The 235289-nt window shown below is 39.3% G+C and overlaps 47 protein-coding genes across 47 annotated transcripts; 24 read left to right on the top strand and 23 right to left on the bottom strand.

Annotated features, from left to right (window-relative positions):
• Nucleotides 1–393: 393 nt before the first annotated feature.
• On the top strand, nt 394–3069 carry GCK72_016482 (uncharacterized protein; the record flags this gene model as incomplete). The annotated part of the gene is made up of 9 exons (XM_003091423.2): nt 394–668; nt 712–857; nt 1276–1371; nt 1414–1539; nt 1602–1922; nt 1969–2067; nt 2474–2602; nt 2648–2857; nt 2903–3069. 9 exons carry the CDS (start codon nt 394–396, stop codon nt 3067–3069), a joined length of 1569 nt encoding a protein of 522 aa, XP_003091471.2.
• Nucleotides 3070–6029: 2960 nt separating this feature from the next.
• On the top strand, nt 6030–8343 carry GCK72_016481 (uncharacterized protein; the record flags this gene model as incomplete). Its single annotated transcript, XM_003091432.2, has 7 exons — nt 6030–6097; nt 6144–6334; nt 7074–7174; nt 7226–7378; nt 7436–7639; nt 7944–8137; nt 8181–8343. 7 exons carry the CDS (start codon nt 6030–6032, stop codon nt 8341–8343), a joined length of 1074 nt encoding a protein of 357 aa, XP_003091480.2.
• A 347-nt stretch (nt 8344–8690) lies between these two features.
• On the top strand, nt 8691–10597 carry GCK72_016480 (uncharacterized protein; the record flags this gene model as incomplete). The annotated part of the gene is made up of 3 exons (XM_003091429.2): nt 8691–8757; nt 9206–9612; nt 10187–10597. The coding sequence occupies 3 exons, from the start codon at nt 8691–8693 to the stop codon at nt 10595–10597; spliced, it is 885 nt and encodes a 294-aa protein (XP_003091477.2).
• Nucleotides 10598–11373: 776 nt separating this feature from the next.
• GCK72_016479 (uncharacterized protein) lies at nt 11374–12603 on the bottom strand (the record flags this gene model as incomplete). The annotated part of the gene is made up of 3 exons (XM_003091426.2): nt 11374–11757; nt 11804–12231; nt 12567–12603. The coding sequence occupies 3 exons, from the start codon at nt 12601–12603 to the stop codon at nt 11374–11376; spliced, it is 849 nt and encodes a 282-aa protein (XP_003091474.2).
• Nucleotides 12604–12989: 386 nt separating this feature from the next.
• GCK72_016478 (uncharacterized protein) lies at nt 12990–14261 on the top strand (the record flags this gene model as incomplete). Its single annotated transcript, XM_053731522.1, has 4 exons — nt 12990–13056; nt 13646–13754; nt 13799–13922; nt 13968–14261. The coding sequence occupies 4 exons, from the start codon at nt 12990–12992 to the stop codon at nt 14259–14261; spliced, it is 594 nt and encodes a 197-aa protein (XP_053580435.1).
• A 472-nt stretch (nt 14262–14733) lies between these two features.
• Nucleotides 14734–15469, bottom strand: GCK72_016477 (uncharacterized protein; the record flags this gene model as incomplete). Its single annotated transcript, XM_053731521.1, has 4 exons — nt 14734–14905; nt 14956–15230; nt 15273–15389; nt 15449–15469. 4 exons carry the CDS (start codon nt 15467–15469, stop codon nt 14734–14736), a joined length of 585 nt encoding a protein of 194 aa, XP_053580434.1.
• A 1489-nt stretch (nt 15470–16958) lies between these two features.
• On the top strand, nt 16959–18959 carry GCK72_016476 (uncharacterized protein; the record flags this gene model as incomplete). The annotated part of the gene is made up of 5 exons (XM_003091431.2): nt 16959–17147; nt 17566–17820; nt 17869–17985; nt 18049–18320; nt 18764–18959. 5 exons carry the CDS (start codon nt 16959–16961, stop codon nt 18957–18959), a joined length of 1029 nt encoding a protein of 342 aa, XP_003091479.2.
• A 1166-nt stretch (nt 18960–20125) lies between these two features.
• Nucleotides 20126–22523, top strand: GCK72_016475 (uncharacterized protein; the record flags this gene model as incomplete). The annotated part of the gene is made up of 6 exons (XM_053731520.1): nt 20126–20266; nt 20312–20371; nt 20898–21300; nt 21666–21775; nt 21825–21905; nt 22383–22523. The coding sequence occupies 6 exons, from the start codon at nt 20126–20128 to the stop codon at nt 22521–22523; spliced, it is 936 nt and encodes a 311-aa protein (XP_053580433.1).
• A 389-nt stretch (nt 22524–22912) lies between these two features.
• Nucleotides 22913–25955, bottom strand: GCK72_016474 (uncharacterized protein; the record flags this gene model as incomplete). The annotated part of the gene is made up of 4 exons (XM_003091424.2): nt 22913–23101; nt 23193–23301; nt 24139–24599; nt 25737–25955. 4 exons carry the CDS (start codon nt 25953–25955, stop codon nt 22913–22915), a joined length of 978 nt encoding a protein of 325 aa, XP_003091472.2.
• Nucleotides 25956–28894: 2939 nt separating this feature from the next.
• On the bottom strand, nt 28895–29547 carry GCK72_016473 (uncharacterized protein; the record flags this gene model as incomplete). Its single annotated transcript, XM_053731519.1, has 3 exons — nt 28895–28966; nt 29014–29252; nt 29496–29547. 3 exons carry the CDS (start codon nt 29545–29547, stop codon nt 28895–28897), a joined length of 363 nt encoding a protein of 120 aa, XP_053580432.1.
• A 63-nt stretch (nt 29548–29610) lies between these two features.
• On the bottom strand, nt 29611–30801 carry GCK72_016472 (uncharacterized protein; the record flags this gene model as incomplete). Its single annotated transcript, XM_053731518.1, has 1 exon — nt 29611–30801. One exon carries the CDS (start codon nt 30799–30801, stop codon nt 29611–29613), a length of 1191 nt encoding a protein of 396 aa, XP_053580431.1.
• Nucleotides 30802–33528: 2727 nt separating this feature from the next.
• On the top strand, nt 33529–37491 carry GCK72_016471 (uncharacterized protein; the record flags this gene model as incomplete). Its single annotated transcript, XM_003101483.2, has 5 exons — nt 33529–33674; nt 33726–33830; nt 34276–35068; nt 35728–36189; nt 36826–37491. 5 exons carry the CDS (start codon nt 33529–33531, stop codon nt 37489–37491), a joined length of 2172 nt encoding a protein of 723 aa, XP_003101531.2.
• Nucleotides 37492–49988: 12497 nt separating this feature from the next.
• Nucleotides 49989–50558, bottom strand: GCK72_016470 (uncharacterized protein; the record flags this gene model as incomplete). Its single annotated transcript, XM_053731517.1, has 2 exons — nt 49989–50390; nt 50469–50558. The coding sequence occupies 2 exons, from the start codon at nt 50556–50558 to the stop codon at nt 49989–49991; spliced, it is 492 nt and encodes a 163-aa protein (XP_053580430.1).
• Nucleotides 50559–57888: 7330 nt separating this feature from the next.
• On the top strand, nt 57889–59673 carry GCK72_016469 (uncharacterized protein; the record flags this gene model as incomplete). The annotated part of the gene is made up of 3 exons (XM_003101395.2): nt 57889–59231; nt 59287–59495; nt 59567–59673. The coding sequence occupies 3 exons, from the start codon at nt 57889–57891 to the stop codon at nt 59671–59673; spliced, it is 1659 nt and encodes a 552-aa protein (XP_003101443.2).
• An 8984-nt stretch (nt 59674–68657) lies between these two features.
• Nucleotides 68658–71537, bottom strand: GCK72_016468 (uncharacterized protein; the record flags this gene model as incomplete). Its single annotated transcript, XM_003101407.2, has 5 exons — nt 68658–68810; nt 68858–69321; nt 69927–70038; nt 70334–70452; nt 71336–71537. The coding sequence occupies 5 exons, from the start codon at nt 71535–71537 to the stop codon at nt 68658–68660; spliced, it is 1050 nt and encodes a 349-aa protein (XP_003101455.1).
• A 19436-nt stretch (nt 71538–90973) lies between these two features.
• On the bottom strand, nt 90974–93504 carry GCK72_016467 (uncharacterized protein; the record flags this gene model as incomplete). Its single annotated transcript, XM_053731516.1, has 3 exons — nt 90974–91081; nt 91885–92579; nt 93405–93504. 3 exons carry the CDS (start codon nt 93502–93504, stop codon nt 90974–90976), a joined length of 903 nt encoding a protein of 300 aa, XP_053580429.1.
• Nucleotides 93505–95406: 1902 nt separating this feature from the next.
• GCK72_016466 (uncharacterized protein) lies at nt 95407–95661 on the top strand (the record flags this gene model as incomplete). Its single annotated transcript, XM_053731515.1, has 1 exon — nt 95407–95661. The coding sequence occupies one exon, from the start codon at nt 95407–95409 to the stop codon at nt 95659–95661; it is 255 nt and encodes an 84-aa protein (XP_053580428.1).
• Nucleotides 95662–103666: 8005 nt separating this feature from the next.
• On the bottom strand, nt 103667–107513 carry GCK72_016465 (uncharacterized protein; the record flags this gene model as incomplete). Its single annotated transcript, XM_003101480.2, has 7 exons — nt 103667–103880; nt 103940–104050; nt 104430–104672; nt 105218–105317; nt 105379–105471; nt 105783–105874; nt 107293–107513. 7 exons carry the CDS (start codon nt 107511–107513, stop codon nt 103667–103669), a joined length of 1074 nt encoding a protein of 357 aa, XP_003101528.2.
• GCK72_016464 (uncharacterized protein) lies at nt 105403–107583 on the top strand (the record flags this gene model as incomplete). Its single annotated transcript, XM_053731514.1, has 2 exons — nt 105403–105452; nt 107304–107583. 2 exons carry the CDS (start codon nt 105403–105405, stop codon nt 107581–107583), a joined length of 330 nt encoding a protein of 109 aa, XP_053580427.1.
• Nucleotides 107584–109355: 1772 nt separating this feature from the next.
• GCK72_016463 (uncharacterized protein) lies at nt 109356–114184 on the bottom strand (the record flags this gene model as incomplete). The annotated part of the gene is made up of 13 exons (XM_003101411.2): nt 109356–109422; nt 109465–109563; nt 110284–110480; nt 110529–110701; nt 110745–111014; nt 111308–111568; nt 111614–111855; nt 112527–112714; nt 112759–112854; nt 113121–113215; nt 113814–113952; nt 114026–114088; nt 114134–114184. The coding sequence occupies 13 exons, from the start codon at nt 114182–114184 to the stop codon at nt 109356–109358; spliced, it is 1941 nt and encodes a 646-aa protein (XP_003101459.2).
• Nucleotides 114185–121209: 7025 nt separating this feature from the next.
• Nucleotides 121210–124232, top strand: GCK72_016462 (uncharacterized protein; the record flags this gene model as incomplete). Its single annotated transcript, XM_003101417.2, has 4 exons — nt 121210–121386; nt 121826–122165; nt 122915–123445; nt 123835–124232. The coding sequence occupies 4 exons, from the start codon at nt 121210–121212 to the stop codon at nt 124230–124232; spliced, it is 1446 nt and encodes a 481-aa protein (XP_003101465.2).
• Nucleotides 124233–124436: 204 nt separating this feature from the next.
• GCK72_016461 (uncharacterized protein) lies at nt 124437–126793 on the bottom strand (the record flags this gene model as incomplete). Its single annotated transcript, XM_053731513.1, has 6 exons — nt 124437–124604; nt 125201–125611; nt 126168–126344; nt 126408–126530; nt 126620–126669; nt 126718–126793. The coding sequence occupies 6 exons, from the start codon at nt 126791–126793 to the stop codon at nt 124437–124439; spliced, it is 1005 nt and encodes a 334-aa protein (XP_053580426.1).
• A 3007-nt stretch (nt 126794–129800) lies between these two features.
• GCK72_016460 (uncharacterized protein) lies at nt 129801–131640 on the top strand (the record flags this gene model as incomplete). Its single annotated transcript, XM_053731512.1, has 7 exons — nt 129801–129912; nt 129960–130070; nt 130118–130254; nt 130309–130541; nt 130857–130993; nt 131038–131260; nt 131367–131640. 7 exons carry the CDS (start codon nt 129801–129803, stop codon nt 131638–131640), a joined length of 1227 nt encoding a protein of 408 aa, XP_053580425.1.
• A 776-nt stretch (nt 131641–132416) lies between these two features.
• GCK72_016459 (uncharacterized protein) lies at nt 132417–136583 on the bottom strand (the record flags this gene model as incomplete). Its single annotated transcript, XM_053731511.1, has 6 exons — nt 132417–132453; nt 132503–132807; nt 132865–132942; nt 133018–133253; nt 133651–133759; nt 136473–136583. 6 exons carry the CDS (start codon nt 136581–136583, stop codon nt 132417–132419), a joined length of 876 nt encoding a protein of 291 aa, XP_053580424.1.
• Nucleotides 136584–138634: 2051 nt separating this feature from the next.
• Nucleotides 138635–141112, top strand: GCK72_016458 (uncharacterized protein; the record flags this gene model as incomplete). Its single annotated transcript, XM_053731510.1, has 7 exons — nt 138635–138697; nt 138743–139058; nt 139715–139822; nt 139873–139986; nt 140036–140245; nt 140298–140446; nt 140936–141112. The coding sequence occupies 7 exons, from the start codon at nt 138635–138637 to the stop codon at nt 141110–141112; spliced, it is 1137 nt and encodes a 378-aa protein (XP_053580423.1).
• Nucleotides 141113–141205: 93 nt separating this feature from the next.
• Nucleotides 141206–145448, bottom strand: GCK72_016457 (uncharacterized protein; the record flags this gene model as incomplete). Its single annotated transcript, XM_053731509.1, has 12 exons — nt 141206–141306; nt 141543–141671; nt 141720–141769; nt 141827–141987; nt 142083–142165; nt 142416–142552; nt 142612–142756; nt 142808–143129; nt 143655–143832; nt 143881–144004; nt 144048–144162; nt 145437–145448. 12 exons carry the CDS (start codon nt 145446–145448, stop codon nt 141206–141208), a joined length of 1557 nt encoding a protein of 518 aa, XP_053580422.1.
• A 4780-nt stretch (nt 145449–150228) lies between these two features.
• GCK72_016456 (uncharacterized protein) lies at nt 150229–152646 on the bottom strand (the record flags this gene model as incomplete). The annotated part of the gene is made up of 5 exons (XM_003101397.2): nt 150229–150390; nt 150441–150510; nt 150857–150932; nt 151486–151607; nt 152390–152646. 5 exons carry the CDS (start codon nt 152644–152646, stop codon nt 150229–150231), a joined length of 687 nt encoding a protein of 228 aa, XP_003101445.1.
• A 19262-nt stretch (nt 152647–171908) lies between these two features.
• On the top strand, nt 171909–174950 carry GCK72_016455 (uncharacterized protein; the record flags this gene model as incomplete). The annotated part of the gene is made up of 6 exons (XM_003101453.2): nt 171909–172091; nt 172399–172617; nt 172713–173162; nt 173213–173286; nt 173698–173776; nt 174768–174950. The coding sequence occupies 6 exons, from the start codon at nt 171909–171911 to the stop codon at nt 174948–174950; spliced, it is 1188 nt and encodes a 395-aa protein (XP_003101501.2).
• Nucleotides 174951–175289: 339 nt separating this feature from the next.
• GCK72_016454 (uncharacterized protein) lies at nt 175290–177819 on the bottom strand (the record flags this gene model as incomplete). The annotated part of the gene is made up of 5 exons (XM_003101462.2): nt 175290–175444; nt 176145–176358; nt 176407–176494; nt 176547–176899; nt 177601–177819. 5 exons carry the CDS (start codon nt 177817–177819, stop codon nt 175290–175292), a joined length of 1029 nt encoding a protein of 342 aa, XP_003101510.2.
• A 2941-nt stretch (nt 177820–180760) lies between these two features.
• Nucleotides 180761–183512, bottom strand: GCK72_016453 (uncharacterized protein; the record flags this gene model as incomplete). Its single annotated transcript, XM_003101436.2, has 8 exons — nt 180761–180963; nt 181507–181663; nt 181718–182044; nt 182616–182846; nt 182912–183079; nt 183128–183244; nt 183294–183385; nt 183437–183512. The coding sequence occupies 8 exons, from the start codon at nt 183510–183512 to the stop codon at nt 180761–180763; spliced, it is 1371 nt and encodes a 456-aa protein (XP_003101484.2).
• Nucleotides 183513–184044: 532 nt separating this feature from the next.
• GCK72_016452 (uncharacterized protein) lies at nt 184045–185561 on the bottom strand (the record flags this gene model as incomplete). Its single annotated transcript, XM_003101461.2, has 4 exons — nt 184045–184262; nt 184960–185151; nt 185214–185397; nt 185448–185561. The coding sequence occupies 4 exons, from the start codon at nt 185559–185561 to the stop codon at nt 184045–184047; spliced, it is 708 nt and encodes a 235-aa protein (XP_003101509.1).
• A 3997-nt stretch (nt 185562–189558) lies between these two features.
• Nucleotides 189559–190362, top strand: GCK72_016451 (uncharacterized protein; the record flags this gene model as incomplete). The annotated part of the gene is made up of 3 exons (XM_053731508.1): nt 189559–189612; nt 189682–190150; nt 190202–190362. 3 exons carry the CDS (start codon nt 189559–189561, stop codon nt 190360–190362), a joined length of 684 nt encoding a protein of 227 aa, XP_053580421.1.
• A 1359-nt stretch (nt 190363–191721) lies between these two features.
• GCK72_016450 (uncharacterized protein) lies at nt 191722–194077 on the top strand (the record flags this gene model as incomplete). Its single annotated transcript, XM_003101399.2, has 5 exons — nt 191722–191786; nt 191863–192058; nt 192570–193082; nt 193137–193317; nt 193845–194077. 5 exons carry the CDS (start codon nt 191722–191724, stop codon nt 194075–194077), a joined length of 1188 nt encoding a protein of 395 aa, XP_003101447.2.
• Nucleotides 194078–194754: 677 nt separating this feature from the next.
• Nucleotides 194755–195478, top strand: GCK72_016449 (uncharacterized protein; the record flags this gene model as incomplete). The annotated part of the gene is made up of 3 exons (XM_003101469.2): nt 194755–194920; nt 195127–195254; nt 195335–195478. The coding sequence occupies 3 exons, from the start codon at nt 194755–194757 to the stop codon at nt 195476–195478; spliced, it is 438 nt and encodes a 145-aa protein (XP_003101517.1).
• A 439-nt stretch (nt 195479–195917) lies between these two features.
• Nucleotides 195918–197641, top strand: GCK72_016448 (uncharacterized protein; the record flags this gene model as incomplete). Its single annotated transcript, XM_003101465.2, has 6 exons — nt 195918–196061; nt 196120–196353; nt 196966–197103; nt 197155–197343; nt 197391–197519; nt 197564–197641. The coding sequence occupies 6 exons, from the start codon at nt 195918–195920 to the stop codon at nt 197639–197641; spliced, it is 912 nt and encodes a 303-aa protein (XP_003101513.2).
• Nucleotides 197642–197686: 45 nt separating this feature from the next.
• GCK72_016447 (uncharacterized protein) lies at nt 197687–199385 on the bottom strand (the record flags this gene model as incomplete). The annotated part of the gene is made up of 6 exons (XM_053731507.1): nt 197687–197899; nt 197942–198090; nt 198215–198309; nt 198837–199056; nt 199131–199288; nt 199333–199385. The coding sequence occupies 6 exons, from the start codon at nt 199383–199385 to the stop codon at nt 197687–197689; spliced, it is 888 nt and encodes a 295-aa protein (XP_053580420.1).
• Nucleotides 199386–199741: 356 nt separating this feature from the next.
• GCK72_016446 (uncharacterized protein) lies at nt 199742–206446 on the bottom strand (the record flags this gene model as incomplete). Its single annotated transcript, XM_053731506.1, has 13 exons — nt 199742–200287; nt 200331–200466; nt 200586–200997; nt 201208–201688; nt 201743–202060; nt 202155–202374; nt 202423–202662; nt 202711–202850; nt 202897–203382; nt 204322–204386; nt 204435–204526; nt 204570–205046; nt 206346–206446. The coding sequence occupies 13 exons, from the start codon at nt 206444–206446 to the stop codon at nt 199742–199744; spliced, it is 3714 nt and encodes a 1237-aa protein (XP_053580419.1).
• Nucleotides 206447–207491: 1045 nt separating this feature from the next.
• On the bottom strand, nt 207492–208546 carry GCK72_016445 (uncharacterized protein; the record flags this gene model as incomplete). The annotated part of the gene is made up of 3 exons (XM_003101421.2): nt 207492–207686; nt 207999–208137; nt 208476–208546. The coding sequence occupies 3 exons, from the start codon at nt 208544–208546 to the stop codon at nt 207492–207494; spliced, it is 405 nt and encodes a 134-aa protein (XP_003101469.1).
• A 296-nt stretch (nt 208547–208842) lies between these two features.
• Nucleotides 208843–209393, top strand: GCK72_016444 (uncharacterized protein; the record flags this gene model as incomplete). The annotated part of the gene is made up of 3 exons (XM_003101476.2): nt 208843–208933; nt 208989–209119; nt 209307–209393. 3 exons carry the CDS (start codon nt 208843–208845, stop codon nt 209391–209393), a joined length of 309 nt encoding a protein of 102 aa, XP_003101524.1.
• A 256-nt stretch (nt 209394–209649) lies between these two features.
• Nucleotides 209650–212396, top strand: GCK72_016443 (uncharacterized protein; the record flags this gene model as incomplete). The annotated part of the gene is made up of 6 exons (XM_053731505.1): nt 209650–209704; nt 209840–209959; nt 210874–211004; nt 211192–211460; nt 211573–211701; nt 212297–212396. The coding sequence occupies 6 exons, from the start codon at nt 209650–209652 to the stop codon at nt 212394–212396; spliced, it is 804 nt and encodes a 267-aa protein (XP_053580418.1).
• Nucleotides 212397–212877: 481 nt separating this feature from the next.
• On the top strand, nt 212878–214606 carry GCK72_016442 (uncharacterized protein; the record flags this gene model as incomplete). Its single annotated transcript, XM_053731504.1, has 2 exons — nt 212878–213071; nt 214366–214606. The coding sequence occupies 2 exons, from the start codon at nt 212878–212880 to the stop codon at nt 214604–214606; spliced, it is 435 nt and encodes a 144-aa protein (XP_053580417.1).
• A 206-nt stretch (nt 214607–214812) lies between these two features.
• Nucleotides 214813–217821, bottom strand: GCK72_016441 (uncharacterized protein; the record flags this gene model as incomplete). Its single annotated transcript, XM_053731503.1, has 7 exons — nt 214813–214863; nt 214955–215113; nt 216072–216155; nt 216204–216462; nt 216509–216762; nt 216885–217541; nt 217627–217821. 7 exons carry the CDS (start codon nt 217819–217821, stop codon nt 214813–214815), a joined length of 1659 nt encoding a protein of 552 aa, XP_053580416.1.
• Nucleotides 217679–217882, top strand: GCK72_016440 (uncharacterized protein; the record flags this gene model as incomplete). Its single annotated transcript, XM_053731502.1, has 1 exon — nt 217679–217882. The coding sequence occupies one exon, from the start codon at nt 217679–217681 to the stop codon at nt 217880–217882; it is 204 nt and encodes a 67-aa protein (XP_053580415.1).
• Nucleotides 217883–218668: 786 nt separating this feature from the next.
• On the bottom strand, nt 218669–221152 carry GCK72_016439 (uncharacterized protein; the record flags this gene model as incomplete). The annotated part of the gene is made up of 2 exons (XM_053731501.1): nt 218669–219029; nt 221076–221152. The coding sequence occupies 2 exons, from the start codon at nt 221150–221152 to the stop codon at nt 218669–218671; spliced, it is 438 nt and encodes a 145-aa protein (XP_053580414.1).
• GCK72_016438 (uncharacterized protein) lies at nt 219581–221712 on the top strand (the record flags this gene model as incomplete). The annotated part of the gene is made up of 5 exons (XM_053731500.1): nt 219581–219629; nt 219674–219770; nt 220142–220322; nt 220366–220467; nt 221581–221712. 5 exons carry the CDS (start codon nt 219581–219583, stop codon nt 221710–221712), a joined length of 561 nt encoding a protein of 186 aa, XP_053580413.1.
• A 1766-nt stretch (nt 221713–223478) lies between these two features.
• Nucleotides 223479–224030, bottom strand: GCK72_016437 (uncharacterized protein; the record flags this gene model as incomplete). Its single annotated transcript, XM_053731499.1, has 2 exons — nt 223479–223701; nt 223747–224030. 2 exons carry the CDS (start codon nt 224028–224030, stop codon nt 223479–223481), a joined length of 507 nt encoding a protein of 168 aa, XP_053580412.1.
• A 173-nt stretch (nt 224031–224203) lies between these two features.
• GCK72_016436 (uncharacterized protein) lies at nt 224204–230574 on the top strand (the record flags this gene model as incomplete). Its single annotated transcript, XM_053731498.1, has 6 exons — nt 224204–224221; nt 225469–225621; nt 226298–227886; nt 228877–229070; nt 229119–229524; nt 230472–230574. The coding sequence occupies 6 exons, from the start codon at nt 224204–224206 to the stop codon at nt 230572–230574; spliced, it is 2463 nt and encodes an 820-aa protein (XP_053580411.1).
• Nucleotides 230575–235289: the final 4715 nt, after the last annotated feature.

Here is a 235289-nt window from a genome sequence, read left to right as displayed (position 1 = left end):
TACTCAAAAATTCTAATGTTCACCGTCACGACATGTTGTAGCCGCCGTTATCAATAGAGCGCAACTGCGGAGATAGTCTGGAGCTCATCGTGTGCATCTTCTTTTTCTCAAGACTTCTGATGCTTCTCTGATTAAAAATCATACATTTTTTCACGTCAAATTTTTTCTATTGTGAACTTTTTGAAAATCTCATATTCCCATCGTGACCTCTGCTTACATGTTTACTTGAAAAACTTCCAACTCATCGGTGACGTGGAACTTCTTCTCTCTTCAAAATCTTCACACTACAATTACAATTCCCCTGATCCCCGATTCCCCTAATTATGCTAAAAACATATATTTTCCTGTTACTTTTGTGTCAAATAGCAAAATGTGAAGAGGATGCGATTCCAGATGATGAACGTAACGTTTGCTTCCTTCATGTATTCCTCTCAACCGATAATAATAAAACTTCCAGAATTCGATGTGAATATGGAGCAAATAATAAAGGACCAAGCCGGTGGCAATGGCTCGTTTCTCAGAGAATTCGTGACTGAAAACGGGAAACCGAAAGGGATTGGAAATCGGCCGGGATTCAACGATTCTTATTGTAGAAATATCGAGGAGGAGCTCATCGTGCACCCAAAATACGCGGATTGTATAGTTTTGGAATCACTGAATGAGAATCGGTATATTTAAGAAAATTTCTGGAATCTACAACAACTTTTTTAGATCAATCGTAAAACTAAACGCTTGGTCTGGATTTGAAATTTTCAAATTTGCGGTGAATCTGAAAGAATTGAAGAATATCGAAGTGCAATTAGTTTATCAAAACGAGTTGACTTATCTTTATTTCACGGAATTTCGAAAATGTGATAGTAAGTTTTAACCGGGTCGTGTGATTTGCGCCAGTTGCACTTTCAACCAAAAATCAACACTAGATTCGAATTCCCCGTCAAAAACTACTCGCCCTTTTTCTGCGTCTCTTTCTCTCATTTTGTGTTTTTCGGGTTACTGTAACGCCGATTGTGTGCAAACACCGAACACCGATACGACAAAATGCACAGAATTCGAAAGTTGAGTGAAAACTATCTAAACAGGAGTAAAAGGGGGCGGGGAATCCGAATTTGACATGTAAATCCAGTATAGTTCACATTTTAACAGAGAACTGATAGATCTGATTTCAAAAAAAAATTCAATCAACCTCCTGTCGCAGCATAAGAAGTGAAGTCGCCGCACTAAGATCTTATAATCCTTCCCTTTTATGATCAATTTTCTCATGTTCCTTTTTTCCAGACTGCCTCTTCAACCTCACCAAGAACCCGGCTCTCGTTGGTCTTCGATTTCATTATCTGACTGAAACTGACGATTTGAACACGATTGATAAAGAATGTGAGTTCTCAAACCAAAAATAAACTTCAATCGGGTATTCAGACCTTCCAAAACTGTACATCCGCGGAAATTCAAGACTGAAATTTTCTCATAAGCAAGACTACTCTAAAATCAAAGCTTTAAGGAAGATTTGTAATGAAGAGATGTGTGTGATACAGAAGAATGAAGGTGAGTTCGGTGGAGCGTGTTTGCTGAATTTTTGAATTCAAAAAATTATCCAATTTCTTCAGAATGTCATTTTAAAAACACGATTAAAAGTTCCAAGGAGTACTCGAATTGTCGATATGTCTATGGAGATATGCACTTCAATTATCGTTTCCAAGAAAGTAATCCAGGGGATATGAATTTCAAAATTGACGGATGTTTTGTGTTCAATCGGACAGGAATTCAGTATTTGAAGCCCATTTTGAGAGCATTTACGACTTGTGATAGGGAGCATATATTCGAAAAGAATAAGTATATGTGTACGGATCAATTGGAAGAGTTGAAGAGACATTGGGAACCGAACAAGCTGAAAATTGATGCAGATCCGATAAAAGTCAGATGTTATCGTTAGTTTTTTGCTTTGGAATGTACGCCCTAATATTAACTTTTTAGACGGCGAGTGTCGAGGAGGATTTATCTCTGAAAACGTGCAGACTCGATATTCTGGATGCGAAGTTTTCCGAGGCGATGTCTACATGTCTCAAAAAAGTGGTAAGCGAACTTTAGAAGTGCCTTGAATTTATATTCTATGTGTACAGAACATTAAGAACTTCATTTTTGTAGTTGAAAGTTTTTTGATAAGTATTCTAGTTTTTGAGATTTGAGCGTTCAAAGTTTAGTAGGAGAATACGTGATAGAGAGGAGACACAGAGAAGTCAGACGCTCTCGCTTCACTGCGCCCTCTCCTTTTTCAACTCTGGCGTTTCAGTCGCTCATTTTTAAAGGTGCATATCTCGAAAGCTTGAGGAGCTATCAAAAAGTTGTCAACTACAAAAATGTAGATCTAGGTTTGGTCTATAACATCTCAAAATTTCAAAGCCGTAAAACTATCCATAACAATTTTGAATACTTTTGAAGCTTTTGAACTTACCCTTTGAAAACTGTCACAATTATTCAGGAAACATCTCCGAGCGGATCCACGAGCTATCCTATGCTCATAAAATAAACGGCTCATTCCACGTCGTCAACAACACCTTCATCACAAAACTGGCGCTTCCATTCCTGAAGAAAATTGATTCAGCGAAATGTAAGCAACGCCATCAGAGCGTATTTGCAACAATATAATTTTTAGGCCCCGCCTTGGTAATCGAGAACATGGAAAACCTTCGCGACGTGATATTCCACTCAAGCATCGAATTCAAATGCAACACTACCGGACCGAAAGTTATCATCAGAAATTGTTCCCGGCTCTATCTATACAAGCAGACCCTCCGACAAATGAGACAATACGGTGCAGTATTCGAGGGATTCAATTCGGAAACTGACGCGTATTCTGAAAATTGTATGATCCTTATTTAGAGAAAACGTTATATTCATAGTTTTCCAGGCACGTTCTTCCTTCTGTTTGGAAGTCTGGGTGTCATTCTTATTTTTGAAATTTTATGGGATCTTCGAAGAAATCTATTGCTTCCGAACTGGACGTATCGCATCTTCCCAATGACAATCATGAGAAAACCAAAGCAAAAACAGCCAAGGAAAAAGAAGCCTCAATGATTTTTTTGATACATTTTTGTCATACTTGCAAAATCGTTGATGTGCTGCGGGCTGGGCTAGAATGGCTTTTTTGGCACTTTTTCCCACCCCGCGACACAGTAACGATACAAAATTCCGACCCGTAGTAGACCACGGATATAGAACTCGCTGACAGATCTACATTTTGGTATATTTTCAGCCCATAACATTTCGTTTTAAGCAAGCTATGCGCCGGGCCGGCTTGCAAGTATGATTTTTGTCTTTTTTATATTAGCACCATTTGTGTGTTTAGCTGGTAACCTATGAAAATTGAAGCTCTTTGTACTATTGCTACATTGGGGATGCAAGTACGCTCTAATGATAAACCCAACTGACTGAGTCCAAACATTCAAGTTTGTCATGCTGGTGACTGACCTTTTGTTTCTGAACAATCATTAGCTAAACCAATGAACGATATATACACCAGTCGGTTCACGTCGCCTAACGGCGACTAAACCTCCTTCTCAACACCACCCTTCTAGGTTTTTACAGTGGATCGTAATTAATCCGGAAACGGACGACACGTTTCAAATCCTCTTTTTTCTATATCTGAATATAAGAAAAAATATTGTCCCAACAACGTCCCAACATTTGTTTGATCCATCTGACTACAGTCAACGTTGCCTAACTTGACAGATCGGATTCTTGAACGCACCGACCTTCGCCATTTGAAAGTCGAACTTAGCTTTGAAGTATAGCCCCTCTCAATATGAGCAAATTTGATCCATCCTTCTGTTAAAGTGAGAGCACCTTTCTTCTCGCCGTTACATCATCGGGCTTTTCTGATCGTGTGGCAGCTGCCCGGGAAGAGATCGTCGGACTGCTATATCAGTTGCCATGATTTTCAACCCCAATTTTGTGTCATCCTGACTCTCAGTTTTTCGTTTGACTACCATGCGATTTGAATCAGCAGCTTTACTTTTCTGAAGCCAGTAAAAGTTGATCTCTCTTTCTCTCTAAAGCGAGGTTATGCGTTTTTATTATCTCGTTCCCACACTGACTCCTGTGTCATCATCTCGTCCTCAATCCCCGTCCATTTCGCTTCTTCAGGCGGCCTTGTAGAGGACCAAAAGATTAGTCGATATGCAAAAATTCAGCCCGACGCCTTCTTTTTGTCGTATTTTTTCACACACTCCTGTGTCATGAGTTGAATGTCCTGTATCCCATCAACTCCTTCGAGCTTCAATCTCCCTTCTGATTCTGAGCGATGGAGCACGCCTTCACCGGAAACAGGAGAAACAGCACCATAATCATCCACTAAATTGTCAGCAGGAACAGTATTAGTTGTTGGAGACAGTGACGCCATGAAGGGAATAGGAAAATGATAGTTATCAGCAGTTCAGAAGAATGGGATTTACATGGCCCCATGTCTGGACTTCACGCAACTTCCGCTTTTTACTGTATTCTTACACGGTAAAGTAGGCGGAGCTAAAACCGTGGTGAGAAGAAGAAGGTAAATGCTAGCCAGATTGGCTATTAATACTTTTAAACATGTGGACTCATATCCACAATCCCCTTTTAGCTGTCTCCAGAAAACTACCCGTATTTGTATGATTCACGTCGCCTAACGGCGACTAAACCTCCTTCTCAACACCACCCTACTGGGTGTTACAGTGAATTACCCGGAAACGGACGACACGTTTGGATTCCTCTAGTTTTTCTGAATCCGATGATATCAAAAAACCCTTCACGTCGTCACTTTTTAAAAAAACGGCGCATAACTTTTTATGACGTGGATCAATCCGAAAACGGACGGCACTGGCCACAAAGAGAAAAAAGTTAAAGTTACATTTAACCGCTTTTCTTTGGAGTCTCGAGTCGAACCAACTAACTGTAGTCAACGTCGCTTAACTTGCCAGATCGGACGGTCGGCGCGTTCCCTTTTATCCACGCGCCACTGAAGAGGCGCCGCTCTGTGAAGAGGAAAGCGAGCAGCCGACGTTTCACGGGTTTTGCCGACCGCCTCCCCCTTCTCTCTCTTCGAATATGGCTTGAAATTCAGTTTTTTTGATCCAGAAGACGTCAAATTTGATATTTTTGAAAAAAAGAAAAGTTCGGGCATCATTAAGAGAAAATTTCTGATCTTTTGGTCTAAATTCGAAGAAAATCGGTCCAGTAGGAAAGGCGTTAGGATCGGCGACAGACAAACAAACATACAGCCGTTTGCGTTTGTTAATAGTAAAGATCTCGACTATAACAAAGTTATTTACAACCTCCGTATACTGGCTGTCTATGTTCTTATCAAAACAAAAAACCAAAAAACTTTTCCAGCCTGACGGGAACGAACTCACTACCCCATGGGTGAGTGTCATCTGCGTAGACCGCTACACCAAATACGCGCGGCCTGGGCGCTCTCGAGAACGCAGTCAAGAAACACCGAGTCAGTAGTTTTGAGTTTCTACCACCCTGTCGGGACACACCTTCTCTGCACGCTTTCTACTGTTAAAATCGGCATCGTCTCCAGAAGACGTCAAATGTTATATTTTTGAAAAAAGAAAAGTTCGGGCATCATTAAGAGAAAATTTCTGATCTTTTGGTCTAAATTCGAAGAAAATCGGTCCAGTAGGAAAGGCGGTAGGATCGGCGACAGACAAACAAACATACAGCCGTTTGCGTTTGTTAATAGTAAAGATTGAATCAATATATCTCCCTCTCCACCAGCAACCAACTGTTCCAATAGAAATGTGACAAATAGGAATAGCAATAATGATCAAATAAACGAGATTCCAACATTTCAAATTTTTTCATTCATTAAAAATAAAACAGAGATGCCAGACATTTGTAGCACCCAATCGAAAATTTCTATTTTGTTATTTCTGGCTTTTCTTGCTATTCTATCTGTACTATATTCTATTCAAGTTTTCGATTATGACTCAACAATTTCTGGGATTTCTTCAATTTATTTGGAGAACGTTCGGAAATTCAAAGAATCCTATCCACCAATGCTCATCGGCGCTTATGAGTCGGAGAATCGGATTTCTGTTTCAGTAGCCGCGTTGAAACCGATCGGGTATATATAGTGATGTACTAACCATCCACCCATAGTAAATTTTCAGCTTCACCGTATACTGTAGGTACTTTGACAAGAATGGTACTGAGCACGAGAAACCTATGAAAGCTTTTATTTACCCGCTGTTCGTTGTGATCTGCGATAAAAAGTCTGCAGAGACTCATCGGGTGGCGATCACCGATGGGTCGATAGGTGATGTACCAGAGCAATTTCAAGTGGTGGTTACTAGGTGGAATGGTGGGTCGAATACATTTTTGTACAAAGTAATTTCCGCGGAGGAATCGGGAATTTCTCTTAAGTGTCTGCGCAATTCTATTAATTGTGTAGGGTTGACATTTTTATAAATAACAACTTTTATGTAAAACTTTTTCCGATGGTATATGGCAACATGATGCATTGACTCTTTTATTTATTTATTTTTAGAGGCTCCAGACTTTGAAAATGTTTTTAAATAACTTGAAAACTATTAAAACCATAAAAATCCACTTAAAAACCTATAGAAACCAATTTCCCAGCTTTTTGAGAAAAATCGTAGTGGAATTTTCGAGGTATAACGTCCCCAGCAAAAGTACCTGGGTTCGAGTTCACCTGATGGTCAATTTTTTTTGGTTTGCTTTTGGGAAACCCTCAAAATTAGCACACAAAGGTTCTAACAACCGCGCTCAACTGATTTCAGTGAATTAAGTGGGAAATTGAGAATTTTAAGGGTAATTCGGTAGAGAAAAGTTGTGAAAACCATACTGCATTAATATGAACTGTTGTACAATCTGCCTCAATGCTCTGCTCAAAGTGTCCAAAATTGTTGGTTAGAGCGCACTTACTATTCTACCTGATAGAGATGTGGGCGGAGCTTCCATAGATATTTCTTGAATTTTACTAATCGTAAACTGAACCCTGCTGTAGCGGCGTCTGTGATTTTTCTACACTAAAAGTTGTATCAGTACAGCGAACTTCTCACTATCTTATTTTTTTCCAGAAAACTACAAGAGATTCCTGACACATTGTTCGGCTCCAATATTTGGAAAAGAGCCGAAATGGTTGCACTTGGTCGAGATGATCGAACATTACAAGCTGCAGGTCTGCAAACAGTGATCAACAAAATTTTAATGGATATTTGCATGTTTTCAGGGAGTCTCGAAGTTCTATTTCTATGTTCGAGAAATCGAACTGAATGATATGTTTCTGCTAAAACATTATGCGATAAAACGAGAAGAAGTCGAGTTGATTGATATTCCATCGATTTATTTCGATGCAGTGTCTCAACAATTATTGGCTATTGCAGTAAGTACATAAATGAACTTGAAAATGAAATTTTAAACAAACATTGAAACTTTTAAGGACTGCCACCTGAGAAACCGTCTATCCGCCAATTGGACAATATTCTCAGATATCGATGAGAGACTAGTAATGACCGAGGAGAAGGAGACGATTCGAGAATTTCTGCAGGAGTCAATAAGTGAGAAATACGGAGCAGTGATGTTTGCTCAGAGGTGGATATTTAAGTATGAGAAGCTTCCGGAGAAGTTTATTAATTATCAGCAGGTGAGGTCGGCTTTAATAACAAGAAACTTGACAAAGAGACAGTAGAAACCGTTTACGTTTGGGTCCATGAATAATTTGCTGCGTATCGTTAGGTCGCTGCTCAGTGAATTAGGATACCTGATTCAGCACCATAGTATGTATATCCCATTGTTTTTGCAAACATCTATTCTGTGTTTCTAATGGTTTTGGGTAAAAATATTTCTGTGTTTCTAATGGTTTTGGCATCGCAGCGACTCAACATGCATTCGACAAATATTGCGGTTGAGCGCCATTGCAGCAGTCACAGAACTTACACTACTTCCAGATCATGGAAGAAATGCCCACGCGAAAATGGAGTCTTACCACCCAACCTGCCGTGAACTGTACCGATGGAAAGCATTGCTGGGGGAAGATGATTATCAACAATCAAAAAGTCCTTCAAATGTTAGTACACGATGTGGGCGAGTATGAGAACGGATATGTCCCTTTTATACTAGATCCAGAGGTTGGGTATATCAGGTGAGCCAAAAATAACACACAAAAACAAACAAAAACGTTTTAGACATTATCGAGATATGAATTTGGGAAAATGGTGGGAGAGGAATCGTGGAGCTATTGAGAAATACCAACCGTTTACCAATACAACGTACAGCCCGTATTTTGGATCTCAATTGCTCTCGAACGTGCTACAAGTTCTCCATGAAATATATAAGCCTCAAAGATGATTAGCCGGTAGAGCGCACTTGCAATTTTTTGAATTCTTCGATCTCTATACATATATGTTCTCTATTCCAATAACTATACCTAAAGAATGTGTCTCGTCATCATCATATAAAAATTTACGAGCCCATTCTCGTTACGGAACTCAATTCACATCACATGTTCGTGATCTCTTTCTCTCCATAAAAACCGAGTGTGTGCAACATGCCTTTTCTCCGTAAATTCCGGCTGATAAGAAATAGGAAATCTTAAAAGTGTCGTCGCCATCAAAAACTCTTATCAGTGAAAGTACAAAAGCCCTGTCGGCTTCTCTGACATTGTCAGTTTGTGTCCACATTTCTCTCCAACAAAGATGCTGAAACTCGTCACGCTTTTCTGCGTGATCTACACGGCTTACGGTCTCGTGCTCCCGGCTTCAAGTGAGTTTTGGGTTAAGGATTTTGGGTACCGTGTCGCGGTTGCGTAGCGAAAAGATTTCTAAAAAACTTGTACAAATTCAACAATGTCAGAATTTTAAAAGTTTTCAGAATTTTAAAGCCAAATTATGAACGTCTTTACTATTTCAGTGCGAGGCGTGAGGTCGCGGAAACGCGCTCCGTCTGAAACCATAAGCCAGAAAAGTAACCCTGAGCCTAAGGCCGTAAGCCTAAGCACAAGGCCGTAAGCCTAACGCTCGCTATCAGGGTTGTGCGGAATTCCGTCTTTCGCTTCACGCTCTTTTTAAATATCGCATTGCTCTACTCTGCTCGAATCGCGTCAAGTCCTCTCATTTATAAAAACTCCAAATTCCTCAATGCCAAATTAACCCGAACTCTCCCAACACGTTTTTTTTCTATAGATCCCCATAACAATTTTCTCAATTTTCAGTGCTCGCCAGTTACACCGATGCATTTGCCAGAAACCAGATGCTCGCGTTGGCTTCAGCCGCTTACTCCTCCAACCCACAACACTGTCTCACTACGAAATTCACAAATGCCCAACTGAAACGTCAAATCTACGTGAAGAATTGTGCCGCTTTGAACAGCGACGTTTGCTCCGGATACACCGCTGCTCTTCATGCCGACAAGGCAATTGTGATCAGTTTCCGTGGAACTCAAGGATTCTTCCAATTGATTTCTGAGGCTAACAAAAGTGTGTTCGAGTCTCAAATGTCGTGGATTGCTGGAGGAAAGGTGTCAAAATATTTCGGAGATGCGTTCTCGAAGGTTTGGGCAGCTGGAATGAAGGATGACGTCGCCTCTCTTCTTGCTGCTAACCCAGGATATGAAGTTTGGGTTAGTTTTTATTTTATTTCATCTTTTATTACGTATATGGTTAATAGATTATTAGTTTTTTGAAAGATAAGAATATTTGCTCTTGTGTTTGCGTCAGTAAAAGGTGATAATATGGAAATGCAAAATGCAAAAGAGCATGACTTTTAAGCTACATAGAGTGTTAGTTGAAAGATTATTTTGAGCACGTTTAGATAGGGTGTTGAGTAAAAAAAGTTGAGATCCGCCTGATCGAAGCGTCCAACTTTTTTGACCCCACGTATCTCAAAAGTGTAAAATGCTATCAAAAAACGTTCAACTACAAAAATGTAGCCCTATTCTTGATCTAAAGAACTAACTAAATTTAAAAATTTTTAGACATTACCCAATAAAGTTATGCTCTTTCAAACTTTTGAAATTTTTACTGAATTACAGAACAAATTTAACCATCTTGAAACGCTTAGATCTCAAAAACGTGAATAGGTGTCAAAAAGTTGTCAACTACAAAAATAGAATTAAACATTTTATCTACACAGTCGATACAAGTTGGGCACACTCGAAACTAGCCTTTGGAAAAATCCTAATTTTCTTATTCCAGGTTGTCGGACACTCTCTCGGAGGATCCCTTGCTTCCCTCGCCGCTTCCTACATCATCGGAACCAAAATTGTGGATGGATCCCGCGTGAAACTCGTCACTTACGGAGAGCCACGTACCGGAAACAAGGATTACGCTCACGCTCACGATGGTCAACTCGCCTATTCGTACCGTGTTACCCATAACCGAGATGTTGTTCCACACGTGCCAAATGAGGATTTCATGGGATACTATCATAACAAGTATGAGGTTTACTACCGGGAGAACATGAAGGACGGAGCCAAATTCACGATCTGTGATGGAGATGAGGACAGCAAGTGTTCGGATGGGCTCTGGGTGACCACTTCAATTGATGATCATCTTCATTACTTTGAGAAGGATATCAGTGCATGGGGAGATAAGGGTTGCAACTAAATGAAGAGCTTACTTAATATATTGCATTTTGTCATAATAAATATGGAATTATTCTGAAAAGAAAGTTTGGTTGGATATATCCAGTGCATCAGAAAAAATTCTTAGTAAATGTGGGTCAGGATTGGAATCTGAAGTTGTGAGGATTCGGAATCCATTGTCAAATTTAGCTTATAATTAAGGATACAAACCTTTTTTGCGGGATCCGCGATTTGTGGACGGCTTATTAAAACCGTTGTATCTCGGTTCAAATGGACGATAGAACAGTTTTGAATATATCTTCAGAACCCTCAGGACTTCAGCTTTCCATCCATCAAACTTTTAACAGATTTTTAAACTGAAATTTGGCAGAGCGTTGTTACAATGATAGAGCAGCAATGATGAGCAAAATGCGGTTATTGAAATGCCGGAAGGCGGAAAGCGGAAACCAAAATGGAAAAAGGGCTAAAAACCTAAAGGTGACATTTTTTTAATAGGAAGATTTTAGCCTTATTTTTGTAAAAAGCCACAAAAAAGGTTATATATTTTTTGGTAAAACTGAATAGCTTTGCTGCAAAAACCTTAAAAAAATATCAGTACATTCGAATAGGCGAACATATTTTCTCAAAATGGCGAAAGGCGGAAGACGGAATTCCGCTTGACCCTGCTTCCAGCTTGAAAGGAACCGTATAAATCATAGAACATCTGAAAACCCCGGGAATTTTTTCAAATTTTACATTTTCAATACGAATTTATTCAAATTTTCTACAAATTCACATTCCAAAATATAATTCAATCAATTATTTAAAAATCGCTTCAATCATTCTGGATCCATGAGCGTGTGCTCCGAGGATGAGAGAAGTTCCTCCATCGGCAACAATAGTTTGTCCGATGATATAATTCGACGCGTTTCTATCGGCAAGAAATGCGATCACTTTGGCAATATCTTCTGGTCCAGCACAGTATCCACGTGGAATGCATTCACGTTGGGAGCCAAGGTAGTCGTACATCGCTTTTGACTTCTGCTCATCGAGTCCTCTGCAGACAGTTGAAAATCCGGTTGCCACTGCTCCAGGGCTCACTGAATTGACACGAATGTCTTCTGGAGCCAAGTCGATTGCAGCGGTACGGGTGTATTGGTCCAATGCTGCCTTGGCGATAGAGTAGTAAGGGTTGGCGACTTGCTGAAATTCAAAAGTAATTTTTCGCAGATATAATTCTAAAACTCACTGCAGCTGGACCCGCTCCAATACTAGAGATGTTCACAATTTCTCCATGAGACTTTGCCAAGTGGGGACGAGCCTTTTGGGTCATCTCGATGACACTTTGCACATTGAGCTCAAAAGTTTTGTGATAGGTATCAATCGATTGATTGACTCCAGATTTTCCTTGAGCATCCGGGATTCCTGCGCCAGCATTGTTCACAAGAATATCGATCTTTCCAAACTTTTCAAGAGTTGTCTTGATGAGAACTTCTTGAACGGATTCTTGAGTGATGTCTCCGATTACTACGTTGATATTTCCCTCAGGAACACCAGCATTGAGAATAAGTTTCTTGGTTTCTCCGAGTCTATCAGAGTTTCTTCCGGTGATTGTAACCTTGGCGCCTTCAGAAGCCAGAAGAACGGCAGTGGCTTGACCGATTCCGTTGGAGGAACCTAAAAAAGTAATCGTTGGAAAGAGACAGTGCACATGTGGATTCTAAAGCGCTTTTTGTACTTAGATTTAGCTCAAAAGCCAACAAGAACTTTCGTGAATTCGGTAGAGCGCGTTTCAGCGAACTGATTTCTAAATATTATCAGATTTTCCTATCAATAGAGCGCATTTACATTAGTCAGCGACGGTCTAACTTATATACGACTTTATTGGTGAGCTAATAATAATTTTAATATTTTCTATACTGAACAGTATAGAAAATTTCAAAATTTAATTGTCAATAGAGCGCACTTACATATATTTCTAATTATTGAAACTCCAACGTTAGTCTACTCACCAGTAATAATAGCAACTTTATCGGTGAACCGAGCCATCTTTATTATTTTTTAAGGTGCAAATAGTTGAGTGAAGAATGTTTCTTCTCAACGTTGCGTTGATCACCTATTTATTTACTCCAACGAGACGCAGACGCCGACGGAGGATCAAAATGTATTATAGCAATGGCGAGTAAATATTACGAGACGTTGTGTCAGAATGGAGAGTTTTGTGACCGGTGTGCCCTGCGGGGGGTGGGAAACCACAACATTTTGGAACGTGGAAACTTGAGAAGGCTTTTTTTTTGGAAACTAGAGTGTTTTTTGGAAGAGGAAAGGTCAAAAAGTCGAAAAACGTGGAGTTCGGAATGTCAGCATGGATGACGTGGCTAGCCAGAATTGAAACTTTGAAAAACTTTGAACAGAGACAGTGCAAATCTTGAAAAATGTCGCGAACGGGTGTTTTCATCATCGGAATATTTTTCTTCATGTCAATTTGTGATGTTTTCATAGGTATGTAAGCTTGAAGCGTAAATGTCGTAAAACCTGTAATAGATGCGCACATAGCGGGGCCCGTTCGCAGCGGTGTATCTCGGTTCCCAAAGGAAATATCAAAATGCTGCAAACTGACAAAACATAGCTTCATAAACATAGAATATTTTTTCAGTTGAAAAAATTTTCATATCTTTAAAGACATCCGAGATAGGATTCTCCAAATTGTAGCGCCTCTATTACAGGTTTTACGGTAACCGCTTTTTGCGGAAACTTTAACAGCTTGTAGCATAGTGAAAAAGCGATATTTTTGATACAAAATTATATTTATTGTATAGATAAAGTGTTGAGCTTTATTTTTGTAGTTGATAACTTTTTGATAGCTCTTCACGCTTTTGAGATATGAGCCTTCAAATATAGGCGGCGTTGACAAAGAGAGAGGTAGAGAGCGCAGAGAAGCTAGAATGTGGGACTTCTCTGCATCTCTTCCTTTAATGCTCCTTTTATTTTATTTCTCAATAATTCTCTAATATCAGACTTGTCAAAAATCGGACCGGGCCGTGACAAGTCTGTCTAATATCAATATTCCAAAATTCAATCACTTTTTCAGCAGAGGAGACAAAGATTGAGACGGATATCGGAGGTGACAGCAAAATCCCAGAAGTTCCTATGGAATCTGAAATTCAAAACGCTATGCCAACTCTGAAGATTCTTTATTGGTTTGTCCCCTTTTCCTCTCCGAACCCATTTTGCTCATTTTCAGTGTCTCCTGTGGATATCGAAAAGCATTCAACCAGTTCTCCGAGTTTGCCAGGGAGAAGTATCCAGATATTCAAATTGAAGGAGACAATTTTGCACCAGTTTATTGGAAATCTCAGTTGGTTATGGTAGCTTATAATTCGAAGAAACACTTTAAGATTCTTCGATTCCAGGTTCTTGGAATCCTCAAAGTAGTCCTCTCCGTGATAATTATGTCAGGATCCAACCCATTCGAAACTCTTGGACTTGGCTATCCAGGATTTCTTCAATACGCTCATTCCAACAAATTGGCATCCGGATTTATGATCTACCTGCTTGTGAATATGCTGGAATCGAATCTCTCGGCAACTGGAGCTTTTGAAATCTATGTGGGCGGAGTTCAAGTCTGGAGTAAGATCGAAACCGGGCGGGTGCCGAGTCAAGAGGAGTTTTTGGAGATTCTTGGGAAGATGGAATCAACGAAGTAAAGATTTTTTGTCTAGCAAATCGCGTCAAAGTTGTTCTTTTTTGAAATAAAATTGTTTTTTTTGTTTTGTTTTCTGCCTTTTAATCGCAACAGTATGTGATACGAAGCCAACTCCTTATCGGTCAAACCATAACAAAAGCAAACTTGAAAATTTTTTATTGAAGAGCTAGATAGCGTTGACTCCATATTTCACCAATTGGAATTTTCTCGATAATTATAATCCCTGAGGGAAAACAGCGTTTCAAAGTTTAGAGGCGAGAGCGCAGACGACCTGACACTCTAACCGTCTGTGCTCTCTCCCAAACTGCGCCTGCCATAGATTGAGTCGCTACGCAGTTAAAGTTGAACTCATGTCCCTTCCAGCACCAGATGCACTTATTCAAATTTATTCCAAAGCAAGCATCATTTACAACAAGTATACGTGACCCGCAAATTCTACTTCCCCCGTAAATCGACACACAAATAAGTGTTCATTAAAAACAAGTCGTAGTACGCAAGTTGCTTTGCACTGTTGCTTCTTTGGTCACAAACTGTAGAATAGTTTTCTTGAACTGTCTTCTCAACGATGGTAATATCAGAATAGTGGAGAACGGATCGAAAACGGGAAACAACGACATAACAATTGAAGATGAATGTTGTAGCCATCTGGAGAACCTTATTTCAGACGAATTCGAGTTTCTTTATAAACTACTCACTTCCCACCATCAATTCCAAAAACCGGTTGATACCAAGAAAAGAAGCAAGGCGAGAAACATGCGATAGTCGGGGTGATTGTTTGTATCACAAGTGCTTTTATCAGCTGAGTTTGCAGTTTTTTGGTGTTAACACTCATAATGCCTGATTTTCTTTTTAGTTCCGCTATTATAAGGTATCCGAAGTAAATTATCATGGAAAGAGAAGCAATAGACACAACTGACAGTACTCCTATAGCAATCCACGTAGCTTCAAGAAAATCTTTGTCATCGGTTTCCTGAAATCGCTAGGTCATTGCACTTTTTCGTAGTACACCTACACTATACTGTGCAATGATAATATTCATTTCCAGCGGATCTTGTCCATAATCACTCATAAATGCCTCCCTCACATACATCAGCCTCTTCTTCCTATCCGTTCCTGACAAATATCCCGCCTACGAAAAAAAAAATGGTGACGTAGATCAGAAGTTCACTTCTTCTTTCCCCCACTCACCACAAATGTCCAAAACGCCATATGAACAAAACAATAAATGACAGAACATGTGAGACCGTGTGGTAGGAAATAGCTGTTGAGTATAGTGGGGCTAACAAGGAAATTGATGAAAAATGAGTAAAAGAAAACTTACTTGACTAAAGTCATGTAGCGATACACAAAATGAGAGTGAAGAATTGCGTAGGTGCCTGTGATGTAGCTACATCGAAAGGATAGGAGGTACCGTCCGAAGTCGGATGGCTGGAATGAAGTTTGCTACAAAGGTTATGCAAGTTCGCTCTACCGACAATACGTTGACAGTATTACAGCAACTCATACCAACATACCGTTCCGAAAAATCCATCGACCACGAAGATAGTGAATGCGTAACGATAATTGAAGATTCCCTGAAAGCTAATTACTTTTTGTACGGTTTTCGCAATAACGGTAGTTTTCCAGTCTCTCGGACAAACGAGCACAGCAGTGTGAGGCTTAAGATCGCGCAAACGGGCTCCGTCGGACAACGGTAGGCGCAGTGCCAGGTGTTTTTGAGGCAATTCAATATGAAACGCGACGCGCACGCAACGCGATTCGGAAAAATTCAAAGCAGTTCGTTGCGGACCTTACGCCTAGCCCTGCTGTGCAAGAGCGAGCAGTTACCTACTGACCACTGGCACAAAAATATCACACAACGAACAAGACATATTGAAAATCGCAAAATATACCAAAAGATATTTATAATTTCCCAAGTATAGTATTTCATCCTTGAGTATGCTATATATAAATAGTGGATTTATGATGAAAGCAAAAAATGCAACGATATTCGGAATATAACTATGAATCCAGTTGACATACATCGACGGAGTAGAGTCTTGTGAGCAAATGAGGAGGGAAAAAAATGAGAACAATAGGGTTGTATTACAATTTCCGATTGGATAGACACATATCTTTCCATTTTTTTCGGTAATTGGAAAAACTTAGATAAAGTTTGCTGCAAGTTGCTCAACATGTGGTAAAAGATAGTATTTTTCAGAAATTGGATTTCAGAGTGCATTCTATGATAGATTTGAGCCTCTAGTTGCACGAAATTCAATGAAGGGCTACTCATAATCTAAGTATCTACTAGGTCCATCCTGGTTGTAGACAAATTTCGAAAACGGATTCAGCATTCTCATGACTTCAGCTTCCAAATCATGTGCTGCAGTACAAGATTAACATAATCTGGACTGGTAAATACACCAAAACCAAACAAAAGTATATGACTCCATGGAAAACATAAGCTGTGTCAAATTCATGCCACCAAATTCGCTGAGCATCGATGATCGATACGAAGCTTCCTAAAAACTATAAAAACTTCTGATTTGTGACTCCTCCAAACTACACGGAACGATTCTTGTATCCAGACACCCTCTTTTTGTATGTGTCATTTTCCCTGAATTCTTGAAAACAACAAGTCTGTCTAACCAGACAGAATACAATAATTTTGGTATATAGAATGAGTTACTTCGTTTGAATTTCATTGTTGATACACATGTACATCAACTTCGCTCACTTCCTCATCCCAAAAATCAGTGCGTTATGTTCATTTGCTATCAACCCACTGACCGTCTATATTGTGTGGAACGATAAAAAGTTGCAGTTGGGTAACTATAGATATCTTCTTCTGTATTTTGCATTGTTCAATATATCAACTTCGATAATGGATATGTTGGTGCCGATGGTAAGTAATTAGAGCTAATTAGCATACTTGAGAACCGGCCGGCCCGTAACTCGCTGAAATCGCAGTCTTAAGTGCTGAAAAATATATCAAAATGTAGATCTCGACGAGATCTATGTCTGTGACCTACTACGGGCCGGATGGCTATTCGTTAATGTGCCGCGGGCCTGGCTAGAATGGCTCTTTTGGCACCTTTTCCCGGCCCACGGCATGTTAACGACTAGCCATCCGGCCTGTAGTAGGTCACGGACATAGAACCCGTCGAGAGCTACATTTGGGTATATATTTCAGCTCATAATAATGAGTTTTAACCAAATTACGTGCCGGCTTGTGTCCGCTTGTTTCATCCCGGTTTGCAAGTAGGGTAATTAGTGTTAATTAGAGCATATTTACGTTTCAATGTTTATTTTTTCAATTCCAGTGTGTCCTCAACCATCGGTACGCGTTCTCAGTCTTCGTATCCGAAGGCTATTTCGAAGAGTTTTCCGAGTTCAATCAGTTTTTCATCGCTTTCCGATGTGGTTTCATATCCGGCGCCTACGCGGTCCTCCACGCTCATTTCATTTACCGATTTTTGGTTTTATTCAACAATCAATTCTTGACACGTTGGTTCATGCCACATGGTATACTGGTGGCTGTGTTGTATTGCTTGTTTCATATAGTTTATTGGACTATTGTAAGTTTTCAGTGGAGCGCACTTTCAATTTTTTTTTGGAATTTTCAGTACTGCTACGCTTATATCGGTGGTGACGTGGATAGACGCCTTTATATCCGAGAATCGATGTTTGAGCATCATGGAGTGGATGTCATGAATATCACAATTATTATTGCTCAATATTTTGTAGGTCAAACCGCTTCGATAGAGTGCCATTTTCCAGGAAGTAAAAAATTCAAAAATTTCCAGGAAGGAACACCCCAAGCGATGTACAAATCTCGAGTTGGCATCGGTTGTTTGTCACTTCTCTCCATTATTTCTCTCGCTTTAATCTTCTATTTCGGATACAAAATATGCCATAAATTGAGCAGTCAGAGTCTGGAAATGAGCGAAAAAACGAAAAAACTGCAGACTCAACTTATGAAAGCACTTATTGTGCAGGCGTTGATTCCGACATGCGTCAGCTTTGCTCCGTGCTTATTCGCATGGTATCAACCGGTGTTTGGCCTGGATTTGGGGAGGTAAGGAAGTTTTTTTAGTGAGTGGGGTTTGCTTTATAGAGAAAAGAGAAGTCAGACACCAGAATCGTGGAGAATTTTGACTTCCGACATCTGACTTCTGAATTCCCAAATCCGTTGTTTAACAACTTTGGGATAACTGTAGTTTCCTAGGGTTAATGTAGCTGACCCCAGAATCCAGGATTCAACAAAATACTGTAGTTATGGAAGATTGACATTGCAGGTTACTGTAGTTTCCTAGGGTTACTGTAGCTGGATCCTGGAGTAGAAAAACCAGACACTCTCGTTTCTCTGCGCCCTCTCCTCCTCTCTATGTCTCACTTTATAGCTAACGGCATACACCTTGTAATCATATGACTGCAATACATACTAAATTCAAAGTTATAACATAGTAAAATTTCCTAAGTCTCAGAATACCATATAACCTCTCATCTCATATCTTACAGATGGGTCCAACACGCTGCTGGAATCGCTGTCGCCACATTTCCAGCTCTCGATCCCCTTGCTCTCATCTTTTTCGTACCAACATTCCGTCGGAAATTCACAGAAACATTACTCTTCATGAAGTCATTCCGAAAATCTTCTAAAACGACCTGCTCTCAAATCTCTACAGGACAATCTATGAGCCAGTCGAATCGATAGGAATGTAATTGAATTTTTTCCAAAATTTTTTTCTCAAACTACGTGTTCCTATATCTCGACAGCAGAGTTGCATGGAATTCCGACTTCCGACTTCCGACTTCCGACTCCCGGATAAGAAATTTTCACTTCCATGCAACTCTGCTCGACAGCACAATCAATGAGGTAGTCTACATCGACTATACATGAACTAATTAATTCGAATGATTTATTATTTAATTTGAATAAAATATTCCGATGACTGTTTAGACTCTCTGCAACAATAAAAAAGACAAAACCAAACAGTATAAAGTACTGTTCATTTTATCACTGGGTCTGAATAAACCGACAACCACTTTTATTCTTTGAATGTGCATTTATTTTGGTAGTTGACTATTTGGAGGCTCATTGTCAGTCGAAGTGACCTAACTTAAAATTATTATATCTCAAAACTGGACAGAAATACAAAAAATGTAAGAACTAGTAGAAAGTAGAAAATTTTATGTGAATCATTTTTGTAATTGACAACTTTTTGATAGCTCTGAGAGCTTTTGAGATATGCGTCTTCAAAGTCGGCCACTGGCGGAAGGGGAGACGCAGAGAAGAGAGACAGTCTGATTTCTCTGTGCTCTCTCCTTGGAACCTTGTGAAATGTTTTTATGTTGCAGCCACCGTAGTAATATTCTGTTTTCCTGAGAGATCGAGAGAGCGCAAAGAAGCCAGACACTCTCCTTTCTCTGCGCTCTCTCCTTTCTAAATTTTTTCTTTTTCTTTAGTCCCCTATCTTTAAAGGCCTGTATCTCGACACCTAGTAGAGCTATCAGAAAACTGCCAACTACAAAAATAAAGCTCTAGACTTGCTTATTTTATTTATGATATAAGTTTTAACGAAAACTAACAATCTCAGGCTCCATGACACTATCTCAAAGTTTTAGTTCATCGCATTCCCAAACTTTATCTCTTTGACATATAAAAACACTTTTTAATCATGAGAATGGGGGAGGGGGGGTCGTACAAAAAAAACCATTAGATGGTATTTGAGTGTAAATCGAGGAGAAAGAGACTGTGTAAAAGAGAGCATCAAGTGATGGGATTGTTGCTCTCCCTCGAGTTTTCGTCTTCTTTTGTATGATTTTATCTGTGTTTCACAATTGCGCTTCACCGCCCACACCATTTTGGTATTTCAGATCATGCCGAAAAGTTTCGACATTTCGGAGATTCTGAAACCCGATTTGAATCCTACACAAGATCTACTTCTTCCAGTAGACGTACTTCCAGAATGTCCAGAACCGTTTCCGTTATATGTACCGAATTTTCAGTTTTCAATTGAGGTCGTAGATCATATAACTTTTCTACATATATAGTTTTGTTTTCAGCGAGCCGAGGAAGTCATCCGTCAAATGCAACCGATTGAACCAATAGTGAAGGAGCCAGAGGTGAGAAGAGGGATATAAAAAATATACGAGTTTTTGCTGTTTTCAGTTGAACTTGTCCAACTTTGAGAATGTGTCATGGTAATACTGATTGTCCCACAAAATAAATTTTATATGGGTCATACAGGACAAAGGTAGAGCTTCATTTTTGTAGTTGACAACTTTTTTGTACTTGCACTCCCTAGAGAGTTATGGTCATTTTAAGACAACAGCTCAAAAATTTCTCTATTTTGCACTGAAATTGGTCGATTAGAGGGAGAAATTACTATGTCGACCTGTAACTTGCTAGGAAGTGTTTGCACAAAAAAGTGGTCAACTAAAGAAATGAAGCTCTACCTTTGTTCTGTATGATCCATAAAAAATGTTTCTTTATGGGACAATCAGTGATATTGTAACACCCTCTCAAAGTTGGTCATTTTCAACTGAAAACGGCCAAAGTTCGTATATGTTACTTCACAGCACTGTAGGAAATGCGCTCTAACGCACTATACAAAAGAGTTCCAGTAGAGCGCACTTTCCCAACCTTCAGCCCTACAAACACCTTTCTGTCGACGCCAATTTCATCAAACTGCTCGACAATCTGAAACCCAACACCTCTCCGTACCAGAGGCCAGATTCCACCATGACAGAAGACGAACAGAAAAAATGGAACGCGTCTCGAATGAGAGAATACCGTCGGAAATCGAATGAAGTCTTGGAGAAAACGAAAGAAATGTTGGATGGAGTGAAGGGACAATGTGTGGTGAGCGGTGCGCGGCTCCGCAATTTAATGGCCAACACGACGGTGGAGGACGACGTGAAACTGAATGCGTCGCAGTTTTTGAGGATGACGGAGGAGAAGTTGTTGGCGATTCCGGACATGAAGAATATGTTTGAGAGTGAGCCAACTCTAGGGTCTAATGGCTTGAAAATAACGCACGGTATCGCTAGGCGTAAGTTCGCGAAAACGCGCTCCGTCGCACAACAACTCAGAAAATTTTTAAATCTGTTCGTTGCGAACCTTACACCTCGCATTGTTGTGCACAAAGTCTGCAACGAACTAATTTTCAGTTTTTTTTTGAGTCGTGTCGCGGTTGACAAATACCATAAATGGACGTGAAAACCTTTGACAAGTCGTTGTGCGACGGAGCTCATTTTCACGACCTTTCGCCTCGCAATGGTTCCTATCTGTGCCAGTTTTGATCCGTCCCGATTGTGTTCCGGTCGATTTTACTTCGAAGCACCACAGGATTTCGAGGCGTAGAGTCCGCGACGACCGCTGTGCGACGGAGCGCGTCAACACCAGAACATTTTTCAGAATACCATCGTCGCCGTAAGATCGCTTCTGAATCGGGCTTCGAGATGAGATCACTGATCTACGTTGAACGAGTTGTCACGTTGAATAACGAGCTTCTCAAACGTCAAAATGTAACACCCAACAACAACAAAAAAATTAGCCGATATTTAATTCTTCCAGAAACCGCGTCGTTCCCCTGCTCAACTCATGAAAAAGATCAAGGATGCAATGTGGAAAGCGGAGGCTTATGAGTATTTTATGGTTAGTTTTGTGGGGGAAATGCGCTCTATTGAGAAGACGTGTCGTGTACTCCACGTGGACAAGTTGTTTTTGAGTATTTGAATGATCAAAGTGATTTTTAGCTGGTTTTTCTGTTTTTTCGAGAGAAGAAACTTTTTAAAAAGTTCAAACTTTTTTTTTGATTGTTCGAATAATTTTTTGTAAACTTTTCGCGTTTTTTTAATTTTTTTCGACAAAAACTGAAATTTTGACTCAATTTGATTGAAAATAATTTTAAAAAATCAAAAAACTTTTTAAAAAATCTGCGAAAAATTGAATCTGCACAGTACGTGGACTAGTCGAAAATTGGAATTTTTGAGACTTTTCCGTTGCTTCTGATGACTTTTAAAGGGTTTTCTTCGCCAATTATCTTGAAAATAAGCCTCCCCATGTCCACGTGGAGTACACGACTTCTCCAATCTGCGTCTCTCTTATCTCCACTCTCTCTCTTGTTTTCAGGACGACAAGCGTATCAAAAAAGTGATTAACGAACTACTGAAAATCGACAACGAATTCAAGCAAAGCGTCGGAATGTGGCTGATCGAACAACTCAAGACGTTTGGGACGACTGTAACTTTAATGTCAGCAGAATCACAATAAAAATAGTCGAAAAATGATAAAAATGAGTAAATAAATGTGACAAGATTTAAATAAATTAGTGAATAAGTGAATTTGAAAAGTGAGAAAGAGATCTGATATAGAACAGAGAACGGAGGATTATGTCAACAAAAAAAGCAGCGAGTTGGATATTAGCACGACACACTTCTTACAACTCAGCTCCACCGAAATGCTCTTGAAAAATGTCTCTTTTTCTCTGTGTCTCTCAATTTCGCACGCAATTTTCTTCGGTTTCGGTAGAGCGCGGATGGTCGAAAAGTGGACTGCTAATAGAATGAGATCGGGGTGAAAGAATCAAAGGGAAATCAAATTAGAACGAGTTAAACAGTGCAGGCTATTCGAGGAAAAATAAAAAAAGAAAATGTTAAAATTTATGAATTCGAGAACCAAATTCTGACTTCATGATCTGGTTCGAGTCCTCCAGAAGCCATCATATTCCGTGTCGGATGGGAATCCGTGGCGAGCACCGGGGTGGTGTGGCAGAATAATTCTTGGAGAATTGTCTTCTTTTGGACGTCCCAAACGATGATTCGTCCGTCTTCTGAGCCGCAGATGATACGCTGGAAATGGAGAAATTCGGGGGATTTCAGGAAGAGATTTTGAAATTTTTTCAAAAATTCAGAGTCGTGTACTCTACGTGGACAAGCTCACCTGTCCCTTCGTAGTTGCCAAATTGGCGAAAATGCAGTACTTCTCATTGACGTGTCCCTTGTATTTCTTCACCGCTTTCTCTTTTTCCAAACTCCATATTTTGATCGTACTGAAATAAATGTAGTAGTTTCAACAGTGCTCTACCGGAACTTGTAAAAAGAATATTAGCACGGTGCAGCTCTTACAACTGCGCTCTACCGAAATGCCCTGTCTCTTTTTCACTGAGTCTCTCAATTTCGCACACAAATTTCTTCGGTTTTCGGTAGAGCGCGGTTGTAAGAAGAGATTTCCATAATACAGCTGAAAATTATGCAAAATCAGTATTTTTTGCTGGAAATTCAAGTTTTCCGGTTTTTTTGGCCACGTCTATAGCCTAAAATCATTCAAAAACTGGAATTTTCGACTCTAAAATCAGAAAATCGAAGTTTTTTTAACAGAAAAAGTGAAAAAAAAACAAGAAAAACTAGGTTTTGTATCAAAAATCAGCGTTTTAAGCCACTTCCGGTGGGATTTTAAGCGATTTCTAGCGATTTTTTGGCGATTTTTCCCATACTTGCAAACCGGGCCGACACGGGTCGGCGCGTAACTCGCTTCAAACTCAATATTATGAGCTGAAAAATATACCAAAATGTAGATCTCGACGAGTTCTATGTCCGTGATCTACTACAGGCCGGATGGCTATTCATTAATGTGCCGCGGGCCGGGTTAGAATGGCTCTTTTGGCCATTTTCGCGATTTTTGACACTTTTTCCTGGCCCGCGGCACATTAACGAATAGCCATCCGTCCCGTAGTAGGTCACGGACATAGAACTCGTCGAGATCTACATTTTGGTATATTTTTCAGCTCATGACATTGAGTTTGAAGCGAGTTACGCGCCGGCCCGTTTCGGTCCGGTTTGCACGTATGATTTTTCCTCTGCTTTCTTCCTGAAGCGCACTTGCTTACCTGCCAAGCTCCCCAGACACCAAGTACTTCCCATTAGGCGTGAATGAAACATAAGTGACGGGAGCGTGATCCAAGTCAACCAATGTCTGAAGACACCGCCCATCAGATAAATCCCAAATACGGATACATCCTTCGAACGAGGAGCTCGCAATGAGATTTCCCATATGATTAAAAGCGACAGAAGTGACTGGATCAGTGTGTGCAGGAAGCATTCGAACACACTGTCCATTCAACACATCCCACACTCGAATCGTCTCATCGTATCCACCGGATACAACCAGAGACGATTGAGGATTGAAATCACAACTGAACACGTAACTCGTGTGTCCTTTCATCGTCCTCAAACAGATTCCTGTCTCCACGGAGAACAGTTTGACTGTCGTGTCATCTGAAGCGGAGGCGAGAAACGCGCCGTTTGACGTCCACGAGATATCGTTGACTCCTAGTTTGTGGCCGTACAGCTGGAAATTTAGAGGATTTTTAGGTGAAAAAGATCATTTTTCGTGGAAAACAGGCATTTTTCTGTCAAAAAACTCGAAAACATACGGTTTTTGACATTTTTCGGGTATTTCAGACAAATTTTCAGCTTTTTCCGACTCTCCATGACTGAAAAATTGTATGTTTTGAATGGAAATTGAAGGATTTGCAGTTGGAAAAGGAGCGAATTTATCAGCAAGATGTGGGAAAGTCGAAAATAGCCATTTTCCGTGGAAAACAGGCATTTTTCTGTCAAAAAACTCGAAAACATACGGTTTTTGACATTTTTCGAGTATTTCAGACAAATTTTCAACTTTTCCGACTCTCCATTACTAAAAAATGACTTTTTTTGTTGGAAGAGGAATCCGAAATGGTCAATTTTTGTGGAAAAATGGGAATTTTTGTGTCAAAAAACTGAAATACTGTATTAAGTCATTAAAAAGTCATTTTCCTGTCATAAAAGTCAGTTTCTAGTTAAAAAACTTATTTCTGAAGCCGAATAATTACTTTTTCGAATTCAAAAGTCAATTTTCGCCACAAAAAAACGATTTTCTAGCTGAAAAAGTCAGTAAAACTAGATTTTTAGCTAATAAACTCAAATTTTGCTTTGAAAACTCAATTTTTAGTGCGAAAAGTCAGTAAAACTAGATGTCTAGCTTAAAAATTCAATAATGAAGCTGAAAGTTCACTTTGAAGCTAAAAAACTAAAATTTTCCGAATTTTCGCTCAAAAAAAAGCAATTTTTCCTACTTCCGATACGTTTTTTGACATTTTTCGGATATTTTAGTAGAATTTTTCCTTTTTCTGACTCACAACGACTGAAAAATTGCATTTTTTGTCTATACCAACGGGAATTCTTATTAAAAATGGATTATACCGATATCCGGTTATTTCTATGAAAAATTGGATAATTTGTTCCGTTTTCGAAGGTAAATTCAAACTTTTCAACTGTTTAAACTGCATTTTTAGCCGATTTGCATAGAATTTTCGTTTTTTTTGTTTGTGAATGAGCTATGCGAAAAAACTCTGAACCCGAAAATCAAAAGCAATTTTTAAATGAAATTATGCAATTTTTCCGCGATTTTCCTCAAAAAATTCCTTTTCAATGCAAAAAACCTTACCGTCCGCTCACAATTAAATTTGTCTGTCTCCCAAATTTTGATCTGTTTATCCGCAGAAGCCGTGCCCAAATATTTTCCGCACGGCGAGAATTTCACGACGGAAATCGATTTAGTGTGTCCTTTCAAAGTGTGAATCACAGTGTAACTACATCCCTCCGTCGTCGTTTCTTGTTTGGATTTCAGTGGTGATATCGGGGGCGGAGATTCAGATTCTGTCATTGAAATTTCAGAAATCCCAGATAGAATCGTGTTTTGAATCGGAGCGAGCGGAAGTGTCAATCCATGAGGCATCGGGAAGCCGGCCGGAAATGTGGGGAAACCGGGGATTAGTCCTCCCTGACCAGGCGGCGGTAGTCCGGGAAACCGTTGTTGAGGTTGTAGTGACTGCTGGAGGAGTGGAAGCAGGCCGGGTGGAAATAACCCCTATATTAAAATATATGCAAATTTTCCATTCAAATGAACCCAGACTTGCAATGGGTCGGGCCGGAACCAACGGGAACTAGATTTTTAGCTCAGAAATTCAAATTTAGCTTTGAAAAATCAATTTTTAGTGCGAAAAGTCAGAAAAAATGCTCAACAGTTAAATAATGAAGCTGAAAGTTCACTTTGAAGCTAAAAAAAAACTCATTTTTTGCTCTAAAAATGCCATTTTCCGACTTCCGACACGTTTTTTGACATTTTTCGGGGTTTTTTTTTTCGAATATCTTTTTTTTAAATCGATTTTTTGTAAGTTTCAAAGGTTTTTGAGGAATATACTTGAGAAAAATATAGAAAAATTTCAAAAAATTAAATTTTCCAAAAAAGTTCAAAAATTCAAATCCGGGGCGACCCTGCAAGTCTGAACTAAACCCTTACTTTCTCCTCTTGTGCCGCTTGAACTTGTTGTAAGAAAATCGGGAGATTTTCTTGAAAATGCGCGGCTCCCGGCTGGTTAGGATTCATTACTGGAAAATTACAAAAAAATTGAGATTTGGCGGGTAAATTATTGAGAAAAAGTGGAAAAATATCATTTTCAATGTTTAAGACACGTTTTAATCTAAAAAATGTTATGAAAAAACACAGTGACGGAAACCTACACCGTCAACAGCTCCTCCGCGGGGAGTACACGGCCGGCGGCCTAGGAAATGCGGCCGAGTCAAGGGAGCGCGTTTGCATCCTCCCTAATTTTTCTTCACTTTTTCGCCAAGTCTTTTTACAAATACTGAAAATAATAAAACTGCATTATTTTTCACGCTTTTTTCGAATGAAAATGAAAATAAATAAATTTTAAACCCCAAATTCTAAAATCTCCCAACATTTCCATTTTTTTTTCCTTCTAAATTATTATTTTTCCAGCCGAATGTCAAATCGACAGAAATTTCCGGGTAAATTGTTCCGTAAATTCATTCCGTCCGGTTAATCGTACTACTTTCAGATAAATCAGTCATCAGCGACGTCGGCAGGGAACTTCAAAAAACTATTTCCCGGTAATATTGTTCCGAAAAAAAATCCCACCGGTTAATGATACTTTTTTTCAGATTTCTTCCTTCTGGTGTCAGGTTCATTGGTGTCGTCGTGATTTCAGGTAGGAAACAAACAACTAATAGCACGGCACGCTTCTTACAACCGCGCTCTATTAAAACCCAAGAAAATTGTGTGTGAAATTGAGAGACGAAGAGAAAAATAGATATTTTTCAAGGGGATTTCGGTAGAGCGCAGTTGTAAGAACGGTGCCGAATTAATACATCGTCAATCAAAAATATAATTTGTAAAATTTACAGATTCAAGTAGCATCACTCGTCGGCTGCGTCCCAACGACAACAACTCCAGAGCCACGTCGAAATCGAAGCAGGGAAAACTGGAGAAACTCGAAGAAAAATTTTAACGTTGATTGTCTAAGTCTATCAGATTTGATAAATGTGATATTGTGATGTTTTGTAATATTTTATTAAGAGCTTTTAATGGGAAAATATAAAATTTGATATTAATTTTTTTTCAAAAAAAATTGTTTCAATTGGGCGAAGAAATCATCGGGGAGAGTCGAATTGCACTGATGAGCTGAAGCCAAGTTGCCATCTGAAGAGAGTAGATCGAGGAAGAGTGACCTGAATATCATAGTTGTCAAGGCCCGGGCAAATTGGCGCGAAAGTCAAATTTTCAAATTTTTTGAATTGTTTCGCGAAAAAGTCAAATTTTCGACTATCAGTCAGAATTAGAAGAAATTCTGAAAAATAGTCAAAAATGGTCACATTTCCGATGAAAAATTGAAAAAATTTCGAAAAAAAAGGGTCATTTTTTGAAGCCGGGCCGGGCCTTGACAACTATGCTGAATATACATTTCAATAAACTACGGAGATGTTTTGAACGGAACAACACAGAAAAAACTTATCTGAAAAAAAAATAGAAACATGAGCGATAGAGCTGGAACGAGAAAACGGTAATTTTTCAAATTTCCGAATTTTCATTTTTCAAATTTCCATAATTTTTCGAAATTTTCTCAGGATTGTTCATGGGAAAATGGTAAGGTTCCCACGCGGGTCCACGGACTTTTCACTTTTACAAGTGATTTTTCTAATTTCTACAGATATGTATAGATTTCATATTGTTTCAACTCTGAAATCGTTTCAAAAACAAACAAAATTGCTGTACCAACTTCAAATTCTGAATATTGGACAAATCCTTGTCTTGATACGTGTTCCATCATTTTTAATAAGAGGTTTCGATTTCTGTCTGTTTTTAGCTGATTTTCTTCCCGTTTTTTGGTTTTCAAACCCGATTTCGTATTTCTTTTGTTTTATTTTTATTCCACCGACATTCAAGAAAACAGGGATCACAATAAATATTCATTTTCAGATTAATCAATATAAATCAATCATAATATTCTTTCAATTGAACAAAACAACTTGACAGATTTTACATTTTACTCGTTTCGTGAGAAAAGGCCGAATTCGAGTATCGGCTGAGAGAATTCATCCGTTTTCCTTTGAGTTTCAGTATTCTTCATCTTCTCTGCCTTCCCATTTCGACGGATCCACTTTCAGGCGTTCAATTTGTTAAGCGTTGTCGCTTTACACTTATCGATTCTCCATCTCCACTCTGAAATAATTTCTCATTTCATTTTCAGCTATATCCACTATATCCTCACCTGTAGTTATTGGTAACCGTCAGTAATTTGATCGTCACTTGGATTTGATCGTCAGTGGTTCGTCAGTGATTTGATCGTCAGTGGTATAGGATGTATTTGGAGCCGTCTGAAACGTTAGAAATTTAAACAACTTTCATGACAAACAGTACTCACTTGTCCATACCAGCTAGGCATCTTTGACGAATAGATTCTCGGTTTCTCACTGCCCAACGGAAAAGTAGCTTTCGCGAAAGCCAGCTTCAACGCAGCCAACTGTCCGTCGAATTCTAGTGTCATCGATGTGCGTCCGAGAGGTGATGCCCCAGCCAAGCATGAATTCTCCAATTGATCCATTAAACGAGCCGTGTACACCTCCATTATGGTTTCGTTCGTGCTTCGAAACTCTTTTCCGCCTAAAATAATCATTTTTAGACACACCTCTAATCACCGGAAAGTGAAACAAATATGCTTCATATTGAATACCTTTCGCTAAAAACGGACAAACCAATGCTTTACTACTTGAAATTTGGCTTATTACAAAACTAGGTAATGCGTGCGCTGTTATTGCTAAAAACGTGTGCCCGGGTTGCAATAACTTTCTTGCGTCTCATTGGCCACCTCCGCCCCTTTTTATGGACAAACTTTTCAAAACTCACCGTGTTCATCTGATTGAATTCCTCCAGTTTCCAGTTGCTTCATCAGCTCCATTCCTTCAGCTTTGCCTTCGTTGTCTTCACCGTTCTATTTTTTATCCTTAATTCGCTCATAAATCTAATCACCGGAGTGAATGTAATCATCGCGAATTGTGCGGGCAGAACCATCTCCTAAACGCATGAAACAGTAGACTGCAAGGAGCCTCTGATCCGGAGCAGTTCTAGTCACCACGTGTGCGAAGACCTCTCGTAAGAGGTTCTCCGACTTCGCGAACATAGTTCGCATTCCTTCAGTGCGGGCAGAACCATCTCCTAAACGCATGAAACAGTAGACTGCAAGGAGCCTCTGATCCGGAGCAGTTCTAGTCACCACGTGTGCGAAGACCTCTCGTAAGAGGTTCTCCGACTTCGCGAACATAGTTCGCATTCCTTCAGTGCGGGCAGAACCATCTCCTAAACGCATGAAACAGTAGACTGCAAGGAGCCTCTGATCCGGAGCAGTTCTAGTCACCACGTGTGCGAAGACCTCTCGTAAGAGGTTCTCCGACTTCGCGAACATAGTTCGCATTCCTTCAGTGCGGGCAGAACCATCTCCTAAACGCATGAAACAGTAGACTGCAAGGAGCCTCTGATCCGGAGCAGTTCTAGTCACCACGTGTGCGAAGACCTCTCGTAAGAGGTTCTCCGACTTCGCGAACATAGTTCGCATTCCTTCAGTGCGGGCAGAACCATCTCCTAAACGCATGAAACAGTAGACTGCAAGGAGCCTCTGATCCGGAGCAGTTCTAGTCACCACGTGTGCGAAGACCTCTCGTAAGAGGTTCTCCGACTTCGCGAACATAGTTCGCATTCCTTCAGTGCGGGCAGAACCATCTCCTAAACGCATGAAACAGTAGACTGCAAGGAGCCTCTGATCCGGAGCAGTTCTAGTCACCACGTGTGCGAAGACCTCTCGTAAGAGGTTCTCCGACTTCGCGAACATAGTTCGCATTCCTTCAGTGCGGGCAGAACCATCTCCTAAACGCATGAAACAGTAGACTGCAAGGAGCCTCTGATCCGGAGCAGTTCTAGTCACCACGTGTGCGAAGACCTCTCGTAAGAGGTTCTCCGACTTCGCGAACATAGTTCGCATTCCTTCAGTGCGGGCAGAACCATCTCCTAAACGCATGAAACAGTAGACTGCAAGGAGCCTCTGATCCGGAGCAGTTCTAGTCACCACGTGTGCGAAGACCTCTCGTAAGAGGTTCTCCGACTTCGCGAACATAGTTCGCATTCCTTCAGTGCGGGCAGAACCATCTCCTAAACGCATGAAACAGTAGACTGCAAGGAGCCTCTGATCCGGAGCAGTTCTAGTCACCACGTGTGCGAAGAACTACAGGGGGTTCTCCGACTTGAAAAAGCTAGAGTGCTTGTTGAATACACTCATCATGACTTTTTCTTCAAGTTTTCGAGAACTATTGGTGTCGTATCTGAAAAATGTGAACATTGTAAGAGATTTTGGAAAAAAAAACAAGAAGGGTGATAAGGAAAAAAGAGAGGGAACGTTTAAAAAGAGCCGAGCAGAATAAAGCGAAAACGGATTTCAGTGGAAAACATTTCATAGAAAACAAAAAAAAACATTGAATGAACAGGAAATTAGAGTTTGGCAGAACATTGAAGCAAAACGCAATAATACAGCAAGCAAAAATAGAATTCTGACAAAAAGAACTGGAAACTGTAGAAAACGGTAGAAAGCTGTTGCCAAGAGAAAACAACAAAATTACAATGATTTAGAGCAACAAATGTAAAGCTTTCGATTACAATGCGGATAAATCTACAAGAACATTGTATGTCGAAACTTTGCAGCTGGGAAAATGAGTTAAACAACCGCTACTCGGAAAACAACTTTTCATTATTGTCGGTTTCTACTTTGAAAAGTGATTAATATCTCCGAAAATGAGTATTACGATCAAACAGGTAATGGAGAAGCAGCGGACAAGAATTAATATTCAAAAATATATATTCTCTGATTAAAATCAGCGAAACCTATTTAAAAAACGTTCGACGAAGCATAAAAACGAAGTAGACACGATCGGAAGGAGCAAAAATTGAGAAATTAGTGAAAAAGTCAACTTTGAGCAAATATCAGTAAGTTTCCAAAGAAAACTATCAAAAAATATGAACATTTTGAATTTCGGAAGTCAAAATGTCTCATATATTACGACAACTTTTCATTAATTCACTTTTTTACTTCAAAAAGCGATCAATATCTCTGAAAATAAGCATGGTGATCATTAAAAGAAACGAAGAACCTGCGAAAAAATAATAATCAATATTTTGAAGCTCTCTAACTAAACTCGGCAAAACCTGCATTAAAAACGGGCAGCGAAGCGTTAAAAATGAGATAAACTCGATCAGAGAGGATGAAAATCAAAAAAGTAGTTCTAAAAATGCACAATAAGCGTCAAAATTGAGCAATTTTCAGTAAATTTCCACAGAAACTCTCAAAAATCATCAAAATTTTAAAGTTCCGCATTTTTGCGTGACAGTGTTTACGACCGTGACGTCACGATGTCTCATATCCTACGACAATTTCTCATTAATGTCTGTTTCTACTTTAAAAAGTGACCGACATCTCAGAAAATCAGCATTATGATAATAAAAAGCAACGGAGAAGCAGCGGACAAGAATTAATATCAAATAAATAATAATGCCCTATTTAAAATCAGAGAAATCTGATTAAAAATGGTCGCCGAAGCGTAAAAATGAGATCAACATGATCGGATGGAGCGAAAATTGATCAATTAGTTAACAAAGTGCACAATAAACGTCAAATTTGAGCAAATTTCAGTAAATTTCAATAAAAAAAACCATACTTGTCAAATGACGGGCCGGGCCTGAAAAGCTTCGGCCCGGGCCCGGCCCGTCAGGCCCGTCTTTTCAGGAATCTGGGATTTTTGAAATTTTTTAATGAAATTTTGTTTTTGAAATTTTTCGTTGCCGCCAAAAAAAATTACAACGATGCTCCGAAATTACGCTCTTCATATCTTTTAGACAAACGAAGAACCAGATTGGGAAGTGAAAAAGCTGAATTAGTTGTACTAGGAGCTCAACTTGCCTCAAAATTTCCAGAGTGGCTTTAATTATATCTTGTTTTTATGATGTTGTTTGTTTTTTGTTGTAGTTCGAATTTAAATTTGTTGTTATTGTTAATTTCGTCGGTTGAAAAATAAACTAAATGTGTTTTAAACCGATTTACTTTTTTTGTAATTTCAAAATATTCATTAAAAATTTGAAAAAATAAATTCCCTCCAAAAAGACGGGCCTGACGGGCCGGGCCGGGCCGGGCCTGACGTTTTGAAAAAAAAGCCCGGCCCGGCCCGGCCCTTGACAAGTATGAAAAAAACCTCTAAAATCATCAAAATTTTAAAGGTCCGCATTTTTGCGTGAGTGTTTACGACCGTGACGTCACAATGTCTCATATCCTACGACAATTTCTCATTAATGTCTGTTTCTACTTTAAAAAGTGATCGGCATCTCAGAAAACGAACATTATGATCATAAAAAGCAGCGGACAAAAATTGGTAATTTTTAAACATTGTCTGATTGAAATCCTCGAAAACTATGTAAAAAAACGGCCGGCGGAGCGTTTAAAAATGAGAAAATCTTGATCGGAAAGAGTGAAAATCGAAAAATTAGTGGCAAAAAGCAAAAGAAGCGTAAAAAATAGAGCGATTTTCCGTAAATTTCAGCGAAAAATCTCAAAAAATATCAAATTTTTTTAATGTCCGCATTTTTGCGTGACGGTGTTTGCGGCGGCGACGTCATCGCTTGTCCGAGTGGAGTACAGGGCCTGCGGAAGAGGAGCGGCGTCAGAGAAAACTAGTCCCTCTCGCGTTTCGCGCATTTTTAGATTTGAATTTCATGAAATTTCAGCATTTTTCTTTCGGAAAACAACACTGAAAATCGCGAATAATCTTAGAAACCCCTTTTTAAACTCGATTTTTCGGAAAATAATAGTGAAAATTGCGAAAAAATATGCATTTTAACTTCCAGAATGTGCGGTAGCGATGACAGTTTCGAAGATTTCGTCGCTGACAGCCAAATGCCGACGTCTTCGGTCAGAAGACCGAGAGAAACCGAAGAGAGTGAAGTCGCGTGCTCACAGAGACCAGATGCCGCTCATGACACAATGGTTGAAGAGTAATTTTTAAACGAATTTTGAAAAAAAAGTTTGAAAAATTTTATTTTCAGTCTAGACGACGATGTGAAGCCAGTACGCGATGAAGTAGACGATGTTATCAAAATTCTGGTGGCCACTGACATTCACTGCGGTTATGGAGAGAATAAACCGAATATGTATGTAGTAAAATTTTTGATTTAAAATTGTTTTAAAATATAAATTTTCCAATTTCAAAAAAAAATTGAATTAGCATAGAAATAACTGATAATCGCTTTAAATAAGATTTTCCGTTGGTGTAGAAAAATTCGAATAATTTGAGTTTTTCAGCTTAAAAGTGAACTTTCAACTTCATTATTAAATTTTTGAGCAGAAAATTGAGTTTTTAGAAACTTTTCGCACAAAAATTGATTTTTCAATACAAAATTTGAGGTTCTGAGCTGAAAATCTAGTTTTACAGACTTTTTCAGCTAGAAAGTAACTTTTTTGTTCCAAAAATTGACTTTTGAGCTTTAAAAACCAATTTTGCTCGAAAAAAGCTGAAAATTTGTCTAAAATACTCGAAAATGTTCAAAAAATACCTAATTTTTGAGTTTTTTGACCGAAAAATTTCGATATTTTTAGCCATATGGACGCCGTGAACACCTTCGAAGAAGTGCTTCAAATCGCGACCGAACAAAAAGTGGATATGGTTCTACTGGGTGGTGATCTCTATCATGAGAATAATCCGTCGAGAGAGTGTCAGCACAGAGTGACACAGCTTCTCCGAAAATATTGTTTGAATGAGAATCCGATTTCGTTGGAATTTCTCTCCGACGCATCGGTGAATTTCAACCAAAGTGTGTTCGATCATGTGAACTATTACGATCAGAATCTGAACGTCGGTCTACCGATATTCACAATTCATGGAAATCATGATGATCTTTCTGGAAAAGGTCTCACCGCTCTAGATCTTCTGCATGAAGCAGGTCTGGTGAACTTGTTTGGAAAGCATGAGAGCATTCAGGAATTCCTGATTTCACCAATTTTATTGCGGAAAGGAGAGACTCGTCTAGCTCTTTACGGTCTCGGTAGTCAACGAGATGACCGTCTTGTGAGAGCATTTAAAGACGAAAATATCACTTTTCTCCGTCCAAACGCTGGCGCAGAGGACTGGTTCAATCTATTCGTTCTTCATCAGAATCGCCCACGTCGTGCGATGCATCGATCCACCGGAAACTATCTTCCAGAGTCTCTCATCCCTCAATTCTTCGATTTATTGGTTTGGGGACACGAACACGAGTGTAAACCCGATCCGCAGTATGTCGCTGCGTCGGAAGCCGTCGGAGATGGATTCTATATTCTACAGCCCGGATCTACGGTGGCCACGTCGTTGACGCCGGAGGAGGCGTTGCAGAAGAATGTGTTCTTGATAAAGGTTCATAGTTATGTGGGAAAATAAGCGAATTTTGGGTGTTTTTTGCATTTCAAATATCGAAAATTTCTTGGTTTTGGAAAAATAACAAAAAATCCGTGACTGGCATATCTTTGGCGCGCTTTTATACTCAAAAATGACAAGAATCCGAATTTTCTAATCTGGCGCACCGTTGACGCGTTTTTCAAGAATTTTGAAACACTTTGATAACAAAAACTTTGAACTCGTTTTTGGTAAGTTTGAAAAGACGCCAACAATACGCCAGCAATGGAGTTGAGCTTGAACTGGCGCACCTTCAACGCTTTTCAAAATTCTTGGAAAACGCGTCAACGGTGCACCAGTTTAGAAAGTTCGGGTTTCTTGTCGTTTTTGAACCGCATTTTGATGGACATTCTGGGGTGCGTTGGGCGCGTTTCTGACGCAACGCTCGAAGAGAGGTTTTCGGTCCAAACATTCTAACTTTTTTCTAGATTTTCCCCTCAAAAACATCAAAGAGCTGTAAATTTCGAAATAAAAACTGAAAATTTTGAAAAAGTTTCATAAAGTACTTTAAAATTTGAAATTTGAGGTATTTCTGACGCATTTCCAGTGAATTCACCCAAAAATCCAAAATTTCAGAACTTTTCCTAGAATTTCCTCTCAAAAACATACTTTTTTTTCAGATTAAGGGCCGCAAATTCGCCTCGAAACCGATCCCACTCCAAACTGTCCGTCCAATGATCTGTGATGAGTTGCTTCTCGACAAAATCCCGCCAGGATGCCGTCCGGCGACCAAATTAGACCGTCCGAGAAACCGAGACGGTCGATATATCGATGAGATGGCAATCGAAGCGAAACTAAACGAAATGATTTCGAGAGCAAAGGCGAAACGAGGTCCACGACAACCAGAACTCCCGTTGATTCGTCTGAAAGTGATCTACGATGGCGAATGGCTCAATATCACTCCTGCAAACGCGAAACGAATCGGTCTCCGTTATGAGAATACGGTGGCGAATGCGGTGGATATGGTGACGATTAAGAAGAATGTATCGAGTGAAGCACGAGCGAGAAGACAGCGGGGACAACAGAATAACGAGTTGGCCGATGAGTTGGGACATGTTTCCGCCGCCAATTTGCAGACAATGGTATTATTAGCCGAGCAATTTTATTACAAATTGCGCTCTATCGCAAACGGGAGAGTATCGGCGAGAGACGCAGCGTTTTCTCAGTTTTTTTTTCTCGCGCCGACTCAGATTTTCACAGTTTTTGACCAATTTTCGCTGTTTTTCAAAAGTTTTTTGTAAATTTTATGAAAAACAGCGAAAATTAATCAAAAACTATGAAAATCTGTGTTGTAAAACTCTGCGTCTCTCGCCGATACTCTCTCGTTTACGGTGGAGCGCAGTTGTAATAGGGGGTGGGCTGCTAATAGCACGGCACGCTTCGTACAACCGCGCTCTACTGAAACCGAACGGCTGTTGCTGAAAATCGGCGGAAAATCGGATTTTTTACCCGAAATTTGTCATTTTTACAGCAACAACTTTCAAAGAAAAGCTCAAAAACTTGATTTTTGGCAAAAAATCGGTGAAAGGTGGATTTTGGAGCTGAAAATCGCATTTTTGACAGAAAAACTAGGAAAATCACTTTAAAATTAGATTTTTGAGAATTTTTTTGAGCTGAAAACGAGTGAAATGGCTTAAAACTCGATATTAAAAGCTTTGCCGAGCTGATAGAATTTCAAAATTGAAAAAATATGAAAATTTCAAAATAAATTATTTCAGATCAATGACTACTTCACCCATCAACCTCTCGACGATCAGATGACCGTTCTGAAACCGTTTGGAATCGGAAAAGCGCTCGACCAATACTCTGAAATCGAAGAGGGCGGTACGGCGGCTTCAGCCAACCGCAATTTCGATAATTGCCTTCTGGCCCAAATCGGTGTCGTTCGAAACACACTGAAGAAGATGCCTTTGCCTCCTATAGAGAGTCTGTCGGATATGGAAAGTTTCAGGGATTTGATTGAAAAGGACTTGTTTGAGCTGAAAAAAGCGGATTGTGAGAGACCCGTTACAGCTCCAGAAGGGGAAGAAGACGACGATGACGAGCGACAATTCTATATGCCTCAGAGACCTCAGAGATTTGATGAACAAGAAGAAGAGGACGACGATGAGCCGATGAATTCTGATGATGAGCCAGTCAGCACGTCTACGGCGAAACCGACACGTGGAAGAGGGAGAGGATCGAGAGGCGGAGCGACACGTGGCACTCGTGGAAAGACAGCGAGAGCAGCTCCGACGAGAGCTCAAGTCGAATCAGATGATGATGGATTCGTTGTGCTCGATGATTCTAATTCTCCGCCTCCACCTACAAGAGCCACGAGAGGAAGAGGGCGTGCGAAGGCTACTACTACTACTACAAGAAAACGAGATATGAGCTTCTTCTAATTAATTTACTTTTTTGAGGTTTCAATGTTGTAAATGACCGGTTATTGCATTCGCTTTATTTTTTAAAAGTTTTAAAACTGATTGATTTTGTGTGTTTTACGAATAAATTTGTGTAATGGAAGTTTGTTAATCCCGTTTTATTCTATGCCTTTGAGCCAGAAAACGTAACTTTTGGTAAGAAATTGTCTTTTTTGATATAGAAACACCAAACATTTCTTTGCCGGAAGACAATCACAGCAATAGAGTTCTGAATAACTTTAAAAATCTGAAAACCCATCAATAAAAATCCACGTGTCAAAAAAAGTTCCGCAAACACCACCACGCGAAAATGCACATGTTTCAACTACCGTAGGCACCAGCTAAAAACATTTTTTAATTCACAAAAACTCCGAATTTTCAGTTTTCAAATAATTCTTTCAGCGATTTGACATCTTGAATGTGTTTGAAATACAATTTTTTACTTTTATTCTATGAAAAGTGGGTATTTGTGAAGTTTCGATCAACATATCATCGTTTCCCGTGTAAAAATAGTCTCAAAATGAGATTTTCTTTTAATTTCCCGATTTTTTGCAATTTTTCAATGAAAGCAAAGCGTGAAATGTATAATTGTATTGTTTTTTAAGTCAAATTAAAACTCTTTCTCTTAAAAAGTTTAAAATAACTCAAAATTTCCTTATTTCAAGCAAAACCTTATTTTATACCATTCCCGGCGCAAATTAGCAATTTTCGATAAATTCCTGTCAAAAAAAAGAAGTTTTGATCTCATTTTTGTACGGGAAATACCTTTTATATTCAAAAATTCGGATTTTAAGCGCCTCAACACAATTTTTGACCTATTTCTCTCCAAAATTTGATTTTTGAACCAGAAAATTCCATTTTACTGCCTTTTTCTATTTTTAGAATCTAAAATTTAGAATGATCGATGATTCACCATTTCATCCTCAAAAAATCCCATTATTTCAAAAAAAACTTGAAAATTTGCATATTTTTTTCTTTTTTCCACGAATTTCCCGCCCAAACGTTGAAAAAATTTTCAATTTTCTTTCATTTCTCATTTCTACTATGATTCACCTTCAAGTTCGTCTCGATTTTCTTGTTTTCGGTGATGGATTCTTAAATTGTAAATTTCCAGATCTAACATCGATTTGGACCACCAAATTGACGGTTTGAAGGCGAAAAAAGTGAGTTTTTATGACGATTTTTGTGTTTTTCGTGTTTTGTAGTTTATTGTTTGAGAGCAAACATCACTGACAATAGACGAGGGTATTCCCCCCTTCTCCTTATTATTTAATTAAGACTAATTATAATTATTCGTATCTTTTACACCGCCCGACTATACACTGATAAGCCATGGGCCCATGACCAGAAGGTTGCGTACATATGATGAAATCAAAGTAGTTGTAATCGAAAAATCGAAAATCACACACTTTTAAAGTCGAAAATACGGAATTTTCGATGCGCATATGGCGCAGTGCTTAACGCGATTTTCAATGATTTTCGCTGAAATTCAATGCGTCTGTATGCAAATTGAGTGGGGAAAGACAACGAAGAATGACCACAAAATCGGTATTGTCATCGTCATGGAAGCTCCGCCCTCCCGCCGGCAACCTGGAATTCAGAATTCGTCATTCGTTTTTTTCAGTCAGAACTGTTTTGGTGCTCTCGCTGTCTACACACAAAAGGTTCGATGCCTTTTGATGTTTCCTTTTAAAAGGGGTTTCCCCCGGAACGACTTCCTTCGTGAATCATTTTTACTCTTTCATTAAAGCGAACGGTTTTTGGAACACTAGTGTGAAAAATCCGTGTTTTCCTCTATGATTTTCTCAATTCCGAGTCACTCTGAGCATTAACTTTCTATCTTTTGATGTTGCTCGATTCCGTTGAAGCGTGAACCTATTCTGGTAAAAGTCTTCCGAAAAACTTAGTTCGCTAAATGGCTGAAATGGTTCTCTAACTCGGCCATCACCAGATAACATACAAATAACTTGTTGTGATCGGCATCTTTGACAAAGAAATATTCTTTGCATATTTTTCGATTCAAGCATTTGATTTTAAAGCGAACTACGTGTCAACCTATTCATTTTCGACCTCCAGCCCATAAATGAGGCCTCGGCCAGATTTCCGAGCTTATTCAGTAAAACTCTTTCGAAAAAGACTCGCCGGACGTCAGAGTTGCATGGAATTCCGACTTCCAACTTCTGACTTTTGGGCTTTCTTCACTTCCGACTTCTAACTTCCGACTCCTGAATGAGGAATCGCCGGACGTTATATTACATCCCAGGTTCAGCTCTCGCGTTATCTTTCATCGAAAATTTGAAACGAAACTTGCTAAGTTTCCTTTGTTTTGACCCTCACTCAAAACTTTTAAGTCTCTCCGTCGAAAATAACGTGTTACAACTGCACCTATGAGTCTAGACTTCCGGAATCCCCACTCATTGATTTTTTTCTCCCAATGTTTTCAACACTCACATACATTCACTTCCTCGAACGAAACATATCAACATCCTCTCGGAGTCAACACACACACACACAGAAAATTCACACAGAGTGTAAAGCTGTTTTTGCTGCTCTGACCTCTTTTCTGTCCCGTTTTCTTCGAATTATCCGTCACATTCACGTTGTTATTCGCGGATGTCCTCCTGGAGTCTGGATGAGAGCAGGTGCTCTCAGTTTTTGACTAATTGACTCTCCCGGGGGAATCGCAGTTTGGCACGTCGTTCCGAAAGAAGGAATTACCTGATTTTTGATCGAATCCGACTATCACAAAGTTACGTCAGATTACAGTATCCCCGATTAACATTTTCGGCTAAATAAAGTAGTCATTGATATAGAATAGGGTATGAATCCTAACACATTTCGTCGAAAAGGCGTTTGATGGCGGTCGTAAATCAGATGGCGACGAAAATCGGAAGGATCGCAAGTTTTGCTAGAATCATTCTATCCGTCGGAAATGAAATGCCACGAATTCCAAATGATATCACCTGTTTTATTTGGCTTTTGAACTCTCCAACTCAGATCTCCTATTAGGAAGCTGCTCAGCAGTCAATACGGTTCTTGCTGTAAGTTTTCCCTTCAAGTTTGTAGCCAAGTTGCGCAGAAAACAACTACACTAAAGTAGTTATTGTGTCAGTGTGTAACCCTATAAGTCTACACATTCCAATCAACCCACCATCACCACCGGAACCGTTGATCTTTGATGCCTTAACAACAACGTCTTCTGTGAACATTGCGTGGAGAGATGAATGAACTTGGATAATAGTAGTAATCCGGAGGCTATTGTCTGGTAGTAATCCGATGGAATTCTATAAATATATGGAATTCTAGATCTTAGGATATGTGGGAGTAGATCTAGGAGTCTGGAGCATACTTGCAACGGGCCGGGCCGGGCCGATTTGAGAATTTTCACCGGCCCGGCCCGGCCCGGCCCGGTCGGCCCGGGTCACAGTACAAAAATTTGAAAATTTGAATTTTTTTGAAATTTTTTTTGATTTTTTCGCAAAAAAGTCGAATTTTCGACTATGTTTTTACATATCGATAAAACTCAAGTTTACATAGGATTTTTGACTATTTTTGATAAAAATTTCAAAAAATTTCGAAAAATTTTGTGAAAAAATTGTGCTCATTTTTTGACTCCGGGCCGACCGGGCCGGGCCGGGCCGGCAACTTTCTCTACCGGCCCGGGCCGGGCCGATATTTTGCAAGTATGGTCTGGAGGCTTCTAGATGAAGATTTCGGTATCAGGACTGTAAGAAGATTCTGAGAATTGAGACGAAATCTGTAACTTCTGAATTCGTCATTTCCGGAAGGTCTCGTATCCAGACTCTTTCCAGAGGTCCCCCGAACCTCGCAACACTATCCGTTTTCCTCTCCCCCTCTTCCTCGAACAACAAAAACTTCCTCCAACGACGATTCTCTCCATGTTTGTCACCACACATTTTCCCGTATGTTATCACTTCCCGATGTTCTGTGATAATGCGGAAATATCTTCCTCATGCTTCATCTTTTTTCTTTTCCTTCCTCATTCCAGTAAATGATAGGAGACACTGACACTGTCCACTTTCTCGAAACTTGGTTTGATTCATTCACGCCTGATACAATATCTACAATTTGTAACATTTACTATGCCCCGACCTCGTTTTTTTTTCGCACTCCATCTGAAGAAACGGTTTCACTTCCTTCTTGACGTCTTCTTTCACTTCCTTGTTTGATGAAGAAAAAGGAAACCCCCGGTATTCATTCATTCACGCTTCTTCTTCGCCTACTATCTCTCCAGATGACAAGACCGAAGTGTGAATAGTGGACTTTCACCTAGAAATGAAACCGGCTGGAATCGTTGGAGAGACCCTTAACGGGTGTATGTATTATCATATTCATGTCGTCGAGAAATGGTGTTGCACGTGACAAATTGTGCGTTGTGTCGTCGTCGCTATCATCATATGGCCGGGCGGGGGGTTTTCTACTATCAACCTACTATAAGACGACCACACTATCTGCATATGCGTACAAACAATGTTTTCGTGCCTGAAGAACTGTTTGTGTCGCGTTTTCTTTCCGTTTTTCGAAGATGGCGGGAAAGGAATGCGATAGGAAGAAGGAGAAGGAGGCGAAAGATTACATGTGTGTTGCAATTAAATCGAACGGGTCTTAGCTGATCCACCGACCGTAAGCAAAGGGGATAGGAATGAATGCACTCTGAAAGTGCTTGCCCTTTTACGACAAGCGTTTTCCTTGTATCTGAAAAACGATAAAACGATGCACTTGTAAGATGACGTTTTTCTCTCCTCGAATAGTCATATTTTCCCTCCGGAAACTCGTGACGTGATGACAACAGTCTCATGTGACTGAGTTTCAGGAAAACGGTCTCTCTATTGACAAGAGATCAGCATCCTTTTGAAGAACACCGCCACCACCACAGACATGTTATCAAAAGAGCCGCACCAGACAAGCATTTTTTCTGTGAAAGAGAGAAGACCCCCCCTCGAAGTCGAAGACCAGGTCTAGTCTACCTTTTGAATTTGAATTCGAATTCAAACCGGTGCACTTCGTTTCGGTCTAAAAGTACAACTCCATTTTCCCCATTTTCCACCCGCCAATACGATCCCCGTCATCTCACCAAATGGGAATCGGAAGAGGGGACTCATTTACATTTCCGTAATTAGATGCGCTTTGTGCATTTAGACCACCCCCGTTTTGAGCGACGAACAAAAGAAGAGATGGAGAAGAGTGTCCTTTTTATGACGAACACATTGAAAAGAACATGTTGAGGCTATTGGTTTCAACAAATGGGTCTAGAGGGTTATGGTAATCAAGTGTCTCGGTTTTCCGCTACGCTACCGTAGTCCGATCGTTCTCTCAGTTTTTGAACCTGATGAACAACTTATATAACGAATTGATCTATGTATTCTGATTTCGTCGTTGCAGCCAGTGTCATCACGAGTTGAGGAATCTGATTGTTTACAACCTCACCACCGCAAAGAACAAGAAGATTAGAGGCTATAGATGTTCAGGATGTAATCAGTGATATTTATTGGAATTCTGTGCAAAAATCTGAAAATGATTCAGATTTCAGTATTCTGATCTGAAATTATTTGATTTTTGCTTATTGTGAAAAGTGATTCAGAATCCCCAGCATCTCGATGACTTCCTGACCATTGGAATTCCACCTGTTTTCGTCCCCAATGTGTTTACAGTTTCCACAGATACTCAAGATCTAGAGATTCTGACCCTGGGACGGCGTGAACCGATTTCACGATTAATTATCCCATCCGTGTTAGCTACCGCGCCCCTCTTTTCCTCCTTCACTACTAACCATGCAGAGAATTGAAATTCGTAGTATAGCAGTAGTGTGGGGTGAGATAAGATCCGAGGTCGTCACCTCTCCATCGCGTTTTTAGTTTCCTGTTTCTTGAAACTTTTTGACGGATGGCGATGGAAACGAGAAGGGCACTATATCCATCCAGCTTGATCTACGATGTCCTCAAGTGTATATACACTCATTGATCAATGAGCACCACAAGACGAAACCATTGAAGAAGAAAAAGAAGAAGAGCTGACACCTCTAGTACTCATTTCCCCCAATCAAATCTCTATCCGTTGTTTCCTCTCTCGATATCTCTTCCGCTTGTAGTCCTGTCAGAATTTAGTTCCGCTCATTAATCATCGTCATGTTCTTTTCACCACTTCTATTCCTACAGAGATGCCGAGTGAGAGATGCGATTTTCTCTTCGCGTATCAATAGCTCAATATTTCTTTGCTGGCATCGAGCCAAGTGGAAAGAAGAGCAGAGAAGAAGGAGGTGATTGATAAGAAAGACATGCGTTGGGATTGATGTTTTGTTTGCACAAGTTGTTAATTATGTTTAAGAATTAGTAACGACAATTTGTGCGAGAAGACGAACAATCTGTGGTTTGTAGTCTATAGAATGCTATATACGGTATCCTTGAAGTCAGCTTTCTAGCTCAGGTCCCTCGATGGACTGATCTCTAGTCGAAAGCTCAGATCAAAGTTTCGTCGACAAGAGCCAGAATTCTCACATGTTGCGAATCTTCTCTGCGCGCCTGGCGCCCCATTGTCGTCACGATTCCAAGACGTTCCTCTGTGGTATTCGGGTATTGTGAGCGTCAATTGGTGGTGGGGAACCGATCCGAATATAGAACACCGCGCTGCGGACGGAGATCGACGCGGAGCCATGAAATGTTTGCGCCTCGCGCCGCACGCGGTTTGCAAGAATAGTTGCAACCAACCGAACTCACACACTAAATCAGTTCCATTTTCGGATCGGTTCTCGGTCTCTCTCCCACGCACGAGCTAGAGCTACAAGCTCTGATTTTGTCGGTGCTCGTTAGGACGTCATTGCTTCCGACGACTGCGCAAACACGCACAAACACAGAAGTGAAAATACAGTATGATGGAACTCTCCATGTGTTTGCATTGCTGTTAAATATTCTGCGCTACGCAACATTTTTTTGCAACTGTTTTCTCCTCTTCTTTTCTCTCCGTTACCCTATCACTAAATTTCTCTATCATCTTCATCATGCCGCTCGTTTTTACCCCCTCCTCGAATTATCAGGAGCACACACCCGGGTGCACCCATCCCGACCTCCGCTAACTCTCTTCGTTTTTTGTTTCCCCGCTCTTATCACTTTTCTCTCTTTTGTTTCATTTTGTTTTGTGTACGTAGTACTATCTCGTACTCGGCGTGCGCTTCCGTCAAACCCATCCGACACTGTGAAGAAATTGAAAAGTGTGACGTCTTTTTTTTTGCAAAAGTGAAAAAAAGTAGTTCTTTTTTCGTCCCCTCCCTCCTCAAAACTCTTTTGCAAATCACAAAAAAGCACGACGCGTTATGATGACTTGAAGTGATGGAAGGGGCGCCGGCCAGACGACACACACACACTTTCCAGCTGGCAGCTGAAATTGTTGCCGTTTTTTAAAATAATGATAACCAAGTTGGCATCATGAAGTGAAAGTGCGAAGTCTGATTGATTGTGTGTCGTCGAGTGTAGTTCGGTTGTTTGTACGGACTGATTTGAAGTTAGCAGGTGGAAGAGAGTCAGATGATGTTATGTAGATAGATCATAAGGTGCCTACAGTAACCTTGAGGTTCCTGGGAATTCTGAAACATGAGAATTACCCTGATGTACAAATCTCGGAAAATCTGGAAAGGGAGGCGGAATTTCTAGATTAGATAATCCCAGATTCAAATCTTGAGATTCTTACAGTAACCCGGGCATCTCGGGAATTCGGAATTCTGAAACGGAAGTCTAGATCCCTTAGCTCTGACTCATTCCATTTCGCCCACTTCGTTCGACCAATTTAACGCTGATGTTACACTAAGACCTTCAAAAAAGCTTCCATCTCGGCCCCCTCCATCTCGGCAATTTCCCGAAATATGCACAATGCACATAGATACACCCACCTGCACATTTTCAAATCACATCTGGCCCCATTTATGTGATGGGAGCCCCCGCGCGCGTGGCCTCCGTGCCGTTATGCGCGCGGGTCAGCGCCCCCGTAGCGACAATAGAGATGGTACATAGTGCCTGGCACCGAAATAGAGAGAAAGGCCATGAGGCCGCACTCCTCACTGCCACTGCCACTGAGTCATCTGGCTAATGAATGGTTGGGAATAGCGCGAAAAAAACGAAGGAAGAACTGGTCCTAGGAAGAGAGGTACTAGCGAGAATTTATGACCTCTCACACACGAGTCCATTATGCCTGAGGAAGAAAATGAAGAAAGTGTTTTCTTAGTGTAATTTATAGCCATGCACTTTGAATTGGTGGGTTTCCGATCCCTTTAAGAGATTCAGATCACTCCCTGAAACTATTGAGTACCATGAGAACCATCCGCTGAACCAAAAACTCGTGCTCCTCTCTCGACAAATAGTCTCAAAAAGTGCTGCCGTCATCAGTTATTGTAGGACAACACACGCACACACGAGAGTACGAGTTTCAGGAGAAAGTCATCCTAATAGTTCAATCATGAGACACTTTTTGTAAAATTCCAATTCTAGCAGAATTCTCGCTTTCTGCATGTGTCTGTATTTGGTGTGTTTATAGAACCCATCAAAAATTTGGCATAGTCAGCAGGAATTGAAATGAAAAAATGAAGAAGAGTGTGTAAGTAGGTTGTTTGTGTCACTGTCAGTCGGTGTTCCATGTGACCACCCGTGTAGTTGATGTTGACAAAACTACTGTGGATGCTGGTTGCCCGACGACGATGAAGACGTGACCAAGAAGACCACCAGGAGAAGAGAACATTTAGAAATTTCAGTCAGTGTGGTCTTCTGCTTCACTTTTACTTCTTCACGGTCTCAGTTCGATTTCGATTTCGATCTAAAAGGTTACGGTAATTACCATGATCTGTATGATCTGAAGATGCAATCTTTCGCAACACTTCTCTCCTTTTCCTAGTTCAAACACTGATAAATTTAGCAAGGAGACCGGTTGTAAGGAGAATAAAGAGCCCCCCACGTGATTTATTGCAAACAATGAGCAAACATTCCGCGGAATGGTTTTTCGTGTGTGTGCAAAATTCCTTCCTCTTTGCTGTATTTTTTTCTGCTGTTGCACTGAGCATGGAGTTCGTCTTTGTTTATTAGTTGGAGAGTTGAACGTTCAAATTTTTGTTGAAAAAACGAGAAAAAAGTTGGATTCTGATCGTTTAGAGCACTGTAGACAAATTGAGTCTAATTTCGACATGAGAACGAATGTCTGGCCCTAGTCTAGAGTCTAGACATTTGAAATTAGGCTATAAGTGCAAAATCCCTCTTATGTTGCATTCTCTCATGATGGTGATGCCATTTGAGAGCACATAAAGATGTCTCGTGGCGGCTCCGTAGAAAGGTCATGGTACCCCTTTCGCTCTCTCTCTTTCTTTTGTTTGTTTCTCATTGCTCCAATTTTAACCTTTTTAGTAGTGTCAGGCGCTTTTCCAGAGGCAGCTGAAAAGAATACCACTAGAATCAGAAGGTTTGGGAGAGGAAGAGTCACGTCATCTTTTTGGAAAAAGTGAAGTTTTGTTTATATTTATTTTATTAGTTAGTGAGGACCTCTCTTTGGAAAGGGCACCCACTCATCTCCCCCACCACGAAGCAATATGATCAATCATCTGTGTTTTATTATGAAGGATCCATCCGGTGGATGACGAGACGGGCGGAGCACGTGTTCTATACAGACTTAAACACACACACACATGGGCTCTCTCGAGTATATACTCTTGTATTGTTGACTTTTTATGATGATGTGTTTGGGCATTATTCGCCCCCTCCTCGCCCTTCCCATTCCTAGATAGATATTACATGAATGTGTTTATTTATTTGGGAAAACACACATTGTAGTCGTCGTCCCATCCATCAACACGATCCTAGTTTTGGATCATCACACTGTATTATTATAGGCGTATGATCATCATCTATGATCGATTGTGGTGGTGTGGTCAGCCTATCACTCTCACTAGAAAAGAAAACACGAAAAAACATTCTCTGAACCCACGATGAAGAAGATAAGTTGGTGGTTAGCTGCCCCCGGAAATAGTGAGAATCTTCTTCTTCTTTTCTGCAAAAAATTACTATTGAGAGCAACTGCTCTCTCTCATTGACGTATGCACTTCTTGGAGTGAGCGCCACGATTTTTTGGTCTCACACAGGGCACCATCACATTCCAATGGGTGCCACTTGATTTATGGGGTTCTTCTCACTTTTTTCCCTCTTCGTTTCCACCCAATTCTACACTAAAGCATCATCTCATCAACCCTAATGTGTTTGAATCTATTTGGGAGGTGGCGAGCAGCTGAGCCGATGAATGAAAATTGGGTCATAAACGGTTTGAAGCAAGCCTAAATGAGGAATTTCAAACTAAAAACACTTTAGCGGGGCAGAACTGAGAGAACTTTGTGCTCTCGTTGTTTATCCGGGAGCACGGCTCGGCATGTCTGTTTCTTTTTTGATTCTTCTTCTACGTCAGCAAAGACGTTGTTTCTTGACGTTTCGGATCCCAGGAAATCTGCGGTAACGAAAAAGTAGTTGTGAACTTTTAGGCGTTACACTCGCCTCTTTTGAGAGAGATCCCATATCAAATTTCACCTGCACCAGTCCCTTCCCTTCAGCCCGTTTAGAATGTGTCTCTCTCCCTGCTCTCCGTCCCTCTCGTCGTTGAAGCTCTGGCACGCTGCCAAGTCCTAACGCGGGAGAGCACAACCTCCCCACGAGGGGAAAAAAGGGAAGCGGAGTGTTTTATTGCAGTCCCGAGGAAAAATACGGAGAAAACGAAAAAATGAAGAAGAAGTAGTAGTGTAGAGGCGACGACGTTGGAGAAGTAGAGAGAAGAAGCTGTTGTGAGGATGATGATGGCCATTCCCGGACTGCCGTCACGTGAAGAGGCGCGGGTGTGGGCGCACGTCGCCAAGAAAAGAGAATGACGAGAAGCAATCGCAAAAAAACGCTTGAAGCATATGTGTGTGCTTTGCTATAGTGCTGACTTTTTTGCGGGAAAAAAGTGACGTTAGATGTTTTTATTTCGGACGCCGTCGCAGTGGTGGTGGTAGTGTTGGTATTGGTATGAGGAATTGAAGGGGGGACCGATTCGATGAATCACAGGCGTCCCGACCATATGATTCATTGTTTGACCTACGCCCGCATGTTTCGCGCGCCCGCGAAGTTTGTGCGTGTGTTTGAATGGTCTGAACACTTGGACAACACGGTGCTGTAAAACCAAGTCGTGGAAACTGAGATTTATAGGTTTGGGTAGGCGTTTCAGTGTGTGTGTGCAGGCGGAGTGTTCTTCCTAGAACTTTTGCAGAGAGAAGAGATGATAGCAGAAGTTTTTTGATTGCCTTCCGTCACCTCCCCGCTATAACAGATAGCAGGAGAATCGGGGGCTTCATCGTGTCATTGTTGTGTTCTTCATTTTCCTTTCATCTTCTCGGTGAGAAGACTTCTCCCTCCTGTACCACCAACCAACAATTTTTTCACTCTCTATATTTCTATCTCGGTTATCCCCCTGTAAACAAGAAATTTGGGATGATGAACATCACGTGAAATCCAGAAGAGATTCCCCCCTCCGCCTCTAAGTAGACGAAGCATCAATATGGTGTAACCACCGTTGGGGTACCGCTTGTTTGCTAATTAAGGGTCATATGGTAGATAGAGATGGTCGGTTAGGACTCAAAGACGAAGAGCGCGCGCGCGGGCAGTAGAGGAATGTGATCGTCTTAACCTGGTTGTTGGCGCGCGGCCAGTCAGCTGAGATGAGGTGCCAGGAGGTGGCTAGCAGCATTATTGTCAAATTATTCCCCGTTTTCCCACGATGCATTGTGATGAGAGGAGTATTTGGCAATAGGAGGTCATATGGTCATTGATAGGATGATTGAAGAATGAAGAAGTTTTATCAGCAGAAGGGAATGATGCGAAACGACGTTGACATATTGCAACAAATTAGGCGGTCCTGGCGGGCCGGTCTTCGATATCCTTCCTTCATTCCTTCTCATCATTCCTTGTTCTTCGTTGTCCCAATAGAAAGACGGACACAAACATTGCGTAGATTCTCTTTCTCTGTCTCCAGTTGGATCTAAATATCTTCCCGCACGGTTGGTTGCATTCCCGCGCTGGGAGGGCTGCAGCGATTTGCTTCTCTCTCTCAATCGGAAGGGGAGGGGAGGCCAGTGTCCATCGAACTTGGCTGAGTGCCAAGAGAGACCCCCCGAAAAGTTTTTCGTCGAATTACTCTCTCTCTCGTGTTCGTTCACTCTCTTTTTCCCGCATTCTTGACTATGTCTGCGTCTGTGCGCGAATAAAAGAGATCTAAAAGTAGCGAAGAAGAAGAAGAAAAAAAGAAGAAGATATCTTCTGCATAGTTGTTGTTGTTGTTGGTTTTTAGATGTTCCTCGTGGTGGTCGCCGTCGCCGCGCCCTCCGTGACAGGCTGCGTGAGTGTCACGCCGACTCCCAAATAGTTTTCACGTTCTTCGTCGTCTTCTTCTGGAGCAGCAGCCTCCGCCTCCTAACGTGGCGACGATGCTGTTTTTGATGGATTCTTGTGCCCCCGACGACGGCGATGGAGACCACCCTCTCCGACAGCTTCGTCGTCTACTTCAGTAGTAGTAGTTGTAGAGTAGGGTGCCTCAAAAAAAGGAGCGCCGCTCGTCGTCGGAGAAGAAGAAGAAGAAAAAGAACAAGAAGGTTTTGAGTCTCTGGCGCCGTGCCAAGCTCCGCCCCTCTCGCCGAATGCAGGACGCTTGTTGTGTGTTGTGTGCAGCTGGTTGTTGTGCTTAGGGGGTCCACGCTCCTGGTTCTCTTCTCGATTGTTTTCGTTCTTCTTTGCTCTTTTTTTTGCGATCAACTTCTTGGAACCTCTTTCCGTACTCTGAATCAACCTCTGATCTTCAGGGAGGCTCCGTGATATCTGAATTGTTCAATCTCTGGTGAGATACTATGATGTTCTACTCGCCACGATTCGATAGCAGAGCGACGAGGAATAAACCGAGGTGAGGAGCTTGGGTTGCCTAGGAACACCGAGCGAGGGGATGGGTACTGTAGGTGTGAGTATCCCAGCAGTAGTCTGCTTTCCCATGCATCCATCCGCCGTAATCCCGTCGCTCTCATTCACTTTTTATCCAAGTACTCTTCTGTACTTTAATAGTTTTTATTCCCCGTCTTTTCCCATTGAATGAGTCTCTCTCTCGGTAATATATTCCACTTGGTGCTCTTCTAAAGAGAGCTGGGTGGGCCCCGAATGAAAAGGACGATGACTGAGAAGGTGGTCATATAATCGAATCTGGTCGCGAAGTAGGGAATTGGTTTTGGAAGAAAAGGGCGACTCCAGAATACGATGAAGAAGATGAAGGAGGCATGTCTTCAGAAGGCAGTAGGGAGCACAGCACATTTGTTTTAGAAATGCATTCTGCCATCATTCTTCCACCCGCCGTTACTTCCTTCTCCTTCTCGTTTTTGGTGACAGAATAAATAATATTTTTTTCTGGTCCGAGAAACCGAACCTTGCTAATCTATTCAGCAGTAGCAGTCCCCCGAATTTCTCGAATTTTTGTTTTTCTACCACCGTTCTTCTCTGTGTGGATCTTCTCTGATGAAGCCGTCACGTGGCAAAACACGCCTACTAGTAGACATCATGCAGTAAATAGTTCAGGGATGCTTTCTCCTCCTTGTCGTTCCCGATTCGAAACGGGTTTTCTTGCTTCTTGCTTCTACAACTACTAGATGCTTATTCCTCATGTGACTCTCGGAATGTGAAGGAAACAGAGAGAGAGAGAGAGAAATTGTTATTGTTTTTTGACTGGAGACCCCTCGCCACCATCACTCTCACTCTCTATGTCTGTCACACACACCCCGTCTGTCACGATGGAAGGAACGCCTAGAAGTTTTTATAGTGGGATATATGGATTTGGAGATGATGATGATGGTCGCATGATCAGATGATGTGGTGAACGCTGTCTAGGCGTGTTGTTTTCGAACACATATATGAAATCTAGAAAGGAGAGCAAAACAAGAACTCTCTGAGAACGCTCTTGTGGTCATCAGATGCCAAAGGACGTCATCTTCTTCTTGTTCTCAAAATAAAAAGGACACATTTTCTTCTGTTCTCTATATGCTTCTGTTCTGTATATGCTGCTGCTTCTACAGTTGCGTAATCGGAAGATTGCGTTGATTTTCAAAGAGCAACCGCAGCAAAAGATAGAGAGAATTGTACGAAAAGGTCCCTCCGAATTGTTACACCTGATCATTGGTCTCTCGAAAGACATTCTCCCAGAGTGCAACTGTCACCAGGAATAATTCGTACTCTCCACGCACTCACCGAAGCAGCAGCTGATACGTTTTGATATCAAAAAGCGCAGCACTGTCTGTGTAGATGAGGAAGAAGAAGAAGAACACGGGGAACCCCTTTTCTCTTCTCCGCGGGACCAAAAGACCAAAGTAATAAATCAAAAGAGATTTGCGTGTGTGTGGTGCAACATTGTTGATGAGAGGGCCCTCGCATAGATACCGCGCAGATCATATCAGTTTGAGATATGAGCGATATGGAAGACAGGTCGAAGAAGGTTACAATATACTACTAACTACAGAAACGTCCGTTTTTGATTGTTTCTGCTCATGTCCGGTTAATCGGTCCATCTCTGACAGAGATATAATAAATGGAGGTCAATGAACCTTTAGTAGAAATTCCTCACCGCTTAGCTATTCGATGTTGTCTTCTTCCGCGAATCGAGTACACGCCTCCCAAAGATGAACTTCCCCTTCCGTCTGTATGTGTGTGTGTTTCTGTCTTCTTCCGCGTTTCACCCTCTCCGCCCCGCCCCGCATATAGTTTCTTTTCGTTATTATTCTGCAACAGCAGAAACAGCAGCAGCCAGTCTTTCCCTTCTCCTCTTTTCTCTAACAATCAGAATCTTGTCACGGCGATCATCAGCTGGGCAGTCGCGAAACCTCCCGGTGGTCTTGTAAAAACTATGAAAACTATGATGACACACAAGACATTTTTTTCATATGATGAATCGTGTCTATGTGTCCTCATTGCTTGCTACTTCTCCTCCTCCTTCCTACCCCTAGGTCTTACCAATCAGCTGACTGTCAGCCGGGGTGTAGTATCAACACATTGTCTGTGATTCAGCACACTGTCACTCTCGTTTCTCTCTGTCTCTCTTCTAGCGGAGACAGGAAAATACAGACTTTCCCCTCGTCCTCACACTCATATCACGTGTATCTCTTTTGTCTTTTTGTCATTCGATTGGAGGGAATCCCTTCTTTGCATTTCGGGCTCTGTATATTATCAAACTATATCTCTTTTCTTTTCTTTGTTCTTCTTCTTCCCCACCTCACAAGACATTTTTTGGCGCACACACATGTGGGCTAAGATAGAATGAAAAGTGCTAGGCGCCCCACTTGAGAGAGAGAAAAATGTTGCAATTCTCCGAATTTCCTTCCTCTCTTCACTTTCCTGAACTTTCTTCGCCCGCTAGGGTCCAGTGCGCGCAAGTACTGGCGCCGGGACGCCCCGAACGGTGCTTGTCACCACCTGGCACCTTCCAACAGAGTACAAACAAACTCCGACGGGAGGAAGAGGGAAAGGGATCGAGAGAGATTCAGAGGGAGACAAAAGTACAAACAGTACGGTATTATCACGTAGTAAGTAGAAGTAATAGTGCAACTTTCTCTCTTTTTTATGTTGCATTGCGCACCCATTCATTCATTCATTCATTCCACCCGCCCTATTGTGTATTGCTCTATTCTATCGGAGCTCTTTTTTGGCGGCATCATGGAGCCCCGTCCTCTACCGGCGCCTTGACATCATGATCGCCACCATGGCGGCCCGGAAAGAGGAGGGAGTGGAAATTTGAAGAGCAGGAGAAAGCAGGAGAAAGTTTTGCACCGGATGGGCGGAGCCCGAGAAAAGTCATGTGATTGATGAGTTGTTCTCTTTTTTTCTTCTTCTTCATCATCACTCCTACTCTTTCCATGAGGTGGTGCTCTCCGGATGCTTGTGGCATTCTTCAAAGAAGAGTTTCTTCTACTGCCTGGTGGTTCTATTCTACTGAATGATTTGAGGAGATGAGAGAGGATACGGAGCTCACGGGAAAGTAGTGAGAGTGTAAAGTATCTTCTCAGATCACTCCCCTCCCATCTCTCTCATTTTCGTTTTTAGTTTAGTCGGAGAAGAGCTCCTGTTCTTGATTTTCTTCTTCTCGTTATTCTTAGAAGGTCAGAACTTTGATCTGAAGCTTCCTCCGACCTCCTTCCCTTCGTCATGCATCTAGCAACAGCTGTCATAATCTTTTGTACTAGAAACCTAGGATGATGATGAACTATGTCAGGTGCCCCCTATAGTAGGATGTTGCTGATGTATACTGTAGCAGTAGTAATCCGAGAGGTCGGAAGCGGCGGCGTCGGTGCACTTGTACTTGTACTAGTAGTAGAGACTAGCAAATATCTCCCTTCCTCCTCCTACTCAGCTTAAGCTTGATCAGTGCCAAATTGGAAAATGCACAAACAAATTAATCGACGACATACCATAGCTAATACAGTCTGTGTGTGTGTTCCTGAGCTTTCTCCTCTCTCTCTCTCTCTTCATTCCTACCGATGTTGCCGACTTCTTCTCCTATTTGTATAACCTTTGTGTCTAAATCTCCGCCCATTCGATGCCTCTCTCTCTCGCCCACTTGGCTTCGTTCCAAATCAAACGAACCCGCATACGCATTCCTCTTGTGTGTGTGTGACTAAATTCGAATAGGGGGCGGGCTCAGGGTACAGTGTTCTTCGCCCTTTGCTCTTAGCTCTTTCTCTCTCTCAGAGGAAAGGACAGTTTGCACCGCGCGGATATAGAAGAAGATCACCTTTGCTCTCTCTATATCTAACCTTTTTGGGGTGCCGCTTCACTTTGAATCGCGTGGTCTCTCTCTCTCTAGAGATTCTTGAATTCTGAATGAGCCGTGTGACACCTTCAAAGCCCAGAAGGGAAGCCCTGATTTTTCGTGAAATTTCGGAAATCACTAGTAGCATGTTCAGACAACTAGGATTAGGAAGGCACACCTTTTGCTCATTGCTCACATAATTCGAAATTTCAACGATCCCCCTAGAAAGATTCAGAATATACGGCGCTCTAAACACCTCACGCGTCCTTCCCTGCCATCATAATCGGATCTTGGCACTTGGCCAATACCACTTCCTGTTGTTCAACTGAACCTCATTTTTATATTATTTACATGTAGTAGTTGAGATGAGGTCTCTATCCGCCGCTCATTTTTGATGGTATTAGTCACACGGTCTCGTCCAAATCCCTCTCAACTTCACACTTCTCTCCCCATCATAAAGATCCCCACCTATATCTACTGAAAGAGGCGAATGTTGTAGACCTCCCAGTCTCCGATAAATAGTGCCAGTTTTCTGTGTTAGATAGGAATTCACATTTCGACGTCCGTCGCCTCCGACAACGACGACGATTTATGTGCCTTTATTCTAACGGCGCGAAGAAAACGATGGCGCCCTCCTCCTCATACAAAAGTGCACGACGCTAAAAGTGCAAAAGTTGGTTAGTGTTGGCCGGCCGCCAACCCCAAGGTGTAGAAGGAGGAGGAGGCAATCTAAATTGCTATTATTTGCTTCTTATCGTCTCCACTGGTGGTCGTCGTCGTGCAGACGATACCGGGCACGACGCCAAGGGCGAAAAGTCACGCGTCGAACACATAGACCACCCAGCTGGAGGGGAAAGCGAAAAAAAAGAAGGAGAAGACGTACCACCCTGTGGTCTTGGTCTTCTTCTTCATTTTTTCATTCTCCTGTACGCGTGCGCGCGCGGGAAATGATGTCTTCACGCAGGTGGTTGGTACCATGGCCACACCCCCTCCTTTCTCATCCCTATCTTCCTTCTTATTTTCCCGCGACACCGTCTCCTCCTCCTCCTCCGTCTTACATCCACCCATCTGCCACAGTGGCACTGTCCTTGGTGGGAGGTGGTGCCGTTCGGAAATGAAGAAGAAGAAGACCTCCTCCCTTTTTTCTATTCTGTGTTGACCTTCCTCATTCCTTCCCCTATCAGCCGGGCGGGAAAGCTCCGCCCCTTCTTCCTTTCGCTCAGCCGGTTGAGTGTCTTTCAAAGGACGTTATGTGTGTGTGTGTGTGTACCCAGACCCACCCCTCCCTCCCCATTCACCACACTCTAGGAATGCAGTAGTGCTCGCGGGGCTCTCGCGCGCGCGCGGGAAACGTTTTGACTGACGGACTCTCTTTCTACTCTAACTGGGCGTGCTTTCACTCTCTCTCTCCCTCCCTCTCTCTCTCTCTCTTGTGCTCCGACGACCCTTCTTGTCCCCACCCACTTTCCCATGCCTCACATACACACAAACACACTACAATCGTCCTTTTTCTCCTCCTTTAGCCCTTCCTTGCGCACTTGTCAGCTGAGAGAAGGAGGAATTCTCGCGCACCCTTTTTTTGTGTTCATTCTCTTTATTCTTCTTTTTTTTTTTGGTGTTCCTCTTTTCCCTCAGCTGACCTATTGTGACCAAGACCTGTTCTTCCTAAGCTTATTCCTCTCCTCAGAAAGCGGCACCTCACACTGTCAGAGTTTCCGCTCATTAGTTGCAAACACAAAATGTGTGTGGTGATCCCACTTTGATTGCTCTCTCTCTTTATCATTCTCACTGTATTCCCGAAAATCCGTTTTGAATTGCAAATACCTCCCCCCCCCTCCCCCACTCGCTCTTTTCTGCAAAAAAGATTCCATTCCTATAATATAGTTTCTCTTTCTCTTACTGTTTCCGGTTACTCTCTCTCTCTTATCCCCCATTCCATTCGATTATTTTTCCCTTTCTGGATTTCTCACATTCCTTCGCATTCCTTATCCCCGTTTTCCTTGTTTTCCTCCTCGATACAGTCATGTGAAAGGAATTCGAGGATATATATGTTATATATATCTAGATAATGAATTGGTCTTCGGCGCTTTTTGTTTTCTAGATTTATATATATATATATATAGATGAATAGAGGAGGGAAAGTAAAGAAACCTATATAAATTCCTTTCCTGGATTCTTCTTATAATTAATGTAAAAAAAAAGGGCGACGTCATCTGAACACCACCCACTGTGGCTTTTGTTCTCTTCTAGTTTTGCGCAATTCCACCACTTCATCCTTATTTCCTTCTTCTTCTTCTCCTCACACATGTTTTTTATAAGCACGACGTCATCTGTCTTTTTCTTCCTCTCCCCGCACACACGCACCCGCCCTCTCTCTCTCTCTCCACTTCGTTCACTGACGTGTTATAATTGCGGCTTGGCATCGTGCCAGGAGGGCTTTCGAAATCCCTCCCTCCCTCCCTCCTTCCCTCCGTCCGGTCACGTGCGCGCGCGCGCGAGAAAAGCCCGCAACCCAGTCCGCTTCCCTCCCGCCTTGTCCCTCTATATCTCTCGAGTCTCCTCCACTCCTCCGGACATTTTTCAATGTTTCGTTTTTTTTCTGTCTCTCCGAGAGAGTGGAGACCCCACCCACTTTTCGTTCTTTTTTTCAATTCATTTTATTTCATTCCCGCCCTTCATTTTGTTTCTTCTCTCTGTCTCATTTCTCTCTCACTTTTGAATCTCCGCCCAACTCACGCACAGAAAAGTTTCGAAACTTTTCGTAAAATAGTGACGAATGGGCGGAGCATTAGAGAGCTTGAGTGTGGTCTACCACCACCACTACTACTCCATCATATTTTTGTTGTGGGGTGGTCCCCCATCCATCCAACCATGGCTCATCTCAAAAACAACAAAGTTGGCATCCAGCCAAGTTGTCTTCTGCTTTTTTTCGTTCCATTCAGCTTCTTCTTCTTGTAGTCAACGTCTTCTCCATTCGTATTCGCCTCTCCGCTAATCACATATTCATTTCTTGTTTTTCCGCGTTGCGCTGCGCTGCGACGCATTCTCGTGTGTTCGTTGTTGTGTCACGAGTCTTCTGAATCCTCATGACTTCGTCGTCGTACCCCCCTTCTGGAAATCCCCTTTTTCTCCATCTCGCGTCATTCCTTCACCTTGTTGCCTCTCCTTTCCCCTAGATTCCATTAAATCTGAAATTGTTTTGATCTACCAAACTCATTCAAGTTTTTCCACGAATCACATTTCCGTCTTTTTCTACTAAAAATTGATAATGATTTGGAGACAAAAGAGTTGGAAATTGATGGGGGAGAGGAACTCTGGGTGCTCTTTTGCTCGTCTTTTCCACTCTATTCACTTTTGTACGCTGATAAGAGCTCATCATGGCAACATTATTTCCCCCTCCTTCCATTTCGTATTCTCACTCACTTTCTACCATTTTCATGTTCTTCTACTTTAACCTCTTTCTCTCTCTTTTCAAAAATTTACAAAATTCTTATTTTTTCAACAAATTTATTTTGTTTTTTCAGCTGCTCGTCAACTGACATGACACGTTGCTCAATAAACAAGAAACCGATGCCCGAAGAAAATATGGTGCAAAACAATTACCACGAGGACGAATCGCTCCACAAGGCGCGCATTTTCATATGCGATCGACGACGTGCGATACTGGAAGGTGTGAGCACGCTACCAGCCGAGCAATTCGCCACGAGAACACCCAAGAACAGTGAGTCGTCGGACACCACTGGATCCGCCTCCTCGTCATCAATCGCTTCCACATCGTCATCCGATGCGGACAGTCTGAGTTCTAGCTCGAAAACGAAGACGAAACAACAGCAGACTGAGCAGAAACAGCAGCAACAGATGCAGCAACAGCAATTGCAACAACAGCAGCATGATCGACGAAGGAACGTCAGTGGAACATCATCATCCACAGATAGCTCAGGACTCTTGTCCAAGACGACCACATACATCAGTGATCAATACAGTGATACAGATGATCCGAACTGGGCGTTCGCCTTTAATTTCCAACCATGGATCCGAGAGTACGATATTTGTGAGGTGCACTTCAAGAACTTTTGCTCATTCCTCGAACGTGAGAAGATTGAAGATCCGATGTCGCCGAGTTCATTCAAGGGGAGAACCGCCTACTACGAGAATCATATGAACGATAAGGCGACCGCGTTGGCGCTAGCTGATCTACAGATTGTGAGATTGAGCCCACCGGCAGCGGAAGAGATGAGAAATCAATCGGCTGGACGTATCGAGAGGCTCGCCGAAAAGCTTCGCGACGTTCGCGACGTTCACTACACCTTCAAGGATTCAGTGTGTTATGGAGCTCGTCCACCAGTCACCATCTTCTATTTCCTGGAGATGATGCATTTGAACATTCGTGCTCTCACTTTCGACCACGTGCAAGCGGCCACACAAATCGAGTTGCACGAGGTGCTCGACATGGCGAATCTCCATCGTCTGACTGTCATTCAACCACAACAACGACAGACGATTATGGTTCGTGAGGAGCTCTTCGAGAAATGGATTAAACTTGCCGACAAGGATCGCAAACGCATCTCAATCCACCTCAACGGATGCCACGAGTTCCGCCCTCAGAATCTGTACGTCGTCGTGCAGGCGTGGCTCAACCATCCGAAGCCAGTCGAGTTCAAGCAGATCTCAATCGACGGTGGATCGTACAAGTACAACGAATTCATCTATCTCATCGAACGTCTTCACGACATTATGGAGAAGCGTCCGCCACGTAGTCCAATGAATCGTTCGTTCGGAAACGAGCAGAACGAACACTCGATTGTGCTCGACAAGGTGTGCAGAATCCCTCATCCACAGGACCGTAGCGTCGTCATTGTATTCAAGTATTGTAGACTCTCAAGGTAAGAGAATTTGAATTTATAATGGCATTTCCTCATTTCATCGCATTTCTTTCAGAAAAATGGTGCTCACCATCGAAAAGGAGCTGTCGCCCAAATCGCCCGTCCCAACGCTGTCGCCAGTCGCCACACTCGCCCGTCTCGCTCGTCCACACTCGGCCGCATCGGTGCTGACGTCGCCAATGCGAAAGATCTCGTCGTCGCTGAAGTCGGCGGCGTCACCAACGATTCCCACGAATAATAACAACAATAACTGTCGTCAATCGCGTAAGTGAAGTTTCAACTTTTTTTTTCTCAGAATTTATGATTTTCCGAAAATTAATTTCTTTTCTTTGCAGTCGGACGCCCACTATCCCACGATCCATGCCACATGACAGGATGTCGTGAAAACGCGGGAAGCAACATGTTCACACGAATTGTCAGCTTCTTGGGAACATCGAGTTAGACACTTCCTGAATCCTCTTTTATTTCCTTTTGTACATATAAAAAACGACGATCCCCCCATGTAAATATATTTTGGTTTTAACCTTCGTCGAGACACCTTCCACATTTTTTGGCGCTCTTAATTGATTGTAATCATTCTTTCATCATCACAAAAGCTTTCTCTCTCTTTTTTCAAAAAATTTCCTTTTATGCACCCCCGAATATCTCCACCATGACATATATATTGAGAATATTATATATTATTTTCTTTCTCCCAATCCCGAGTCGTGAAATGTTGCAGCTGAGGAACTTTTTCATATTTCTCTACTAATTATTTGTTTTTTTTTGTATATTTTTAAAAGTTTTAAGTTTATGTGTCTGTGTGTGACCAAGTCAACGCCTTCCTCTTTCAAATTTTTTTGTTGTTACCCTGTATTATACGAATAGTCTAAAATAGGGCAACTGCTCTCCCTCTTCATTCTCGGCTGACTTGAGAAGGCCTCTCTTCCCCAGGAAGGTTTTCGTTTTAGGACCCTAGTATTTATGTACAGTATCACTTGTTATTTGATTCTCTCCGCCTTCTCCCTTGATTGCTCTTACCGTTACTTTGCTGCTCATTGACTCCTCCTCCCCCAACCCGAAGAAAATTATACGTTGTGTTATGATGGTTTTAAGCGAACTTCCTCCCCCTCCTCAACTCAAATCAAATGTTTTTGTGTTGACCCGGTCTTCAGAATCCTGTAACGGAGAGACTCGTGGTCATGTATATTCCCTTCCCATTTCCCCTTTCAATGTCTCTTTCCCGGTTCTTCGTTTATCCGCACCCCATAAAAAGAAATCCCCCCCACCCACAATTCCAGTACCGATTGTCTGTTATTTGCTCATATCCCAGAATCAACCCTATCCCAGTCTTCCCAAGAAAACTTTTATCGAACGTATTATACCCTCTGATGATGTCTCGCTATTGGCTTTCTATTATCGTTTATTGTTTCTTTCTCTCGCAATCACCCCCCCAGAAATCTATTGAAATCTAAATGGAAAAAAAAACCAAAAAATGCCAAAAAATGTGCGAATAAATATAATTTTATTTATACCCAAACTGTTTTTCTTGCAAGATTCAGGAATTCGAATTCCAAGATGACTCAGATCCGACTAATTCGATGATTCGTTCCGAATGACTTTCCTTTTGGAATTCGATGTGACACGGATTCAGATGACGACGGCGACGTCATCAGAATCCGTCTAGTTTTGGACGTCGTTCGGTTTTTGTCGGTTTTAATGGTGACAATTGAAACGGATAATGGTGTTGGAGTGGAGAAGAGAATGACGACTTCTTTATTCGATTGTACTTTTATTTGGGAAGAATTTCCATTGAATTAGAGAGAGAGAGAGACAATTACGAAATTGGTTTAGTATTTAGAAAGAAAGAATGTCTAGGTGGTTTTGGGGGAGCGTGCGATTGGAAGGAATTGTTCGGTGGAGCGCGCTTGCAATCGCTCAAAATTTAGATTTTTTTCTCTCGGTTTTAGCTTTGAATCGTTGTTCACATCAGAGCGCACTTGTATCACGGAATAATTTTTTTAATTTTTGATGCGTAAGGTCGCGGAAACGCGCTCCGTCGCACAACGATTGGCATGGTGGATTTTAGCGTTGATTTGTGGATCTTTCAATATAAACCGCGACGCGCACGCAACCCGACTCGGAATTTTTCAGATTTTTCAATTTTTGCTGAAATTCGTTGTTTTTGGAAATTCAGTGGAATTTCAATAGAAAACCACCTTTTCGCGCGGTCAGAATGAAAGGTTGTTCAGTAGAGCGCAGTTGCATACTGAAAAGAAAATCGATTAGCACTTTATTAACGAATTGGAGATTCTATTGGTTTGTCTCGATTTTTCAAGTTTTTTTCTCCGAAAATAGATTTTTTTCAAAATTTGAGGTAAACGTATGCGCGCCCTACCGAACCAACTCAACATTCACTAAAATCCGTGGTTCTTATTAGCTCTGCACAGTTCTTACAACTGCGCTCCACCGAAATCTCCTTGAGAAATTTCTTTTTTCTTTGAATCTCTCAATTTCGCACATAATTTTCTTCGGTTTCGGTAGAGCGTGGTTGTAAGAAGCTTGCCGTACTAATAAACATTTCTTTCCCGAAATTTCACCTCCGTATCCACTAGCCACGTGTCAAATCGCTACTTTGCTGGGAATTTTCGAGATTTCAGCCTGAAAACGTGTCTCATGAAAAGCGCATGATTTCGTTGCGAAATGATGAGGGGATGACTTCTATAAGTTGAAAGAAAGTGACTACAAACACACATTTCGAAAGAGACAATTGCAAGAAGCATGGGGTCTCTGTCTCTTATCAACTTAGAAAACACAACACGCTGCAATGTGCTAAAAATAGATTACCCCGCGTTGCTGCTTCCTCTATTATCAATACTTTTGAAAAACAAAGGAATTGCATAATAACATGAAAGAGGTCGTAAATTTCTTTAATAATTATTAGTTGTTTCAACTGAGTAGCGACTCAAGATAGGGGTCACCTTGCAAAATGTGGAATTTTGTAGACCGTAAGCAAAACTTCAACAGCTTGTAAAAATATCACGGGTAGCCCTAGTGTTTTGAATTTATATGCTATGTGTAGAGCTCATATAGATGTTCATTTTTGTAGTTGATAACTTTTTGATAGCTCTTCTAGGTTTTGAGATATGCGCCTTCAAAGATAAGGGATAGGGGAGGGGAAGAGAGGGCGCAGAGAAGCGAGAGTGTATGTCTTCTCTGCGTCTCGTCTCTCTTCCTCTTTTGTTCATATTTTGTGTGAAAGGGGGGGGGGGGGGGGGTATCGTATTTAAAGAGAGAGAGACAAGAGGATTAGTAGTGTCGAGAATCGTAGTCGTTCGGAGGGGAAACAGAGATATAAAGTGCAAAAATGTCAGGTGAGCATAGGGAGACTCGATTTTCAGAATAGGGAATGAAGACATGGGCATAGTCAGAAAAGAAGCCTTGGTTAAGGGATCCGATACAACAGTACGAAAAAGATGCTGCGAGTAAAACGCTGCGAGTTCTAAGCTGCGAGTTCTGAGCTGCGTGTTCTGGGCTGCGAGAATCCAATAATCTAATTTTGATGCTGCGAATTGAAAGCAGAAAGTTCGACACTGCGAGTTTTACTCTTACAGGTTTCAAAACAGTGATATTCACCTTGTGAATTCAAGTTTCACGCTGCGAGTGCAATCTGAGCTGTGAGCATAATTGAGCGGAATGCGGTTTTTGAAATGGCGGAAGGCGTCTGTCGTGATGCTCCAACAGAGATCTCTGATTTTAACGCTGCGAGTTACATACTGTGAGTTCGACGCTGCGAGCTTTATTTTCTACAGTTCTAGTGAATTCAAGTTTTACGCTGTGAGTGTACGTGATGTGAGAGGTGAGCCAACCTTAGGCTCTGGTCCTAACGCTGCGAGTTACAAGCTGTGAATTTGATTCCTCTAGTACCTCACAGTGATTTTCACGCTATTTTCCTCGCCAAATGTAACCCGAAACCGCCAAAAACTTTCCCCACCGATTATCCAATTATCTCTCTCGTGTTCTCATCATCGTACCTGATGTTTGAATAAGTAGATGACATAATCATCATAAATCCGTTGAGTCTACAATCCCTTTCGATATCTGTGATTTGTGTGTTCTATTTCATTTTAAGGTAAACAGTGGGAAAATGTGACCGCGTGTGACCACAAGGAGACGAAGAGTGTCTCGAATTCCACTTGTCCAGAGAGCGAATGATGGTGACACATTTCGAAATGATGATGTTTTTGTTTTGAAATATTCCCCCCTCAGCAGTCTACTATGACTAACAACTGTTTGCAGAAGAGAGAAAGGGGTTTGATTAACGAGAGACATACCCCCCAAGTGTCTGAAAACACGTGTTCTAGAGGACAACTCATTTGTCTTTGTACTTTTGGAAATGATGATGAGAAATGACGGTGATGGGGGAAACGAGATTTTAGAGGGGCCCCGGAAGCTGGACTGAAATTTCAGGAAGTATATGATAGGAAAGCTGAAAAAATACTGTTTTCTCGACTTTTGTCATGGATCAAATTACAAGAAGTTACAGTAACCTTGATGCTGGAGAAATTGCTTTAAAGTCTCGTAACTTGATTCGTTTTGACAATTTTTGGAATTTAAGAACGGATTCAGAATTCTCTTATTTTTCAGAAATTTGTGGATCTTCAGCCCCGGTACCACACCACCGTCTGTCTTTACCTCATAACTTCTTCTAGATTCAGTTTTTCAGGCGTAAAATGCATCAAGTTTAAGCTCTTGAAATTCTCTACAAAATATTTTTTTTTTAATTTTTAAATTTCTGAAATGATCAACTTGTGACGATGTCAGAACCTTTATTGATAAAACGAAACTAATGAGCTTTTCATCCGTTATAAGCTCCAGTGTGTTTCGTAGACTCAGGAATCGTGGGGATTTGTCATATTGTCCAAAATTTGACGAATTCGGAAAAAGTTAAAAACTTTATTATCGCAAACTCTAGAAAAGGTCGTAACAATGAGTTTTCCTGTAGGTTTCGGAGCATACTGTTTGCAAGATTAGTTCAGTGAATACACAACCAGACAGTCTGCCATATAAAAAATTGCCAAATCCCAAATCTGTATGTTAATTTAATAGAGTATTTTAAGACCTTCATTTTTGTATATTTCACGTTTCATGATTCTCAACAAGTTATGAGGTCCAATCTTTTGATGGCTACAGTACATTTGGCCTTCAGGTTCAACATTTTTGCCTAAACGTCACTATTCATATATTGTAACAAGTTTCAAGACACATAGCATAACTCTCGATCTGAAAATAATTCTGATCTGGAGTAAGGTGCCGGTTTTCCGTTCAACTCCAGATGTGCGTTGCTTTGAGCCTGAAGCAGGGTTTAGCGGAATTCCGGATTCCGTCTTCCGCCATTTTAAAAGTCTCTTCTTTTTTTTGAATTCCGCTCAACTCCGGGCCTGAAGTCTAAAGTCTCAACTACTATTCCAATTTTTCAAAGTCGTTCTTCAGATTCCCATGACTTCTTTTCCGTTTCCCATCCCACGAATCCCATAATTTGCATTTCCACTTTGAACGTTTGAACTCTGTCATCATCTCTTCTCCTTGATTTTTAGCCGTCCTCCTCCAAACCTAAAGCCATTATTTATGTCTAGTCGGGAAGGGGGAGCATTTTTCTCATTTTGAGGTGGGGGACTCTCACGAGACGAATGCTTTTTTGTCTTCTCCGGAGAGGTCTCGTGTCGCCGTTCCCCACAGCAACGAATCACGTTTTTGTGCCCGACTGTGAGAGAGAAAGCAGCATGTGACTGCGGGCGGTGCTCAAAAGGAGAGACAGAATTATATACAAATGGAAATTTATAGGGATCTGACTTTGTGGAAGAAAAAGAAGAAGTCAGGGTCTTATATATAGCTAGAAATGGGGGAGAAAAACAAAAACATGTGTATATTGGATTGGGGGCTGAAAACTTGCACCTGGAATATTGGGAAATTAAATTGAGAGGGGGCCATGAGGATTTAGGTCATAAGGCTCGTTTATTCAGGGTGATTTGATGATCTACGTTTGGTTTATTGGAGTCTCTGGGGTAAAGGGGTTCTGGACATATGAGATAGGGGCTTAGATTTCAGAGCTTAGGGTTTAGGGTCTACGGTAAGGGGTGTTGATTTTAAGATACTTGCAAACCGCGCATAACTCGCTTAAAACTCATTATTATCAGCTGAAAAATTTTCCAAAATGTAGATCTTAGCAAGTTTTATATCCGTGACATACTACCAACCGATTGGCTGTTCGTAAGTGTACAGTGTAATGGTTAAAAAAAAACAATTTTCGCGTTTTTTGACACTTTTTCCTGGTCACACACATAGAACTCACCAAGATCTACTTTTTGGTATATTTTTCAGCTCATAATATTGCGTTTTAACAGAGTTACGGCCTGGTTTGCAAGTGTAGATTTTAAGGACCAGATTCCATGACTTAGATTGTACGGCCTAGAAATCAGGGCCTGAAAAAACCCGATGTTTTATGATGGCCTAGTTTTCATAGTTTGGATTTCACGGTCTTAATGACCAAGAGTTCAAATCCTCTGATTCCGGGTTCAGGTTTAATTCCCAAAAATGTATAAGTAGCTTTTCATAGCTTAAATTTTTAGGCATCGATTTGATGTCCTGGCTTCTAGGTTCTCTAACCTGAAGACATTTCAGTAAACTCAAAACTTCTCCGTACCAGTTTCAATATCTACGACTTCTGAATTCAATGGCTCAGGATTCTTGAGCCTAGGTTCTGAGACCCATTTTTGCTGACTTGGGTTCCCTCATGGGCCTCGGCTCAAACTGTTCTGATCTTATGATCTTCCGCAAAAAAGGTTCTCAGTGCTCTATCTATCCTCATCAAACTACACATAAAAAACGTTCTCACTTATTGTCATTTGCATATTTCCTCTATGTATAGCTTGACGTGTTCAGACTAGAGACACGGAGAGATGAACGGGGAGAGATAATTATAGACATAGGTGCGGCAGAATATACCATTCAAGGAGAGCGTCGGCTTGCGTCGGCTGGGGGATGAGAGCGGATGGATATGTTTTGTTTCGATGGTCAATGTGGTAAATGACATAGGAAACGGAATGGAGATGGGGCGGCAATTATGAATTCACGGGATTATAAATGAAGGAAGTGTAGGCGAGACTCATGGAATTTCAAGTTCTGATTATGGACTGTGGGGATTATATCTAGGACGGTACCTAGCGTTAGAGAGCTATCATGGTAACGGCTCTAGATCACAGAGACACGATCCTCCCAGAGTTTTGAAATGTCGGAAGGCGGAAGGGGGAATTCCGCTCAATCTTGGCGGTCTCCAATTTTCAAGTCCATTTCCGATTCGGAGTTAGAAATTTCCGCCAGTCATACGAAAAACTCTAAAAATTGGTCTAAAAGAATAGTATTACGATTAAAAATAGCTCCGTAGTACGCGTTCTAATGTTACACTGGCAAAAATGATATAGTGGCCAAAGTACACTGACCATATTTGAAGGTTGGGACAGTGTAACCAACTTAGGACTGCCTATACTGTCCGCCTATACTTTAGGCTTTGAGGCCTGATGATCTCAATCTTCTACCCTGAACCCAAAAAACTATGTACTTTTGTACCATCTCCAGATTTTTCATATGTGGTTAACCTGATAACGTTCTTCACACAAAAGATTCAAAGGTACACATCAGGCTACATGAGAAGACTGATCGACACACGTCAAATATCACGCACATTCTCATCAGAGAGACAGTCAGTCGACTGTCAATGGGAACGAAGCGGCTCCCCGAAGGTTATCTATTGTCACCCCGCTTTGTGTGGAAAAACTTACGGAGAGAGATGGAATTTCGACAGGTTTATGGCTAGCGGGTTTTTGAAGCCTAAGGAGGAGTAGAATAGGAAATTTTCGGAAATGGAGAGTTTGGGGGAGATATTCTGAGAACCAATAACTCAAGAACATCTCGAAATGGTTGACAAGTCCGCAAATATGCCCGTTGGAGAATACACTTTATGGGATCCAACGTCTCCTCGTTTGGATTCGCTCGTCGGGATAAGCTCGTGAGGATTATGCTTCTGGGGGATTGAACTACAACAACAATCAAGGTAGATCCGGAGTTCAGCAAGACGACGTGCTCTCACTACAGGCACCGGATCCTAGAACTCTCTAACCAAGGTGCTCGACCTTTGGCAGTACAATAATAATAATAAACCTGGAATTCGGGGTATACCATTTCAGAAAATGATGGGGAAGTTACTAAATAGAAGGTTTTGCGAAATTGCTGGAATACTGGAGAATTCTGAAGCTCCTTTCAAATTTTGTTCAACTACAAAAAGTTTTATCTCATTTTTACATTTTCCCGGTTTCATCTTCCCAGTTGGACATTGTCTTGTGAGTATGAAATAGAAATTCTGGAGAATCTAGATTCGCAATATCTGCATCTTGAACATCGTTCATCAAAGATAATTTAAGTATTCACCTTCAGTAGGGGTCTTCAATTTTATTACTGTGCCCTACTGTGAAAAATATGTTTTTTCCAATCAACTTTTTTCATTTTTGTGGTTGGCAAAATACCTGCGACAGACATAGACCGGCCCCGGTTTCAGTGAAAAAATGACATTTTTGCAAAAAAAGTCGAATTTTTAACTATGTTTTCAAATTTCGATTAAAAGTCGAATGCACTTAGGATTTCTGGCTATTCTTGATGAAAAATTCAAAAAAAATTTTAAAGAAGTCTTATGATTGCTACTTTATGTATTACGGTAACTGAGTGAAAATCTATTTCTGTCCCATTTTTCAATTATCTTTCTATTTTTCTTCATGCTCAAAGTTTTCACATATTGATATTGCTCATCACAATACCACGTGTGTACACAATCTTTCTCTTTTCATTTTCATTACAATGAGCAATAGTCGTCTTCCTCCCGTGACTTTCTTCAATATGATTTTTTATTAAAATGTTGTAACATTTCCCAATGTACAATGTTTTATTGAAGACCCGCTTCAATATTTTCAGCAAAAAATATTAAATTGAAAAGGGGGACCAAAAGGAGGCGGAGAAATGAATATGCACAAGAGTTGATATCGTTTTGAATTTTTTCGATGATTTTGGGATAATACAGAACAAGAGACAAAAAAACACGAATTTCACAGAAGAAAAACCGGAAAAGCTACGGGGGAACAGGGAAAAGAATAGGGGCGACCCGGGACAGCAAAAGTGATGGATTGAAGGGGAAGGATGTAAACGCACTCTAATGGACAACTCTGCGTCGACTGACCATGACAGTCCGGTAGAGCGCATTTGCAAAGGGGGATTCAGGGGGAAAGAACAACATTATTTAACTGAACTGCTTCAATCAAAATAAAGCTAAGCATGAGAGAGGGGGCAAATAGGCCGTGACGGCCCAAACTAAACAGAAATCTAAATACAGAAATAATATATTTACAACATTCCACGTCGGAATCGTTTCTGAATCATTGGCGCCGGCTTCTGCTCTATCTTTATATTCGCCATTCCGGCGAGATTCGCCACGAAGTTATTCTGTTTTTCGGCTAGCGCGGCGTCCATGACAAGTTGCGATTGGGGTTTTAGGATCTGGAATTTTCTCAGAATTTGAATTATTTTCGAATTTGGTGTCTCACCTGGAAGGAGCACAAAAGGTTCTCGTCGACATTCATCACTGCGCCTGCATTATCGAACTCTCCACAGTAATTGGGAGCTGAGAATACCGTAACCAGTCCACGTCTGCCGAAGAATTCATATCCGTCCTCAACGACTTGATGCCCTCTGACAACTATATCCAAATCCATTTTTTGCAGGAATTGAGCCAACACATCCACACCGAACACATAACTGACACCCCGCTCATTTGGCGCCCATCCAACTACAGTCGCATCGGGATCCGACCAAAGAACGTCACACAAAAGACCAGTCTCCTGAACATCACATGGACGGGAAAGGCGTTTTAGTTGGTCGAGAGAGCGAAGATTCGGTGAGAGACCGCCGTGGCAACAGAAGATTTTGTTGTCGATGAGTGCGGCGACTGGCATACAATTGAACACGTCTTGGAAGCATTTCCATAGTTTTACACTGTAACGCCGTTTGCCTGAAAATTATAATATTTGAAGATTTTTGGTAGTTTTTGGGCTAATATTGTTGCATGATGTCCCGAAATTCAGAATTTATACATTTCGAACAGATCAACTTTTGGTCTACTTTTTTTGCAGTCGACAACTTTTTTGTGAAAAATTTTTCTCAGGAGATTCATCTTTTAAAAGGACATGTATATTTTTCGAAAATGCGAGATAACGTCAACTTTTTGATATCGTTTTGTAGAAGAAGGTAGCCCCTTCACAGTTTGCGTCGCTCATCTTTAACCGCTCATATCTCAAAATCTAAAAAAGCTATTAAAAAACTATCAACTAATAAAATGTGTAAAATTTTAAGTAGATTACTTTTGTAGTTGACAACTTTTTGATAGCTATTTTAGATTTCGAGATATACGCCTCCCAAGTTGGGTAACTAGAACAACGGGGAGACGCAGAGAAGCCAGAACCCATGTTTTCTTTTCTCTCTCTGCGATATTCCCTAAATAACACCGTCACATCCTTCGAAACATTTCTCATTTTCTCATATCCAATTTCATTTCTCCGTTTCTAGCCCAGAGATATGATACAATGCGATTTCCATACGCGCGTTCCAGCCACTTACATTCGTCATAAAATCCATAAATCCTATTGAGGTTGGCCACTTCGTGATTGCCACGCAACAGGAAAAAGTTGTTCGGATACTTGATTTTATAGCACAACAACAGGACGATCGTCTGAAATTTTGTTTTGTTTTTTGAAATCTAAAACGTCATTTTTGTATACGGCAGACTGTTGGGGGCTATGCAATTATAGGATTTTTTCCTTCCATCATTCACTCAACAGAAAGGAAAAAAAACTATTTGAATGGCAGCATTTTGTTGAATGAATGAATTCAAGTGTGGCGACTGAACATAGTGTTAATCGTGTTGAGAAAAACGTCAGTCATCATTCAACGGGAGTGACCGTCAAAAAAGGTTTTCGAGTAGTGACTCATGATTTATGATCATTATATATATAAAAGGAACAAACCTCGATACTTTTCGGTCCTCGATCTACATAATCTCCTAGGAAGAGATAATTTGACTCTGGTGGATATCCGGCAAGGTTGAATAGGCGAAGAAGATCTGCGAATTGACCGTGGATGTCTCCTGGAAAAATATATATGAGGATTTCAGTAAGGCAACTTTTGAGAGTGCGCTGTGAAGCCAGAGAAGAGCCAAAATTAAAGTTCTTATTTGAAACGTTTAGTATTCTAAAAACTTTTGTTGTTTCAACTGAGATTGTCCAGCTTTGAGAATGTGTTACGGTATTACTGATTGTCCCATCGTGAAAGTTTTTAGTAAATCATACATATCTAAAACAAGTCTGAATTTTTGTAGTTGACAATTTTGTTGTACGGACAATCCCTAGATAGTTATGGTCATTTTAAGACGACAGCTCTAAAATTGCACTGGTCGATTTGAGAGATAAATTACTTTGTCGATGCGTAACTTGCTAGAGAGTGTTCGTACAAAAAAGTTGTCAACTACGAAAATGGAGACCTATTTTTGATCTGAATAATCCTTTAAAATTTTATTTGGTGAGACAATCAGTGATACCATGATATCCTCTTAAAGTTGGACTTTTTCAACTGAAAACGGCCAAAGTTGTTAGAATTATGGTCATTACTGTATATCTATTTAGAGACACCCGGCATCTAAAAATTAGGTCCATTAAAAAAATAATATTCTAGGTTTGAATTAAATACATAAAACATATGTAAATTTGAAACGGGTGGACGAGTTTCGATCGAGTTACACTGGTTTAAATTCTACCTATTTTCACAGTTCCCTGTTTTTCAGGCCAGTGAAAATCTATTCTACCAAAGTAACTCCAATTTAATAAAAACAACATGTCCTACACCTGACCATCGAGCAGATCAGGCACACAAACAGGAAATTGAAAAATTAAAGATTAGACAGATACATTTTTGTAACATATCCGATTAAGAAGGGACTCGATGTTAATGAAAAACATAGATCTAATTCTCACCTCCAATCTTAAGAGGAGGTTCCAACTCCAACAACATCGGTTGATGCATGAAAATCTGTCGGGCCAAGACGCAAACCATTCGGATCTCGTTCTCCGTCACATCCAGTGTCTTGTGCCACGGCTTCACAGCCACCAGTGTCGAAATGAGTTGATCGATGTTGAGCTCTCCGAAGCTTGAAGATGAGTTTTTGCGGCGCATCATTTGGCTGAAATTTGATATAGAATAGAGATTCTGGGTCAAAATGATTCATAATAGAGAGAGACGAGTGGTCATGGCTGATTAAACTCGAAATGCTGTGTGACTAAAGTTGGACGAGAAGAAGAAGAATAGAAGGTGTTAGGGGGGAGGTGGAGAATCAAAAAATTGAAGTGATGGAAATGAGATAGAGAGAGTGAGACGCAGAGAGACAGACAAAGATTTTTGGGCGCGGTCGGAATTGATGATGACCACCAATCGGTCTTTATCATCTTTCTGCAAGGATAGGTTCAGAGATGAAGAAATAAAATAACAAATTATATTTTTTCAAACATTCAAAGTGGGCGGAGCCTCCTAAGTCGTCCAAGAGGACGGTACTAGGATGTGTAACTGATTTGCATATATACGGAGGTGGGAGAATGAATGAATGTGGTCAACGGGCGACCGATTGGATTTTAAAAGGAGGGGGAGTTGTTATTGAGGGAATAGTGAAAAAAACAGTCATGTTTTTTCAATGTGTGGTAGAGAATATTTATGAGTTAGTAGTTTAGAAGAAGAGGAGCGAACAATGAAGCGGTCCCTTGAAAAAAACTAAAAAAAAAAGAAAGAAAATGTATTTATCTTGGTTATATAGCTATACTAAATTTACTAAGAACATCTGTCATTCTTGAAATGCTTAAAAATAGATTTTGGGTAAAAATTTGAAAAAAAAGCCCAACTTTAAAGGGATTTTGCATGACAACGACCAACCCAAATAATACAAAACTACATTGGCTGTATAGATTAAAAATAGAGCTTTCTTTTTGTAGTTGAAAGCATTTTGATAGCTTTTCTTGGTTTTGAAATACGCGGTTTCAAAGATAGGGTGTAATTTGCAAGAGAAGAAAAGGAATCAGAGAAGGTAGAGTGCCTGTCTTCTCTGCGCGCGCTCTCTCATCGTTCATGGGACAACCGTCATATCTCAGTATCTAAGAACACTATCAAAACGTTGTCAACTACAAAAATGAAGATCTTTGTGACACAATAAACTTTGACACGGTGGGACAATATGGCAAGCAAAATACAAGTGCGATTTTTGAGCTATCGTCTTAAAATGATCATAACTCTTCAGAGAGTACCCGTACAAAAAGTCTTTCAACTACTAAAATAGAGGTCTAGAGTTGATTTATATGACTCAATAAATTTTGGGATTATTGGTCATTTTATGAGGCTGTTACAGGTGCTCAAAGTTGGTAACTATGTTGAGTCTGGCACACTTGTTTCAAGTTGGATAATTTGCGATTCTATAACTTTTTTTGGAAGGATATGTAAAAAAAAATTGACAACAAGAAAAATCAGTCAATGATGCCTCATGCGGGAGGATTTCCCAAAATATATTTAAAAAAATCAGTTCTAATAATTTCTATAGAAAACCTAGTAAAAACTAGAAAAGGAAAATCAGACTCCGCCCACAAATGGGCGGAGCATAAAAAAGCCAACTCATTCTAGTTGTTTGAACCTTGCATATGTTTTCTCATTTTCTGGAACACCCATTCCCTGTAACAGCACCCAAAAAGACCTCTAATCCGTCGTGTTCCTCTCAAAACAAAGGCAAAAAAAACAAGTAAACTTTTGCAGAAAAGAAAGCCGAAAACATTTTTCTTTTCTTTTTTTGTGTGGGGGAAGCTTATGACAACTATGGTGACACCGTAGAGACTAGACAAGGAAGTGGAAAGAAATGAAGAATTGTTTTAAGAAGAAGAAGATGCGCGCCTTCTTCTTCTGAATCTATGGAATTATGCACCTTGACAATGGCGAAAAAATAAGAAAAATGGAGAATGATCCATCATCAAAATGTGGCAGATGACGACTTAGGAGGAAGCGGTGCTGACAAGCTCCGAATGCGATTTGGGGGAAAGAAAATAGACAGAGAAGGAGGAAAATTTTGAACTGACTCATGGACGGAGCAGCTGCTTAAACGGAAGGAGAGGATTTTCAGATTTTCGAGATAAATAGCATCATGCAGCAAAATGAGAAAGTTGTTGCATAATTTATTTGTAAAATTGCATATTATTAAGAGTGCTGACTAAGAGTGCTGAATGATCTATAAAAATTGGAAATGTTTTCTTTTCTATAGCTGTTTTAGGTTTTGAGAAACAGGTGTATATTTACAAAAATTAGGGTGAAATTTGCGACGCTTAGTGTCGATTTACGGGATAGAAACAGTTGAAAAATCTGACAGTGTAGTTTTACGAGACTTTACGACTCGTGATTATTTTTGCATTCCGAAAGTTGAAGTGATTTTCAACATATAAATATCAATTTTTAGCGGGTTTTAGTGGTTTTCAGCGCAAAACTGTGAAATTCATGATTTTCTTACATTTTCAGATGTTGTGATGCAATTTACTGCAAATTCAAAAGTTTTTCGCATGAAAACTGCAACTGTCAGCCAAAAAATTAAAGACCCACTAGGACAGTCCCTGACACCGTAACCCGAGAAAACCATTTTACAATGTCTTAAAAAACCAGATCCTCCTCCTCTTCTTCTCAAAGTAATGTCCAGTTTGTGTTCAGAACCAAATTACCTAATCACTTCGGGAAGGTCATTCAATTTAAGAAAACTGTGGGTGGAGGGGACTAATGACTTTTTCAGAAAATAGAACATAATTCGATCAAAACTAAAACTTTCGGTCTTTGTACCAGAAATTGATTGGGAGGAAAAGAAATCAAAAAGTTTGTGTGTTGTTGTTTTGCCAATAGCTCTCGGATAGCTCTCACACATGTTTCTCTTCCACCCCCGACAGTTGTTACTGCTCAATCTGTGCTCTTTTTGTACGCGGAAGCACACACTTTTTCTGATTTCAGTAAAAGATTTGGAAAAACCGCACTAATTTTTAATAAATCATGTTGATAAAAATTAGCAAAAAAGAAAGAGAGATGTTGGGAATTGAACCCTGATCGAAAATTTATCAGCTAGCGGTATTGCCAGTTGTGAACGCACTGCCTATGCAAATGCGCTCCATCTCACTCAAAATTACGAGACATTTTCTCTATTTTAAACGTCAAAAAACCAGAAAGATCGCATCAGGGAAGATGAATAAGTTATTAGTGGATTCCTCCTACTACCTACTCTTTTAGTATCCGAGATGACATCATTTTTGATCTTTTATATTATTTTAGAAACAGAATATTCGTGTTTGGGAGCTTGGAGGAAGGAAGTACTTGAGAAATTACAATTAGATCTTTAAAACTGCGTGCAAAAAATGAGAAAATCTTTTTTGGAGATGTTGAAGAGCAGGAAGAGATAATGAGATTCTGATGCAGAGTTTTTTTCAACAAGTGTAATTCCCAAAGGGGCAAGAAATGTGTATATAAAAAGTTCTTTCCGGAACAAGGTACATTGGCAAGTCAAAAGGGGGAAGAAGAAGAAGAAGAAGAAAATCTGGAGAAAACGAATTCTCAGGGGGATATCATGAGGGTTCGACCTTTTTTTGCCACGTCATTTGACTAAGGAAGAGTTGTAGGAGGGAGCAGCGTGTCGTAAATTTGGAAGCGAAGAAAAACAAATGGTTTTCGTCTAGTAGGGAAACAAAGAAAAAACTTATTTGAGTCGGGTTTTGCTAGTTTTGAATTACATATTTGGAGAATGTTAGGCTATGGGTTCACAGTGGGTGCAAGTTCTGGTGCATTTTCTGAAAGTTCGTATATTGAGGAGCAGATAGATTTATAGACTTGCAACGGGCCAGCCCTGAAGTTCAGTACTGAAAAAAAATTTCCCGTTTTTTTTGGAAGAAAAAAACTTCTTAAGACTAATATTTTGAAGGTTTAAAAGATTTTTGAGGGATATAAAAATTTTGCAAAAAAAATTGTAGTGAAAAAGTTTTTTAAATTTTCAAATCCTGCATAGAAAAGGCAAAATAAGCTATGCGAACGCGCTTCGTTGATAATGAAGTTCTTCTTCAAAATTTCTGACATGTTGGCATTGTTTGTAGCATCAAAGGTAGTTAGGTATACTGAATAATGAAAGAAATTCGGCTCTAAAACTTTATAAATCCCTATAAAATAAAGAAAATAGAAAAATATGCGGTAGAGGGGTTTTGCAAAATTTAATTTTTTTGGTTTATGGGGAAGGGTGCTGTCCCCATCTAAGCTCAAGATAGACCAAAAATGCCCACTGACCTCAAAATAAGGAATCTCCGTTTTCCGAACTTTCGTGAATACTTAATTCTTTTTTTTCAAATCTCATGGATCACCTCAAAATCAAAAAACATAACTCCCCCGTCATGTCTCAGACAGCTCAATTGGATGTGAACCTCATAAAAATAGAAATTGGAAAGGAAGGGATGGGGAGAAAGAAAACTAAAAACTAAAAACAACAACTGACTCGGAGATGGGCGGTACGGCAATTAATCAGGAATGAAACGTGGAGAAGTATAGGGAAAAAATGTTATAATGAGCTCTTAAAATTCCAGATTTTCGGTCGCGATAAGTGATTCCAGGAACAATTTCATTTTCAGAGAGTCATTGTCATTCTCGAAAATATGTTTTTTTTTCTCTTTGGGGTCATTCACCGGATATTTAGTGGCACGCACCCACACACCCTCATTTCCTGCTCCAAAAAGAATTGACTTGAGCAAGAAGAAAAAAAAAGTAGAAAAAAACAGGAAAATAAAAGTTTTCCGAAAGAAACGACCTCTCTTTCGGTTTTTGACCTGGACTCTTTGTGAGCAGCAGCGTGGAATATCTAGTACTCAGGTTACAGAGGGAACGAGATGCGTGTGACAAGCGAAACATGAAAAATACGATGAAAAGAACAAGAAAATATTTGAAAATGTTCGAAACATGAAATAATCCGATTCAAGGACAACAATGACTGTAAAAATAGGATTTTTCATTGGTATTTGTAGACGGTGAGATTAATGCCTGGATTCTCAGCAAGTGCGCTCCATTGATAGTTTTCTTGTAAGGTACTTCCATTGCTAAACTCTAGGTGCCTGCGCTCCACTGCCAACATTCTCAATAGAGCATTTTTGTCACAATAGCCGAATCAACCTCTGACGTCTTTCGAATCACCTCTGACGTCTTCTACCCAGACACTTTGTGTGAGGATTATAATTTTAGTCTAGAAAAGTATAGTAACTTTCATTCAAACCGTAGATACTATTGATAACAGTAGATTTATAGCACTAATTAGAAAAATAGTTTGCAAATAAAAATGTTTAAGAGCGCGTCACGGCACCCTGGACTACCTCAGTATTTGAAAAAAATTTAGGTGGGTCTTATTCAGCAAATTGAGAACTATATTTTTGCAGTTGACAACTTTTTGATAGCTCTTGACGCTTTTGAGATATGGGAAGTCAAAAATTCAGTAAAATTAGTCAACTTTAACATCAAGGCAGCACATCAAAATTACTTTTTTAACATTTAAAGTTACATTGGTTGTATAGATCAAACCTAGATCTCTATTTTTATAGTTCAAAACTTTTAGATATCTCTGCTAGCTTTTAAGATACGCTCCTTCAAACGGGAGCAATTGAAACTAAGAGAGAGAGAAAGGGAGACGCAGAGAAGTTAGACACTCTCGCTTCTCTGCGTCTCTCTCCCGCTCCTTAATGAGTGGAGTTCCTTTATAGGCGCATATCTAAATACCTAGGCGAACTATCAAAACGTTTATAACTGCAAAAATGTAGTTCTAGATTTGATCTATACGATCACATAATTTGGGTTTACAGGAACACATTGGTAGGTTTTCTCATGTCTTCAAAGTTTACCAATTTTTTGATGCATGATTTCAATCCCAGCTGTCTAACTTTTTAGGGAAGGCCCGTGCCAAAAAGTTTTCAATTTCAAAAACGGAGGTTTAGTTTTGGTCTATTCAAAAAAATTAAAAGAAAAAACTATAGATCTCAATAACACGCTCTAGCGCGGCACCACAAAACCTACTAAAAATATAAAAAAGCGTACTAACAGAAATAAAAACACATAGATCACACTTATCAGACAAAAAACTGATCAACACCAACAGTTGTCATGTTCTTCTTCCACCAAACTTTTTTCCGATATCATAAACCATTTCCGACGAGTTTTGCGAGGGTGGAAAGTTTGGAAAATGAAATAATCACATGACATTCGGGAGGTCAACCCTCACAAATTCTCTCTTCCCCGCTAATCCGATGTTTGTGAATTTACCTCTCTTTCCTGTCTCTCTCGTACCGATTTTGCACCATCCTCATTGTATACTGTCTACTTACCCACACAGATTACATCATTATTTCTAGTGAAGGAGAAAAAAAGAGTTGGAAGAAGGAGAAGGAGAACAGAAAACCAGAACGATGGTGACTACGACCTGGAATCCTATTTTGTTCCGACGGGTCCAAATTTTATAGTAATGTAAAAATACGTCTATAACTTCTTTTTTGTAGTTGAAAACTTTTTGATATCTCTGTTAAGGTTTGAGACATATGCGTTGAACGGTAGGTGTTGAAACTGTAGGTGAACGGTAGGTGCCAAAAATAGAGATCTAAGTTTAATCTATACAACAAATACAAATTTTGTAATAACAGGATAATTTCTGATACTGTGGTGGGCTTTCAAAGTAGGCCAATTTAAGGAATGAGGCATAACTTTCAATCGACTGTATCTCAAAAGCAAGCAAAGCTATAAAAAGCCTAAAGCTAAAAAAAAGCCTATAGGCCTAGATTGTGACTTTAAGTGTAAACAATTTCAGAATTCTGGGAGAATGCCTGTGAGCTCAAAGTTTGGAAATTTTGGCATTGACAAAAATATCAAATCTTAGAGCAATTTACACTGTAAACAGTAACCCTTTCACCTAAACCTGTTCAAAAATCACCTAGCAAAAAAGCTCTGTTTGAGAACTCGTCAGAGCGTGTGAAACTTCTCTCTGCCAAAACTTTTTCGAACAGGACAATCATTTAGGTACACATGAGATGAGCAACGGAAGGCTCTTCTTCTCTCAAAAGATGAAATGAGCAGTGAACTTTGAAACTTTGGCGAGTTCCGACGAAGGGTAACGAATGACTAAAAGTGGGGAATGATGATGCATGGGGGGGGAGTCAATGAATAGCCAAACTTTTGGGAACAAAATTGAAAAAAGATTGCTGGCAAAAAAAGGGAAAACGGAAAAAGAGGGGAAATCTGTGTAGAAAGAAAACATGTAGAAAGATGAAAGCACAACTCTTCGCCTTTTGTTGTGAAACGCAATTTTTTGTGTTTTTTGTTTTGAACACACTTTTTGGGGGTCCTCAAAGGGGCGTGGTCTCTTGAGGAGCACAAGAAGAAGAGGAGAGAATTCAATTATTCTTGAACCTCTTCAAATTTTTTAATAAAATAAAATGAGAAGAACAAGGAAAACAGAGGTGACGTAGATTGAAGAAGTTCATTGTTTTTTTTTGGGAAGAGAGAGAAAGGCGTCTGGTGGAGAAGGGTATGACGAATTGGTTTTGGAAATTGGTGGAGGGAAAGAGATGGAGCTAACATAAGGATGAAAATGAAACATTGAGAGGGGGAATTGGTTAATTAGGAGAAGGAGGAAGCTGGGATTTTAAAATCTAAAAATAACAGACTTGGCAAAAATGGGGGCGGTTTGTTGGAACGGCCTTCAAAAATGGGTACTCATTCTTTAACTAATTTTTTTGAACTTTCGAAATTTCAGAATAAAAAAGCTTGAATTACCACACATATTCTCTTTTTGAAATTTTGGTTCAAAATTTTGTTCAAAGGGGGGGGGGTTGTTTGCGTTCTTTTTTTCAGAATTTTTTGTAAACTTTGAGGCATGGAATTTAGTTAAAAATGGGAAACTATCGAATCCTCGGTTTGCTTTCACAGTGATCTGAATGTTGGATGAAATTTCGGAGTTTACCATTATTCTTCAAACTTTTGCTTTAAAACTCCGAAAATAGCAAGCTACCAAATTTACCAATGGAACGGACTTACGGACTCCGGTTACGATACAAGGTTCTTGGATTTCAAGGTAGCAAAAAAATTTTGAAAATCTCAAAACGTTCGAAGCACCAGAATCATGAAGATTGGGAAAAAATGTTTCCAATGTTTAATTTCCTCGCCTCTGCAGCCAACATTGAACTTTTTCAAAAAAAAATTCCAAAATTTCCAAGTTCAAACCATGAATAATTCAACCCGAACTTTTTATGTCCTAACCGAATTTCATTAAAGGAGGACTGAAGTCATATTTTTTATTTCAGATTCTGATACTTCGGAAAATTCTGAACGACTTTCATCATTGGAGCATGTGCTAAAAATCGCTCTAAATGCCCTAAATTCACGTTTTCCCGGCTCAAAAGGAGCCTAAATGGAAGAGTTTTTCCACGCGAATTTCTTCCTCCGTGTAGTCCTCTCGGACAAAATTATTTCTTTTAATTTCTCGATTTTTTGTTTTTTGGCCTTTTTCCGCAAAATATCGTGTTTTTTCTTCTTTTTTTATGATATAAATTGAAAAAAACACGAAAATTTGTTGAAAAAAGCAAGAAAACGAAAAATCGAGAAATAAAAAGAAATATTTTTGTCCGAGAGGACTACACGGGGGCGAAAATTCGCGTGGGAAAACTCTTCCATCTAGGCTCCTTTTGAGCCAAGAAAACGTGAATTTAGGGCATTTAGAGCGTTTTTTAGCACATGCTCCAATGATGAAAGTTGCTCAGAATTTTCTGAAGTATCAGAATCTGAAATAAAAAAAGATGACTTCAGTCCTCCTTTAAATTCCTCATTGTTCTCTTTTCCACCCCAAAAAATCTCGAAACGACACCGAAATAAAACAAAAAATTCCTTGTGATGATGTCATTGCTCTCCAGAAAGATGAAAGCCAAAAAGGCAATAAAATCCGGAAAACGAAAAACGGAAAAGAATCATGGAGCAGGAAGTGAAGGAGCAAACAGAGAAACATCTTCAAGAAAAGATCAAAAACGATGAAGACGTATTGAGGGGACGGCTACAGTAATCCCCCGTCCCCTCTTGAAAAAACTAAAAATGGAAACTCGCGGTGAGCAATGAGCACTTCTTCGTCACTTGGAGCTCGCCTGCAATTTTTCCATTTTATTCTGTGCAAAATCGAGAAAAAGTCAAATTTCAAACATATGGTGAGAAGGAGAAGAAGATTGCTTTTATGCTTCTCGCAACACGTGGATGACATGGCGAGAGAGTGTGTGGGACGGAGAGACGCAGGCATGGAACATAGATCATGATGGAATAGAAGTGGGAGGAGAGGAGGAAATTAGAAGAAGAAGAAAACGACGAAATAAAATGAAGAAGAGAATTCGTGGGGGATGGGGGCATACTGTAACTGGAATTGACGAGATTCCGGTGCTCAGAAACCGTAATGAGCCGGAAATTGAAAGTGTCTGGGTAGAAGACGTCAGAGGTGATTCGAAAGACGTCAGAGGTTGATTCGGCTATTGTGACAAAAATGCTCTATTGAGAATGTTGGCAGTGGAGCGCAGGCACCTAGAGTTTAGCAATGGAAGTACCTTACAAGAAAACTATCAATGGAGTGCACTTGCTGAGAATCCAGGCATTAATCTCACCGTCTACAAATACCAATGAAAAATCCTATTCTCCTCGCCTTATATATAGCGGAGTTCTGAGCAGACTGATCTCCAAGAAAAAAATCACGTTTGTATTCCTACCTACAATTCCGTGATGCCCTAGAGGTGCTAGGGGTACCTGGCACCGATATAATCAGAAGACTCCAAAATGTGTGTGAGTCTGGAACATTTGATGACTAGATTAGGTATCACTAGTATTGGTAACATGGGGGATATAGACAATGCGCCGGAAACAGTTGTATACCTTCATTAATTAGGTAATTTCCTATGCATATGTCTACAATTTTGTTCACGTCACAGAAGCTGGTATACTAGTTGCTGACGTAGCAATTCCTTGGCAACCTCTAAACGGTTGTTCCACAATGTAAATTTTCAATGGATCGTGCAGATCAAAAGTAGAGCTCCATTTTTGAAGTTGACAACTTTTTTGTATGGGTACTCACTCCCTAGAGAGATATTGTCATTTTAAGGGGACAGCTCAAAAATTTCACTGAAATTGGTTGATTTGAGAGAGAAATTACTTAACGTAACTCTCTAGGGAGTGCCCGTACAAAAAAGTTGTCAACTAAAAATGGAGCCCTATCTTCGATCTGTACGATCCATTAAAAATTTATTTGGTATGGCAATCAGTGATACCATGATACACTCTCAAAGTTGGACATTTTCAACTGAAAACGGTCAAAGTTATTAAAATTATGGTCATTAATGTACATAAATTAAATTTGCTGAATATCGACTCCCCCTGATAAATAAAATACATGCGATGATACGGAGCTAAATCAAAAGTGAAACGGATGTCCAAAAATTACGAAATATCAGAAAAGACACAAAAAAGTATTTGTTTCGTTTTCCTTCCTCCCAAATAAAAATAAAAACAGAGCGAAATGACACTTTCAGCAGTGTTCTTCTCTCGAATGGGGAAAGAAATGAGAGAACGACACAATAAAGGGAAATGGGCGTGGCAAATGTTGCCAATTTCCTATATTGACACATTTCTCCTTTTCAATAAGAAATTCCAATCATTATTCAATTCTTTTTTTTGCTTGACATGTCTCTATTGTATTTTTCTTATCAAAAGGGTATGGGGGGAAATTGGAAAATATGGAATCGAAAAATAATGAAGAGCAACAAGGACAGTTCATCTATATATACAAAAACTTTGTTCTCTTCCTTATCAAATTAAAATACGTGTGTGTGGGTTAACAGTGTGATCTAAAACTTCCAAAAAAAAATTTGATCTACAAAAACTGACGTAGCCTACTCTAGAGAAGGTGCAACTTAAATGATAAGAGAGAAACATAAGGAGGTTGACGTCTTAAAGTGTTACTTGACCATTTATGAAAATTCCAAATATTTTTTTCGGTGGGCGTGGTCAATAATAGTGGTCAAATATTATAAGTGAGTGGGTGTGTGTGCAGTAATTTATTATGATGATTTGTTGTTGAAGCTTCCTTTGGTAAATAAACAGGAAAGGTTATATAGTGATGATGATAGCAATACCGGGAAATTCCTGGACTGGAGTGACTTTGACGCGTTTTGGTTATATTGAAAAAGGAAAATATAGTAGTTCGTACACCACATCTTAAAAAGAATCGTACACCACATCTCAAAAAGAATACGGGAAGAAAATTGGAGTTTTTGGTCAAATTCTCGAGAAATTGCCTAAAATTACAAGAAGTGTCTAACAACTTGAAAAACAATGTAAACGCGCTTTCCTAATAATCAAAGTTTACTTGACAACTAAAATTGAGATTTATTTGTTATCCAGAATATTTTGTTTTCATACATTTAAGGAATGCAACTACGCTCCTTCGACAGTTTTCGAAATTACTACTCAAATAGAACTTACTTAGAGAATATGCATAAACAACTCAAATATTAAAAGTGAGGCTAAGCAAACGCGCTGCATTGATAATCTAGTATCACGGCCGGGTTTCAGTACATTTTTGAAAACTTTCTGCAAAAAAGTAGGATTTTCGGCAAGGTTTTCAAATTCCGATTAAAAGTCTAGTGTTCATAGAATTTCTGACTATTTTCGATGAAAATTTCAAAAATGTCCAAAAAAAATTGTAAAAAAATTGTGCACCAAGTGACGAAATTCTAAAATACACAATAAAATATACATTTGTTTCAGAGGTGTGAAAAACTGAAACTGATAAAATTTCATTTTTGTTTGACAAGTAAACCGAACTCTCTTTCTATTTACTTTATATTAAAGTCGCCAATTCAATGATCAGTGACTACATATAAATACTTTGACAAGAAATTGAGCTGATCAGAATTTGAAAAAAATAAATTGTTAATTCAAAGAAGAAAATAGAGTCAATGAGTCTCAAATTTTAATCCGCTTTTAGAAAATACTGATTACAAGAAAGGCGAAGTTTTGCAACTAGTTTCGAAACGTCCAAATAGTTTTCAAATGTGTCACAAATATGGGTAAGGAAGGAGGAAAAAGATGTGCAAAGGCCAAAATCATATTTGACCAACACAGAAGATGTCTCTTTTTTCTTCTTCAAATCCTTATTTCTCACCCCATGTCTCATCTCATGTCGAAATTGGAGAAGAAAGAAGAAGAAGAGGAGAAGACTCAAAAAAGATGAGATTTTTCTCTTAGGTTTTTTGTCACATCCGCTACTATTTTTGGGGTTTTTTGAGGGAGAAGGAGAGGAATAAGGGGGCGGGGTTTTGATGGGAGGCGTGGCTTTTTCTATGTTGGGTAAGTGCGCTCTAGCGAAGGTACAGTGAAGTGCATATGAATTTTTAGTGTATCTAATTTTTTTCACTACCGCGCTCTACCGAAACTAGGAAGAATTGTGTGGGAACTAGACGCAAGAATATATGTTTGGCTAATCATTTTAAAAGAACCGAACCGTTCATCTTTTCCTTTTTCTTTTTTTTTCTTTTTCGTTCCAAAACGAAAACGAAAACGAACATTGCCTACTTGAGGGTGAGTCGCTGATCAGCTCAACTCGGATTTGTGTTCTTTTCTTCAAGAGAAAACGAACGAGATCATATCTCAAGTGATTTACACTGTGAAATGTGCACTTTTACATAATACTCGCACTATTCAGTTTGGGGAAAAATTCTTTTTTCTACAAGTGTCACAACCAAAAATTCCTTTTTTTCTCATTAAAAAACGTCAAAAACTTCGAAAATTGGGAAAAAAACAACAAAAAAAGCATTCCTTTATTTAAAGGTTTTTGTCATTCTTTTTTAATCGTTAGAAGCGAAAAACTTATGAAAAAGCAATAAAACTCGGTGGCCGAATTTTTGCATTTTTTCGGTCATCTGTCACAAGATTGTCTATGCAAATTCGCTCTATTGAACCACTTATTTCACAAAAAAAGATTCTGAATAGTTCTAATTTCGTAATAGAGCGCATTTGTTTATAAATGAATAACTAAAATTTCGAAAAATCTCGAAACCTCTATCTCATCACGAGATAAACTAAAAGACATTTCTAATGAAGAGATCAGTCAGTAAAAACCAAAAAGTTGTACAAAAAAGAGTAGATCATAAAGACAGAAAGACAGGAAGACAGTAACCGGAGCACATAGATAGAGAGAGAAAGAGAGACGCAGACGACGAGATAAGTTTCGCGTGAATCCTCGGTTCACGTTTCGCGCGGTGCTCTCTACAGTGTGCTCTTCCCGATCGGAAGAGAGAGAGAGAGAGGGAGTCTTCTTTTTTCACCCCACAAACAGAAGAACAAATAATGCTGCGTCTCCGATGATTGATACAGTCTATGAGAGGCTCGAGTAGTTGGTTCGAACCAACTGGATCATATGATAGATATTAGGGAAAGAGGGGTGGATAGTAACTCGGAAGAGAAATAATGGGAGGAATAGAAGATATTGGATACTGTTGCCATGAAATTGAAAAGAGGATGGCATCGGAGGACGGGGAGGGGACAGGGTGTCAAGTACCGAAACCACTAGAGACACGGATAGTTGGGGGACAGGGAGAGAAAGTACAAATTGCTTTGGACTGGAAACTTTCAGACGTGTTCTATGAAGTCTTAGAATTGGTCGAATTGACCGCTAAGGTCGTCGAAGTGTGGAGTGCTATTATACTAAAAACTGATGTATCTCGGTCCGCTGCGGCATAAGTTGTTATTGGCCATTACTGTACTTTAAACTTTATACGAGTTTATATCATAAAATCCCATTTTCTCTTGGATTCGCGTAAACTTAAAAAAATGAGGCTTGTATGACGGAAAAGACATGGGAAGTTCTGAATCAGTTTTCAAATTTTTTATAGTGACAATGTGAATCGAGTTAAACAACTTCAAGACTCGCCAACTCAATGCCTCCAGACTAAAATCGTTATAACTCGGCTCATTTTAGCACTAACCAAAATTTAAAAACATATTCAGAATCCTCACGTTTTCAGCTTTCTAACCATATAAAAATTTCTTGGGAACAAATTTTTTTTGATAGGGATTATAACTGTTGTTATCAAACCGCTTCCATTATTCGCCTTAGCTAGCCTTAACTCTAAGAGCTCGTCACGGAGCTATAAAACAATGCAAATTCGCCAATGTATATTGGTCACTTAGAAAAAGTCTAGAACTTTATTTTTGTAGTTGTCAACTTTTTTGTGCAAAGCTATCCAAGAAAGTTACAGTATGTTGAAAGATAGCAAGTTTTGACCTTTGTCCTTGAGTTTATCAATGTTAGTTGACAACATTTCGAAAATTGCTATCCTTTCAAATTTACATTGGCTGTGTAGATCAAACCTAGAGCTCCATTTTTGCAGTTGACACTTTTTTGACAACTCTTCTAGTTTTTGAGATATGCGCCTTTAAAGGAGCTCCACTCAATAAGGAGGGGGAGAGAGTGACGCAGAGAAGCGAGAGTGTCTAACTTCTCTGCGCTCTCTCTCGACACCGTGCAGAGCTATCAAAAAGTTGTCAACTACAAAAATGTAGATCTAGGTTTGATCTACAGAATACATATAACATTGAAACATGACAACAAATTCTAACACCATAACAGGCATCTCAAACTTTATTCACTAGGACTTGTATCTTTTTATGGAGGAACCGTGCAAAAAAGTTGCCAATTGCAAAAATGGAGATCTAGATTCGATTAAAAATGAAAAGTGACATTTGATCTACCGGGAGGGAGGAGAACAAATGAATTCCGAAACTCCTCCCCAATTGAATGTATAATATTCTGGTTTAGTTACCCATAAACTATTCAACAAATCATAAAAATTTATTGCATTCGAGACGAGATTTATTGGATTTTCCGAACGAAATCATATGGAGATTCGTGATGTTTCAGGATTTTTTTGTGAGAGACCAAACTTTTCCTAACTTTATTCCGAAATTTGCAGCTAGATTGAAATTTGACCCCAAAAATCTTCTTTTTTCGAAATAAAATTATAGTTCAACAAGTTTCCCTCGAAATCTGTTCCTCTTCTCCTCGTTTTCAAAATTCAATTTGGTCATTTTCTCCCTCTTGTTGAATGTAAAACGGGTTTCATCTTTTTTTGAAGATGTCATCTTTTTCGTCGTCATCGTTCCGAAAAGAAAAATTCTCTATTCTTTTTTTGAAATGGACCGGTCAGGTGACACCCGGTTTCTAAGGGGAGTGAAAGAAACATTTGGTAGATAGTTATCGGGGGAAGAAAATGTCTAAAGAAATCTGAGACTTATGTATTGAGAGGGTGTTGATGTTGAAAGCGCGCTCTACTGGAACAGGGGAAGAAATAGTGTGAGGAAGGGAGAGACGCAGAGAGTCCGTTCTGAAACCATATTATCAGTATTGGCCATCATGTAACTATTTTGAAACCGAGACGTTTAGCAACCGTGCCAGGTCGAAACCATGTCGGACTGTTGTCAAAACCAAAATTCTCGGTTCCGAAATGTTCCAATTTTTTTTCGTATTTTTAGAATTTTTTCTCGAGAAGGTCAAATTTTCGACTATGATACAGAATTAGAACAAACTCTGAAAAGTCATAAAAAAATTATCACATTTTCGATGAAAAAATTAAAAAACTGTTTAAAAAATTGAAACATTTACAAATCGTTACAGTTTCAATGTGTCTCAGTTACAAAACGTCCAGTTTTGAGGTTGCAATATGAAAAAGGTTCAAAACTGGTGTATGTGCCGTTTCGCAACTTTTGAAACTACGCCATTACGAAACTGGGGCGTCAAGCAACTGCTCAGTGGACGCTTAACAACTAAGTCGTTTTGAAACCCACCATTTCGCAACTACAACGATTCTAAACCTTCGAACTTTCACTCATCGCGCTGGGACACTTTGAAACCTATGACGTTATGAAACTATTGTTTCAAAACGTGCCTCGCCATTCACTTACGTGCAACATAAAGAAACCGAAAGTGACGAATTGTTGTCTCGTCACAGGTAGAAAAGAATGGCGGTAAATTGAAAAGAGAGAACAGTCTGGCCCCCCCTAGAGAAGTGGACTGTATTGACGCGAGAAGAAAAAATAATAGAGAATAGGCTGACGAGTGGCTTACTGGTATTTAAAATATCCATTTGGTACACAATGAGGGCTATTGAGGAGGGGGATCTGAGGAGTACTGAGGTACGGGGGGTTATTGTTCAAAATACACTTGAGAAAGATACAAAAAAACCCTTTAGAGTTTGGGAAAATGAGATCGCAGGAATTCGAAAAAATAGGAATTTTTGAGCAGAAAAGTCGGAATCGGAAAGTTTTAGAGCTTTTCAGAGCCCGTCACGAAGTTTCTAGATATTTTAGGCTTGATGGGTTTTGTAGATGAAATCTAGATCTTAATTTTTTTTTAGTTGACAACTTTTTTGTACGGGCTCTTCCCAGAAATTTACAATCTGTTGAAGTCTAATGGGTCAGCGTTTGCAGCTGGGCTACAGTAAGGGTGTGTTACGGTATCAAGAACTACTAAAATGTGAACAAACTCATTAGAAATTGAAAGATCAAACCTAGATCTTCAATTTTGTAGTTGACAACTTTCTCCTACGAGTCTTCCCTAGAAAGTTATAGTCATTTCAAGAGTGGCGGTTATAAAAGGCTGAAAATCACACGCAAAAAGGTTAGCACTTTCTTTTGCCGATATCTTACCAGGGAAACGATTTACAAAAAAGTGGTCAACTACAAAAATGAAGATCTAGATTTTGTCTACACAATACATATAAAATTCTGTAAATAGGAAAATTCCAGATACCGTGACAAAGTTTCAAAGTAAAGGGAAATTTTCAATTACAAGAGGTACGGTAATATTCATACTTGCAAAATTCCGGGCTGGCCCGCCGGGCCGGCCCGGCCCGGCCCGGTTTCAGCCCGGCCCGGCCCGGCCCGGTCGGCCCGGATTTGAATTTTTGAATTTTTTTTCACTAGAATTTTTTTTTCAATAATTTTTTTGTCTGAAAATTTTCCAAATTTTTTCTCAAGAATATCAAAAAATCAGTTTTAGCGAGTTATGAGACCTCAAAATTCCAAAAATCGCTCCCCGTCGTCATATTTTCAGTACATTTCAATAGAAATTCTCCTCGTCTGAACGTGAAATGCATTCATAAATGTTCATTTTTCGAATTTTTCTTGATAATTTTTGAAAATATTGCTTTCACGTGTAGGACGAGGAGAATTTCTATTGAAATGTACTGAAAAAGTGCACGACTAGCATCGATTTTTGACATTTTGAGGTATCATAACTCGCATTAGACGCATTTTCAGACATGAAACCAAAAGAAATGTATCTTTTTCCTGGCTTTCTGAATCGATTCATATCAAAAACCCTCAATTTAGAACTAGTTGTGTCCCCCTTTAAAATTTTTTGCCAAAAAATTTGAAAAATTTTCGAAAAAAAACATTGAATTTTTTTAGTACTGAAAATCCGGGCCGGGCCGGAGAAATTCTGGTTTCGGCCCGGCCCGGCCCGGCCCGGCCCGTTGCAACTCTGGTAATATTAGAAATTATATTGATTACAAGAAGTATCAGTTAGCTGGTATCTTAGCAAGTGCGCTTTAATTTGAAATTTTTCAAAAAAAATATCAGCAAGAAACAGTTGAACAACTATGACAATGTCTAAATATAAAACTATCCGAATCGAATAATTCTCATTCGAAAAAGTGGGCGGAGTCAATCTGTACCGAACTGGAACATTTCTTTCAGTCAATGATGGCAAACACAATGAGAGGTGAGAGGTAATATGTATGTTTACTGTGTGAAATAATCGAAAAACTTTTTTTTTTCGAAAAATTACTTTTCTTGAAAGTTTTTTTTTCCATTTTTCCCGCAAGAAAACCCGCGAAATTGTTGCTCAAACACGTAATGTGTGTGTGCTCGAATTTCGGGGCAAACGTTCAAACCACATACACACACTCAATGTGTGTTTTAGATAACTGTATGTTAACTATGTAAGGTTTGAGGTGCAAATGCGCTCTATTGATAACAAAAATCTTGAAATAAATGTGCTAAATTACTACTCCGACACAACAGTGCGAAGCGTAAGGTCCGCGCGTCGCGTGCGCGTCACGCTTTGTGACATTTGGCACCGTGCCAACCGTTGGCGGCGGAGCGCGTTCCCACTATCTTCGTGTACTCCGCGTGGACAAGCTCCAAAAAGGAAATTCAAAATGTATGCAATTTTTGATGATTTTTTTCGGTTAATCAGGTTGAAATCGTTATTTTTGCTATTAATTCGATTAAAAAACCGCAAAAAATATAAAAAATCGATAGAAAATTATTTAAAAAAATGACCCCGCGTGTACTCCTCGTGGACAAGTTCAAGTCGGTTTTTTGTTAATTTTAAAAGGTTTTTTTCAGAAAATTCCAGTTTTTATCAAAAATAGAGAAAACATTTCAAAAACTGATTTTCGACTTGCCCACGAGGAGTCCACGGCACCAAAATATTGTTCTGCTATTTTTTTCCATTTTTTGTTAATTTTTCGGGGTTTGATTCATAAAAAATCAATTAATAATGGAAATGTAGTCGTAAAACATCTTGAAACTTGTCAAAATTTCGAACACTTCAATTCAACTTGTCCACGAGGAGTACACGAGCTTTCTTTTCAAAAACGCGTCACAGGCACCCCAGACAACTCCTTTTCTTCACTCAATCACAATGCCATTGAAACTATTCCTGTATTCTCTTTCTATACAATGAATCATAAAACTTTGAATGTGTGTGTGTTATAAATACTTTGACCAAACACACACAGTCTCGTATGAGAGTGACTGGTTCTTGCGCCCACAGAAACCTTCTGGTAAAAATATTCATTTGGAATCAGTAGAATGGGAAGAGAAAGAAGAGAAAATGGAAGAGGAAACGGGGGATGGAGGAGGGAGCAATGAAATAGAACTTTTATCAGGAAGGATGTATATTCGAGAGAGAGACAAGAGGAAATTAAAATTCAATATTCTAAAAATAGAGTTAATTCTCATATTCTCAGAATGATTGGGGTATGTTTTGGGAAACATTATTTTTCGTGGATTTAAATTGGAATAAATAAGCTGCATTTTTAAATGTAAAGAGAGGAATCGGATCCCGGGGTGTTAGGCTCACAACTAGAAAATAGAACAGGTCAAGAAAACATAGAAGGGGCTAAGGAGAACACAGAAGGAGAGAGAGAGAGGTGCAATTAGTGTTCTTATCTGTTTAATCTTACCGGATAGAGAGCACTTTTGCAAGAAAGAGACAAAAAAATGGAACATATGAAGAAGAAGACGAAGATGTAATGAAGTTATGAAAAGAGCATTTTAAACTCGTTTTGTGCGCGTAGGGGGTGTGTATTGTAGTGGTGGAACGAGAGAGGGGAAAATTTAAAATTTTGAGATAAAAACTGGGAGTAGAAAAGAGAAAAAGAAACAAAAAAGGACAAGTAACAAATCCAAAAGAAAAGAAAAGAAAATAGAGAGAATAGGAGGCGGACGTCCATTTACTTCTTTCCAGCAGTCGTTCCGGGCCGTCCTCCGCCCACCGCCGGTCGTCCACTGTTCATTCCCTGGTATTGATACTTGGCTTTCTTTTCTGATGGTTTCAGAATCTGAAAAAAAATTAAAATAAAAAAAAACCCGGAGGACTTTGATCATAGGTTGCCAGAGAGCTCTCTAGATTTGATATTTTCCAAAAAACCATTGACGTAACAGCACTTGAGTTTATTGTTTTTCGAGGAGAACAACTAGAGTCGAAATGTTTCGTTGTCAAATAGGTTTCACTTGAGGTTTCACTTAATTGGGGGTAATTACGGGGAAACCAGTAAAACTGTCAAAAGAAAGGAACACAGGCTTTGGTGGAATCTGATGAGAAAAAGTTGAAAAACTGTGGTATTTCTGCTGAAAATTGCCATTTTTGAGCAAAAAGTCTACTGAGAGAATCGAAGTTCGAATTCAGAAGAAAAAGTTGAATGGAACCTTACGGTGAGTCCTCAACTTAAAATAAGCTGAAAATACGACTTTTTCGGCTCAAAATGACGCCTAGACCCCGACTTTTTGTGTTTGGAGCTCAGAAAGCACTGAAAAAGTCCGAAAATGCTCATTTTCTGTGCTCAGAAGGGTTGTTTTTACCCAAATTTCTCGGTTTTTCACTCAAACATTTCTGAAAATGCGACTTTTTGGACTCAAAATATTTTTTAGAACCCAAATAAATGAGATTGGGTACCAGGAACTACAACAAAAATTGACACCACGAGGTCCTCGAAATAGCTCCAAATTAGTCAGCTGTCCCTAATTCAACTTAATTGATCATTTAATTACAGATACATTACGAAAATTGAACTCTCTTTTTTCCTTCTAGCACTTTTTTCGGAAAAAGAGTTTTTTCCCTTTTTATTCCAGAAAATTCTCTCACCTGGAAACTGCACATTAACGTCTCATCAACGCTCATCATTCCACCCGCATTATCGAACTCTCCGCAATAGTTTGGCGCTGAGAATAGTGTGACGAGTTGTCTCTTCGCAAAGAACTCGTATCCATCTTCCACAACTTGATGTGCTCTGCATATCAGATCCAAATCGTGTCGATTCAAGAATTTCGCGACGACGTCTGGTCCGAACGTGAACGAGACGCCTCGATCGTTTTCTCCCCATCCGGTCACATCCTTATCCGGATCGGACCACAACAAATCGCACAACAATCCAGTGTCTGGCACGTCGGTCGGTCGCATCACACGACGAATCTGTTCCATGTTCTGAAGATCAGGAGAGAGTCCTCCGTGGCAACAGAAGATTTTCTCGTCGATGAGAGCGGCTATCGGAAGACAATTGAAGCAATCGGTGAACGTCTTCCACAGTTTGATCGAGAAACGTCTTTTGCATTCATCATAGAAACCATATATACGATTGATCGAAGCGCACTCGTGATTTCCGCGGAGAAGGAAAAAGTTCTCTGGATATTTGACTTTGTAGGCGAGCAACAAGCAGATCGTCTCCAAACTCTGCTTTCCACGATCAACGTAGTCACCGAGGAAGAGATAGTTGGCCTCTGGTGGGAATCCTCCGTACTCGAATAGGCGAAGCAAATCGTTGTATTGTCCGTGGATGTCTCCTGGAAGAAATTGGGACGTTTAGTGATGAGGAAATTAGGATTTTGACGAGGGAAATATTATTCGATTTTATGGGAAGGATTTCAAATTATTGAAGTAATTACAACAGTAATACTTGAGCCAAAAATGACTGAAATCGGGGAAAATCGGACTTGAAAATCTGCATTTCGAGTTTTTTTCCGTTGAAATTCTCAATCGATGACTATCTGGCGTTCCTGAGACGCGTTTTCTGACCAAACGGACAAAAAATCCATAAAAATCAGTTTAAAACGACCTGGAATCGGACTCTGGCGCCCCTCCGGCGCATTTAGAGCATATTTTCTTCGAAAAATCGGTCTAAAACTACCTAGAACCGTCTAGAATGGGGTAAAAACAAAGTCTGGCGCGCCTCGGGCGTGTTCTCATCTATTTTCCAAGGCGATGACCGTCTGGGTTACATGAGACACTTTCTCTCGACAAATTTAGAGCTAAAAATGAGTTAAAACCTATTGTTTTCCCATCGATACCCTAGTTGCAGCCTGGCGTGCCTTAGACGCGTTTTTAGATCAGTGACAAATAATAATGAAAGTCAATGGAGATTGACTCATTTTAGTGGCGAAAAAGAAGAACACCATGTTTTGGACATAACGGTCACTTTCAACAATTTCAATTGATAAAAGATTGAAAATAACCAAAAAATCATATTTTTTTCCCAAACCTTCTATATTTTTATTCTTTTTTTTCAGACCAAAATTCTCGTTTACCCCCCGTTTCATATAAACAAAAAATGTTTATAATTTCAAATTGCCCTATTACAAAGAATAAAAATCATCATTTCAAAAACGAACCACAAATCTTCAGCGGCGCTTCAAGTTCCAGAAGAATCGGTTGTGAAAGGAAGATCTCACGAGACTTGTGACACAGAGCGCGAATCTCTGCCTCCGTCATGGTGACCGGCTTTCCGGGACGACATCCACGAACTGTAGATACTTTTGGATTGTGTTAGATATGTATAGATGGAGTGACTGACTAGGAAATGTCATGGAGTCAGTTTTGAGATATGGGGTGTGGATTATATCATTGGAAAGCTCAGAAAACGCTGATTTCAACTATATATATATACTCAGTTTTTGCCCCCGAGGCCTGATTTTTGAGAAAAACAAGGTCAAAGTTAGGGAAACTAGAAAATTATTCTTTTTAACACACGAAAGTTGCGAAAAAAATTACAAACATTTTCTCGCGTGTCAGAAAGGTAATAATGTGTCATTTTTGTCCTAATTTTGAGCTTGTTTTTCTCGAATACCCGGCTTCGAAGGCAAAAACTGAATATATATTTGGAATCAGCGTTTTCTCAGATTACCAATGATATAGGTCCCGTCTCATAACTTCAAACTGACTCCATGACCCTCCCAAGGGAGTGACTTACCTTCAAGAAGTCGGGTTATCAAACTGTCAATATTTAGATCCGCATCGTTTGACATTTTTTGTTTTTGCAGCTGCTGCAGCGGATTTCTTTCTATTGGTCACTTCTTTTTGATGGATGGCCGAGTGAGAGTGTGTGCTGACTGGAAGTCTCTCTCTTTTAGCCAACAACTGATATTGTGGCTGAAACAAAGAAAAAATAGTTATAGTTGATAGGATAGCGTTGGCGTGAGAATTGCAAAAACGTGGGAATTTGGTGATATAAAAGTAAAGAAAAATAGGCATAACTCTTGGAGCGGAAAGAGGAAAGGAAGTGATGAGAATCGAATCATAACTTCTGAGAAAGACGGAAATCAGAAGAGAACATTTGGGATGGATCTGATTAATTATATAAATTACATAGCTGGAAGACTGTGTTCTCTGCGTTTTTGAAGTCAGAAATGTGAGTTAATGTAATTTCTCGCGAGTTAATATTGAATTCAACGGATCGTATTAATTCTGGAGAATTTTTCAATTGATGGAATTCAAGATTAGATTTTCCTATCCCAACGTTCGACATATTTCGATAAAAAAGTCATTTCTATACGAATCTTTTCAATTTCCAGGTATTTTAGCCAAAACTCATTAGAATTTGGCTTAACAATCCGCAAATTTTAATGAGCTGTACGAATTTTCAAACAAAAATTTCAGAAATCATGATTAAAAACCTTAAAACGACATTCATGCTCAAGAAATGCCAAAACTACAGCGATTCTATTGAAAAAATAATGGAAATTCAGCTCTTTCAATTTCAGAAGAATTTTTTCTCGATAAAAATGTCATTTCTATACAGATATTTCCTAATTTGGCTTAAAATCAGCAAATTTCAATGAGCTGTACGAATTTTAAAACAAAAATTTCAGAAATCACGTTTCAATGCCGATAAAAACCCCTATCTAGCGGTCAGAAAAGAGAAAATCAATATGCAAAAAAGTAGAATAAACTTAAAATAGAGGGAGGACTCGTTGCTATGCAAATCAGGGAGTTTGGCAGAGGGAAAGAGAGATTGAAACATAAATTTAGTGTTTTTCACAATTTTTCAAAGTAAAACACAGAAAAAATGTTCTAAAAGCGTCTATTGGCAGAAGAAAATGTTGAAAACGAGGAGCAACTAACAGATGCGAAAGAAAGGAAAAAAGTTTGTTGATGTACTAAGAGAGACGCCATGTACTCTCTCTCTGGTAGCAAAGGACAACAAAATTGAGAGAAGGAGCACAAAGTGAGACCATATTCACCGTGTCTGGGTCTCCCAATTTTTATCACATGACTCATCGATTCTCCAGACACCTTTCGTGTTATACACCTATATAGTTTCATGGAAAACGGTGACGACGACCACGACGATGCCCGTTCCCCACCGTCGTTATCAACGACCCCGGTTGGATAGAGATGGAGAGGGAACATGTCATAAACACGACACCGCCGTCGTCACAGCAGGCGGATAACATTACACCACCAGCGCCGACGGCAAGAAGAAGATATCAGAGAGAAATAGAAAACAGAAGCTTTCAAAAATCTCCAGGAGGAAAGAAACATGTGGTTGTAGTCAAGGAGGTGGAGGAGGGGTTCATCAATCCGTGGAGAGAAATGAGATCGACAGTGGCAATGGGATGGAGAAGGGAGATGAAAATGCCGCGTGTATAAAAAGAGGAGCGAAAAGTGACGACGCATGTGTATGTGCCTGTGTGAGTGTACGAGGAGTGGAGCGAGAAAGAGAGAGAGCGAACGCGCGCCGATCCTCTCTCTCTCTCTCTCCTAGCCAACCGTCGTATTGATCGATATAACTCGACGCGCACTGTCGCTTCCTTCTTTCGCCGAAACAATTTGCGTTGTTGTTATTGCCCCCTCCCCCCCCCCCCCCCCCCCATCGGCCCGCGTTTTCCTTTCCTTTCCCAATGTGTGGTATGTGGCACGTGCGTTTTTAGTACCACAGTACTGACAGGATGGTATGACGTCACGAAATCAGAGAAGGCGTTTAATTCGATTCGAAAACGTTTTCCTTATCTCTTTCTCTCTTTTATTATCAGAGAACGTCTCGCGGAGTGAGAAAAAAGAGAGAAAACAACAATATAGAGGAAAAAAAAACGACTAGAGGTGCTCACTAGAACAAACGGCGAAACGAGATGTACAAGTATTTGATTTACACACAGACGCACACATAGAAGCAGAGAGAGAGAAGAAAGTTTCGAAAGACAAGATTGAGAAAAAGAATGGGCAAACACTTCTTGTGTGGTAGGAGAGAGATCTCCGACAGAGACTTTTTTCGAACGGAATATTAAAAAACGAATAGAATTTCTGCTGATTTTTATATAAAATCATTATTTTATAATGGAGAAAAAATACATTTTATTCGATTCTGCCTTATCAGGTTATCAGCTGCCAATTTTCCATTTTATGGGAACGAATTAAATTTCATAACTCCATTTCTATGCTGACTAATCGCATATTCGAAAGAATTGGTTATAGAACAATTTGCTGCCTATTCACTGATTTTTCTATTGCTTTTCTATTGCTTTTCTATGAAAATATCATAACAATTTACGTAATTTTTCCTTATAAATTTGATTTTTTCAATTTTACTGAAAAAATTGTAGAAAAATAGCATAAATTTCAGATCTGAACTCAAAAAACCAGCGAGCGAAATTCAAATTATGGGAGGCGAAAAAAATAAATTGCACTGTCCGCAAACACCGCGCACAGGTAGACGCAATAATGCACACAAAAAACCACCGTACTCTTTCCTTCCTTTTTTGGAAAAAATGAATAAAATTTTAAATTTATGTGGTTTAACCGGGAATTTCTAAGCAATCAACATAAAATAAAAGTGATTTCTTATCAAATATAATTTATACTTCATACTCTTGCTGATTTACATGCGAATGTAGCAAAAAAGAAGGCTACGAAGGAAGGAGGAAATGAAAAAGAGAAGTAGAGGGGGGCAACTCCTCTCGCGGCACGTCGAGAAGATGAGGGGCTCGAATTCAATTTATTGAATCGCGCAGAAGAAGAAGAAGCAGAAGAAAAAAGTTGTTGACTAAACACAAGAAAAGTTTTCCAGAGAGAGGACGGGGGTAAAGGAAAAAGGAAGAAGATGACATGGGTGGAGAAGAAAATTGAAGAATTTTTGTGTTCAAGAAGGAATTTCAGAATTTTAACAAAAAAAAGTAGAAAAATTCTTCAAAATTTTAGTGCACCGTATCCCAAAAGCTCCACGCTGCAAAAGGTTTCTATATTATCTCTTGCCCCGTCATGCAAATGTCACTGGTGGTCCAGGTGGTTACGCTTTTGCCTCTCGCGCCGAACAACCGGGGTTCGATTCTTCGCCCCGACACAGCCATTTTTTGTTTTTTTTTTGCATATCAAACAGTGAATGGATAGGTCAAATCAAATGAATTCCTCGCAGAACAATGATTCGGAATGTCTCCGACCACTCCCTTCTAATCGAATTACGACAAAATGGGTGGGAGGAAGAAGAAGAAGACCGCCGTTCTTATTTCGATATTCTCATTCCTTCAGATGACCAGGACGGATGGAAACAGTGGAAACAGAAGAAGAGAGTACAATATGGAGAATACCTAATAAGCCTTACTTTTGTTTCACACTTCTAGAAGACACCAGAATACAAAATGGTTTGAGGGCTAAGAAAAGAAAAGAAAAATAGTGTGCTTTGTGCACGGATGGATAAAAGATCAAGAGCAACGAGAGGAAGAAAAGGAAGTATCAGTTACAAAGTGTTTCGATTTCAATGTTGAAAGACAGCTAGTTCTTTTTCGAACGTTAGACGAATAGGTCAAAGAGCTAAGGTTGCAAGTGCGCTCTATTGGACTTTTTCGCAATTTTTAGAAATCAGGGGAGCCCATTATACGTACAAAACCAATCTATAAAACTGGAGTCTAACTGGTGATGATTTTCGTACCATACCGCTTGGGAGATTGGGAGATCACTGACTACCGTAACCCACTCTACCACGCAGTCATGTTTCACCCGACACGCGCAGATTTTGGATACCGTAAAAACTGTAATATAGGCGCATGCGCCTCTATTTTTCAACCCCCTTTCGAAAGTGCGCCTCTATTACAGGGGCGCCTCTAATAGAGGGTGCGCCTCTATTATTCATCCTCTCCGTTTGGCTATTTTTCGAGCTCTCAAGTCATTAATTTTCAACCAAATCAAGATTTTCACTGACAAAATTACACGAATACACGATAATTTGCAGTACTTCGAACGAAAAAAGGGTTTTATTTTGTTTTTTTTTCATGAACTTCGAAAAATAATGATTGAAATCCAGAAAAATTATTTCATGTATATTAAGGGGGCGCCTCTATTAGAGGGTGCGCCACTATTATTCAAAGCGCCTTTCTGGGTGCGCCTCTATTAGAGGGGCGCCTCTAATAAAGGGGCGCTTCTATTACAGTTTTTACGGTATGTTGTAGAAAAAGTTTAGAGCTACATTTTTGTAGTTGACACCTTTTTCATATCTCTCTTAGATTTTGAGATACCAGGTTTTAAAGGTAGGGTCGACATTGGGGGAGTGCCAAACTAGGTGTAGTTTTGAGAGCCCGTGAAAGTATGAAAACATAAATTTTTTAAAAACAAAATTAAAAATGTTTGCGTAGATGAAATCTAGAGCTACATTTTTGTAGTTATATTTTTTTCAGTTGTTCAAGTTTTTGAGATATACTCCTTCAAAGACAGTCTGTGACCGCTAAAAATTACCAAAGTTTGAAAGGCCGTAACAGCATGAAAAACTGTTTTAATTTTGATAATTTTAACATTTATATGTAGAACAAAATTAGCTTTACATTTTTGTAATTGACTACTTTTTTATATCTCTCCTAGGATTTGAGATACGCGCTTTCAAAGTTGACAGCCACTAAATTGGTCTTTTTGCGCCCTCCTCCTTTTATCAAGAGAGCACATTTTCTGATTGTGACTGCCTTACCTAGAAAAAACGTCAAACAATTTCCTGGTAACCAAATAAGAGTTGTCTGGTGTCTAACATTGTTCATTCAATGGGGTACATACATGAAATCGGATACCTCTCATTCCCTCACCTCATGTTTTTTGTTCTGTTCTTCTCGAAATAATGAGTGGGAGAGACTGAAACCGGGGGACAGGGACAATCCACCCCCATTTGGAGAAAAAACAGGAAGTTATGCTGTCTGAAAGCATGTCTAGAAGGAAGGCGAGAAAGGAGTTCTGAAAATTGGGGAGGGAGCCGCGCATATTTTCAGAATGGGCGGTGTCATTTCCCTCGGGGGAAAATTGAAGATGTTTGTTATTCACAGGGAAGTTTATTTAAATTGGTGTTGCACGGTGCAAGTGCGCTCCACCGGACTATCACAATAGTCAAAATTAAAAAAGAGAAATGAAATAAATCGTTTGGTGTGCAATTTCGCTCTACCGCATTCACGGAAATTGAGTCTGAAGTTTTGACAAGAAATGAGATGGGGCGCACTTGCATTGCCGTTGACGTTCAAAAATGTCAATTTTTATTTGAAAAAAGCGCGATTTTTCGATTAAAATTTGGAACATTATCGAAAAATACTCCAAGATTTTGCGTGATGTAAATGTGCTCCACTGAGCTCTAAGAATTCCAAGCTAATCGTCTCGATGACGGAGTAAAAATTGTAGTGGAGCGCACTTGCAGCTGGTATTTGTGGAATTCTCTAAAACAACTGGAACATCATTAACAACATGAGCAAAAACATGTCACTGAGAAACAAAAAAACATGTTTAAAAAGAGAAAAAGAAGGAATCTGAAGGAAATCTTCTTCTACTTCGTCTCAAAAATGACGTCGTCGTCATTGCTCTCTTCTACTGAATACACTGGCGCTGTTTCTTCATGTGTATGCTCTCAATAGCTGAGTACGTAGTGGTTTGAGAAGAAAAAGAAGAAGAGGCGGGTGGAGAAGGGCTCTCGGAGCAAAAGGGGATCTTTTGTGCCAGAAAGAGAGAGAGAGAAGGGAAGAGGCGCAGGTGTTGAGAGGAGGAGAAGAAGAGGAAGAAAAAAACATGAGAAAACGAAAAACTGCTGTGGGAAGAAGAAGAAGGCATTGATTCGAGAAGAGGACGAAGAAGAAGAAAAACCGAAAAAAAAGTTTGGGTTTTCTTTTCCGAAAACGGAGAAAGAATGGGAACGAGAAGACCTTCTTTGCAAAGAAGACATTTCTTGGGTGTTAAGGAAGAGACAGTTGAGGAAAAGATATGTTGAACATAGGGAGATGAAACCTAGATCTCCAAAATTTCAGTTGAGAAAAAGTCGAATATTAGGGAAAAGTTCACCAAATTTGGGAGTGTCTAGAGACGCAGAGAAGTCAGGCACTCTCGTGCTCTGCGTCTCTCTCCCGCTCCCTGCTGAGTGGTGCTTTTTTAAAGGCGCAAATCTCAAAACCTAGAAAAGATATCAAAAAGTTGTCTACTACAAAAATAAAGCTCTAGATTTGATGTACACAATGAGTATACTCTCAAAGTCTCAAAATATTGATAAATATTTGTTCCATATTCCCACGCACTAACTGTCTTTCCCTAAATTCATTTATAATCTTCTTGTTTTGTCATTCAGTCCGCTATTTCTGTTCCCACGCTTTTGATCTCGTGCTGATTTTGCACAGGAGCCTAACACCTAACATAAGCATTCCTCGGATATTCGACACTTCTCTTTTTGCAAAAAATTCTTTCTGTAAATGTAAAGCATGGTGAAAGTGACACCCAATTTACATTTCCCTTTTTCTTGCTCACTCAAAACTGTAGAAAATTGGTGGCAATTTTCGAAAAAGGAGCACGGCCAAGCACCAAACTCGTTGGGACCAAAGAATGGAAGAAAAGTGCGGAAAGCGGGAAAAGGGTGAGACCCCCACAATTGACGGACCTCTAGGTGATCAAAGGGTACAATGTTTTGTGGTCCTTTTCTCTTTTTCTTCTTATCTCATCAGATAGAAAACAATAGGAGATGGCTAGCCAGTGTGGTGATGAGCAACATGTCTTATCACTGACAAGGAAGAGGAAATGTCGAAAAAGTTGATTTTCTGATGTTTTGTGATGTGGTCAGGAATCTATTAGGTTGACGTGTCGGGGGCGCGCTTTTTAAACTGCGTGAAAAATGATGCTGGAATGAAAACAGTTCATACAGTAGAGCGCGCATACATCGTTTCGTTTTAGTCCTCTGCGTGAAGCCTTCCTTACAAAATCAAATAATAAAGCGCCTGCTTAAATTTCGGAAAACAATGCATTTATATCCAAACTTGAGTTTTAAGACGCACTCTCTGACTCGTTCGATCACCCATGTTCACCCGAAAAAAGTTGACCATCTCCGATTTGTCCGTCCTTTTGATCAAAGATAGTATCAAGTGTTTTCAGCAAATTGGGGTACTTTTTGGGCGGGTCCGTCACCTAGGTACATAGAAAAATCAAAAAGTCGATATTTTTCGAAAATTTTTCCTGAAGTAGTTAGCTATGAAATCTCAACGGGAAGTTAATGTAGACACTATTTTAAGTATTTTTTGAGTTCAAATGAAAATTCCAGCTCAACACCTTCACAGTGAAATTTTTGAAAATTCATGAATTTTTCGGGTTTTTTTCATGAAATCGTTTTTATCTCGGCAGTGACACGAGAAGACAGCGTTTTTTATTCAAAATTCGGAATCTACATGATATTTGGTATCGGAAACATGTTGTCCCTACTTGTAACTCTAGACCCTAAGAACGGTTTTTTGGGGAAGTATGAGAAAAACTGCCATTTCAATTTTCGAGCCCTTCCGGTAAATCATTTTTGACGTTTCAAAACAATGGTTTTTTAAATTTTTTTATTTTGTCAGTTCATTTTTTTCATTCCCAACACGATTTTCGATCATACCACAAAAAATATTCGATAAAATTGAGTTTTTCGAATTTTTGAAGTTTTTTTCTGAATTGAATGATTTGAACTGAAATATTAAGGATAGCATTATAAAATTGAAAGAGTATGACTGGAACATAGTTTAACTTTATAATACAATTGATTTCCATCATCGGACCACCTGTTACTTACAATTTCAGGATGAAATTCGGCGAAATGTTCAACTTGAAAGTTGAGGAAAAAGTATTTTATACTTGCATCGCTATTTGACAGAGGAATGTGTTGAATATGACAGAAAACGTAAGAAAACTACAAAAATTGACTAATATAACAAGATTTTCAAAAAAAGACAAAAAAAACTTTTCTGACTTCGACAAAAAGGTCAGACAACTGAAGACTATGAGCCTCATTTTCTCAATCATTTGTTTGAAAATCGTGCTATATCAATCTGTTTTTGTAATTTTCTCTCATATCCTGTCATATTCAACACATTCCTCTGTCAAATAGCAATGCAAGCATAAAGTACCTTTTCCTCAACTTTCAAGTTGAACATTTCGCCGAATTTCATCCTGAAATTGTAAGTAACAGGTGGTCCGATGATGGAAATCAATTGTATTATAAAGTTAAACTATGTTCCAGTCATACTCTTTCAATTTTATAATGCTATCCTTAATATTTCAGTTCAAATCATTCAATTCAGAAAAAAACTTCAAAAATTCGAAAAACTCAATTTTTTCGAATATTTTTTTTGTGGTATGATCGAAAATCGTGTTGGGAATGAAAAAAATGAACTGACAAAATAAAAAAATTCAAAAAACCATTGTTTTGAAACGTCAAAAATGATTTACCGGAAGGGCTCGAAAACTGAAATCGCAGTTTTTCTCATACTTCCCCAAAAAACCGTTCTTAGGGTCTAGAGTTACAAGTAGGGACAACATGTTTCCAATACAAAATTTTATGTAAATTCCGAATTTTAAATAAAAAACGCTGTCTTCTCGTGTCCCTGCCGAGATAAAAACGATTTCATGAAAAAAACCCGAAAAATTCATGAATTTTCAAAAATTTCACTGTGAAGGTGTTGAGCTGGAATTTTTTTCTGAACACAAAAAATACTTAAAATAGTGTCTACATTAACTTCCCGTTGAGATTTCATAGCCAACTACTTCAGGAAAAATTTTCGAAAAATATCGATTTTTTGATTTTTCTATGTACCTAGGTGACGGACCCGGCCAAAAAGTACCCCAATTTGCTGAGAACACTTGATAGTGTCTTTGATCAAAAGGACGGACAAATCGGAGATGGTCAACTTTTTTCGGGTGAACATGGTCTGTTGATCGATGCTCGATCGACTCTGAGAGTGCGTCTTAAATACACCATGGTCAAGGCTTCTCTAGGCTTATCTGACGACGACAAAGGTTACCCCCCTATTTTTTGGAACGGCCATAATCCTAACCTATTAGTAGGTATTAAAACAGAACAATAAATAAAATGACATGACGAAGACCCAATTCTGATTTTATGACATAACAATATTTTTGGCAGCTGGAAAGCTTGTGAATCACCGGGGTACATTTTCAGCTGCATCGGAGACAGCGCTAGACAGTTTTTTTTAATCAAAAAGTTTTTATTTTCATATAATAAGATAACTGATACTTTATAATCTTTGAGGAAATGAAAAACCGGTAGTCCGAACTGATTTGTTATAATATTGTTTTGTAGATCACAGCTCGGAAAAATTATTGAATATGAGGGTATAATTGAGCAATTGAAGGGAATCGACATGTTATTCACAAAAGTTTTCTTTTCCAAAAATTACGAGGGCCACCACTGAGTGTTGGTCATGTAGGAGGAGGCGTTGGCGGGTCCATTTGAGAAATACCCGGAAGTGGTTGGAAGGTAGGCAGAAGGCGTCGGCAGGTAGCCAGAATTTGTACTTCCGAATGCCACTGTGTAGGGTGATGAGGAGGCGATGTCGGAGGAACGGGCAGAGGAATCACCACCGCGGACCAGCATAGGGATAGGCATTCTGGAAATTGTTACAGTTTAGAATAGAAGGAAGCGAAGTCTTGGGTCCCAAATACTCACGCTCTTGTGGGGAATGTAGTCGTCGCTGATTGACTTGAGAATGCGTTTGGCATTGCTGACAGGATAGATGTGTTGATTGGTTTATCCTGATGACTTTTCTTGGTCTTGTACCTAAAATAAAAAGATTTTTGATCAAAAATACAAATGATGCTTACCAGGGAACGTCATGGAGTCAGTTTGGATATAAAGATTGTGACCTATATCTTTGGAAAGCTGAGAAAACGCTGATTCCAAATATATATTCAGTTTTTGCCCACGAGGCCTGGTATTCGAGAAAAACGAGGTCAACGTTTGGACCTTTTCACAAGTCTGTAAGGTGAATTTCTCAGCGGTCCAAAATTTGACCTTGTTTTTCTCGAATACCATACCTCGAGGGCAAAAACTGAATATATATTTGGAATCAGTGTTTTCTCAGCTTTCCAATGATATAGGTCACGTCCCATAACTCCAAACTGAATCCATAACCTTCCCTAGTTAGTGGAAAACTTACCGATGATTCTGAAACCAAATCTTCACTTGAGTCGGTGTCAACCTGATCTGCATAGCCAACGCCTCTCTTTCGGGTGCACTCAAATATTTTTGTGTCCTGAATCGTCGCTCCAACTCGTATGTCTGTGCTTTTGTGAACAGGACTCGTCGTTTTCGTTTCTTTCGCTTTCCCGTTCCATCGTCCTCCTCGTCATTCTCCTCGTCCATTTCGTCTATGATCTCTTCATCGTCTTCTGCTTTGATGCTGGAAAAATCATCAATTATTGGAAGAGTCTAGAAGGTCAAGCTTGAAAGATTTTATTTTACAGGTACAGTATACGGCCGCTACGTAGCGTATGGCTAAAAAACTATTCAAGGAATCCCTGGAAGTTGAGCTAAACGGATTTTCAGAACGGTTAACAAGCCATGTGATTCACGTGCTCATTTGCACACTCATTGGAATTCGCTGAGTATCGACTTCTAGCGACTACTACTGTGTTAGCGAGCTGGGCCGCCGCATAACTATTATTAAACGCAATGTTAGGAGCTGAAAAACATATCAAAATGTAGATCTCGGCGAGCTCTATTTTATCCGATAGTATGTCACGGACATAAAACTCGTCGAGATCTGCATTTTGGTATATTTTTCAGCTCATACCATTGCGTTTTAAGAAAGTTATGTGCCTGCTTGGTTTGCAAGTATAGTTGATACGGAGCGGCTTCAAAAATATTACAACTGTTAGGCGGACCGAATTTGCTCACAGAGCCCTTGAGCTCTGCCAAAAATTTATAAGTTTTACCCCCACTCACTCATTCTTATCTCCCTTGATCCCATTCGCTCCGTTTCCATTGATCATATCATTCTCCTGACGCTGAAACGGATCTGCTGGTGGCAATGTGTACATTGGTCCTGAAAAAAAAACATTTTGAATAAAACAGACTTTAATAGATTTGCGGCCAGAAAATGTTACCTGCAATTCCATTTGAAGCAAAGTATGCCGCCGACGGATCATAGCTACCGTATGCACATTGATCGAATGGGAAGGTGGGTGCTGTCGAGTATCCTGGAATAGGGAAAACCCGTGAATCAGTAGCTAATTGCATTCGTTTTTCTCTTTTTCGAAATTCTTGGGGGCTAACGACTCGTGAGATAGAGAAGATCCCGCGCGGCGCCAAGAAAGAAGCTCCTCTTTTCTATTTACTTGCATCCAATTCATTTCCGATTCTAGGTAAACACGTAATAGTGTGGGTTGACAGAGAGACGCCGACAGTATATACCGTATACAGTATCCCCCACACAGAGGATACAGTAAGAGGTGTTATGTTACTTAATATATATATATTCCCGCATACGGTTACACAACAGATGACTTACCTGCGAGAAGTGGAATATCCGTCCATGCCGCCGCGCATTGTAAATTGGTATCCAGGTTTCCAGTATTCAGACTGTCCCATTTGGTATCAAGTCTGTAATTTCCAATCATGAGGAATTAGAATAAAGTCAGAAAGTGATGGAGGAGACCCTCTTTTATATGAGAAAAGCGGTGTTTTGATTCGGGGAGTTCAAAGAGAGGAGGGAAATAAGGGGACCGGAGAGTTTCATTTTTTATTTTCATCTGACTTTTTGATGTTGCCGATGTATATGGAAAGATGTGAAGGGGATGTTGTGAAGGTGTCGAGAGCTAGGTTGACCTAATGAAGCCGTCGTGCCCTTGAAAGGAGAAGATCAAATGGGAAGATTCGTAGGTTAACTTAGCATGCCGAAATAAGAAAATAGTGAGATTCGTCGAGAAAATGGAAATTTTGAGACGAAAAAGCTGGACTGTAATGGATTCGAGGTGGATGGCCTTAAAGAAAAGCGGACTTCAGAAGTTTGGAACATGAACGTTAATTTGTTGTGAAAACTTGTGAAATAGAAATTGTACTGTTATCAACAATTTGGAACGGCCTTCACAAAACTATTCATTCATAGATTAACTTTAGTGGCAGAATTGAAATCGGCTACAGTGTTCCAGAGATTTCTATGATTATCAAATTTATATAATCGGATAAGACATCTTAAGATCTACACTTTTGTAGTTGACAACTTTTTTGTACAGACCTTTCCCCTCTCGCTAAAGTGCTTAGAAGGCAAATCTTCACAACAGGTCCCGATACTGAAGATCCGTACAAAAAGTTGTCAGCTATAAAAATAAAGTTTCAGATTTAATCTTCAAAGTTAATTTAAATTTGACAATAATTTCGGTAATTTCGGCAAATATGACTGGAGAAGGAAGGGAATTATCAAAACTATTGAAAAAATCGTTATCAATCTGTTAATTTTAAAACTAAATTCTTAGGAAGTAGACGAAAGAAAAATGTTGTGAGAAAGAGTAGACTAGACGCTTGTTCAGGGACAGATGACGTCCTTGAAAATTAGTAGAAGACAGACTTTTAGAAACATTTGAAATCTGATTAGTTATGCGTATGTGTAACATAAGACATTTATGGCTATCCATTGATGTCAACGTTGCTATAATGAGACACAATTATTTACAGATGGTATTTTTTCACACTGTCCTAATTTTAGGTAAGTGAGACTATTCAAGTTTACGTTAGGAACTGACCAAGTGTTCCATAAAGTGAAGATTTTAAATATAAAATATTATTCTCGTAAAAACCGAAACGTTTGATCGAGAAAAAAACTAAAATGAGAAGAAAGTGAGCGACCAGAGCCAGAGGGTTGGGGGGATATGTCTTGAAATGAACAGATCCTTCTACTATGAAGGAGGGGGGATGTAATCGAATATATGAGTGGAGAGGGATCTCTTCACATAAAGTGGATCATCTTCAAGACGGCACAAGCTCCCCTCCTCCGACCCTCTCTCTCTTCAAAAAACACTTACTTGTTATGAAGTGCCGATTGTGACTGCTGTTGTGGTGGCGCCGCCGATGCACTTGAAGCCGATGAAGCGGCGCCGCCACCATCTCCAGTTCGAGAAGTGCCATCATTCACCACCACTCCGATACTTGATCCATGTTGCTGCTCTGATGGGCTCCTCGTCGCGATAGATGATACCGAAGCGATAGAAGGCGTCGCTCCAGCGAGCGCCGACACGTTGAACATCGGCTCTCGAGACTCGAGTGCAATTGACAACCGACCCTCTTGTGCTGATTGCGACACGCCCACCTCATAGCTCTACGGGCTCCGCCAACCCACAAGTTTTGCGCCGCGACGGTGGAGGGGGGATGGTACTGTATATATGTTGTGTGCTTAGGTATATCTCCCCCGTCTGCACATCTCTTGTAAGCTCAGTATACTATTTCATACAAATCTCGGAAGGAAGTGAAATGAGAAGTGAAAACACGAAAATCTCTAAGAAGAGGAAATTCTTCAGGATCAGTATCGATGAGTCGTCACTCAGTGGATTTGAGAACAATGAAATAGTCGCCTATTGATCCCGACGCTACGATCAACCATGGTCCAAACGGTCCAAACTTTGTTTTGCTGAAAATTTTTCGCCTGAAACCTTGACAACGCAACTTTCTGCTCTCATTTTTCCTCTGAGCTCAATTATTTATTTGCAGTTTTAAGGGAGCATCCTCTCAAACAATAATCAAGTGTAGTCCTTGAAGTATAAGTGCTTGCTTCGGCAAATCAGTCCCCCCGAAAACTATATTTATGATCATTTGGTGTTCGGATTGATGGTTATACCGCATAGCTGGTAGACCTCTAAGACCTAGGTTTTAATGTAAGTGATTGTTTTTTTTGAAGCAGAAGTTATCTATTTTCTAACAGCACAACAACTAAACTTTTTGTATTGGAGAGTACTGTAGATCCTTTGAATACCTTGTAACTCGATCGGTATTAATGATAGGAAAAATCCAAAAACAGATTCTGAATCCTCATGACGTTTCGTTATTTAAAAATTTCAATCAGAAATGCTAATTTAGGGCGCCAGGACTCATGCAACCTTTTTCTGGGAAAATCTCCTATTTTCTTCATTTCTATTGTATTCAATATTTTACGATGCCAGATTTCATTCATATAACTTTTGATATTTAACTGTGGGTCTGAGATTGATAAGAGATTCAGAACACCACAGATCGAAAATTAACTTAACCTCTAGAGCTGCACCTTTAAGGTACTTGGGTTAGAATATTATACTTCAAACGTTTTTTTTTCAGATCTGATTTTTTGTGTATCACCGTCCACCAGGAATGTCGTACGGCTGGCCGAGACCGCTGATTAACCAAATGGGTTGAATTTTTGCACATCGACTAATCTTTTGGTACTCTACAAGGCCGCCTGAAGAAGGAAAACTTTTCCATGGCTGGGAACTGAGATATAAAATCGTTCCATTGCCATTTTGACTGCCTTGATCTTCACCTATCAATAACATCTTCTCACACAACTAATCCCAATCCAATTACAAGACAAAACCATCCTCTACAAGATTTACTCAAGAAGAATAAAAGACGCCGCCAAAAGTAAACCCTCCTTATTTGTGATGTGCGGTAGATGCGCGTGCACAATCTCTTTTGACCTACCGTTCCCAAAAACTGCTCCCTAATTTGCGCATCATCAATCTTCTTCCCTTTTAGCTTCTTCTTCTTCATCTTCCAAAAAGCGGTCTTATCTGTTTGCTCACCTACCGTAATCCTCTAACTTCTTGTTCCTGGCTCATGTGTGCTCATCATTCCCCTTCTCTTATCCACCTACACACGAAGAAAAAAAGATTCACAATATCCTTGGGGGACGGACGAAAGGTCATGAAAGTTATTGTGTACACATTAGGATTAGAAGTTGTATGTTACTGTTACGTGGCATCAAGTTACCGTACTACTGGATGGCAAACAAGAGGGATCTTACACAATTACCATTTTTATTGACATGACATGACCCGTAATACAATTAAACCGGATATATTAAATAATGAAAGTAGTAGGGAAGAAGAAGAAGAAGAGACTAAACCATATTGATTGGAGCATCACGTTTCGAAAGATCATAGCCAGAGTCGATCATGGAGGTGGAGCTGAAAATGGAAATAATGATTAAAATTAAAATAATTCATTACGTGGAAGTGGATGGTGAGTCAAAGTCCTGCGGAAGGAGACCACAGACAAGACGAGCGTGTTGGAGGTTCTCGTCGTAGCCGATTTTTACTTTGCGAGCTCTGAAAATAATGTTGGGATTGGTGGGAAGGAAGGAGAAATTTCACAAAGGAAGCACAGAGTTTATGAAGAATGGATTGATTCGTAATTGAGAAAATTCGAAATTCAGTGAACTTAGAACCGTGCAGCCTGCAGCCATACCGCTTTCAGCACTCATAAATTTGTTGCGCTTCTAATTTGTACCAGTTTCGAAATGTCAAGATTGAAAGCGTCTAACATGGCCCAAATTTGTTCAGTTATGAAAATTCTTATATTTTTAGGCAGATCAAGTCATGATCTTCATTTTTGTAGTTGACAACTTTTTGGTAGCTTTTCCCGCTTTTGAGATGGGAGCTCTTAAAGATGAAACGCCCCGAGGTAGAGGGGGGAGTTAGACGCAGAGATGTCAGACACTCTAACTTCTCTGCGTCTCTTTCCTTCTCTCATATGTTATGGTCATCTATAAAGGTGCATATTTTTGAAATGTTGCCAACTACAAAAATGAAGAACTGGACAAAAATCTGAATTAGGAAATTATGGGCCGCCCGGGAAGTCATGACGGATTATCAAATTCTCAAAGTTTCTCTGTTTTTTTTTTCATAGGCACAGGAAAGAGTTACAATAGATTCACACAACAATATTTTTACAAATAAAAAACTTTCCCATGCTATTTTCCAATCTGAAAAAGTCGCGTACTTACAGTGTTCCAGATTTTTAGAATTTCAAAAAAAGGATAAACTCACTGAATATCAGTCAACGAGTTTAATCTCCTTGGTGTTAACTGAATCTCCGGATCATTATCATCATATTTCTGCTCTTTTTCTATCAAAGTTCTTAGTGGAGAAGCTAGTTTCAATGAACGGGAAGGAGGAGGTGGTGGCATTCCAGGACGGGCGACCAACGTCTTTTGAGGCATTTTTAGAATGTCGTCGTCGTCGAACTGCAAAGGAAATTGTTTAAAAAAAAATAATTTTTCCCAAGAATTCACATCAAAAATTGAGTGATTAGACTCTCTGATCTGCCACTCGTCTATGAATGGCTCAGTTCTGTAATCGAATTTCAGATCTCCAAAAGTGATCGACATAACGGAATCCTCATCTGGAGCATGCTTGTGGTCCTTCGTTAGCATTGTTGACATTGTGGATTGGGAGGAGCAGGAGCCTTAACATTTACATGAAACCTCTTCTCAATAGAGCGCACTTACCGATTCTCGCGTGTCGTCCCTTCGGATTTCTTCTTTGAACCACCAAACCACTGAGATCGGTTTGACAAGAAACAGTGGCCAGTTCTCGGAGCTCAGTTTGTTCCAGAATCTTCGCCAACTTCTTGTTCTCCAGAAACTTGGCGAACATTCTGGAGTCTAGATCGTTCTTTTTTGGCTTGAACTTCTCCATCATCTTGATTCGATCAAGTAGTTGTCCATAGTTGTTGCCAGGGTGGTTTTTCGGGTTGGAGAGGTTGGACACGTCGGATACTGAATTTTTGAAATAAAATATTATAATGTGAAGGAACACACTCTTGCTTCTCTGCGCTCCCTCTCTCCTTTTTTCACCTACCGTTGTTAGAAGACGCGTATCTCGAAAGCTAGCAGAGCTTTGAAAAAGTTATCAACTACAAAAATGAAGCTTTAGGTTTGATCTTCCCAAAAATTCAAAAATCATTACAGCCGACAACATCACGCAACCTAGAAATGCAAAATTCTTTACAATTGCTCCTTTATTGACACCGTGACGGACCTCTTCGTAACCCGAGCCAAATCTAACTTACACGCATAACTCTGTTTGCTGACTCTTCTCGTTGCTCCTCCACCATTTGTACACACCACCAAATCATTAGCAGTAACTGTTGCAATCTGTGGTGACTCGAATTCCTCCAGAACTTCCTCGGAATCCGATTCGTCGTCGCTATCTTCCAGCTTCGACATTATCACATTATCCGTGACTTTGCCGGCGAACCAATCCTTGAACTCCGCGAAGAATCCACGTTTTTCTTCACTGACATGGGTAGCCGCGATTTGCATCAAGTTGGCTGGAAACTATGAGGTTAAGACATTTCTATTAATGAAGAACTTACGAGCCATCCGAACTCCAAGAGGGGGAGCTTCCTCAACAAATGGATCCTTCTCGAAGACTTGAAATGCCATCTTTTGCACTTTTTTGATGTGTTCATCGAATCTCTTTTGCTTCCATTTGGCAACTCTGTCGGTGATGAGCTCGAAACACATTGAAAGGAGAGCAAGGCCGACAAGAATAAGGAGAAAGTTGAAGACCATCATTTCTGGAGTGCGGAAGAGCATGTCGCCGAGACCGACGGTTCTGAAAGAAAGCGACAACAAAATAAAAGTGGTCGATCTGCAACTGGGACGTTTCGCAACTATTTGGTCAAATAAGGTTGTCAGGAAATCATAGTATATAGAAAAGTTGTGTGATTTCAGAGCCCTTTGAGTCCTTGGGAATTTTTCAGAACATTATGAATGTAAAGTTGAAACTGTTTGAAATGTTGCATAACGTCTAATTGGACCAAGTTATAAGACATAAAAACCATAAAAATCTAAACTGGAAAATTTCGAGGCACTTTGATCGAGGAAAACATTTGAATACAGATTCAGAGAACCTCACGGCGTCACCTTTTTGAGGATATAGTTTTCAAACTTATTCTAAGAAGCATCTTGAAAATTTTCAAAACCGAAAACATTATGCGGAAATAAACTGCACACAAAAAATTGTATTGCTGTTAAAACACAATTTGGGAACTGGTTCAAAATCCTTGAAACTTTAAAAATTTTCAGCCATAACATTCTCTCTCAACCGTTTTACCCCAGCAAAACCTTAAAAATCACTCAAAACTAGTGAAACACTCGATTCTGATTTTTTTTTCATTTTTGCCAAATTTTCAGAATCCTCCAAATTTCAGCTTTTCAAGAACGCCACTACCTTCTTTTTGACAAAATTCCAATCCTATTTAAACCGCGCCCCTCATTACTCACGTAATCGAAACAATGAAAAAGTAGACAGCCGACGAGAAAACCCATGTTTTCTCCCAAAGACAAAACATTGAAGCTGAGAAGCAGATCCAGATAATCAGCATAATAATGGCAATTGGGATAGGGAACGGTTTCTTTTTTCGCTCTTCAGCAGCAGCCGCATCGGCATCCTCGAATCCATCTTTCATTGCCTGAATATGTTGAGAGTGAAGCAAGTGCGCTCTAATCAACCTACCGTAACCCTTGTTGGCAAAAGGAACTTTCCAACTGCTGACCTCCTCAGCTTCTTGTAGTACTTCCTCATTTTCTTTGACAGCATTTTACCAATCGACTGAAATTGAAATGTTTGGGACCCCCTTATCTCTTTTTTTCATCTTCCAATTCTTTTTCTCTATCCAATCCAGTGTAATGTAACAAGTGAGCTGTTCAGCAGCTCATTAGTCAACTTGCTCCGGAGTTGCAACTCTCTCAAGAGAAAAAGATAAAAACAAAGAGAGATATCAATTAATAAGAGAAAAGACTTTTGCGCCCCCTATACTTTTTCATCTGGTGACAAATTGCGCTGAGTCCAAAGGTGCTGGAAGATTGATAACTGACCTTGAGATACATGAGAAAGCATGGGATGCCGAAGAGTGCGTAGAGAACGGTGCAGACTCGACCCTCGTCGGTTTTCGCCGTCGGGTAGCCGTAGCCTAAAAATTTGCGATTAGGAACATAAACTTTGAAATAACGTAGCGAGCTGGAATAACGTTTAAACTGTTAAATTTTTTGTTTTTCGTATGAATCACACCTAGATCTACATTACCGTAGTTGACAACTTTTTGATAGCTTTTTTTGCTTTTCAAGTTTTTGAGATATGAGTATTCAAAGACAGGTGGTTTGATACTGAGGAGTGAAAGACGCAAAGAAGCTACAGTGTCAGACTTATCTTCATCTCCCTCTCTCCGTTTTGGCGCTCATCTGTGATGGCTCTTATCTCAAAAGCGGGAAAAGCTACCAAAAAGTTTTCAACTACAAAAATGAAGATCGTGACTAGACCTGTTTAAAAATATAAGAATTTTCATACTTGAACAAAATTGGGCCAAGATAGAACTTTCTAAATTTGGTAGGCCCTATTGAAAAGCCTATAACCTAAAGCTGCGTATCTCAAAATCTAGCAAGGCTATCGAAAAGTTGTCAACTATAAAATTGTTTGAATTGTTTTGTATTTTATTCTTGCAGTTGTCAATTTTCTCATAGCTTTTAAAGCTTTTGAGATACACGTCATCAAAGAAAGCTACCAAAACTTACCAATCGTGGTATACAACTGTCCCGCATAGAACATTGCCCCAGTCCATGTCCAAGGTGTCTCATCTGACATATCCTTAATGTATTCTGACAAGTTCAATTCAATGAGCAACCACTCGACAGCCTCATCTGCTCGACGGTTCTGGAAATAAGGATAATATTTCATTTCATCAGAGCGCACATACATAAGAAATCAGACAATAAATCTCACTTACCCGCAACGCGGAATCATTCCTCAACACGGCGTCGGTATGCATTTCTATCCAACGTTCTGCTAGCTGAAATACTGAAAATTTTTCCGATTCCATGTTCTGTCTACTCACCTGCCGCCTTGCCAATGTTGCATTCTTTCCGAAAAATGCTCTTTTTTGCATATCGGGTTGTAATTCATAAGTCCTAAAGAGCCACGCTCCGAATAATGTATATGCAATTAATAATAGGAATTTGTAGTAACTTCTGAGACGAATCAAATTGCAAAACCACTGTATTTTTTTGAATAACGTCATCTGCAAAACAGGGATTGAAAATGGTTATGCTTGAGCGATGATTCCGAAAGGAAGAATAGTATTTTTCCATGAAATTATAGATGTAAGGGTTCATAGAGCATTAGGTATTCAAACATGAGGAACCGATACTGGAAGGATGGAGAGGGCGCAGAGAAGCGAGAGTGTCTGACTTCTCTGCGTCTCTCCTTTCTTGGAGATCAGGGACGTGGCCTATATCATTGGAAAGCATAGAAAACGCTGTTTCCAAGAAAATATTCAGTTTTTGTCCTCAAGACCTCGTATTCAAAAAAAACGAGGTCAAAGTTTGATATTTTTCACACATTTTGAGGAAAATAGCACCATCGTTTTTTTTCGAATACCTGGTCTTGAGGACAAAAATTGCATATTATCTTGGAAACCGCGTTTTCTCAGCTTTCCAATGATATAGTTCACGACCCATATCCTTCACGGACTCCATGACCTGGGAAGATTTAAAAATTGTTAGATGAAAACTGAAATTAAAATTCGCGATAAAATTCAAGATCAACAACAAAAAACAAAAGACGGCAGCTCTAATGACATGACACGGTAATATGATATTTTTATTGCATGTCTCCAATAAAATGGTTTTTGTACTTTTAGCAACATTTCCAAAACATTTAGAACACAGAAACCGGCAACGGGTCATAAGAAAAAAGTCAAACACACACAAATACATCCGAAAAGAATCCGGTGAGAAGTTTAATCCAGTGGTGGTAGCAATTGTGTATGAAAGGGAGAGGAGGGAACCCATTTCGTTTTCGACACCTCGTTTTTCTCTGAGTGGAGCAGATTCTGGGTGCTCCCCACAACCACACACACAAAGATCCCGACGCATCGTAAATTCTTTCGACTGGCCAGCGGACATTTGGCTAGCCGCAAGAAAAACGGAGAATAGACAGAAGACAGCTGTAGTTAAAAAAAGAAACAGAACAAAAAAAGAAAATAAAAAAGAACGAAACAAATATAATTAGCAGAGATTGGAACAGATCAATTAGATAAGCGGAACAGCAAAAAAAACAAAACATGTAGCTTTCTTTTAACGGAATTATTCTCTACAAAAATGCAACAAATTTAGGGAAAAAGGAAGAAAACGACGTGATGTGTGAAACTTTAGTTCTAGAAATTGAGCCAATTTTCAGAAGAAGAAGACATCAACACAAATTTTTTATAGCTTGTTGCTTTCTTCCGAGTTCAGAATTTAACATTTTTTTGACTGATGGATAAACAAGAGAATTTGATGGGTCTAGAGGGGTGATCTGAAATAAGTACCTATTAATTTTAAGGGTTTTGGAAGACAGGAAAGCCGGGGAAATGAAAAAAGGTTATCTAGAAAAATTAGGGGATTTTCCGAAGATGATGCTATGAATTAGAACCGCCCGAAAATATGTGGTTCACTAATTGGAACCAAATAGACCTGTGTATATTTGACAGTTGTAACCCGTACCAATTCTATTTTGGGTAGTTCTAATTTGGCCAAACTTTTGTAAAGATACCGTCAAGAAAGAAGCTGGCATATTAAAGATAATTTCTATCTTAAATTATAATATACTTGTCCGGTAAGTTTTTGTTTTGAGACAATTTAAAAAGGTTCCAGAGCCATATAACGTTAGTCCCATGTTCTCTCATCATTTTGAATTGATTCTTAATAAATGTGTTACGGTTTCAATTTCTACCGGTTTCAAAATGTCCGGATAAAATGTGATCTATCGAGTTCTATTTTCGGTTCGGAAAGAAAAAAAGTCTTTAAAAAATAGGGGATAGTCCACCAAGTTTGAGATGTTCTAGCTCGGCCCAAATTTGTTCAATTATAAAAATTCTTATACTTTTAGACAGATCAAGTCATGATATTCATTTTTGTAGTTGACAACTTTTTGGTAGCTTTTCCCGCTTTTGAGATAGGAACCCTCAAAGATAAACGCTAAAACGCTGAGAAAGAGGGCGAGAGAGAGACGCAGATAAGTCCGACACTCTAGCTTCTCTGCACTCTCCTCTTCTTAATTTTCTATGTATAAGCGAGAATAGCTAACTACAAAAATGAAGATCTAAATTTGGAAAACAAAAAAAAACATTTTAAAAATTTGGAAAAAAAACTACATTATCAGGATATCTCTTTCAATAAAGAAACTCAAAGTGTCAAGAAAAAGCGACAAAAAAAAATGACAAAGAGTGTGTAAACGTGTGAGGCGAGAAGTAATGATGTGATAAATGACACCAACTGATGATCCTTCTTTTTTCTTCCAAATTTTCAAATTTCAAATTCTTTGTGATCCTCTCAAAAATTCTGATGTTTTTTTTCTTTCGTGAGTAAAGAAATTAGAGAAAACCACAAGAAAATATTTTATTTTTCCTCATTGTGACATGTCTGACAAGTTGACAGCCACAACCGAACAAATAGGTAATATGTTCTTCATAAATCATGCACCCCCACCAATTGTTTATATGCCTAGAAAACAAAAAAGAGGACTAAACCCAAAAATGGAAAAATACCAATACCACGGCTCGTAAATTTCAGAGGATTCTCTTTCAAGTGGTGGGCCCTTTTGCTCTCCACTCTCGACGTAAAAAAGGGGGATTATGGGTCAAAGGTGGTGGGTGACCCCAGAAAAAGAAAGATTACTGAAAATCTCGGGCACCGCCACAACGAATCGATCAATTATAAGTGGCGGAGTGTGGCTGACAAGAAGGTATGAAGGAGGAGGTGGGAGAACATGAGACATGCATCGAATGATGATGGATCCGTGGAGTCAAAAAGAAGAAGCAAGAGAAACAATACACACACCCCACGACTATACATAACTGCTTTTTACAATTTTGAGGATTCTGGTGGCAGGTGAGAATAGGAGAATAGAAAAAGATTTAAGAAAAAAGGTCATAAAAATAGTCTGTTGAAAAGTGTTATGGATGAGATGATGGTACTAAATGTGTTCAGGGTGTAACTCGATATCAAAGACACCTGACATGAATTGTTCCTGAGAGAAGGGGGGAGGGGTTCGGATGTACTGACATGACAGGAATGTCAGGGTTGAATTTTAGGATTTTTTGTCTAAAAAAACGATTTTTGAGTGGATAATTTCCGATGCGTCTGAGGCATGTCAGAAATCATTACATCCTTTTTTAATAAATATAATGTCTAGACCTCAATTTTTATAGTTGATGACAGTTTTTGAAGTTTTTCTTAGAAAACGTGCATCTCAAAATCTAAAAGAGTTATCAAAAAGTGGTCAACTAGAAAAATGGAGAACATAAAATTTTACATAATTTTGTATTGGCCACTTTTTGATATCTAGCTTTTGAGATACGAACCTTTAAAGGTAAGCGAATGAAACTAGGTGAGAGTCAGGGAGACGCAGAGAAGTCAAACACTCTCGCTTCTCTGCGTCTCTCACTCCCCCAGTATAAAGTCGTCTGTATTTGAAGTTCCGTATCTAAAAAATTTGAAAGCTATCAAAAAGTTGTCAACTACAGAAATGTAGCCTTAGTTGTGATTTACTCGAAAAAGGAAGAATTTAATAGATTGGACGTTATTCCAGCCCGCTACGTTATCTCAAACTCCTTTTTGCAACTGCCACTGTTAGAAGGAAAAATATCTCGAAATCTAAAAGAGTTAATCAAAAATTGTCAACTAGAAAAATCTAATGATCTAATTGAAGAATTAAAAAAAATTTAACAACGAGAGAAATCGCGGCTCGTGACATACCTTCAAAGTATGGCAATTTTTAGAGAAAACTCCAATTTTTTAGCATGAAATACCAAAAATATTAAGAAATTCACAACTCTGGCAGTTTCAAAACTGAAAAATGCGCCAACGTCACGACTGACACTTTTTGCTTCTCACCTATCCTTAAAGCCTCGTCTATGATCCATCTAGAAATATAAACTTTTTTTTTCAAAACTCCCACCGCCTAAGGCGAAATTTAAGTGAAAACCTCCTAACCAGATGAAAACAAACACTTGTAGGTCTTAAAATAAAGAAAAAACGATCAAAAATCAAGTAGTGAAGAGAAAAAGAGCACTTGAAGGAGAAGAAAAAGATCATCTGGTTGTGAAATCCAAAAGAAATATCCATCTAAATGAATGACACAAACTTGAAATGACACATGGGGGGTCTCACGACGAAAAGGTACAGTAGTCATGAAGTGCCTTTAAACAGGATAAATCTAGAGGACAAAGGTCTCGGGGGCACCAACTGTTTCAATCTTTTTATTGCTTTTTCTTTTTTGCAACATTTTCAAGTGAAGGAGGCAATAAAAAAGAGAAGATCGATGGGGGGTAGTAGGTGATTGAGAGAGGGAGTAATTTATGGATCCTTGAAAAATTTGGAAAAAAAGAGGAAAGAAATTCGAGTTCATCAATGTATTTCAGCTCAATTAGTATCTGGGAAAAGACGAAAAAATGTTCCGTTTGTTTACTAATTTTGGCAACAAAACTGGAGATTAGTTAGAGGAAAGACGGAAGAAGAAAAAAGGAAAGTTTTTAGAAGAGGGCACCCATGACAAAACACTCTCGAGAAGAAGCTTTTAATCTGGGTCGTGGATCAGTGTTGTACGGGGGGAAAAAGGAGAAAAATGAGTTGGAAGATGAAAAAAGCAACAGAAAAGTTATTTTGGAAGTAGGAGGTGGTGGAACATTAAAATATAAAAAGGTCACATGTTGGGAATAAAATATTTCATTCAATTCAATTCAGAGAAACTTTGTTTGTCTTTGGAATTTTTTGGAATTGAGTATTAGTGTTTGGTGAGACTCATCGCGCTCCACCGAAATTAGTATGAATTTCAGTGGAGCGCGTTTGATGTTGGTTGATTAAACCGGATGCTCATTTTCAAAGGAGGACTCATATTAGTTTTGCTGCAGATACTTCAGAAAATTCTACGAAACTCTTATTATAGACGCATTTGCTAAAAATCACTCTAAACACCACAATTCCCGTTCTCCTGACTCAAAAGGAGCCTTCGTGGAAGAGTTTTTTTCTGCGCGGCCGTGTAGTCCTCTCGGACAATATTTTTGCATGAGTGCTCGTTTCCTCACTTTTCCCACAAATTTTTGTAGTTTTTTCTAATTTTTTTTCGATTGTGCTGACCTTCAATCATCTTTTCCATTCACTTGATCGAATTCTTAAACTATACTGTATCAAAGCTCCGCCCATTTTTAAGCACTTTTTACCTTTAGACAAACGTATCCTGCTTTTCTTAACAAACCAGATTTTAAGGCACATACTTCCGCCAAAAGTTTGAATTGTTCCACTAAACATAACACTTTTCACTTCTTCTTCAAAATCCTTTAAACTTTTTCACACTCTGTAGAAATCCAATATTTGTCAAATCAAAGCTCAACAAGCCTTCCCCCCCAATGTAAAACAAATAGTGACAATTTGCTTTTTTGTAAAAAGAACACTATCCGGTCATTGGTACAATTCGTATCTTTTCTGTATTAACCTTGCAAATACGCTCCATCTCACTTATAGTAAAACGAAGAATTTTGATTGCTTTCTATGTTTTAATCGTTGTTTAAACTTGACCCCTTTTCATAAAATGTGTGTGTGTGTGTATGAGTCAACTTGGTCCATTTCATTTATTTATTTATGTTCGAAGGTCACTTTTCTCCTCACATCTGGCTTTTTTGTCGTCCACCACCGCCTCTTTTCTTAATTACGAATGTGCCCTTGTCCTGGTTAGCGGTCACATAAATATTTATATTATAAAAGTGTGTTTTACACAGCGAATTTCTCATTTCAGTATTGGAAAATCTACGAAAAACGGGTATTTTTCATCATAATTTAAAAAAATTTAAAGTACAGTAAAAACTTTGTCGTGCCGAGACCCTGCTTCCCATCACCTTCATGCGCCTTTAATGCTGAGCGCGAAATTATAATTTTCAAAAAATTGTTTTTTTTTCTTAAAATGACGATTTTCGTTATTGTTTCAGCTGTTTCGCCCTTTTTCTTATCAGTTTTATTTTAGAAAAATAATCGGAATGTTGCCGATCATGGAGCCCCACCCAATTTTCTATTGCTGAACTTTTTGGGCTGAAATTTCTCAAATTTCGCTGCCATTCAGACGAAAATCTTTTAAAAATTCTTGTCCAATGCCTCTCTTTTTTCTCCTAATTTTTTGATCTTTATCTCTTCTTTTTTCCCTCTCCCGAATCCTCCAATCGCCAGCGGTATCACTCGATTTGATCTGATGATTTTCACTTTTCGTTCCTTCCTTTTGTTTCTTTTTCCTGCCTCTTTTTTCGATATATACCTCCATTTTTCGTTTTCGTGTGACGTTTTCCACGATTTCGGCAACAAATTTCGCTTCCTTTTTCCTCTCGATTTTGTTCGTGTTCTTTATCGTGTCGTGGCGTTGCGAATGAATTATTCAGTGGCTTATTTGGCAGGAAATTAGTTGTTCTTTCTTTTTATTCGTCACATTTTTGTGTTTTTCATTCGAAAAATCGAAAATTTATTGCAAAAATCGTTTCAAATTCACTCAAACCCGGCGCCCAGTTGGGCACTGGCACTGGCGCCGCACCCAATGCGTTGGATTTCACGACAAATCTTCAGGGAAACTAATTTCCACTAAAAATTGCTACTTTCCTCTCAAAGTTTTGCATTTTTGGGTGGAGAAAACTTTAAAAATCATAAAAATTACTGATATTTCCGTGGATTTCTTCTTATTTTGCCCAGTTTTACCCAGTTTTACCAAAAAATTGGCAAAAATTGAGATATAATTTGTCGTCATTTATGGCGCACGTTCTGCATTATCACTTATCAGCGGCAGTTTAAAAATTAGTTTTTTCGTCGTTTTTTCCGCTTGTTTTTGCTTAATATTACTTAATATTTAAGCTTAATTCTCATAAAAACTTTTCATTTCTTTGAAATTCTTCCAGAAATGACTGATCAAGTGTTCGGAAAGGTGTCGAAGGTCGTCTGTGTCGGTGCGGGTTATGTCGGAGGGCCAACTTGTGCCATGATCGCCCACAAATGCCCGCATATCACCGTCACCGTCGTCGACATGAATACGGCGAAGATTGCCGAGTGGAACTCGGATAAACTGCCTATTTATGAGGTAAATTTCGTTTTTTCAGGTGAAAATTGTGGTTTTCTGCGTTTTTCAGCACAAAAATCACCAAAATTGGCTATTTTTACTTCGAAATCAGTTTTTTCGAAAAATGTTGAAAATGCGAAAGCTGCTATTAGCACGACGCGCTTATTACAACCGCGCTCTACCAAAACCCAAGAAAATTGTGTGTGAAATTGAGAGACTCAGAGAAAAAGAGACAGTTCTCAAGGGGATGTGCGGAGATAATAATTCAATCAGAAAAGGTACTTTTCAGCTCAAAATTGGCAATTCTGAGCTTAAAATCCGAGTTTTTGCTATTTCTGACGTCAAAAACGACCAAAATCGTCATTTTTCACATTCTCAGCACAAAAGTTATAAATTTTCAATGTTAGCCTGCAAAAATGTGATTTTTCAATGAATTTTCTCCTAAATATCGAATTTTCAGCCTGGACTCGACGAGATCGTGTTCGCCGCCCGTGGCCGCAACCTCTTCTTCTCATCGGACATCCCGAAGGCGATCGCCGAGGCCGACTTGATCTTCATTTCGGTGAACACGCCCACAAAAATGTACGGACGTGGAAAGGGAATGGCGCCGGACCTGAAGTACGTCGAATCGGTGTCCAGAACGATCGCCCAGTACGCCGTTGGGCCGAAAATCGTCGTCGAGAAGAGTACGGTGCCTGTGAAAGCCGCCGAATCGATCGGTTGTATTCTGAGAGAGGCGCAGAAGAATAATGAGAATCTCAAGTTCCAAGTTCTCTCGAATCCTGAATTTTTGGCTGAAGGTAGACAATCAAGCTTGCAAATCGGGCCATAACTCGCTCAAAACGCAATATTATGAACTGAAAAATATACGAAAATGTAGATCTCAGCGAGTTCTATGTCCATGATATGATACGGGCCGGGTGGTGGATCGGTAATGTGCCGCGACCCGTGAAAAAGGGCCGAAAAACGCTAAACTGACTAAAACAGCCATTCTAGCCATACTTGCAATCCGGGCCGATCCGCGCCGACGGCTTTTATTAAATAACTTTTTTCAAAAAACCGTATCGGGTTGGTTAATAGCTCTAATGATAGGTATTTGGAACTGCCATCAGACAAAATTGAGTCAAACTTCGCAGAACTTCCACAGACAGCCGAGCAAAAGTGTTTGGGCCGGGCCGACAGCAGTTTTAGCCGGCCCTGGCACTCTGTGGATGTTCTGCGAAGTTTAACTAGACTTTGTCAGATGACAGGTCCAAATACCTATCATTTGAGCTATTAATAACCTGATACGACTTTTTTGATAAAAGTTATCCGGCTCGGATTGCAAGTATGACTAGAATGGTTTATTTTTTAAAGTCATTTTAACGTTTTTTGACACTTTCTCCAGGCCAGCGGCACATTACCGATCCACAATCCGGACCGTATTATATCATGGACATAGAACTCGCTGAGATCTACATTTTGGTATATTTTTCAGCTCATAATATTGCGTTTTAAGCGAGTTATGGCCCGATTTGCAAGTATGATTCTAACTGATTTCTGATTGTAGGAACCGCCATGAAAGACCTCGCCAATCCGGATCGTGTGCTCATCGGAGGAGAAACATCTCCAGAAGGTCTCCAAGCGGTCGCCGAACTCGTCCGCATCTACGAGAACTGGGTTCCACGTGACCGTATCATCACCACCAACACATGGAGCAGCGAGCTCTCAAAGCTTGTCGCCAACGCCTTCTTGGCACAACGGATCTCTTCGATCAATTCGATTTCCGCTGTTTGCGAGGCAACGGGCGCTGAAATTTCGGAAGTCGCACACGCAGTCGGATTCGACACTCGGATCGGTAGCAAATTCTTGAAGGCGTCGGTTGGATTCGGTGGAAGTTGCTTCCAGAAGGACGTGCTGTCGTTGGTCTACTTGTGTGAATCACTCAATCTTCCACAAGTCGCCGAGTATTGGCAGGGAGTGATCAATGTGAACAATTGGCAACGGAGACGATTCGCTGATAAGATTATTGCCGAGCTGTTCAACACGGTCACCGACAAGAAGATTGCCATTTTCGGATTCGCTTTCAAGAAGAATACAGGTTGGAAAAGTGTCCCATCGTGGAAAATCTTATATACTTGCAACCGGACCTTGAGATAATTCGCTTCAAAATGACAATTAGGAGGCGATCAATCTGTCAAATTGTAGATCTAGGTGAGGTCTACACAAGTCTTTTTTTCATTTTGACTATTAGTGAGAACCGCTGTAAAATCTATTTAGTGGTCGGGCCTTGAACAGCCGATCTTTTGCTTGAATCAAAGCCTGAACATTAAATAGATTTTACAGCGATTCTCAATAATCTCATAGTAAAAATGGAAATACTATTTGACAGGTAGATCGACTCCTAATTGTCATTTTGAAGCGAGTTATCGCAAGGTCCGGATCCGGTCCGATTGCAAGAAGAATGAAATCTTATTCTTCTATTTCCAGGTGACACCCGTGAATCCTCAGCCATCTACGTCATTAAGCACCTGATGGAGGAGCACGCGAAGCTATCGATCTACGACCCGAAAGTGCAAAAATCGCAGATGCTCAACGACTTGGCTTCAGTGACGAGCGCGGAAGACGTCTCCCGACTCATCACAGTGGAGACGGATCCATATACGGCCGCCCGTGGTGCACACGCCATCGTCGTGCTCACCGAGTGGGATGAGTTTGTGGAGTTGAACTACACTCGGATCCACGACGATATGCAACATCCGGCTGCGATCTTCGACGGACGTCTCATCTTGGATCAGAAGGCGTTGCGTGACATCGGATTCCGCACTTTCGCCATTGGAACCTCACCCGATCAGGCGTACAATCTGTTTGGAACCGCCGGTTATTAGGATGTGATATGATATGTACTGACACAATGTAATTCTCCCCTCACCATTCGTTTTATTATTCTAATATTTATTTACAAGGCTTGTATTATTTCTCTTTCCCTCCTATTCATAATTTATTGCATTTGAATCTGAAAAGTAAAGTTTTATCAATTTTCAACAATTTTTAGTCAACAAGAAACAGGTGAGCTTTAACAACGGGGAACATTACAGAAACCGGGAGAGAAGATCACTGCAAGAATCTCTGATGGCTGAACAAGTGGAGCACAACGAGCAATCAGCAACCTCCACGTGGCACAGCACGCATCTCGAACCGTCTTTTCCGTTCGTGTTGTGAATTTTGGAGGCGGTACTTAAGACAGTGTTGATTGTGGACTGAAAACGAAGAAATTTCGGATCAAAGCAATAGAAATTTTCAAAAATCGGGCCCGGCCAAACTACCTTCCATACTTACTCACTTTACTCATTTTAAACAACAATTTTTGGGATTTTTCGAAAATTTCAGAGTAAAAGTGCTTGAATTATCATACATATTCAGTTTTTGATTGAATTGTATAACTTTTAGTGGAAAACTACTTTAAAATAAAAAAATTCAAATTTTGGTTCAAACCCAGGCCGAAGATAACTTTCATTTTGGGCCGGCCAGCGACAAGTCTGATGAATATTGAAATGTAAAGGGATTCCCAGTAAAAACTTGAAAAATATGAGCGAAAAATTGAAAATTTCGGTGGAAAAATCTGTTAAATTGCATATTTTTACTTGGAAAAGTGTGATTTTATAGAAATTTATGACTTTTCAGACGAAAAAGCCTGATTTTTTTGGTCTTAAAAGTCCAGAAAGCTCTTTTCCCAAGGAAAATTGGGTATTTTCAGTAAAACTTTTGATTTTTCATGGGCCGAGAGTATTTTCGATTTCGGCCCGGCCCGGCCTGTGACAAGACTGAAAATTATTGATTTTTCTTCTCCGCTTACATAAAATTTCTCATCCTCCAAAGTCCGAATAAATGCATCTGTGAGCGCCTGAACCGATCGATCTAGAGTATTTGAGTGATTATGAAACTGGATATATTGCTTATCGATTGCACACAAATAGTTATAAATCGAAATTTCTCTTTTCGATAAGTCACAAATCGGTCGAATCAACAGAAAATCCGATCGTTTATCAGTGACTGTCACCAGTGGGGAAAGCGATCCGCCTCTGCCAAGACACAACTGATCCAGTGCCAATCTTCCCAGATCGTCGGCGTCGTCCGGTACCATACATTTTGAGATTTTCAGAGATTTTGAGATGTTTTGAAGACATTTCTCTCTCAAAATCCGTTCTAATTCCTTTCGATACGTTGGCACAGAGCATGAGGAGAGGAGATCCGTGTACTCGGGAATCTGAAGTGGATTTTTTATCGAATTTTGCAAAAATTGGGGAATTTTAGCGATTTTAAGTCCAAAAAATGATTTTCAATTTATTTTTAATGGAAAATAGCAGATTTTTGACCATTTTTAAGCGGAAAATAGCTTAATTTTGCAATTTTTAGTTGAAAGTAATGGAAACATAGCAGCTTCTCGACCATTTTTAGCGAAAAATGACAATTTTTAGCGATTTCAAGTAGAAAAACTGGTTTTTTGGCCTATTCTCAACAAAAAACCCCGATTATACTATTTTAATCAAAAATACTCAAAATCCTCACTTTTTTGCGATTTTAAATCCAAAATAGTGGTTTCGAATGTATTTTTAATGAAAAATAGCAGCTTGCCGACTATTTTTGGCAAAAATTGGCAAAGTTTTATGATTTTAAGTCGAAAATAATGGTTTTCAGTTTTACTTTGATGGAAAATAGCAGCTTCTCGACTATTTTTAGCGAAAAATAGCAAATTTTAACGATTTCAAGTGAAAAAATTGGTTTTTGACATATTCTCAACGAAAAATACTCGCAATCCTCACTTTTTCAGTGCCATTACACCTCACATCATCCAAATCTACTGAATCTGTATACATGGAACAAGCGACATGTGCGATAAACCATCTGACATTTTCCAATAACTCTTTCTTAAGCTCCTCGACACGTTCGACGACTCTTTGAATTTCTGTCTCTTCTGTGACGGAAACCAACACGAGAACCTGCAAAAATTCGTATTTTTGTGAAAAAGCGGAATTTTTTTATGAAAAACCCGCTAAACTCACTGTTGGCTGCACCATCAGTCTTTTATAGGTGATTTGTTTCAATGCGTCGTCAATTTGATTCAGAAGAAACGCTCCAGACGCTGATCCATCGTAAACTATCAGAGTTTCACGAGCATCGGCGTCCTAAATAGAATTTTTTTTCTAGAATTTCATTGATTTCTAACCTTATAAATCTTCTTCTTACTCAACGCTGATCTGAACTTATTTCTAACCATTTGTATGAAGCACTCTTGACAATACCACGCTTTTTTCGGGTCAACGCCTGGAAATAGAGTTTTTCTTGAATTTTTCAGTATACCAATAGTCTCACCTGTAAATTTGGCATTGTTTTCACATTTTACACACTTTTTTCCGTCTAAATCTGCTGTGAAATCGGTGGAATTCATAGGGAGAAAAGTGGAAAAATGAATAAATTTTAGATGTCGTCAAATTGCGTACATTCACGTACAATGTCTCATATTTGACGACAATTGTGGGGCGCGATGACAAAAATGCGCCATTTCAAAATTAATTTTTTTTTGAGAGTTTTTGCTGAAATTTACTGGAAATAGCTCAAGTTTGAGCACTAATTTTAATAAATTTCGCTCCTTCCGATCGAGATTTTCTCATTTTTAGCGTTTTGTCGTCCGTTTTTACATAGTTTTTTGCTGATTTTTAATCAGCAGAGAATTATCGAAAAAAATTTAATTATTGCCCGCTGCTACTCTGTTGCATTATCATAATGCTCGTTTTCTAAGATGCCGATCACTTAAAAATGCGGATTTTCGAAATTTTGACATTTTTTGAGTTTTCTAATCAAGATTGTTCTTTTTTTGCGTTTCGTCGACCGTTTTTAATTCAGGGTTTCTCAAGTTTAGTTGAAGGTCTTGAAATTATTGATTATTACTTTTCGCTGTTTCTCCGTTGCTGTTAATGATTCTCGTGCTCATTGTCAGAAGTGTCGATCAATTTTGATAGTAAAAACTGACTAAGAAATTGTCCAATCAAACCTGGACTTAAGGAACCTAATAACGGTTATCTAAAGCAGTTCCTTTCAAGTTTTCTTCCATTTTCACATTTTGTCGCGAATCTTCAAATTTCCTTCCAAGTAGCGGTTGTTCAACTCATTTTCCCAGTTGCAAAGTTTTTAGTTTTTATTAAAATTCTATTCTTGCTTGCTGTATTGATGTATTATGCTTTAATTTTCTGCCAAACTCTAATTTCCTACTTATCCAAAAGTTTCTTTGTTTTCTATGAAATGCTTTTTTCCGCTGATATCCGTTCTCGCTTTTTTTCCGCGTAATTTCTTATTATTTTTCTTGTTTCTTCCCAAAATCTCTTACAACATTCACATTTTTCAGAACCGACGCCAATTGTTCTCGAAAACTTGGAGGAAAAAGCCATGATGAGTGTATCCAACAAGCACTCTAGCTTTTTTCAAGTCGGAGATCCTCTTACGAGAGGTCTACGCACGCGTGTCCATAGGAACGACTCCGGATCAGTGGCTTGTCTACTGGTCCATGCGTTTATGAGTCAGTTCTACGCGCACAAAAGATCCGCGAACTGAGTTCGCAAAGTCGGAGATCCTCTTACGAGAGGTCTACGCACGCGTGTCCATAGGAACGACTCCGGATCAGTGGCTTGTCTACTGGTCCATGCGTTTAGGAGTTAGTTCTACGCGCACAAAAGATCCGCGAACTGAGTTCGCAAAGTCGGAGATCCTCTTACGAGAGGTCTACGCACGCGTGTCCATAGGAACGACTCCGGATCAGTGGCTTGTCTACTGTTCCATGCGTTTAGGAGTTAGTTCTACGCGCACAAAAGATCCGCGAACTGAGTTCGCAAAGTCGGAGATCCTCTTACGAGAGGTCTACGCACGCGTGTCCATAGGAACGACTCCGGATCAGTGGCTTGTCTACTGGTCCATGCTTTTAGGAGTCAGTTCTACGCGCACAAAAGATCCTGCGAACTGAGTTCGTAAAGTCGGAGATCCTCTTACGAGAGGTCTACGCACGCGTGTCCATAGGAACGACTCCGGATCAGTGGCTTGCCTACTGTTCCATGCGTTTAGGAGTAAGTTCTGCTATTCGCGATGATTACATCCACGCGGTGATACTGAATGATCCGGTGATTAGATTTATGAGCGAATAGTAATCGAGCACTTTTCGAACATTTTTTGAAAACTTTTGGCCTATTTTATTTAGTGAATAAAAATTTTATTTTCTAAACGTGTACCCTTTTTCTGATGCCACTCAATTTCACAGACAGTTATTATTCTTTTCGACGTCTTCACTCCAGATGACCGATTTGTATCAGGGTAGCCAACAACTTTTGCTATTATCCGATCGCGAACTCGTGCCGGGGTATTGAAAGCGCATCAAATTTATTCGGAACATCGCGTAATAGTTTTGTAGTTGGAAAATATCAATATCATGTTTCTGAGCTTTGTGGGTATGATTTTCCGCTTCGGGACCATTTTGAGCAAAATAGATGCGTCTTTAACATCTGAATGTTACTTTAAATAGTAAAATTTAAACGAGAATAATCGAAAAATTCATGTGGAGAGAGGCAATCTGGAATATAGAATCTGTAATTTGCAGCGCAGAGTCTGAAATTCGGAAATGAAATCAGAGATGTTCTGAAATCGAAAATGCAACTCATCTTTGAGATAAAGGAGTTTGGAATCAGCAATTACAAATTCGTAAATCGAACGGAAACACCCCACTCACCTATTTTGTCTAATTTCCAGCAGATATGACAATTTTATACATAAAGAATCCCCAATTAAGTTATTTATAATAATTTTGAAAAAAAAACAGAGATTCTCAAAAGTTTAAATGCAAGTTCTCTCTCAAATAATTTCCGCTGGGTTCAAACATAAATACTAACTACATTTTTTATCATATAACCACATTTTCACTACAGACTGACTCGTTCGTAGTGGTTATCGAATCATCTATTATCATCATTTTTCACTGATCAAAATACCCGATTAGGCATGTAAAGATCAAAAAATGTAGTCACAAACTGTATAAAAGTCAATGATACCTACAGAAAATTCACCTGGAAATGAGATGTCTATTCCCTACTCTATTTCTAGTTTTACTAACTTCCCAGCCTATACTTTCTTATAATTACCTAGTATTCTGTCCACTATTCGCTCACAGTCACCACAAATTCCTAGCGAAAATCGCTGATACTCTAACATTAGCCGGTCATAATGTCACATTTCTAGTCCCAGTTATAGTAAGAGAATATGAAAATATCAAATATGTGGAGCACACGACGGATGTTGTGTATATTCAACCTGACGAAGAACTGGAGAAAATTGGGGAGGAAGCTGATTATTCAATGTTCTGGAAAGCAGATTTTGGAATATTTTCATTCGTTCCAGCCGTTCAGAGATTCAATAAAATGTTTGAACAATTCAGTGACAACTTGAGAAAAGACTTGAGTGTACTGGATAAGCTGAAAGATCGGAAATTCGATGCGATGATTTTCGAGGCATTGGCTTTTTGTGCTCATCGTAAATGTTTCTTTGAGAAAACCGGGTAAATTTCAGTCAGTTTCCAGCAATCCATGACTACCTCGGTATCAAGGCAATATTCCCATCGTGGTCAATGACTCACATGACTGAGTTGAGTAAATCTATCGGAGAGCCAGCATCGCCAAGTTTTGTACCGAGTGAGACCTAGAGTAAACTTAACTTCTAAATTTTTTGGTTTTTCTAGCTACCGTATCACCATTCGGAGATCAAATGACATTCCAAGAACGTCTTCTGAATACAATCGGTGATCTATCTGGATTTCTGTTGGCACCACCGGCTATGAGATCCTATAAGTATCCGCATCAAGTCTTGGATATAGAGGTGTCTACTTGAATTTTTGAATTCAATTTTTTAAATATAATTATAAAAATGCAGGAAATCAAATCGAGAGCTCCATTTGTGTTTGTCAACTCCAACCCATTCTTAGACTTCCCCCGTCCAACTCTATCAAAAACCATTGCGATCGGTGGGATCTCTGTGAATGTTACCCAAATGAGAGAGGAGAAATTGTCGAAGGAATTTGATGAGATATTGAAGAAGAGAGAGAAAAGTGTGTTGATTTCTTTTGGGTCGATATTGAGGTCGAGTGAGATGCCCGATGAGTATAAGTGAGTATTACAATACAGGGTTGAGCGGGATTCCGCCTCCGCCTTCCGCCAATTTAAGATTTTTTTCGCCTTCCGCCTGGAGAATATCAACTTGAAAAATTTGTTCGCCTACTCGAATTTACAGTTGTTTTTCAGGTTTTTTTGCGGCAAAGCTATCAGTTTTTCCAAACAACGAAATTTAACACAAATCTAAGCAATTTTAGTGCGTTTTACAACAAATTCGAAATCGTTTTCTAAAAAATAAATCTTCTTCCGCCTTCCGCTTTTGTACACGCTCAACAATTTTTGCTAAATGGATCTGTTTGTCGATTACAGATATACTATCGTCCGTGTCATCAAATCCCTCCCTGACGTCACCTTCATCTGGAAATATGAGACGAAAGACATCAAATTCGCCAAGAACCTTCCAAATCTTCATTTCTCCAAATGGGTCCCACAAACAGCTCTTCTAGGTACTAACTCATATTGTCTAATATCACTTTCATTTCATTTTCAGCCGACTCCCGACTAACTGCATTCATAACTCATGCCGGTTTAGGGAGTGTGAATGAGTTGAGTTACTTGGGCAAACCTGCAATTCTCATTCCAATATTCGCGGATCAGTTTAGAAATGCAATGATGTTGGCAAGGCATAACGGGTCGATTACATTAGTTCGTAGGGACTTGGGAGATTTTGAGAAGCTGAAGAAATCGGTGGATGCTATTTTGAATGATGAGAGGTAAGTCGAATCTGAAATTTTGGGGATCCTGATCCTGATCCCATGTTTTGACAGAAATTAAAAACACGTTCTGATCCTATTTTTAACCTAAATTGACAATTTCCAGTTACCAAATCAACGCCAAAACTCTCTCCCATCAACTCGAGAGTCAGCCATTCTCTCCTCATGATCTCCTCGTAAAGTACGCAGAGTATGGTGCGAGATTTGGAGAAATTCCCTCACTGGACCCCTATCATCGGAAAATGTCATTTGTCTCATTTTTTATGATTGATATTATTCTGTTCTTGTTTGCTATTCTAGTAGGTTTTGTTGCTTTGTTAGTTTTTGTGGTTCGATTGATCTTGAGAACGATCTTGATCAGAAAACTGAAAATGAATTGAAAGTTTGTTCGTAATTATCCTTTGCTGTAAGAATGAATTGATCTCATTGACCTTGCCTGATCAGAAAGCCAAAAAATCAATCTAAAGCAACAAATTGATTGGGTGTAAAAAGTTGATTGGCAGTGCATAATTTCGTAGAAAACGTGCTCCAAGGAACCAGTCAGCTGGGAAGCGCGCTCTAATGATAACGCTAAGGATGCCTCGGTATCACTACCTCTATGGAATTATAGTTAAGGCGCATTTACTCATTCTAAAGACACCCGTAAATCCTGCGCTTCCTCTGTAAACCACACCGTTTCCGTCTGCCCCCAAAAACGTCTCCTAAAACATGCTACATTCGGGACAGAGTTCAGCGGTCATCTCCTCTCTCTAGACCCCTTTCTCTCTTCAAATGTCTCTTTTTCACTTTCTTCATGATTGACATCTTCCTTTTTCTTTTTTAGTATTCTAAGAGTGTTCAGCTATATTATTGTTCCATTTTTACGTTTTTTGGTTGGAGTGGATGGAAAGAAAAAAAATGAAAATATATAATTATTGATTTATTATTAGGACGGCAAGTTATTATGAGAGTAAATGAAAATTAGGTAAGTGCGCTCTAGATAACGATCAAAATTTTTTAGCCAAAGCGCTCTATCAAAGCAGCATAACTAACAATAAGGAAAATGCGCTCTGATGACAATATTTAGTTTTTTCATTAGAGCTCATTTCCCTTCTTCTTGAATATACAATGAATGCACTGGGTAACATTTTTATTATCGAGTAGACGAAAACTTTCCTCAAGCAAGGACACGATAGTCACGAGCGAAGAACAATCTGAAATCAAATTCTCAAGACACTTGACTTTCCAAACCACCACTCTCACCTATACACTCCAGCAGCAATGAACGCACCGATGACCGGTCCAATATAGTAGATCCAGTGATAGTTCCAGAACATGTATAGGGAGTCAAGGTTCTCTGGCTTCAAGAAAATCTGTCCCATTATGTTAGGTCCGAAGGATCGGGCCGGGTTCATGGACGCTCCTGAGATAGCACCAGCTGCGAGAATTTCAATGATTAGAGAAAATCCGATAGCCAAGGGAGCCAATCGATTCTTGTCAGTGTCCACGGCGCACAGAAGAACGGTTTGGACCAGAATGTAGGTGGTGACGATTTCAGCGGTTAGTCCCTATAAGAAACAGGTTGTGTCTATTTCCAGAACAAATTTGTTTTCGTTGTTTCTCACCTCCTGCCACCCGACTCCTTTTCCACACAGGGTGGCGCCGGCGCCGATTGCGTAGTACACTTTGTATTGGAGAGAAATCTGAAATTAGAACTTTTAAGGGTCTCTCCTTCCCTCATGACCAAAAAATTGGAACCAAAGTTCGCGCGTACTTACCCTAACAAGAAGTGCGCCGAAAACACTTCCGAGAAGTTGAGAGACGATGTAGCAGACGGCGTGGATTGGGTTGATACGACCGACCAGGGCGATTCCGAATGTGACCGCTGGGTTGATATGGGCTCCACTGACACCTCCGAATGTGGCGGCGAGGACGAAGATGGCGACTCCATGGGCGAATGCGGCGTGGATGACACCGTCGTGGCCGAAGGTGACACCAGCTGCTTGCATGGATCCTAGATAATAGGATTATAAAGAGATAATAGATTTTCTTGCAAAGTTTTTCGGCCGCGAGCTATAAATGACAGATTGGCTCATAATATTGATTAGGGTCTCGACCGGTCTTGTAAAAAATGAATACAAGTTAGGGGCAAAACTTAGATTTTTTGTCAAAATAGAGCGATTAGGCTTATTTTAAAATCAGATCAATCTAAAAATATCCAAAAAAGTTGAACCCCGAAAGTTCGGAGCCTCAGGAGCCGCCGGGGAACATACGTACACAACGTTTCAAGAATATTTTAGAAAAATTGTCATTTTGTGAAAATGTAATAACCTAGTAGAAAATAGATATAGCTTCTTTTTTCTTTGCGTAGCGACTCACCAGATACAGAGCATATTATCACCCTTACTCACCAACATAAACAAAAAGAAGCACCGCAATAAACTCGGCGGCACACTTCGAGTAGATCGTATAGTCCTTCTCGTCCTCGATCATTTTTGATCCAATGTCCGAGTTACTTTTCTGGAAAATAAAATGTATATAAACGTTTTGGAACACACAATGTCAGGGGAGGGAGAATGAATGACAAAAACCCTCCAATTATATGCACTTTTTTTTGATGGAAACCTTTTTTGACTGACTGACATCGAAAAGGGTTCGAGAGAGACAGGATTTGGAAAGGGTAACCAGTCTAAATATTTTTACCCAATGTTCTAAACCAATGTTCAGGAGGCGGAGTTCTTCGATTTCAAAACAACTCTTTCAAAATAACCCAAAGCTCATGGGTCCCCTTTAGCCCAATTCACCGTGAAATCGCCGCTTCCGGTAATTTTTTCCCTTGTGGAGAGAGAAAACAACTTTGAAAAGATTTTCCCCCTTTCTTATGAATAATACACCAAAAAATACGAAAAAGTATGAGTCTACACCTATTTTCAAAAAACTGAAGAGATCATAAACGATGGGAACGTACGGAATGGGTGGACGAAGACGATGGGGAGGCACCTCCTACCATTATATACCGGTCGGTTGATGCCATTTTTAAGGGTGTCCAAGTATGAAGTTAGAAATGAATTAAGAGAGAGAGAGGGAGAAAATGAGAGAATCTGACAGTGTTGAAACTTTTTTTGTTGGAAAAATCAGTTTCGATCACGCAGGTTATGATTATTTTTCTCTAGATTCAAAGTTTTTGAAATTTCATAGCGACCGAAGATTCTGGACAAACTTTTTATTTTTCAATGTTTCACGGAAAACCTCAGGATTTTTTTCAGAAATGTGGAAAAAACTGGACAAAAGAAGTTTTTGTGAAAAAAAATTGGCGAATTTTGAAGTTGCAGTTTCACTAGTTTAAAATTAATCTAGATCTTCATTTTTGTAATTGACAACTTTTTGATAGATGCTCACGATTTTGAGATATGGGTGGTGTTGAAAAAAGAAGAAAGAACGCAGAGAAACGAGAGTGTCTGACTTCTCTGCGTCTCTCGGTGGTGCGGTCCCTCCCGTTATCAGTTGCGCATCTTTGACAGCTCATATCTCGAGAACGTGGATAGCAATCAAAAAGCTGCCAACTACAAAAATGTAGCTCTATACTTTTTCTATACAAAACCTTTTATTTTAAAACAATAAAACAATAACTGGCAGAGTTACACGGCTTTGAAGTTGATAGACATTTTCAAAAGTGAAGCAACTAAACCTTTCAAGATACATATCTCCGAAACTAGAAGAGCTAGCAAAAAGGTGTCAACTACAAAAGTGAAGATCTACATTCGATCGGCACAAAAACTAACATTTGGAAAAATTGGCGAGACGATGACACGGTCTCCAGACTGGTCTACATGTTCTATAAAATTACAGTAACTAACGGTTGTCAAACATCTTACAAAAAAGTTGAACTCGCTTTATCATAGATAAAAAACTTCAGAACCAGCATGATCTGGATCCCAAAACAAAACTCACTATATTTTGATTCTTGAAAAAACACACTTTGTCACTATTCTCTCTCTTTCACTCTCTCTTCCCCGAATGACAACAAAAGTGAGATGAAAACGGAAATCATCATAGTTTTCCCCCTCCAAAACGCATCAAAAGTGGTTTCTCGGCAGCATGAAACTGGGTTAGGTTGTCTCCTAATTAGTTACCAGGACGTTTGGAAAACAGAACCTTCCCTTTTTTAATCTAAATCATTTTCTCGAGTAGAGGATTTGTCTAATTATGGATTTGCAGAAAGCAGAAAAAAGGGAAACGAGGATGTACATATATTTGACCAGGACCGAGCAATGAAAAACGGGTTGCTATGGTCATCAGAGTGGTCAAAAATGAGGAGGAGGGCACTCTCTTCCCTGAATTTTTGTTTAGTGGTTCTTTTTTATGGGTCCGACGGAGCAGAATAAGCGGAATCATGTGGCTGTTTTATTATGCATCAAAGGTTGAGTCAGGAAGAGGTTATTTTTGAAATAGTGGTTTTGAGATTGTTGAGTATACACATAAATCTATCTTATTAATTGGAAAATTTGAAATCTAAGTCGACAAGATTCTAGGTAGTTTTCTTGAAAGACATTGACTCTGAGGGCACACAGGGAGTCCCAAGAAGAGAGATTCAGAGAAGATAGACACTCTAGCTTCTCTGCACTCTTTTCTTCTCTTGCTTCTAGAAGTTGGTGTTCGAAGCTGCATATCTCAAAAGCTATGGGAGATATCAAAAAGTTGACAACTACAAAAATGGAGATCTAGGTTTGGTCTACAAGATGAATTCACATCTGAAACAATGGTACCATTAGCTTCTGGGTTCTCAGCCTAAATGACCGTAGCCCCGTTTTTTCCAGGAAGATGGTTGAAAAACACATTCTTGAACACCGATTCATTAAACCCACCAAATCCACCGTCGTCGTATTAAATGGATCAGCGTTCAGTATCACATCCGACGCACTTCGTACCATAGGCGACGGAATCTTTTCCGGATAGACAGGGCACGATTCCATTGGAAAACAATGAAATGTTTTTCTATTTTCGAGGAAAGTGAGGTGAGAGGGACGGAGATAAATTAGTGTCGTGAGTGAGTGAGTAACTCGTTTTGTTTTGACCTACGCCATCATCTGACTTATAAATCACGGATAGCAAATAGGGGAGTGAGAAGGAGGCTCTAATAGATCGGCACCTCTAACACAGAAAAATACACCAAGGTCTCTTAGAATGAAAACGGGGTCTGCGAGCCACCCTACATAACAAAAAAATAACGAACCTGCTCAAAATCTGGGCGTCGATTCATCTCCGCTTGATAGTTTTCAAATGTCTTCAACTCGAAACCATCCGCACCGTACAGACCGCCACCGCTATTCACTTTTACGACCATCTTGCAGGCTTTCCTGACAAACAGTAGCGTATGTATTTATTTGCAAAAAAGGAAAAAAAACTGTATAAGAAATTATGGGAAAGACAGCTAGAAACGTTATAAAATATTCCAATGTTTACTTCTGTGAGCAAAAGAAATTTCGCTCGGGAGGTCAAAATATTTAGTTTGGCAATCATTTTATTTGCAGTTATGATAAAAAGAGAAGTCATTGGCACATAGGTGTGAGGTCAATTGACGGTCGAACGATGATGAAGTTTGGCCGAGAATCTTGGGACTTGGCTAGACTCTTCGAGAACTAAACACATATTGGGATGGCATGACTGGACGGTTTTTTTTTGGGATTCTGATATTAAGAAACCAGAAAACGAATTGTCTTTTATTGATTAGAGAGTAGATGGCTGTTTGCACGAAACCTCTAGATATACCCGGTTTGTACCGAGGATATACTGGGAGGATGCTGACCAGGGAAGGTCATGGAGTCTGTTTGGAGATATATGACGTGTCTAATATCATTGGAAAGCTGAGAAAACGCTAATTCCAAATATATATTCAGTTTTTGCTCTCGAGGCTTGGTATTCCAGGAAAAATAAGGTAAAGTATCTAAAAATGACAAATTATTACCTTTTTAACACTTGAAAATTGCAACAAAAAAGTGTTTCGCGTGTTAAAAAGGTAATAATTTGTCATTTTTCAGACATTTTACCTCATTTATCTTGAATGGCAAAAGTTGAACATATATTTGGAGTCAGCGTTTTCTCAGCTTTCGGTCATGCCCCATAACTCCAAACTAACTCCATGACTTTTCCTAGTGAGATTGGGTTACAGTAGCCATATCCCGTAAAAATTGAATGCGAGTCTTGTTCAAAGGTTTCTGCTAATATAAATAAAAAGTGTGTCCTTAAAGACTTACAAAAAAAAACAATTTCTTAGTAAGCCTAAAATCATAAGAACAAGTTTTTATTCCTTTCACAATATTTACATAAAAATCCAAAAAACCATATTTATTCAATGGTAAACACAAGTTTTCTATTATGAAGCGGCTCTCACATAATGTTCTGACCACACCTTTGTAGTCCAGCATGACTGTTTGCATTGTGTATCTGTAACAACATAGTTTTGGTAACTACCTAACTGGAAAGACTGAAAAGATCAGGAACATACACACTTGCGAAATCACGGCCCGGCCCTGGTCGGCCTAACGGGCCCTGGTCGGCCTAAAGGGATCGCCCGGATTCAAAAGTAAAATTTTAAAAAATTCATCAAAATTGGTCCAAAATCCTATATAAAATCGGATGTTAATCGAAATTTGAGGAGATGGTCGAAGGTGAAAACATTTTTTGAATTGATTTTTTTTTCAGAATCCTCACGGTTTCAACTTTTCGGTAGACTAAGTTTCGAGACTTCCGGTGTCCGGTCACAAGTTTTCACTACTTTCGAAATTAGCCAGAACTTACGAACAAGCTAAAATGTCAGTAGTCCTCCCGCCTTGGCCCCGCAAAAATTGAAAAAAATCACAAACCTGTAATGCCACCGATTATCGCCCAATTTTCTCCGCAGATGCTCGTTTCCTTATGAACCATACCGACAGTAGTATCTTACCTGATTGTATTATTACGAATTCACACCTCATCACATCAAAAGAATCCAACCGCCCATCTCATGGGCGGTCTTTCTTGTCTTCCCGCCACTGAATGCGTCTCATACAAAATCTGGCATACTGTAGATTACCCATGATTTTGGTATTCGAAGCAGTCGGTGGCGAAAATCAAGAATCGAATAGAATAGCTGCTAGAACGGATGGAACTGAAATGAAGATCCAAGTCGTGAGCTGGCTATTTATACTAGATGGATTACGGTAGGAGGCGGAAGCCATACTATCCGAGCCCAAGAGCACCTGCTGAATCCAGAATGAGAAAAGGATTATAAAAGGTATACGGTAGTGTTATTCACGTGAACTTTTAAAATGGAAATTTTTATTGAAAATGTCAAAATTCGAATGATTTTCACGAGACCATTTCTTTCTTCTCACGACAAAAAGTTTTACGGTAACCATGAGATTTTTGTGGCTTCCCGTTCTAATCGTGTCATTTAACTCTCTTGTTTCCAGTGTAAAAGTAAGTCGTACGAAGTTTTTATAAATTTCCTTCCCGAATTTTCAGAAAGACCTAAATCCATGCGACGCAATCGACAAAACTGACACGAACCTATCTGATGTGGTTGTTCTGTTCGTAAATTTCAAGTGGAAAATCGTCGAGAAAAACTTTACAAATCTTTCATTGGCGATTCTCGATGCATGGACACGTCATGAATTTATGGAAAAAGAAGAAACATTATCGAGTCTACCTGAACTTATGGAGAATTTTGTAAAGTGTTACGGAAGAGATAGTGGACTTCAAGTCAAGAATATAACCTTTGAAAAGGGAATAAATGCGACGGAAGATTGTGTACTAAAGATCACTGAGAATATGCCAAAAAGTAAGTGGCTGGTTAGCTGAAATTTTGAGGAAGTGGTGGCTTTCTACTGCCGTAGATCTGTCTTCCACTTTAACTTGGGAAAAACTGAAAATACATTCGGAATTCTTAGAACTTCAGATTTAGGACTATATAATCTTCTTATAATTTCACTTTTTGCACTTCCGGCTGGAAACAACCCGTTGAACGTTAAAACGTCGCGTCTCCGTTAATCTTGATTTTGGACAAAATTAAAAAAAGTATTCAAAATTTTCATAACATTTTTAAGTCATGTCGATGCTTTCACACTCACTTCCGGTTGAAAATGTTCAACTTTGGGAATACTTCTTCTGAAATTTGAACATTTTTATATCTCAAGTCGAAATCTCCATTTTTCGTAGTTGATACTGTTTTATGGAAGATTTTCCGGGAGAGATACGGTAGGAAAAAGCCGCCACTCTAGATTTAAACTGTTTGTTGGAGTCATTCATTTTTCGGTCTATAACTTGCTAGGGATTGTAGGTACAAAATAGTTGTCAACTACAAAAATAAAGCTCGTAATTCGTTTTATAACATTTGGAACTTATTAGATAGTGTCATTCTCATCTCGGCCTTTGATTGATATTGCAAATATTGAAAATGTCCCGATGATTCTCTTCCAAAATTATAAATTTCTCCAGAATCCGATTTCTTCAAAAAGCACGTCAAAATCATCGAATCTCCGGATGTCTTGAGGCATTGTGGGCAGCCAAGACAAGTGCCTCTGCCGGTTTGGAACTTGGTCCAAGGTTTGATTTTTAGCTAAAAACCTCACTAAATAATCTGTTAAATATTTCAGAGGCCTCATCCGCGACTGAAAAAAGGATAGCCTTCTGTCACTGGTCTGATTTGGAGAAACTCATTCATGCAGGGTTTTATTCGATTGTGGTGGACTGGAACACTCGGTTTTATGGTATTTCTAGAAATTTATGATTATCTTCTGAAAATCTCAAATATTCCAGAAGTGATGGAAGACGAAGTTAACAACCTGAAGCTTGACGTTTTTACCAGAAGACAGGATTTCGAAATAAAATACTCGTATTTCACCACAATCCCACGGACTCCAGTGGTCTGGTCATCGTTTGTGGCCGTCCTTACCGTAATCTCCTTCTTCGTACTCGGTCTTATCCTTTGTTGTTGTTCCCTGATGTCGTTCGGATTGGTTGAGGAAGGTGAGCCGTCTAAGGGGGCGGAGTCTCACTGCTACCGTATACCTTTTTGCAGACTTCGAAAGACGGAATGAGGAGAGGAATTGGATTGCTCGGAATGTGAGAAGGAATTTGCAAAGGGATTATGTGATTTCTCCGGCGCCGGTGGAGGAAGATGAGGGTTTGGCTACAGCGATTTCAAAGGGATCCGCGTCCCGGTCGAGTGTAAGTCATATTTTTTGTTGTTTCATGGTACAGAACCGGTCAAAAGGTTGTAAACTTCGCCGTTTTCAGTTGAAATTGTCCAACTTTGAGAGTGTGACATGGGGATTCTGATTGTTACAGTTTGTAGGTTTTTAAGGAATCATACAGAACAAAGGTAGAGCTTCATTCTTGTAGTTGACAATTTTTTTGCACAGTCACTTCCTAAAGAGTTATGGTTATTTTAAGAGGATAGGTCAAAAATCACACTATTTTACACTGAAATTGGTGGATTTGGGGGAAAAATTACTTTGACGATACGTAACTTGCTAGAAAGTGTCCGTACAAAAAAGTTGTCAGCTACAAAAATTGAGCTCTACTTTTCATCGGTATGATCCATTAAAAACCTAATAGGTGTGACAATCTAAGTTGGACAATTTCAACTGAAAACGGCCAAAGTTTACAACCTTTTGACCGGTACTGTAAATGTTTCATTCCCATTGCAAATTTCAGATGGAAACGGCAAAAAGCAGCTCCAACGTCTCCACGGATAGCACTCAACCCTCTGACACCGTAAGCCAGCTTTATCAGACGGGGAGGACAGGTTGTGAATTTCAGATTTCAGGAACCACTCATACCAATCTTACCGCGAAATTACCGACAGAATCATCAGATGCAGTAGAGAACTAGTGTTATTACTCGGATTATTATTAAAATAAGAATTTATTATGTTTGACTCGAAACTCGTAACTTTTTACATAGCATTATAATTTATTGTTGTATTTAGATGTTATTGTTCACGGAGACAGTCGTATTCCTTCGAACTTTCCTTCGCGTCGGGAATCGACGGAGCAGCGCGTTGTTGGCCACAGCCGACATTTGAGCTGGAAAATTAATACAATTGTGAAAATATCAGTTGGGACATTTCGAAACCGTGAAATCGGTTCCGAAACACAGGGAAACACATAAGCGTTAAGGGTAAAACTATTAAAATTTTGAGGGGGCGGAGCTATTAGAACAATTCTACCACATTAGTTTCAAATTTTCACCTTTCACAGAATGATATCATCTGGTTCGTCTGAAAATCTCACGGATAATTTTTGATCTCGTATTCTCTTACCTTGCTGTATCTGTTGGTCCTCTATCGCTCTCTGCTGCGCCGTGGCGAATTTTTCGACAATCATCGAAATTGGGAATGCTAACACGATGATTCCGCAGATTGATGTGGAAGTTGCGACGAGTTTTCCCACTGTAAAATTGCGGAATTTTTAAACAACCATTTAAAAAAGTGTCCTACACGTGGTGACTGGCTTCGCATCTCCATAGCCTACTGTAGCCATTGTAACCCTGTAATTGATCGGTATATGAATCGAAGAGATCCTTTACAGGGTAATTATCACTTACACACACCACCAGCAGCCGGCGGGGATACTGTAGAAATCGGTGTGCGGCTCGTCTTTCTCCAAATAATACATGATGGTCGAGAAGAAGACGATGCCTGTGATCAGGAACATACTGAGCATGCTTAGCTCGGTTATAGACGATTGGAGGGTGTGGCCGAATGTCTGAAAAACGTGAGGGGGAGGTGAGGAAGTACGCTATATCAAAAATTTGAGTTCAACTTGTCCACGCGGAGTACACAATTTTTTCAATGACCCACCTGAAGACTTGTACTATATCTCGCCAACTTGAAAACCCTTGCCATCCTCAAAACTCGAAGCACCCGAACCACCAGCATTGCTCCTGAATACAGACTGATTAAGCTCAAAATTTACTGAATTTTCAGTTTTTTTCTTCTAAAATTCATGCGTGTTTCAACGTTGTTAGTATCAATTAGTACTTTACAGTGACTTGTTATCAAAAATCGTTTACTTATGTGTGTAATTCGTTTCCTTACCTAAAAAAGGCCATCCGGATGTTATACCTGGAATGGTTTTCTGTTTTCTTATCCGTGACGTCAAATTTTCCCTGAATTCCAGATAAAATAGCGTACCTGTAAACTCTTTCAGACGTGATTCTACTCCAAACAATGGAAGACAAATTTCGAGATAAAACGGAAGAATTGTGGAGAGATCAATGATGTTGAGAGTTTTCTTCACAAACTGTCGTTTTCGGGGGTAGATGAAGAATCTGTAAATCAAATTGCAGAAGAAATGCGCGCCGAAGATGCGCCAGACTAGAGAGCTTACCTGACTAAATATTCGAAAGTAAACCATCCAATACAGATATATTCCAAAATAGTCAATGGGAGGTTCGGCGAATCCGTAGGTTTGTACACAAAGTCTTTGAGCAACTCATTTGGGGCCACTTCATCATTATTATCAAATTTGTTCCCTGAAAAGAAAAAACTAAAAATAATAATCTCATATCATCTTTCTTATTCACCATAGTCATTAGGTCGACTCCTGACATGCATAACATGATAAGCTGCCGCATTCGACGAGTCTGCCTGGAATTCGGGCATTGAGCCGAGAATAAGTCCAACGACTGAGGCGAAAACGAAGAAGACAGAGAGAAGAGCAAATATGGCGGCGAATAGGGATGATTGAGGGTCCTCGAGGAATCGCCACATCGTTAGACGCGCTCCGGCGAAGCAGGCGCCGTCGAAGTCGGCCACGTAGTCGTCTTCGTTGAATGACGTGCCATGAGATAATTTACGACTGGGGTGGTGATGATGCTCACTTGGTATTTGGCAACAAGAGGAGAGCTGGAAATAAAGGAAATTTTTAAAATTCAGCTGTTCAGGTGCTCAGGAAACGGTAGTGCGACCGAGGGGCTCAAACTTGCAGATGCACGAATTTTGTAGTTTTTCTCAAAAGTGCTCTACTATAATACTTTTGCAGGCTGAACATAACATAATCACGGATAAGGCTTCAAATTAATTAAAGGTTATATGAAGTCTGAATGGGTCATTGGTTTCTTACTTATTAATATTCGAGAGTTCAAACTTTGTATCCCTGAAAAACTAACGTCATGAGGATTCTGAATCTATTTTCAAGTGTTTTCTATAGTCGATATTTGGCGAGTTACGTCGATTCGAACTTTATGATGACTTTATCACTGATTCGTTGCAGCAGATAATATTAAGCTTCTGAGTAAAAATTATATCACTAAAAGCTGATGACATGAAGAATTTGAATCTTTTTTCAGATTTTTTCTATGACCAAAATTCGCCGAGATACCACGCTTCAAAATCTTATAACTCCCTTTGTTTTTGTCTTATTTTTCTCACCTGATCTGGTTTAATTTTCCAGTACTCCAATTCCTCTTTGAACCGCTCCACACAAATATTCTGTGGCTTATGAAGGCTTCCGGTCACAAAAAAGTCCATCACATGATCAGTTAGTTTCGTGTTTCTTTCCAAATAGTATTCTCCAGTCTTATTGTCAAATCCATCAACCATTTTCAGTCTAAAATACAAAATGTACTAGTAGAAATCAAAAACCAAAATCAAGTACCTCTCCTCATGACTCGAATCGAGCAACTCGTGCATTCTCGTCCATTCAGCAGTGTAGAGTTCGGCACGTACATAATACGATTTCCCACCGACGTTGAGTCTCATGTATGTATCTGCATTGGATCCTGGAAAATAAGAATTGGAGAGGATTCCCACGAGTTCATTTACCAGTATCACGTGTGATGGTCGTGCTTCTTGATTCTCCGATTGGCGGCGGTCTGAATGCAACTTTTCTCTCCATGTTGGCCGCTTGGGCCGCCGCGTTCTCCTCGGCTTGAAGGCGCTGGAAATATAAAAGTTAGAAATAAAGAAGAAGATTAAGATGGTATCAGTTAGAGCTAACAGATTTTTGAGTGTTTTGAGTTCTTCCTGAAGTTCTTTCTAGGAAACACGAATAATCGTGATTTTCGAGAAGAATCTGAGGAAATAAAAAAATCGAACCCCGAATACATTTCTACTGGTCAGACTTGGTACTGGTTGCGCTACCCGAGCCAAAAGGGCAACAGAAAGGGTGGCTGGGCGCGACAGGACTGTTTGGAGAAAACATACTTAACAACAGGGCTAAATCGGTCCGGCACGCGAACTTGCTTCAAACTGAGTTGGGCTGAAAAATATACCAAAATGTAGATCTCAGTGAGATCTATGTCTGTGACCTACTACGGGCTATATGTATGTTAATGTGTCACAGGCATGGTTAAAATGTCTTTTTGGCTAGTTTCGCGTTTTCTGACTCTTTATCTCGGCCCGCGGTATATTAATGGCAAGCCATTCGGCCTGTGGTAAGTCACAACATAGAACTCGCCGAGATCTATTATACATTTCGCTATATTTTTCAACTCATAAAACTCAGTTTGAAGCTGGTCAGGCGCCGTATGGGAGCAACCGAAATTGATGATTTTAAAAAAATTACGATTTTTGGTTTTTGAGTGTTTTCTTGAGCGAATACTAAATAACTTTAAACACCCATGTTTATTAAACCGTTACCTGTTTATTAGCGGCTTTCGAAACACTCGAAAACATGTTTCTAATATATCAGTTAGGGTAACCAGCTCACCACCAATGAATTCTAGTGAATTCGAAATGAGTGAGAATCGCTTAAGTCTCTGGTGTCATCTGATATTTTTCAAGGAGAGTGAGAGAAAACACGAGACAGACTTCTTCATTTTAATTTCTGGTTAGACACATTTCTTATTTCCGATGGAGATTAGTCTAGTGGCTCATATAAAATCTACATTTTTCAGTCATTTTTACACATTTTATGAGTTTTTTGACGGGTTTTCGTATAAAAAACGTCTATAAACGTTCTTTCACATCCATTAGTATCATGTTTCAAAGCGTCTCAAAAACCAAAAAACCAAAATAAAATAAAAAAGTTTTGTGCCTAAAAATAAGAAAATCCATGAGAAAAATGAGAAAAAGGTGTTATTTTGGCCCGAGGGCCATTCTTTCTAAATTTGATTTCCCGCTCTCTCTCTCTCTCATCTTTTCCAATAAAACATCTTCAGAAGACGTCTGACGTCATCTAAAAAATATTTGGACACATTTGAAAAATTCTACCTTTAGTCTCATTGAATAGGCCTTCTATAGCAATGAATAGAGTCGAAAAAGGTGTCAGAATGAGAAGAAAATCTTCTTCTTCTTTTGGATTCTGATTCAATATAAAAGTGTCTCTTCACTTCTCTCCTCCCGAACAAAACTCGATTGTGTTAGCTTAAGTGGGCGGAGTCTTTTGTCAAAAGGACTCTAATCCTGATAGAGATTTTCAACATGCACACACACACCCAAATCTTTGCTCGTTTACAACAGGAAATTAGTTGGAGCAAAGGAGAATAGATTGGATTTCAAATTTCGCGCGAGTTTTTTTTCGAAAGTGAAAATAGAAAAAAAAACTTTGAAAGTCATAGAACAGATGTTCAAGAGGAAACGCGCTCTAGCGAAATCATTTTTTAAATCTGCGTCAGTGGGGCGCATTTGCGACAGGACGAATAATGATAAGCTAGATTCAGCAAACGCGCTCTTCCTAACTTTCAAGATTTCAAGTTTCAGTAAAGCGCGTTAGCTACGTTTCCATTACCGACTAAAAGTTTAAACATTTGACCTATTCGATTCATAAGATATTTATAAGATATTCATAAAACTCACGCATTCTTTGAAGGACTTCCTATTCACATTTCTATTTGAATCTCGGGAAAGAATATGCAGCATTACAATTATTTTATTTTTTATTTTTTAGTTCGCCAAGAAAGAAAAGAAAGCCGAAGATTTTTGAAATTTATTGCTTATCCAAGGGTTTCATAACAAGAAAAAACATGGTTTCTTTCTTTTTTGTTTTTCCCAAGAGGATGGGATATTTTCGAGTTTTTTTGAAACTTAGGTTTTTGTGTTTTGAACCATTTTTTAAAATGATGAGTCAAATAATGGCGTAGGTCTATTCTCGTGTATATTGGTATTCAAACCGCCTTAACTCTTAAACTCGAATTTCTGGACACTCTACGTCTATAACTCCAAAATTTAAAATTTTCAGAATATAGGTATGATTATGCTCTTTTGAAAGCTGGAAACACGCTGATTCTGAAAATTTAATTTCTTTGAGATCAGCGCTCATTTGAGCAAGTTACTGGACCTTCTAATTTTCGAAAAGTTTTGAAATTTTATAACTTCATAAACAAAAATGAAGATTTTGACTTTTTCTATTTAACCAAACAAAAATTAGATAGTAAACATTTTTGGAAACCATGGTGTTTTAGACAATTTGCTCTACTAGAAATCCTGGGAGAATTTGAACTAAACGTTTTCCAACAGCCAAAATAACTAATATCGGTTTTCTAGGAAGCATTTAGGAGTTCTTAAACAAAAAGATATTTCATAACAATCAGAAACGTACAAAATGAGCTCATTCAGATATTCTCTACGTCCATAGTATTTATAGCAATATAATCCAAATATTTTCAGACTCATATCTAAAATAGACAATACCTTTGCATAATGGGGTTCTCGAATGCCCAACTCTGCCAAATAATCAAGATCAAGAGTTGAAAGATAGGAAATATCGGGAGACTCTCCAGGAATATGAAAACTTTCTGGCGCGGAGAGCGAGTGTCGATAGTAGTTTTGATAACGAGATCTCACCTGTGAAGCGCACGTCCGTTTCAGACGGTACGACAACATCTCTCTTATTTTCAGAAGGATTTCCCCCTGAGAGATAAGAAAGGTGTTGTGGGAGCAGCAGAGCCGAGCCAGAGGGAGACAAAGAAACGGAGACGCAGATAACACCAAGTGATAAGACGACAAAAAAGGGGATCTGCTGTGGTGATTATATTCGAAAAGCTATGAAGAGAGAGCGGAAGATTAAGAGACGGAGACACGAATTGTTATGTATGCGTGTGTGAATACGTGTGCAGTGATAAGTAAGGAGAAAAGAAGAAGAATTTTTTTTTGAACTGAAAAGAAGAAAACGAGTAATTGGAATAGAAAGGAAAAAGAGAGAGATGAATAACACATGCACATACCTCACTCTTCCAGAATACTTTTGTTGTTTATTATAAAAATTTTCGTGATAAAAGATAATGAGATCTTTGGGGATTTGTGAATATAGATAACACATTGACAATGCTGGGAGTTCTTGAAATGAAAATAAATGAAATTTACGTCAATATTATGATATTAAGGACAGGTAAGACATGAGGGTTTAGCCGGGTTTAGCAGCCTAGGATAAGGATCTCAATGCTGATTATCCGTGTGTGACAATTGTTATAATCAAAAGGAAAAAAGTGGAGGAAAAAAGTTGTGACGGGTATTTTTGAGAACTGGAAATGTGGGTTTTCGACAAAATCAATCTTAACTTTGTTCAAAACTGGAATTTCAGCATGAAAAATATACCAAAATTAAGGAAAAAAAACTTCTAAATTTTCTAAGTGATCTATTTTTCGAATTTTTAGATACCAACCTCATAAAAAATGACTTTATCGAGCTTTCGGGCCAACTCAAATCTGAATAGTTTTGAAAACAGTAATGAAATCTCTATTTCAAAACTGTAGTTCAAACATTTACTGTAATAAAGCTATAAAAATGCGATATTCGATTATAAAAATTTCAAAAATCACCTTAAGTAATTATTTGTGATGACGGTGTAACACGATGTCAAATGCGTTCTACTAATTTTCTTCTTTGCTTTTCGTATTCTATGTCTCTAAATTTTCAATGAGATTTCGGTAGAGCACGTTTGCCAGCTCGAACAGTGTAGAAGTTCAAAAATTCAATATCTTTCGTTTTTGAGATTTTCTGAACTTTAGTTTAAAAAATTGAAATTGACCTGAATTTGAATTTCTTTGGAAAAGTTCCTTATGCTGATCAACAACTCCGTTGATGAAGAAAAAAAAAACAGAAAGAAATTAATGTAGTGCACGAGCCGTAACTAATGAACACAAGAAAAACAAAAGTTCACTGTCTACTTCCTACGAATACCTACAATTTTGTTGGCTTGAAGAAAGGAATGAATACAGGTGATTATTATTATTTTTTATCACGCAGGTGATATATATTTGTTGAAAGTAAAAATAAAACATTTTTCTTTGAAATATTACTACAATTCACTGAAAATTTTTCTGATACATATATCCACGTCAGTGAAAGAAAAAGGAAGTACTCACTGCGAAATGTTGAATTATTTAATTATGGAAACAGACGGAATAAATCAAAGATTTAAAAAATTTTCTCAGAGATCTTTTGGGTTAATGGACTGCAAAAATGATTACTAGAAGACCTTCAAAAACGACATGACCTATAAGATCTCAAAGTGACATGACATATAAAAATAGAGACATCTATCATAGGTGTCACGTCGAAAAACACACGAAAAATAGTCAAAATAAGCAAAGAAAGAAGTCAGAAAGAAAAAAATGAACAAGGAAATGAAATCAGAAACCTATAGAAAATGGAAGAAGGAGGCTTACAAGTCTTAGAAGGTGTTCATAGATGAGCAGGAGAAGACGTGAGCAATTTGCCGCCGGCGACGGAAGAAGGAAAAAGAAGGAAAAAGAGAAGACGTCCCTTAATTGTACCTAGGATACAAAACGTAATTTCTCTTGGCTTATTCATCATTCTGTGTTTTATCTAGTGCTCATTTGATCAGTGATCAATGGAGTGAAAGACAGAATCCAGAAAATAATGATGAATAGGAATATATATGTAAACAGGTGAGGTCAGGACTATCCAACCACAACAATCAATATGGAAAGGAGTGATGTAATGTAAATTAGCTGTGGTCCAAAATAGAAAAGGACAGGGCAGGACTTGTAAAAATTGGAAAAAAAGACTGTGGGTTCCTCCTTTATTCAATAAGCTGCATATCAACACGGTAAGAATCACTTCTTCAGTTCCGGTAGAGCGCGATTGTAAGAAGCGTATCGTGATACCAAAAAACCGCACATGATTGAAAAAACAGTGAAATACAATGTTTCCAGAAACCCATGAAAGCTAAAACATTTCACAGAATAAAAGAATCCAGAAGAAAATAAAAATGATTCCAAGTTCAAATTACCACGAGACTAACTAAAAATGAGTGAGGAAATAAGAAATGCTCTCTCCATATTATGTATGTATATAAATAACCAGAGGGCAAAGGAAGACTCAAATTTGCACTCGGAAGGCGTCGAGACCCGTGGTGTGTGTGTATTTACTAATATATTAATCCTTGAACTTACCCCCCATTGGACGATTTTTCGAATTTGACGGAACGAATTCTGACGACGTGACGCGGAGCGACGACTTCTGGCGTGCATCTGCAATCTGGAATCTGGAATTTGGAATCTGGGGTCAAAATCAGAAGCAGAATTTTAGAAGTCATCGTGAGCAATCTGAATCAGAAGACGTCGTACAGAAGACTTCAAGCAAGTAGGAAAATAAAAGAGGGGCGAGTGAAGTGGTTTCAAGTAGGTGTAATCCTATTAATTCTTTTTTTCTTTTATTCAGAAGGAAGCAGAAAAAAGTCATCTGATGCTGCTCCACGTCTTCAGAAAATAGAGAATTCATTGAAGAACGTCTTCAGAATAATAAATAAGCGTCCTTTTCCTTTTTTGATGCTTCAGAACTTTTTATCCACTCGGATTTTTCTTTCCAGACCGGATGTGCTCGGTGAGCAAAGTTGAATTTCAAAAATTGAAGAAAGTTTTTTTATTTAATAAAGGAAAAAGCATGGAAAAGAAAACCGAAAGGAAAGAGGGGGAAGCTCGAATGGAAAAAATAAAATAACTGTAACTTTGCTACAGTACTCACGGAGGTCAAAAATGTCTAGATGCCATTGTTGACCTCCATCAATCAATAATATACATTTTAGAACAAAACTCAATGACTAGATAAGTGAATTAGTGGATTCTCCGATGGCCAACATCTCCGCTGAATGAAAGATACTGCTCATTTTCTCTTTCTTCATTGATTCAAGCGCGTCGTCCAGCGTTTTTGGGAAGGACCGTTTCAGAGGGTTTTGGAGCGGGGTCTCGTCTCGGCGGAGTAGCTGGAAATGGATGAAAGTTTTTAAAAAGAAAACTTGTAGAAATGGATTACTTTCAGTTCTCTCTTGGTGATTGTAGCTGGGAGTTGGACGGTGAACGCCATGTTGTTACTGGTGGATATGCTGAAAAGAGAGCAGATCACTTCAGGAATTGTAGTGCAGAACATTAGAAATTATTAGAATTTTCATAACAGTTTATGTTTCAGCTGGCTTGCAATAAATTTTTTTCGGGAGGACCGGCTAGTTGGTAGTGTACCTCGGACAGGACTGGAATCGTTTTTTGGTCATTTTCACGTTTTTTGCAGTTTTCCCTGCGCGCGTGAAAGCCATTTGGTCCGTAGTGAGTCACAGACATAGATCTCGCCGAGATCTATATTTTGGTGTATTTTTTAGTTCATGAAACTCAGTTTCAAACAAGTTACGCGCCGGCGCGGTTGGCAAGTATACAAAAAAGATTCCCAATACTCACCTATTCCTGAACGTATCCTTTCCACACGTCGGATTATTCGGCGCCTGTTTTGGTATCGTCGGAGACAACTGACATTCTGAAACACTCTGTCAAACAATATTTCAATTTACTTCATCCACCTGTCTCCCTCATCCACCTATCTACCGTATCCTTCTCCTCCTGTCATCCCTTTCTATCCCATCATCCATGTGTTGTATTCAAGTTGAAAAATTGACTTGTCGAGCGATAAGCATGGGAACGGACATCCCCGCGAGTGTCTCTCTCTCTCTTCAATTTTCAAAAAATCAAGATCTCGGAGAAAATGAAAAGAAGAGAGAGAGGAGAGAAGGACTCATATCAATTGGTTCTCGCCAATAAACACCCGACAAATTTATGGTCCGTAACGACACTTTTTGCTGCTACTGCTGCTAGAGGTCTTGCGGCACGGATAGCCACCTCAAACACACTTTTTATTTGATTGGAAATTGAGTGTTTGAGTGGGGAGAGAATGGGGGGAGAAAAGGTGAATGACGAACAAGCACGGAGACGAGAAAAATGGGAGAGAAAAGAGGAGACAGGTTGATCTTTTAGAATTATTTTTTGGAATCTCTTAGAAGTTCTCAAGAAAACTAATAAGAAACAAAAAATACCTGGTTGCGGACTGGTCATTGACGTGGGTGTATGCGCTACCATTGGCTCATTGGTATGTTTCAGCTGACGTTCGATTTGATCGAGCGCTCGACGTTTGGTGTTAAGGGCGCACAGGGAGCATCTGGAATTATGTGAAAATATAAAAATGTTTAGATTGTTCTGTCATTTTTTCTGACTGTTTTCTAAGGGTGAGACCAGAAGATGCTTGACAGAACTTTCAGCTTTCAGCTTACATCGGGATGCCTGTTTTAGACGGTAGCGGAGGAAAATGAATTGAAAAATGGTAATTCGAGAAAAATCTTATAATCAGAATAAGTAATTTGAAGGACAAACATTTCGAAAGAATCGGAGGAGGCCTAGCTGGCGGATCTCACTCGGAAAACGCTCTCTTCGGCTTCAGGGGATACCGTAACTATTCTTAAACTTCTTCAAATCTGTCACACACACCTTTGAATTAATAAACCCTTAATCTAAGCCAATACTTTCAAAAAATGTCAAATTTTGGAAACTTTTCTTTATTCTCAAAAATTTTCGAAAATTACTAAATTTTGACAATCTCTTCAAGGTTCTAAATTGTCTCATCTTTTAAAAGATTGGAACTTGTATAAACAGTTCTGATCTCCATTTTGTAAATAGTTTACAAATTTTTTATGGAAGCTCTCTTTAAAAAAATTATCGACGGCACAAAAAGTTGTGAAATACAAAAATAGAGGGCTGGATGTGATTTGCACAATTTTTTTAATCAGGGGTAGTGTTTCAGGCAATCAGACACTTTTGAAGTTTGCCGTAAGCAAAAAACATTGAAAACTTACAGGAAACCCAAAAACCAACTAATACCTAGTTTTATATAAACACAAAACCTTATGAATTATGAAAGCAATGAATTATGAAAAAAGAACCCACGGGCACGTGCGATATGGGCATTTCTGTTTGTGTCCCTTCTTTGGCTGATTGAAAATCCCATGATTCGCACACAACTGGCACATATACTGCTCTTTCGGCATCTTGACGAACGAGGCGGGAAACGTCAAAAGTGCTGGTGTACTTGGTCCCAAAAGGGGCGTGGTCATAGGACAGTGCGTGGACCAATCGACATTCGGAGGCTTTAGCGAAGGCAAGAAGGTGGAGGAGGAGCTTGTACGATGATGAATTGGCGCCATTTTCGAAATTGAATTGGGAAAAGAAGAGTTGTAGGACACAAGGATGTTGGCATCCGATACTCTAAGGTGGTAGAGCGGGATTGCAGAGCTGGGTCAAAAAATGAAACAAGCAAGGAATAATTGTAGGGTACATCACATAATTTAAAGCGTCTCTCGTTTTTTCTGAGATTTCGTATGAAACATGTATCATTTTCAGGTTTTCTACTTTTTTTAATGACTCATTCTCCCGAATTTACAATTTGACGTGATAAAACACCTATTTCTCAGCATTCCGCCGATTAATCAAGGCGGTTGGGCGAGATGTTGCAGTGTCAGGTGTTCTTCTATCTTACTTGCTTTTTAAATTAAAAAAAAAAGGTTCAGTTTGTAGCACTGTAATGTAGCACGAGATTCTGACAGAGTCATGTGAATAAAACTTGGGTTCAGGTTACTGTTCTTACCAACTGCATTTATTTTGAAAAAACTTGAATTTAAAAAAATAAATAAATAAACAAGTTCTTGCCATGAAAAAGACATGAAAGATGCAGGATTTCACGGAGATACAGGATTTACAACCTCGTTTTTTTGTTGAGAAATTGCTCAACTTTTAGAATACAATTTATTTTTGTATTTGTCAAACCTAGACCTTCATTATTGTAGTTGACAACTATTTGATAACTCCTCTGAAAGACAGGACGCTGAAAGTACGTATGAGGGAGCAGGGAAGCAATACTGATAGATTTCAAACTTTAACACTGAATAGAAGAAACCTTTGTCTACGTTTGTGAAGTTGACAATATTTTGATACCCTTTCTAGCTTTGGAGTTATGTGTCTTTAAAGCCTGAATACGTAAAAGGGAGAAAGCTTACAAAACATTCAAATAGTCAGATGACACACGTTCATCCAGCTATTTTTCAACATTCCCAAGAATTCAGAGTGTCAACACTTGTTTTCGATTATCTGATCATGTCCTTTTTTTGTCGAACCGAACAACCACCGTCTCCTCGTTTTTTAGTGTGAACAAAGTATCATAAATATATCGGATGTCAAGCGTGACCCACAGTCTTCTCCGTCTTTTTTCCAAAACGAATAAATTATCAAGTGGATCTCTTTTTCTCCACTCCTCTCCAATCTGTTCATGTTCATATTTCACCTCATGCTGAGCATCTTCCCCCTCTCCAGGCTCCAAGGCTAATTAATATCACTTTTTTTATGTTGAGAAGTAATTTGCCACCAACTGCCACTTGCTTGAGGCCAAGAAGAAGAAGAAAACGGATACACGTGCTCAATGACAGATTGGAAAGTGATTCAGTATTGAAGGGGAAAACGAAATGAATGCTCGCTCTTCTGGTGATTTTTATGAAGGCTATTCACACTCCAGAAGAATACGACGAAGAGATGTATGGCTTTGATTGTTTTGCGAGATTAGAAAGTATATGCTACCAGTTTGTTGGGATGGGCAAGCGAAAGTGATTTAGAGGCTGGAAGGAGAAAAGTGAGGGAAATTTAATTTTTGCTGACAGGCTCTGGCCAGATTTGCAAAATCTCGGCCCGGATTCAAAAAATATGCACAAAACATGTGTACTCTTGAGTTTTTACCAATTTTTAAAAACAAAGTAAAAAATTCTACTTTTTTGCTAAAACTTCTAATTTTCTAATTTTTGTGCTGAAACCCGGGGCCCGGGCCGCCGAAAAATCTCAAATCGGCCCAGCCCCTTGCAAGTTTGCCTCTGGCATTCATACAAATAGTTTCCTCTGATCATCTCATGACCACGAGTTTTCCGTTCTCATGTTTTGTGCCACGTTCCACATGCCGTGGCTGGAATACACAAAAAATGTAAAATAGTTTCTGACTATCACAGCGCTACAGTAATGGAGAATTCATGAATGCAAGAAGATAATATAAGGCTTCACAGGCGTTTTGGGCTATGGATATTTTATTTATGACAGCTTAAGTTGCACAATCATCGCATTGACAAAGTTATGACACGTTTTGGTTTGGGGAACAGCAAAGTCTTTTTAAATTTGCTTTTTTTGCTTTTCGGCAAGTCAGAACTTTCTTAGAATACCATCTAGAATCACCGACTTGAAAATAATGTTTTTTTTTATTGTGACAATTTCATAGTGTTCCCATATCATCCTACTTTAGAGGCACAGTTACAGTAATTTGATCAAAGTGGAAAAGTTTCTGCAGAACCTAGGTCTCAAACTTGTCGTCCCGTAGGTCTCAAACTTGTCGTTCTTTATATCTCAGAAGACAATTCACTAATTATGAAATCTCGATTCCCTCCTCCCGGCAGATTTTTGAATTAGAATGCATTCTACTAATTAGCATGACCGTATGAATAAAGCAAATCGCCCCTCCCTCCCCTCTCTACAGATTCCATTCCAATCAACTTTACATCTCGTTGACACATACCCACATACACCTACAGACAATTAACAAAAGGTGACGAGAAGCCACGCTCTCAGATTGTGTTCAACTCAAGGGCAGTCTTCCGGGTCTCCGGAAATAGTACATCTGTCAAGAGGAGACGCAGACATGTCACGGATGGAAATCGAAACACGTCAACTCTTTTTACGTTTCGAACACCCCTCAGTCGTTTCTCCCCTTAAAATGGTCAATTTCCGCATAAATATATTTGAATGGATTGAGATGGGAGGGCGAAAAGAATGAAATGAATCGACGAATAGTTTATATACGTTTTGACGGATTCTTTAGTAGAACAGGAAAGAAAAACATGAGATATTGTGGAAGGAAGAAGTTTTTGGTTGGGAAGTAGAAGAAGTTGGAGATTTTGGAATTTAGGAAAGAAGAGGGGATGTGAATGAGATTGGAGACGGAAGATCTCATTTTGTCAAAAAGAGATTGTAAAAAAAATATAAAAAGGATAAGAAAAAAAGCATACTTGCAAATTTTCGGCCCGGCCCGGCAAGGCCCGAAGGCCCGGTAGAAAATTTTCAAGGCCCGGCCCGGCTTCAAAAAAAGGTACCCATTTTTTACCAAAATGTTTGGATTTTTTTGAAATTTTACATTAAAAAATTCAATTTTTGACGCATAACTAGCTTTTGATTGAATTCTGAAGTATAGTCAAAAATTCGACGTTTTTGGGAAAAAATTCAAAAAAGTTCCGGCCCGGCCCGTTGCAAGTATGAAAAAAAGAAATTGAAAGGTTACAGAAACTACGATAGATCTTTCCGAAGGAAACGGAGATAAGAACTGGAATGCTTCAAGAAATGTTCAATTTATTGAGAGCAGTTACATATAACTGAAATTTGGAAAAAATTAGGCTGTACCGATAACTGAAGACTGAGAAGCTCATCTGTTGGTATTTTATTGGCCAGTGTAGCTTTTCCGTTTATCGAGATGATGATGGACGGATTTTTGAATGGTGCTGGATCTCCATGTCGAATGTACACAACTTTTTAATAGCTACATATTATGCAACTTCGTGACATTTTATGCAACTCGACGATTACAAATATGGTCCCTCTTTTGTGATGTTCATGTGGTCTCCAACTTGTTACTCACCACTTTTTTTCTTGAAAAAAAACAAGAACGCAATTCTGAAATAGCTCAGTTTGTTGCGACAGGTTAGGGGGACGATGAGCCCGTGGCGCATAAAAATTGCGAGAGGAGTAGAAGGGAGGAGAGGAACAATAACTTTATTAACAGTAGTTAGGTCTTCTTCCCATCAAAGCTGTTGGTAATGAACGATTGCTGTATTAGGTAGAGCTTCCGCAAGCTGTGGGGATTCTCGGAACCACGGTGCCAAACATCCTCATTGGAAGATTGTCGAACGCAGAGAGTGTATATTCTGACGATTTCCTCTTTCTTATGTGCACAGCAGAAAATATGGTAGATCCTTATCGTAAGGTGGACCAGGTGGGAATACACAGTGCATAACATTCTGACACCTCTAAAGTCTGTTATTTTCATTTGCTTTTTTTCAGTGTTACATGATGAAACTGAATCTTCAGTTTCATCTTTAGGACTCCAGACTTCCGATCTCTTCTTTAAAACACCACAAAAATGTATTTTCATTATACATTTTGTTTGCACTTATGAATATTCCCTTTCTTTCATCTTCAACACAAGTATATCTACTTCACGGAGCCCGCGTCTCTTTTTTATTCTTATGCGCCACTAGTCATTCCGATTCTAGTACCCATAAATTTCGATGGTGTTCGACTGGAAGCCGTCGCCCCCTCCTACCTCTCTTTTTGCTGTTTCCCGACATCGTATCTCGCATGAAATATCACATTTCAAACACGATTTTCCTTCTGTTTTATTGGGTTCCACTGCTTTTTTATGAGCTTCTTTTCTATTCTTATAAATATTCTCTCATTGTTACTTTCCCCTGGATTAATATTGACTTCCTGGATTAATTTTCTACCATTCCTTTTCTACGTCCTATTTTCTTTTCTTCCTCGTATTCTGTTTTTGCACACACATATTATTAGTATTTATGCCTCATCACAATTTCCAGAGCATTTTCCCCCATTTTCTCTCTTCAAAACATCTGGAGTAATATAGCCATTTGTTCGGTGAGTTTCCTTCTAGTCTACATCTGGTTTTCGACGTCGAAACATTATGTTAATTGGAGCGACGCCGACGAGGGGGAAAATGCACAAAAGTTAAACGAAAAAGTAGGAAAAAAGAGAAACAACTGGTGGTTAGTTATAATTTCGGATGACATCCTCAAACATTTTCGTGGCTTTCAAACTGGTCTACTTTTATTTTTTGTGTTTTTTATAAATCAGAAAATATCACTTTTTTATTGTTATAATGTTTTCTGAAAGCTTTGAGGATGACTTGAAAATTATCATTGCCAGTACGCAATATTGGCCATATCATCCTAAATACTTGGAGCCAAACTAGGGAATACCAATGAGTGACCGTGGGGTTATGGTACATGACATACTTCATTGGAAAGCGGAAATCACGCTGATTTCAAATATTTATTCAGTTTTTACCTTCGAATCCAGGTATTGGAGAAAAACGAGGTCAAAGTTTGGACCACTGGCAAGTAATTCCCTTATCGACTTGTGAAAAATTCCCAGTAAATATCATTAGTCAACAAAACATATGTTTGCGGAGATTTTCATACTAGATATACTTCTAAATAATATCCGACCTTCGTAAAAAATACCGTGATGACGGAAACCGGAATTCTCAAGTCCAGTCCAGATCTTCGACAAGTTTGATACAACATCACTGCCCAACAGATAATTAGGATCAGGGCCTAATTGGCTGACACCTGTAAATCACTTTTATCATCTAGCTGCTTGGTTTCCAATCTCCGATTTTCCCTATTCCGTCGGTCACTAGTTGTCAAGAAGCAGCTTCCTTTAACCCATTTCCTGTTCATTTCTGCTCCCTGAAACCCTCATATTTCACGATTCTATTAAACTTCTGTTATAAAGGTTGGGCTATATCAGCTTCTGAAACTTTTTTGCTGTTTCTTCCCTCAAACTCAAGACACACGTTCCTCATCCTCTGTTCACAATATCATGCGCCTATCTCTCACCTACCGTCAATTAATCAAGCCGTGTCCTCAGATTGAGTTCCACCAAAGAATCTGTGATGTTCTTCTTATCCGAATGAGTCATTTTTCCCTCATACCTATCTCTCAGCTTCCACAATTAATCAATCTGGTCGGCTAGTTTGACAACAATTTCTTCGTAACTTTCCAAGAACTATTTCGGCGTCCAAAGCGCACAGTTTCTTATAAAAAGGTTCCTTTTGGTTACTATTTTTGTCACTTTTTCTGCTCCGAGATCTTGTGAAATCAAAAGATTCCACTATGATAGATGTTTATCAAATGAAGATCAGGTTGGTTAAGGTTAGTTCAAGTTATGTATGTATAATTGAAGTGGTGTGATTTTAATGTTTCAAGAGTTACAATAGTAGCCCTGGACTAACTTAATTGAATCTTTCTTCTGTAATTCTGTGATCTCTCGCCATTCATCTTTTGATCTACCAGAAAAGGATTGCACACCTACAGTACCAACTTCTATATTCTTTTGATCTACTAATGAAAGGCTGCATTCTCGTATGTGCTCTCATACTTTTGGGCTTTCCAACAATCTTTTCTGCAAACTTTTCTCAGAAAAACAAGTCAAAAGTTTGTATGTACATATGTCAAAAAAGTTCAATTCAATAGCTCAACCGAGACCCTCTCATTTAAAATTAACCGCTCTTTTTTCACTTTTCGTACCTCACTGGACTATTGAACTAATTTTTTTTGTCATTGAAGTTTTTGAAGGTTCTGATTTAATCTTCTAAAGAGTTTTGTGACGATGAGTAATAAAAATAATGACAGGTTGGGAAAAAATGGACAAATAGTATTTTGGTTTTTTCATCTCGATGTTCAAAAATGAGACCACTGATCGCAAAAGGATTTAGTCGTTTGTTATCCTTTTTTGTATATGCGTTGATTGCTTTAATAGATTCTTCGCACTGCACAAAAATTTGAAACCACCTACTTCAAGTGCGCAGTTAGTTTTCACTTAGTTGATTAGTTTCACGATGTTCTGACAATCGCGCTCTCTCATAATGGAAGAAATCTCTAAAAATAATATTTATACCACTTTTAATCTCCGCACTGTGATTGTGAATGTGCGCTCAATTGAATTCCAGTTTTCTGAGAAACTTTATAAAGACCTAATATTCATCGTTTGAGCGCACTTGCATAGTTCTAAGTCAAGAATAGAGAAGTAACATCATGTTGCAAAGTAGCAAAGGTCTACTGAGTCCCGCCCACTAGTCATGCTTTTCGAAAACACAAAGTATAACCTAAAAATCTTATTTCTTCGTAGAATTGTCAAAACAAAATACTCAAAAAATGTAAAAGTACAAGTTCAATCATATTCCTATGTCTTGTCTTCATCTTGCAAGTTTCCTCCAAAACAACTTTTTTTCCTTTTTTCCCTTTATCGCTGCTCCTCCCGACGGAACACATGACATTGGAAATATATAAATGTGAAAAAAAACGTTTCTGGTTTTCAACTTTCGAGCACAAGATCAAGGATTGTTATTTGAAAAAAGTAGGCTAGAAAACTACAATTTCAAAGTTTTGACATAGATCCGCAGACGCAACATTGCCTCTTGATTAACATTCCAAATGAGGACAAAACAAAGTTTGCAGATGCGTGACATGGCTATGTTTATTTCCGTGCCAAGTCACGCCCATCATTTGACCTACATATAAGAGAAATGCCTGAAACTTTTTGAATGACATTAATTTATTCATAACTTTTTTGGGCGCATCTCTTCCACCCCCTATCCATCCTTTTTTCCTCCATCATCGTCTGAAAAAATTCATGAAACATTTTTTTCGGTGTAGTTAGTTCCCGTCTCATGAAGGACACGGAGATTACCGACAGGATGATCTTTCGTTTAATCTGTGAAACATTATATAAAAAGTAGTTATTCATTTGGTTAGCGCATTAATGAGTACCCTTTTTGGCGCATTTGGTGACGTTAATCCATTCACGAGTCAGAAAAATCGGTATTTTTTGTTGAAAAACTGGAAGTGATTTTTTTTTGAAAGCATAACAAAAGAACGTCATGGAACTATGCAGCTTTGTAATTTTTATCTTGTTTTTCAAAAAATTCAATCCCCTCACATAATGGACCTATTCACAAGGTAGCATAACATGCAAAAACTATTTTTTTACTACTAACCGAAAATTGGTTTTTAATTTTGTTTTGCTACCTTCCCTCCAGCACTTTTGAATCTGCTGAACACGAATTTGTTGCGCTTTTTTGGTAAATTGAGTGTGAAAAAAAAAGGAAAACGATAAATTATTCGTGGGATTTTTGGTGCCAATTTAAAATTTGCTTTTTTCCAGTGAAATTGGAAAATGATGTATGAGGGTTCCCAATACCGTAAAATGTCAAATTTGAAAAAGGATCTTAGAGGAGAAAGCCAGGACTGATGAGATTCAGGTCATCGAGGGATTCTTTGAGTAGACTCACGATTTTGACCAGCAGAAAGGGTGGTAATTATGTAATGAATTACTTTGAAATCAGTCACTACTAGATTTACTTTTCCAACATTTTCTTAGTGTAATACCCTCTCAAAAAACATTAATTTTAATGTTTGTGCTTTCAAAAAGGTGTATCGGTATTATTTTATTTACCAGACTTGCAAAATTCGGTTTCAGCACTCGAGTTAGAGTTTTTGAACTTTTTGAAATCCAATTTTTTCTGAAATCCATCCATATTTGTAATGTAAATTCCTCAGAAACTTCTAAAACCTACTCCAAAAAATTCGGGGAATTCTCGAAAAAAGGCTTTTTTCAGTACTGAACTTCCGGGCCGGAATAATTTTTTTCAGCCCGACCCGTTGCAAGCCTGTTTTTTACCTTTGAAATCAGGAATTTTACAACTGAAATCATTTCTGGATTTCCCCCTACCAGAACCCAGCTTTTCCCCCATTATAATTCCCCATATCCAAACATCACTTTTTTTTTCCCGAAATATAAATTCCAAAGCAGATTTTCTTTGAAAATATTCGCCAACCTTCTTTGTCTCATCTCATCTTCCCTCTTCCTCCCACCATTTGCAAACGACACTCAATTAAATTTGGCTCCTTTGAACCAACCATCCACGTCATCAACATCTCCGTCAAAAAAGGTTCCCGATGATGGTGGCAATAAGGAAACGTCGAAAACCTCAAATAAGGAACTTAAAAATTAAATTTCCTTGCGATTCTGTAGTTTGTAGTTCTCCCTGAAAAATCTTCGTTCCTTTTTCGCTCATTTAAGAGATGAGAGAACGAAAAAAGAGATTCTTGTGCTCATTTTCACATTTTCGAGTCTTCCCAAAAAAAGAAAGTGAGAGTGCTCATCTCATCCGAAAAAAGAGTAAAATACTCTCCTTTTTCTTCCCCCTTTTTTCTACTTTGGTCCTCGAAATTTTCAAATTTCTGATATTGCGTGTTGGTCGGTAGGTCGTTTCTTCAGAAATTATATGTTCAGAAATTATGCGTGTATAACAAAAAGAATAGAAGAAGACGCGAGAAGCTAGAACTAATAAATAACTGAAAACGGGTGGGTGTATTCATCGAGAACACATAATTATGTGGTACGGAAAACTGATGGATGGGTGGGTAGGTGGTATAAGATGAGACAGTGAGCCGTGTTGAGCTTGTAAAACGTTTGCTCCCAGTTTTTTCGCTGAAAAGGTATTTTTACTCTCTGTCCGGATTTTCTGGGAAATCTGGTCAAAAAGGATTCGAACTTTCATTGAAAATCAAACATTTAAAAAACTTTTGAAGAAGATTGTGATATTTAATACAAATATGTTAGTTACTTTAGTAAAACACCTTTAAAAGTTTTTTGAAATTGTTTATAACAAAACTTTTGTGAGAAAATCTCCTTTTTCCAATATCATTTTTTTGAAACACTGTAACTCGGCCGCAGGTAATCAAAATTTTTGTTTATTGCAATTTTGAAATTTTGAAATTTTGAAATTTTGAAATTTTGATCTTTAACTCAGTTACGAAAAGTCCTGTTTCAAAACTTTTTGTTGTTTTGTGCATTTCAAACCTTGACCTCTATTTTTGTAGTTGATATCTTTTTGATAGCTTTTTTAGCTTTTGAGATACGCGCATTTAAAGGGTTTCTGACTGCTCTGTGTCTCTTCCTTCTCCACAGTTTTTGTTGCTTATCTTCAAAGGGATGTACCTTTCAAGCAACAAAAATAAAGATCTAGATTCCTATTACAAATCAAACAACACTGCCAAAATGTGACAATCACAAATACGGTGAGATTTTTTCAAAGCTATATTAATTTTTAATTCTTAAACTTTGACCAACATGAGCCATCTCTAGTGTTCATAACTTCAAAAAGAAAAAAATAACTGAAAAAGTGTCATTGGTATGTTTTGACGGAGGGAGCATCAATCAAATTGTTATCCGATACGATGTTCATCAGTTGTCTTTTTCCTTTTGTTTTTTCTCTGTTCAACAATAAAAATAGGTCAAAATATCCTGAATTTAATATTTTCTTGTTTCCCGGGTACAATTTATTCATAATATTCACACGTCCCCCCACCTCACTCAAAGATTAAAAAGCGCCACCGGGGTCCCATTTCTGGTCCAGTATAGTTTAAGAGAGATTTTGAAGTGTTCGTAAACCAATTCGTTTCGAAACTAATTTCGTTGTGTCTAGACTATGTTGAACTGCTCTCCGGACTCCGCGAACTTTATGTTTTTCTGTTTTGGAAGTAAACAAAAAGGATACCCCCCGATGTGTTTCTTTCAAGGATTTTTTGAATATCTGAATATTTTGGTTTATTTTCGAATGTCTGAAGAGATATTCTCCCGGAACTGAAATGTGGAAAGGAGCAGGGTTGTCAAATTTTAGCTGTTAGGTACTGTTTGATATTTCTCATGTAGTTTGAGATATTTGTCTTTAAAGGAATCCGAAGAGAGCAGGTAGGGAAGGCTCCCTCCTTATCTGCAATTTCAATTTCAGTATAGCTCAAAAACTAGAACAGCTATCAAAAAATTATAAACTACAAGAAAGAAAATCCGCACTGGTTCTATACAACGATAAGTTGAAGCGATACCTGTCTGCCAGAAAAGTGACGAAGTTAACAAAAATTAATATTGTCAGAGATATCAGATTTTTTCAAAAACTCTCTGTTGAGAACTTTTTCGGAGTCTTACACATTTTTATTTCTGTACTAATTTCTGTAATAATTTTTGTAACCATGTGTAGTTTTGTTTTCATTCGAATTCTTTTCTCGCAGGGCTCCAGTTGTTAAACCTAGCTATCTCAAAGCTTAGCAGATGGATTAAAAAGTTGTCAACTACAAAAACAACTTCCAAAGTTTCTTTAATTCACTTCATCAAAAATTTCTAATGTTTGAACCTAACTAGCTCCGTGGAACCCTTCCAAACTTTGCCTATTTTCAACTGCCTCCCGCTCACCACCCCTTTTCGAATTTTCGAAAATAACTTATGTTCAGCTAAACTAATAGTGCCATACTTGTCAAGGCCCGGCCGAAGGACCGGGTACCGAAAAAGTAAAATTTTCGACTATTATTCAGAACTAGAAAAAATTCTGAAAAATCATCAGAAATTTTCATATTTTCGATGCAAAAGTGAAAAAATTTTCAAAAATTGGTTCTTTTTTTGAAGCCGAGCCTTCGGGCCTTTCCAGGCCTTGCCGGTGCTGGACCGGGCCTTGGTAAGTATGAATAGTGCTATTCTCAATCCGAATGATCCTGAATCTCGATAACATTTTGATTAAGATCCTCTAAATCCACTGAAATCCAACATCTGATCGGAACTTGTCAAAAATATTTGTGCCTTATTCCACGGGGAATATGAATTTAGTGTTTTTTGTTGTTGTGTAAATTATTCTAGTAATAGAATGAATCTCAAAAGAAAACCCACTTCCATGTATTCTTATTTCGTTTTCTAAATCTCAAATGTACTTCCTTGTCCCTCCCAAAAAAAGAGTCAAATCAAGGCGTGGGGAGGGTGACATATAATTGTTCCATCGGTTTGACGGCTCCTCAGAGCAAAAAGAAAAAAGGAACTGCTCTCAAAAGCACATAAACCTTATATTCTCTCTTCCGTCAGCTGTCATCGTGTAGTTTCAAAAACGAGGGTAATTTCGAACCTGCGTCTTTATCGTCGTTGACAGATTCTGGAGACATGACGTCTTCTTTTTCTATTTTTTGGACACCTCTCACGTGAAATGAATTTTGAGTATTGTTTCTTCTTCTCCTTTCTCTGCAATCATTATTCTTCATGTTTTCGTCTTCATGGAGAAATTGAGAATGATTTATTTTTTCGGCAGTGTTCCCAGAAAAAAAAACAATTATTCTGCTCATTTTATTACTCATATCTCACACTACTTCTTTGAACAACTTATTCAGGATTTTTTGTTGTTTTTCTACGAAAAATGTGTTCCATTAATTTACAATACTCAAAACTCAAATTCCGCAGAATTTTGATCCCGATCTCTGCGATTGAGCTCGAATGGTTAATTAGGTTAATCAGACTTGTCTCGGTGGGCAGTCCGTGAAGAATCTGAAAATCGTAGAATAGTATAATCTATAGCTTTTCAATAGGTTTATAGATAACAAATCATATATATTAGTTTTGGAATTGCTTCGTTGCTAATCTCTTAAAGTTATACTTCAATAGATCTTGCAGTTGGTCAATGGAGCGGACTTTTATCAATGATAGTTTTTGAACGTTCCTACATCCTGTAACATCTCAAATACGCTCTATCGCTAGTTTTGTACTCTCTTACAAAAAAGTAATTTTGAGAACCTTCTCCACCCAACTTTTCCCCTGAGCATCCTCCCACCAGTACTACTGTACTTCTTCTGCTGTGACCTCACTTTACCCTGATATGGAATAAACCTAAAAACAAGGAGGTATCCCCTTTTAATTGACTGTTTTTCAAAACACTACCAGAATTCATCTTTGTTTTTGAAGGAATCATTTTAATTATAAAAAATTTGTCGTTTTTCTAAAATTTTAACGCAATATTTTTTATGTGGCACAACATTTATATGACGTGACTCTTTGAAAATGTTTGTACTATTCTGTTGTCTAGTGACGACAATCGTATATAAGTAATATTCGTAGCACTCCGCCCCTCTGAAGCTCTGATTCCATGGAGTCCTATGTTTATTTTTTCATGTTTTCACTTTTTTGTGTTCCTTGTCTACTCAACTCGCCTGTCTCACAATAGTTTGAGCTGTCCCCTTCTGAGTTTCCAGAGAATTGCAGGCAAAATATCTTTTTTTTGGAATTATAATAGAATTTTCATAATATAGTCCCAAAATTCCAATAAACACCTCCCACCTCCATGACTGAATCAAGCATTGTGGAGGTGTAACGTTTACGCAAGGGTGTACCCACAATCGGATAGATATTGTCTCCCAAATACCTTTTTTCGAAAATGACCGTTTCATGAGAAATGCAAATATTCTAATTTTGACATGTAATAATTCAGGAGTCACAGATGCACAGTTACCATTATTGCAACCTATAATCATGTCTTTCGATTGCAATTATGCCCCCACTATTTTGTTAAAATATTGAATCTTTGAGTTTCACCCAGCATCATTTCCATGTCAGCTCAAAAAATACGGGCGGTGCCCTCAGGTTTTCAGCGGGAACAAAAAAGGCCAAGCTGTTGAGAAGATGTTGACAGAATTTGACAACGCAGATTCTGAATTTGATTCTGAATTCAACGCAATTTTTTGAAAAACAATGCTTTCACTTCCGACTTAAGATAAACGCTACTCTCGACCTCAGGATTCATTTGTCAAAAGTTCACACTCCTCTCTCCCCCTTTTCGTTATTTTCGTACCATAAGTGTTAAGATACCAAAAATCTTCCGTTCATAATTCTGAGAATCTTCCCTTGGTGTTCGGACCCAATTATGCCACCACCCCAGCTGACTCCTCCTCCCTCACAAGTCATTTATGTTTTTTGACTTCACGTCGGGAGTGGAAAAGAGTGAAATGAAAAGAAAAAATAAGCTTTTCACTATTGTGTTTCGAACTTTAACCCGCCTTTTCACAAAGATCATTTGCGTCTGGAAAGCAACAATTTCCCTTTTTGGTTTTTAAGGAGAAATTGTAGTTTAGGCTAGGTTTTCAAGTTTTTGTGATGCGCTCAATTGCTAAGTTCAAATCTCGATAGAGCGCGTTTAGGCTTCTAGATATGGAATAACTAACTTTTAGGGAGTTACTGAGCATGTTTAATGCAAAATTTTATATCTTTTCAAAAATTTCTTCTTTTAATTTTCGAATCGCGATGTTAAAGACAAAAATTTCCAAATTTGTTGCTTCTTTATTTCGCCTCATGCCGACATGTAACGATTTTGTTTATGAAAGCCCTATGAACATTTCAGAGGGATTAACATAAACGACGTGCGAAAACTTTTTTTTGCTTTCTGGAACATTCTTTTCAAATCTATTTATGATGCTCCCTAGGTTTTGTTGAACTTGGAACTAAAACTTTTATTGGAAATGAATCATTTCCAGGATTAGTCTTATTCCATCCCTTTTCGAATTCATTCTGAAATAAGCTAACGTCAAATACACTCTCTCCCGCCCCTCCGCAGATTGAAAAGTGCCAATTTGTCTGCATAGAGCTTATTCCTTTCTGAATATACTTGCCTCTTCTTTATCCTCCTTATCCGTGTGATCCGGTGATAAGTTTTTCGTTCTGGTCATTCATCTCCTAAGGTAACTCTCACTCTGACGTCGCCCTTACCATTTCTTGGGATACTAATTTTGTTTCCGTCTGTTACTCATTAGCTTTTGTTGTTTGGTGTTTTGAATGTAGTAAAATAGTGAAAAACATAGTTTGAGCTTTAAGCTACTGTAACTATAAATGATACATATTATTTTTAGTGGAATGTATCAGAAATGTCTTGACCTAAATTTTTGTAGTTAGAAAAGTTTTGATTGGAGTGCAAGATCTCGAGAGAAGGGAGGACGCAGAGAAATCAGACACCCTCGCTTCTCTGCGCCCTCTCCCACAGTACGTTGCCTGAAGAGTTATCTCTCAAAATCTTGAATAGCTAGAAAAAAATTGTCACCTACTGAAATGTTTCCAGGAAAAAAGAGAATTGTTTGAACCCTTACCTTCCTTCTATCCTCTTTTTATCCAACTTTTCAATAGACACAAAAATCGTAGATCATTGAAACCTCAAGAACCATATTGAATAGGCGACAAATCACCATATTTGAGATGAGAGCACAAACTCCCAGAGAATCAAATATTCAAACGGGTGGGACACAGATAGACGTATGTGTGTGTCACACTTCCATTTTTTGACCGATTTGCAATGGAGCGCACTTCCTGTCGTCACTCTTCCCGGAGTACACTTTTTTGTCGGCACCATTTTGTAGTGGCCCCTTCTCTCAGCTGAGAATTAGAATTATATCCAATTATAATTCGTCCTTTCTGCTACTCCTTCTTATTGTCTCTTTTTCATCTCTTCATCATTTCTTCTTTTTTATGGTTTCCTTCCCCTTCTTTTCTCCATTTTTTCATCGCTCCGTTTGCTGGTTGCATGATCATTATGCATACAAGGAAAAACCATTATTTTCCGACGACCCGCTCTTCTTTTTGTCTTATTCTTATTTCGCAGTTTTTCCACATGTTTCATAACTTGTACCTAGACTCCGCCCACTTCCAGCAATATTGCCACATACTTGTGTTAATAATTTCCTTCCGGTCCTGCGAACATCTATTCTTTACCCAGAGACTGACCGCTTGTTTTTGTCATTTTTCATCGAATTTTTCTTCCCGCCGCTGTCATGTTCATCGTAAAACCAATTATTTTTCAAGGTGGTGTGAGAAGAAAGTAAACTGACTGGCGGAAGAATTTTCGCTTTTGTAGGGAAAAATTTCGGGAAAAAGTAGTTTGATCAGCACCAAGGGGATATGCTCGCAGTGAGCTCACTACCTGTTCGCTACTCACTTACTGCTAGGTTCCTGTAAACTCGCTGCAAACTCACTATCTCTCGCTGCAAACCCAGTAAGTTTCTCTTCAGACTTCACTACCAACACAGAACTTCGAGACAGCTATAGACAGAACCCATCTATTCACCACGGCTTTTTTCTTACCACTCACTCGAAACTTTCTACAAAATCATAATGAATTAACTGGGAGATGACTGCTTACACCACCTACTCGCTGCGTGCTCACCGCGGCGTCATTTTCCCCCTGACCCCATCCCAACTTTCTTATCACAATTCGTCTATGAATACCTCAATGTATTTTTAGAATCAAAAGGGGATTCCAGTTTCGAGGGCGTTAGTAGATCAAATTTCACCGACCCCTCAAACTTCCTTTCTTCTGAATCATCATTCGAAATCTCTACGTGAAATAGAGTTTAGTGACGATGAGCTAGAAATATCGGGAAGCCCCTCCGAGTAGGTCAAATTTTTAAATTTGTGTTTCTCTGGAAATCACGTAAATCTAAATTGTTTCGTTTTCGAGTTTTTTTTTCAACTTTGCTGAAAAAAAGCAGGCGTAAGCAGGCGTAGAATTCTTAGTAATCAAAAAATTCGGAACATTCTGTCTCGAATTCAAAATTTTTTGTAATTAAGATTCTTCCGGTGCAGTCAAGTGAACCACCACACGTTGGAATATGTTAATTTCTATCGGACTTCCGTCTGTGTGTGTGTGCGATGTTCTTTACGAGACAAACTCCTCCCACGGCGGAAATTCAATCTTGCTTCCTGCCTGAATTTTTATTCTCGAATTTGTAGATTATATTCTTCTCTATTTAAATTTCGTTCTTGACGGTTCTAGTCGAGAAGAAGTCTGTCCACTAAACTCGTTTTTACGGTTCGATTCTAAGTGCTTGCTATATGTTTTCTCCTTTTTGCTATACTTAATTTGATATTTTGGCGCCTCTAATCCATCCGCCCCAAGGTTAATCGCTTAGTTTCTCTTGCAGCTTCTTTGTATTATTTTTCTGTTTTCTGTCCTCCTCTTGTTTTTTTTTATAAAAGCGAAAAACCGCTCAGGTGGAATAATGCGGTGAACGTTTACCCCTTTTTTCTATCTTTTCAAGTCCATTTTGACACAACTTTTTCCGTTCTGGAAACCCTGTTGCATTTCGAAAGATAATGAGCTATTCAGAATTTTAATGAACTCTTCCTCCCACATTTTAATAGCGATCATTGGAATCAATTATAATTGAAAATTTCTGGAAATTCACTATTCCGTTTAGTGCATTGAGACACTCAGGATATCCGACGTTTTATTTCCAGTTCAAAACATTTTCCAGATTTTGGAATTCTGAATTCTCTATAACAACTTATGATTTCTTGTACTATTTTATGCTTTTTTATGATGTTAGGCATAGGTCAAAACTTCAAAAAAAAAAGGAAAAGAAATCATCTGATATCAATGATGTGATTAGGAAGTTTCCACGCACTTTCTTCAGAAAGCGCATTTTTGCACATTTCCTTGAAATCGTTTTTGACGTCTTCTTTTACTTCTCTTTTTTCTGAACTCTTGTTCCCTTCCATTCGCCAGCTCTTTTTTATTGTCGGTTCGCCAATAGATCCTCCCAGGCAAAAAACGAAAAACCTAATTAGTGTTCGGGGAGGCTTCCTGACTGAATGTGAATTTGATGACTCTTGAGATGAGACATAACATATGAGGGCGGGGCTTGTATATAGAAATTATGGTTTGTGTAACTTTGAACTCATTCTTTTCAGAAGGTAATTATTTCTCATTTTTGATCATCTAAAAGTTGTGTTTTAATTCTAATTTCGAATAGAGATCTCAGTGTTTTCCAAATCGTAAAACTTGAGCCACCGTGGGTCGTTTAGAGTTTTATTGTGTTCGGAATTTCATTTTAAGCCAATGATGGCTCAGATTCGCAATCAAAAACACATGCAAACAAAAAATACTAGCGAAGCTTCCTCCATAAACAGTTTTCAACCTGGGATAAAATTGTACCCTACTTACCCAAAACCGTAGCCGAGCAAACTTTTGCGTCTTGACTCCGCCATTACAGACTATTTTTCATAAAATTTGAATTCTGGACTCTTTGCGAGTCCTACAGTTGATCTTATATATTTATTCTCCCCGTTCCTGTTGTGTGTTATTAAGATTTACGCCCGGCTCTTTTTTTGTCTCACACAACAAGATTGGAAAAATTATTAATTTTATAAGATTTGGAATCGAACCCCGATATAATAATAGTAGGCTTGTTTCCAGCTGAACTATGACCCAGACCAAGTCCCATACTCAAAGACTAATTGTTTCTAACCCATCTCCTTCCGTTCCTCCTCCTTTTGTGTATAGCCATTTTTTTAAATGCTAATTGTGTTTTCTCCATTTGGAACCCTGATATTCGATCCTTTGGTTTCATTTTTTCCCCCAGAACTTTGGAAGAAGCATACTACAAAAAGTAGTGTTAGAGAATTCTGAACTCTTCACTTGGTTTCAGCCTGCCCATCTATTCCAATAATTGACGTAGATCCGGATGATCTCTCTATCTACTTAGCACCTATTCTGCTTTCATAGTATTCAATACTTTTTCTTATTATTCTCAGTCTGGACGACGTCTTCTTCAATTTCTTTTTCATTGAATAACGTTTCTCGTCTGATTGCGATGACTCCGTTCTCACTTTTTCCACTTTTCTCCGAATAGGTTTCATTATAAATTCAAAAAAAGGTTCATTGCAAATAAAGGGAAGACCCCCAGTGTCTCATTTATTCCGACCGCGTATTCCGACAATTTTAGAGTGAGAAGAAAAACGAAATCGAGAAAAGAGCCGGGACCAAAAACAAACCCAATTTCACGGGGTGTCCATGAGTAATGGCCCAGAGGGGCGGAGCCTAAATTTGAACGTTTTTTTGTTGGGTACCTTCTTAGCCGACACCATTTTTTCGACCTTTTCGAGTCTCTTTTATGAGTATTCTGGGAACTCAGAAAAAGAGAAATCATAAAAATTCTGATTTACATAGAAAACAAATTTGATTTAGCAGGAATTGTAATTATTCTTATTATTTAAAGGATTCGAAATAATTTCCCAATTTTCCACTAGTTTTGTAAACTGCGCTCTAATGTCATGTTTTCTGTTGTTCACGTTTTTTTTGGTTGTCCACGAGAGGTACACGAAAAAGTACTCAGTGGAGCACGGTTTAAAAATCTAGAATTGTTATTATCAATAGAGCACGCCACCCATTTCATTCAAAACACAACTTTTTCTTGCTCCCCAAAGCTAAAGATCTACTTGTGTTTACTCTGACTTTTGTTTTTTGAAACATTTCCTTATTCTCTGAAAAAATATTTTCTTCCCTCTCACCCTGTGAGGTCACGAATCGTGTTCTGAAACTTCTCAAAAAAATTTTTCAATCTGAAAAAACTGCAGTTTATGAATCATTCCGAACACCTCATAACTTTCATTTTATCGTCGAATACATATGTTTCCACCCTCTCCCCATCTCTCTTCTTCCGTTTCCCCCAAACTATTTGAAAATGAAAAACGAAACAACTTTTCAGAGTCGCATCATCTCTCTTTTGTTTTTCTCTATCTTCTTCTCTTTTTCTTCGTTCGTTTCACCCAAAAAATCAGTTTCCTTTCCCAAATATGTATATGAGATTCTTCGAAAGCACATTTGTTCCCGGAAACACGTCAACTGTCAAAAAATGTCAGTGTATATAAGGATCCTCTTCCTGCAAACAAATTAACTTCTTTATTTTCTACTTTTAAACTTTTGAACCCCCAACCTTCCAGACATCAAGTTTTCCAGATGACGTCATTAGCACCTTCACCAACGACGTCGACGCTACAGGTAGTCAATGGGACAGCACACATGGATGAATTAGGGGATCATATCGACTTCTACATTTATATTCTGCCAGCTATTGTACTTTTTGGATTGACGGGAAATATCGTTTCGCTGGTCACGATTTTTCATTCGAGATTGAGAAGGGTGAGTTTTTCGCCTAAAGTACAATGTTACTGTTAACTTAACAGAAAACAACATATATAGCATACTTGCATACCAGACCGTTTATTAACGAATAGCCATCCAGTCCATAGTCGGTCACAGATTTAGAACTCGTCGAGATCTAAATTTTAAAATGTTTTTATCTCATAGCATTGAGGTTTAAGCGAGTTATGCGATATGCGTTCTCGGCCCCTTTCGGCCCAGTTTGCAAGTCTGTTATATAGCAATAGAGAATAGTTATAAAAAGTAATAATATTTGTTTTGAAACAAGTATGTTTCTTTGCTTCAGGTAAACGCCAACATATATCTTATTGTTCTGACCCTTGCCGACAGTATATTCCTGACTGGAGTTCTACTCATCTGCTTCAAAGTCGACTGGATAGCATATGAATATTGTGTCGGACTGGAATACGTCCTGATGACAGCTTCCTACATCTCCAGTTGGTCTACAGCTGCTCTCACCATTGAAAGATATTTGGCCATCGCCCACCCGTTGTCCCATATGAAGGTTAGTAGTTCATTCATATAAAATGCGCTTGTTATTATTCTAGTTGTTTTTAATTTTATTTCTGTCTATTTGAAACCTCAAAAATCAAATTCCAGTATGGCCACGTGGACCGAGCCAAGGTGATGATGTACTGGGTTCCCATCCCATTTGTGCTTCAACTCTTCCAATTTTTCTCGTTGGAACCATCGAATGGAGAGAGAAAATGTGCACTGAAAGAAGCCAACTACCAGATTATAGCCCAAGCACTCGACACAGTTCTATGCTATGTTGTGCCATGTATCATTATCGTTGTCTTGAATATTTTGGTGTCTCTCCAAGTCCGAAAGTCTCAAGAACATTTTATGGCGGAGACTAAAAAGAATAACTCAAGAAGAACTGGTGGATCGTCGTCGTCTTCTGGCACATGGACCCGAATTCTTTGGGTGATGCCTCTAGTGTTCGTTGTCTTGAACACGCCCTTTTATGTGTCAATGATGGTGGAAATTGTGCTGCAAACTGTGTATCAATCCCCGCCTTCGGAGACTACGAGATCCGAACTTTATATGGTGAGTTTTCCCGGGATATTTGATTGAAAAATTATTCTAGAAAATTCCAGACAATTTACAATACGGCTCACTACATGTATTACCTGAATACAGCGATTGATGTGTTGGTTTATGCATTTTCAAGGTAAGGGAAAAAACAAAAGATGGGAGACGGGGGTCGAATCCGAGTCGCAATATTAGTATTCAGTATTGTCACCGATTGCGCCATAAAGAGAAAAATCTTCTTTTTTTTTCTTTTTTTTCCTACTTGCGGCCCATACACGATTCTCCATCAGTCCCGTAGCCGGTGACAAACAGAACTCGCTGAGATCTACATTTGGACATATTTTTCAGCTCAAAATATCGAACTTTAAACGAATGTTGCATCTATAGAACATTTCAGCTCTCTACGATATAATTGAAACATTTTCATATTTCCATCTTTGAGCACCTACCATATTTGCTGGCTTTGTTTCAATTAGGATTTTGACAGAGCCTATTTTCCCATGATTTTAATACTTTTTTTTTTTGAAATTTCAATAATGCAATTTTTCAGCGCAAACTTCCGAAAAACTGCCATAATCGCATGGAAACGAATTCTATGCCCTGGATATGCGGAGAGACAGAAGGGAAAGGTGAGCATGTTTTTATTGGTCTAACCCTAACCATTTCAAAAAATTCTGTGATTTTCACAGATTCTTTTGAATTAACATCCACCAACAACTATTCATTCGTTCCTAATTTTCTTTTTCCAAAACAATTAATTTTCCTTACCACTCCTTATTTTCTCTCAACAACACCCACTGATTCAAATTTCCGTATCTTTGCCTATCTTTTAACAGCGCTTTCTGCTCTCCATTCTTCGTTCCATTGGTGACACTTTCGAAAAACGATTTAATCCACGTCACCGACCTGCTTTACATACAGTAAGACTTGGAATGTCTTCTCCTGCATTCAATTAACACTTTGTTCGTTTTTTGTTGTTTCACGTTGCAACTTCGCTCTATTGAGAATCAATTTGAAACCCCAGTGGAGCGCGGTTGTGCTGACACCGCATGTCACATTCTTGCACATACTAACCATACTAACAGTTTGATATCCTTCTTATGAAAGACTGTTGAAAATAGCTCAACTTTAAACCGTGTAACTCCGTCAGATGTTGTCTTATCGCTTCAAGACTGATATATTTGAATAGAAAAAATCAAAAGCTACATTTTTGTAGTTGACAACTTTTTGATAGCTATTCAGGTTATCGAGATATAAGCCGTCAAAGATGAGCTACTGAAAACACTGCGGGGAGACGCAGAGAAGTCAGCCGCCCTCGTTTCTCTGCGTCTCTCTGTTCCAGTCGCTTTTCTATAAAGTCGCATATCTCAAAGTCTAGAACAGCTATCAAAAAGTTTACAACTGCAAAAATGTAGCCCAAGACTTTTTCTATAAGCCTATTCAAAAATTGAGACACTAAGGCTTTTTGTCGCTGAGATACAAGCTTTCAAAGTTGACCAATTTTTCACAAAAAAGACGAATTTTTCGGCCCGACAATGTATGAACCTTTCTGTCTGTCACTCTGTCCTTGTAACTTCATTCTTTCTAAAATTGTCCACCAATAATTTTTCAACTTTCCAGGTCCTTGTCACCGACCAAACCTCTCGTATCTCCTACCGAATGACATCTGAAAGAAGTACAATCCGTTTTCCGAACAACAATTCAAGAGCCGGATCGCCCAAGCTTCAAGTCGGAAATGCCGTCTCTATCCCACTTCTGGGCACGGAAATTCAAGGACCAATTAATGAGTCAACAGCGATTTGAATCAAATTTTTCTTCTTTTTTTTTGAAATCCCATATTTCTTCTCATCAGGTGCCATCGTTTTCTTCTTTCTCTCGCGCGGGTGGATTCCCTTCTGGTTTCTTCTTATTATGTTTTCTAGCTGCCTATTTCTACCTTGCTACAACGAGTTTCAAACTCAAATAAATATTATATATACATACAGGAGAAGAAAACTTAAAACACAACAAGGAGCCCGTAGAAAGAAAATAAAATATAATTACTGATGAGAGAGGGGGATGGGATGAAAAAGCGGAATGATATGGGGATGGAATAGAAATTTGATAATTTTTTGAAAATCCAAAAAAAAAAAGGAAATATGATTATGCTGGCGCAATGCCAAGATACTTCGCCACGAATACTCGAATCACTGCAGTCATATGATCGATTGTTGGGTAGTGGAGAGCATTCGCGTTGTCGGATGCTCGATGCCATACAGATGGGAATGGGACGGTGATGAGATGTAGGATTGGCACGCCTGGAAAGTGCGCTCTAATGATGAAGTTAAAGAATTTTACCGTATTTCTTGAATATTCAACTGTAAAGCATTGAATTTTCAAAGAACTGAAGTTTTTTTTTATTGCAGATCCCCATACCTTAGAAAATTCTAAGAAAAACCAAAGATTTTTCTTCATTTTCTCGTTTCCTAAACTTTTTCCAGCAAATTTTCTAAGTTTTTCTATTAATGTCGAGAAATAATAGAAAAACCTGTTGGAAAAAAGGTAGGAAACAAGAAGTTGAGGAATAAATCTTGTCCGAGAGGACTACACGAAAATCTCTTCCATCAAAGCTCATTTTGAGTCAGAAGAACGGGTATTAGCATACTTGCAACGAGCCGGGGTGAAAAATTTGAACTGAAATTTTGAACGAAATTTTGAATTTTTTTCCCAAAAATGTCGAATTTTTGACTATACTTCAGAATTCAATCAAAAGCTAGTTATGCATCAAAAAATTGAAATTTTTAATGTAAAATTTCAAGAAAAATTCAAAAAATTTGGTAAATAATAGGTACCTTTTTTGAAGCCGGGCCGGGCCTAGAAAATTCTCTACCGGCCCGGGCCGTAAATTTGCAAGTATGGGTATTAGAGCGATTTTTTAAGCACTTTTTTGGCACTTCTCCTCTAAAAACACATTTTCCTACTGTAACTCAAAAATTCTTCATCATATCAGACGGTTACCTCTCTTCAAAAACGGAATATGATCATCCTCCACTTGATTATAAGACAACTGTTTATTGAAAACATTCCTCCGAATCGAATTCAGACATCCAGTTGATCTGAGATTCGCCTCGACATCTGCTAGTTGACTGAATAACTCATTAGCACCCATTCCAATCGTATTTCCGATAGATGGGTTCGCAGCGCCCAGGAGGTCAAGAAGCATAAGGACATCCTAAAATTATAGAAGTTTTTGGGGGAATTTCAGAAGCTAATTGATTACAATTCGATCAATCTCTTTGCTGAGCTCAAAATTGTTCAGACTGCTCGAAGATGGGTACCACTTTTGCTCCCATTTCTGTGCCAAATGTCTGGAAACTGATTAAAATTTGTTTTAATTTTTTGCAAAAAAACCACACTTACCTAGACCCATACAAGGAATCCGTCGCCGTCCAATCCCTGAACGCCTCCTCCCCATCGAAGAAAATCAATTGAAGTCCGATCTGTTGAGCCACTCTCTTATACATATACGGAGCCAACGTCTGTGCAATATCCAACATCATTGCGCACGGCACCGCTGAATCTGTCGCCGCAATCATCACTTGTCCCGGAATGATTTTCGAATCGTAGTGACACGCAAGGACGAGACGGCGTGGAGCAGCTTCATCGAATGTTGCGATGAGGTTGCGGAAGTTTCGACTGCCGAACGGCGTCGTGTCGGTGAATGAATCCCATTCGGTGGCGAAACCCAAGTTGTGAAGGAAGTTTTGCATGTACTGGAAATGGAATTGTCTATGGTTGTTGGGGGATAAGCTTGCTGGGAAGAAATTTTCCGAAAAATCCAGAAAACTTTTCGAATTATCCGTCTGAATAGCAGTAAACGCGCTCCACTAGACTTTCAAACTTTAATTATTTCTATTCGTTGTGGCATTTTGATACGCAACTTAATCGACCACTCTTGAGCCGATTTATGTGAGTTTTCAAATTCTTTTGAATAAAAAATCAAATTCTTTTGAATAAAAAATTTATTTTGAATTTCGCGCTATAATGTTCGCTGATTCCAGCGGAGCACGTTTGATTTTAGTACTCATTCCCAGGCGCCGTGTTATATGCGAATTTTCTAAGATTTCAGACTTTATGGAACTGATAAAATATGATTTTTCAGTCAATTGTAGAAAAAATCTCGGTTTTTTGAAGACGAAACGTTTTTTTTTTCTATTGTAATCTTCATTTTTCATAACGCGCTCTACCGGCAATGAAAAAATAGTGTGAAAAATCGAGTGACGCAGAGAAAAACGAACATTTTCTCAAGAGGATCACGGTAGAGCGCAGTTGTCAAAACCGTGTAGCAGAGGAGCGAGTTTTCAGTCTGAATCTTTCTCTTCTCCGACCTAAACCACGATTTTTCTGACTTTTAGATTGAAAATTTGTGGTTTAAACCTTATTCTAAAAATCCCAAGTCCCATCTCGAACTTACATCTCCAACCTGCCTATGCTGCGGTGTATCCACTATTCTCGGCACCATAATAGGCGCCAGAATCTCTTTAAACCTCGTCTGATTCGTAAAATCTCGACAAAGTCTCAACGTGGACGATTCGGGGAGAAGTGATAGTTGATGTGTCCGCTGATTCGTCCTCCATTGTCCCCACGCCGATGTTGTGCAAATGAGGATTCCCAGTACGACGGCCAGTGACATCAGAATGAAGATGAGCTTCCAGTTGTAGCGGATCACCTGGAAATGACAGAGTTTGCAAAAGGGAACTAATTGGAAAATGTTTGATAAAAACTATTGAAAAATCGATTCCTGCATCGCCCCCCGTGTGTGCAAAAGTTCCGGGAAACAGATGTGTCAATAGAGTCGTCGAAAACGAACAAACGGGCGAGAAAAGCTAGCAGAGCAGCCCGGAGTGAATTGAATTAACAATGAGGTGTTTCGATCAGAAAAAGAAGGACAATCGAGGGGTATGTGTGGGAATATGGAATGGCGCTTATTTTGAGAAAAGGTGAGTTGGAAATGGGAGAAATGGAGAAAGGAGAAGAATCTAGACAGACAATCATCTAATCTGGTCCAGAAAACGTTCGAGTTTTCAAAGGCTAGATCCTAGCCGGTTTTGAAATATGAACATATATCATTTGTAGCGGATAACAGCCCTTTATCTCACTAGGGAAGGTCATGGACTCGGTCTGGAGTCATGGGATGTGGCCTATATCATTGGAAAGCTGAGAAAACGCTGATTCCAAATATATATTCAGTTTTTGCCCTCGAGGCTAGGTATTCGAGAAAAACTAGGTCAAAGTGTGGAAAAATGACAAATTATTGCTTTTTGAACACGCGAAATTGGCAAAAAAGAATTTCAAAAAGTTTTTCGCGTGTTAGAAAGGCTATAGTTTGTCTTTTTTCTAACTTTGACCTTGTTTTTCTCGATTACTAGGCATCGAGGGCAAAAACTGAATATATATTTGGAATTAGCGTTTTCTCAGCTTTCCAATGATATAGGCCACATCCCATGACTCCAGACCGAGCCCATGACCTTCCCTAGTCAGAAACGGCTGGGATCCAGCAGCTAAAATTCGAAATTCTTTTCGAGCATGTCAGAAAAAGCCAAGTCACATTTTTACATTCGATAATGAATTCTTTTTATACATTCCACCAAACACAGGCTAGACATCATAAATTCAACTGACTCCATTTCTAGAACACTAGAAATGTTTCATAAATATCTTCTAAATAGAGAAATCGTATGAAAACAAGTCATTTTATAGAGTCAGAAATACTGTCTCGATAACATGAAGCTAACTGAATGAGCAACGCAGACGTTCGTTTTTCAACAGGAGCATTTAGGCGCCATTTATCCGGGATATTGTCATTTTAAGAAGTGATTACTTAGTTTCAAGTTTTGAGATCAGGACGTTGGAAAGAAGGAATATCGAATTAAATAGGAATCCGGAGACTTGAGAGTTAAAGAATGCGTCCCTCACAACACGCGTGAGATATCAAATGAACCGAGACGCATGAATTCTAGTCGTGTACTTGCTATTTTATTAGACATGGGAATTCAATTTGTCCCTGGTATTCTAGTCTAAAAAGGGGGAGTACCTCAGTTCTGATAAAGACGGGAAGAAGTCGGAAAACAAAAAAGATAGATTCAGTTCTAAAAATGGGAGTTTCAGCCGAAAACTTATATTATAACTATTCAAATGCTGAAAATCGGGGTTCTTTTCTCGGTTCCCTTGGAATTGGGTTGAATTCAATAATCACAATTTCAAAATTTCAGATAAACTCGAAAATTCTCTTCAAAAGTTTATATAATTTTCTTGAAAAAGAAAAGAAAAAAAAGAAAAATCAAAACTTTTCTCCATAAATCAGTCACTACCTCAACAAAAAGAAATGTGTTGCACTATCCGCTCTCGCTATTTCTCTCTTTCATTCCATTCAACCCACACACAATCGGAGAGAGAGAAAAAATTGTGATCGGTGTTGCGGGTAGATGATTCTGGCGAGTATACAATAAAAAAACTGGGCAAAGACTAAAAATGGGGAAAAACGAGAAGGCGATTTCAGTGTTTTCATCGGTTTGAAGACGTCGCATCGGAGATTTTTAGTTTTTCGCTCAAAAAACATGAAAAATAGGCTAAAAATCAGGTTTTCAAACTGAAAAATGCCTGAAAATTGTCAATTTTCAACAATTTTCAAGCAAAAACTCAATTTTGGGCCTAAAAATGACTGGGAAACCGGTGGAATTCCAATTTCGGGCGTGAATCGGATAAGAAAAAATAATAAATTATTTAGAAAAAGAAAAAAAAAGCAGATTTATTACAGATTTTCACAAGAAAAACATTTAGAAAAGTGAAAGCCTATCAACGATAAATCGTACTTTCACTATTCTCTGCTATCGAGAATTCGTCGGTCACCGACTACGACTTATCGGGAGACTCCGCCCACTTTCTCTTCTGCGTCTCCTCGCTCAGAAGAGTATTTATTCAAGATATTCTCATTCTTACCTTCATTATTACCACTATAATCCTCTAATTGTCTCCTGATGACGTCAGTGGTGTGTGTCGACGTGGCTAAAAATGTGATATTGTGAGAATATATATTTGCTAATGGTAATAATAATACTAATCCAGTGAATGTTTGATCTGGTATACTAGAAGAGAGACGCAGAGAGATTCACAAAGCTTCTCTCGTCGATTTTGCCCTTTTCATGGCAACATCGACCCAGATTAAACGGTGAAAAAGGAAGGAAAATGGAAGGAAAATGTGATAAAGCCAAAGTCTTTGCGATTTTTCAACGCGCGTTCAACTCGAAACGGGAACATTTGAAGGGAAGGGGCAAAAATGAATTTTATGGAGTGGGAATTGTATAACAGATGATACGTTTTTGATAAGGCGTAGGGAAAGAGGAAAAGAAAACAAAAAAATCAACAAAAAATTGGTGTCATATACCGGCTCTGAACAACTCTAATGCGGGGGGGGGAGAGAAGACTACAAAAAAAGGAGAACCTACTAACCTAAATATAAAGTTTATTAATTAAATGAGCTAAATGAGAAGGCACGGAGAGAGTGAGCTGGGGGAAAAACGAAAGGAAAAGATCATCAGATGTGAAGAATGAATGGAAAAAAGAAAACGAAGAAATTAGGCGGAAGCGTGTCTTCTGAATCCAAACAGTCTTCCAGAGTATCGTTTGAGCATCGAACTCTCGTCGGGTTGTTGTTTCTTCTGCTCCTCTTGTTGAGACAAATAAACGGCTCGTCGACGGAACTCTTTTGCTGGATCGTCGTACTGAGAGTAGTATTGAAGCATTGGGCGAACGTCTTCAGCGTCGGACAAATGTATTGCTGCAAATTTGGGAGGTTTTCGATATTTTATGAGTGAAAATAGCGATTTCACTCTAATTTTTAATGTAAAACTTATCGAAAAATGTCAAAATTTATCACATTTAGCTGAAGTGAAGGTTTTTGGGTATTTTGCATACTTGTCACTCGAATTTTATGAAATTTTCTCGCGAAAAAGTCAAATTTTCGACTAGAATTAGAAGAAATTCAGAAAAATCATAAGAAATGTTCACATTTCCGATTAAAAATGAACAAATTTGAAAAATTGGTTCATTTTTGAAGCCAGGCCTCGAAAATATGGTATTTTGTAAGTAAAAATAGCAATTTCATCTTAATTTTTAGACCATTTTTCATCATTTTGATGTAAAAGTTATCGAAAAATGTCAAAAATTATTGTCGGAGCCTTCGAAAATAACTTTTTTCATCGATTTTTAGCGAAAATTTGAGACAAAAACAACAGTAATGAGACGAAAACAACATTTTTTAAGCATTTTTCGTGAGGAAATGCTGTTTTTCACCTAAATTTCACATTTTTCTACCACTCACTCTTTAAAAGTTCAGCCAAATCGACAAGACTAGTATCATCCATATTTCCTCTCCATTCCGGTACTCGGAGCATATTTTCTGGATTCAATTGTCCTGATTTCGCATCGAAATCGATGTAAATAACTTTCGATAAGTCGCGGTTCAGTTTCGAGAGGTCCTGAATTCAAATTTAATTTATATTTAACCGAAAAAACTCAATTTCTCTATTTACCTTAACATGATGTCCATTCATGTATTTCGTGCAATCTCTGAATAATTTATACATGATCCGTTGTTTTGGATCAAAACTGTCGACGACTGGCGCAGCAGTCATCATGGATTCAGATGAGTAGATGACGACTTCAAAGTTCGGATAACCGATGACATCGAGGAAGTAGTCGAGAGCCGGACGTTTCAAGAAGCGATATCCGGTTTTGTACGTCCATTCGGGGTGGACAAGAATGTTTTTGAGCTCGATGACGATTGTGTATTTCGGTTGGAGGTATGGAGCTGGGAGGGGGTCGGGGAGAAGTTGCTCACGAGCTGGCTCGACGACGTACTGGAAAAGAAAAATGTGAGAGATTATAACTATATTTTCTGGGATTTCAGAGAAAAACAAGCTCATGAATGAATACGAGAGAAATTGTGCGTCTCCGAAGACGTGTAACTTTTTCAGAATCTGTCGTAGAGCTTTGATCTTAGGCGCGTTGGAAAGAGCGTTAAAAGTTCTACAAAACGCGCGAAAGGTGCGCCAGGCTGCAGTTTGTATTCTCGGAGAAAAATGGAAAAATGAGAGAAAGTGCGCTCCACTGCTAAAAAACTAGGAAGGAGCGTAACTTTTTAGATTTTGTCGTAGAGCTTTGATTTTTAGTGCATTAAAAAGGAAATTGAAGTTTCTGCAAATCGCGCTAAAGGCGCGCCAGACTTTAAAAAATTCAGAGCAGATCTGAAATTTCCAGTAGATCAAAATACACCTGCTTTCCAAAATTCCGGAATTAGTAACTGGGAAAATGGCATATAGGGACAATCTGATAGCATTTTGAATTAAATAGCTCCGATTTTGGTAGAAATCTGACTTTTTCAACTTCTAGAACCCATTTTTAGTGTTTTCCCACCAATATTCCACTCACATCTCTCCACAACTTGAAACTATTGGCAATTCTATAAAATGGCGCCAAGAATGATCCACTGAACTCATCAGCAATCACATTTCCGGCCTCATCTCTCTGCGCTCTACCGTAATAGAAGCAGAATGAGATGAATCCAATAATAGATCCACCTAACACCACGTATCCACCGATACGAGTATTTCGTTCCATTCGCTTCCGACGTGCTTCGATTTCTTCTGGTGTGCTCGTGTGCTGAAATTAGAAAATTAAATCAAATTTATATTTTGAAAAAAAAGAAAGAAACAACTATGAATTACATCATTATTATCACCAGAGCTGCCAGAAGATGATGACGGTTTCGCCGCCGCTTCTTCTAGCTTATTCAGCGAATCTTTTAGTGAGTTTAGCTCGTCGATGGCGGTGGTTGGAGCAGGAACTGGTGAAGGGGTGCTCGCTTCTTTTGCAATCTCGACTTTTAGAGCTTTCTGGAAGGGAAAATTGATATTTTTTGACTTTTTAAACATCAAATTCACCTCCATAATTCTCTCTGCAATCGGTGGTTCCTTTACATCCTCTACAGCCGGTTTGTATGCAATAGCCTCAGGTGTCTCGTTAATCGGCACCTTTATACTAGCGAACACATTTCCGTGCTGAAAACTTGATTTATTCGGTGTTTTTATTGATTTTTATTTGGTTTACATTTATTGGAACAATTGGAGCAGCGAATCTGTTACGCCCATTGTCGGCATACGGGTTGGCGACGGCTGGTGGACCGAGTAGCGATTTAAAATCTGAAATTATAAATTTTTAGTCAAATGCTATGAAAAAACGAATATTCTCACCTGAACTAGAGAATCTGATGAATATTTTCGCTTGGTGTCGACTGAAGCACGTCTGACTCAACTTGCTCAGCGACATTTTTACCCTGTAACGATTTTGGGATTGATTAGAACTTTAAAACATTCGGAATGACGCAATTTCAACTAAAATTGTGTTAAAATATGGGTAATGGTCTAAAAAAAACGGCAAATCTTCAGATTTTTAAGTCAAAAATGTCGAAAAACACAGGTAAAATGCCGAAATACGTGAAAAACGATAAGTTTTCCGCTTTGAACGGAGTCGTACGATTTACGGTAAACAACACGCGCTCCCGTTAGAACGGAGTGTCGTTGCAAACGGAAAAATCATTTTCAGCCCAAAAACGAATTAATAAAGAAAAATCCACCGAATTTATTAGAATACAAATAAATTTTTTAATAAATCAATCATCTACGAGTCAGTTTTTGATATGCATGAATAATCGATTTGTAATCGAGTGAGAACGATTCGAAATCACAATAGATAAGGTTAGGAATAGTATAATAGGGAGGGAAGTGTATATTAACATGAAATGGAGCAATATATTCAATTAGAAGGGAACAGGGACTAATATTAACTTAATTATTAAAATTCACACAATATCGATTGACGTTTTGTTGGGTAATGGAGAAGCGTCGGAATGAATTGTGGAGTACTGGTTGGGTAGTGTTCCAGATTGACGACTGATGTGTGGGAAGGCGAACGACGGACGGGATTCGATGAGTTTCAGATGGATGGCGTAGAAATAGACAATGTCGTGAAGCAGTGCGCAGAAGAGGAGCAGTCCGAGCAGGTTCAACGAGATGTCCACTGGAAAAATAATGGAGTTTTGGGAGATGAGAGTGAAAAATTTGGTTGAAACATCATTCGTGAATTTTTGTTTAGACGATCAGGCAGTTTTACTTTAAAGCATTGACGCTAAATAAGTCCTCAAAACAAATGAAAATGCTGCGAACATCACAGAAAATCGCAGTTTTTTTAGTTTTTCTTTTTAAAAAATTGGGAAAAACATCTGAAATTCTTCGAAAACCACGAAATTTCGCCGTTTTTCCGGATTTTTTTCAAATCCATGAAAGAAAACTCAACATTTTTGAAGATTGCAAATAAAAATGGAAATTTTGAATAGAATTCTCAAACGTTTTTGAGAAAAAATCCGGAAAACAACAAAATTTCGTGGTTTTCGACGAATTTCCGATGATTTTTAGCAATTTTTGCAATAGCAAAATGGAAATTCTCTGTGTTTTTCAGACAATTTCCAGTTTTTTCAAAAATTTTGGAGTAAATTTAGCTTTTTTCAATCTGGAAATATGCTGAAAATCAGAAAAAATAGGTTTTTCAGGACGAATGTAAATCAAGCATCCGAACTTTGCGTTCTTGTCCGATGTCGTCCAAATTGTCTAACTTTGAAAAAGAGCTCAGAAGACGTTTTCTAGATGAACTTCAGATGTTTTCAAGTCCAATGTTTCCATCCGCACCGCCCGTGTCGTCTTCAACCATTAAAACTCACTAATCGTAATCTTCTCATCCACCAACTGCTTCACTTTCAACACAAACAGCACGAGTGTCCCATTCGTGGCCATCACCGACATAAAAATGTAGAGTGGCATGAAAAGACGACGGTAGAGGAAGACTCCAGAAGTCAAGATGGCGAGAAGAACGAGCCATTGCACGATGACGACGCGCGTCAGGAATGCTTCGTCTGAAATTGATATATAAATTACAAAGATAAATAGTTATTAGAAATTGAATAAAATAACTCACCGAAAACACTATTTCTCGTCGCTTTCGGCAAATAATTTCCATACTGAAACACGAAACACGTGGCGTAGTACAAGACTGTCAGAAGTGCGACGAGAATGTAGATGACCACTGTAAGAGGGGAGTGTTTGATCCATTCCAATTCGATACCGTCGACAGTGTTTCGTTCCATAAATACGGTCAGAGGCTGGAAAAAAATATTTTAATTTTCCTTTTTTAAAAATTTCTAAAACTCACTTTTTCCGAGTGAACAATCGATTTGCATGGTGGAATATAGAAATAACTGTGCTCCGCGTCGACTAATGAATATTTTTTGGAAGGGGCTGTGTGATTAGAGGAGGTAGAGGACATTTCTGTTTCGAAGAAGACGAATCGAAGATCGACTGAAAAGCGGAGAACGAGAATGGGGAAAATAATACTTCAACTCACATTTTTTGTTTCGCGCGCGCGCGCACTTTGCAGGTGTTGTTCATTTTAATGATGTGGGTCTGAAATGGAGTAATAAATTGAAGAATAATTTATGGCTAGTATTCACAGAGTATTTACTAAGAGCAAGAATTAGATAGTATCAAAAAGAAATTAAAATGACACTAATATATTTATTTACGAAAGAAAACATGAAAACGGCACCTGTTCAAGTTCAAATACAAAACAATAATATTTCATGAGTATTAAATAAAATTCAGGATAAACCAAAATTGTAATCGTTTAACAATTAGAACAATAATCAGATTTATTAGCAAGCTTTTTTCATTTTGAGCTTATACCTAACGTATGCAAGCTCGATATGCATGTTCATGTAACGACATGTCTGCAGACATTGAAAAGCAGTACATACTGTAAACAATAAGGCTACCAGAAAACTTTACTGGTTTAAGACGGGAATTGAAAACTTATGTGATGTACAATCGGAACAGCCTGTAAAATCAGAGAATTATCCAGTTTGAGTAAATGTCTATAAGTATATGTAAGTTTGATACATTCCTGAATACGCGTATATCATCGGAATATTATACCTGTATACTATTAGTACATTTTATGAAGTAAATGCAAGATTTGTGGTACATTTACTTGAATAATCATTATAATCTGTATCAAATTTAAATTACAGATTTTAAAAGCTAGAAAAAACTATGAAATGAGCTTTTCCTCCCGTGCCACACATAACATCATATAACCCATCCCCCTGTGTGAGTCCCCCAGTTTGTTCTAGAATCATATCCTACAGTTCTTCTCGAAGCTTTTCAATTCGTAATATGTTTTCTTTCCTTTTCATAAATTTTTCTGATTCGCTTTTCTTCTTTTTCTTCTTTCCTGCTCCAACTACCATAATCCCAAGTTTTACGATGAACTGACATCACGAATGTCATTACGACTATTAAGCCCACTCTTTAACTTTATGTTCTTTCTTTTTTTGAAATGTCAAATGACGTGATGTTGTTTACATGATTGGGCTCGTACACAGTAATTGTCAATAGTAGTTTATAGGATATCTCGATTTAAGTGATCTGGAAAGATCTGAGAAGATCTGAGAACCATCACAACGTCAACAAGGTTCCTTGTTTTCTTACTGTATAAAATAAGAGCTGGACCAAAAGATTCTGTACGAGAGCTTTCCTCGAAACGGGTCACACGGCAAAAGTACAAAGTCTATCAGATTCTGACTTCGCTATTTCAAACAACAACAAAAGTGTCTGATGGAAAACCGACGGACAAAGTGATATTATTGGAAAATTGTGTACCCAGTGAGTGACACAAGAATTAATAAAAGCTTTGGCTCATCTAGGAACATCTTATCGTTCCCTCATTGTATTTCACGGATTACAACAGAGGAATGTAGTGTATTCTGACTTTGAATAACAAAACCAGTTGTCTTTAGGGAGCTCTGAACGAAAATAATCACGAGGTAGTTTTGATACTTTCTCGGACATCAGAATTTCAAGAAAACAGCGACGTTGGAAATCTATAGCTGAAAATAAACGCAGGTCAGAGATGACGGCGATCCGCAATTCCAGCGGAAGTTTCATGTGATCATTCCAGGGGTACACCGGGAAGCTTTGATCATGAGGTACATCCATGGTGTTATGATAGGGCTCATCGATTCAGAAATTTCCTAAACTTTCAGAAGCCATTTCGATACCTAACGTTTCAAAACCAGACATTACTGAAACTGAGGCATCTTCTGTCAATCTTAGCATTCCCCTCTACTTCCCTTGTTGCTCCTAACCCTCTTGGCTCAATGATACTTCATGACGTGGCATATTTTTCAACAATCCCCGCCATCCATACAGAGCCAATTTTCCGGAAATTGCCAGAGAGTGCCCATCTGATTTATAGCCTTCGTTTTCCCCCATTTCTTCTTCTACTTCCTTCTATTTTTTCTTCCTTTCATTCTGCTTTTTCTCATTGCCTCCTTGGCAATATCCTTCCCCAATTGAGGGAATAACGAAGAAGTGTGGCGAAGAAGAAGAAAAAGAAGAGTGTATATTATGTGAGTATGCTCTCTGTGCCAACGTGGCGTAGAGATTTAGAGAAATACATACACATATATCTATGAGAGGAGTTCAATGCTCATAAAATTTTATAGGCAAGGTTTTTCTTATTGAGCACGAAAACGACGGCTCTCTTTACATACCATATTCGTTTAAGGTCAAATTCGGTCGTTTCTCTTTTTTCGATTTGGGGTTAACGACCCTCTCATTTTCTTTCTTTTCTTCTTCTTTTCGTTACGTTTTGAAATGGAGAGTATTCTAGTTTTATTGTTTTGAACTGACATCATTTGAGCAGGGGCGGCTTGAAACTGGTGAGACTATGAAGAGCTAGGAATCATATAAAATTTCAACTTCGAGAAATCTGGATTTCTGCAATCAGAAACTGCAAAACCTGAAGAAGTGTGTTTCCAGCGCGAGCGAATACTTGAAGGTTCTTGAAACAACACAAATCCACATTTTGATACTTTGTAGAAACTTGAAATTTCTACTTGTTTCATATAAAAAAAAGTGTACTACAGTTCATCACATCCTTGTAGAAAGCACAAGAACGTTTTGTCTGGCCTCTTTTTGAGATCTAGCTTGAACATTTCTGCACATGGTAAATATCTTCGAATAGACAATGTCTTTGTTGATATTATCTCCCTTTTACTACCATAGACTGCTTTCAAATTTTCTGTTAGATTCCTGAGCCAAACTTCCCTGACAAGGGAAGTCTTCGGAGACGCAACTTTCAAACAATCTATAAATTTGGTTATAGATATTTTCAACTACGAGAATTCCATTTCTGCAGTCAAAACCTGCTAAATGTCTATGAGAGCCAAGTTATGAGCTCTCAAACTTTTCATGCTGCATATACGTTACCGCGCGGTTCCATTTGTGTTCCCGAACGGTTTATCCGTGGTCGTACGTTGGAAAAATGTGAATATCTTGCGTATACTATTTGCCGATTTAGAACTTCATGTGAAAAAGCTTGACTATATGAAAAGTTTGAAAGCTCATAACTCGGCTCTCATGGACATTTAGTAGGTTTTGACTGCAGAAATGAACTTCTCGTAGTTGAAAGTACCTATAACCAAATTTATAGATCGTTTCCAAAAACTTCCATTGTGAGATGGCTCAACATTTCGTAAAAAATGAAAATAGAGGTTTACATCGGTTTATTACATTCAAAATCACTCCGAGCTGTTTTTAAAGTTCTTGTATACAAATCTCTTTATCCCACTACATATTTCCTGCTCCGAAACAATTTCGGTACCCCAAACCATTCCCCACTTCGTCCTTTCAGCTCCACCCATTCTCGAGAACACATCCAAAAAGTGGGCGGAGCCATGAGGAGCGCTCGGCTCACAGCTTCATTCTTCTGCCTGACGTTCGAGAGAGCTCTCGTTTCTTTCTTTTTCAGTGTTTGATTTGAACTTTTTTCTTTTTCTTTAAAGACTTTTTGAAAGGGTAGTTAGGAACTTGATTTGTTTAGTGAGATCTTATTGTTACCTTAAAAAGTCGTAGTCAGTGGGAGGACAGTAGAGGAATTCGTGTCTGCACATTCCTTTGAATGATTTTGTATCAATAAGTTGTCAACTAATAGAATGTAGGTCTACTCTAGAGCTTTACAGCACTATTAAAGCGATTCTATCATTTTCGACCGCGCTACGTCCTTAAAAACTTCGGGACTTCATTACATCCTCTGAGAAATCACTTTATTTTTAAACAGCCTTTCTAACCATGCATTTTATTATTCCTTAACTATAAGTATCTCAAGAGCCTAAACCGTTTTTTGACGGGCTCACGTGTTTTCTGTTTCTTTTTCAACGTTCCTCCCTTCTCAACTCCCCCTACAATTATCCCATTTCCAGGTGATGCCATCAATCCAATTCAAAAATTCTGCTTCCGCCAAGGAGGACGCTGCGAAGGTACACATTTTCTTGTCTCCCCTTGATTGCAGGGTGTTCTTGTGAGCCTCACATCCTATTTCCTTTCAGGCTGCTCCGATTGAGGCCTTCACTCCGGTTCCCACTGCACCGGCTCCAACTCCGATTTCCACTCCTGCGCCGGCTCCAACTCCAGAGCCATTTGTTCTTCCACAATTGCGCAAGAACAAGTACAACATCCAAATCGAGTGGGTCCGTCACTCACGTCTCGCGTGCACCGTCTATCTCTTCATCGGTATCATGTTGACCGCCTACTACTCTGCCGCCTTCCTCACCCAATATGGAACTTTCGACCGTATCGTTGACATCAAGCCGGTGCCAATCCTCTCGGAGTCCATTTTGACTCGTGTCGTCATGGCGGAATGGCTCCTTCTCGCCGCTGTCTTGCTCCTTGGAATGGGAGTCTTCCGCCGCATTTTTATGCCTCTCTACATCTATCTCGCTGTCATGGCCACCAACGGGACCCTCATTCTGTTCGTGGTGAAATTCAAGCAATTCACCGAGGGAAAGATCCCCCATGGTAACATCTTGAAAATTCTCGAATGCATATTTTTAAACATTTTTTTTGCAGATGACCTCTCACTCAACCTCGTCGGCATTCTCCTCGTCACCGCCACCGCTCACAACCTCGTCTATCTCTACGCGATGCATCTTCATCTCAGCACCCACCACTACTACCGCATCAGACGTGTCCCTGCCCCAGCTGCTCAGGAGAAGAATGACCTTCCATAAATTATGTCCTTTTTTCTTGTCTTCCAACGCTTCTGCTTCTTAATTTGCTCTTTTTCTAATAGGGAAATGACTGCTGACTTGACTCCGAGTAAAAATCTCTGTAAATAATGCTCTCTCCGTCTCTCTGAATCTCTCACTCGCTCGCTCCTTGTCCTATAATGGATATATGTCAATGTCTCAAAACCAATTGGTTTTTTCTTTCCCTCTCACCCTCTGCTTTTGTAGTACGCTTTGCTTTCCGGAATAAATTTTTGAAAATAAATTTTCAACAGGAAGTGAGAAGCGCATTGGGCGCGGAGTCTCATGACAAAAATGTTAAAGTATGTTTTACAGTGTCACCAAATAATATTTGCTAAATTCAAATGAAAACTGGAAAATATTGAAAAAATGCAGATTGACCATGTCGTCGACCTGTAGGTACTCTGGGTACTGTAATCCTCCCAGTTTGGAAATGATGGGTTTTGAAATGGCGGGTTTTAAAACTGTCCCCTGCAGAATTCAACCTTGTCTTGGAATTCTAAACATTTCAATTTCAATTTCAATTCCAAAACCTAACACTCATTTACTTTATTCCCAAACGCTCACCAAAACAAAAACCAAATTAATTCCTCCTCTCCTCTCACTTAATCAGTTTTATTACAACCTACTCTCAATCTTTCATAAACTACACGAAAATCTCAGTTGTTATGAATGCGGAAACCCTCTTCCCCCCACCAACATGTTCCCTTCTCGTCGCAATCACTTTCTCCTCCCCCCTCTCAAACACGGCAAGAAATTTATTTTATTTTAGAATCAAAACCAGATCAACGACTTCATATGTAGCTAAAGTTGCAGCGATGAGGATAAGGAAGCAAAAAAAAAGAAGAAGAAGCAGTGAAAAAACTAAATTGCGTAAGAATGTTGCCAACAGATGGTATCTTTCCGAATGGTCACCACCTCCTCGAATGACCGGTACCCCCTCGTCATGAAGACGTCCTCTTCACGAATTCATTCGGAACCTAATGCTATACCTTTATTCTCGATGACTGGTTGGCTAACTAGCCCCTCTTCGCCATCTCGAAGTGTTTTATCTTGACTTCGGAGTGAAAAAATAATGTCTTTGTTTCATTTCTTCACTTTTCCTCTCTCCTCTCTAAACTTTGTAACTTTACAACTGCACAGGACACACACGACACTCTCAAAAATTATCACAACGGGGGAGGCTTAACCCGATGGACTGTAATCTAGGTGGGAGGAGAGGAAAGGGGAGAAAGAGGAAGTATCATCATCATCATTTATTTTTGCTTCTTCGATCTACCTTTGACTTTTCTTTTGCCAACTTTTTTATATTTTCAAAATCATTGTTCTCTTTTCCAGGTCATGATCTTCTTACCCATTATTTTGACCTCCCTGCTGGTAAGCCTTACAAATGGATGTTTCTGTCCGTGAGTGGTTTTTCTTTTCATTACACTTTTAATCCGATTTCTCCTATACTCTAATATTTCTTTTCCTTTGTTTCAGACCTGTAATCAGCTCATCGTGTGGATGTGGAGGTGGTGGATATAGTTCTTATTCTGGGGGTGGTTATGGTGGAGGCTATGGAGGAGGCTATGGTGGAGGAGGGTACAGTCAAGGAGCCCCTCAACCTGGTTATGCTACATTCTTCAGAGATTTGACACCGTTTAGACAACCATATTATCAGCAACAGGCTCCGCAAGTAAGTTAATCGTTTTTGTTTGGAGAGTACAGCCACTGTTTTACAGAAATTAAGACAGTATTTACATGATCTGTACGTTGTATACATGATTGAAAAGCTCACGCCATGAGGTACTCAAATCTGCTTTTAGTATTTTTCTACCTTTAAAATAAATCAAGATACAACACTTTTAGCAAATTTGCAAGGTTCAAAGTGTCGTATCACGGTTCACTCAAATGTTAGCCAAACTTCAAAACATATTCATTCCTCAAGCTTTCTAGATATACTAACTTATCAGAGTTCCAACGTTCACGTAGACCAATTCACAGTCAACTGTATATACATTCTTGCACTGTGTGTTAGTTCCTCCTCTTCAGAACCGCTGGTGTTTTACAACGCAAGAGATTAGACACCAAGACGTTCTTCTTTCTCTCAGCTGATTTTTTTCTACCTACACTCTAATAATTTGATACTGATTGAAATGCAATCTAACAACCGCCAACAAATAAAAACTAATGTTCAATTATTCCAGTACTACCCACAAGGGCCATCCCAATCCCTTCCTCCAATGTACCAACTTCCAAATCCTCGATACATTCAACCACAAGCCCCATCTCGTCCACAATACGTTGCCGCTCGACCAGCTCCTCGACCAGCTCCATACCATCCAACACTTGTTCAAGAAAAACAAGTATACATTCAACCTGCTGCTCCAGTCGCCCCACTTGCAGAGACTCGTAAAGTGACGCTTCATGATAACGGATATGGGAAGGAAGTGGAAATCACCACCACTTATGCTCCAGTAGTAACGGAGGCTCCAGTTATTGAGGAGACCACTGCCGCCGCTGTCGATGAAGTACCTGACTTCGATGAGACACCGGTTAAGAAGGGAGACAAGGAAGAGTTCTATTACGTGTACTATGATGACAAGGGTAACAAAGTTGGCGACTCGAGATCTGGAACCACTTTTGCACCGGAGAATGTGATAGTTGAGGAGGAGACTACAGTGATGCCGGCTCCAGCTTCAGTTCATGTGGAGGTTACGGTAAGATTTATCTCTACATAAATCAGAGACGTGATAGTAAATTAGAGATTGCAGACCGAACGAGTCGAAGCCAACGAGAACTACGACGATATTGTGGAGGAGACACATGTTCCTGAAAGAACTTCCCTTGGGCCAAGTTACACACCAGAAGCTGTAACAAGTACAACGGTCGTGTTTGTGGAGTCAAAAGCTGGAGCATCAACTGTGGCGCCATCTGCTGGGGAGAATGCGGAAGGTAAATGTCGAAAATGCTTAAAGCCTACTGTTGTGTCTGGAAATTGAGTCAGGGGATTAAAAGTTTAAGGACGTGACCTATATCATTAGAAATCTGAGAAAACGCTGATTCCAAATATATATTCAGTTTTTGCCCTCGAAGTCTATTATCCAAGAAAAACAAGGTCAAAGTTCTGAAAAATGACAAATTATTACCTTTTTTGTTTTTTTTGCAACTTTCCCCTCTTCAACAGATAATGATTCTCTAATTTTCCGAACTTTCACTTAGATTTTCTCGAATACCGGATCTGAAGGGCAAAAACTAAATATGTTTTTGGAATCAGTGTTTTTCCAGTTTTCCAATTATATAGGTCACGTTCCCTAGCCAGTCATCTCGCAACAATGACACTTTGAGCTATCGAAGTTTTCTGCTCTTGGTTAGTTGTTATGTGTCCCGGAATCTAAAAACTGTGAATTTCGCATTCCAGACTACTAATGAAAAACTCAATTATACCTTTGTTAAACTTCACATATACTGTAATTTTTCAGTAATCTACGAAGACGAGACCGTCGAATACGAAGACGACGGTCACCACGAGACATCCGTTGCGTCCACCAAGAAACCCCAATACGGAGAATTCAAACGTACCGTCCAAGACAATCAAATCCTTGTCGACGCCGCCGACTCCACCGGAGAAAGTTACCGTAGCCGGAACGCCGTAAACGGAGTCCGTATTGTGAAACGATTCAGGCACGATGAGAGAAAGATTCATTCGAATTAAACAACAATAATACCTTCTCACTGTTTTCCCAACTCAATTCCTCCATTTCAGGTTCATTGTCATATTTGTACATTTTTGTGATCGACACATATAATAAACTTTCTCACGGAATTACTTTACTCGGTCTATTGAGCATGTACTGCTTCAACGGTTTTCGGTTCCCCTACTGCCTGTGTTATGTCATCTGACGAAGCTACACAGCTGACATTTCATATGTTTATATCACTCATTGTTTCCTCGTTCTTTTGTCTACTTCATGATGTCACAATTTTCTGATTAAAAGTCTGAAATTTTTCTGTTTCTGCTGAAGAAAACACATCACGAGGGAAGGACGTTCATTAATTAAAAAGCAAAACTCCACTCGTGTTATGAGCAGTTTTTTGGTCTCTTCTACATTATTATTTCCTTTTTGACTGGAAATATGTCAAACTTGTCTTCTGTCTCTTGCCCTTCGACCTTTGAGTAAATTCTGAGTACTTGAATTGAGTCACCGAGCAAAAAAAAACAGTAGAAATGTGAGTCAGTGCCCCCCTGATGTTTGTACTCTTTCTCACTGTTTTGGCATTGGTTTCTCACTTTCTATTTACAGTTGAGTTGAAAAGGTAAATAACAGCAGGTGTGATATAAAAAGTGTTGGGTGATTGAGCGTGTCTGACAATTCATTTCGAAAAAATCAAATGAAACTTCTTATTGTTGCTTTCACTTTTCTCTTGGTTTTGATTCCAACAAATGGAATATTGAATTGGATTGGAAATGACCAATATGTGACGGTGACTGGCAGATTGATTTGTGATGGACAACCGGCGTCCGATGTTCTTGTCAAGTTGTATGAGGATGGAACTAGTAAGTTGGGGATGCGAAATATGGTCATCGTAGAAGGCCAAAACTAGAGCTTCATTTTTATAGTTGACAACTTTTTTGTAGCTTTTCTCGGTTTCGAGATAAGCACATTTTTCTGGAAGAGGGCACAGAGAAGTCAGACCCTCTCGTTTCTCTGCGCTCTCTTTCTCGCTACTGGTCAAACCACCAAACATTCCCTTATTTTCCAGTTTACGACACAAAACTAGACTCTGCACGTACCTTCCCGGATGGAACATTCCGGGTCTCTGGTCACTATACCAAGATTTTCGCGATGGACCCGAAAATCAATATCTATCACAGTTGTAATCATTATGGGGTGAGTAAAAGTTGTGAGATATATACGTTTTGGAAAAAAACTCAAAACTGTACAAAGGGTTGTACTCAATATTTTTCCAGCTATGCGACAAAAAGCTCCGAATCGATATCCCTCAATACGCCATCACAAACGGCGACTACTACAGTGAATACGAGAATTATGACATCGGAACATTGAACTTAGCCGATCAATTCAGTGGAGAGACCACTGATTGTATTCATTAATAACCTTACTGATCTCGTTAGTCTAATGAAGCATGTACTTTGTGGCATTTGGAAATTGAAGTTCATTTTTTAAATAATCTATAACAAAGCTACTAAATAGCTTCGTTTCAATAGAGAAGTCAATAGAAGTTTCTCGACAAACCCAAAAAGAGAAAAAAAGAAGCGACTAGGGGATTCTATAGTGAGGAAGTGTTATTTAATACGATAACAACAATGAAGATTATGATAATAGTCTGTGATATTATACAATTTCTAGACTCTACAAAAACAGCCCTCTTTTCATAACACAGGTGTGATATACAGTGCGAATGCGTCAGAACATTTGACACCACTAATTGGCTCATCACCCTTTGGGATTGTCTGGTCAGAAGTTCTAGCCCGTCAAAGCTGTCTTCCTCTTTCTTCACGCCTCATTCATTGTCGTCGTCGCCTTCTCAGAATGCTAACCGTCCAATTTCTTATTACCACCGCCTACGGTGCTGCATCTTTCTACCTTTACACCCTTATAGTCTATATGATGATTAGGAGATGGAACGAGTATAACACTACATTTTTCAAAATATTCATTATAGAGTATTGTTTTGTAAGTTTGGCATTTCTATGAAACCTAAGAAAACATTTGCATCTTTTTTATGTTTCAGAACCTGATTACATTTGTCAACTCGTTCATAACCTTACGTGCGCCTCAAAATACTTGCAAGGAATGTGTATTTGCATTCCTTTTTGATAGAAGTTCTAATCCAACCGTGGATAACACCCCGTTGCAATACTTCTTCACTCTTCATTATGCTATGGCATACATACAGTATTCTATGACATTTCTGATGGCACTGAATCGATTGTCAATGGTTGTTTTGGTGAATAGTTATGAGAAGGTAAGGAAAGTCAAGATTTTGGTAAAACTCTGGGTAGCAAAGTTGAAATATTGGGTTTAAAAAAAGTGTTCCATAATGTCTGAAGTTGTCTTATTTTTTTAAAATTCTTCAAGTATTTTGTAGACGAAATCCGGAGCTTTGTTTTTATAGTTGACAACTTTTCTATAGATCTGCAGGATTTTGAGATATGCACCTTTGAAGTTGAGATATTCGAGTTTCTTTTCTTTACTCAATTTTAACAGTTTTGTGCTTCGTGCAGATCAAATTTAAGTTCACATTTTTGTATTTAGTTGACATCTTTATAAGTTGACCCGTTCCCAACGGAGAATTGGTCTAGACAATATATGTTCAAAATTGTGGGAAGCCGCCAGATTTTGACGAGCAGTAGCTGTCTTGGGATGCAATCTACTCAACTAGAGATTTTTTTAAAGAGAGGGAGAGAGGAAAAGCACAGAGAAGCTAGTGTGTCTATCTTCTCTGCTCCCTCACAAAAAATGACGCTACTGTTAAGTTTCATATCTCAAAACCTAGAAGAGCTATCAAAAACTGTTAACTACAAAAATGGAGCTCTGTGACAAACCTTCTCTGTACTCTCTTCAACATTTTTTGCAGTACTGGAAGCCCGCTCTCCCCTTCTTCATAGCCGTCATCGTGATTTACCCATTCTATATGACGTGGCCTATAGCTTCAAACAACGCCTACTATCTCTACACACCACCAATGGGAGCATACGCCACGAAGTCTGTTGTGGTATGTGTGAATCTGAAAAAAAGTTCAGAAGTATCAACATTTAACATTCAGGACGTCACCGACATACTCAACAACTTAATATATTTCATGTTGGGAATAACTATTCTGACTGCCGTGGCCAATGTTCTCGCAGTAATCCGCCTCGGCTGCCTCCCATCTCGTATTAGCGGCGCCGAGAGAAACTTATTTACAGTTTCCTTTGTTTCCGCTATAATTCAACTTCTTGCTCTGGGGGATACGGTAACAGCACTCCCTCTAACTGTTGACAACTACTGTTTTATTTCCAGTTAATTCTCCGTTTCGGTGTGTCTGACGCAATGTCTGTCGGCACGCAGACCGCCAAAGTGCTAATGCCATTCGTCAGCGATTTATTGACCTTGAATCATCCTTGGACGCTAATGTACTTTAGTACAAAGGTCGGTTTTTGACTTTTTTGATCTAATGAAAACTTAATTTATAGGTTCGATTGTCAATGGCAAACGACCATTTTCCAAGTCTTCGGAAACGAATCTCCAACATTCCAAGTTCGGTTTATTAGTCTTTTGTTGCAAAATAAAAATAATGAAGCTTCGGGTATTTCTGTTCATGTAATCATCAAAATCTTGTGAACAATATAATATTGAACAAAAAATTGCCCGTCTGCTGCATTCTTAGACGAAATAGTTATATTATCGCCATACGAGTGAGTACTCCATCCCAGAATCTGGTTGATCGGTTTGACACTGTACCCACCGCCTCCTTTTGTATGATAAGTGTCCACGGAGACAGAGGAGTCGTTAGAGACGAAGCCGATCATCTGAAAATTAAGAATTCCAGGATAATATTTTTTTTAACCTACATTTGCACCCGTGATGCTTTCACTATCACCTGTAGTGGATGAATCCGCCGTGGCCAAGTCTATGGTCACTTTGCCATCGGGATAGTCGTAAGGTTTCATATAAAGCCCTGTGGTGGTGGGGAAGCTGGTGGAGGTGCCGTTGATGTCGCCTGTAATGCACGAAGATTGGTCTCACGTGGAAGAGCTGGATTCAAAAAATGTTTAACAAAGTTGGCCACTACGCCACTAGCCAATGTGCCTAACCCGAAAAAAATATGAAAAGGCAAAACTAACGATAACTTGGATTAATTGAGAATTGAAGTCCTTTGTACACTTTCATGTAGAAAATTGGGAGACTTAGTGAGAATCCCTCGACGTAGGAGAAGAATCTGAATAATGTGCAATTTTCAAATGTTCGGAACGATGATCGGCGCAGGGGCAGATTTTAAGACTTGGTCTTTATATTTGTAATGAAAAACTTTTTGAGAGCTCAGTTGGAACTTGAGTTACAAGTCTTCCAAAGCGAACAGGCGAAGGTAGAGTCTCTGTTTGTCTAAAATTGCCATTATCTGCATACGAACACTTGCCGAGGGTGTTAAAGATGCATCTTGTTTATTCGGAATTTGATGGAATGGTCTCGTAAATGAAAAAGATCAAACGTCGTATTTTAAGCATTGCCTGTCTGAAAAGAACTGCAAACAACGTTTTCCCCTTCGAGAACATTTCTGACAAATTAGATGCGCCTCTAACACCACCTGGCAAGTGTTCGCGATCTTGAAGTCAATTAATGAAACTATTAAACTGCCATTTCTCATTCAATCGGAACATATTTGAGTATGCCGAATTGAATGAACTTCCAGTAGTGACCGTTTTGATCTCAATTTGATCTTTACTCATAACACAAAATACGACTCACTTCATTCCATCTGTTGTTGACACGGGATTCGCGAATATTTGTGAATAAGACAGTGGCCTTCCATTCTTTGGCACTCCCGGATATATTTTCACTGACGAGTTCTCATGTTGAACCCAGTTAATTATAGTACTCGACTGTGGCGGCGTCATAGAAACATTCGAGTTCAAAAACACCACCGTCGAGTTTTCCGGCATGGTTTCGTCGAAAACAACTGTTTGATCTTGATCCACATCGTACACGAAGAAGCTGTTGTCTGAAATCTTTTAATTAGTATAAATTGATTAAGGTAATTACCATTCATTTGCCTTCTAGTAGTGATATACAAAAATCCAGTCAGGAATCTCATATCAACATCTGAGAGATTTGAAATAATAGAAGCGGATTTCATAACTCGATATGGTTGTAAAAATCCAGAGTTTGGATTCATTTTTCTCATTTTTAATTGGTAAAGTCTGGAAATTAGTGTTTGAATATGTTTTTAGTGGAATACACTCACGATATCATCTGATTACAAGAACTATTCACAAATATCTGGGATAGTCTGCTCATTGAATCCGACGATGCGGAGATATACAAAGAAAACGGACCGCCTACATCAATTTCAGTAGTGGTTTCCCCTTTGAAGGTTTTAAGATCAATTAGTTTTTGAGTATCAGCCACACATATAAATAGTGAGAATAACAACCATTTGACTTTGATCATTGTTTGAATAGAGGACTAAAATCAAAAAGTAGGAATATGTATCTCAATAAAAAATACCAAAGGATTAAAAAGATGACGCAAAATCCAGCCGCTGTATTATACAACATCATAATGAACTTTTGAATTTTTATTCTATTGGAGGAAAATTTTTATCAATGACAGTACTTTTTCAGCTTGAAGCAACATAATAACATAGATTACAATTATTCATGATGATTTTCATCCAATCGACTAATGGTTCCACTGATCGAATCCAGCTCGACAAGATCACCAGTTTTGAAGTGATGAGTTGCATTGGTGACAGCAATCAGACTCGGCAGCCCGTATTCTCTTGCCACCACTGCTCCATGACTCAACAATCCTCCAATCTCTGTGACGATTCCACTAATGATCGGGAAGAATGGAGACCAACAGATATCAGTGTACTTGGTAATCAGAACTTCTCCTGGCTTTGTCTCCTTCGCTTCTTCCAGTGTCTTCGCAACTCGGGCTCTTGCTCTAACCTTCCCCTCGCATACTGTAGTACCACGAAGGACTAGACCAACACTTGCATCAGTTTCGGCAATCTCTACATTAATCGGATTCATGTATCCATGAGCGACTAGTGGGAATTGAAGACCCTCAAACTTTGAAGCAATCTTGTTTCTTCTAATGGCTCTGGAGACTAGTTTGGCGCTCCGAGTCTCATTCAGTTCTCTGAGTTCATCCATGGAGAAGTGCATCCAAAGTTTTGGATCTGGGAGGTAGCCCTTGAATCTTGGAATTAGAAGTAGTCATTAAATCAGTGGTTACCTTTTCATAGAGCCGTTTGCCAACCATTCTGCAAGTTTTTCGGACGGAATTGGTAGTAGAGACAAGGTGATTTTTAGCAGTCTCTCGGAAGGCGACGCCTCGATGTGTTTGACCGATAAAGTATTTCAGGAAGCGTCTAGAATAAGGTGTTGTTTAAAGGATTTGTAGATCACAAACGTCAGAAGATCAGTCGATGTTCAAAAATTCAGACCATTTGGACACCATTACGCCTCACCTAGCTTCAGACGTGCTTACCTCCTCATCCCTGTCGGCTTACACTTCAAATTGTCAATTATATCATCTTCGTTCTCGATTCTCTTATCCGAAGTTTCCGGACAAGCCAACATACTCTTAATTGTGTGAACCAATAAATCCGTATCCTCCTCCCATGTGGCAGCATCCAAATACAACTCTTTCGGTCCTCGATGTCCATGTAAATCCAAAAATCTTCTGAGTTCCTCTGTACTTTTTCTTCCATTTTTAAGAGTTTTCAATGATTCCTCGGCTCCCTCGGCGGCACAGAATTCCGTTTCAAGACCATCGTCTCGGATAGTTTTAGCCAGTTTTTTCAGAGAATTCGGGACGTCTGCGCTGACAACATCACCACGGGAGTTGTTGGAGAAGACGTTGGCGAAGTCGGAAATGTTCTCGTTGGAGAGAGGTCCGGCTGAAAATTGAGCTAGTTATAGCTTTACCTTTTATTTCTTTGGCGGTGGTGAGCCACCTACACAGATTTGACCAAGACGTTATGGGGGCTGGTCATGCTCTAACCCTATTAAGTTTCGTAATACGGCAAAAATGAATTACTTGCTCAACTCGATTTAAAAAACGTGTGTAGATCGAACACCATGGGGATTACCGATGTGAGCCAACTTACTATCACTTCCTCTAATCAGCATCCCACACAAAACATATGTAAACGAGGAGAACATTGACAAATCCGTGTGACATCTGATTGCATCACACCACAACTTCTCCATCTCTTCGTATCTCTTGAACACTTCTTCGACCGGCATATCATCCTTCGGAATCAATCTCTTCGCTTCTTCATCCAACTTTGCAATTTTTTCTTTTACGCTATTCGACGTGAAGTATATCAATTTAATCATGTGATACATTCGTTTCAACGGGAAGAATGGAGAGACTCTTCCGTATTGATGAGCGGCTTGTCGGAACATTTCATCACTGAAGAGTGTCTCACCGGCAATCACAATGTCAGTGATTCTGTCCTTTTCAACCATTTCCCAAATTCTGAGCACAACTTCTCCTAAATTGAAGAATATCTTCCGGTGAGCCACCGAGAACCCGATTGTAGTATGAGCAGGGACCACGTCGTTGATCTCTTGCATTGTCATGCACTGGAAACATTTTCAAATTCAGGAGCTGAGCAATCTCTAAAGAGTAAACCTCACCGAAATAACTTTATCAAACATCCCTGTCAAATTATGAGCTTCCATAGCATTCACAGGTGCTGGAAGCACTTCTCCAACATTTGCATTCGTCAGCATTTCCTTGTCATGAATACTCGGAGAGTTGTACTCAGTGTATATCTCGAATGGGGTCTCCTTGTCTAATCCAGTAACATCTCGACTTTGCACTATGTTCACTTGATTTCCACGCACCACAAATTCAACATCTTGTGGTTTTCCGAAAATTCGTTCCAAGTATTCGCCAACTTTGGTGAGTTTTTCGATTTGATAGTCGTGGAGGCAGCAGATCTCTCCTGTTTTCTGGAAAGTGTCTTTCAGAATAGACTGGAATAGGTGGACTACGAGAAATTCTCTAGGTGTCACATTTTTCAAGGTGGATGTATCTGAAACTCACATTAACAACAATCTCCTTGCTAAACCGATTCACATGAATCTCATCTGGAGTCGTCACGCCACTAACAATCTGTTCTCCACTGCCAGTCAACGCATTTATCACGATTTCTCCTCTATCTAACTTCACTGGATTGGCCGTGAACATCACTCCAGCCACACCATTTCTATTCATCTCTTGGATCACAACAGCCATCGATGGGTTCAATTGTTGACCGTAGTTTCTGAATAGCTTAACGTATCGGATGGGGAAGTTTTGTGCAATTGCTCACTTTCGATAATTCAAAACCTCGCGTCTGAAATTTGATGCCCAACATAATTTCAACTTGTCACTGATCTCATGACTAAAAACATCCAGATAGCTCTCAAGTTGCCCGGCAGAAGAAAGATCAGCTCCATCCTCGCCAACCGCCGAGGACCGTACTGCATAATACTCAGAGAACGGTAGCCACTCTCTGATTTGTTCCTGGAGATCGTGGGAGACTTCGCTTTGGATTAAGAGCTCTTCGATTCTGAAAATATTATCAGTAGGGCAAACTTTCTCCTGGCTAGAATATTACCGTTTTCCAACAGCTTCATAGTAATCGACAGTCTGATCATTCTGATCAAGGCACTTGATTTCTTCAGCTACATTCGGATTTCTTCGGACATGTTCATTGAACGCCGCTGTTGTTACAACGATTCCTGGTGGCACATGAAACTGAAACAATCCTCCTATTATAACGGCACTCCCCGGGATTACTCACATCACTAGTGATCGCCTGAAGTCTTGCCAGATTCGCTCCTTTTCCACCTGTCAACATTTTATCCTGACATGCTCGATGACCGAACGGAACCACTTGCTTCAATCTCTCTGAATCTGTCGCATGATACTCTGGAAAGTTATCCAAACTCTTTACTGGAGACTTATGAAGTGCCTCTCTGACTCGAACAACAAATCCAACTCCGGTATAAATAGCCGAGTTGACTTTGATAGCAGTCACATCGACCACTTTGCTATCTTCACGGAGAAACGTGAAATGAGATAGTTTGTGTCCTTTTCTCAATTGAAGAGGCAAAAAGTGTCCAGAAGAATAGTTGAATTGAACCGGTAGCATGTTATCCGACTCGAGGGAATGCGCACTTTTGAGAGTTACAGCACGGACGCTGTGGTCGGCACGGAATGAGATGGCATGGGTAACGGACTTCAAGCTGTTGAGGGAGTGGACTCGGTGGGATATGGCGTTTCCGTCCTGAAAAATACGTCATGTTTTTGAAATTCGCGGTCTCCCTTTTTTGAGTCACACTGCAGTAAGTCTCGTTTGAGTTCTGGTTTGTCTTGTTTGACTAGGGAAGGACCGTGGAGTTATGAGGCGTGACCTATATAATTCGAAAGCAGTAACACCGCTGATTTCAAATATAAATTCAATTCTCGCCCCCAAGGCCTGGTATCCGAGAAAAACAAGATCAAAGTTTGGACCACTGCCAAGTCATTACCGGCGTTTGAAACATGCTTTTCAAACTTTAACCTCGTTTTTCTCAAATACCAGGCATCGAGGACAACAACTGAATATATATTTGGAATCAGCATTTTCTCAGGTTTCCAATGATATAGGTCATGTTCCATATCTCCACACTGACTCGGTGATCTTACCTACTGAGCCTCTACTGGGCCTAGTCTCACTCTCATCTGGGTTTCGTCGGAGTCTCATCTCGTTTTAGTAAGCCTCGCCTGCATCTCGATAATTGAAGACGACGAGAAACCTTACGAGACTGGAAGTCTATACGAAACTGAACTAAAACGAGACGCAAACGAGACGAGACTCACAACGGAATCTTTCAAGTTGGAGTCCATGTCATCAAAATCGAACCGTAGAGATTGGAAGAGCGTCTTTCAATACCTACATCACCGTTTTCAAAATATGCTTAAAAACCCTCTGACACAGTGATTTTTTTTAACGTTAAATATCAAAATTAGCAGATTTTCAAGCCAAAAACGTAAAGAAAATAATAAAACCGAGAAAATGACAAAATTAAGCCTAAGCCTTGGCATTTAACGTACAAGTTCACTGGGTCAGAGGTCTCTTAAGCATATTTTGAAAACGGTTTTGTAGGTGTAGAAAGAAGCACTTCCAATCTCTACGGTACTTAAAAGGTTCCTTTTTCCGACCGAAATTTTTCCACTGACTTACACTCAAATATGTATGAAACTGTGTAGAAATTGTCTCCAATTCCAGTGGATTTCTATGACGTAATCCTGAAAAACTTCAGACCATGACCATTGTTCCTATTGGATATAACCTACCTCTGTACCTATGTTCTACGACTTCTCCATTCCCAACTTTGATCTCCGCATGGTACTCTCCCATTTGGTGAAGAACTTTTCCCATTCGATATCTAAAAAACGAGTTTAAGACAATAGCGCTCTAATGATACTCACTTCTCGATCTCCTTCAAATTGTTCAACACATCAATCGGTTTCTCACTGTAAATATCAGTGAAAACCTTTAATGGGGAGTTTGAGTAGAAGAATCTTGCATTCGTAACACATCTCCACCATCCAGACAAAATCAAAAAATGGGAATTACCATCTGAATCACTCAAATATCCACGGAAATTGATTCTCCATTTACGGAATGGATTTCTGAGTTCGAGAAGCAATGGACCACAAGTTATCGTGCGATTCTCTGTGAAGTAGGCGTCGAATGATCCCGAGTAGAGAGTTCCTTTCTCATAGATTCTGATATGAGAAGTGTGAATTCCGTTAGTTGTGATTATTTGAATGTAAATGAAACTGTCATTTTCGCCAGATCCACTGATTGTGATTATTTCCTCATTCTTGATATGTTCGAGTTCCCATTCCTCTTTATCTGGATTCAGAATCTCTCGGATTTTGGCAGTTGGAGCAGTGAACTTTCTAAAGTTAACGCAATTACTTGCAAATGTTTTGTTTCTATCATATTCTCTCTAAAGTCGGGTATCTGATCCGTAAAGTAGGACTGAAGTCATAATTTTTATTGCAGATTCCGATACTCCAGAAACTTCTTAGAAACGTTGATTATAGACGAATATGCTAAAAATCGTTCTCCTGTCTCAAAATGAGCATAGGTGAAAACGTTTTTTTTCCGAGCGGCCGTGTAGTCCTCTCGGACAACATTTTTTCAGTCCTCCTTTAAGGTGACCCATGGAGAATAGCCCTCCTATCTCCTCAACTAACAATGCTACTAAAAAGTTGTCAATGTGAAAAACTTAGTTGATTATTTTTGTACTTGACAACTTTTTTGTACGAGCACTCCCTAGCAAGTTACATATCGAAAAGGTAATTTCTCTCTCAAATCGACTAATTTCAGTGCAAAATAGTGGGATCATCTCAAAATGACCATAACTCTCTAGCAAGTGATCCATAAAAAATTACTGTGCGGGACATATCGGTATACCAGATCACCCTCTCAAAAATGAACATTTTCAACTGAAAAATGCCAATGTTGTTAGAATTATGGCTGTTACTGTAAGAATCATTATATCTCCAGAGCTAACAGAGCTATCAAAAAGATGTCAACTACGCAAATATGCCGGAACAAATTCTCTACAACTTTGCTGTTTGCAACTTTTTTGTGCACACTTTCCCAAGAAAGTTACATTCTTATACCGTAAAACTAGTAATAGAGGCGCGGTACCTGTTCGCAGCGGTATATCTCGGTTCCCAAAGGAAATATCAAAATACTGCGAACTTGCAAAATGTAGCTTAATATTCATAGAACATTTCTTCAGTTGAAAAAATATTTATATCTTTAAAGAGAGCCGAGATAGGATGCTCCAAACTTTTGTTAGCGGATGAGCTTCTATTACAGCTTTAACCGCATTTTTAGATTTTATAATCTCTAGTGGAATGTTCAACTCCCGATTGAAACTTCTGGAAAAACTGTCAACTACAAAATGTAGCTCTAGATCTGCCTAATTCCATGACTCTATTCCTAAACCGTGGTCCGACCTTTCCTTATCAAAATACTAGTACACTTCCAAAGTGTGGTCTCTGCCTGTCAATTTCTGCTTTTTAACAAATTGATAAGGTATCAGCAATTTCGAAAGAAAAGTACTTTGTCCGGAAGGAGAACGTAAACAAAACATTTAGTTCCCCCTCTTAACCCCCATATAAGTGAATGTGATTGTTTTGGTCTCTTCCAAATTGGAAGTTCCAATTACTCCAGTAACTCACCTGACCGGACGCTTCCATTTCAGACATGCATATGCCAATGGGTAGAGGACGTATTTGCAAAGTGGTGCAGAGACGAACAGCAAGAATAATAGTATTAGCATGAATGGTGCTGAAAACTACTTTTGGAAAAGTTTTTGAAGTTTTCGGGTGGGGAAGTGCGAGGCGAGGCGTACGGTACGCCACAAACAGGTTTGATTTTTTTCCGTGTCGCGTTGCGTGTGCGTCGCGGTTTCTATTGACTTCGCCTCAAAGGCACGACAGTAAACGTAAAAATCCTTGGCCCTCAGGCTTTTTTGGCGCCGTGCCAAATGTTGTGTGAAGGACTTTTCTCCTCTAGTTAACTTCTGTGTAATCGCGCCCAACAGCAATTGCAGTTAGACAGTGTGAGAAATCAAGAGACGCAGAGAGACATAAAAGATTCTCGTTGGAGCGCACTTTAAACATTCAGTGTCGTATTCATTTGAACAATCGCGCTCTACCGAAACTATGGTGAGAACTGAAGAGACGCAAACGACGCAGATATTACAGTAGAGCGCACTTCCCGTGCCTTACTGAATCTAAACACATAATTCGCATTAGAGCGCGTTTCCCACATTCTCCTCTGACTAGTTTTAACTGAAGACTGAACATGCACAATGTAAATATTTTACTTAAAAGTTTTAGTTAAAAGTTAAAACGCATATTGCTGAAAATGCTGAAAAATCAAAAAATCTCTCGTTTTTGGTGATTTTTTTGCGATTTTTATCAATATTTACCGTGAAAATCACTTAAAAATGTGAAAAACTGACTTTAAAACTAAAAAACTAATCAATTTTCAAGTTCCAAACCATATGAACCTGAAAAATGAAAATGTGCCGGCACAAACTCCTTCCCTGATAACAACTTTCTCGATGGGAGAGGAGGAGTTATCAGGAAACCGAATCAATAATTTTTACCTTCAGTTAATGATGATAACTAGAAATAGAAAACAAACTCATTTCCTGGCAATTAGATGATCTAATTGGCCGGCGACTGGGTGGCCACCGCCTAATTCGCTGTGTTCTCTGCGGGAATACAGGACAATCTTTATGATAAAAAATACACTAAAATTCATAATTTTTTCTTCCTAAACCGAAAGAAGACGTTCGGAAGGTGCACACAAAAAAGTTAGTGATGAGCGTCGTCGTGGTGTCCGTGATGTCCGTGATTACGATACTTGTACTTGAGTCGTTGCTCTTCTGGAACGACGAAATCGTAGACGACGGTTCCGGCCTTGATGATTCCGAAAAGAAGTGCCAATCGCCATACAATTTTCATGTATTGTCCGTATGGGGATTGACGGAAGAAGTCGGGATCTGTGTTCTGGAAAAAGAGAAGTATTGTTTAATAAAAATTGACAGTGAAAAGTTGAAAAACAGGCTCCGGGACAGTTCGCTGCCGGACGTTTCGCAGCCGTGAGCTCCACAGCCTCAATTTTCCAGTTTTTTCAGTGTTAACTTGACTTTTTCAGATAATCAAAATAAAAAAAATGTTCATTTTGCCTTCTTAAACAATTAATTACCTGTAAAAGTCAAGTTTTCACTGAAAAAACGGAAAATTGAGGCTGTTGAGCTCACGGCTGACTGCGAAATGTCCCGGAGCAAACATTTCCACTGAAAGGTGGGAAAAACGTACAATGGCCCGATAGGCGGCGGTTGTCTCTTGCTTGGCTTCTCCGAACAAGAACATCTTCGGCATATTGTTCACATTATCCCATTTTCCTTCGCTTCCGAGTCTGTTGATCTCTTTCCAGACGGCATGCGATTCGTTGGAGCTGGAAAAAGGAAAATTGGAAAAACTATGAGAAGAGCAGCGGGAAATTGTAAAAAAAAATTATTTATTTCAAAAAAAATCACTAATTTTAACCATTTCAGAGAGTTTTTCGCGAAAAATTGAAATCTTATCGAATTTTTTGATAAAAATCATGATTACAGGAGTAATTTTTGAGTTTTAAACGATTTTTGAACAGGAAAATGCGATTTATCGTCATTTTTCACTGCGAATGTGGTCAACTCGGCACATGGGTTCATTTCGACCAATTTTGATTATTTTTTGAGTTCAAAACAGTTTTTTCTCATTTTTAAGGTATTTTGAGCATTTTATCCGACTTACTGGGAATGTGAGGAAGCTTGACGGACGGCGATACGCGCTACTTGGCGACCAGCTTGCGATAAGCCTGACATGGCGGAATTACCTGAATTTTAATGATTTTTTAAAGATTTTTGACCGGAAAATAGATTGAAAATCAATAATTTATTCTTTTTCGTGATTTTCAGAACATTAAATCACGATTTGAAGCAGCTGAAAAATCGCAAAAAATAAATTTTGCGCGAGCACGAGAAATGCGCAAAGCCGCGACTTGGCGTGAAACTCGATTTCCGCTTGACGCATTTCTCGTGCTCTTTTTTTTCATATTTTTCTTCAACGTTGCAATCATTTTTCAGCTAAAAAACTCTTTTTTTTTTAGAAATTCCAAAAAATGAGTCACACAATTCTTCTACTCCAACCAACAGACAACATCGAGTCGCGCTCCTGGTCGGATTACGAGTCCACTAATGATTGTCTCGACGGTAAGTTTTTTTGAGTTAATAAATTGAAAAATTAACTTAAAAATAAAATTTTTAGGAATCTGCAAAGTGTACGAGGAGTACCTGAAAAAGAAGACTCCAACACGGGCCACAATCACCTACGACATCTCAAACCTGTTCGAGTTCATCGACGATCTCAAGGATCTCTCCATGCTGGTGCTTGATAATGTAATTTTTCAAACATTTATTAGCACTGCACGCGTCTTACAACAGCGCTCTACCGAAACCGAAGAAAATTGTGTGCGAAGTAGAGAGACTCAGAGATAAATAGACATTTTTCAAGGGTATTTCGGTGGAGCGCATTTGTAAGAACTGTGCCGAGCTTATCGACTAAAAATGAAAGAATTGTTTTCAGCAATCGTTCACATACGTCCCACACAACAAGCAATTCGTCAAAGAAAGCATATTCAACTTGATGAACGAGCGGATTCGTGATCGTTAATAGCGGGTGCCGTCATATATCGTTCTCGTCTTCAAAAGTGACTCAAAAACTCTCAAAAACCACGGATTCAGTTTTAATTTTTAATTTATCAAGTTTCTCAAGCTAAGCTTCTCATTTTGTGTAAATTTTAATAACCATTTATAAAGATTTTTGAAAAAGTTCTTTTGATTATTTCAATAATTTCAGTTGTTGCCATCTGTTGAATATTTTTGAAATTATTCATTTCTTTTTTATTAAAAAACAATTTTCGTCCAGTATGATGGTGTCGCCACCACAAGAAGACGTCGTATTCAACACTCCAGTCTATGAACGTGAGTAGTGAAATTCGGAAAATTTAAAATTCCCCCAGGAGAGACTCGAGAGTGAATCTTCAGACAAAGCCACTCTCGTTTCCTCTCCATTTCTCGCTGATCAAGAGAATACATTCGATATTTCATTCGCTGCAGAAGCCACCGACACGATGGATTTCAATACGACAACGACACCGACGACGATGCAGAATCAGAATAGTGACACTTCAGAGGAGCAGCCGTTGACGTTGGTGGAGATTCAGAAGACGGCGAATGGTGGGAAACAGGAAATTTATTTAAACTAAAAACTAAAAAAAGACAGAAAAGCAACAGTTGCGTGACTGGTAATTTGAAGTTGATTTTGATGTCTTTTTTCAGTTTGTTATGAGTATTTTGACGAATTTCGTAGTTGTTTAAAACTCGTTTTAACGAAAATATTTAATAGTGAAAAATGTTTTCTTTGAAAAATTAAATATATTAGCACGGAATGCCTTTGAAAAATGTCTCTTTTTCTCAGAATCTCTCAATTTCGCACACTATTTTTTTGAGGTTTCGGTAGAGCGCGGTTGTAAGAAGCGTGCCGTGATAATATGTTTTTTGAATTTTCTCAAAAAATTGAGTTTTTGAGCCAAAATCACACAAAAATTGCAATTTTCCGGATGAAGTCATGAAATCCTCATTTTTGTCTCTGATTTTAACAGAAAAATTTAGTTTTTTCCTTTTTTGTCAAAAAGGGCATTTTTCACTATTATTTTCAAATTACTAGTCTTAAACAACTACGAAATTCGTTAAAATACTACTAAAATCTAAAAAAAAAGACAGAAAAGCAACAGTTGCGTGACTGGTAATTTGAAGTTGATTTTGATGTCTTTTTTCAGTTTGTTATGAGTATTTTGACGAATTTCGTAGTTGTTTAAAACTCGTTTCAATGAAAATATTTAATAGTGAAAAATGCCTTTTTTGACAATTGAAATATACTAAAATTGAAAAGCTAGATTTTTCAGTTAAAACTAGAGACGAAAATAAAGATTTCATGACTTAAACATGTCACAAAACTCAACTTTTCTAAAAAAAAAATATACCGATTTTTGTGAAATTTAACGCGATTTCAAGATTTAAGACAGTTGAAAGGACTTTATAAGGAAATTCCCAGCATTTAAAAGCATGTCGAGCTAATAATGATATTTCAGGTTTCGGATTCAATATAGTTGGTGGAACCGACAATCCACACTTCCCTGGCGACTGTGGATTATACATTTCATCTGTGAATGTAAATTCAAAATCCTACGGAGTCGTTCGATGTGGTGACAAGATTTTATCGGTACGGTTTTTATTTTCTTTATTTTTCGAATTATTAGCACGACACGCTTTTAGCAACCGCGCTCTACCGAAACCGAAGAAAATTGTGTGCAAAATTGAGAGACTCAGAGAAAAATAGATTTTTAAAAGGGGTATCGGTGGAGCGCAGTTCTAAGAACTGTGCTGAGCTAATAGACCAATTTTTGCAGTTCGACGGAATCGATATGACATTCAAGACGCACGACGAAGCAGTCGACGTCTTCAGAAGTGTGAAAATCGGCCACGTGGCGAAAATGTTAATCGATCGGGAGTGTCTGCAACTTCAGGAGGAGCAACGAACACAAACCCCGACGGCTTCTGCCACGTTGAGCCCTCAAGATAGGACACCGCAGACACAGAATTCAATGAGAAACAACGGGACGGATACACCGAAATCTGGAAGATTGACGTCTCATGGCATTTCAGCTGTTATTGAGAGGTAAATATATGAGTTTATGAGAGAAAAAAGGATGAAAATCGCTTGAATTCATACAAAACCTCATTTTTAAAAGCTTTTCCAACCTAAATCAATAAAAAAAAAGTGATTCCAGAATTCGCGGAAAAGTGTACGAGGAGGAAGATGCTCAGAGTGTGACCTCATACGCCCCATCCACTCATTCAATCATAGATGATGTTCCGAGAACTCCACGAAAGCCGTTAGGCATTTTGGATCCGAGAAAGTTGGTTTTTAGTCGATTATCTCAGTAGAAAAAGGATTTTTCGATCATTTTTTGCTGCTTAAAATCATGATTTTTCAGCTTTTTTTCACAATTAATTTCATTAAACCAAGTTTTAAACGACCAAAAATGGACGAATTTTGTAGTCGTTTAAAATTCGTTTTATTGAAAATAATTGTGAAAAATGGTTTTTTTTCAAAAAAAATAGAAAAACTAGATTTTATAGTAAAAAATTTCGTGACTTTAACCGGAAAATCGCAATTTTTGTGTGATTTCCGCTGACAAAATCTAACTTTTTGAGAAAATTCAAAGAATATACCGATTTTTTTTTAAAGTTTAAAGGCAATTGAAGATTTAAGACATTTAGAAAAAATCGTGCGAAATTTTCTGGTTTTACGGTATTCGCACATTAAAATTTTAATTTTTGGATTATTTTCCCTATAAGATAACTATTTTTGCACATTTTCAGAATAGATTTGATTGGAAGAGATCTTTCAGATGAATACTTCTAATTTCCATGCCTAAAATGAATTTCCATATTTAAAAAACGAAGACTCAATTTTTTGAGAAAATTCAAAAATATACAAAACAATTCCAGCAACTCGTGGCTCACCGAAGCGCTCTACGTCTCCATCGGTCTTGGAGCCCTCACTCTCTCCGGATACCTCGTCTACAGATTTATCAGAGGACGTAAATAATTTCCCCCGTTCCCCTTCTTGTTCAAATTAAAAATACTTGTATTATTCACTGTTAAAATCTCTTTATTTCTTTATTTCTCTATCTCAAATTATTCTTTTTTCGTTGTATTTTTCTCCTGTTTCACTTCATGACACTCCCCCGTGGTGCTAATTATCAATCGAGAAAAAAAAACAATAGACACACAGGTATCGATAGGAAATTCCCCCCTCCCAGTTTTCGTTTTATTCAGCCGAAAAAAGAATTATTTAGTGGTGTGAAAGTGTTCTCTCTCTCTTTTTCCCCCATTCGCTTTATTTCGCACAAAGTGCCTCAAGTACCATTGGTGCATATAATAAAGAATTTGAATGTGTTTTTGGTTCGATCGATTTTGAACGCTGTTTTCTCGCAGTTTTTCTATATATTTTTGTACTTTTTTGAAGTTAATTTTACTATTTTTATAATGTTCTAACCCGAATTATTCCAGAAATGATACATAGATAAATGGAAGACCGTATAGTAGGTCTAATATCATCTGCGAGTTCGTCGCGCGCATCTCTCAAAACTCATCTGGAACCGGGTTACCCACGAACGTGTGACTACTGTGAGCCCACTCTTGAGTTCTTGTCTTCGACGGAACTCGCGAGACATATTAGACAAGATCACACGACACAAGAAGGTGGCAGCTTTTTGTGCAGGTTTGTGTATCGCCAAAGTGTTTCTGACTAGAAATATTTAATAGAGGAAAAACAATAATTTTTTGTTCCCTTTTTTCTGAACTTCCTATATTTTCTGACTATAAAACGAACATACCTTTCAAAAACTCCACACAACGAGCTTGATGGCACATAATGAAACACATGTCTCTATTCTTTTTAAGTTTTATAGCCAGGAAATAACGGGAATTAAGAAAAATGGGAATGAAAATTTTCTAAAATTGTCATTTTTAAATGATGGTTTCTTTTGGTACATGTTTCGACTAATTTGGAGCATTTTCTGATGAGTTATGAAGATTTTCCAGAGGGCGCCACTTTTGACTTCTGGAGCTCTAGCACGATGCTCAGGGTTTAAAAAAACCACTTAACTTACTGTTGTGACGTTGTTATCAAGTCACAAAAATTTTATTATTATTTTTGGTCTACCGTTTTGATCTACCCGCTCTCCGTAGTTTTCCCCCGTTTGCCCGCGAAGAGGAATTCTCATCATTTTCCTCTCGTTCTAAAGTCAGTTCTAGTTTTATACTTGGATCCGGCACAGGGTCTCGGGATGAGTAGTGAAAATAAACGCGCTCCGCTGAAATCAGCTAAAATTTTAGCGCGAAATTCGAAATAAATTTTTTATTTAAAAATGTTATTTATTTTATGAATAGTATTGTTCTCGAAAAGACGCGCGACGGTCGAAAAACTGGCCAAAAATGCGGGAAAACTAACATAAATCGGCTCAAAAAGTGGTCGATTAAGCTGCGTATCAATGTACCACAGTGAAACAGCGAATTTAAAAAATTAAAATTTGAATTTACCGCCAATGTCTAGTGGAGCGCATACGATTTCACTACTCACACCTAGACCCTGTGATCCGGAACGTTAGGTGTTTTCCAACATTTTGAAACAAAAAAAAACTTTATAATTCCAAGAGAAAAATAAAAAGTTTTTTTTCAAATTCTCAGGAAAAATTTGAATATTTTAGCTTCCAAAAAAGTTTAAGCAAAACGGACATGATTCAGTAAAGTTACATTCACTTATGCTCGCTGAGATCTACATTTTGGTATACTTTTGATGTTATAATATTCATTTTGAAGCGAGTTTAACCGCACTTAATTTTGACGGTACAACAATTAAAGGGTTGAACTTTGTAAACTTAAACTGAGATTTTTCACCAAAATTTAGTTTTTTTCACATTTTTCAGCGGTTCAAACTAAGCCGATTTCAACAGATTTCAACAGAAACCGTTCAAAAAAATTCTCAAGATCAGAGTTAACCCCTTTACTTCCAGATACGGCGAACACGGAGTTTGTCAAAAACTTCCACTAGAAGGCGTTTGCGACCTGGACTTCGAAGCTCACATCCGTCGATGTCACACGACAAGCCAACCCACCCCATACTCCAGTTCAACGTCTTCAATCGTCGCCGCTTCAGAAGATAGTGAGGAGGCGGCGAGTCTGCGAAGTATCCGATTGACAAGTGATCGGGAGACACCGACGATTGAGAGGAAAAAGTTCACGATTCATAGGTAAAATCATTGAACGAAGGATTTATTTTGTAATTATGATAATTATGACTCCAAAAATCACAGGTTTTCGTAAATATTCTAGTGGTTGGGGAATGGGTGAAAAAACGGGGGAAAAGTGAGTGAGAAAATGATTATCAACCTGAGAAAATAAACAAAAAACTAATGAATGGAACAACCGGTAACTTGACTGATAGCATGGAACTAATTGGCTCATTGAGCTCGGGCACCTTTTGGATTTGCACTATATCCTTGGCCGTTGTCCTGAAATATTAAAAATTAGAATTATTTTTGGAAATTTTGAAATTAAGAAGAATCCGAAAAATCATAAGTGAGACTTATAGTGAGTGCTTGCCTTATCAAGTGATGCTTGACGTGAATTTGGTTTCGATCCCCTCTTCGGTTGTTCGGGAGATCCTCCCGGGAAGAACTCGGCGAACGGATTCTCAGCCAGCGACATCTTCTTTCGCTCCGTTCCGTTGTCAATTGAGAAGTCACCGTCGTCGTCTTCGTCCTGTGTGAAAAGTGGTGAAATGATTGCTAGTGGCATTCAAATGTGGATTTTGTTCAGTGATTTCGAAGTGTATCAAACGATAGAAAAGATAGAGAAGAGTTCTTGCAATCAAACTCACTTATATGATCGTTTTCTTAGTATTAGGGATCTAAAATGGGTTTTCATGAAAGTTTTGGTATTTTGGGAGAATTCGGTGATTTTAAGTATTCTAGATCAAAGGCAAAGGCCCTAGACAGTTCTGAGTCAGAACTCGCTGTACCGATCAGAGCTAGCAGGTCAAGAGTATCATTTCTGATGTAGAATGGTTCTAATTCGGAGCCTGGTTCTAGGCTAGAAAGAAAAGGTTTTGAAATAGGAGCGGTTCTGAGAAGAGAAGAACACTAAGGGGCGAGTTGAACTTTTCCTATAAATTTGGTCATAAGTACTTTTTACCCTGAGGATTCCAAAACTGCAAGAAAAATCTGCAAAATGATCACACGAACCGAGTTATGAGCCATCAAGCTTAATCATAGGAAAGGTTTGATTTTCGCGTGATCATTTTACAGATTTTACTTGCAGTTTTGGAATCCTCAATGTCAAAAGTACCTATGACCAAATTTATAGAAACAATTTATGTTAAACTCGTCGTGTACTTCTCTTGTGAGTCATGTCCGCTTCCGTTACGGTTTTGTTCTGATTGATAAGTTCTAAAATGGGGGTCCGAAACGACCTTAGGGTGGTTCTCACAGGACATGGGATTTGTCCCGCTTCAAAGCTACAAATCGCGAAACTGTCTCATTCTGACCTAAACTGCCCTGCTATTTCAGAGCTTTCGACTCTAAAATTAACGATCTCAGCGTATTGTTGACTTTCCCGATCTTGTAAAGGGATCCCAGACCTTTAATTTGCTATACTCAGCATGCCTAAGCTCCTACTCTGAACGAAGTTACGCTTTCCTACAGATCCCTTCCCCACTCACCTTTCTATCGAAAGTATTTCCCTTCTTGAGAATCTTCTCGTTCACAATCTTCTTGGTGAAATATGTGTAGGAATAGGTGACAAGCTGAAATTTCAACCAAATACTTAATCACCTGAAATATCTCCAAAATACCTGAATAAGAGACAAGATCGAGAGTCCCAGCCACATTCCGATGGATCCTCCGAGAGCGGCGATGAAAGTGGTTGGTGTGTACTTCCATTGTTGCTCCATAGTAAGGTATTCGAATGGTCCCCAGGAGAGCTCGACAAGAGTCAGATCTGGACGAAGCATTCGTCCTTTGACGGAATGGTCAACTTCGAAGCGGATTTGACGACAGTCGGGGAAGCATTTGTTGGCGCATTCGGTGTCGGAGTAGTTACCCTTTTGAACGCTGAAATGTCATTTATGAGGGATCTTTCATAAATCATCTCACGTACTCAACAGTGCATTGAGTGTAGTCACACAATGGGAAGATCTCCATATCCTCCTTCTTTGCCAGATAACTCAATGAGAGTGGAGTGCAGTGGCAAGTGTCACGAATCATCTCCATTCTGCATCGAGAGCGACAGTTGAATTCACTGTCCTCACCGTCCTCCACGTCACGACATCTCGTTCCCTGCTCATCGTTCTCCAACATCTGATAGAGAGCGGTGACGTGCGCGGTGACTTCGTGACGTTGTCCCAAGCAGAGCTGAAAGCAAATTTTATCTACTGTTAAGCCATGTGAAATACCTCATCAATGAATCCATCTCTGGATCTTCCTTTACCCTCCATGAATCTGTTCAATGAGGATGGTCTTCCATGGAAATCTACCGACATACAATCAATCTTTTGATCCTCAGTGTTCTCAGCGTTATGTGAGAGGAGCATATCGAAGAAGACTCCCTGATCGTCAATAGTCTTGTAGTTGTCCTTGTCGAATTCCGGCTGATAGCAGATCTGCATCTGAGAAATCCAAGAGATACGAAGTTTTGTCTTGATGACAGTGTCATCATCGTCGAATGTACGCCTTCTGAATCTCTGCATCGACCGACGTAACACCTCGATTCCTGTCTTCTGTGTGAACTCATCGAAAGTGATTCGTCGAGAATCGAGGATATCCCTCCATTTCTTGAATGTCTTTCTCTTCGCAGCGAGCCTTGGGGAGTTCTTAAACACATGAATAGATCTAGCCGATCCATGAGCAGTGGTTTCTCTTTCCAAACTACTGTAGGTGGCGATCATATCATACGCTTCCATTACAAGTCGGTAGTCCCAAGGTTGTTTCATAAAAGAGTCGTGATCAGTCATGTTGGCTAGACTCTCATCAACCACCGCATCCCACTCATCTGCTGGTGCACTCAAGTTCAGCTTAAAATGAGACCAAGCTTGCGCTCGAGACATGCAGAACGTCACATTTGGCATCGTCATCGAGTCATTGAACACAATGTTGATGTCTGATTCTTTTGGATACTCGAAGTATTCCTCGAACTGTAATTTAGTTTGAAATAGTTTGAAATCGAAAACTAAACGAAGAGGACCCTAATGTGATAATGAGAGGCAATTAGAGACTTACCAGGTCGAAGACGTCTTTAACGGTGAGAACAGCCAGGAAAGCGACGATGAATATGAAGGCGTACTTCCTAGCACGTCTTCCGAATAACGCGTCCTTCCACGACGATGGTTTTTCGTCTTCTGGATTCACCGCACGTCTCGGCTCGTTGACGTCGTGCATCTCGACAGACGTCGAGTCTTTTATTTTGGCACCCATTCTGAAATCAAAATTTGTTTCAAAAAACTATTTGATTGCTGGAATGAAGTCATCTTCCTAATTTAAGAACAACGCAGTTTTCAAGTGTTTACTGAAACACTGTAAGACTGAAAAGTCTCTCAACTGACTGATTAAATGTCAAGAAGAGACGGAAAACTGGCGACGAAAAAGAGGAATGACGGTCAAAATAGTAATTCGAATTATTGGAGGGTTTTTGGAGAGAGAGAAAGGATGGAAGAAGGAGGGTCAAAAGTTAGACGACTGATGGTCACGCCTTCTTTTCCTTCACATCTTCAACATCGTTTTTTTTTCTCTTTTTACACTATCCACAGGAGGTCAAATAGCCTCTATTCCGAGAGAAAGTCTTGAAAAGTTGTTGGCGAATCGACCAGGAACTCTAAACATATCGAAAACACATTTTTCAAAAATTAGTTATTGTAACAATCACGAACGGTGGTGGTACCCGCTGATTGTGGCCGTCCCTGGCCAAATAAGTATAAACCTGATTTTCAATAGAAAAGAGAGATGGAATGCGAAAAAAAGGTGGAGAAGGAGAGAAGACACGACGACCTGATATCAACAAAAACCGTCGTTACTTTGAAGAAATGGTGTACCCTAAATTGGGAAATGAAGAAGATGAAGATGAAAGAAAAGGGATAGAATAGAGGATAGACAGTTTTCAAGGGAATCGGTTTTGGAATTGAATTTGGAGTGGAACTGATAAGAATTTGGAATTGTTGAAGGAACGTTGCACGGTTTAGACAATTTACAAACCATTGATCTAAGTTATGGAATGGAGCTCAGACAGAGACAACTTATCTTCAGAAACAGTTCTGATTCGTTACGGTCATGAAGCGAACAGTTTCGGTCCGAACCAGTTCTGAATCAAGCCGCTTCGATCTGACGAAACGTTTAACTCGGGCTGCTCCAAGTATTTCGATATAGTTCCAAGATGTATATGATTAAGCTTAGACGATCCCCGAATAGCAAAAGTTATGTTTTGAAACCGTTCTAGCTCCAAACTCTTCGCCCGGTTGCAATCCGACCATGGTTCGAAATCGTATCTACCTCGTGTGTCTGTGGGTTGAATCAGTTTGTGGACTCCCGCTGGCTCTAGGCGACCAGAGCTTTGAGCTGGAAAGTTGAGGCTTGCTCCAATCGGAGTTCTCACTCTAGTCACAGCTCCCACTTCTTCTGTGCTCCGGACTCTTAAAAGCGTCAAATTACTACCAATACCACCTATTTTGATTGGGTCTCTGACTCATACCAGATCCAATTCGGTGAACACTAAACTGATTCAGGTCATCACTCTTCTTTTCCAAATCACCAAAACACGGAACTACCTCATACGCAATAATGTGTACTCTGGTAGTACCAAAACAACAAATTAGGCAGTTGTTTTTCCTCCCATCATCAAACATCAGGTACCACTGAGTCTCCTCCTGCTGCTAACGACGATTCCACGTCATAATGACTTCAACGAATCAGAAAATCATTAAGAGAAAGTTTTCCGATGGTCACTCTATCATTACTGTAATTAAACAGTTATGTCTTGTGACCAGAACAGAAATTACTATGATTTCTTGCTATTTCGAACCGGGTTTTTCTGTCTTGATTCGGAATTTTTGAATTTTCATAGATAGTACTAACAGAAGTCAAGATCTATGGGTTCTGGACAGTTCTAGGGGATCCTGAATCCAAGATTTTGAACTTCAAATTTAAGAACCTGATGTACTGTGAAAGACTAGTCAGTCACAAAATGAGAAGATTCCTAATCTTCAAAGACGAGGATGATCTTAATGTAGACGGTAATCTATTAGAATTTTGGAGGATTCTGAACCCTAGATTCTAGTTTCCGAGTCCGAAATTCTGAATCCCGATCTTCAAAGACGAAGATCCAAATCGTTTTCCAAGAATCGAATCATTCTCGAAAAAACGGCTAAAGCAAGGTGTAACCTCTCCATCTCTCCCCTATCTCTCCTCTTATCGGTCCTATCGATAACTTCCAAAAACAGTAATTTGACCATCGTCTCCTCCTCCTCCGCGTTATCAGTCGATTATAGTGATGGGCCCAATGAGGAGACGAAAAAAGAGAAATTCAAATGACCTTTGGTTTGAATTTGATATCAACCACAACGACGAAGAGGTTGTCGAAATTGATGGTAGAGAGACGCAATCCACTTAGAAAATTTATGAAGGAGGGGAGAGAGAACATGTGAAGCGAACGGAATTTCTTGATGTCTCTCACCAAAATTGAATTTCAATGTGTAAACAGTCTAATTAAAGAAAAAAAAACTCAAAAATAATTTTTTTTTTGCAGTTTCACCCAAAATCTATCAGCCGTACTTGCGGATCCGTCACGTTCGCGGAATGACCTCTCCACATTTTTCACACGTCACTGGGGCGACACATTCGTCCCGTCTCAACCAGTGCCCCCATCGAAACGGTTGGCTAGAATGGCCGACTCGTCGTTTGACAGTTATTGTCAGGCTGCTGGAGAAGTGGGGAATTTAGTTAAAGAGAGAAAAATTAATATTCTTTCAGTCCTACCGAAGATATCAGGCGATCAAGCGAGCACTGCGGCTGAGTCATGCAGAGGGATCGAACGTGGGGAATGAGAGACAAGATGCGGAGGATTTACCGACGGTAGGTGCTACAGTAATCTGTAGTTACAGACATGACCTAAGTTATCCAAAGCGATTAGGATTACATTCATGGATAGGAAAGTTAAAATCTTGGATTTCTTTCCTAATCGAAGGATTACTGTAGATATGAACCTTCTGAAGTGAGAGTTATATAATTGGAAGGCTGAAATTTCAGTTTTCACGACTCTCAAATTTAGCAAAACCTAGATTTACAAAAATCACCTGATTTCAGATCCTAAGATTCTGAATGAAATTTCAGCATTTTGATGATATAGATCGCCAGAAAAAAAAAGAAAATCTATACAATTTATGGACAGGAAAGCTAAAACGTAAAGATTACTAATTTCAGATTTTGAGGGATTACTGTAGAAATAAACCTTGCGAAGTGAGGAGACTTATATAATTTGTATGGTGAAATTTCACTTTTCGCGATTCTTTTAGCAAAATCTAGATTTACAACAAAAATCACCTAATTTCAGATCCTAAGATTTTGAAATTTCATCATTTTCAGCAAAATTTCCAAGAAAAAAGTTTAAAATATGGAGTCTATTATCAATATTTCACTCAAATGTTGAAAAATTGAGTTTGACACTATAATTGCAATCTTACCTCATAAGTCTTCGCCTCCTCCTCTGCTCCTCTTGATACGCTTTCTCATCTTCATATATCGTTTGTCCAAGTGCCATAATCATGATTACTTCTCTTCTCGTTTCCTAGTTTCTCTCCAAATTCAACAGTTCAATAGTATGTGATTCGTAAGGTGTTCTGTTAAAGTTCCACCTCCTTCTCGCATAATTGAAAATTTCAGAGAATAGTTAAATTGGAATCGAAGCGAAGAATGTGTAGTAGTTAATTAGTTTCCTGTCTCACATTCAATAATTGGAATTAGAACAGGTTAACACAATTCAAAATTACTAAAGTGTGAGGGAGCCTCTGGGAAAAAGTCGCAGTTGTTTCTGGTGATACTCTTTCTTTTTGCTTTTTCGCTTTACGACGGAACAGCCGGGATAAAGAGAGAGAGAAAGGAGACTCAGAGATGACTCGAGAGGATCACTAAATCACCTAACGGATCGGCTCTGTTTCGTGTTTTCTTCTCCCTGAACATCAGGTGTAGGTACTGATTGACAAATTGACCGACATCTTGTTGGCACAAGTGGACACATCTGGGGTGGACAGCGGAAGCGAGGGATGGAGATCAGTAGATCACAAGGAGGAGCTGGAACTTCTGAAATATCAGAATCGCTGAAAAAGCTGGAAAATCCGGTTTATCGTCATGATTTGAGAAAACAACTGTTTTATTAAATCGATTTTCAGCCTGTAAATCACATGTTCATCTTCAATTTGATTGATGAAAAGCCAAATTTTTCGAAAATTAGTCGATAAATCTAAAATGTTCAGCCAAAAAGCGGTATCTTCAGCATTTTCAGTTCAAATTCATAGCTTTTGGTCTAAAAATACCAATTTTAGGCTCAAAATCATTATATCTGTTTTTATTTAAAAAAATATCATTTTTAAGCTAAAAATCGTCTTTTTCACCTCTCAAAGCTTACCCACCCAACTTCATAGTCTGATAATTCCAGACGTTCAGATCTGGATTCTCTTAGATCTGGAACAATGATCAATAGAGGAGGAATATATATGAAAGTGAATCTGAAACAGCGAGGAAGCTCATAATAAGCTGAAATTCTTCCTAGAAGCTTCAGAACTTCTTGAAATTCGGACCTCAGAAGTCTCAGAATCGGTGGAGTCATCTGATGAATCCATTAAATCCATAATGTCTGGAAGTGATTCTGAAACAGCAAGGATACTCAGAATAAGCTGAAATTCTTTCCAAATTTAGAAACTTTTGAACGGATTAATATTTTGCTTCGACTTTCCATTATTTTGTTGGAATCTGAAATAAATTTTCTTGAAATTCTCATCAAATATATAAAAATCTAGTGATATAGTTGACAGTTTTCTTCCAGAAGCTCTTTTTCCGAGATTTGACACTTTTTGGCAAAAATTCGATTTTTATCACTCCCGAAAATCATTCAACCCACTATAAACATATTTTGATCACTTGTATACATCCTACTACTCAATAACCGATTATCCAATCCATTCTTCCTCTTTTTTCAAAAATTACGAAATCTGAGACTAGACGTATTTTCTGTTCGGTCAGCTGTTCTTTTCCTCTATTATCAGCTAGTTTGTTTGATGTTTGCCATCTCTCCGTTCTTTTTTTCATCTGTGAGAGTGAGGGTGGATGATAGAAGATGGCAGCAGCTGTCTTCTCTTTCTTTGAAACGACTCAGTGGTGCTCATGGAACGGACCGCCAAGTGATCATGAGAGAGGGACGGGGAATGTGTACTTTTAGTCTCACATCCTGAAAATAAATGCAATTTGAAATGGTGTGCGAGAATCTCATTTTGGAAGCCTTACTAGGGAGTGTTCCAGAAGTAACTCGGCCTTTCAAACGGGCTCATCCTGTTCTTCTCAACACGCTGATTCTGAATTTTGCAGAACGCTTAACTGAAATATTGCATTTTACAAGAGACTCAAAATCAATTTTAGACCTGCTTTTTTCTAATTTTTTCTGTGCAATACGTGTAAATCAAGGTTGAAAAAGTACATTAGCAACGTTTTCCGATAAAAAGTTTCAATTTCATATTGGTCATATGGACAATTCAATTTAAAGTGTTGGATTCCTAGTTTAGTAGATTTGATATTATGGAAATTAAAGTACTAATCCTTGGGTTGGCCATAAAGTTGATGTTTTCGCACGAAATGTTGTAAGAAAGAGAATGTCAAGAATCGGTGACACCAGAGTGGAATCCAACCACCGTCTACAGATTAAGCCTCCGCAGCACTACTACTGTGCTACCGGTGCGCCCGAAATTCGTCTCTCTCTTTCTTTACAATTTTATTGGCTCGTGTATTTTCTGTACCACTGGAGTGCACTCATCATACCTCCTTACGCTATGGAATACTCATAATATTTATTGACAAACAAGCACTATAAGAAGTTCCTATTTATTTTCAGTATCCTTGTTTTCAACTTTCTCTGTGCTCGACGGCTTTGGCACCATCTTTGAAGCTTCTTTCTGTGGTTCATCTGACTCTTCCTTCTTTTTCTCTTCGTTTACGTCCTTGAACAAAACAAGAAACTTATGCTTCATTGTTGCCCAACTTTTCCTCCGAATACTTTCTGGGCTAGCATTTTCTGGGACAGCGCGAATGACCACAGTGTATCTTAAGTTTTTAAAATTGTAATGCTTTTAAGAACATTGCAATTACCTTTGTCCAAAAATCTTGTGACATTTTACCAGCTCTTCCTTTGTGGCTCCTTTGAAGATTGCTCGAATAACACATCTCTCCCCAGCTTTTATTTTAGCTTCTCCTGGACGTGTGTTTAAAATACCAGGATTGGTGTTTTTGAATTTGATCATCACACAAGATGTAGAATTGTTGGTGATCTCCACATTGCACTGTTGCCTCTTCGGGACAAGGTAGAAAGTCAACGATTCGGATGGATTGAATTGCACTTTTGACAAATCTGGCTCTGCTGGGTTCTTGCTCATTTTGAAATATTTTTGGATGGATGCTTAGTTGACAAATAAATAGTCTTGTTTTTTTATCATATTGGGGCAGGCCAAGTATTTTTTTCAAAGTTCGCGCATAATTTAATCTGACGTGACAAATTAATTCAAAAATAAATCGAAAGTAATGGCTGTGAAAACTTTACAGGATAGTCATGAAATCAAGAGATACCGTATTTCCCGAGTAATGGGGCATTTGGGTTTCTTTCTATTTTTCCTTTTTTTTCCGTGTTCCGTTACATAAACGTGGGATTAATAAACGAACACACGAAAATATAATCAATTTTTCATTTCTGTTTATTTCGTATTGTAAGACGTGCCGTCTGTGGTCTCACGAAGCCTGCGCGAACGAATTAAATATGAAGTGTTCGATCTGCGCAGGAACTTATGAAGAAACTGAATACTTGAACTGATATGACTCTTAGATGTTTTACAATTATGACGGATATTTCTAATAAAATCTTTTCTATTTTACCGTGTCTGAAAATTTGATTTTATTTCCTTATTAACTCTGAATATTTTTTCTGTCAGCAAAAAAATTGATGTTCACTATTACTGGGGAAAGGCGTACACATAGGATGAAATTTTGGGAGGGGGTGCCCATAAAATTTTTTTTTCGGGGATTTAGAATCAGTGTGCTGAAAGATGAACAAAATTTACATAACCTGTGTGATTCTTGTGAGGGACCACTTTTCACCACTCTCTTAGGCTTAGGTTTCTTAGAAACCCGGGAAAGGAATTGACAAAAACGGTTATTAGTATGTTTGTCAATTTTTTCTCTGAATTTCTATGAAAACCCATTACTCGGGAAATAAAATAGCGCTGAAATCAAGAATTTTTTTTATGTTTGAGAAATATAAAAATTGACTTAGAGAAAAGCGCAAAGATAAGTCGCAAACGCAACTTTCAGACCTCCCGTCATTCTTTCTGTTTTGAAAAACTTATTCTGTCAAAACAAGTTATCAATCTCCATACATGTTAATTGTCTTACTCACGTTGAGTCCCAGGCTACCTATGCAAACGCGCTCTAAAAAAGACATGGTCCGCAATACGTGGCGGTGAACATTAGAATCTATTTTCCTACAGAAAATTTTAGGATACGTGAAAATATTTCATTTCCACGTAGTTTCTCGTTAGAGCGTGTTCGCATAGGTAGCCTGGGACTCAACGTGCTTACTATGTTGTTATCAGGAAATCTCATCATCTCTGAGATGAAAATATTGTAGATTGCAAAAGAGCATATCAGTGTTGGCGATTGTGAGATCATAATTAGAATTCATAACGTCATGCCCCACGATTGAATACTAGCCCCCGTCCTCTGATAAACAAGGATGACCGAGAAATAACGAATCTGAATTATAGTCCCTTATTCAAAGTTAAAACTAGTCACATCCTGAAAATATTGGAAATAAAATTGCAGATCTTCATCGATCCACGCTTCACACTTGGCGATAGCTCGACGTTCTCTGCAGTATTCACAGTTCCAGCCAATGAGAATCATGACGCTTTGAAGCAGACGTTATCAGGGAAGAATGTGATACCGGCGACACCGTTGGAGATTGCGATTAATAAGGTATAAATTGTTGGATTACCTGAATTTGAAAAAGTAAATGTTTTATATTGATTATATCACCAATTTTTTCAAAAATTAAAAAATTGAAGTAGCGGCGGTTTTTGGACTGAAATTCGCTGAAATCAGCTATAAATCGGGGTAAAACTTGTCCAAAATCAATAAAAATATTCAGAAATTTATCATTTTCTAGCTATCCTAACTATTTTTCCGGATTTATCCATTTTTTGAGCAATTCCTCGAAATCTCGAAAAATCCGGAAAAAATAGTGTAAGATCGCACTTTTACTGAATTTCAGAAGCTTTTTTTTAATTGATTTCGGACAAATTTTACCGAAATTGGTCACAATTTTTCAAATTTTGGCTGATTTACATCTGATTCCAGCGAATTTCAGTCCGAAAACAGCCATTGCTTCAAATTTTTTGAGTTTCGAATTTTTGAAAAAATTGAGAAGTAATAAGTTAATGTGTATTTTCAACATGTGTATTTTCAACTGCTGAAATCGTGAAAAATGGGTTTAAAACCATTTTCTAAATGTTATTTAAAGACTCTCAGCAACTGAAGATGTATTTTTGCAATTTTTAAGGTAGAAATAGCGGAATAACAAAATTGAAAAAAAAATTGTTTCACGATTTTAACCCCTCTCACTCTTCCAAAAACTCCTCAATTCTGTTTCCAGAAACCTGGTGAATTCCGTGACTACGAATCGCTCCAGAATCGTCTCGAAATGATGCACGACGTTGTCGACGGTCGACTCGCTGGAAAACTAGTCGCCAAAACCGATGACTTCTGGCAAGTGGTCAGATCGTACAGCGGTCTCCAGGAACAACTAGCGAACGCGTTGCAATGTGTGATGGTAGTGAGGCGAAACTTGAAGCATGTCGACGAACTGGTGTGTGATCAATCGAAGAGAATTGTGGAGGTTCATGAAAAGTACGAGGAGAAGAAGAATCTATTGGCAAAGTTACATGATATTTCGTGTCTTCGAGAAGCGCAATCGACAGTTCAAATGATGTTATCTCAAGGGGACTATCCGAAAGCTATCGAATGTATTGAGACGAGTTTAGATGTGTTATCTAAGGAGCTCAACGGTGTCACATGCTTCAGACATCTTGCTTCGCAGCTCCGCGAGCTCTACAGTGTGATCGGGAGGATGATGAATGAGGATTTTGCATCTCTTATTCAAAAAGAGCTCGGCGTGAAACCAGAAGCGGGCACTCTGATACAAGCTGAAGGGGAGCTCTCCGCAGTGCTCCTTGGACTGATGAGAATGCGGAAGTACTCGTTCATCGGTGTACTTCGTGAGGAGATTGTGGAAGGGGTGAAGAGTGTGATGCGACACGTCATCAAAAACCAGATACTGAATAGTGGAGTGGATTTGAGTGATTTTGATCCGAGTCTGACGCAACTCGGCGAGCCGGTGAGGCGGATGAAACATTCGGACTTTTTGAAAACTGTCAGAGCTGTGATGGATGAGGAGTTCTACTTTTGTAAACGACTGGAAGCTCTTCAAGATATTCTGATGGAAGTTGCGGAGCGAGCGCATCCTTCAAATCGACACGGATCATCCCAGGATATCATTATAGAGAGGCTGGAAGAGGCGAAGATTGATGAATCGGATTCTGAGGATGAAACCTCAGAAGGATCGATTGGGAAGTCTACGGGGTCTGGAGGATTCGTTAGTGGCTCCGCGGTGAGCTCCAATGCGACAGCTACCACTTTGCTATCGATTGAAGTGCGTTCCGACGCTTTCTTGAAACGAGTTCTCCCACTGATAGCAGAATTTGGACATCAATGTGCTCAGCAGAGAATTTCACGTCTTCTGATGGCGAGAGCTAAGAATTCAGCTGTCACCGAAGCGACCACGCCCACTCAACTCTCTGAATGTATAGCACTTGTGAAGGAGTATCAATCACAATGTGAAGAGGAAGGATGGTATTCGACGCAGAGCCAAAAGGTTGGAGGATTGGGAAGAGCTGTGAATAAGCTCTCGATGGATTACATTGAGAAATTCCATGCGGCCAGAAAGATTCGAATAGGGAATATGCTTGACACAGAGTTGTGGAAAGTGACGGATGTATCGATTGTCGATCAGAATATGGTGGATTTGGCGATTGAGACGGGCAGATTGAGGAGTAGGAAGGGGAATGATGATAGTGGGAAGAAGACGTTCAAAAGGACTGGAAGTAGTGCGACGATTGATTCAGGCACTTCGGTGTCGAATCAAACTGGAATTATTGTCGATGAGGAGAGCTTTGTAGTCGTAGGGTGAGTTTTGAATTGCGTCAACGGAGAGCCAGTCATCTGATTTTAGAGAAAATCGCGTCAAAGGCGCGCCAGAATATAGAGTTTTACGATAACTGATTGAAAGCGCGTCTCACAATGTGTCAGGCGCCAGATCTCACTTTTTATGAATTTTGTCGAAAAAAAGCGTCTCAGGTACCCCATACGGTCGTCGCTTTGGAAAATAGATGAAAACGCGCCGACGGTGCGTCAGATTTGATTGATTTCAAATGGTTCCGGGTGGTTTAAGACATACATCTTTTGGAAGCTGAAACAGTAGCGATTATTTATTAAATACCGATTTTTGACCAGTTTTCAACGAAAATTTGAATTTTTGCATTTTGTTTTCTGAGTTTTCGGATATTTAAGAACTTTTACTCAAAAATTCAAAGAATTGTGTTGAAAAATGAGTACATAATGGATCCATTCCAAAAATTTCTAATTCCTCCCGATCTGCTGATTGTCGAATTCCGAAAATTCTCAATTCTGTGGAGAATTCTGTGAATTCTAGATTTCAATGACGAATTCTGTTTTCAGGATTACAAATTTGCAGTCTTGAACATTTATTTTAAATCCCGGATTTCAGATTTCCAAAATTCACAGGTGGTGTTAAAGGCGCATGGAAATTGTTCAGATGGGTCCCGTAGGTGGAATCGATGAATTATTTTTAATTTTTGTGTTCGCGAACCGATAATACCAAATCTCGGAATTATAAATGTTTCTTTAGTCAAAACGAAGCTGCATTATTTTCCCAAAAATATGCCCAATTTAGTTTGAAAAAGCTGAAAAAAATGAAATCGGATGAAAATCTCATAAAACGCTCCAAAGACACTATTGAAATTGCAAAAGGGTCAATTCTAGCCGATGTTTCAGCGAAATAATCAGTTTTCCACTGAAAAATGGAGAAAAAATCATGGAAAAAAACGGCCGAAAAACAACAAAAAAATGTAAAGTTGACTAAACTCTTTGTTCCAGATCCTCGATCACAATGATTCAAATTCTCGCCGACTACTGTGAAGCCATCTTCGAGATGCCATCATTCGCCCAAGACTGGAATTCGCGGGTCGTCGAATTGCTCAAAACTTTCAATAGTCGTTGTTGTCAGCTGATTCTGGGTGCGGGCGCCCTGCAATTGGTCGGATTGAAAACGATTTCTGTTAGGAATTTAGGTTAATTTAGATTATCAGACATTTCTTTTTAAAATTTGATTTATTCAGCTCTCGCTGGTCGCTCCCTTGAACTCGTGTGCCGTTTCATCCCGATGGTTCACGATGAAATGGATCGAGTGCTTCCGGAAGATCGAAAAAGTTTGCTTCGATATTTCAAAGGTGTCGAAAGTGAATATCGAGATCATGTCAATGAAATCTCTGCGAAATTAATCAGTGTCATCGCCCACTACACGACGAATTGTCTCGGAATGTGGGATGTGAAAGGGAACATCCCATCACCGGAATTCCAGCAAATCTGTCGTCATATGCTGAAATTTCACAACGGATTGACGGGTATTATGCCGAGAGATCAGATTGAGGCGTTGTTTCGACAGGTTCACGAGAATTTTAAAGCCAACTTGAGGGAACACGTCACTGGAATGGGTATCACGCCGCATGACACGCTGAAATACGGGTAATTCATGTGAAAATGTGCTCTGTTGAGAATCAGTCGTGTACTCCTCGTGGACAAGATATACCCGCGTTTTGAAAATCTTTTTTCGGTTTTCATAGTTTTTGATAGGCTTTCCATCCGGACGGGCGTTTCTGCGGGCGGCCCTCGCCCGCCCGGGCGGCGACCCGCCCGTGCCCGCCCTAGCCCGCCCTAGGGAAGACTGGCGTGACAAAATGTTTCTCCTTAATTTATTTGTTTCATATTATCTAATCTAATTTTGTCAAAAAACCAATCACACTTTCTACTCAATAAAAAAAAAGAAGAAAAAAAAGTTTTGCAGCAAAAAAGTTCGAACTCGGAAGTATCAAATTCAAAAACAAAGCTGTTAACCATTAGGCCAAACCTTCGCTTGATGATGGCGAGGGGGAAGAGCGTGAAGAAAGGAGGGTGTCACGCAAAGAATGGTGGGGCGGCAGGGCCGTCTTAGGGCGGGTCGGGCGGGCATTTTGCCGCCCGGATGGAAAGCCTAGTTTTTGACAATTTTCGGGCTGCTTTTACCAACTTACAAGAAAATTATGGTGAAAACTACAATTTTCGAAATTCCGCTCTCCCACGTGGAATCGTCGTGTACTTCACGCGGAGTAGCTATATCTGTTGTTTTTTTGAAAATCTAGTTTTTTACGACTTTTCGGTCTGATTCTATCAATTTACAAGAAAAATTATCTGAAAAACATCTGAAAATCAAAGTTTTCGAAATTCCGCTCTTCCACGTGGCATTGTCGTGTACTTCACGTGGACAAGTTATGATTTCAAATGTTTCAGCTCTCTTTCGCAAATATACTAATTTTTCAACAAAAAAAAACTGAAGTCTTCATCTTGTCCTCGTGAACTACACGTCTCGCCTTTTTCTCAATAGAGCACATTTACAGTAACAATAATAAAATCTGAACTCTGATTTTCATTTTCAGATATGTGACTCAAGACTACATGTATTACCAACAAAACGTGAAAAACATGGAGAGTTGCCGAAATATGGAACTCGAATCACTCAACGATATAATGTTCGATTAGGATGTGTTTTTTTGTATATTTTACTCCCCTTTTCTTCCCAAAATTTGAATTCTATGTGCTCTATAATATTGTGATGCTAATTGTCTAATTACGGTGATATGTTTTCTAATTATCATTTTCTCCACGCTTCCTCTTCCTTTCAACTGGTCATTCCCTTTGCTAACTGTGCTTCCTGGGCGAGCTTGTGGCCGCCCCTTCTAGAGATAGAAGGCCGTCGGTTATTAGCCGACTAGGGAGGCTACACGTCTCGGTGGTTTCCTGCTTATTTAGGTGGTTCAGAGGTACGCAGGACCCAATGTACAGTTACGCGGTTTAGTCTACAATCAGTTTATTCAAGGATAAAAGCTTGACACGAGGTCGGCATTAAAAACCTTTAACTGATCGTGCCTTTACATCAAAGCAACAGAGAAAATGGGGGGAAACGAGGTAAACTGCATAGAAAGCTTCTGCGGTGGAATTCTCTATAGAGAATTCTCGCGGTTGCTTTCTAAGAGCTCTCAGCGAGTTATTACCAGCGCCTCCTAGAAGGATTCGCGGTAAAAACACACTTTCTCTCGTGGTTAAGAACAACAACTATAAAAAAGGGAAAAACTCTCTTTTTTAAAAGGGAAATTAATTATAGGCCAGCGTGGGTGTCGGTCAGCTACTGTAGCAGTCGTTTGCTGTGTGTCGCGGCGGGAGTTCCTCATGGTGGAAAAGACGTGCGCCTTTGAACTGTAGTGGAGACGCAGACATCGTTGTTGGCGGCGATTTGAATTGTAAAAGGAATTACTTCCTATTACAATGAAAGAGAAAACAGGGAAAAAAGAAGATAATTAACAGAAAGTAAAATACATAAAAGTAATTGAATAAATTATAGTAATTTATACAATCAATTAATGCATTTTAGTTTGGAGTGTGACAGAGGCCTGATCGGGGACCTGGCAACTGTCAACACTCCGGGGGGTCTGAGGCTCGGCGGCTTGAGTTATGAGAACATAACGTGCAAGCTTGGCTTTCGGTTTACGAGGTTGATAAGGCCGGACACGGTGAGTGGGCAAGCGGATTTTTGCCCAGTCGTCAATAGTACGAGGTCTCCTCAACTTGACGTTTGGAGAGTACTCGGAACCTGATGACTTCTGGTCATCCTTGGACTTGGATGCGCCTGAACGACAAGCTCCAAGAGTCGGATTGAACTGTTTAGTATCTTTCGCGGTTGTGCCAGATCGACCAGCAACCACGTCCGAAACTGTGTCGTATGATTCGATCGTTGGAACGAAACAATATGACTTTAGTCCAACTCTACTCCTGTGTGAGCTCGACTGACGGATTCCCAGATTCGGAGCGGACTCATCAGATTCTTTCGTGGATGCGTCTGAACGACCAGCATCCAGATTCGGGACAGCGCGGTTGAAACCTTTTCCAGGTGTGTCTGATCGACAAACATCTGGAACCGGAGTCAAACACTCTATTCCTCCTCTGGCTGCGCCTGAACGACTAGCAGCCACGTCCGAAACAGTGTCAAATGATTCGATCGTCGGAACGAAACAATATGACTTTAGTCCAACTCTTCTTCCGGGTGGATCCGAAGAGGCGGCATACTTATCCGAGGTCTGTCCTGAATTGTCCGTGGTAATGAACTTCCTGCCCTTGGGTGCGCCAGATCGACAAGCATCCATGCTCGTGAGCTTACGCAGAACTCCTTCTTCAGATGTGCCTGAACGACAAGCATCTGGAGCCGGAGACGCGGTAAGATCTCTAACAAGGGATGCGCCTGAACGACCAGCATCCAAGTACTGGTACTTCAAAACGTGAGTCCTTCCATTATCTAACTTCTCTCTGACGCGGTGAACTTTCTGGATTACTTCTTTTCGATCACTGATTCCTGTCTGAAACTGGTTCTCCGAAAGTAGAGAGCGTTTTCCGTTATAGTACTGTGGATGAAAGCCGCGATAATCCTTTGACAGCTCGACTTGTTCAAGAACAAGATTGTTATCACGGGGATAGACAGCGAGTGAGTCAAAGTAATCAAAGCTTCTTTCGTGAGACATTACTTCCGGATGGGTGCAAATTTTGAATTCTTTCAATATGCACTCAAACACTCTGTTACCAACCAAGACCCGTTGAAATTCCGTGGTGACGCGGTGTTCTTCCATTAGGCTACACTTCATCATATCCTTCTCCTGAGTTTTCCGTGGTTCCATATATCGGATTGTTGAACTACCGTCACTAGCATCCAGCAGAAATATTTCTTCTGTACACTTCAACATCCGCGGTTTTTCTCCTTTAGTTTGACGATTCACAGTTCCATGTCGAGGATTTCCGAGACCAATGGTGTTGCAATTTCCTTGTTGACTGACGAAATTTCTGCCACGAATTCCGTGATGATTTTTTGATATCAAGCTGAGGTCAAGGTTGGCGATTTGTCGTGATCTTCTGACAGCAATTGAGCCATCGTTGTTATCGGTGGATCCGGATTGAACTTGGGGACTGGAAGGTGCGCGGTCGATGTTGCCAGGATTGGGATCAACCAAAGAGATGGAATTCGCGGGATGGAAACGTGAAGTTGCGGTAGGTACAATCAGAGGATTGAACTGGATAACTCGAGGAGCCGGAAAGATGATTGAGCCAAATGGAGTGAATTCCACGTATCTTCCTGATGGAAGCAGTGCTCTAATCGAATTTCCCAAGATGCGAGCAAGCATATCGTTCCCGATGATCATTTCCAAGGCGCGGCCGTTGGAGGCGCGGTCTTTAGTAATGACTTTAGGATCGATATACCGTTCCCGCAAGAAGTCATTATCTGTAGCTCCAAATCGAGGACGGAAAAACTTTGTCTCGGGAAAACGAGAGCGTCCTGATACGAACAATTCAACAGGATTGCCAGTTGTTGCGAAAGATAATCGATACATACTCATTCTCTCCGTGGTGGTCGTGCTTACACCCTTAATTACCGCTGTTCTATAGCCAATCGGAGATAGACCAAGACGTTTCGCGCAGTTTTGAGACAAAAATGAGCACGAAGCGCCGGTATCCACCAGGGCGAGAACCACTTTTCCCTTCGCAGTACGAAGAGCCAAGAACGGTAAATGAGATAAATCTCCCTCTTCTTTGACTCCGGATGCTTCATAGCATTCGTTGACAAGAGTTTGAGGAAGTAGCTTTGACCGAGCACGGTGAGAAAGAGGATCGTCTAATACCTTGAAAGGTCCCGAGGGACCAACGTTTGAACATTTATTGCGAGCCCCCGGAGGGGCCACGAAAAAACGTGGTTGGATTAGGATTTAAGTCAACTTTTTTCATACATTTACTAACCCGTTTCGAAACATTTTTCACACTTCCGAACGGGATCAGAGATGTTTCCGGCTTCAAATGAGCCTCCGAAACACGATTCTGATTCTTCGAACGCGGATATTCTGATTCTAGGCGTGCTTTCGAGGAATGAGCAAGTTGACGACCCAATCTATTCGACGGTGTGGGCGGCGCGGTAACGATTCGTCCGTGGTTTGAAAACTCTTGGCGCTTCGTTTCCGCTCCAGCTACCGAAGAAACAAGAGGCTTTTGGTTTTTAGCGCCACTCGAATTTTTCTTTCCTTTACCTGTAGTCTTCCGGTTGGAATGTTCAGGCATTTCAGTCGCATCAGTATTGAAACCGGCGCCACGGGAAAAACTCTTCGAGTTTCGCTTTTTACCAGATTTACGCGGTGGAGGAATAGTCGAACCTTCGATCATAATCATAACTGATTCTTCATGAATTTTCGAGCTATCCTCTTGTACCCACGGACAGAACCTTTCATAGAACCTGTTTTCTTTGAGAAACTCAGAAAACGTTCCGATGACTTGTTCTGTTGTTGGTGTTTGTCCATTTGCGTTCAGCGGTCGTAGACGTTTGAAGGCTTCCCGCGGTAACTTTCTGGAGAGTTCTCGGACAAACGATGTCGAAGAAACATCTTCTTTGAGCTCTTCCAACTGCAGTATTAGCGATTTGCAATCCTGCAGCTCGAGAGTCGCACGTTTGTAGTCCGTCTCGTGGAAAGTCAAGTTTTCAAAGCGAGCGCGGATTTCATTTACTACCGAATAGTTGTCCTCCTCAAACTCGTCTCGGAGAGCTTTAAAAGTAGCTTCCAAGGCGGCTCGTGGGTCAATCAGATCGACAATAAACCGCTTCGCTCTGCCAACAAGTTTGGTCTCCACGAGTGAGAGCTTCAAGAGATCGTCCAGCCGGGGATTTGTCATGACCAGTCTATCGAAGCAACGAGCAAATTTTCCGTACTTGATCGGATCAGCATTGAACTGGGGAAGCACTGTCACCAAATCGTGGTACGATAGGTAACGGTAATCCTTCTCCGAATCAACTACGGATTGGGTTTGCTCAGTTGACTCGCTGCTTGGATTTCCAGAACATTTGATTTTATCACCGATAGTGGCGCCTGGCTTCAATGAAACCTTCGCCACATTCTTTGATATCTCAAGATAGTTCAATGGACATTCCTGAGTCTTGTGGGATTCGGACGTACATAAAAAGCAGAGGTCGTTTTTCGCACAATACCTGGAACGCAAGGGACTTTCGCAAGCATAGTCATCATGTCCTCCGGAACAGATCGGGCATGAAATCCGCGCTTCCGAGGGAATCGCAGGATTTCTTACAGCTGATGCTGGTACGTTGGAGAGAACTGCACCACTGAGCCGGTCGCCAAATGTCTGATGAACAGTTGACGCGACATCAGGACGCGGTT

This window comes from Caenorhabditis remanei, chromosome V, assembly GCF_010183535.1.
Source record: "Caenorhabditis remanei strain PX506 chromosome V, whole genome shotgun sequence".
In the NCBI taxonomy this organism is placed as follows: domain Eukaryota; kingdom Metazoa; phylum Nematoda; class Chromadorea; order Rhabditida; family Rhabditidae; genus Caenorhabditis; species Caenorhabditis remanei.
Note: the sequence above shows the minus strand (reverse complement) of the source record. Positions and strands in the feature narration are given on the sequence as shown.